The sequence below is a fragment of the Papio anubis genome, chromosome 8 (assembly GCF_008728515.1).
Source record: "Papio anubis isolate 15944 chromosome 8, Panubis1.0, whole genome shotgun sequence".
In the NCBI taxonomy this organism is placed as follows: domain Eukaryota; kingdom Metazoa; phylum Chordata; class Mammalia; order Primates; family Cercopithecidae; genus Papio; species Papio anubis.
The window spans coordinates 69,863,754-70,152,111 of record NC_044983.1 but is presented as its reverse complement, the minus strand read 5'-3'; the positions used below and the strand labels follow the sequence as shown (position 1 = coordinate 70,152,111).

At 38.8% G+C, this 288,358-nt stretch overlaps 2 protein-coding genes across 12 annotated transcripts; one reads left to right on the top strand and one right to left on the bottom strand.

Annotated features, from left to right (window-relative positions):
- Nucleotides 1–120,522: 120,522 nt before the first annotated feature.
- Nucleotides 120,523–165,593, bottom strand: GDAP1 (ganglioside induced differentiation associated protein 1). Of its 6 annotated transcripts, none has more exons than XM_003902877.5 (6): nt 136,482–136,685; nt 135,608–135,800; nt 126,824–126,997; nt 125,463–125,557; nt 124,379–124,493; nt 120,523–123,413 (listed from the first exon to the last, which is right to left on the bottom strand). In XM_003902877.5, the coding sequence occupies exons 1-6, from the start codon at nt 136,596–136,598 to the stop codon at nt 123,031–123,033; spliced, it is 1,077 nt and encodes a 358-aa protein (XP_003902926.1). In that variant the 5' UTR covers nt 136,599–136,685; the 3' UTR covers nt 120,523–123,030. The 6 variants fall into 6 exon arrangements, with proteins under 6 accessions (XP_003902926.1, XP_031525498.1, XP_031525499.1 ...); XM_031669638.1 differs by having other exon boundaries at nt 135,753–135,800; nt 136,482–136,683; XM_031669639.1 differs by lacking the exons at nt 135,608–135,800; nt 136,482–136,685 and adding an exon at nt 165,461–165,593.
- Nucleotides 165,594–165,825: 232 nt separating this feature from the next.
- JPH1 (junctophilin 1) lies at nt 165,826–246,046 on the top strand. Of its 6 annotated transcripts, none has more exons than XM_009213223.4 (6): nt 165,826–166,457; nt 171,754–172,513; nt 226,161–226,279; nt 235,473–236,119; nt 243,428–243,523; nt 243,974–246,046. In XM_009213223.4, the coding sequence occupies exons 1-5, from the start codon at nt 166,079–166,081 to the stop codon at nt 243,506–243,508; spliced, it is 1,986 nt and encodes a 661-aa protein (XP_009211487.1). In that variant the 5' UTR covers nt 165,826–166,078; the 3' UTR covers nt 243,509–243,523; nt 243,974–246,046. The 6 variants fall into 6 exon arrangements, with proteins under 6 accessions (XP_009211487.1, XP_003902925.1, XP_009211491.1 ...); XM_003902876.5 differs by having other exon boundaries at nt 243,694–246,046; XM_009213227.4 differs by having other exon boundaries at nt 165,918–166,457; nt 245,365–246,046.
- Nucleotides 246,047–288,358: the final 42,312 nt, after the last annotated feature.

The following is a 288,358-nucleotide window of genomic DNA, read 5'->3' as shown; positions in this document are numbered from 1 at the left end:
TTTTTAAACTAGGAGCTCTTCTGTACTATACACTATTTATTACTTTCAATAATAATAATAATTAGCAACTGTGTAAAGTAGGGAGACAAAATGTCAGGGTCAGAAATTTGGGGGGTTGGGTCGTGTCTCTGTGTGTGTGTGTGTGTGTGTGTGTGTGAATTCAAACTAATTAATACTGTGATTAATGTAATACATGGAATGCATGGTTTTTAAAAAAACACTAAGCTTATAATGAAAAGCAAAAGTCCCTTTTGCCTCATCACTTAAAGCAACTACATAGCACACCCCAAGAATCCATCCCTATTTTTTCTCCCCTATCTCCCCTGTTGCAGAGCTCAGAAACAACTTGAAGAGAGTACAGACATCCCTCCCAAATTCTGTCTTGGAAGATGTTGTCTTTAAAAAAAGATCTAAAGTTTTCATCGTGTTAGACAATATATACTTATTTTATTGTTTTGTTTTTATTTTAAAATGTAGCTGGGAAAGAGTATCTAGTCTTTTCAGTGTTTCGATTCTCCAAAAGTCTTATTATGAGCCTAGATCTGTTGGAAGTTACAGCAAAAATTTGTGAAGTAGGATGTTGACAATAATAAAGAAAAGAAAGAAATTCATCCATGAAACATTGTGGAAGAAGGCTCAAAATGACTTAGGGAGCAAAAATGAAAAAAATTTGAGGTGACAAAATTCATGAAGAGGATGAAGTTGGACTTTGGAAAAAGTAGAGAAAGGAAAGAGAAGTCTTCACATCAGACAATCTTAATACAGGGAAATGAAAAAGAAGCTGAGAAAAAGATACACAGGAACAACACTTACAGGGCAAATGTTAGGGATCTGGAACAGCCACGAGGAATAGAAAACACCAGGGATTCAATAGGATAGCTTTGTGGACTTTGTGGAGTTAAGAGCCGGAGTGCTCAACTCACCATTTCTAAACCTGCATTTCTGGGACAATGTGATTTGAGTTTCAAAAACCATATTTTCTTATGTGTATGTATACACAATGGAATACTAACCGTTCATCCACAGAAAGGAAATCCTTTACGCATTGTCATTTATGACAACATGTGATCCTGGAGGACATTATATTCAGGTGAAATAAACCAGGCACAGAAGGACAAATACTGCAGTGCCTCACCTATCCGTGGACTCTGAAAAAGCTGAACTCAGAAGTAGGGAGCAGAATGATGGTTATTAGGGACTGGGGACATGTTGGTCAAAGAACACAAAATTTCAGTTAGACAGGAGGAATAAGTTCAAGCGACCCATTGTAAATCATGGTAACTATAGTTGATATATTGTAGCCTAGAAAATTGTGAAGAGAGTAGATTTTAAATCTCTTCACCAAAAAAAGTGTGTAATGTGATGCATATATATTAATTAGCCAAATTTAGCCATTCCACAACATATAGGTATTTCAAAACAACATGTTATGCATGATAAATATAGACAATTTTTGTTGTTTGTCTAAATAAATAAATGAATAAAAGAAAGAAGGATGTTTTATAAAAGCATATTTTCTGGTTCTGGCTCTGATATTGACTTCTATGATATCTGAATAAAGATTTCTGTGGTAACAATTCATCTCTAGCTGAAGTATAGAGAAAGGTGAAAGTGAGATACCCATTCAAACCAAATAATTCTACCGTCCCCCTTTCCAACTAAGTCCCAGAACACCCTGCTGACAGCCAGGCTTACGCCACCCAGAAAGAAGATGGGAAGATTCTTCTATAGAGAAACTGGCTAGCCCAGTATGAAAGACTAAGAGATAATATTTGAATGTTTCCCCTTCCCTCTTCCAAAAAGAGCCTGCCTGGCAACTTTCAGCCAAGAGTAGTCAGTCAATGAATTAACAGCGGAAGTCTTCTTGGGGTTCTTGCGAAAGCTTTTGCTCTTTTGGTTCAGATGTGAGTCTTCTCCTTTGTTCCTTTGTTGTTGGAATGCAGAGGTATGATAACTGGAGCTGCTGCGCTCATCTCATGACCATGAACAAAGGGTGCAAGAAAATACAGAGACTGGATCATGGAGCTCCTCAAAGAGTGCCAGAATTGACATTTGTCTACACTGCTCACTATGTGTGAAATACAAGACTTCATACATTTGATATGTTATCACTGATTTATTTTTGTTGTTACTTGCAGCAGGAAACTTTCCTAACTTACACAACTACTGCCATTGCTCTATCAAACACTAAACTAATGAATCATATCCGAAACCTGAAATGTGTTGGCAAAAGATACAGCATCAAATGGATTTCTACTCCATTCCTTTATTTCATTTTTGCATTTATTTCTTCTTTCTGAAGAAATAAGGAATTGTTTCTTTCAGGTATAGAACAACATTTGTGTCTGGTTTTTAAACATCCCTAAAATGTGTAATCAACCTGTCTCTTCTCAGTAATGATAATTGTCAGGTGTTGGGAAACTTCAAACTCGTGATAATTAAACCATCTTCTGGTTCTTTTAATATTGAGAAATATTTGAAATTGAAGTGATAGGCTCAATATCTTCTAAATATCATTAAGATGCGCCACTTGTAGAAAGCATTCGACATCATGGAAATAGTCTTTACTGGAATTAGCCATAAAGAAAAATTTTCCTCCACTTTTTAAAAAAATAATAATGTGAGCATCTTTATCCTCAAAAGCCAGCACACTTCAGTGTAAAAAAAGCAGAGATGTACATACATGTTGCATTTTTGGCACCAAACACTAAAAAGCTATACACTCAGCCATGATTTGATCATAATCTTGATTTTCACTATTTCTTTCCAAAGTGAATTTGAGAAAAGAGGTATATTGTTGATCACCAACAATTCTCTGAAAATAAAGTGGATAATTGTCTTTTTCTGGACAAATAAAAAAATCTTTCCATTAATTTGTTTAGTATTTCATTGCTCTGGGAAATTATATCATACTGTTGACTCATGTTGTGTCTCCAGGTAACTATAATCTTTTTCATGTGTGTGGCTAAGAAGCCACATCTTCTCCCACTAGAACTGTGCAATGGTGATTTTTGAACATGCATGTTTTTCCTTCTGTGTGAATATAGAAGAGTACAGACATTCCTCTTACGTGCAATTCAAATAGTTTCACCCCATCATTCCATCCTCTCAAGATCTGTCAAGATCACCGGGCGCAGTGGCTCACGCCTGTAATCCCAGCACTTTGGGAGGCTGAGGTGGACAAATCACGAGATCAGGAGCTCGAGACCAGCCTGATCAGCATAGTGAAATTCCATCTCTACTAAAAATCGAAAAATTAGCCAGGCGTGGTGGTGCGCGCCTGTAATCCCAGCTACTCAGGAGGCTGAGGCAGGAGGATCGCTTGAACTCAGGAGGCAGAGGTTGCAGTGAGCCGAGATGGTGCCATTGCATTCCAACCTGGGTGACAGAGTGAGACTCCATCTAAAAAAAAAAAAAAAAATCTGTCAGGATCCTGATTTTGCCATTGCCTATATATAATACATTTCCAATTTCATCTCATCTGCAAATTTTGTAAACAATCCATTCTTAGGCTATACAAAGTACCAATTAAAAATAATAAACATGATATATGAAACATGCCACAGTAATGTTGTAAAAACAGATAATGAATATGACAGTGCTAAGGAAATAGCTATTAAAACATCTCTCCTAGTTAACATGAATTTATCAGCTCATTTTCACAGCAACTATTCAATCGATACTAATGGGCTTCACCATCCCATCATCCAGTTGTTTTTGCACTTTTTCTCAAAAAAGGTCATGATAAATGCTGCTAGAGTCTTGCAAAATTCACCTATTCAGGTCTACTCCATTCCTTGAACCAATGGGCCAGTAACACTAGTGAAAACTTGGGTTTCTAGATTGTAGAAGAGCATGGTTTTGCATTAAGTTGAAGAGGGAGCTACAATGATATGTGAGAGTATCAGAAAATTATAATATAGAAGGTAAACGTGATTCATTAAAATAAAGAGAGAATGAGGTATTTAGAAGGCAGCTCAAAAAAATTCATTGGCCCTGTGGTTTGGCTAAGAAGCCATGCCCTGGGGGGACTCGCAGACAGCTGGCTTTCCCTTCAAAAGATATAATTGACCTGGCCCTAATGTTTTTATGAAGCAAGGTAGAGAGCAGAGAGCTTGTCAGTTCTGAAAGAGTGTTTTGTGTTCCACACAGGCCAGCGTGGGAGTGGCATTCAAACTGCAGTGTCATTCTATATAGAGTGTGTCCTGTCTTCTGAATGTCTCATATCCATGTCATCCAGTCTAACTTTTAGCTGACTCCTACACTTCCTTCCTTTTTACAAAGAAGCTCTGTCTAAATATGGGCATGGGCCTCTGTGAGTCTAGATAAGGCATAACAACAGAAAGTGATCTTCCTTAGAGAGAGAGAAGGCAGTAGGGAGGAGCTGCCAGAGTTTCCTCCAGTTGCCTCCAGCACAATGGATGCACAACAGAACAAGATAGCTCTAAGGAGCTACCGGGGATCTCAAACTCAAATGACAAGCAGCTGACATAAATAAGAGAAGCAGGCAGGTTTGGCAAATGGAAATTAAGAGCCCCATCTCAGCAGGACAGTAGTGATGCAGTTCCAGCCAACTATTGCCACACAGGGTTGTCGGATCAGAGTTACTAAATCTTCTGATTATTTTTAAAAGAAGCCAGAAAACTGTATTTTGGTGAATCTGGTATCACTGAGAACCTAAAACAGCCATATGTAGCATCAGAGCAAGGAACCAGGCAGCTGGTTGCTGAGGTTTGCTCTAAGCTCTAAGATATAGGGAGAGGTGATGAGAAACTAAACTTTTCCACGCTATTGATCTATTTACCATAGCTCTTCAGGGGAGGAGGAAGCAAAAACCCTGATTAGGACTGCAGAGTGTGTGACTGATGGAAGCATTCCATATTATGTATCTTTCCAAAAAATGAATAAGGTAATTAGAATGCTGAAAAGAAACCCAAACTTCTGGGGGGGGGAAATGGTTTTCATTCCTCTCTTTAACCCAATGATGGAGAAGGGCTCCAAGATGCTGGTCCTTCTTGACTCCTTGATGATTGTGAAGCCAGCAAGTGGAGTGAACGTGGAGCACTTTCTGCTTCAGAGTCTGGAGTGTGACTACTTCCTCACTTGAGCCCCCAGACTTACCATCATGTTAGTTCTCTTCTCCCCAAGAAGTTAAAATTTGAAATTTACCTTTGGGATTCAATACCCTAATTCTTTGCATTATAAAATATTTTTAATGATAAGAATGAAAGCATGTCTTTTGCAGCAACACAGATGGAACTGGAGGCCATTATCCTTACTAAAATGACTCAGAAACAGAAAGTTAAAAATCACATATTCTCACTTGTAAGTGAAAGCTAAACAATGGATACACATAGGCATATGGAGTGGAAAAATAGACATTGGAGACTCCAAAATGTAGGAGGGTGGTAGAGGGGTAAGGAATGACATACTGCCTATTGGGTACAATATACACTACTGAAGTGATGGGTACACTAAAAGCCCAGATTTCATCACTGTGCAATATATTCAGTAACACAACTGCACTTTGACCCCTAAATTCATAACAATTAAAAAAATTTACAAACATAAAAAATTTTAGGGGATAGCAACAAATATAAATTTATAATTGAAAGCATATACTTCTCTTCAATTATATCATTCAATTAATCAATTTGTGTTAGATCCTGAAGTAGGCTCTGGGGATATAATTATTATCTTAATTTGGGTTCCCCCAAAAGCAGATTCTAAAACAAACGTCCACCTTCTAGTGGTTTATTTGGTTGAGAAGTGGGAAAATGAAAAGAGAAGGGAGAGAATAAAAGCTAGCCAGCTACCATGGTGGATGACTGGGATTTAGTTCCACAGGGAGGCTCTGGGAAACATGCATCATAGAGTTACATTGCCCAAGGAGTGAGGGAGTTGAGATATTTATACACCAACTAATTATTTTTTGTTAAGGGATTCTGGAGGATAGGAATGGTGTTAATTTTCCTGCATGAGCAAAGTGGCTTTCCATAGCTTAAAGAAAGGTCTTGGCCGGGCGTGGTGGCTCACACCTGTAATCCCAGCACTTTGGGAGGCCGAGGCGGGCAGATCACGAGGTCAGGAGATTGAGATCATCCTGGCTAACACGGTGAAACCCAGTCTCTACTAAAAATACAAAAAATTAGCTGGGCATGGTGGCGGGTGCTTGTAGTCCCAGCTACTCAGGAGGCTGAGACAGGAGAATGCCAGGAACCCAGGAGGCGGAGCTTGCAGTGAGCAACATCGCGCCACTGCACTCCAGCCTGGGCGACAGAGCGAGACTCCATCTCAAAAAAAAGAAAAGAAAGTTCTTAGGCAAAGAGACTGAGATCTGCTGGTGCACCCTGAAGTAGTAAGTCCCCTGAGATATGGATAGAACATCAGCACTATCTGCTGCCCTCCTAAGTCAGTCAAAGTCCTACCCAACCACAGCTTACAGTTAGTAAGGAGAAGTTAGAAAATAAACACAATACGATATGTGTAATGATGAACGTACACATGTATTTGGATGTTAAACTTTCTGAGAGACCTTTTCAGTATCAATATTCTGTATTCATCTAAAAATAATCATGATGAAATCATAGCTAGTATTGTTTGTATAGTTACTGTTTATCAAGCAAGTTACTTGATCCTAGTGTTCTTCTATGAAGTATTAAATTCACAGAGTATTTTTGTTTCTATGATTAATATTCTTTTATTCCTCACCTATTTCTAATTATGTAACTTTGCTATATTTTGTGAACCATTTTAAGCCACCATGGATCTTCTTCTGGATCAGAGAAGGAGATTGTACAAGTGAGGAAATGAAAGAAAAGAGGACTGGGAGAAAGGAGAAAGAGAAAATAGAATAAAACACATATACTTTTTAAAATTTGATACAGTAGCCTTTTGAGAAGCAAAATGGATTTCATACAATCTAACTTTTCTTTCCACTTACATTATAATATATGGCTCCCTGCATTGGTAAGAAAGTAAAGAAATCTTCTTGAAGCAAAATATTTGTTCTCCCTAAGAGGGCCTCTTGAATAAGTGAAGTAAATGATAGATGGCCCTGTTAGAGGAGCTGATGAGAAAGTTCATACTAAGTAGAAGGAATTTTAGAAAACTTTACATAGCTGATCAAATGGACGTGTATACTAGGTCATGTATCTAAAATGCTCTGGTTAGGAGTAGTATGTACAAAGAAAAATGCTTTGGTGAGTGTTGAAAATGGTCTCAAGAATCCAGAAAGCATAGTGATTGAAATAATAACAGAGAAGCTTAGATGATGAGCTATATTCCCTTTCCAGAACCATCTTGATATACTAGGATACCTGGGGAGCTCTAAATGAATATGAGGCTTCTACTGGAGAACATTAGCAAGACCAATTCAAGGCATGTGCCTATTTGTCAACAATGGTGTAATTTTTTTTGCAAACTTTTATCAGGCTGTCAGACAATAGTAATTACAAAGAGAGGTAGAGCTGTATGGTGAAAACAGCATACCAGCTCAGTGCACCAAGTCATCTAACCTTTCTAAGCTTCATGTCTCAATCTACAAAATGGAGCTAATATTAATACCTAGAATTGGCAGGTATTAATAATACATGATGACAACAATAACTGAATGAGATAAAGGATGCATACAAATAATAGTTATTTACATATTTCCCACTGTCAAATTAAGCAATCAAAAAATGCTTCATTTGGTGTCCTAACATGATTATTAACACATGTATTTCTCGCTATCAAATTAATCAATCGAAAGATGCTTCGTTTGGTGTCCTAACATGATTGTTATCAGAGAATGTAAGAAGATTCTGGATTATAATCTGCTTTTTTATAGCATCCCTATCTCAACACTATCCCTACCAAAACTATACAGTTTTAATAAATAAAGATCGATTTAGAAAGAGCGGTTTCTCTCACCACTGTAACACTGTGGTTTCTAATGTCATGAGTCTAGTAATAGAGTATTGGCACCTGAAATGCCTCTTACATGGGAAGAGATATTTCTTTCCTGTCAGCTGCACATGGTAAACAATGTGTGCTTGTTTTTGGTTTTTTGTTTTTGGCTTTTGCAATAAACAAGGTGTCTGACCTCTAACTCTGCCTCAGTCTGGGGCATTATTTTGTTATCAAACAAGATGCCTGGCCTGATGTGGCCTTATGAAGACCCTAAGCCTCTGTGGCTGTATGCACTCTTCTTGACTGCTTGGATGTACCAGGACAATACATATATTCAGGACACTGAGTATATGTACAACTCCATTCAAAAACAATTCATCAGGTTAATAGTCCTTCAGTTACATCTATGCCACCATTTTTCCATGGCCAAGTTGCTTCAGTTTGAATTAGTCATATATTAAGTAAGTCCTCATAAACAAGATTTTTATGGTTAAGTTTGTTGGCTTCCTACTTAACTTTTCAAAACTCATCCATAACACTCTATGTTTGGCCTGTAATCCTACTTCAGCTTGAGTCCATTGTGAGGATTTATTGATTGATTACTTTGAAAACACTAATGCAGGATCAGAAAGGCAGGAAAATTTCCTACACAATCCTGATTATATAAAATAGGATATCAAGAGGGAGAGAAAGGCTCCAAATCTATTTATTCATTATTTGCTAATAAAATTTTTTAAATGGGTTTGCTGAAATAAACCCAATTGGCAGGTGCCAGATCAGCTTTGCTATTGATACACTGTCAAGGCAGCCGGCTCTGCCAAGTCTGCATGTGAGAAGCTAAAACTAGAAAACCAATACATTAATTGGGTAATTGCATTCAATAAATCATGGTCTTCAGCATTTAATTAGATAGTTTGTAAGAACATATTAACCAAAATAAGTCTCAATGTGTATGTAAAGAGTATACCTAGGTCAGTAGCAACTAACTTACTCTATCCATAACAATCACCATTAGAAACCACAGTCATAGTTGTTTCTTTAGAGTCCAAGAAATGTCATTCTTATGTCCAAGTATGATTAGAAGGTTACACTAAAAATTGATGAGGGTACAGGACACTTCCCAAACTCCAGCTGTGGGGGAAAGGAAGAAGTAATCCTAGGAATTTAATCCCTCAAGAGCTTGACAAAATCCAACAGTGATATTTTGGAAATGTCTTACAAGTTAAAAGCATATATTCTTTACCAATAACTTCTGTAGAAAAAGATAAAATATATTCTGATTGTTAACTACTCAAAATGCCTGTGGATCAAAGTAGAGGAATGAATGAATGTATTAGTTTAATAATTTTTAACTTTAATAATTAGACTTTAATGCTTGTTCCTCTAATATTTTATCAGTAGAATCACTAGAATGTACAAGAAGTAGAGGTATATATTGAAAAAGTTGTAGCAAAAGCAGTACATTGCAGAAGAGTATTCTCTCTGTAAAGGACTGAGAAAAGAATGGCATGAGTGTGGAATGGTGTATGAACAAGTTTGTTGAATTTAGATCTAGCACACAAATCTCCATTTTTATCCAAGACCCCAATGTTTGGATCAAGACGTAACTTCTTAGAAATGTCCTAGGCAAGCTTGTCTTTCAACAACACTTCCCAATTTATGGTCCGCATCCTTCAGCTGATGGCAGGATGGATGCCTTTCCTCTCAGCAGACCTCAAAGCTCAATCCAGAGCTGATTCTTAGATACTAAGATTAAGTTAAAGAGGCAAATCTAAAATAGATCCCTTGGCTTAAATGACCTACTGTACCTCTCTACCTTTTGAATTCCCTAGAAAATTGTTCATATCTACATTACTTTCCAGTCCTGCCAGATAAATAAAAAGGACCAATGGAACACCATGAACCTCACATTTGGCTTCAGCCATTAAGGTCTACCCCTGCCAAGCCCATCATTTTCAGTAAGTATTGAATATTCATATTTTCCCCTTTTCTCAATTATATTATGCCAGACACCTGCTATGTGGGTCTAGCCATCATCAGATAAAAGAGGATTTGCCCACATTTGCCAGCTTGGACATAGAAGTTTTAATTCCCTTTTAAGAGGCAGTATATCCCTCCTCTATGCAATATTGGAAGCCAGTTTGGAAGGAAGAATGGCTATGAATTAATGTTTTAGAAAAATAATAATATATCTTAGTTTTCCTATTTCCTTCACTTTGGGGTTTGCATTCATCTTCCTTAAGGTATGTTTTTGTTGAAATAGTTTCCTTCATTTCCACTGCAATGTATCAAACTCCTAATTCTAAGACAACTGACCTATTTTATTTTCTGGGAATAGTCTATTTTCACATATAATATTAATAAAGCTAACATTAATCGAGGGTTTACCATTTGCCAGGCACTGTGCCATGGTCTTTTAAATGTACATCTCATTTAATAATCATGACTCTATGAGATATGTTCTATTATTATTCCCAACTTACAGATGGAAACGGAGGCTTGGAGAGGAGAAATAACTTGTGAATGGTCACATAGCTTGTTAGTAAGTGAGACAGAATAATTTAAACCAGGGCTACCTGACTCCAAAGCCTATTCAGGTTTTTAGTATGGCTGTTTGAAGTCTTACTGACATAATTCACAATGAAAAGCATCAAGAAAGTGCAATGAAGGACAGATTCTGTACCTATATTATAGTATTTATTGAGTGTTGATTTAAGTAATAGGAGAAACTGTTGAGGGCAGAAAAAGTAAAATACATTAATATTCAAACAGGGAACATCATGTGGCCTTCTTAGCTGAGAAAGGAGACTTCAGGTAATAATTTTGTGTATTGTCAGATCCATAAATGAAACCACAACAACCTTCACTACTCAGTGAAGCCACATTCAGAATTCCCAACTGTGCTTCAGCCTCAAGAAGAACAGTACGTTCCCTTTTTGGGATTTTTGAGACTCTTTCAACTTCTTTGTGTGAAAACAAAATTATCAAAAGCAGAAATTCTAGCGTCAGCTGGTTGTTCACTAATTTATTCATGGAGTGCATTATGCAAAGCACGGAAGACAAAATAAGATTCTGACCACACAGAATTTGCTGTCCAGAAGGAGAACTAGACATGCGAAGGAAACTTTGCCTCAGCGTGTGATAAGTGTGCAAAGTGCAGCAAAGGCAGCAAAATAGAGTGACTGCCTGTGGCTGCATCATAAAACATGGCATTAGAACATAAGGAAAGCATCACTGTATTTTCATTTCTATTTTTCCTATCATTAAAAAAAAATAATAGTAATTCTATAGGTTTCTTGGCCCAGAGAAGAGACATGTCATCTGATACCAAACATTGTCCTGTAGGTAATGATTTTCTGTTAATTCCATCCTATGACAAGAATCATATCAGCCTATGTGTGTAACTATGGCCCCATGGAATGGTGGGAGCCAAGCCTAAGTCTTGCTAACATGGATTTCCCCTTCAGTGGAATTCTCTCAAGTGAGGCTATGTAAATAAAGAGAGAATTGCTGCCCCTGAGTTCAGTACCACGAATTTTCTTTCCCACACAGGACAAGTGACCATCTCCCACTCACCACTTTTGGGTCAGTGTTCCAAAATCATCACTGTTGCCATGTTTCCTCATTCTTGGGCTCTGGACACCACAACAGTTCCTATGGTCCAGCAGAGTCCACGCTCCCCCAATCCCCCATCAAATGGCCAAACCTCACCCAACAAACCATTTTCCCCACTTCATTCAAGTTGGTTTCCTCATGGGGCACAAAATTGCCACACGTATTCCCGCTTCTATGATTTTTTTTTCGGCTTTCTCCCTCACTTAGAAGGCCAAGCCTCTCTCTCTGTCTCTCCAGCCTTCAGGTTCTTCCCATTTAAAGCCTTTCTTAATGACTTCAAATCTCTCCTGAATGATAACAAAACACTTTGGGCTCTATCAAAAAATTAAGTGCTTGATTATATTGGATCTTGTATTGCTCTCTAACCATTTTTTGTATATATGTTTAAATGCGACCTCTATGACAGCAAGAATTGTGCCTCATATACAGAGGGACCACCTAATCTGTCACCCAAACTGAGAGTAAAAAGAAGGTATTAATAATGACTCTTAGATATCAGACATAATCAAGGGATGTCCCTGGAAAGCCAGGACTAATGGTCACTCTATTTCATTTGTATCTGTCACAGTCCTTGGTACAGAACCCAGGTCAATAATTACTTGACTTAGATTGCTGTGCTGCTTTCCGAAGAACAAACAGAATTTTACCTATAAATCTTTGGATTTGGAATAACTTTTTGATTTCATAATCGTATCATGGGAATTGCTGTCAGTTTTGAATAACTAACGCACAGTAAGAGGGATAAGGGTAATATTTTAAGCTGTGGAACCCAAAGGAAAGGAATTATAAAGAAAATTGTATATTAACTAGTGTGACTTTATTCTGCAGGTGACAGAGTAGTAGGGTAATTTTGCGTGTGAATATGAGGGTTTGAAATGGTAAAGGATAAACTTGGAAAATCTGAGAATGGCTGAAAAGAGACTTTGGGCAATGGTTACCATAGTCTAACTAACATACGATAAGGGCTTGAACTTGGCCAGTGGTAATGAGAGAACATAGACTTCAGAGATTTTTTGGCTTACTGTATAGGGGATAAAAGAGAAGAAATCAAGATGACTAGGTTTATGGACTTTTAGGAAACTCAGTGGACATATCCAGAAAAATAAGATTTGCCTCACAGAAATAACAAGCAGAATGCAGAAGAACCAGACATCTACTGATGTTCCTCTGTGTTGTCTTCTTAGCAAGCTCATTTTTGCCAGTTCCCAGGAGCAGTAATTGGATCTAGGACCAGGTATCTCATAACACTATGGTTTTTCTGAAATGGGAAAAGCATATTCATCCATTTGATGATTCAGGCTAATTTTATGATTAACTTTGCTTATCCACGTTAGACAGAAATCTTCTCCTTCTTTCATAGCTATGTGTCATAAAACTATTGCAGAATCAGCAATGTGTTTTGTGATGTTTAGTTGTCATTATTTTCTGATACCCTTAGAACAAAGAATGAATACATAATAGAATGCCGTTACAAATGCAATGTCTACTACAATATCTGGTCCTGAATGAATGAAGAAATGCTCAGTCATTTAAGGAGCAACTGTATATGTCTAAGTTCACTGATGCAAATACAACCTGCTAATATATCCTGGTGAGAAATAGAATCAAAAATTTGATCTGAATGTTTGACATCTAGAATAAAATTGTTCATTGAAATGTTCAATTAATGTTCAGCCTATGGTATAATTTTAGGTCACCCAACTTCACTTTTTAGAATCTTCTAGATTTTGTAAGCACCTTCTATACAAAATTTCCAGATCAAATTATAATTTTAATTAGTATTTTAAATGAACATTTATCCATTAAACCGATATTATTGTGTACAAATGCAGACTGAACTCAATTTTCTCTTGCCTCCAGTAAGGAAGGAACAACATAGATATGTCTGCACTTTTCTGAGCAAAGTCATGTACTCCTCACTGTGTTAGTTCCTAAGTCACTTCATCCTGTCGAAATCCGTGACCACCGGGAAGGAAAGAAGTCTTTGGCCAACTATCCCATAAGGTAGCCCTGGGACACACAGCCTTTAGCAGAAGGAGAAATCACTGCATTTCAAGAAAATCCTGGTTCAACAAAAGGCAAGAGTTAGCCCTCCAACTTCTCCTAAGTGGAAGCTATTCCAATATAACTGGAGTTAAGCATGACTCCTGTAGGTAGACAAATATATAACCAATATATTATATCATTTCAAGAGTTCTGGAAAGATCCTTCTGGCCAAAAATAATCTCCACCCACTGCTTAGTAGTGCCTCTGAGAGTATGGAGTTTCTTAACACATAACTAAAGACAATGCTTTAAATGTATATCACCCTGTAAAAGATGACTTCTTTGAAATGCATGCCAATGCATAGACGGCTTATCCAATACTTTATCTTGAAAGTGTCCTTTAATAAGGAGGAAAAAGGAATGCCTTCCTATCCAAAGGCTACCCGTGCTTTAATACACAGCTCTAATTCTATTCGGTTCTTGCCGCAAGAATCGCAATTACTTTTGCACCAACCTAATAGCCTGTGTAAAGCCTTATTCTGAAAAACTATGGTTCAAATGTCTACCCTCATTATATGCTGCCTACTGTAATTGTATGTTTATCTTATTCCTCCATAAGAATATAAACTCAGAGCATTTGATGGAATGTTATAACTCCTTCTATTCCCCAAGGCCCTAGCTCAGTGTCTTCTTGATCTAATTAATGCCCAGTTATAATTACCTACACATAGAACTTTAACTGTGTGTCCAGCAGAGCACTAGCTCTGTGGCCTCATTTATTTACTGTGATCAGAAACGACCTCATAAAGTAGAACAGAGTTTACTTTCATTTTAAGATTAAGCTGCCAGGGCTTGCAGCAGTTAAGTAACTTATTCAAGTTACACAGCCAGCAAATGGCACAAGCAGAATTCAAGTCCAGGAAGTCTGACTCCAGAGCCCATGTCTGTAACTCCTACACTGTACTGCCTCTATGAGCATTTGTTAAAACAGAGGAAAGAGCACAAGAGCGTCAGGTACTTAATGTCACAGACAGTGCAGAAAGGAGAAACTAATTGTGATGAAAATCAGACCATTTCACACCAAAGTTCTGTTAAAAGTTGTTTCTACCCAGAATCACAGGCCCAAAGATTTCTGTTTATCTAGTGAGTGTGCCTTTCTCACTTACAATAAGGAAAGGGAGGCTGTCATATGCATGTGTCGCAGAGAAAGAAATCTGGAAATGTTGCTTCCAAATGAGCAACTTCTAAAGGAGGCAAGAAAATAAGCAGTCCAGGTGATACTTTGGGCTGTGTCCATATTTAAGGAATGCCCGATCATCTAAATGTTTCTTGTTTCATTTTTTTCATTTTTTAATCATTTTTATTTTGTTTTTTTTACCATGCCACATAACACATCTTCTCACACAAGAAGTTGATGCCCTGCCCATCTAGAGACAAAAAAAATCTAGAATACAATGTGAAAACTAAGTAAATGAAACAAATTCCTAGTAATTCCTCAAGATCAGAAGAGGAAGTAGAGGCGATATACCATATTGGATCCTTGCACAGGGATAATTTGCTGGCATATTCATGGAGGCCAAATACTGAGGAACGATTTTCTTTATCACATGGGACCTTCCACTTTTGCCTGAAGGAATCGTGAACTCCATAGGTTTGATGCTGCCGCTGATAATAACATAAGAATGTAAATGAGGCAAATAGTATCAAATTAAGCTACTTGATTCTGGAAGAAAGATAACCCCACTGCCCACCCCCACCTCCCGCTGCCCCCAAAAAACCCTTCAGTTTGGTTTGAGAAGCGTGTGGGAAGTCTAACAGAAAGTCCTTCCACCTTCACCATTGTACTGCTCTTTTGTCCCCATTCCACCTCATTCCACAAAAAGTCTATCTCCATTACACCAGATTTCTCTTTTAGACTCCTCCCGTGCTAAAGACCAACTCCCATGTCTAGATCCCCATTGTTTTATTCCTTTGTCTAGCCTGTTTAAAATAAATGATAGTGAGTTATGTAATCCATTTCCATCATCAACCATAACAAACAAAAAATTGGGTATTTTCCCAGCAGTTTTCAAGCTTTTTACCCCCCTTCTCCTTATTGTGCTCTGGTGTTTTTTATTATTAATAGGAAAATTATTCAAAAGAAGAAAAGCTTATTTTAGTTAATAATACATTGAGGAGCCAATTTTTGGTTTTAGCCTCTAGAGTAATGAGCAAATCTGAACTGGCCTAGCTCCAGTCAGACCAAAACAAAGCCACAGGAGTGAACAACTTATTAGAAAGGGAGTGGTTATTGCCCAAAATGAAGATTTGTTTGGAGAGCAGCAATTCAAAGAAGTGAGATATAAGAAGGTAGAACTTTATTACACTGATGTAGGCAAATAATCCCAGTCTTAATTTTAGTTATAAGAAGAAAAACTTCTACAATAAGGCATGTACTTCACAAAATAAGGCCAACATAGTCAAAGAACAGACTTTAGAACTACAGTGTCAGAAATGATATATTATCTATACACTAGTAACCAAATTTTATAGATGCCAATACTGCAGCTATTCCAAGTGCCATCCTAGAAGGTAAGTAGAACTGACCTGGTTTAGCCCTGCCCTGGCTGAGGGCACTGTTCTGAGAACTATTACTACTTCTTATTTTTACTAGCATCCAAATGCACTGGGTGTCCCAAAGGCAGCTAGTCTGTGACAGAGCTAAAACCCAAACCCAGGCACTCTGATTTCAATGTTCACTAGCTTGGTAACTTCTCAGTGTTACAGTTTCTTCAACTGTTAAATGAAAATGGTAATATTAGCTCCCTAAATGGATTATTATAAGATTATAAGAATTAAATCATTTAAAATACATGAAGTACTCAGGATACATTGTAAGTACTTGATAAATATCAACTACTAGTTTTTTCCCAAAACAAACTAAGACCCTTCCAAAAATGCTTTATTGCAATCAGGATACAGTCTTAGATTCCCAGGAAGTTCTACTGGATCCAAGATGAATTCCATTACCTGAATGGCTTAAAACAAATGTAGGAGAAAAGATCTGTTCTGCCAGCTTCCACCCTATTGCCCAAATCTTCTATTCCAAAGTGAAGAATTGGAATAGGTTTAATAAGAAACAGAAGAAAGCTCAAAAGACACAGTGTAATTATCTAGGACAAGATTATTTTTCATAGTTGACATTAAAAGTTGGCCTCTAGAAATGTGACTCAATTTTGTGATTTCAAATTTGACCAACCCATAGATAGAGGAAGACAGTAAGGAAGCTAGGAGCAACAACTTCGTTTTATGACTGACAATGACAATACCATTCACACAGCATCCAAACGAGAAATCAAAGACTAAGGAGTCTTCAATTCCTCATTTCCTCTCACTTGCCAAAAGCAAATGATACTTAATGTTTCTCTGCCTGTGCAACCAATACAGTATCCATTTCCTGAACTTCCGAATAGTCATCCTGGATGTAATCTCTTTATTCCACAATCCTACTCCTAGAGTGACAGTACAGTTAATGTGTCTGACTGCAAAAATAGCCACAGTACTTTGCAGTGCAGTTCCATCCATCAAGAGACAGAGTCAGCTGGGCGTGGAGGCTCACACCAGTAATCTGCACTTTGGGAGGCTGAGGAGGGCGGATCACAAGGTCAGGAGATCAGGACCATACTGGCTCACATGGTGAAACCCCATCTCTACCAAAAATACAAAAAATTAGCTGGGTATGGTGGCATGTGCCTGTAATCCCAGCTACTCGGGAGGCTAAAGCAGGAGAATTGCTTGAACCTGGGAGGCAGAGGTTGCAGTGAGCCAAGATTGCGCCACTGCACTTCAGCCTGGGCAACAGAGCAAGACTCCATCTCAAAAAAAAAAAAAAAAGAGAGAGAGTCCATTTCTTCACTCACTCAGGGATCACCACATTGGGAGTAGCCTAGCTAATTCCTCTGGCTAATAGCAACAGAAGTGACATTGTGAGTTCCAAGACTAGGCCTCAAAAAACCCTACAGCCCCTGCTCTTGCTGTTCTTAGAACCTAGTGCCTGCCATATAAAAACCCTAGGCTAGCCTGCTGCATAATGAAGGATTTGTGGCCTAGCAACCCTGACACCCTGACAGGGTCCAGTTATCTTAGAAGCTTCAGCTGCCAACTTAACCTACCAGCTGGCTACACACATAGGAGAGAACCTAGCAGGATTAGCTGAACTGGTCCAGACAAAAAGAATTGGCCAACTGATGCACAGAAAAACTAAATAAATAGTGATTGCTTTAAGCCACTAACTTTTCAAGTAGTTTGCTATTCAGCAAAAAAGATTCCATTTAATACAGATTTCATTAAATCTTTTAAAAATTGCAGGTAAAACTATCGTTTAACATAGAAGCAACATTCATAAAAAAGAAATTATAGGAAATAAAGATCAATAGAACACTTTTATAATTAAGAGATTTTAATTTCCACTTCCCAGTCCATGAAAGCTACATGGGAAAAAATATGTGAGGATATAAAATATCTAAATAATATAATTAGAAAGTAGACTTGATTAATATTTATTGAATTCTGCCTTAAAAATAGAGAATACCCTTTTGAAGGCAATAAAAGCAGAAATTAAATACAAAACCAAATAACAGAAAGGTCTTCTACCTGGAAATTTAAAACTAGTAAGCAAAATTTCCAGAAAGTAATAATAACAACACTATTATAAAGTCTGTAAAATGCAGCTGAAACACTGTTTAGAAACAAATGTTGGCATTTAATTTATATCACCAAGATGGCTAACTAGACTCAATCAGGAGGAACATCTTCCACCAAGAGACCAGAACATCAGAAAGACTGGTGCGCTCCTAGCAGATCCTCAGAGGGAAAGCACTGAGGGTGAATGGAGGGAAGACACAGATGCTGGGTTGAAAGGGGAGGAAGCTACCATGCACTGGAATTTGTTCCTGGCCCACAGTGACTCCTGGGGAGGAGGTAAGTTGAACTGGCAAGAGCAACCGCTCTCACTGTAGTCCTCTGGCATCCTGGCAGGAGGAAACCCTTGGCCACCACAGACACTTGAGTTGTCAGGGAGAACTGCTTAGACAAGTGGTACAGAACTCCAGCTGGTGCGGAGCCCAGAGGGTCTGGTGTGGGAGCGGCTACAGTGGAGCACAGCCAGGGACACCCATTCCCCTAGGCTGGACTTGTGTCCACAGGAGACTTTTAATCTTAGGGGAAAAGTTAAATCTTAACTCTGCAGGATGGTACTGCCTGCAAGATGGGGCCAGTCAGACCTGAGCACCCCTCAGTCTGCTGTCATCTCCCGGGACCCCAGCTTGGCCATGCCTGCTTGCGGTGCAGCCTTCAGGTACCTCCTGGGGGGCCCACATCATAGCATCTGTGCTGGCAGACCACACCTGACTGGTAGAGTGTACCAGCAGAGAAGCCCCCATAGACACACACCAGCCCACCCACGCCCTCCGTGTACTACAGCCTCCCACTTGCCACTTTGCCTGCACACACTCGACCATGGCGAACCCCAACATCGCTTGGCCAGCACGGCTGTGAACCGGTGGACCTTACCTTTCCTTCCCCACCAGCGCATGTGTGCACGTGCACCCAACCATGTCACTGCTGCCAGTGTGAGTACACTCTGCCCCTCTCCCCTTGCCACACTGCCATTGTTGTCAGTGTTGGCAGGCAGGGAACCCACCAGTCCCACCCCCACTAGCCGCTCCCTACCCCCGCCGCCCCACCAGCACCCTGCTCCTGTGCTAACACTGCTGCCAGCGCAAAACTAGGCAAAAAGAACAGGAAAGCCGCCCAGGCTCTGAGCAGTCACTGCCACAGACCCGAATGTGCACATAGGACACACACTGTCCTGCTCCCACTAGCACCCTGCCTCCATCCTAACACCACCATCAGCAAGAACGCACACACAGTTGCTGGCGAAAGGGAGGGCACCACCCCAACCATGCTGCTAATGTGACCACTGTGAACACCCACATGAAAGCCAGTATCCCAGCACGTGCTAGAACCTTACCACAGTTGATGAGTGTGCAGTCCACTGCACTGCCCTTGCCACTGCTGCTAGAATATGTGAATGAGGACAGATGCCACTGCCACTGCCCTATGAAGTGCTTTGGCTGGCACCCCACATTGAAGTGTTGTGACCAGCAGTCTGGGAGCATCTGGGCCCCTCCAATACAGCAGGTTTCTAACCTTAAGGAGCCATAGAACAAAGCTCGGCTTGATATCAGTCCCCCAGGTTTAAAGAATGCAGCCTAGGAGTCCTGAGCTGAGCCTTGGTCCACCAAAATCTTCCAATAACAGAGCCAGTCAACTGAGTTCACCTTATACCACAAACCCCCAAGGTCATCAAATAGAATTTAAAAAAGAACATCCAAAGGACAGCAACTTCAAAGATTGAAGGAATATTAGCCCACAAAGATGAGAAAGAACCAGCACAAGAACTGTGACAACTCAAAAAACCAGAGTGCCTTCTTTCCTCCAAACAACTTCACTAGTATTCCAGCAAAGATTCTTAACCAGGCTGAGAAGGCTGAAACGATAACAATGGAATCAAGAATATGGAATATGGTTGGGAATGAAGATCATGTGGTTGGGAATGAAGAAAATGTTGAAACCCAATGTAAGGAAGCTAAGAATCCTAATAAAGTGATACAGGAGCTGACAGAAAAAAAATAGCCAGTAGAGAAAAGAATGTAACTGACCTGATAGAGCTGAAAAACATACTATAACAACTTCATAATGCAATCAGAAGTATTAACAGAATGATAGACCAAGACGAGGAAACAGTCTCAGAGACTAAAGACTGGCTTTCTGAAATAAGGCAGTCAGACAAAAATAAAAAGAACAGAATGAAAAGGGATAAACAGAACCTCTGAGAAATATGGGATTATGTAAAGAGACCAAATTTATGACTCATTGGTATCCCTGAAAGAGATGAGGAGAATGGATGCAACTTGAAAAACATATTTCAGGATATTATCCATGAGAATTTCCCCAACATAGCTAGTGTGGCAAATATTCAAGTTCAGAAAATTCAGAGAACTGTCACAAAATACTTCACAAGAAGATCATCATGAAGACATATAATCGTCAGAATCTCCAAGTTTGAAATGAAAGAAAAAATGTTAAAGGCATCAAGAGAGAAAGAACAAGTCACATACAAAGGGAAGCCTATCAGGCTAACAGTAGACCTCTCAGCAGAAACCCTACAAGTCAGAAAAGATTGGGGGCCTATATTCAACATTCTTAAAGAAAAGAAATTCCAACCACAAATTTCATATCCTGCCAGACTAAGCTTCATAAGCAAAGCAGAAATAAAATCTATTTCAGATGAGCAAATTCTGAAGGAATTTGTTACCACCAGACCTGCCTTACAAGAGCTCCTGAAAGAAGTGCTAAATATGAAAAGGAAAGACCATTACCAGCCAAAAACACACAAATACACAGACCATTGACACTATAAAACAACCACACAAACAATATGACATAATAACCAGCTAATGACACAATAACAGGATCAAATCCACACGTATCAATACTAACCTTGAAAGTAAATGGCATAAATATCCCGATTAAAAGGCACAGAGTGGCAAGCTGGATAAAGAAGCAATGCCCAATTGTATGTTGTCTTCAAGAGACCCATTTCACATAGGCTCAAAATAAAGGGATGGAGAAAAATTACCAATCAAGAGGAAAACAGAAAAATAAAAAAGGGGTGCAATCCTAATTCCAGACAAAACAGACTTTAAATCAACAAATATCAAAAAAGACAAAGAAGGATATTACAAATGGTAAAGGTTTCAATTCAACAAGAAGACCTAACCATCCTAAATATATATGCACCCAACACAGAAGCACCCAGATTCATGAAGCAAGTTCTTAGAGACCTTCAAAGAGACTTGGACTCTCACACAATAATAGTGAGAGACTTCAACACCCCACTGACAGTATTAGACAGATCATTGAGTCAGAAAATTAACAAAGATATTCAGGACCTGAACTTAACACTGGACCAAATTGATCTAATAGACATCTACAGAGCTCTTCACCCAAAAACAACAGAATATACATTATTCTCATCACAACATGGTACATACCAAAATCAACCACACAATCAGACAAAAAACAATCCTCAGCAAATGCAAAAGAACCAAGATCATACCAACCAGTCTTTCAGACCACAGGGCAATAAAAACAACATTCAAGCCTAAAAAAGTAGCTCAAAACCATACAATTACATGGAAATTTAAAAACCTGTTCCTGAATGATTTTTGGATAAATAATGAGATTAAGGCAGGAATCAAGAATTCCTTTGAAACTAATGAGAACAAAGATACAACATACCAAAATTTCTGTGACACAGCTAAGGAAGTCTTAAAAGAAAAATTTATGGCATTAAATGGCTACATCAAAAAGAAATATCTCAAGTTAACAACCTAATATCACAACTAAAAGAACCAGAGAAGCAAGAGCAAACCAACCCCAAAGCCAGCAGAAGACAAGGAATAACCAAAATCAGAATTTAGCCAAAGGACACTGAGACACAAAAAATCCATTCAAAAGATCAACAAAGCCAGGAGTTGGTTTTTGGAAAAAAAATTAATAAGATATATAAACTGCTAGCTATACTAATAAAGAAGGAAAGAGAGAAGATCAAAATAAACACAATTAGAAATGACAAAGGAGATAATACCACTGACCCCACAGAAATACAAACAACCATGAGAGAATATTATGAACACTTCTGTGCACACAAACTACAAAATCTAGAGGAAACAGATAAACTCCTGGACACATAAACTGTCCCAAGACCAAACCAGGAAGACTGAACAGACCAATAATGAACTCCAAAAATGAATCAGTAATAAATAGCCTACAACCAAAAAAAGCCCAGGACCAGATGGATTCACAGCTGAATTTTACCAGATGTACAAAAGAGCTGGTACCATTTCTACTGAAACTATTCCAAAAAATGGAGAAGGGACCCCTCCACAACACATTCTATAAGGCCATCATCATTCTGCTACAAAAGCCTGGCAGAAACACAACCAAAAAAGAAAACTGAAAGGCCAAAATCCTTGATGAACTTTGATGCAAAAATCCTCAACATAATACTAGCAAACTGAATTCAGCAACACATCAAAAATCTAATCCACCTTGTTGATCTTTTGAATGGATTTTTTGTGTCTCAGTGCCCTTTGGCTAAACTCTGATTTTGGTTATTCCTTGTCTTCTGCTGGCTTTGGGGTTGGTTTGCTCTTGCTTCTCTGGTTCTTTTAGTGGTGATATTAGGTTGTTAACTTGTTAAAAGGAATAAAGCTAATCAAGTAGGCTTTATTCCTGGGATGCAAGGTTGGTGCAACATACACAAATCAATTAATGTGATTTGTCATATAAACAGAACTAACAACAAAAACCACATGATTATCTCAAAAGATGCAGAAAAGGCTTTCAATAAAATTCAATATCCTGTCATGTTAAAAAAAACTCTCAATAAACTAGGTATTGAAAGGACATGCCTCAAAATAATAAGAACCATACATGACAAACCCACAGCCAACATCATACTGAATGGGCAAAACCTGGAAGCATTCCCCTGAAAAATCGGCACAAGACAAAGATGCCCTCTCTCACCACTCCTATTCCTATGGTGTTGGAAGTCCTGGCCAGAACAATCAGACAAGATAAAGAAATAAAGGGCATCCAAATATGAAGGGAGGAAGTCAAGCTATCACTGTTTCCAGATGACATGATTCTATACCTAGAAAACTCCGAAGTCTCAGACCAAAAGCTCCTAAAGCTGATAAACAACTTCAGCAAAGTCTCAGAATACAAAATCAATGTACAAAAATCACTAGCATTCGTATACACCAACAACAGTCAAACTGAGAGCCAAGTCAGGAATGCAATCTCATTCACAATTGCTACAAAGAGAATAAAATATCTAGGAATACAGCTAACTAAGGAGGTGAAAGATCTCTACAATGAGAACTACAAACTCAAGGAAATCAGAGGTGACACAAATAAATGGAAAAACATTCCATGCGCATGGATAGGAACAATCAATATTATTAAAATGTCCATGCTGCCCAAAGCAATTTACATATTCAATACTATTCCTATGAAACTACCAATGACACTCTTCACAGAACCAGGAAAAAAAAACTATTCTAAAATTCATGTAGAACCAAAAAAGGGCCTGAATAGCCAAGGCTATCCTAAAAAAAAAGAACAAAGCAGGAGGCATCATGTTACCTGACTTCAAACTATACTACAGGACTACAGTAACCAAAACAGCATGGCAGTGGTACAAAAATAGACACAGAGGCCAACGGAACACAACAGAGAGCCCAGAAATAAGGCTGTACACCTACAATCATCTGATCTGTAGCAAAGCTGAAAAAATCAAGCAATGAGGAAAGGACTCCCTATTCAATAAACAATGCTGGGATAACTGGCTAGCCACATGCAGAAGATTGAAACTGAACCCTTTCCATACAACATATACAAAAATCAACTCAAGATGGGTTAAAGGCTTAAATGTAAAACCCAAAACTGTAAAAACCCTGGAAGACAACCTAGGCAATGCCATTCTAGACACAGGAATGGGCAAAGATTTCACAATGAAGACATCAAAAACATTTGCAACAAAAGCAAAAATTGACAAATGGGATCTAATTAAACTAAAGAGCTTCTGCAGGGCAAAAGGAACTATCAAGAGAGTAAACAGACCACCTACAGAATTGGAGAAAGTATTTGCAAACCATGCATCTGACAAAGGTCTAATATTCAGCATCTATCAAGAACTTACACAAATTTAGATTTTAAAAAATAACTTCATTAAAAAGTGGGCAAAGAACATAAACAGGCACTTTTCAAAAAAAAAAAAAATACATGCAGCCAATAAGCATAGGAAAAAAGCTCAGCTGGGCACAGTGGCTCATGCCTGTAATCCCAACACTTTGGGAGCCCAAGGCTAGCAGATTTCTTGAGTCCATGAGTTCAGTGTCAGCCTGGGCAACATGGTGAAACCCCATCTCCACAAAAAAATACAAAAATTAGCTAGGTGCAGTGGCACGCACCTATAGTCCCAGACACTGGGGAGGCTGAGGAGGGAGGACTGCTTGAGTTTGGGAGGCAGAAGTTACAATCAGGAGATCACACCGGCCGGGCATGGTGGCTCAAGCCTCTAATCCCAGCACTTTGGCAGGCCGAGGCAGGTGGATCATGAGGTCAGGAGATCGAGACCATCCTGGCTAACACGGTGAAATCTCATCTCTACTAAAAATACAAAAAAAAAAAAAAAAATTAGCCAGGCGTGGTGGCAGGTGCCTGTAGTCCCAACTACTCAGGAAGCTGAGGAAGGAGAATGGCATGAACCTGGGAGGCGGAGCCTGCAGTAAGCTGAGATTGTGCCACTGCACTCCAACCTAGGCAACAGAGCAAGACTCCTTCTCAAAAACAAGAGATCACACCACTGCCCTGCAGCCTGGGCAATAGAACGAAACCATGTCTCTCAAATAAAAAGGAAAGAAAAGAAAGCTCAATATCAATATCACTGGTCATTAAAGAAATGCAAATCAAAACCACAACGAGATACCATCTCACACCAGTCAGAATGGCTGTTACTAAAATGTCAAAAAATAACAGATCCTGGTGAGGTTGCAGAGAAAAGGGAACACTTATACATTGTTAATGGGAGTGTAAATTAGTTTAACCATTGTGGAAAGCAGTGTGGCAATTCCTCAAAAAGCTAAAAACTGAACTGTCATTTAACCCAGCAATCCCATTACTGGGAATATACCCAAAGAAATATAAATTATTCTATCATAAAGACACATGCATCCCTATGTTCATTGCAGCACTATTCACAATAGCAAAGACATGGAATCAACCTAAATGCCCATCAAAGGTAGACTGAATAAAGAAAAATGTGGTACATGTACACCATGGAATACTACGTAGTCATAAAAACGAAAAAGATCATGTCCTTTGCAAGAACATAGAGGGGACTGGAAACCATTATCCTCAGCAAACTAATGCAGAAACAGAAAACCAAATATAACATAGTCTTACTTATAAGTGGGAGTTAAATGATGAGAACACATGGACACAAAGAGGAACAAAAGACACTAAGGACTATCAGAGAGTGGAGTGTGGGAGGAGGGAGAAGATCAGAAAAAATAACTATTGGGTACTAGGCTTAGTACCTGGTGACAAAGTAATCTGTACAACAAACCCTCATGACATGAGTTTATGATACAACAAACCTGCATATGTACTCCTGAACCTAAAATAAAAGTTTAAAACAATTAATTTAATTAAGCGAATGGATAACCTCTGGTATAGCTATATAATTGCATACTACTCAGCAATATTAAGGAGCAAATAATTGATATCAACAACAAGAATGTATCTCAAAATCCATATGTCAAGTAAAAGAGGCCAGATGAAAAAGAGTACAGACTGTATAATTACAATGATACAGAATTCTAGAAAGTGCAAACTGACTGATAGTGGCAAGAAGTATATCAGTGGTTATCTGGGGATGGGGATGGAGAAAGGATGGATTACAACAGGGTGATGAAAATCAAATGTCATCTTGATTTTGGTAATGGTCTCACAAGTATATGTAGATATATGTTAAAACTCCTAAGACTATACTTTTAAAAAAGTCAATGAAAAATAATTGAAATATTTAAAATATGACTCAAAAATTGAGAAAAAGAATATCAAAATAAACCAATAGAAAACAAAAGGAATTTTTTTTAAAAAAGGAAAATTTATTCTCATTTAGAAAACAGAAAAAATTGTAAAATTAAATAAATAATCTTATAAGTAAAATAAATAAACCACTAGCAAAACTAATCAGGGAAAAAAGATGAAGTGAAAATACTTTAAATAAAATTATTATAAAAGCTGGCAAAGGAGAGAGGAAACAGAGGAAATTTTTAAAGACTCATAATAAATTACTTTCCTTAACAACAACCAAATAAATTTTAAAACTTGGACGAAACAAATAATTTTCTAAGCATTAGCTACCAAAACTGAAGGGGAAAAAAAACCTAAACAGAGTAATATCAATAGAAGAAATGAAGATAAAAGTTAAGTCCCCCAACTCCCAAATAAACCTCCAGGCTGAAATGGTTTCAGAATACTATTTTTCTATTTTTATTTTTATTGTTTTGAGATGGAGTTTTGCTCTTGTTGCCCAGGCTGGAGTGCAGTAGTGTGATCTCGGTTCACCACAACCTCCGCCTCCCAGGTTCAAGCAGTTCTCCTGCCTCAGCCTCCCAAGTTGCTGGGATTACAGGCATGCACCACCACGCCCGGCTAATTTTGTATTTTTAGTAGAGACGGTTTCTCCATGTTGGTCAGGATGGTCTCAAACCCCTGACCTCAGGTGATCCGCCCACCTCAGCCTCCCAAAGTGCTGTGATTACAGGCGTGAGCCACCGCATCCGGCCTTCAGAATACTTTTAACAAATTTTTACATTTAAAATTTGTAAAGATAAATATCTCTAATTGCATCTATACTGTTTCATGGCATTAAAAAGGAAAAAAAATCCTTAAAAATACCTATGTGTTATATTAGCAGTACATTTAAAACAGTACATTAGAAAAAATGATCCGCTAAGACCAAGTGGGGTTTATTCCAATAATGCAAGAATAATTCAGGATTATTAATGTAATTCACCTACTATAATTCATCATATGCATATATCTCTGAGGAGAAAAAATCATATAATCATCTCCCTGGATGCTAAAAAGACAAAATTCAAAATCATTCCTAATTTTAATAATGAATTATGTAAGTATAGATAAGAAATTTGTTTTGCCCAAAGTCAGCATTATGCATAACTGAGGAATTCCCACTAAGGACAAGAGGAGAAGAAAAATGATCACTATGCCTACTATGATTTAACATCGTACTGGAGTTAGCAGCCAAGGCAATTGAATATAAGAACAAAATTTGAAGATAAAAAATTAGGAAAGAAGACAGTAAATTTTCACTCTTTTCAGATGATATGATTGTATACCTTGGAATATAAGAGCATCAACTAAAAAACTATTACAAACAGTAAGAGAATTGAGTAAATTAGCAGGGTAAAAAATTATTATATAGGAATCAGTGGTTTTCACGTACACAAAAGCCAACAAATTAAAAGATATAATGGGATAAAAGACCCCATTAGCAATTAGCAACATATATATGTGTGTGTGTGTGTATATATACACATTCGTGTGTGTGTGTGTGGATGGGGTCTTGCTACATTAATAAATGTAGCAAGAAATTTATTAAATCAATGGAATAATGCCCCTTTAAGGGGCACAGACGGACAGGTCTTGAAGAGAAAGACTCCAAATCACAAAGATGTTTATTATTTTTAATTTATATATATATAAAATACAACAATGAAAAGTACAAATAGTTTTTTATAGATAAGCAGATTCCAAAGTATATGGACAAATATGCACATAGAATCGTGAGAAACCACTGAAAAAGAAGAGCAATGAGGATGCATTAGCCCAACAAATACTGAAACATATTAAAACACCACCATAATTTAAAGAGTATGGTGCTAGTATATAAATAACAGACCAAAAACAAAATAGAAAAGTAAATCCACAGGTACACCCAAATAATTATGTAATTTTAATTTATGACAAAATGTTATCATAAACCAGTGGTAAAAAGACAAAGTATTCAACAGATGATTTTAAGACAACTAGGTACGCATCTGAAAAAAAAAAAAAATCAGGTTATATCAATATCTCAAATCATGTTCCAAGAAAAATGTCCAAGAGATGAAATAATTAAATGTAAAAAAAAATGAAACTCTCAAAAAGTAACAGAAGAAAACATAGAAAAATTATTTTACGGTATGGGTGTGCATAGAGCCTAAGAACAACTCAAAATGCCAGAGATCATAAAAGCAAATACTGGTGAATGTAAATGATCAGTCCAGTCCCCGGGTTCCACACTCCCTCGACCTCCCCTCCTCCCAGTATCTTCTCTAACACCCTGCTTTGGCTATTCACTCTATAGGTACCTCCACCTTTCCAATAAGTACAATTTGTAATTATTGGAATTATTGTAATTTCCAATAATTGTAATCTCCAAAATAATTGTAATTTCCAATAATTACAACCTCTGCATAATCTCAATTCCAAGAACCTACTCTCTGGGCATCAGTGAACCTAGCAGCTTTATTATAACCATCCTTAGAACCCTTCAGGCCCTACAGACTACTGATTGCACTGCCTGTTCATTGACCCTTGCTTCTCATAGCTTCACTGAACTTAACCACTTAAAATCTAGGATCAATCATTATACTCTCTCTCTCTCAAATAAGCCCTCAAACCCCTTGCCCTCTCTTTCTTCATCACACTTTGAACACATGTTACAGTGGTTAAATCTAGCTGCTTGCCTGTTCCACACTTGAACCAGGGAAGCTGAACCTGGCTCAGAAAACCATATAACCATGCTAAATGTTCTCACTTTAATTCATGACTCATGATCACTAAGTTCTAGTAAGCAATGATGCTCGTCAATGATATGATTAACCTATTCCATTTGATCTTCCACTCTCTAAGGCAGCTATTCTATTCCTTCTCCTTTCTCCTCAAGCTTCCAACTCCTTCTCTACTACTGTCCCTCTCAGCTGATGCCTTTGCTTCTATTTCACTGAGAAGACAGAAAAAATAAAAAGAGAACTTTGACAATCTTCATATATAAATACCTACCTTCATTTATCCCCATATCCTCTACTCTTTTCCCTATTCCTATGTATAAGCTGTCTATGCTCCTAATGCCAGCCCTTAACTAGGGCTATGGATTAGAGTCCATGATTCCTTATTCAGTAATTCTTCCTTTTCAGCAGCACCATCTGTTCCCCTCTATCTTAGTCTCTCCCAGCAATGTGTAAATCTGATGTCATTTGTCCTGAAAGTCTCCTCTCTATAGCCAACTCCCTTGGAGATGTCACTCAGTCTCCTGCCCACAAATACATAGTGATGATTCACAAATGTATGTGTCTCTAGATCAGAACCCTCCCCTGCAAACCAGACCCTGGCTTCCTATTTAACGTTTTTACTTGGATATCTAATCAGCACCTCAAATTTAACATGTACAAAACTGTTCCTATTTTTCCCCTACCCCATTAAGATTGTTAGTCTATCCTTCCAGTTATCAGGCAAATAAATTTAGGGTTATCCTTGATCTGTCCTCCACAACTGGAATCCAATCCATCAGCAAATCTTGTAAGCTCTATCTTCACCATATCTGTGCTGCACTCCTTCTCACTGCCCAACTATCACCACTCCAGTCTAGGCCACCATTAGCTCCCACCGTTGGCTCTCAATTACTGTGGTGGCCTGTTAATTGATCTTCACACATCTACCTTTGTGCCCTTCAGTTTTTTTCTCCACAGAGTAAATCTGTTAAAATCTAAGCCAAATCAGATCACTTTTCCCTAAAACCCTCCAAAGCTATGGTTCCCAAACTGTGTCCCAATGAACCCTGGGGCCCTGCAGTGAACTTTTGAGATGTCTTAAAATTTTCAGAGAGAAATCCAGAGATATTCAATATCCTTTGGATACAAGGTGAGCTAGATCACATTACATTTTTTTATGATGTCATATCTTTGCAAAGCATATTTTAAGCATGATTTAAGCATAGTTTGCTCTGATAAAAAGCACATCCCACTGAAAAAACAATGTGGAACAGAAAATGAGTATGGCAGTATCCAATCTGATTCCAAAGTTTGAGAGTCTGTGCTATAAGCAAGGGATGCAGACATCATATTAATAAATAATTGTGATTAGTTAAGAATGAAATTAAAATGTTCTACTCTTTCAATTTATGTGTTTTTTAAAAATAGCTACTAAGTTGTTAGGACAAATAAATACCAAGGTCTCTGCTCATAACTATTTAATAAATGACACTGTTAGGTCTCTCTTTTGGCCTAGAAGTATGATGAAAAATTCCAAACTAAGCGGCCCTAAATTGATTTAAAAAAAAAAAAAAAAGAACTGAAAATTATCAGTGTGCCTGAGGCAGGGAAGAGTGACTGACAAGCAGTTTGGAGGGGCAGCAGCGGCCAGATCTTGCAGAATAGCAGAGCATCAGAAGCCATAGTGGGGAATTTTAATGCTATGCTAAGAGCAACTGGAGGCTTGAAGTTATTTTAAGCAAATGAGTAACTTGACCAGACTTACAATTTTAAATGATCAAGCTGCTCCATGGAGACAGTGTTGGGGAAAGATGAGAAGCAGAAGTGGAGAACCTATCCGGCTATCATCTAGTCCAAAGAACCTGGTGGCTTGAACTTGGCGGGGCAGTGGAGGTGGAAGTGAAGGGAGACCAGCAGTACTTTGTAGGTAACATTTACAAGGCTTGGTGAGGGATTGAATGAAAGGGGTAAGGGAAGCAGGAGTGTCAAGAATGACTCCTAAACTTCTGGCTTGAGCAAGTAGGTACCCCTACCTGAAATAAAGATAGGGAGGAACTAGTTTCAGGCAGAATAGCATGGCTTAGGGTTTTTTTGTTTGCTTGCTTGTTTTTATTTATTTTTGGAGAGGAGTCGCACTCCAGGCTGGAGTGCAAGTGGTGCTATCTCAGCTCACTGCAACCTCCACCTCCTGGTTTTAAGCAATTCTCCTGCCTCAGCCGCCCAAGTAACTGGGACTACAGGCCACACACTACCACGCCCAGCTAACTTTCTGTATTTTAGTAGAGATGTGGTTTCACTGTGTTGCCCAGACTGGTCTCGAACTCCTGAGCTCAGGCAATCTACCCCCACTCGGCCTCCCAAAGTGCCAGGATTACAGGCATGAGCCACCACACCCGGCTGACAGCTTAGGTTTAGATGTTTTAAATTTAAGATACTTACAATTAAATTTAAAAGATGGTATCTTAAATTGTAAGATACTTAAAATTTAAGATGACAGTAGGCAGGTATTTAGGTTTGAATATGAAATTAATATCCCTTTCCCTAAATATGGTATGATTGTCCATTCCCCCTCAGTCTTTGTCTTACAGAGTTATTCTTATCTCTAGCAATACTCTTAGCATATACAATCTCATCCAGGCCCAACTCAAATGCATCCTGCCAAGACAGACAGCACATTAGGGGCTCCATCTGGAAGTGTGCACAAAATGTAGTTTTGCTATTATAAAACCAGCATTCAGGGTGTCTAGATGGATGCAGGCACAACCATATGTTTTTCAGTTTCCACACTATTCCTTGAAAACAAACTTGCTTCACCGGGCTGTTGACAGCCTTCCTAGCCCCTTCCAATTGCTCCTCCCTTAGGGTTCCACATTGTTCTTATTTCAATTGCTATTGCTTAGGGTCTTACAGAAAACTAAGCAAACCACTGAAATATGACCCTACTCCCCAGTGACTTTGAATTTTACTGCAGCCTGGATCCCTCTGCTATAATGCTACAACTTATCAAGTCACCATGAATTGAAGTAGCTTAAATTAAACCGGAATTTGACACTCCCCTATTGGCACTGTATTTTGGACTGTCTGCCACCTATGAGTGCCAGTTTTTTCTACTTTCACTAATCATTCCACACTTTGGGGTTCTAGCATGCCTCACCCAAGCCTGTTTCGTTGATAAAAGTCTCCATGTCTTTTCTCTTTCCTTCTGGAAACCCAGATTTGTCCTTTAAAATCCCACTCAAGCACCAGCAGCACCTTCATTTATTCTCTCTTGGGATGGTATTGTTAAATATATTAGAACTAAATATTTCCTCCACGTTGCCTTTAGTTGTTCCGTAGCATTTCTCCTGATATAGCAGGGTACGTACATATTTACGGATTTTTTTCCCTTTATGCTAAATATTTCAGTAATTTGGCCTCTACTAAATAAATCCCACCATCATGTAGTCATTTGTATTGATTTGTGCTTATACACAGCCAATTCTATTTGTATAAATGACTACAATACACAGAAATTTTGATTACTATTATAATTACTGAATTGCTTTCTTGTAATCGTGGTAGTAACCATTTTAAGGTTGATGTTCCAATTTCTACATATGTTTAGTTTCTCTGTATATGTCTTATGCTTATTTCTATTAAATTGGACAGTTTCTATTAAATTAGACAGCTTCTCTCTAAAGCTACCTATGTTTTACACTTATTTCTATTAAATTAGATGTATGCTTATTAGACAGTTCAATAAAGCAGAGGAACAACCTCTGCTTTATTAAAACTTTCCATAGCAGAATGTACTTTCCTGCAGCAAGAATCCTTTGATCTACTTTGGGTACATTCCAGTATATTGCGTAGCACCTCTGTTAAAATGCTCTTTTTTTGGGGGGACAGGGTCTCACTCTGTCATCCAAGCTGGAGTGCAGTGGTGTGATCATAGCTCACTGCAGCCTAGAACTCCCGGGCTCAAGCAGCAATCCTCATATATCAGCCTCTGAGTAGCTGGTACCACAAGTGCACAACACCACATCCTGCTAACTTTTTAAAATTTTTTTAAAAAGATGGTGTCTCCCTATGTTCCCAAGGCTGGTCTCAAATTCCTAGGCTCAAGCAATCCTTCTACCTTGGCCTCCCAAACTGCTGGGATTATAGGCATGAGCCACCACACCCATCCTAAAATATTCTTGAAGTCATGCTTACTGTGCTACATCAATTTGTTTCAGCCCACAACTGAGAATCAATCTTAGAAATGTTATTAACTCATTTGCCATAACGTATTGCCTTAATTACATATCACTTGCAATTACTAGTCATCCACCCTAAAGATAAGCTTTCATGTATTGTCTGGTTCTTTTAGTTTATCAGAACACATCAATATCTACAAACTTTTCCCTTTGCACTTGATCTTTTAATAATTTGATCTCTTCTGAATGAAACAATTCATCAGGTTTTGTATTTGTATTGATTTCAACTTATGTCATTGTTACTTCATCACTCAAATGCTTTCTAATCTACTAGATTCTTAGAGTTGTGTAAATGTTAGCATATCCTTTGAAATCATTCAAGGATAAAAGAAATTCTATAATTCTCATTCCCTATTTTTGTTTTGCCCTCTTTTCTTCTTAGTGGTTTCTGTGTCAACCAGAAGCAAGAAGGATTAAGTTCCTTAAATGATTCCTAATTTCTATTCATTTTTTCTAAAGAATATGTTAGCAACCCCTATAGGTCTCAGTGTCTTGAAGTATTGACAGTTGATCATTAATGTCTATTTAGTAGGTACCATTTCTTCCCTACAGTGTATTTTTTATAAAATTGCTTGCTTCTGCCCAGTAGTCTCTAACTTACCTTCAGCTGGAATCAACGATTTCCCTGTTCAACTCTACATGTCCCAAGGCACTAAGGCAAATAGGCTCTTCAAATGAAAACAGCTCAGACAATATTTGTTGAATTAAGTCATTAGATGTATTGAAGGAAATGCTCACAGGCCCAAGTCTCTTAAATTAATGGGAACAGCTCTTCTGTGGTAGCTCTCTGGTCCCGAAATTGATCTATTTTCCTACTTTTCTATTATAGTTTTACTTAGAACACACAATCAATACAAAATAAGTAGCCCAGCTCAGCCAGGAAGTACGCGACAAAAAATTAACTCTAGGCAAACAGAACTCAAGGAGTCACTACATGTAGTTAAAATCACCTAGCCATATTCCTAACTCTTTTCAATCTTTACGTGTTAAAATAATAAAGTGTGTTTAGATACCATCTAACTGAAAGTTTCTTTTTATAAAATTCCATCTCTTAGTTCCACCTCTTTAAAAAAATTATTCAAGTTTTGATGTTTATTCTCAGACTTAGTGATACCATGATTTCATATACTTTTTATTGTTCATTTGCTGGAATGAAGAGAGGAAAATTTTATTCCTTGGGATGAAATGCTTTCTGCTGGAACAGAATTGTTTTTCTCATTCAAATCTTTTAGTGCTTTATGAGAGCTAATGGCAATAAAATAGCTGCACCTGCATTTTTGTGGGAATGAAAAATACGAGTGAAACTGAACTGAGTCCATGGGGGTCAAACAGGAAAAATTCATTTGACACTATTAGCTTTGGGGTCCCAAGTGAGCATGTAAAACACATCGTACTTCCCTGTCTGAGAGTATAATCAGAATCTATCCATACAAGGCCAAACATGTGGAACATGAACAACCCAATCAATTAGTCACCTAACATTTAGTCTGGATGATGCCAAACATCTGGATACTTGGAAATATCCAAATGAATGGGTGAATTTTTTACTTTTCTTCCGAATTTTTTTGGCAGCATATGAACACAGCCAAATGTGGGCACTTTGGATTGTGTCGTTATTTTCAGGCAACAGGTTCCAAAATCTCTTAAAAGACCTAGCCCCTCAATAGCCAAAGAAAATCTATTTAGAGTGCAGTCTTTCATGATTAATTTTGATAAAGAATTTATGTTAAAAGTCACAATAGCAAAAATCAGGGTCATTAAATAATGTGTATGTTTATTTAATAGGTTTTAGAGAGCAGAGCTAATGTTCCGCTTTCCTGGGAAAATATCTATATGGGGATAATCTGCTTAAGTTTCTTATGTACCCCATTTTTAACTCAGCATGCTCCTGTGCCTATCCTCTAATCCTTTCCTTGCTTTCTCAGAGGTTTTTCCAAGAGAAATGTGGGACAGATTTATGGCTAAGAGCAGAAAAATGAAGAGGGTAAGGGTGCAACGCCCAAAGGCCAAAGTGGGACAAAGCATTGGCAGTGGCCTCAGATGCAGACTGACATCCAAGTGCTGGCAGAAGATGCTCTGTAGGGAAAGCCCAAGAGGATAGAGAATACCCTCTCTCGATACAAGGACAAAGCCTTCAGGAATGTAGACCAACTCCAAAAAAGCAGGAAGAGAAAGCAAAAAGCCCAGGGTCTGTGACTGAACATTTTAAAACTGCAATTCTAATTCTCTTCCTTTTTGTCTTCTCCTCTTTCTCCTCCACCTGTTTATCTTCCTTCTCCTCCTCTCTCTCATTCCCTCTCTCTCTTTCTCTGTACATTCATGTCTTCAAATACAAAACATCAACTCCACAAATAGAACCTTTTCTTAGGACCCTACCACTCTTCCTAATGACCATTCCATAGCTCATTTCTTTCTGGATTAACTCCTCAGGCCCCTGCAGGAACTTCACTGCCTATCCACCAGGCCCTCCTTTACTCCCTGCAGGCCAGTTTCTGTTCTTGCTGTTCAGTATTAGATTTTCCATTAAGCTAAGGAAGCTTATGCTTCAGGGCCCTCCCATAAAGGAGTCTACTAGCTGAGGCCCTGCGAGTGGCCCTGGCAATGTGTTCACATAGACATATATTTTAGTAAAATTTACGGAATGACATGCAGTTGCAGGGTTAGAGGTTGTATTGTAATAGAGCACCTGACACCAGAATTGTGTTGAAATGGAGAAGAATCAAGATTTGGAAGGCTCAGAGCCAGAAACTGATCAGTAGAAAGTTACAGATGGAACATTCCCTTCTCAATGATGCTTAGTCAAAATAAATTTCTCTCTTATCAACAAGTCCTTGATGAACATGACACATACAATTTAAGGAACGTTATATATTTCTTCCTTTTAATGGAGATCATGATGAATGAAATTAATCAGAATCCCCATTCGTGGGGCACACATCTATAGCAGTGCAATGAATACTAATATGTCTGCTTGAATTAACATGTTTTATGCATCCCAAATTATTGCATAGTATTTCAGGATATCTGATGCATTCTATCCTCATTAAAGACTAGATGTTGTACTCAGTGCTGCCCACAAAATTGCCACCAACACAGAGAAATTGCCTGAAGAAACAAGTATTCCAGTGACAAAGCTCCTGCACATATTGCATTAGGAAGTAATCCAGTGGTGGCATAAGAGTGATTTATTCAGAATTACGTAGCTGAATATAATGTGATTGTAATTTTAAGTACATTTTAATAGCTCCTGTGCATGCCTTAATTTCAAATTAATTTTGTACATTTTCAGAATTATTCATATAAAACATCAAATAAATTCTAAAGAAATATCCAAGTGGAAGCCAAACCTGTGAGCCAAAAGAAATAAAATCGGTAGAAACTTCAAAATGTCTTAAAAGTTGATGATAATTGTACTTTTCAATTTATAATTTGTTATTCCTTTTCTCACTCAATAAATATTCATTTTATTCCTATTCTTTTGCTTAAAGTCCCTAAATAGTATTAGTTTCTGGTTCCATGAACCCTGATTCACCCTGACCTCACCATTGCAGTAGCGTTTCACAAATTGAAGTACGAGAAGCTTCTGCCTCAGAATCACCTGGAGTGCTTGTCAAAATGCGGAGTCCCAGACAAAACACTAGATCTATAGAATTAGTATCCACAGAGGTCGCTCTGAGACTTGCATTTTTAAAAAGGTCCATGTGTCATTCTTACGTACACTCAAGATTGAGAGATGCTGCTCTTTTAAAACGTTTTCTCAAAACTATATAATCTATATATAGTCTGATAATCTATATCCTGCCAGCTCCCTTTCTCTAGGTCTCATCTTCCTCATTATTTCCATTATATATGACACTGATGAAGCTCTCTTTTTCTTGAAAAGTAGAGCTTATTTGAGTTATTTCTGGTACTTCTCTGCTTTTGTTCTCTTACCTCTTTTGGGCTTCCACCCACCAAGTGTTGGCACAGCACAGCAGGGTCTTATTGTACCCCTCCATTTTTATGAATATTTTCTTGCTCCATTAGTGAACCAATTCACTATCAGACCCAGTTATCACCTGTATAGTTTCCAAAGGCTGCCCAAACTAATTACCAGAAACAGGGTGAGTTAAAACCACCAATATTTTTTCTCTCATAGTCTGGAGGCCAAAAATCTGAAATCGAAATATCAGCTGGGTGTCTGGAGGCTCAACGAAGAGCATGCTGCTGGCCTCTTTTCTATCTTCTGTGGCTGCCCCTCAAGTCCCCACCTCTACCGTACCTGGTGTGTGTGCCTCAATTTCTCTCTTCTTATAAGGACATGAGTCATATTGGATTGGGGGCCACTCTAATCCAATGTGACCTCACTACAATTGATTCATCTGCAAAGACTCTATCTCCAAATAAGGTTAAATTCACAGGGTCCAGGTAGATAAGAATTTTGAGGGGACACTATAACCCAGTATATCATCCCTGTGGAAACGGATCCTTACAACTTGAGAACTAGTCTTGAAAAGCTCCCATAATCCACTAAACTCAAGAAGAAACAAACACAATTCATCAAAGTGTCTTCTTCTTTCCATTTGCTCTACAAAACCATTCTTGAGTTGTGGATGGACCTTGCACTGCTTCCTCACTTGGACCCCGTTTAACCCAGCATGGACAGATCAAACCAGGACATACATTCTACACGACTGAAGAAGTGTATCCATGTAAGTAAACAACTGTAAACATTGTCTTCACTTCACATGTGTCCTTTATAATGACCTCACAAACTTAGAATGAGTGGTGTAGTCTTGGAACAATCTGGTCACGGTCATTTACTCACAGCTTAAAGAAAATTAGTATCTCCATGTTATAAAATAGTCTGCGTTGTGGATTAAGCTGCTCAAGTATAGTTATTCATTCGAATTCACCATCTCAGTAAAGTTTGGAGTGAGATAATAAAATTATTTAAGAATAGGAGCACACCATGTCAATATTGTTATTTATTATATCCCCTCAAAACTGTAGGAATGACTTCAACTCTGTGTTTTAGAGGTAATGATAGCAACTCATTTAGGGACAGTGAACAGTTATTCTTAAAAAATACAAATGGATGCTATCATTTGAAGAAAGTATTATCATAAGTCATATAAGTAGTATACTACTTCCAAGGACTATGATGGACTTTACTGATAATCTCATGGTAATCATAATTACATGTTTGGAAAAATAAATACTAAGAGACTGACAGTTTAAGAGATTTGCCTCTGATCACTGAGTCATAGTGTCTTGTAGCTTAAACACTACTCAAAGTGAATCTGGATGATTGTGGTCATTCTCTAAACATTTTTGCCAATTGCCAAGTAGCCCAAATTTTCTCTGAGTCTTCTTTGGAAAAGGGACAAAATAAAAATCTTCATGAAATTCTTTAAATGTTCTTCCTTTAAAAAAAAATAGATGTTTAACATGCTAAACAAGCAGAATATTATAACTACTTCCTTTACATCTGTTGAAATGAATGTTTATTCTGCCTGAACAAATTGTTTAATGTGATAAATCGTTTGAAACAATCTGATAACATTCTGAAATCATTTTTCCTTCTCTCTATATAAACAGGAGGAAATAATTTTAAAGGGAAACTGGAAGTATCCAAGGTTGCATGGCTGAATTTTAGTTCAAAATTCAAAATACTCTGGCCCTTAATTTTGTGGTTGAATAGGTGTCCCTCATAAAGTATTCTATATCTAAGTAGCAATATTCCAAGCAATTACACAGAGTTACAAGGACATCCATTGCTCACAAGATTAGAAACAGGATATTTGCACAGGTAATTAAAATGGATTGTGGACTCATCAAAGGTTATTTTGAAATGATCTGCGGAAAAGGTACAGTTTTCTGTCACTCACTTAGAAATTATTCCCTCAATCTCCTCAAATACTTGCCAGTTAATTTTTTAAAGGCAATTCAAGAGCCAAAAAGGGGTCTTGAATATAATTTTAAGACATAAAAAGAATTACAGAATGAATTTACAATGAATAAATTTTGCTGGGCTTCCAAACTGTGCTTTTTGTAGTTTGAACACAGAAGTAGGGGGTAGCCATATGGCATGGGCCACCCTTCTCCAATACAAAAAGTTATTAAATCTCCTGGAGTTGGCTAAAGGAAACCATAATTATTTTCAAATGGAAAAAAGCCACAAATTTCCTTCTCCTCTCCTTACAGATCATTTTCTTACCCCAAGTTACATATTTTCAACTTCATCACACATCAGAATGTTAGGTCAAACCCCCATCTTAAGCATATTAAAATTCTTTCCTACCCTGAACCTGTGGCACAAAAAAGACTGCTATTTCAGTATCATGATTATTTTATAATTGCATAGTGGGTTTCCTATCAGTTGTTTTTCAGTGTCAACATGCACCTCTGAGAGCACATATACTACCTATTATAACTGTCTTCAAGAAACAGCTAAAACTATGTCTCCTGTCCGTATCTACTAGCATTTCCACAGAACATTTTTAGCGTTTCCCTACTGTCTCTGAAGTATCAGCACCATTAAATGGAGATATTTAGACATGAATGGGGCCAAAATGAGTTTTTCTAGTAAGGGGTCATGATCTGATTTTCTCAATCCTGATCTTCATTTTATTTACTTTGAACCACACTGTTTTCCCATGGATACTAAGTAGTAGGAAAACATAAAAATTGATAAGTAGTTGTTCTATATTTCTGGTAAAGAAATTGGGCTAATTTAATAAAAGCTCTATATAGTAGACTTTTCTAGAGTAAAGCTTTTCAATACAAGACACACTGTTTTTTACAAAAAATTCCAACATTGCCTCTTTATAAGTCCAGCCCCACCAAATCTCCCCCAATGACAGAACTATAATGAACTTCAGGTTAGTTAGTTTCTCTGTATTTTGCAATGCTAAAAATTGCAATTGTACTAACTAGGGAATTTGAGCATCAACAAAAAATTGTCACTGAGGTACTAGTTAAATACTAATGAGAGGAGTTTAATAATTGATTGTAGGGATGAAATTCCTTTATTTTCTACAAAAATATGACAGAGTAAGTTCAGCAATTCTCTTTGAGAAAGACTTGGAGAGATATTTAGGATGAGCAGAAACTTAAATTCATCTTTCTCATTTATAATCACTAAATATATTCTCTGTTACTCTTTAGCTTATCAAGAAGAACAGCATCCTTGGGAATGTGTCTAGCAGCTCACAGTGCCCCTGCCTGCCTTATAGAAGCACATCCTACATATCATGGTGATTATTTAGTCTACTATGCATCCACTGAGCTGAATGTTTGAGGATACAGAATGGTTTGCATAGTCAAGCACTTGGCACACCCAAACATATAGTTATCAAGAGAGAAATATCTAAAAACTGTAACTTGGAGGACTTCAAATTTTGAGAAATGTTACACTGAGAAGAAAAAAATGACAAATGGAGGACATGATCTAATGTTATCACTCAGAAACTCTTCAAAGCCTGAACTCAAATGCATTGTGTTAATGAACAAATAGTAAGAATATTTCTAATAGTTATGTGTTAAATGAATGGAAATTATTTATGCTAATTATACAGCACATTTCGTAGATTCTTTGGGTCACATTCTTTCACATATTAACAATTCTGATATCAGGATACATCTTACCATTGATGGCACAAATAATTCATCTGCGATTTCTTTCTTGGTTACATCTAAAATAATGGATTGTCTCATAAAGGATAAAGGTTTAGTTTTGATGTACATTCCCTTTTGTTTTTAAAATGTCCTCAGACTGTTTTGAAGAAATCGTACCTTGAATTTGAATGCTATAGACTCATTGTTTAAATGCAGGGATTTCTATCGGGTTATTTATCAACTTTCATTTTGCGAAGAAAAGTGATTACAAATACGTGTACCAGTACTATTTTTTTAAAGAAGGATATTCTAAAACAAAGCTATCTGAAGATCTTCATCTCAGAATTATGATGAATCATTTAATAAAATGTTCTCTATGAAACACTCATATTGTCTTTATTCTTCTCCTATGTAGATTTGTATTAGTGAATAGACTGGCATTGTGGAACCACTCTCTTGGATATTGGGGCACAACTCTCTAATATTCATCAACAGCCCCAATCCTGTAGACAAGGAATCTTAAGAACAAAACACTGCAACCATACTATCTAAAGAAGATGAATGTGTTTTCAAAACATTTTTCTCTTGGTTTCAAATATCTCTATCCCAGCTTCTTTTAAAGAGGCAAAATAAATTAATTTGATCTAAGTAGTATCCCTTGAACTAATTTTTATTTGTATTTGGCTTTATAATTATTTGGCGTTATGTTATTACATTGTATTTGGCATTTGTAGTATTATTTGGCATTATATTATTTTAGGGCCCAGAGCAATGTCTGAGCAGAAATGTAAATCCATTTTTCTTATTTGTGATCCCTAAAAAATCCCCTGTTACCCTTACGTTTATTCGAAAGAACACCATCCTTGTGAATGTATCTAGCAGCACACAGTAGCCTGTCCCCCATCTTTCAACAATTGGTTAAGGTCAGTTTCATATGCAATCCGCTTTCTGTTCAAATGTATTCTGAACTGGCAGGGAAATGAGTTTGGTAATATAATCCTGTGGATCTTTTCCATCTCTAATGTCTGTAATCTAAAATTAGCTTGTCTCTGGCTTTAAATCCACACATTGGGCTTCTTCCCCTTAACCTGGCCCTTGTCTCCCACATCCAATGGAAGCCAAACCCAAGTTATGCATATTTCTGATCCACAAAGTATACTTCCATTTCTGAGCCACTCACCCCAATCTTATTTCTTCTTTCACTTATCTGAACTCCTCCCACATAAGCACTTTTGGAAAGTGTTCAGACTCATTTCTGTAGTTTATAGTTTGGTGAACATTTTTCCTCATCCAACCCTTATAAAAAAGTTTAACCACAGACCCAAAACTCACTAGACATTTGTTAAATAACAAAACAAAAATAGAATTAGCTGATGAGCTGCAATAATTCTATTTATATACAATACTTAATAGTATCTTGATTCCCAGGTTTGGCTCTAAAATGAATTTTTCCTTGGGTCTTTAGAATACGTGTGTGTGTGTGTGTGTGTGTTTTCTTCAGAATAGTAGATAATAAGGTAGAGAGAATAGAGGGATGAATAAATTACTACCTTTTTGATATAACTTCTCAGTTAACATCTTAGTTGAGCTGCAGGGGTAAAGTTGTTACTGGGCACAGGGCTTCTTCAAGTTTTAAAAACAAATCAGGCTCCATTAACCTAGTGGAATACTTTCATTCTATAGATGGGTAACAGAGAGCTAAAGAGAAGAATTGGCTCGCTCTAATTCATATGAGGAAATAGTAGCAAACCTGGAACTAAAACATCTCCTGATTTCAATTTGGCTTGCTAAGAGAGAATAAATACCAGATCTCGCTTACATATAAAAAAGTTAATACAAATGTATAAAAGTTTCAATGCAAAGGCTTTTACAAATATACCTTTAACTATCACCTTTAACAAACCAAATATTTGCATCTCTAGTGAGTAGCACAGCACCTGGTGCATAATCAGTAATTTAAAAATCTTTGGTAATTGAATGAATGGATACAAGATAGCAAATATACATCAGACTCTTCCAATATGCTAGATTCCGTAAGTGCTTATATATGTATTGCCTTTTAACTTCTCATAGCCTGAGTGAATATAATTAATGTCTCCATTTTACTGATAATGATCCATTTATATTTTAAAATATTCTTTTTTAAGATTTCCCAATAAAATATCCAACAGAGCTGTGTTTCCATTTACATGTGTAAACCATTAATGTTTTTCAAATCTCTCATCTTTGCCCCTGAAATTAACACTATGTTATAGCTGCTGCTCACCAAAGGGAAAACAAAGGTTGAAGGATAGTTTGCATCAAGTTTGAGAGGATAGAAACACCTTAAACTTTCCACTGAAACTCCAGAACTCCAGAACCCACTGTTTACGCATACATAGTCTGTTCCAGAACTAAGTGATTTAGCATGACTAACAACAAAACCAAAGCAAATATGCCCTAATAAAGTGTAAACCCAAGCCTCCACTAACCTAACATGATCAATCCACAATTCAAATGCTTACTAGAACAACAACAAAAAAAAGCACGTTTCAAGGAAAATAACAGAATCCAAACCTCTATAACATGTAAGTAATGCCAAGAACACAATAAAAAATTACAAGATATGTAAAGAAGAATAAAACTGTAACATAAGGTCAAAAGAAAAAACAATCAATAGAAACAAATCCCAAGACGATTCAAATGGTAGAACTAACAGACACAACTATTATAAACATGTGCAAAAACATATATAAAAAGATAATTATAATGAATATAATAAATGGACAAATGAGGACTATCAGAACATACGAAAACTAAAATAAGGAGCCAAATTGAAATTCTAGAGCTGAAAAATATATGTGAAAAAATGTGTATATTCATTTCTTGGGCTTAACAGAAGATTGAAGGTAACAGAAAAGCAGATCAGCGAACTTGAAGACAGTCAAAAGGAATAACTCAACCTGAGCAACAAAGAGTAATCGTAATAAAATAAAATGGAGTCTCAGTAGTCTGCAGGAAAATATCAAATGGCCCAATTTATGTGTAATTAGAAATCCATGCATTGAAGAAAGAGAAACATGGACCAAAAAAACAATGCTTGAGGAAATAATGGCCAAAATGTTCACGAATGTAGTGTAAAATACTGGCTTAAAGAATAAAGTTCATAGAACTTCAAGGAGTATAAAAATAAAGAACAGCAGCCAGGCACAGTGGCTCATGCCTGTAATCCCAGCACTTTGGGACGCCGAGGCGGGCGGATCACAAGGTCAGGAGACCGAAACCATCTTGGCTAACACGGTGAAACCCCGTCTCTACTAAAATATACAAAAAATTAGCCAGGCGTGGTGGCGGGCGCCTGTAGTTCCAGCTACTCAGGAGGCTGAGGCAGGAGAATGGCGTGAACCCGGAAGGCGGAGCTTGCAGTGAGCCAAGAATGCACCACTGCACTCCAGCGTGGGCGACAGAGCAAGACTCCTCTCAAAAAAATAAAATAAAATAAAATAAAATAAAATAAAATAAAATAAAATAAAATAAAATAAAATAAAATAAAACAAGAACACATACCTAGGCACATTTATATCAACTGCTATAAAACAAAAGCAAAAAGGTAATCTTTTAAAAAGTCAGAAGAAAAAAGACACATGCACATATGGTTACATCAGTAGGAAGCCAAAAAAAAAATCTATCTTTTGCCATTACTGGAAGAAAAGGTTGTCAACATAGAATCCCATACCAGTGAAAGCAACCATCAAAAAAGAATGTGAAATAAGGATATGTTAAGATAAACAAAAAACAGAAGACTTTACGCCAATACATCTAAATTTTTTATAAACTCAAAAGAAGATTCTTTAAGTTAAAAGGATATGACACCAAATGGAAACTCAGGTCTATAAAAAAAAATCTTTTTAGTGGTAAAAGTGTACTTAAATAAAATAACCTTTGTTCTTCTCTTAATTCCTTTTTTTTTTTTTCCCCGAGATAGGGTTTCACTCTGTTGCCCAGCTGGAGTGCAAAGGCACAATATTGGCTCACTGCCACCTCCACCTCCCAGGTTCAAGCAATTCTCCTGCCTCAGCCTCCCAAGTACCTGGGATTACAGGCATGCACCACCATGCCCAGCTAATTTTTGTATTTTTAGTAGAGACAGGGTTTCACCATGTTGGCTAGGTTGGTCTCAAACTCCTGGCCTCAAGTGATCCACCCACCTCAGCCTGGCAAAGTGCTAGGATTACAGGCATGAGCTACCATGCCCAGTCTCTTAATTTCCTTAAAGGAAAATTTGTTGATTTGCATAAACTTACAACATTTAAGATTTGTGTGTAACAGACGTAGATATAAAATATATGACAAAAGGATGGATGTAGATAGAGCTATATCATTAAAAATGTCTTACATTTTAAATGAAGTCAGTAAAATATTAACTCTAAGTAATCATTAAAGAGGCATTGGTAATCTCTAAAGAAAACAATAAAAAAGTAATGCAAATTTGATAGATAGATTTTTTAAATAGATCTAGCTAAAATAAACTGAATAATTAAATAGAATGCTAAAATAATTTGATTATTCCAAAAGATAAAGAGAACATAAAGAGGAAAAAATACATTATTCAAATAAACAATAGGAAATAGTAGACATAAATCCAAACATATCAGTAATTGTATTAAGTGTAAATAAACTAAAAGCAGCAATTAAAATAGATTGCCAAATCAAATATTTAAAAAGTACAACTACAAAATATATACTTTATAGATAAAATCGCATAAGTAAAACATAAAAAGATGGAAAGAATATTCCAGGCAAATGCTAAGCCAAGGAAGCTGAAGTGGTTACATCAATATAAACAAGTAGATTTCAAAATACTACCAGAGAAATGTGTATGTGTCAAATATGCATTTAATACATCTAATATACAGTCATTCAAATCCATAAAACAAAAATTAACAGAACTCAAGGGACAAAAAATGATCACATTCGGAATTGAATATTTTAATACATCTCTCTCAGTAATTGACAGATCACCTAGAAAAAAATCGGTAGAAATATAAACTACTTGAACAATACTATAAATGATCTTTATCTAACATTTATAAAACATTAAAACTACATCTCCAAAATAGACACATCATTTTTGAGTGCTTATCAGATGCTCACAAAGATGGACTATATCTTAGGTAATAAATGTAATACATCTTAATAAATGCCCAAAGATTAAAATCTTACAGAACACATTCTGTAACAACAGTGGAATTAAATGGCAAGTCAATAATAAAACATATATTTAAAGTAAATATGTGGAAATTGAACAAGACACATATAAATAAACCACGAAAAAAAAACCCAAAGGAAATATTTCAAACTGAATAATGATAAGACACAACATATCCATTTTCCAGATGTAGCTAAAGTAGTATTTTAAAGGGAACGTATCATTTTTTATTTCTACATCTGAAAAGTAGAAATTTCTAAAGTTGTTTTAATTCATTTATTCACAGAATAAAGCAGAAAACCATATGATCATCTAAAAGATGCAGACAAAACCATTTAACACTTGTTTATTATTTAAAATTAAACTCTTGGCAAACTAGAAACTCAAAGAAATTTTACATTCTACTTGAAATTTTAACAAAGCAATAAGATAAGAAAACAAAAAAGGCCAAACTAATTAAAATAGGACAAAAACTGCCCTTATTCCCAGATGACATGATTCTGCACATAAAAATACAAAATAGTGACTATAATTAATATATGAGTTTAGTAAAGTTGCAGGATACATTTACCAATACTGTGCCATACTGAAAAATAAAATTTGTGAACAATTACATTTATAACATAAAATGTAATCACATAAAAAACAAAATACTTGCAAATAAATTTAACAAAGATCTGCAAATTCTCTGAACTAAAAACTACAAAACACTGTTTAGAAAAATCTAAGACCTAAATAAATGAAGATATATACCATGTTCATGAATTTGAAGAGTCAGTATTGTTAAGAAGATAGTTCTTCCCAAATTGATCTATAAATTCAATGTAACTCCTATCAAAATCTAAAGAGGTTTTAAAATATAAACTGACAATAAGAATTATATTTAAACACAGAAGAGCTTGTATATCAAAACAATCACAAAAAATAGCAAAGTTGATTCAACTTTGATTTTTAGAGTTACTTTTCAGTTATAGTAATCAATACAGTGAATTAGGATCATAAATATAGGCAAACAGATCAATAAAACAGAATACATCCCAGAAATAGATTTAAATATATATAGTCAATAGATTTTTGACAAAAATGTTAAGATTATTCACTGGGGAGGAAAGGTTTTTTAATAAAAGATACTGGAAGACCCAGATAAATACATAGAAAAAATTAAACCTTGGAGCCTCCTTCACACCATACACAAAATTAACTTGAAGTTGCTAAATGTAAAAATAAAAACTATAAAATTTTTAGAGGAAAACAAATCAATAACAGGGTAAGCAAATTAGCACTGAACACTTTTTAATTGCTAATTTGGGCTTTATAAAATTAAAATATCTAATAATCAAAAGCCATAATTAAATATATGAAAAGTCCCACACACTGAGAGAAAATATTTGTAATGCATATATCTAACCAAAAAGCTCCTACAATCAAATAACAGACTACGTAATTGTTAAAATAAATCAAGACATGAAAGACCACATCATATATGATATTCAAGAGGCCAATGAAAAGGTTCTCAAAATCAGGGAAAGTCATCAGGGAAAAGCCAAGTAAAACCACAATTAGATAACATTTTACATCTACTAGATTGGCTAACAACAGTAAAACGAACAACAATAAAATGTTAGTGAGGACATGGAGCAACTAGAACATTCATTCACTACTGGGGAGAGTCTACAGTGGTACAACACTTTGCAAAATTATGTTAGTTTTATTGTAAATACCAAAGATAAAGGAAAATACATGTCCACAAAAAGAACATGCATCACAGTTTTCTTTCAAAACTACCAAAACTAATGTCCAAATGTCCATCAACAGGAGACTAGATAGCAAATTGTGGCATATTCATATAACAAAACTCTTCAGCAATAAAAAGGAATGAACTACTAAAACACACAACAATATGAGCAAACCTTAAAAATATTATGTGGAGCAAACGAAAAGTCATAAAAAGGACATACTCTATATCTGTTTATGTGAAATTCATAAACATGAAAAACAAATCCATATGACGGAAATCAAAATAGTACTTGTCTGTGGAAGGTAATAATTGGGAAATTTCCAAGGTGAAGGAATGGTTCTATCTGCACATTGCACTGAGGTTAATTTCACCTCCTTTATAAAAATTCAAAAAAGAATATAAATCAACTGATTTTAAAAATTAATGTTTTCCTCCACCAGGTAATTTCTTTAATTTGCTGCAGGTTGAATATCCCTTATCCAAAACACAGTATCAGGACTGTTTCAGATTTCAGAATTGTTTTTATTTAGGAATATTTGCATATACATGATGAAATATCTTGGGGATGGGACCCATTGGAATTTCATGTTCAAGCATGAAATTCATTTCTGTTTCATATACACTTTATTAACATAGCCTAAAGGTAATTTTATACAATATTGTTAAGAATTTCTAGCATGAAACAGAGTTTGCGTTCATTGAACCACTAGAAAGTGAAGGAATCACTAACTCAGCTACCCGTGATGTAGGTCTTGGCCCCATGTGGGCATCATAGGGAACTTGCCACTTGTGCTTCTGTCCTGAAAGTGCCCATTTTATTACCCTTTGTGGGTGTGCTTGGGGGAATCTGGGTGTGTATGGAAAAGATATATCACAAATAAAGGGGGTTGAGAGGGTCTTTTTTCCCTTGGGGACACTAAAGAAACTGTGTGTTGTGTGCCTATGTTTCGACTGCAAGCCATCACATGAGGCAAGGTATATTTTCCACTTGTGGAGTCACATCAGCACTCACAAAGTTTCAGATTCTGAAGCACTTCAGATTTCAGTTTTCTGGATTAAGGATGCTCAAACTGTACTACAGAATTTTTTACCAGATATACAGTAGGAACAATAGAAAAATGGACCCCATTTTCTACTTCCCAGCTTTAATAATTACCAACTTCACACCAATTTCATGAAATAATTTTGTTAATGAGAAAGACATAGTGGCATCTGGAAAAAAATTATTGATTGAATTAAAGATATTAATTGGAAGACACAGGGTAAAAAGAGCATTATAGAATTTTGGTGTGTTTCATTCTCATGGTAATTACCTCTTTCTAACTTATATTTCAGCTACTAATTTATACCTGAATTCCCCTATAAAATAGAATGTTTTTTCATTCTAATTAATCTTTTATTTAGGAAGGTGAAAGAAGGCCCTTGTGGAAAGATTATATTTGATTAAATGTACAATTTAGTGGTTTTTAGTATGTTCACAAGTTTGCGCTACCATCACCACTAACTCCAGAACATTTCTATAATTTCCCCCAAAAAAATCGGTACCCATAATAGTCACTCCCCACTCTCTCCTCCCCATAGCCACTTGTAATCAATAATCTACTTTCTGTCTCCATGAAGTTGCCTAGTCTGTGCATGTCATATAAATGAAATCATGTGTTATATGATCTTTTATGTCTGGCTTCTCTCACTTAGCATAATGCCCTCAAAGTTCATCTTGTTGTAACATGTATCAGTACTTAATTCATTCTTGTGACTGAACAATATTTCATTGTAAGAATTTACCACATTTTATTTATGTAAATGTGGCACCTAGTAATTGCTCAATAAACACTAGCTTTCATCTTCATTTTTCAACTAAAAGTAATTTTTTGAAAGTATTACAAAATTATGAGTTGAAAAATGCCAAATTTCCCTTTGATCTATGAAATGGATACTCAATTTCAGGAGGCTTTGTATTACAAGATAAACCACTTTTTAGGGAAAATTCCCTTTGTAGTTTCTCTCAAGGGGTGCTTTATGGTCTGAGCAAGGGATGCTTCATGCTCCCTGGCCTGGTCTCCAGCACCCATCACACACAGGTCAGCATTCCTACATTACAAATTCCAGATCTCTAGACTTTCTGAGCAGCCAAAAAGTGTATCATAATAGAGAAAGAAAAGGATTTTTTTCTGTTGCTTTATTATGTCTCCACTAGTCACATTGCCCTCAGAAATTCTGATGAGGGCTTTTTCCATGGTATTTACATGGTGAATTATGAAGGAAAAAGGAATTACTTTCTTAAAAGACTCCAGAATATTAGTGGTGCAATAATCTCCCTTAATCCACAACTTAGATCACAGTCTTCTGATAGCAACCCAGCTCCCCAGAGTAGAAAAGGCAAGAGATTTTTATTTTAATTAGCTGAGACAAGGAGATGTTTGCTATTTTGTTGGGCAGATTTATTTGAAATGTGAAGCTTTATTGAATCTAAAGGCTAGCATATTTCCTGTAAAGGGTAAGTGGTTGAAAATCCCTTTAAAAATCTTTCCTAATACACTCTGCTTTACTTCATCCCTCTGCTCCAAATGTTGAGATGCCGTGTTGACAATAACCTGATAGCTCAAGACCATCTTTGATTCATGATTGTGTCTGATTTGATGTCTTCTCAAACTGTAATCTGCAGTGACTATAAAGTATTTTAATTTATTTGTATAACAGATTTCCAGGAGTTATATCAAATGATATCTTTTCCTAGGACAACTTTTTTCAATCACTCTAGAACAAGTAAATATAAAAAGGCAACTTTCTATTGTCTAGAATGGTAACGTTTTTCTAGTCTTTTTTTTAAGTAGTATACAAATTAGCATGTGTGTACTAAAAGAAACTAGAAATGATCTCAAGGAAAACTGATTGCATATACATAAAGATGTGTACTATTCAATCACAGCAGTGATAATATATTTTTTAGGATGCCTTTGGGTATCACAATACTAGGATGTTGTAGAATGAACTGCTAAAAAAATACCAGGCTAAATATGTTAAGTCTTAAATAGAATTATACAATTTGCAAAAGAAGAAAAATAAACAACTTCTCCCCTTTTTACTGATAGATCTCTATCCAGTAGAAAAGACAATCTGCAAAAGAAGCAAAGCAAACAACCTTACCTAAATTTATTTATGGATCTCAGTCCAGTTTAGAAGGTTATAAAAGATGCAATAGTTTCTACAGTTAACCTCACGGTAAGAATTCAGTCCATATATTCTACATTATTCTATTTCCTTCTTCAGATTTTAGAAACAGAATGAAGCATGACACCGATATGTTTCCTGGACGCAAGGGGTAGCATTAAATTACTTTTAGATGCCCTTCCAACTCCATGATTCTATGATTCATTGCAGCTTAATGTAGATCCCCAAAAGACTTCCTTGTTGACTAGGACAACTTGACACCCTCAAAATACAAAGGAAAACAAAGAACAATTCGTTATGACACCAAAGACAAATCTGCCAAAGTATTTGAGTTATCTGGAAAATCCTGAACCCCAGAATCAAACTAAGAGATTTATCTTTCTTTGACTAGAAATAGCAAATTATGCTTTCTGATAAATGAGTGAGCATAATAGATGCTTTTTTAAAATAGAGGTAATGGAATATATATTTACCATTTAAGGATATTCCCAAAGTCACCCAGTCCTTAGCACTAATCTAATTTGTAGTCTGATTTAAGTATTTGCCTACTTTGAATCTTAAAGGAGAAATCCAATTCATTTAGAATAAACTGTTTACCACTTCTAATTTCAAAAATATCTGCAAAACCATAACCCAACATATGTTTTGTTTCATGTTCTTTTTTCCCTTCAATTTTGGCTGACTTTTCTCACATTATGTAGAACTGGAAACTTTCCAGATCTTTAATTGAAACAAATGTGACCAAAATTCAAGTCTGAAGTTACTTAGTTGTATAATCATAATTTTCTAATTCTTCTGTTTAATTCTTACTCCATTAACTGACCACAGCTGTTGGTATTGGCTCACTAGTAACTACTTCTGAACTTTTACTGCCCTAGAATTCAAAGCAGGAGTTCAATGAGTACTGACAACCCAGAGTTTTCATATAGACTTCATTCCTAATCTCAAGAAATTTTCTGGCAATTTTATGTGAAAACTGAACTATGCCGAATGCCACATAGTCTCTCTATGTTTAACGTATCTTCACTTCTGGGTAAAAATAGCCATGTATCAGTAGCAGGGAAAAGGGAAGAGTGTGTGTGTGTGTGTGTGTGCATGTGTGTGTGCATTTGCCTGCCACTATTCTCACCACACTCACCAATCACAATGGACAGTTGGCTGTTTCCATCTTATTCGACTTTAGGGACCATTTGCAACAGTTAATTTTTTTCTATCTAAACTGCTTTACCCTATTATATTATGAAATATACAATATTATGATAGATAGATAGATAGATAGATAGATAGATAGATAGATAGATAGATAGAATAAAGGAAACTTGTTACTGAACCCAAAGAAGTAAACAGGTGTGAATGCAAGGAGGCCAGGAAAGAAAAGCAGCTGGAGAGAAACTGTGCAGAGGGCTGAAATTGGGACACATTTAAATGTGGACAGACAGATTGGGGAGATTTCAAGAGCAAACACGAGTGGCAGAATGGTGAGGAATGAGGATCCAGAATGTGGAAAAAAGAATGAATGAGGAAGCCTCCCAGGCTGCAGGTGTGGTCACTCATGTTCTTGAACCAGTCCCATAGCTGGGGTGCTGGATCAGCAGGTCCTGGATCATGACCATCAATTTTAGATGTTTGGATTTTGGAGAGGAGGTCTCGCTAAGTTGTTCATGCTGCCCTCCAACTCCAGAGCTCAAGCAATCCTCCAACCTCAGCTTCTGAGGACTACAGAAAGTAGTCCTCAGTAGCTGCGATTACAGCTGTGCTCCACCACACCTGGACTCATGTTTGGATTTTATAGACCAACTAATTTTAAAATAAATAAATGATCCAGATAGAATGGTCAACTTTTAAATTTGTCGAAGATTTTTTTTTAACTGCCTATCGCCATCATCTTTTAAAGAAACTGGAAAGGAACTGATTTCAAGAAATGAAAGTTTCTTAAATTTGCAAATTTTACCTTACGAAGCTTTTTTGTACTGGACTAACAGAAAGGCTCTTTACAGTCTCCCATTGGCCTAAACCAGCATTTGGGATCCAGATCAGGCTCCCTGCCTTCCCAACAAAATGCACTTATGGTTCTGGGCTTGTTCTTCACTGGTATACCAGTACTCCAGGCTCACTGGGCACTTCCTTCTTACCATACTACCATGCTTCTTTCTCATCCTTCGGTCCACATAGGGAATAATCCAGTTTTTCTATAAATGCATCAACTACTTCTTTCAAATTTTTAAATTCCCATTGCCCAACTAGTTTCTAATCTCTTTGAGAGGCTGACTCAGTTTTGGGTTCCTTTTGTCCCAAGGCTGCCATCCATTTTAGAGTCTAGTAGAGTGTGCAGCTAAAAGGTGGCGCTCCATTTGCTGTAATAGATGAATGCATTAAGAATGAATGAATGAATGAAATCCTAGAATTTTTATGACTTCCTGTTATTTAGAACTCTCTATAACACTTGTTCCGTTTGTGCTTAGACATTCTGGAAATGTCCAAGCATTTTGAACCTTTGACTCTATGTGTTTGCATGCAACCTTCCTTTGCTACTGCCTCTCCAGTAGCATTGGGCCCTTTCTTTATATATTCAGTCTTCACATTTGCTCTCCTGTGCTGACAGCTGTTCTTTTCCCAAACTTGAAGATTTCAGTCATAATCAGTAGAGAACACACTGTTTCAAGGAAGTCTTTTTCAACTTTTTCTCTAAATGAATAATAATCTCCGAGAGTATGTTTTTAATCTGAATTTCCACTTCTTGAAATTGTGTAAAGACGTATTGGAGGCTGATAAATCAAATTATGTTTAATTTCAGAAATCAGTTAGTAAAAGATTTGGGACCTTAATAAAATTGTGGCCTCAGGAATGGAGTGGCAACCCAAACTTAACACACAATGAACAAAACAAGTGTGGAAGTTCAGTGTCAGGCTACTGAGTTGAGGAAGTGACAGAATATCTAAACACTAAGTTTTGCATGACAATAAGCTTTTCAGGAGAGTCCTTAATGAAGTAGGGCAGAAGGTATGGGATCCTCAGGGAAGCCTGGAAGTAAACATGGGTTGCTGTAAGGAAGAATTTAGGCCTGAAAAGGCCAAAGTATCTCCCCACATTGCCACCAGTGTATCTGAAATACCACATTCACAGATTCGGTTATTTGAATTAGCATAGTCATCATCAGGTGTTCTCCTGAAATGTGACTACACAGCATTAAGAAAACACACATTTAACTTAGCTCAACAGTTTTTATAATCCGTGAAGACAGTTTTAAATGGTTGCATGAAAGCCCTGGCCATGAACATGAAGAAAATTGAACAGAAATGATAGACTAAGAAAATTTAATAGAAAAGTATACTTTTACCACTTCATATTTCAGTCTGATAAATCAAGATGTGTGGTATGGGCAGAGGTGGATATGCGTGTGTATCTAAACAGCAGTGAAGTCTATGAATGGAAGTGGCACAAATGAAAGACTGCTACTTTCCAAGGTAAGGAATAAAATGTTCACAGCCAGTCTTAAATACTTTAGGAAGAAGACTGATAATTTCCTACCAATAGAGATACTATATTAGATTATAATTTATTGCCAATTCTTAAATTTTAAGTTATAAATACTAAAAACTGTAATATTAAGGATCATTTCAACTCGGAGTTAGAATAACAAAATTTGGCCGGGCGCGGTGGCTCAAGCCTGTAATCCCAGCACTTTGGGAGGCCGAGACGGGCGGATCACAAGGTCAGGAGATCGAGACCAACCTGGCTAACACGGTGAAACCCCGTCTCTACTAAAAAATACAAAAAACTAGCCGGGCGAGGTGGCGGGCGCCTGTGGTCCCAGCTACTCCGGAGGCTGAGGCAGGAGAATGGCGTAAACCCGGGAGGCGGAGCTTGCAGTGAGCTGAGATCCGGCCACTGCACTCCAGCCTGGGCGACAGAGCCAGACTCAGTCTCAAAAAAAAAAAAAAAAAGAATAACAAAATTTGGAAGTTGTGAGGACTTGGCTAATTCAATGGGAAATACTTAGAGTGAGAACTCTTACAAAGTTTATGCCAATTTTGTTTTACATAGTAAGCCCCATCTCATTAATCCTTTCAAATCACTTCAACACATGAACACATGGCCATAAAAATTCAAATAGCCTTTTTAATTCACTAAGTCTTCACTCAGTCTTTTTATTTTATGTTCCCCTAGGTCAAAGGTTAGGACAAAAGGAACCCAAAACTGAGTCAGCTTGTTTATTAGCTGCTAAATCCATATGTTCTTCATCCATTTGATGTCCATGGTACACCCTTTTTAAATGAAACTCACAGGGGACCTACAAGTCATCAAACTGTATTGTCATAAATCTGTTACTTACATAGTAAAGTAGTCATAAACAAAAGGCACAATGTCCTGAAGGAAAGTGGCCCAAGTCTTTCTTTCTTTTTAAATCACTACAAATCTAAGGGCTCCTTACATCAAGCACCCTATCCACTGAGCGCAAATCTTGGGCTTTTCAGAAAATACAAACTGGTTGAGTTGAAACTCTAATAAAATGTAAATTTGAAGTTAGAAAAGTACTATCAGAATACCTGCAGATTACTGATACTTTAAAGACTAGCTAATTATCGTTTCTAAAGGGCAGATGTTAGCAACACAAATATGCAAGTATTTTGAAGCATCTTCTTAAAGAGTATATTAAAACCTACTATTTCATTACAAGGGAAATATTTATGCTTTTGAAAGATTTAATTCAACAACAATTGCTAGTGACATAAGTTTGCAATATATATTTAAAAACAGAGCAACTGTCTGTACTGGTTATAAAAAATAAGTCTTAGTAGGCACTTTAAATATTTTAGGAAATAGTTAATGTCCTAGAGACAAAGATGCTGTTTGAGGTCAAAATTTTATTGAACTCTAATTCACATACTAAAGTTTAGTGTTGAATTTTGCTCCCGCAATGTAGCAGGCATGATTAACTCCCACTACAAAATACCTACAGATGTAACAAATATAGTTTTACATGCAAACCCTAACTCATTAAGAAAAAAAAAAGACAATTCTAAAGTAACAATAATTCAGCAGAAATAGCTCTGGGTACATGCTGACTCAATAATATGAGAGATAGGTTAGATTACTTAAACAAGCACAAGAAACATACACTTAGAAAATGAGGAATTAGGACTGACATCCTTAGTGCAAATCAGGAACCGATGCTGGAAGAGATATACCTTCAGAGAAAATGTGAGCAGGTGAAAGTATGGACACTGGCACAGGAATATAAGAGGATGACTTGTCTCTTTTGGTGTCGGTTCGGGCTGGAGGTTAAAAGTGCTTCTATTAAAATTTATGATCATACCCCTGTCTCAATGAGGACTGAGGTTTAAATTTACACTATTCATGTGTGGCTAAGGAATCCTCCAGACTCAGTCACTAATGTAAAAATGGCTCCAAACTCATGCTAACTCTGTGGTGCCTACAAGAAGCAAATGCAAAATTTCTCTAGTGGAAAATGGTCTCAGTCTGGCTCTGAAGAATTCCCATGGGAAAGGTTCAGTGAAAAGGAGTTTACAATAAAAATTTTAAATTAATGAAGAAGAGTCACTAGGTATAATTAATAGCAATATTAAATTTTCCAATAATGCCAAATGCTATAACTATTGACTAGACACCCAAAAGAAGATATATAAAAATAAATAATGTCACTTACAAGATATATGAAGATAAATAATGTCACTTACAAAAAAATTGAAAATATAAAAGAAGACAAAACTTACTAAAAAGCATTAGAGAGCTTTTTAAATAACCAAATAAGATTTACTAAATTTTTTTAAAGTCTTTATTACAACAGTTTTGATGCAAAATTTAATTTATGGTTTAAAGAGAGTGATAATGGAAAGAATGGGGAAAGGCACAATTTGAAACATAATAGGTAGAATTTTTCATAATTAATAAAAGATAAATTCTCAGCAAAATATAAGATAGCAAAAAATGAGATGGCATTAATGAAAACAATATTAGAAATGAAAAAAAAAAAAAAAAGAAAAACCACCTATTGGCCCAGGAACCCAAGACAAGTTTAAAAAACTACAATGTTGCAATGATTTTCCCTACCAGATATAAAGACCTATTATAAAATTACAGTAATTATGTTATTGTAGTATTGGCTCAAGATCGAAAATGAACTGATGGAACAGAGTACAGAGCCCACAAATAGACCTACACACATACGAACATTTGGCAGATGACAGAGATACCATTGAAAATCAGTAGGGAAAAGATGAGCTATAAAATATTGCTAAATTAAGTGGTCTTCCACAGGTAAAAAGAAATTAATTTATATCCTTATTCATCTCTACAGATAAGCAAGAAAGCAATAGATATATATGTAATATGTATATATATACATACACACATATATATAATATGTGTATATATATGTAGATTAAAGACTTACTGGTAAAAAATAAAATGTTAAACATTTTGGTGGAGAAGGATATTTTAAATCACAAAAAGCGAGAACCACAAATAAAAAGATGCATACATTTGACTACATTAAAATGGAAGACTTCAAACAAAAAAGTTATATATATATACACACACACACATATATATACACATATACACATACACACATATGCCAGCCATAATCAAAAGGCAAAAACAAGCCACATGTTTAAAGAACGTATATACTATCCGGATTACATATGAATACTTATAAACCAATAAGAATAAAAAACTAATTCAGGCTGGACCCAGTGGCTCATGCCTGTAATCCTAGCACTTTGGGAAGCTGAGGCAGGAGCATCACGTGAGGCCAGGAGTTCAAGACTAGCCTGGGCAACATAGCAAGATCCCCATTCTACAAAAATAAAAATAATTAGCCAGGTGTGATGGTATGCACCTGTAGTTTCAGCCACTTGGGCGGCTGAGGTGGAAGGATCGCTGGAGCCCAGGAGGTCAAGACTGCAGCAAACTATGATCATGCCACTGCACTCCAACCAAGGTAACAGAGATCCTGTCTCTAAAAAGTAATAATAAAATAATTCAATAGATAAATGGGCAATGAATTTAAGCAAACAATTTACATACAGATCAGGAAAGCCTCATGTCCAATATACATATAAAAAGATGCTCAACTTCATTAGTATTCAGAGAACTACTAAATAAAACCACAGTGAAATATCATTTCACACACATTAGATTAGATTGGCAAACATTTTAAAGTCTGACAGGTCTAACTTGGACAAGGCAAATTCTCATACACAGCTGATGGAAACATAATATGGTACAACTATTTTGACGAAGTCTAGTTAGATTGGAAATGCATGTACTCATTACTCAGCCCTTCTTTCTGTTGTTGTTGTTGTTTTTTGTTTTTTGAGATGGAGTTTCGCTCTGCCATCAGGCTAGAGTGCAGTGACGTGATCTCGGCTCAGTGCAACCTCTGCCTCCCAGGTTCAAGCGATTCTCCTGCCTCAGCTTCCCGAGTAGCTGGGACTATAGGCACGCACCACTATGCCCAGCTAATTTTTGTATTTTTAGTAGAGACAGGGTTTCACCATGTTGGCCAGGGTGGTCTCAATCTCTTGACCTTGTGATCCTCCCACCTCGGCCTCCCAAAGTGCTGGGATTACAGGCGTGAGCCACCATGCCCAGCCTACTCAGCCCTTCTATTCCTACATACCACAGTGAAATTCTCATACATGTGGACAAGTGGGCATGCGCAAGAATGTTTATTGCAGCACTATGTTAAAAGTGAAAGCCTGGAGACAGTCTATATGTCCATCAGAAGGGGAGTAGATATATTCGAGTATATTAATACAATGAAAATGAATGAACAAGAATTACATGTACCACGTGCTTAAATCTCTAAAATGTAATGTTGACTTATAAGATTATTTAATCTCTAAAATATGTTGACTTATACTATGATTTACATACATTTCAAACATAAAACAGATACTATATATTTTGCCATTTTATATATATATGAATGAAAACATACCAGAACTAATAAACAGGAAAACAGCATGGGAAAGAGAGATGTGAATAAAATTGCGAAGGAGCATGTAGGGGTCTCAAGTATATCTGTAAGGATTTATTTCACTTTAAATGTTCTTAAAAGTATAAAAATAAGCAATAAATTAATATGAATTTAAAACAAAGCACAGTGTGAGTCCTAATTAAAACAAATTTAATTTGATAGTGTGAAAAGCATATAATTCAAGATTAAGTAATTAACAGTACTAGATTCCTGGCTTTACTGAGACTGGTAACTGTAGATCTTCAACAAGCAAGTCACTTAAATTTTAGGGGCCTTACTTGCCTAAACTGTATAATGAAAGAGTTGAACCAGGTAATCTCTAAGATCTCATACAGCTATAAAATTCAACTCAAAGCAATTCACAGGATTTGTAGCAACAAAAGTATGAATAATAACTTGAATTTTAAAATGGAATTTGAAACTCGAGGCATGAACGTATAACATGGATGTTATTCCATGACTTCTTAACACTGTTCAGTTGTTCACCTCTGTTTGTAGCCATTATTGTTGTCAGGCCTCTGAGCCCAAGCTAAGCCATCATACCCCCTGTGACCTGCAGGTATACATCCAGATGGCCTGAAGTAACTGAAGAATCACAAAAGAAGTGAAATTTAAATGGCCTGTTCCTGCCTTCACTGATGACATTCCACCACAAAAGAAGTGAAAATGGCCGGTCCCTGCCTTAACTGATGATATTACCTTATGAAATTCTTTCTCCTGGCTCATCCTGGCTCAAAACTCCCCCACTGAGCACTTTTGACCCTCACCCCTGCCTGCCAGAGAACAACCCCCTTTGGCTGTAATTTTCCTTTACCTACCCAAATCCTATAAAACGGCCCCACCCCTGTCTCCCTTCGCTGACTCTCTTTTCGGACTCAGCCCGCCTGCACCCAGGTGAAATAAACAGCCATGTTGCTCACACAAAGCCTGTTTGGTGGTCTCTTCACACAGACATGAGTGAAAATTGTGTTAAGTGTCCTATAAGGCCGTCTTTCCAGCCATTTCTACCTTGTATTCTGAATTGGTCGATAGCAGAAAATGACCTCTCCTTCTGCTGTAGTATCAGTTACTCCAAGCCTAGGCATATCCATCTTCTGCTGCATTGTGAGGGATATCTGGGTAATCTTTTACTTTTTGTAAAATTTTTGAGTCCTAATTTACTCACTATTTAACCTTCAGGGTTTCTTAGTGCAAGAAATTGATTCTGTCTGGCTTATGGGGGGTAAAGGGCCGGGAAAGAGACAATTATTGAAAGGATTGTGAGTATCTCTTGGAATTAAAGGAAGAGATGGTGGCCGGGCGCGGTGGCTCACACCTGTAATCCCAGCACTTTGGGAGGCCAAGGCAGGCAGATTGCCTGAGGTCAGGAGTTCAAGACCAGTCTGGCCAACATGGTGAAAACCTGTCTCTACTGAAAACACAAAAATTAGCCAGGTGTGGTGGCGCACACCTGTAATCCCAGCTACTTGGGAGGCTGAGGCAGGGGAATTGCTTGAACCAGGGAGGTGGAGGTTGCAGAAAGCCGAGATCATACCACTGCACTGGAGCCTGGGTGACAGAGTGAGGTTCCATCTCAAAAAAAAAAAAAAAAAAAAAAAAAGAGGAAGGGATGGTTTAGGAAGGAAAAGTTTCAAGGATTTCTGCATCAAAAGTTGATATTGGCCTTCCTCCAAGAGCTCTACCATTTGCAAAACTCAGCCCCAGATATCCTCAGTTTTCTGGTCACTCTTTTCCAATTCTATAATTCCTAGGATACAGCATTGGTCCAACTTGGGTCAAATATATTCTTTTAACTCAGTTGGCTGTGTGGACAGAGCCATGTATTAAAGACAAAGCCATTGGGAATCTATCTCTGAGTCTTAAGTCCAATTTCCAGAAAGCAATAATTGGGAGCAAACAGGCAACCCAAAAGTAGTCTCCCATGAGCAATCTATGCCATGACATGGGTCAGATGAGGAGAGTATGTTGCCTGCTTTTTATTAACAGCTTAAAGTGTTTCACCCTGGAATCAGCACAACAGGATGCATTTTGAAAATATTTCCAAATATTTCTCTTATTCTTGACACGCTTGGAGTGATTTGTACTCATTAATATTTATGTGCTAATATTGAGCTACAAGTTGGAGTACTTTCTCCCATTGCTCTCATAACACACTGGCACCTCTCAAGGTCTAAAAATATTTGCTGACTACAATAAACTTTTTTATATTCTAGACTAACCAACTGAAGAAAAAGTAAAGAGAAATCAAAGAGTTGATTTATGATATTTGGAGGAAGCAAAGTAGAACTGCTTCTAAACATCTCTTTGTGAGACGCAACATGGAAATCATTGACAACCAAACTCAATGTTTACATGCCATTAAACATTCTTACTCTTCGATTTGAAAGCTGATGAACTTGGTTTTTCTAAAAACCCAGAATCCTTCTACTTTAATACAACCTGCTTTAGTTGCATGATTTAAAATTCAGGTGTGTTTCAGGGATTTTTTACAACCATGCAAATTATCCTCTTTATTATTCAAGCTTCTTACTTGAATGGGATGAAGAAGCAAAGACAGGCACAGAGGCTCCTTGAAATGATTTCAACTGCTTTATCATTCTGCATGTTGACACTGAATTGCCACTAAATGTGCATACTAGTGTGTTTTCCAATAGGATGTTTCTCTAGCTCTCTGAAAATAGCAGGTATGGCTCTTGAGGGTTAGTCTACCTGTATCAGGATTCATATTTACAATATCTTATATAACTCCTATCTCCTGCTTTAAGGTGTAAGCTTCTCAGGACTAAAGATGGTCTTTTCATTACTTACTCTCTCTCAGTATCTTAGGTTCCATGTTATAACCTAATGCTTTGAAAGAGAAGATTTCAAAGAAGTAATTTCTAATAAGTGGTTTGCCCATTTATTTTATTTACAAGTAATATCTATTCAAATTACTTTCATGTTAGTAGAATAGAAATAATATCACGCAAAAAAATGTGACTGCCATTCAATATATTTTTAAAGCATCCAATTTTAGGATCAGTTACAAATGGTTGAGCTAAAATATAAAAATAGACAAAAAAAGTCATTCTCTGCCAAAAAAAAAACAACCATAATGGAAATTTGGAGGCATTATAGAGAAGATAAGAATTTGGAATATCTATGTTTAAACCCAACTCTGCTGGAAGATGAGCACTTTTTTTGTATAAAGTCTCCTTAAACTTCTATGTAAAGTTACTTAAACATCACTTGCTAACTCAACTGCCACCTGAAGGACTATCGTGAGATGACAGTAATTCCTTACAGAACTAAGGATAAAAAGAGCAATTTGTGAAATTATGATTACTCTTGAGAAGGCTGAAGGAAGGGGCATGGTATAAGGCCTGACTCTATCCATGAGCAGAGTTGGCTCAAAAAGTTCTGGACATTTTATTCATGTCTGATAAAGATCAAGTAGAATGAGAACTCATGCCATATTTTGTCTGTTTCTAGAGCCATTCCAATTCCCATCTTCTTTGATATTGATCTTACTCTGGGAATAACAGGTCCTAGCACAGAATTTTCTGTATAGTAGATTTGAGCACTTGATTGTGTTCAATTCAGTACCTTCATTTTAAATGTTTAATATATACTGATGGTCTAATTACTTCATGAGAACAGTTCAGTGGCCTACACCAATCAGCATTTGTATTGACAAATGCAGGAAGAAAGTGTCTAGAGTTTAACTGGCTGACAGTGTCATAGACACTGAGGAATAATGAAATGATCATGGTCTTTATTCTTGAGTAAATAACTATTTAAACATGCAAGAACTTACATGAACTGCACAGTCTGAGGGAACAGTCCCCAGAAGACTGCTGTCACTTCAGAGTGGGAACCCCAATGGGTTCCCAGGGCCACCATCACTTCAGACCAACAGGCTACAAATTCAGACCACCCTCAGGTTTAATAATTTGCTAAAATGACTCAGTGAAAGCTATAAGACTCACTGCCATGTTTAGTGTAGACAAGGGTACAAATTAGAGCCAGCCTAAGGAAAAAATGCATAGGAGGAAGAATCTGGGAAGTTTCCAAATGCAGAACTACTAGTTATCCCTTCCTTCCCCATGGAGCCACAGATTGCACAATTCTCTCAGTATCAATGTCTGACAGTACACACAGAGTATTGCCAACCCAGGAAGCTCACCAGGCCTTCAGTATCCAGAGTTTTTATTGGGATTGATCACATACATCCTGTGTGGCTGACCTTTACCATACCCTCCTGAAGGTCTGCACTAGTGCCTCTACTCTCTTTGGGATGTGGCACATCCCAAAGCCCTCAGGCAAACGAAGACATTTCTATCTGGCAGGACCTTCCAGGCACCTAGAGATCACCTCCTGATAGCCAAAGGCAAATGCCAGAATTCTCTCTAAGTAAGTTTAATTCTTTGAAAAAACAGTTGAAGATACCAGGTTGAACCATAGGCAATTCTCAGTATTTAATCATTTTGACATTTAAAAAAATAGCAATTCACTATGGTTCAACGTAATAGGATGAAATTGTTCACTCATCAAATATTTACTGTGTGCATACACTATGCAAAAAGTAAGATACTTGATAATGAGCTCCTGTGCCTTTGCAGTACAGATAATCTAGTAAACAGATTAGAAAATGTTCATCTAACAAATATTTATGAAACATTGACCATGTGCTAATCCTTATTCTAGGTCATGGAAATGTAGTATTAAATAAGACAAAATGATCCCTGCCCTCGTGGAACTTTAATGTTGTGGAATTAGGAAGGGAAGGGGGCAGAAACAGACATCCAAGGAGTAAACCAGTAAATATGGCAATTTAATACAGTTGTAAGTTTTATAAAGAAAATAGTATAAGATAATAGGATAGGGATGCCAGAGGGGCAGTAAGGGCTAATTTAGATAGGATGATCAGGAAAGGCTCCTCTGAGAAAATAGCTTAGCACTAGAGCCTAAATAATGAGCAGGCACCAACCATGGAAGGATCTGGAAGCAGAGCCTTGCAGACAAATGGGACAGCTGATTGGAAAGCTGAGTTTACTAAAGAACATGATTACCTATGTGGCTAGAACCTACTGGACAAGGGGACAATCATGTAACATGATGTCAGAAAAGCTGGAAGGAGCCAGATCACGTGAGGCTCTATACATAATAGTAGTAAGATTTTATTCCAAGTACAAAAGAACCAATGATCTCATTAAAATTTCATATCACAATTTTTAAACTAACAATAATATTGGTACCAAAATATCAGTGGCAAGTGCTATAGGAGGAGCAAAACAAAGGGCTACAGAAGGTAGGATAGTCCCTTCCAGCTCCAATAAAGCAAATTTTTAGAAAGTTGACATTTGCACAAGGTCTTGAAGGATGGTGAGTCCATCTATTAAATGGCCAGGGAAGGCACTGATGGAAATCCCAGTCCAGATGAGAGGCAGCCATTCATGGAGGCACAGGAGCAGCTCAGTCAAGAACCTGGTCAAGGAACACGCCCTCCAGCCCATCCAGAAGATGGGACGATAGGGATACAGGCAGAGTGGAATATTACACTAGAGAAGTGGATTTGGACTATGCCAAAACCAAACACCAAACTGAGGAAGTTGGGTTTTATTTATTAAATACTGGGAAGCTTACACAGAGTTTAAGTGACAAATATTATAAGCATAAGTATGCTTTAGGTAAAGGGTAACAGCATTATTGTATATTAGAATGAGTGAATGACCAGAAAAAAATTTTACTTGCTAGTGCTAGACATACAACTCAAACTAGCTTAAAGATTATCGACTCAGCAAGTGAGAAATCCAAGGGTAAAATACCTTGAGGAATGCCTGAATCCAAGAGCCTAAGGGATATTGCAACAGAAATGCCCACCAGGGTCCCTGCTTTCCTGTGAGTTACGCACCATCCAATGGAAAAATGGCTACCAGTAGTTCCAGCTTATTCTCATAGCTCATGATCTCAGAGGAAGAGAGAGAAACCCTCTATCTTCCAGTATTCGTATATTAAAGTTTAGAGAAAATAATAGGCATGACAATGACTAAAATTTATTGTCGCTTACCTTGTGGCAAAATGTGTTCCAAATACTTCACATGAAACATCTCATTTAACTGCCTCAAGAATCCTATGAGGTAATAATACTATGAGCCCCACTTTTCTGATTATAAAACAGAAAGGTGAAATTATTTTCCCACAATCATGTATTTACTAAGTGATGGTACAAAATTCAAACCCAGGTGGATAAACTCTAGAACTAGCACGCTTATTTTACCATTTTTATTATAAAGAATTTTGAACATGTTCACACTAGTCAAACTAGTACAATGAATGCCCATAATACTCATTACTTAAGTCCATATAAGCCAATCCACAGACTAAACCCTCCTCCATGTTATTTTAAAGCAAACCAGATATAGCATCATTATCATCTACATTTAATCCACAAATTCTTCAGTATATGTCTCATTTTAATAAGACCACAGTATAGTCTCACCCAAAAAAATAAACAATAATTTCTTAATATCATTAAATAACCAGTCTATGTTCACATTTCCAATTAGCTCATGAACATCATATATCATTTTTATTTCTATATTATGGTGATGCAACAGCAAAATTCAGACTGTAGGAAAAATTACAGGATAACTAGTTTTCTTCAATAAGCAGAAAAATTTATAGATTAAAAAAAGAAAGAAATAGATGTGGAAATATTGATTATAAGAGACTTAAAAGTTACTTCAAACAATCATTGTATGAACCTCATTTGGATCCTGAATAACGGAAATTGTTTAATTCTTTTTTGTGCACTAGGGATGGAGAGTCAAATAATTGGTCTTCTAAAAGCCCCAGACTTCACTATCACACAATTTATCCATGTAACAATCCTGCACTTGTACCCTCTAAATCTATAAAAATAAAAATGTTTTAAAGATGTTTTTAAAAAGAACAACAATAATTATGCCTTAAAGCCATTTGGAGGAGTTCCTCTCTGTGAAGGTGTGCTCCTAACTGAACACACAAGATTTGTAAAAATTGCTTTTTTTATTTTTTATTTTGTAATTACATAAAATATTTATGCAGCTCAGAAGTCAAGTTTACAAGGAAAATTCGCTTCTGTGCCTATTCTCTTTACCCTACTTTCTCTCTCCCTTTTTACATAGTAGCTGTTTTTTATTTTACAGTTTATTCTTCCTTTGTATATATGTGCACCCTACCTTTCTCCAGTAAATAATAAAATACTCTATACACTTTACATTGCTTTATTTCAGTGGGCAATATATCATAAAGATATTCCTCATTCCTTTAACAGTTGCATAGAACCATGTTGTGTGGAGTATCATAGTTTATTCAACTAGCTTCTTACTCTGGGAATTTGGAGTCGGTTCTAGTCTTATGCTACTCCAATAGATATCCAATGAAAGCCATGTCCACACATCTTCCTGTAATTTTGCCAGTGGAATAAATTTCTAGAAATGCAGTTGTTTTGTCAAAGAATAAATGCATATGGTGTTTTGTAAAACCATTTTGCAATCACATCAACAATGTATAAAAATGCCCTTCAGCCTCTCCAACTAAGTACGTTGTCACACTTGAACCATTTACCCATCTAATAGTTGAGAAATGGTATTTGTTGTATTTTTAATTTGCATTCCTCTTACAATCAATGAAGTTGTGCATCTTTTTATATGGCTATAAGCCATATGCTTTTCTTTTTGTCTGAACTATGTTCATTTCTCTCAACCACATCTTTCTACGTGGTTGTTCTTCCCTGTTTTGGGAAACTATATATTAGAAAGGGTAACACTGTCTGTGATGCGCAATGGAAATATGTTTTCCTAGTTTGTTATTTTCTTTTTACTTTGCTTATCATGTTCCTTGATATATAAAGTTATACTTTTTCTAAACATAATTACAAATATTGTATTCTTTCCTTTATTGATTGTACATACATTCTACAGTACCACATGGTATGGGCTGAATTGCATCCCCTCAAAACTCACGTGTTGGAATCCACACCCCCAGTACTTCAAAGTATGACTGTATTTGAAAATAGGGCTGTTAAAGAGTAATTAAGTTAAATGAGGCCTTATAGGTGGGTCCTAACCCAATATGACTGGTATCCTTATAAGAACAGAAAATTAGGACACAGACACTTGCAGAAGGAAGACCATGTGAAGACATCTGAAGATGGCCATCACAAACCAAGAAGAGGGACTCTTCGAAGAAACCAATCCTGTTGACACACTGATTTCAGACTTCTCACCTCCAGACCTGTGAGCACACAAATATCTGCTCTTTAACCCTCCCCATCTGTAGTATTTTGTTATGGAAGCCTTAACAAATTAATACTATTACATATACTATTTTGAAGGGTGAATTTTTTATTCTCATTTGTATAAGAATAAATTACTGTAATTAGCCATTTATCTTAGATTTTTATTTATTTGTAGCTTTCTTAACAAAACAAACTTCTGGGCCAAACTTCTGGGTGGCTCACGTCTGTAATCCCAGCACTTTGGGAGGCCGAAGTGGGTGGATTACATGAGGTCAGGAGTTCAAACCCAGCCTGGCCAACATGGTGAAACCCCGTCTCTACTAAAAAATAATACAAAAAAATTAGCCGGGTGTGGTGGCACGCACCTGTAGTCCCAGCTACTCAGGAGGGTGAACCAGGAGAATCACTTGAACCTGGGAGGCAGAGGTTGCAGTGAGCCAAGATCACGACACTCCTCTCCAGCTTGGGCAACAGAGCAAGACTCTGTCTCAAAATTAAAAAACAAAACAAAACAATCAAAACAAAATTCTGAGATGACATTTCACATAAAATGTGGGCATCCTTTCCACCTACACACTTAAGAGTTACTCTGGTTCTCCCGTGATGGTCAGGGACACCACCATTGTATTTCACTGTTGTTTTAGGGCAACATCTCTTCAAAGATCATGATGATTTTTTCTTTTTTCTTCTTAGGTGACTGTACTTTTGTTGTTGTTGTTGTTGTTAGCAATGGGGTCTCACTATGTTGCCCAGGCTGGTCTTGAGCTCCTGGCCTCAAGCAATCCTCCTATGTTGGCCTCCTGAAGTGCTGGGATTACAGGTGTGAGCCATTGCTCCCAACTGCTGGGTGACCATTCTTTAGGAAAACTGAAAGACCATACAACTGAAACGGTGACAAATACTGATCTGATCTTTAGGTGCTATTGCCTCTGGGGATTTAGAAGGCAGCTAGAATTTCAAGAAAACATTCTTAAAAACATTTCTTAAAAATATTCTTGACATTGGATATTGTCAAGGATAGAGCTTTTAAAATTATTTTATAATGTGAACTAAATTTTAAAATTATTTTTAAAAATTAATAGATAATAGACACAAAAGGTAATATATGCACAAGGCACAAAATTCAAGTTACCTTACAAAAGGATCATGAAGAGAAAAGTAAGTATCTGTTTACCCATGTTCCACCCAGTTTCTTACTATTTTCTTCTTGATGAACACTGAACAGAGAAAGTGAGTACAGACTGCCTGAGTAACAGTCCACATTTTTATCTCATTTCTTAGCAAATGTGTTTGTTTATTGAATTTTTCAGTAATAACCTATAGTTCAAAAAAGGCCTCTCAGGGTACAAAAACAATAAATCATTGATAAATTGGGTTGGAAAGAGTATCAAAGATTGTCTGTTTTAGGATAGAACTGGAATGAATAAAGCATTTTTATAACAAAAGAAATGATTGCCTAAGGAAAACTAATACTTCTGAGACTCATGTATCCACCACTGAGCCATGTGCCATAAGCTTTTATAGGTTCTACCAGTTATCAGTTGTGTATAACAAACTATCCCAATAATTGGCAGCTTAATAAAAAGCAGATTTTATTTTATCACAATTCTATGGGTCAGGAACTTGGGCCAGGTTGAGCTCAGCTGAGCAGTTCCTATGCTGGTTTCACCTGGGATCACATATATGGCTACCATGAGATGTAACTCACACAGGACGTACTGGCACCACATGGCCTCGTTCACCCATTTGGAAGTTGATTCTGGCTGTCAGCTGGATCACATATTTTGATCAGGCCAACACAAGCTTCTTCACAAGGCAACAGAATTCCATGAGGAAAAAGCCTTTTGTACAAGCATTTTTCTGGCCTCTCCATCACATTTGCTGAGTCCCATTGGCCAAACCACATCACATGACCAAGTCCGCAGTCCATGTAAGAAGAGGCCACATACAGGTAGAGATGCAAAGAAGTGTGATTTATAAGAGGCCATGGTTTTAACAATCTACCACATAGGTCTAAGCTCAAAGTAAGCCAAGTGCCATTAGGATAGCGTTCTATAATTTCTAGACAGAGTGAGTAACGGCAAAACAGAAAAGACTTAAAATAATGGGGCAGTTATTTTGTATGTATTTCCTATGTAACCAACACGAAAAAGTTAACAATAAAAACAAAGCCCTGAGAACATGACAGCATTTTATGGCAAGCAATCAAGAAGATATCTGTTCAAAAAGAGAAAAACAATGTCACAGAAGTAAAAGAAAGAAAGACATCTAAGTATTATTAGAAAAGGCTCTTCTAGCCAGCATTCAATCTAAAAGACAGTATCATTTTACAACTATACTCCCATTCCTGAATCTAAAACTTCTTCCAGGAAAAAAGCAATCACTATTCAAGAAAAGTAATTTGGAACAGTTATACAAGAATGTTACATTTCCAGCTATAACTACAATACACAGAATTGCAAATATTGATAGCAAGAGCATTGAAAACATAGTTGTTCTAAATGCAATGTTGTATCCTGGACTGGATCCTAAAACAGAAACTCTTTACTCAAAGATTCAAATAAATCTCCACTTTTAATCAAATAAAATCCAAAATACTCAACTTTCTTGTTTGATTAGTAGAAAAATGGGTAAAAGATTAGTCTGCACTTTAGTTACCAGTACTATATTGTATGAATGATAACTTCTCCATTTTGATAAATGTTTCAAGGTTATATAAGATATTAACATTCGGAGCAGCCAGGTGAAAGGTATAGGGAAACCCTCTGCACTATCTTCGCACTTTTCTGTGAATCTAATATTATTTCAAAATCTGAAAGTTTAAAAAATACGTATAGTCAGTAAACTAAGTTATGTGTGTGTGCATGTGCATGCATGCCTATATGCAATATTCATGTATATCTAAGCTAGCAGAACTAGGAGCAACTGCAGAGTCTAGGATTTCAATAATTAACATATCAAAGTTTAGAGTAAAAAGTCACCAGTGAGGAAGAACAGTGCAGGATGCAAATCAGACTGCGGCCCTGGAAATGGAGGAAATGGGTTAAAGTCTGGAGTCAGTCACTTCTCAGAAAGACATATAATTGAGATAATTAAAGAAGAGGAAAAAAAGAGGAGGATATATATATACCAAGGTAGAAGCAATCCTCTAAACATAAAAATGTTCTACCTACAGCCTTCACCATCATCCTAGAGATAGGAATTGTTAGCTAACACTTGACCAATGATAAGCTTATATCTTCCACGTAGTAGAGGTTCTCTTATGTCACTCTTCACTCAAAGGTTCAAACGGATCTCTACTTTTAATCGAAATCCAAAATACTCAACTTTCTTTTCTGATTCAAAGAAACTGCACTTTAGTTTCTGATATTGCAGTTTCTGATATTCCAACTGCTACGGTTTGACCCGCTTCCTCCCAGTCCTTTCATCAGATAAGGGTAATTGCTTTATTCCTGCCATCCATCAAGTCCCACTTTCTGTCTCCTTCCACTTTGTCCCATACAACCACTGTTAACCTTTTAATGTCTGGTTTTAAAAACTGTATTTGGTGAGTTATGACATGTGGCTACAGAATATTTCTGGTTGATTCCCACTCCAGCTAAATGGACCATCATTTGTCTTCATATTCCAATTTAAACAAGGCTAAGGTTAATCATAAGTACTTTCTGGACCAAGTAAAAAAGGAATAATATTATGTGAGACATTGCAAATGGTTCTCATCAACAGCACCATTCAGAGGCCAGGGCCCCAGGGCAAACAAGGGTATAGCGCAAGCAACGTGTTGTTCAATTTGTTTTCGGGAGGTTAATCTGCAGCATTGCCAAGGTCATCCGCAAAGCATAGAATTCCTCCTGAGGACCCAAACCAAATGTGTGTGCCTGTGATGCCTGTTTGACCCGCTGATGAAGATATTGCAGCTGCTGTGAGTAGAATGCAGTTGACCCCTCAAAAGGAGAAGGATCCAAGAAGTCAGTAGATGCTGACTCTCATCTTATGGGATGAAGAATTCTTAGGAGTATAAAACAATATAAGAGGGAAGTTTAAAGATTTTAAGTGCTAATTCAAAAACCTATAATAACCTGCAAACACAGTGTGTGTTAGTGGGAGGTAGGGTCTTGGATGTGTGAAATAGATATTGATCAATATAATCCACAGACATAATTTCTAATACTTAGAGCAGAGGCTGTTAACTATTTTTGCATCATGGATGCCACTGACAGTCTGGCAAAGCCTATGAACACCCTCTCAGAATATTCTTTTAAATTCACAAAATGAAATACATTTGGTTACAAAGGAAACTAGTTATATTGCAATACACTTGTCAAAATATTTTTAAAATAAACATATGCTATAGCAATGTACGTATTCCTTTACAAAATATTAAATAACAAGCTCTGAAGGCAGTATGAATAATCACCACAGTGAAGAGCAAAAACAGTATTAGATGTCTGCAACACTTGTCCAGAAGTCATTATTATCATGGTTTGGGCTTTCTGAGTAAATTTTACTGGAATTTACATTAAAGGACAAATCTTGGAGGCTAAATGATGACAGAATGGATCATGAGCAAACTCAGGAAAGTGATTTGTGTCCATTGAGGTATATACAATCAGCCCTTCATATCCATGGGCTCTACATCTGTGGATTCAATCAACGTGGATTGACAATATTTGGGGAAAAACTGTGTGCAATGAACATATATGGACTCTTTTTCTTGTCATTATTCCCTAAACAATACAGTATAACAATTATTTATATATCATTTATATTGTATTAGGTATTATAAATAAACTAGAAATGACTTAAAGTATACAGGAGTATATACATAGGTTAGATGCTAATATTACACTATAATATATAAAGGACTTGAGCATCTGCAGATTTTGGTATCCACCAGAGGTCCTGGAACCAATCCACCAGAGGTCCTGGAAACAATCCCCCACAAATACTGAGGAACAATTGTATTTACATTTCAAAAGGAGATAAAACCTGCAACCAAGAAAACATTCCAGGGTTGCAGCCCAGAGGGGTTTATCTTCCCTTTGGTGATTAGGTTAATATTTCAAACGATGAGAACCTAGGGAACTTCCCCTTCTCTTCCCAAGAAGGCTTTTTCTACAACAGAGTAATTAAGTTTCTATTCCTCTCTCAGGAGGGGATGGGCAGTGTGTGCATAAGCTCCCAAACTCATAATTTGGGAGTTCCTCTCTTGTGATGCAAGAAATCCCATTTGTGCATCTACAGAGTCCATCTGGCTCTCATCAGTTGACCCCAGAAGGAAGAAGAACTCAACCACAGATAAGCATATTGCTCTAAACAATAATAGTAAATCTGTTTTACTGAGGATATCCCACATTTGCATCCATGATAATATCAATAAGCATAGACACTAAAAATTATTTAGCTTGTATTAGGTTTATGAAAAGGGGAAGGATTGGAAAAATCGAGAATTAGATCTGTCATCACTAATGATAACATCATCAATTCACCTATCACATATTTTTTGAACACCCAATCTGTGTAAAATAGTCTATATCTTACATATACTATTATATATACAATAAATAGTATATATACTATTATATATAGTATACATAAAATATATAGTATACATATATATCTTATATGAATTTAATTTAATTTATAATTTATTATACTATAATAAATAGTATATATACCATTATATATAGTATACATATCACATATAGTATATATATATTCTATTTATTATATATATAATAGCATATACATAAGACATACTATTTTACAGAGATTGGGTGTTCAAAAAATATTTGATAGATGAATTGATGATGCTATCATTGGCAATGACAAATCTAATTCTCTATTTTATAGTATATACAGCATATATAATGTTTATACATATAATAGCATATATATAATAGTATTTATAAAATAGATACTATTTTACATAGATTGGGTCTTCAAAAAATATTCATTAGATGAATTGATGGTGTTATCATTAGTGATGACGAATCTCAGTTTATATATATACATGTCTATATTTCTAGACATATATGCCTGAATAAAACAACTCTAGTCCCTGCCTTTTGTGACACTTGCAAGTTTGGTGATCCCAGGAAGTGACAAGTGAGAAGAAAATGGAAAATAAAAAGTAAACTTTTAAAAACATAGTAGGTACCTAAAAGAGAAACAGTGCCAATTTCTTTTAAAATGAAATAAAGAATAAAGGGGTTTTGCAAAATCATGCCCAGATAGCCAGGAAGGCCTCTTCAATGTCATGAAGGTGAATGAGTTAATCATATAAAGACCTTGGGAGAAAGTGCTTCAGCAAAATGGTTCAAAGACTCTGACACAGAAAAGATTTTGCATGTATTTGAATTAAGCTCACAGCTGTTTGAGAAGGAAGGAAGGAAGGAAGGGAGGGAGGAAGGAAGGAAGGAAGGAAGGAAGGAAGGAAGGAAGGAAGGAAGGAAGGAAGGAAGGAAGGAAGGAAGGAAGGAAGGAAGGAAGGGAAAAGAGAAAGGGAAAAGGAAAAGGAAAGGAAGGAAAGGAAGAAAGGAAGGAATGAAGGAAGGAATGGAGGGAAAAGAAAGAATAAAGAGAGAGAGAGAGAAAGGAAGGAAGGAAGGAAGGAAAGAAAGAAAGAAAGAAAGAAAGAAAGAAAGAAAGAAAGAAAGAAAGAAAGAAAGAAGGAAAGAAAGAGAAAGAAAGAAAGAAAGAAAGAAAGAAAGAAAGAAAGAAAGAAAGAAAGAAAGAAAGAAAGAAAGAAAGAAAGAAAGAAAGAGAAAATGAAGAAGGAAAGAAAGAAAATGACAAAGCAAGAAAGAAAAGGCTAATTATGTTTTGGTAATCATGTGCTACCATTGCATATATGCTTAAATATATCATTTTTTAACCTGTCTCCTTAAGTGGATTCTACTCTTTCCCTCTCAAAGCTAACTAAGCTGTGGCAAGATGTTAGAACTTCACAGATATTAAGACCAGGTTTAGAAATGTAGTTCAAAGGCAATATATTAATAATAAAAAGAAAAATTCTGTGATCTAATGTCATATGAGTCATATGTATCCAAAAAAGCCATGTTTAATGAAAATAAAATAACAGTGCCTTGTCTGGTAAAAAGCAAACAGCTTTTACCAGTTGCCAAACTGCATTCCAGTTGTCGAATCTCACAGCCAGACCTACTGGCAAAGGTAGGACCAACCGCCCTGCTGTAATGTACCAGCAGAGAGCTAAGAGACGACATAATTTCCCCTTGAGGAATGACACCACTCACCAGATTTCACACAGCACCCTTTTACAAATTACAGTCCTGAAGGCTATGGTTGAACTGTGCAGCTTGCTCTAAGTGAAATTTGTTCAATATGGTTACCATCACTTTCACCTACTCACTCCCGGGCAAGAATCTTAGCTCTTCAGGTTGTAGGCTTTTGTTTTTAGAAACGGGGAAATAAGACATTCTTGTTATTCATGACAATAGTGACAAGTACTCTTCACCCCAAATACTTGTGTGGGAGTCAACACTAAGTTCTCTGATTGTTTCCTTTTTAGTTTCCTTCCAGTTTGCTTAATTTCAGTTCAGAAAAAAGGACATGTAATAAACCCTATAAGGAAAAAAAGAACCTACAAAAAGAAGAAATGTTTTGTTACATTGAGTATTGACAACCTGGAGCTTTAAGTTATTTCCAATGTTTTTAACTATTTAACCTAGGAAGTAAAACTATATTTTAGGCCAACGTTTATTACTGCCTCCTTGCCTCTGCACAGATCATAAGCTTGGTCAATGTTTTCTAACTCATGGAAGAGTACTGGAATTGCTTCACCCAATAGAAGGCATAACCCTGGGCGTCACAACAGCAATATCTGGTTCATTCATCTATCTATCTATCTATCTATCTATCTATCTATCTATCTATCTATCTATTATCTATCTCTTCTGATTATCCCAGAGCTTCTTGGATGCTAAGCGAAATGTTATATAAGAGATATTTTGGTGGGATGGAGCAAAAATACTTATGGGCTGCACTAAGATTCAAGCTCCCATCCAAGTACTAACCAGGCCCCACCATGGCACATGTACCCCAGAACTTAAAATAAAATAAAAAACATCAATCACTAGATTGCTGAAACATTAAAAAAAAAATACAGGAATCAGTATACCACAGCATAATTTACAATGAACACACTTTGGTCCCATTTCTACTATCTACTACCTGCATAACCTTGAACACAAAAGACAAAGTGATGTTCGTTGTCTTTATCTGTATAATGGTGATAATAATAACTACTTTAGAGAGTCATGTTAAGGAATAAATGAAGTAAGTAATGTGAAGCACTCTGCACAGCATCTGACACATCAAGAGATGGTAGCTGCAGGTGTTGTTATTGCTGCTGTTACTGTTTGTGTTGTTATAGGACAGTGAACCATTAGAATCCTTTATCCTCTGAAATTTCTCTCCAACATTTTACTTGGCTTTATTCTATGCTAACCTACTATTATAGTATATAAGAGTTAAAGGAAGCTTAGAGTTCTCTTTGATACATTCATTTCCTAAATGTAGAAAGTAAGGCCTTGAAAATTAAGCAACTGATCCAGAAACATGAATCTGGATCTATAAATTACAAATGCTAGGGTTTTCCTACTTTATTATGTTGATACTCAACCAGGGCCTGAGCATAAAAGATTGACCACTTCCATTTTTTATGACACTCCACTATATTTTAAAAAATGAAGTTCCCACCAAAATTCCAATGGCCTTTTCTTGAAGAAATAAAAAAAAAACCAATCTTCAAATTTATATGGAATTGCATGAGATCCCAAACGCCAAAACAATCCAGAAAAAGAACAAAGTTCTTTTATGGAAGAACTTCTTTTATGGAAGCCTCATACTTCCGAATCTCATAACCTACTGCAAAACTACAGTAATTAAAACAGTGTGGTATTGTCACAAGGATAAACATATAGGCCAATGGAATAGAATTGAGAGTTCAGAAATAAATCCGTATGTTTATGGTCAATTTTTTGTCATCAAGAGTCCCAAAAACATTTTAATGGGGAAAATGTTCTCTTCAACAAATGGTGCTGAGAAAACTAGATATCCACATGCAAAAGAATGAAGGTGGACCAGCTACACCACACCATAGATAAAAATTAACTGAAAATAGATCAATGCCCTAAATGTAGCAGCTAAAGCCAGAGAACCCCTAGAAGAAAACAGAGTTAATTCTTAATAGCCTCGGCTTTGGCAATAGATTCTTGGATACGACACCAAAAGCATCAGCAAGAAAAGAAAAAATAAATATAATGTCATCAAATTTAAAAATGTTTTCTATTAAAGGACATTATCAAGAAAGTGAAAAGGCAACCTACAGAGTGTAGGAAAGTGTTTTCAAATAATAGCTCTGATGGGTCTAGTGTCCAGAATACATAAGAAACTCTTACAACTCAATGACAAGAAAAGCAAGCATCCCAATGTTAAAATAGGCAAATCCCCAACCCTGAATATGTTCTCCATTGCTACAGTTTTTCCTTTTCAAGAATGTAATATTAACGGAATATAACCTGTTGAGACTGGCCTCTCTTACTCTGAATGCCTTTGAGGTTCCTCCAAGTTGTTGCATGTGTCAATAGGACATTCGTTTTCATTGTTGAGAACTATTCCATTATATGAATACCCCACAGTTTATCATTCACTTATTGGAGGACATTTGGATGGTTTCTACTTGGAGGCAATTATGAAGAAAACCACCATAAACATTTATATAAGTGTTTTGTGTGAACACAAGTTTTTATTTCTCTACAGTAGACACCTAGAAGTGGAATTTTTGAGTTATATGGTAAGTGCAGGTTTAACTATAAGAAACTGCCAAAGAATGTTTCAGAGTGACTATACCATCTTGTTTTCCCAGGAGCAATGTATAAGACTTTCACTTGATCTCATTTTTCCACACTTGGTATTGCCAGTATGTTTAATTTAGCCATTCCAATAAATGTTTTGCAGTATTTCAACATGCTTTTAATTTGAATTTCTTAAACAATTAATGATGCTAAATAACTATGATGTGGTTATTTGCTATCTGTATATCCTCTTTGATGAAATGTCTGTTAAAGTCTTTTGTCCATTTTTTAACTGAATAGTTATAACTGTTGCATTTGATAGTTGTTTATATGTTTTAAATACACGACCTTTGCTGAATATGAGATTTGCCAATATGTTCTACCAGTCTGTATTTTGTCTTTTCCTTGTCTTAACACAGCACTGTTAACACAGAGCAAAAGTTTTATTTTAGAGGAAGTCCATTCTATCAAGATTTCCTTTTATGCACCATGCTTTTAGTGTCATGCATAAGATTCCTTTGCTTAATCCAGGGCACAACAGTCCCTTGTCCTCTTGTAAAATTTTTATAGTTACTTGTCGTTGTTCATCTACATATGTGAAGTAATTTAATTTTTCACAGAGCATTAGATTTAGGTTGAGGTTTTTAATATTGATATCCAGTTGTTCCTACACTACTTGCCAAAAACATTATAATATCTCTGCTAAATTGCCTTTGCTTCTTTGTCAAAAATCAATTGGCCATATTTGTGTGAGTTTATTTCCTAGACTCTCTGTTTTGTTCCATTGACCCATATGCTTATCCCTTCACCAATGCCACATCAATTTGAATACTGCAGCTTTGTAGTAAGTCTTAAAATTGGGTAGCATAATTTCCCCAACTTGGTCTTCTCTTTAGCCAATTGTTTTGGCTATTCTAGTTCCTTTGCTTTTCCATGCAAATTTTAGAACAAGCTTATTTATATCTACTAAAACATCTGCTGGGATTTTGACTGGAATGGCATTAAATGTATAAATCAATTTCGAAGAATTGAAATCTTTGAAACGTTGAGATTCCCAATCCATGAAAACAGTTTGTCTCTCCACTATTTAGGCCTTCGTAGATTTCTTTCATCAGCAATTTGTCATTTTCAATATATAGATCCAGTACTTGTTTTGCTAGATTTATACCTAAGTATTTCAAAGCTATTGAATTGGTGGTTTTCAAAATTTTCTTCGCAATTGTTCATTCCTAGTATATAAAAGTACGATAGATATTCATGTGTTTATCTTACATTCTTTGACCTTGATAAACTCACTTGTTAATTTACAATATTTGTTTATATTCATCTTGGGATTTTCTTTTTTTTTTTTTTTTTTTTTGAGATAGAGTTTTGCTCAGGCTGGAGTGCAATGGCACAATCTCAGCTCACTGCAACCTCTGCCTCCCGGGTTCAAGTGATTCTCCTGCCTCGGCCTCCCGAGTAGCTGGGATTATAGGTGTGTGCCACCACGCCCAGCTAATTTTTGTATTTTTAGTAGAGATGGGGTTTTACCATGTTAGCTGGGCGTGGTGGCTCAGGCCTGTAATCCTGGCACTTTGGGAGGCCTAGGCAGGTGGATCACCTGAGGTCAAGAGTTCGGGATTTTCTACACTAACAATCATAGCATCTGTGAATTGGGACACTTTTATTTTTTCTCTATCCAATCTATATATCTTTTAGTTCTTTTCTTGCCATATTACACTAATTGGGAAGTATAGAACAATGTTGAATAGCATTTGTTGCCTTATTCCTAATCTGAGGGGTAAATCATTCAGTCTTTCACTGTCAATTATGATAGTGGCTCTAAAGTTTTTATAGATTCCCTTTATCAAGTCAAGGAAATTTTCTTCTATGTAAGCTGAGAGTTTTTAGCATGAATAAATCAACATTTAGTCAATTTCTTTTCTGCATCAATTCTTTTGGTTATGTGGATTTTCTTCTCTACACTGTTAATATGTTGGTTTACAAGTGCACCCACTGCAAGCTCCCATGGGAGAAGCCCCAGCTGTGTCTGCAGTGGTGAGTGAGGGGGAGAAGAAGTACCCTTCTCCAAGAACCTTCATGAGCACCAGGGCTGCCTGACTACTGGGGTAGAGCTGCCGACTTCCCCTCCTAAGACCAGCACTGCACTGTGCCTCTGCTAAGAAAAGAAAAGGAAAAAAAAAAAAACTTTCCATAAGTGGAAAGTGCTGGGATTCGAGGTCTGCTGTCTGAATTCTTTTGTCCCACAGGGTGCTCCCTTGATGCAGTGCACACCCCTTTCCCCTAGGAGCAGGAGTCCCTGAAGGTGAGAATACTGTGAATGCTTCTACTCCTGTGGGTCTAGCTGCCCAGTGGGACTGCCACACTCCAGGCTGGTGCTAAGGAATGTCTTCAAGGGACCCAATGATATGACCGGTCCTCAAGTCTCCCAGCAGTGGGTACCAGCACCAGCTCTGATGGGGGTGGCAGGAGAATGATGTAGACTCTGTGAGGTTCCTTGGTTACAAATAGCCTTAGTGTGTTGGCTTTCTGAAATGCCAGTTGTAGTAGTAATGAACTGGTCATGTGGACAGAACAGACTCAGGACCTCCTGGTTAGCCAGGGAGCTGTAGGCAATGATGATAGCTGAGGTCACGCAAAAGTTTTCTCCTTCCTAGGCAGTGTGTTATTCTGCTTGCAGATGCTGTAATGCACTGTATTTGTTGGCCTCCAGCCAAGAGGTGGCACTTGCAAAAGAGTACCAGCTGCAGTAGTAGTGATGAGATTTGTGCTTGCCTCATGTTACCCAGGGGAGGCTCAACGGTGTCTCAGGCAATGAGCAGAGCCACAGAGCTCCCAAAAGTTTCTGTCCTTTGTGTTAAGCTACCAGGGCAGGTGGAGCGGCAAAGCCAGGTTGGGGCTGGGTCAGGCAAGTCCACACTCTGGCTCTCCATGTGAGGTATAATAAGCAGCCCCAGTGGGATCAGAGGGCAGTTCTCTGGCCACTGGGGTAATGATCCAGGGAAGAGCATAGCTGCCTCTGCTCACAGTGCTCTGCTAGCAGCAGCTAGTTAGGTTCTAGGTAGTCTGAGCTCAGATCTGAAAACTGCCCCAGGGCCATAAGCCTCCCTGCAGAGACAGAAACCACAGCTTTCCAGCCATGACCCTCCTAGTGCATGACCCATTGGTTCTGGCAAAGGGGGATCATCCCCACTCGAGATTATATTGAGAATCTCAAGTAGGGTTGAAATCCCTACTTGGCCAGAACCTCTCTCACAGTTAGAATCCCCCTTGGCCAGAACTTCTCTCATAGTTAGGGGTTTCTCCCAACCTGTGACTGCCACCTGAGTTAGCTGGTAGACTTCTGTGAGGTCTTCTGTGAAGTAGGGTCAGGAATGGCTTCCCTTTATCCCCACTGGAGACTGGGAGTGCATGCAGAGCTCACCCCAGTGCCTCTCCCTCTCATATGCTTCCCATCACTCACCAAATCAGCCCCAGCTCTGGGCAAGGTTAAGGCTTTTTCCAGAGGCCTGGACTGCCAGGTTGTCCAGTAGGTATGTGTATCCCAGAGGCAGTTTATCCCCCACTCACACTCTGGGGACTTACAGTTTTCTGCCTGGCTCACAGTGTAGGTGGCAGCCCACCACATGTTTCAAAGGGTCTGTGGTTTCAGTTGTCCTGTTAAGTTCCTGTGTTGCTTCTTGGAAAAAGTTCAGTGTGAATCTCTACACACTATTAATATTTTATCTTTCCAAGTGGGAGGGGCATGCTAACAATGCCTCTAATCTGCCATTTTGATGCTTTTCTTCTATGATTTTCAAATAAATTATTTTAAAATGATATTAAAATTTCTGCTTTCAATTTTCAAACTTACTTAGAAGAACTCATTGTCTATTATGTTTACCCAGATATATACATTATAGCTGTTCTATAATTCCTAATATATCAAGTTTTTCTTCTGGTATCATTTCTCTTCTAACTAACTCTCTTTAAGCAATTCTTTTAAAGCAACTTTGCTTCACCTGAGACTCTTTTTACTACTCTCTCACTCTGGAAAGATATCTTTGCTAGACATAAACTTTGGATTGAGAGTTCTTTTCATTGAGCAATCTAGAAGTGTACCACTCCTTTCTGCCCTCCCTGGTTTTGAATTAGAATCGACCATCACTTTAGTTATTTTCCCAACAAGTAACACATTATTTTCTCTATTTGCTTTGAATATTTTTTTGTCTTTGGTTTTCAAGCAACTTGATTATTATGTGTATGGACTCGTATTCTTTTGTGTTTATCCTGCTTGGGGTTCATTGAGTTTCTTGAACCTATAGGCTTGGTGTTTCACCCAATTTGGGAGGTTTTCAATCATAATGTTTTTCAAATCTTCACTCAGTTTTGCATTCTCTATCCTCTTTCTGAGACTCTGAAGATATGAGTGTTAGATCTTTTGGTATTGTCCTACAAGTACCTGAGGCTCTGTTCTTTTTGTTTCTTTTTAATTCTCCTTCTTCTTTTAACGTGTTACTCTCTTGTTCAAATTGGATAATTTCTATTGATTTATCTTCAAGTTCAGTGACCCTTTCCTCTGTCATCTCCATTCTGCTATGCAGCTCAGTCAATGACTTTGGGGCGGGTTTTATTTTTCCAGTCATTCAGATGAAATTACTTAAATTTCCATTTGGTTGTTCTTCATCTCTTGTATTAGTTCACCATTACTTTCTATCTTTCCATACATTTCAAGAATGCTTGCTGTTATTCGAGTATTGTTATAATAGTTGCTTGGAAGCCCTTGTCACATAATTCCAACATCTTTATTATATCAACATAGGCATCTGTCAACTGTATTTTCCCACGTGATTTCTTGATCCTTCATATGCCAAGTAATTTGGATTATATTCTAGACATTTTGAATATTGTGTTAAGGGACTCTGGATTTTGTTCAGGTCCAACAGATAATACCCATTTTTTTTTATTTGGGCAGGCAATTGACCAGATTAAAGCCAGTCCACCTTCTGGGGGTTGTGGTTCTAATGTTGTTTCCATTTCCACAGCATTCACAAACCAGTACTATTCTGATCTGCCTGGCGTACACACTTGCCATTGACTAGTATTGGATTTTGGTAGTAGTCTAGCCAATAGTTTGAATCTCAAAGTCTACATATGCTTTTGTAAAGATCCAGGCTTGCACAACTCAAGAGTGAGCCCAGGAATTCAAGAACAACTTGAAGAGTCACTTTCTCAAAGTTCTCCCTCCCTGAAACTGCTCCAGTACTTTCCTGCTCTCTAGTGCTTCCCTTTTCCAGCCCTCTGTGCTTTCCAGTCTCTGGGGGCATAATTGACCCTGCTCTGTTATGCACTTCCTATGGCTGCACCCACTTTGGGGCCAAATGGTGAGAGGACACAATGAGGGGATAAAAAAAAAAAAAAAAAAAAAGCTTAGTAGTTTATTCTACCCACTTAGGACCACTCCTTCTCTAATCAAAAAGGAAGATCCCCTCCCTCAGAGATTTAGACTCCTACACGCCCTTATTTCTGCTGCTGCCAAAATCTCTACAGGAATGCTGGGGAGATGGGGCATGAGAAAACACAGGGGGAAGAAATGCGTGATTTTCAGAGTCTCTGAATGTTTAAAAGATTCCTTTCTAATTCTCAGTAAAAAAATACTTATACATAACTAGGACTAATCCATAACTAGGACTTCTCCTGGTGCTCATTCTCCCTCTCCCTACATCACCACTGATACCCACTTTGGGGCTGGGCTGTTTTGGATCCAGGCTGAGGGAAATACCAGACCAGGAAGGGGGAATGGTAAATTCACTACCACTTCAGCGGTATTTCCAATTCTTGCTTTCTTCCTGAATCTGCCTGCTACTCTACTTTTCAAAGTCCTCAAATAGCTGCTCTGTGCATTCTGTCCAGATTTTATAGCTGCATTAAATGGAAGAAGCAGGGGAAGCATGCTTACTTCATCTTATCCTGAAACAGAACCCCTCTCCATGACTTTTAGCATACACAGTTGAATTTTAAACATCTATGGTTAATGTATACAGAGGTTTCAAAAATCTGGTTTTTTTTTTTTTTTTTTTTTTTTGAGACGGAGTCGCTCTGTTGCCAGGCTGGAGTGCAGTGACGCGATCTCGGTTCTCTGCAACCTCCGCCTCCTGAATTCAAGGGATTCTCCTGCCTCAGCCTCCTGAGTAGCTGGGACTACAGGTACATGCCACCATGCCCAGGTAATTTTTTATTTTTTTTATTTTTTTTATTTTTTTTGTATTTTTACTAGAGACGGGGTTTCACCATGTTAGCCAGGATGGTCTCTATCTCCTCACCTGTGATCCGCCTGCCTCAGCCTCTCAAAGTGCTGGGATTACAGGCGTGAGCCACCGTGCCCAGCTGAGGTTTCAGAAATCTTTAAATCACCCTCTGGCATGTTACATAAAATGTTTAAGTGTTTATTTCATCTTGTTATTCACCTTGTTGTTTCTTTGCCCTCAGTTATTGTATTTTTGTTAGTAAAATTTTGCTTTGCCTTTATTACTAAATTCTAGATTGACAGTAACGTTCTCTTAATACTTTGCGTCTATTATTCTACTAATTTCTATTTCTTTTTGTCCACAAATCTGCTGTCAAATTGTAATTTTCCTTATAAGTAACATGACTTTTTCCTTTGATGCTTCTAAAATCATATTCTCTCTTTGATTGACACTTGCTGCACTTCCTAAATCTCAGAATTTGCGTCTTTAGCCATTTCTGGAAGTTCCAAGGCATTATCTTTTCAAATATTATCTCTCTCTCATCCTCTCTTTGCTCTTTCTGGAACTTCAGCTTGACTTTTATATGTTGGACTTCCTTATCCTGTCTTTCATATCTCTTTAATATTTCCCATCTCTACTTATCTTTGTGTTACACTTTCAAAATTCTTCAAATATATTTTCCCTTAATCATTTTCTCTTTGTCTAACTATAATCTGATTTTTAATTCATCCAATGAGTCTGACTCTCATATAGATTATTGTTTTATTATATAATTAGGATTGTGAACTTGTTTTATAGGGCTTTATCTGTAGGAATCTTGAATTACGTGGCTAAGAAAATGTCCCAACTTTTATCTCAAATTTTTAAAGACACTTTCAAAATAAAATATTACCCTTAATGTTTCCAAATTTCTGACAGATATTTATGTTTGGGACTCAGGAATGAAAAATTGGTATTCCCAGGAATTCTCAAGAATTTGCAAAGTTAATTCTCATAAGTTATAATCTCATAAGTTTTTTTTTTTTTTTTTTTTTGAGACAAGGTCTTGCTCTGTTGCCCAGACTGGAGGGTAGTGGTGCAATCACAGCTCACCACAGCCTCGACCTCCCAGGCTGAAGTGATCCTCCTACCTCAGTGTCCCAAGTAGCTAGGACTACAGACATGAGCCACCATGCTTAGCAAATTTTTTTTTTTTTTTTTGGTAGAAACATGATCTCACTATGTTACCCAGGCTGGTTTCAAACTCTTGGGGCTCAAGCAATCTTCCCACTTTGGCCTCCCAAAGTACTGTGATTGCAAGCATGAGCCACTGCACCCAGCCATATTTTAAAAAAATATTTCCAACATCCTCATACTCTTTATGAATTGTTGTGTGTGTGTGTGTGTATATGTGTGTGTGTGTATATATATATTTGCTTAATAAATAGTAAATACTAATTTAGTAGTATTTACATGTAACTGTAGACTGTAGCAAACATTAAAAACACTGAAAAATTTCAGCAAATACTATTGGATAGTATTCTCATAACATAACATTCAGATTGCCTAGCAAAGTTAATAGCATTACACAGAATCATGAGTCAAAATTGTCAATTTGAGGACTTATTTTGCTTCCAAAACAAAATGAGTGGTATTTCTTAGGATACCACTCATAGGAGTTGTAATAAAGTATGCTGTATTAGTCTGTTTTCACACTGCTATAAAGGTACTACCCAAGACTGGGCAATTTATAAAGGAAAGAGGTTCAATTGACTCACAGTTCGGCATGGCTGGGGAGGCCTCAGGAAACTTACAAACATGGCAGAAGGAGAAGCAGCAGCAAGTACTTTCTTCACAAGGCAGCAAGAAAGAGAGAGCAAAGGAGGAACTTCCAAACATTTCTAAAACCATCAGATTTCATAAGAACTCACTATCATGAGAACAGCATGAGGGAAACCTCCCCCATGATCCAATCACCTCCCTCCCTCAACACCTGGGGATTACAGGTCCCTCCCTTGACACGTGGGGATTACAATTTGAGATGAGATTTTGGTGGGACGCAGCCAAACCATATCATATGCTATGTGTAAAAACATATTAACTTTTATTTAATTGCAAACACAAGTCCTCATTACCAATACAGGGCCATAAGAACACACTTCAACATGGCAACAGCCATAAGCCAGAAAAAATGAGCAGATCCTGACCACTGAGCTGCTTCTTTTCACATGCTTCTGTCCAGGTTCCCAGACTTGTCCACCTTAAAATTTGTCCCCATATCTCCTGTTCTTACTTTTGACTTGATATCAGTGGACTCCTTGGAATCAGTAACTATGATGTTGTTAAGCTTTAACTCATACAAAGAACTACTATACTTTTCTCCCATTTGAGTTTTCTCAATATTTAAAAAAAAAAAAAGCCCATTTTAAATATCCCAAGTAATGCTGGGAAGAAAATTCTACATGAAAACACTAATACTGAACTGTATATGACTATTTTTAATTATGTCTTGTTTAGTATTTCATGTTGATCGACTCTATGTTTTCTCAGTAACTGACTCGAATTTAGTTCTGAAGCCTGCATTACTGCTAATGGTAAAAAATGTAACACTGCTAATTCCCAATAGTTTCTGGTTGGAAATGCAGATAAACTCAATGAATTTAAGGTTTCTTCTTGCTGCTATTTTTCTTCTCCCCATGAATGCTCTAATTTTCAGCCGACTTCAGGTCTTGGTGGATGAGTTGGCACCAGAATTGGCATCAGAATGTCCCATGGTGACTTCATTTAACTGATTCAAGAGACAGGTGGAACTTAGGTCATATGTCATATTCTTTTGACAATTCTCTTATATCTCTCTCCATTCTCTTCAGTGATGTGCATGCACTTATACAGAGCTGGGGATACTGTTACTGAAACACCAGGGTTTCAGTCTAGGTCCTGCTGCTCACTGTGCAGAAAGCCAATCACTGAGACAATGAGTACTGCCAGGGAAGAAGGCCTTAATTGGGTGCCACAGCCAAGGAGATGGGAGATGAGTCTCAAGTCCATCTTTCTGACCAACTAAAATCTGGGGTCTATATAGCAGGGAGAAAATGTAACTACATGCAGGAAAATAGGAATTAGGGAAGGGTAAGGAAGAGGATGTAGTCAACAGGAAGCAAGTGGTTGCTTAGGCAATCATGATGGGTGGGGATCTGGTATCTCATTGTCCAGATGCAATAACCTGGTAAATTTCAATTCCTTGATACTCTCTGGGAGGCCTTATGATTGGTTTCCTGAGAAAGGAACTCAGGGCCAGGTGCGGTGGCTCACGCTTATAATCCCAGAACTTTGAGAGGCTGAAGCAGGTGGATCATTTGAAGTCAGGAGTTCAACACCAGCCTGGCCAACATGGTGAAACCCTGTCTCTATAAAAATACAAAAATTAGCAGGGCAGTGGTAGTGCATGCCTGTAATCACAGCTGTGCAGGAGGCTGAGGCAGAAGAATCGCTTGAGCCTGGGAGGCAGAGGTTGCGGTGAGCCAAGATCGCACCACTGCACTCCAGTCTGGGCAACAGAGTGAGACTCTGTCTCAATAAAAAAGAAAGGAACTCAGATAAGAAAAAATGTAACTTTCTCAAGTTTCAAGATCAGAAAGGCTGATTTCTATGTTTATTCAAAAGAAACCATAAACATCAGCTTTATGGGACAATTGGATCAGTTTCAATACTGTGAATATATTAGGTACATCTAATCACAGGCCAAAGGGAAAGAGAACATTAAACGAAACTAGCTAATCATATCTGCTTCCAGTTTGGGGCTTCTATAAAAGTTTTGACATTCTGATTGCACATCAGAATCACCTATAGAGCACTTTTATAAACTTATATTTTTGAAGAATGGGGGCCATAAATCTTTATTTTTACATACACCCCAAATGACTCTGATGCAGGTAGTCTGGGACTACATTGCAAGAAATAGCCTTTGAAGCTCTACGAAGACCCATCCCAGTTCACCCGAGAAAGGGAATGGTGACCAAATTTCCAGCCAATAATAAAGGATATCTTTGTTTAGAGCCTGGGCTATGTCTTCCTCAGGATTTCAGTGGGGAATACTCACTGCCACATTAGAAGGATTCAAGGATTGGGGGTCCAGGATGGCCCTCATCTTAGAAACATCATTAACCAGTAAGTCGAGAATTTAATACAGGGGCTCAGGCAGATAATTCAGAGAATGGTGCCACGTTCTACTCTTTCACCCATGTCTTAGGTTCATTTGGGCCGCTACAAAAATATCATAGACTGAGTTGCTTATAAACAACAGAAATTTATTTCTCACAGTTCTGGAGGCTGACAAGTCCGAGATCAAGGTACTGATAAATCTAATATCTGGTGACGATGTGTTTCCTGGCTTATGGATAGTGCCTTCTCACTAAGTCCTGAAAGACTTGTTGGAAAGGGAAAGGCAGCTCTCTGAAGCCTCTTTTATAAGGACATGAATTCCATTAATGAGGGCTTTGTCCTTTTGACCTAATCACCTCCCAAAGGCCCCACTTCCTCATGCCATCACACTGGGGATTAGTTTTCAATAGATGAATTTTAGAGGAACATAAACATTCAGACCATTTCAAGCCACCTCCACTGGTAGATACCCTGGGAGAACTTGACAATCTCCAGTGGAGAATGCATTCAAACCACGATGGAAATACAAAATAGATGCAGGAAAGAATTTTTTTTAAGTCCGTCTCCAGAGAAGACAATAAAACAGACATACTTTCACTCTTCCTCTTTTCTTATTTTGGAACATACAGGCCTCAAGTGTGACATTTTTGCCTGAGAGATTTTGGTTGTTCAGGAGTGTAAAAGAATTGTAAAGCCTAAAGGATACCTATCAGGATGTATCTTGAGTAAAAAATGTAATTTGGGCTACAGTTATTTTCACTGGGGGAAGTTCATTGGATTCTGAAAAGTTGAGGAAAGAGAAAATTTCAGACTTGCGATTTGGTGTTTTAAGAGAGTTTTTTTCTTAGGCCGGGCGCGGTGGCTCAAGCCTGTAATCCCAGCACTTTGGGAGGCCGAGATGGGCGGATCACGAGGTCAGGAGATCGAGACCACCCTGGCTAACACGGTGAAACCCCGTCTCTACTAAAAAATACAAAAAACTAGCCGGGCGAGGTGGCGGGCGCCTGTAGTCCCAGCTACTCGGGAGGCTGAGACAGGAGAATGGCGGGAACCCGGGAGGCGGAGCTTGCAGTGAGCTGAGATCCGGCCACAGCACTCCAGCCTGGGCAACAGAGCGAGACTCCCTCTCAAAAAAAAAAAAAAAAAAAAAAGAGAGTTTTTTTCTTAAAAAAAATTTAAGAGAAGTAAAGATCTAGGTTCTTTTCCCCTAAGTCAGTTTGCCAGTAGAAAAAAAGGAACAGAGAGTAGGGGCAATTGTCAAGGTATTGCCAGAGCACTTGCCCTCTAAACTAATACTGCTCCCTAAGAACCACAATTTCATTCATTAATTCATTTATAAAGACAATTATATTAGTCAGGGTTTTCTAGAGGGACAGAACTAATAGAATATATAGATACATGAATGGAAGTTTAGTAAGGAGAACTGACTCACACGATGACAAGGCGAAGTCTCACGATAGGCTGTCAGCAAGCTAAGGAGCAAGGAAGCCAGTAGTGACTCAGTCCGAGTCCCAAAACTTGGAGTCTGATGTTCAAGGGCAGGAAACATCCAGCATGGGAGAAAGCTGGAGGCCAGAAGACTCAGCAAGTCAGTTCATTCCATCTTCTTCCACCTGCTTTTTCTAGCCACGCTGGCAGCCAGTTAGAAGGTACCCACCCAGATTGAGGGTGGGTCTGCCTCTCCCAGTAAACTGACTCAAATGTTTATTTCCTCTGGCGACACTCTCAGAGACATAGCCAGAAACAATACTTTGATTCAATCAAGTTGACACTTAACATTAACCATCACAATAGGGTTCTCATTAAATTGTCCAGGCTGGTTTCAAACTCCTGGTCTCAAGAAGTCCTCCTGTCTGAGCCTCCCAAGTCTCTGGGATCACAGAGGGGGGCCACTGCACCCAGATCACAACTTTTCTGATTAATGGAATATATTTACTTTTCTTTTGTACTTCTTCCTGTTAACTGAAGCCTAAACATTATATAACATAAGGGTGATTACAGAATTTTTTTTCAAGTATGCCAACTCCAATGAAGAATTATGTCAGCAGACAAAATTAGATTCTGGTGATTCTAAGAATAAGCAGCTAAGAAACACTTGGTGGGCCTGATTAATAGCCATTCTAAGTAAACCTTCCCTTGTGAGTTAACTGCACTCAGCTACCAACAGGTATTCTATGGAAGCCCTCCTCTAGCTTTGGAAGATGAATTATTTCATGTTAAGTTAATTTCTGGGACTTCCCTAGCACCAACCTAAACAATTATTTGTCAAAATCTGCAGTCCACTATGGAAATCCATGGTAGATGTAAAGAATGAAGTGGTGCTGAATTATTAATACTATGCAAACTTCACCATTTATAAATGTCACCAAGTAGAAAAACAAGTAAGAGAGAGACAACATGATATCCCTCATCCGTTGGTCTCAAATTAAGCAATAATAATTGCAGGATTTCTTAAATGACCTTAAAATTGTACCCAGTATAGAAGCCTATTAAATAAGACTGCTGCTGTAAATGCAATTTTCCACAGTTTCTTGTAATAAGTAAAGGGAGCTGTTCATCCAGGCAGAGCTAATGTTTCAGACCAGATTTTCTTGGTATCACAGTGTTTTATGTTAATGCCGGTCCTGTTAGAAGTGCATGTGTGTTTATAGGGCTCAGTCCAAAGTAAAGTCTCAAGCACAGAAAACAAACAGTGTTGCTGAGTCAATGTTTATTATCATTGCTAGCCTAGAATTCATTAAATGGCACTGAGTGTCTTAAACTTTAATTTAAACCACAAATATTCTCAATGTATTGCCATGCTGTTGAAAAGACATGTGTACCACACATTTTTACCTCATCTGCCTTTCAGCATCTAAGAACTATAACTCAGCAGTGATTAAAAACAGGATTTAAATTAAGACAAGGTCAGGTGAATATCTTAGATGATCCAAGGCATGTGGATCTGGCTGAAGAGTTAGCTTTTGTTTATGCCAAGGCCTTTATATTCCTACATTAAAATGGTTTAAAAGCCTATGCAAGCGACTGACATTTATTGATTCCAATATATTTTTGGTTCCTTGGAAAATCTCCCATGTGGAAACTTTCACAATTCGGAAGGTCTCCTCGGATATCTATTCTCTGCCAGAATACACCATTCCATACCCCAGTGGCTCCCCTTCATGGTCTCAATGTCATATTAATGACTGGCCTCCAATGCTCAAATATTGAAATTCTACTCCTTTGGACAGATTTTTGCTCTCTAAACATTCACTCAAGTTTTAGTTCCTCAATATCTCCCCTTGCTCAATGTCAGGAGTTACTGTGATGCTTCAACTCTGCTATTCAAGATAGGTTTAACAATTTTGAAAATAATAGGACTATCTATTCACTCAAAATATTATTTTTAAATTCAAGAAAAAATTAAACCCACATACATTCAATAGCAAATTTTCAGTAAGTACAATAATGAAGATATGAAGATGACACTAGCAAAGCATGAAAGAGGGTCCTTAGCCCAGCATGGGCAATGGTAAACTTTAGTTTGCTTCAGTTTAACAAACATAGTTGGCCTTCCCTATCTGTGGGTTCTTCACCTATTGATGCACCTTCAGATAAAAAATGTTTGAAAAATGAATTTTGTCTATATTGAACATGGAAAGACTTTTTCTTAACATTATTCCCTAAACAATACAGTATAATAATTATTTACATAATGATATGGTTTGATTGTGTGTCCCCACCCATATCTCACCTTGAATTGTAATAATCCCCATGTGTCAAGGGCCAGACCGGGTGGAAATAACTGAATCACAGGGGTGGTTCCCTATATTGTGTTAGTGATAACTCTCACGACATCTGATGGTTTTATAAATGGGAGATCCCCCTGCACAAGCTCTCTTACCTGCCACCGTGTACAATGTCCCTTTGCTCTTCCTTTCTCTTCTGCCATGATTGTGAGGCCTCCTCAGTGATTTGGAACTGTGAGTCCATTAAACCTCTTTTGCTTTATAAATTACTCAGTCTCAGGTATATCTTTATTAGCAGCATGAGAACAGACTAATATACATAATATAATTTACATTGTATTAGGTATTATAAGTAATCTAGAAGGAATTTAAAGTATACAGGAGGATGTACATGGATTTTAAGCAAATACTACACCATTTTATATAAGGAACTTGAGCATCTTTGAATTATGGTATCAGTGGTTGAGGGAGGGTCTTGGAAACAATCCCCCATGGACACTAAGAGATTACTTACTCTGCACCCTCAGTGTCTCAAGAATATCCTCAAAGGGTGAGAGAAGAGGATGGGGAGGAGAGATAACACTGATATAGGTTCAAAAGTCATGGAGGAAAGAGAACGGTCTCCCTAGAGATCAGCTGACAATATTAATAACCATAGACTAGTAAGGAACAGAGCTTTGAGAGGTACTACAGAAGAATGCAATCTGTGAGGCCAGACAGACTTGCTTGTGGAGCCTTCACTCCACACTGAGTAGCCATGTGACCTTAGGTGAGTGACTCAGCTTTTCTTCATCTCCGTATGTTCACTTCTTAAAATGAGAATAACTTAATAACTTATATTAAATATATTTATATAATATAATATATGCCTTGGAGAGTTTTGTCATGATTGATTCTGTTAATTCATATAAATGGCCCAGCACATAGTAATCATCTAGAAAATGATATTACTATTACTAGTAATGATATTACTAAATACTAACTACTAAAGGTTGGTGAAAAAGTAATTGTGGTTTTGCCATTTAAAATAAGAGTCAAAACTGTCATTACTTTTGCACCGATCTAATACTATTATTACAGTGATGTAATTAATAAGCTAAGATGGATTTTTTTTAAGTTAATGCACAAAGTAAATAATTCTCACTTAGCAATCAAATGAGAGGATGCAGGTAGCACTTAACATATTCCTGGTACATTGTAAATACCTAAGAAATAGCCATTATCATTATTTTTATTAATCACAAATTAATTTGTCTTATGATCTTTTTATTATCATAGAGATTTCTAACATTCTCAATTATTTATACTGGATAAACTCAAAATACTCACTATCCTATGATATTTCTTGTTTACGGGCTCATATCTAAAGACTGGTTATTCATACATTTTGCTCAATAAAGAGAATAAAACACAAAACTTTGCAGATATAGACTGCTAAAGCCTTATACATAACACCAACTTAGTTTGAGTATTGAGTTTTTAAATCTCAACTGAGTCTTAACAAAAAAAAAGCAGCTCCATCAAGGTTCACGTTTAAACATAGGCAGATAGGCAGTGCGCTTCAAATGATTATAGTTCATCCTCACTGTTCTATCAAGTGATCTGTAAAAGTTACTAATTTATACACTACAGAGACCCCGCAAGGTCAAAAATCTGCCCAAATGTCTTACCCAAATGCTGCTGACCATAATTCGTATACTTTTACTGGAACTTATGGTGAAATTTAGTAGATATGCTTCACCAGCAAAAGCTAAAACGTAAGTGTGTAAAACTTACAAATATTTGGCCAGTTTGTTTAGAAAGGAAAATTCCACCATCTGGGTTCATCTGCAATTCTAGTCATCTCCTATGTGGAATGGGTAAACTGAGATATTCACCCAAATAAAACATGTAAACATGCCCTGTGCTTTTCTCTGAGAGGATAGAAAAAATAATCATAACTAAACTTTTAAATCTGTTTGCAATCCCCTCTTCTTCTATTTCTTCCTTTTAGATTTTATTCAAATAAAACAATAAAATGCAGTCAATACTGTAATGAAATTGGTAGGATGGAGCTGGCAATACTAATACACCTTAAACAGTTAAGATAAAGCATCTATATCATTTTTAAAAGCTCAACGTAATCAAACTAAATGAAATAGTTAAATGTTTTTAATAGGCCCAATACACCCAGTGAATGACTCTCCTATCACTGCGAGGTATAAAATTAGCTTATTTTAACATTAGATTGTTTGGGCACTATTATCATGTATGTGTTCGTAAAGAAAATGTCCATTTTCATATTATAGAAGTATTTCTATCCGGGTACTATAAATTCCTACATATCCATTAACTTTTTTCTCATTAAATTTTGAAAAACATCATACATTGAAACTTGAATTGTCTTTACTTAGAACAACTCAGCAACAACAACAAAAACCACAACAAGAGAATAAGAATAATCAATTATATATCTGTTCAGATATGTCTCGGCAAATAATTTTATGGAGGAGTAACTTCCATTAAATTGGAAATTTTACAGGTTAACTTTAAGATGCTTTGTATGTGCAAAAAAGTCATTTGTTTATATTTAAAGTAAAAGTATTTTTGCTTTTAGTGCAAAAAATTAAAAGTTTTTTATTTTTATAAAATAAAATGACATTGGAATTGTGGAAACCCAATAAATTTCATGCGTTTTTTAAAAACATTTTTCTGATGTTAAAAAAAAATCTTTTTTAGACATTTCAAAACCAACTGTATAAGGGAGGAGGTGTTTCTAGTTCCCAAAAAATTATTACGTAAATTCCAGCATTTATATAGTAGAACTCCTTAAAGTAGTGGTTCTCAAACTCTTTTGATTGTGATACACAGTAAGGAATTTGTGCACATATATATGGGAAAAAATGTTTCTGTCCAGTAATACTTCTCCTTACTACACATGTGAGACACTCTGACATTTACTCTCTTATTCTATGGTTTTCCTTTTTAACTTCACCATACATTAATGTGTTGTTACCACTAGCTTGTAAACCCCGCCTTACATCTTGATCTTTTAGTTCTTTTAACCCATTTTTCCATCTTACTGTAAAGTCAAACAATGTGGTACATCTATTAGAGGGTAAAATAAATGTGAGTAGGGGTAGATTCTAATAAACTTCCATTAAGCCTAAAACCAAATGACTAGAGATACAGATACAGGTGTTTTGATGGTTGGCTTTATTTAGATTTGACTGAAGATGCAATTAAACTCACTCCCATGTTAGAGTTGTCCACAGCATTGCAGACACACCCACATACATTAGGACATCAGGACTAAATGGCAATGTGCTAGTGTCATTCATATGAAAGCAGGCTTGTGTGACCCTATGTTTAACCTCAGCAGACTGTATTGCATGCATACTCACGGCAACATAGCTTAGGACAGCTATACAGTGAAGCTGTCTTTTATATAAAAGGGATTGATTATTTCTCTTCATCCAATTTACTATTGTTCTTCAAGAAGAGAAAGGACTTGAAATTAAGATTCCTGTATTCTGGGTGTTTAATACCCAGACTGTTTAATATCCCGGTGTTTAATATCCACCCCTGACACATACTGGAGCCTTTACATGTAAGTCAGATACAGTACTTGGACAGGACCAGGTCCCTGAACTTAAAAGTAAGATTGGTAAACACTAAATTACACCACATTTGAAATATGTTATTGAAGTGGTGTCCATACTCATTAACATGCTTAAAAATTCTGATCAAACCCCAGGTTTATCATCTATAAAATAAGATGAACAATATCTTCCACAGTTTGTTCATTCATTTAACATTCATTGTTTTGGCATCAGAAACTGAAATAAGCACTGTGGATTCAAGTGAATAAAATATAGAAAACGCCCACAAGAAGTTTACAGGCTAGCAAAGAAGATCAAAAGACACTCCAAAGGGATGAAACAAGATGAAAAGTCCAGTTAAGGCAGCAATTTCTGGGCCCCTGGCATGCATTTAATTTGCAATTGATGCAACTTCAGGTATTTGCTCCACTTTGGGTTTCACAATTTTACTTCCTGACATGACCTGGTTCCCATGATGGCCCTCTCCAGGTATGAGTCTTCTTTGAGCTGCCATTTCCAGGTCCCTGTTTCTTGGCTCCTGACTCCTTCTGTCACCAGCAGTATCATTCCTAATCCCCAGCTTAGCTTAACTTCACCTACTTAATGCAGTGCCCTCTCTGAGTCAGCACCTCATCATGACTTTATGTTCAGTCCTCTGGTCAATATTGACAGATATAGTGTGAATGGGTGTGAAGAGCCAAGTTACAAATCAAATACTTTAAAAACAGAGGAATGACTAACTCTGCCTGGGGAAGCTAAAGAGTGACCATTAAAGCTAGGAAGAAAAGGAAGGTATTCTAGAGAGAGGATAGCAAGTGAAAAGCACAGAGATGTGAATATGTGTCTCCTTCAGGGGCCTGTCAGATGACTGCAGTGACAACCACTAGAAGGTTCTACCCAAAGTGATTGATTACCTCTCCTATCTTGAGACAAACACTCACCTGAGAATTTTACTAGAGTTTGTGATATGCTTTGGCTGTGTGCCCACCCAAATCTCATCTTGAATTGTAACTCCCACAATTTCCACGTGTCATGGGAGGTACCCAGTGGGAGGTAATTGAATCATGGGGGTGGATCTTTCTCCTACTGTTCTCATGATAGTGAATAAGTCTCATGAGATCTGATAGTTTTAAAAAGGGGAGTTTCCCTGCACAAGCTCTCTCTCTTTGCCTGCAACCATCCATGTAAGACATGACTTGCTCCTCCTTGCCTTCCGCCATGATTGTGAAGCCTCCCCAGCCATGTGGAACTTTAAGTCCATTAAACCTCTTTCTTTTGTAAATTGTCCAGTCTTGGGTATGTCTTTATCAACAGTGTAAAAAGTGGACTAATACATTTTTCCATAGAAAGTCATATAAGAATGGAGTTATATAAGCACAGTTATATAAGAATGAGGGGGAAAGGGGCATAAAACAGGGGAAAATAGAAGTCTCAAAAATTATCCAAACAGTGCCTACCACCTTCAGCGTTCCAGTTATCTCTCAGAAGCTAGAGTTATTTAGCTCTTAAAAGTATTCACAGATACATGTGTCCTACTGAAAGGTATTTACCCTCATTTAATTACACTTGAGTATTGCAAAACTTATAGGTTTACAGTAGTTTTTTTCATAATTAGTTATAGCAGTATTCAATGATCTACTTTTTGCTGGAAGGAGTTTAGTTTTTTAATTAAACATCCAATATATTTTGTTATTCTCCCAGGTCAACAAGAAACACTCGGATAGTCCAAGTCCACAGAAGTTTCTTTTTAAATTTCTGCCCCTATGTTTTCTTTCCTTGGTCACAATAAAAAGACTCCAAATAGTCATTATCATTTTTCTAGCCTGTTCAGAACATTTTGATCCAGGATACCTCACATAGTTTATGCACATTAAACAAAAATTTGGGGCCAAGTTTTTACATCTAAACTTCTCTGAGGGTTTTTATTCATATCTTATACCATCATTCCTTATCCTAAACTTACTGAGCTTACCCAGCAAAAGAAGGGGAAAACAGTGAGACAATTTTAAAGCCAGTAATCTAGAAGGTGAAAAGAGGAAATTGAAAAATAGTTTTTTCTCATTTTTTGTCCATACCAGAAATTATCAGGTTCTTTTTGTGTTTTTGTCAACCACTTTACTAGAAAAAAATAATTATTTAAATTAGATAAACTTAACCAGGAAAATGAAAAGTATGTGTTATAATAAATTCTCATTGTTTTTAAGAATATTACCCCATATGATGCAATTTCCAGACACTGATGAATATATGAAACATGCTCCTTATAAATGTAAAGTTCACTTAATATTTTGGATATTGATAAGATAACTCACACAAAATATTAGCATAAAATGCAATCTGTATTAGTAAAGTGTATATTTTATTAGGATTGTGTATAGTGCTAGCTTCTGTAACAAACTCCCAAAAGTCCATGTCTTGACCCTGTATATTTTTCTTGCTAATGTAAACTCAGTATGGGTGTTCTTTATCTGCAGCAGGTTCCTTCCATACACGGCTCCTTGTGTCCTTTGGCTCTGCCATTCCCTAAGCCTTGACATCTGTATCTATTCTAGTGAAAGGAAAAAGTGTTTGGGGAAAATTGAGATTTGTGTTGCCCTCTTTATGGCATAAATCATTCTGCTGTCATTGGGTTGGCAAGAACTCATCATAAGAAAATGCCTACTTCCAAAGGATGCTGGGAAATGTAGTTCGTGGCTCCACATCCATTTCCAGGAACTGCTCTGCTTTATCAAAGGGGGAACATGAATGTTAGTGGGTTACTACTTCTCACTACTATATAATATGTGGTAAAAGTAAATACTACAAGCTAAAATGTAAATGATATTACACCACAGATAAAAGCGTGCAACCATAGCAATCAGGAAAACATTTTCCACTGAGATCAGCATAGGCCTTAACCACTGTTATATGGGCCATACAAATTGTCAATTTAGAGTTTATATTTTTCTCTCATTTTCTTTGTTTTTTGAAATTACTGACATCAAAAATTGTTACAATTCTTGCTAAAATCCCAAAGTAGGATGTGTTTGATGATATGGAATATTTTAAATATCACATTGATAAAACTGGGAAGTACTTTCATGATCATTTAATCTAAATCTTCACTTTATGGGTAGAGTAAGGTTACACAGTGGTAGGAGATAAATCAAATAAACTAAATAACTGGATCTGATTTTATTATGTCCTGTATCTGAAATCAATATGTATTATTAAATAAAAAATAATTGGCTGGGCATGGTGACTCACGCCTGTAATCCCAGCACTTTGGGAGGCCAAGGCACACAGATCACCTGAGGTCAGGAGTTCGAGACCAGCCAGACCAACACGGAGAAACCCCATCTCTACTAAAAATACAAAAATACACTGGGCATGGTGGTGCATGCCTGTAATCCCAGTTACTTGGGAGGCCAATGCAGGAGAATCGCTTGAACCCAGGAGGCAGAGGTTGTGGTGAGCCAAGATCGGGCCATTGCACTCCAGCCTGGGCAACAAGAGCGAAACTCCATCTCAAAAAAAAAATTGTATATTCTTATATCTGAAGTCAATAATAAATGTGAATGTAACAGATGTACCTTTATATATTTTGCTATATCCTAATATTCTTAAGTCCATATCACAAGTGATGCAAAAATTAACCAGTAATGTCAATTTTGACCATAATTGATTGATATTCTACTCTGTCAGCAAGAAAAGATGTGGGTGTGGCTGGCAAGATAGCCGAATAGGAACATCTCCGGTCTGCAGCTCCCAGCAAGATCAACTCAGAAGGTGGGTGATTTCTGCATTTCCAACTGAGGTAGCCAGGTCATCTCATTGGGACTGGTGAGACAGTGGGTGCAGCCCACAGAGGGCAAGCAGAAGCAGGGTGGGGCATCGCCTCACCCAGAAGCAGAAGGGTTCAAGGAACTCCCTCCCCTAGCCAAGGGAAGCTGTGAGGGACTGTGCCATGAGGAACAATGCATTCTGGCCCAGATACTATGCTTTTCCCATGGTCTTTGTAACCTGCAGATGAGGAGATTCCCTCGGATGCCTACACCACCAGAGCCCTGGGTCTCAAGCACAAAACTGGGTGGCCGTTTGGGCAGACACCGAGCTAGCTGCAGGAGTTTTTTTTCATACCCCAGTGATGCCTGGAATGCCAGCAAGACTGAACCGCTCACTCTCCTGGAAAGGGGGCTGAAGTCAGGGAGCCAAGTGGTCTCGTTCAGCAGATCCCACCCCCATAGAGCCGAGCAAGCTAAGATTCACTGGCTTGAAATTCTTCCTGCCAGCACAACAGTCTAAAGTCAACCTGAAATGATAGAGCTTGGTGGGACGAGGGGTGTCCACCATTACTGAGGCTTGAGTAGGCAGTTTTCCCCTCACAGTGTAAACAAAGCCACCTGGAAGTTCAAACTGGGCAGACCCCACCACAGTTCAGAAAAGCCACTGTAGCCACACTGCCTCTCTAGATTCCTCCTCTCTAGGTAGGGCATCTCTGAAAGGAAGGCAGCAGCCCCAGTCAGGGGAAAATAGATCAAACTCTCATCTCCCTGGGACAGAGTACCTGGGGAAGAGGCAGCGGTGGGCACAGTCTCAGCAGACTTAAACGTTCCTGCCTGCTGGCTTTCAAGACAGCAGCAGATCTCCCTGCACAGCACTCAAGCTCTGCTAAGAGACAGACTGCCTCCTCAAGTGGGTCCCTGATCCCCATGCCTCCTGACCGGGAGACACCTCCCAGCAAGGGTCGACAGACACCTCATACTGGAGACCTCTGGCTGGCATCTGGAGGGTGCCCCTCTGGCATGAAGCTTCCAGAAAAAGGAACAGGGAGCAATCTTTGCTGTTCTGCAGCCTCTGCTGGTGATACCCAGGCAAACAGGGTGTGGAGAGGACCTCCAGCAAACTCCAGCAGATCTGCAGCAGAGGGTCCTGACTGTTAGAAGGAAAACTAACAGAAAGGAATAGCATCAAAATCAACAAAAAGGACATCCACACAAAAACCCCATACAAAGGTCACCAGCATCAAATACCAAAGGTAAATAAATCCATGAAGATGAGGAAAAACCAGCGCAAAAAGGCTGAAAATTCCAAAAACCAGAATGCCTCTACTCCTCCTCCAAAGGATCACAACTCCTCGCCAGCAAGGGAACAAAACTGGACGGAGGATGAGTTTGATGAATTGACAGAAGTAGACTTCAGAAGGTGAGTAATGACAAACTCCTCTGAGCTAAAGGAGCATGTTCTAACCCAATGCAAGGAAGCTAAGAACCTTGAAAAAAGGTTAGAGGAATTGCTAACCAGAATAACCAGTTTAGAGAAGAACATAAATGACATGATAGAGCTGAAAAACACAGCAGGAGAACTTCGTGAAGCATACACAAGTATTAGTTAAGCAGAAGAAAAGATATCAGAGATTGAACATATCAGAGACTGAAGATCAACTTAATGAAATAAAGCTTGAAGACAAGATTAGAGAAAAAAGAAAAAAAAGGAATGAACAAAGACTCCAAGAAATATGGGACTATGTGAAAAGACCAAACCTACAATTGATTGGTGTACCTGAAAGTGACGGGGAGTATTGAACCAAGTTGGAAAACACACTTCAGGATATTATCCAGGAGAACTTCCCCAGTCTAGCAAGGCAGGCCAACATTCAAATTCAGGAAATACAGAGAACACTACAAAGATACTCCTCAAGAAGGGCAACCCCAAGACACCGTAATCATCAGATTCACCAAGGTTGAAATGAAGGGAAAAATGTTAAGGGCAGCCAGAAAGAAAGGACAGGTTACCTACAAAGGGAAGCCCTAACATCAGACTAACAGCAGATGTCTCTGCAGAAACACTACAAGCCAGGAGAAAGTGGGGGCCAATATTCAACACTCCTAAAGAAAAGAATTTTCACCCCAGAATTTCATATCCAGCCAAATTAAGCTTCATAAGCAAAGGAGAAATAAAATCCTTTACAAACAAGCAAATGCTTAGGGATTTTGACACCACTAGGCCTGCCTTACAAGAGCTCCTGAAGAAAGCATTAAATATGGAAAGGAAAAACTGGTACCAGCCACTGCAAAAACATACCAAAATATAAAGACCAACAATACTACAAAGAAACTGCATCAACTAATGTGCAAAATAACCAGCTGGCATCATGACAGGATCAAATTCACACATAACAGTATTATCCTTAAATGTAAAAGGGCTAAATGCCTCAATTAAAAGACATAGACTGGCACATTAGATAAAGAGTCAAGACCCATCAGTGTGCTGTATTCAGGAGACCCATCTCACAAGAAAAGACACAGATAGGCTCAAAATAGAGGGATGGAGGAATATTTGCCAAGCAAATGTAAAGCAAAAAAACAGCAGGGGTTGCAATCCTAATCTCTGATAAAACAGACTTTAAACCAACAAAGATCAAAAAAGACAAAGGGCATTACATAATAATAGAGGGATCAATGCAACAAGAAGAGCTAAATATGCTAAATATATATGCACCCAATACAGGAGCACCCAGATTCATAAAGCAATTTCTTAGAGACCTACAAAGAGACTTAGACTCCCACACAATAATAATGAGAGACTTTAGCACCTCACTGTCAAAGTAGACAGATCAACAAGACAGAAAATTAACAAGGATAGTCAGGACTTGAACTCAACTCTGGACCAAGTGGACTTAACAGACATCAACAGAACTCTCCACCCCACATCAACAGAATATACATTCTTCTCGGCACCACATGGTCCTTATTATAAAATCAACCACGTAATTGGAAGTAAAAAACTCCTCAGCAAAGGCAAAAGAACAGAAGTCATAACAAACAGTCTCTCAGACCACAGTGCAATGAAATTAGAACTCAGGATTAAGAAACTCACTTGAAACCACACCAACTACATGGAAACTGAACAACCTTCTCCTGAATGGATTACTGGGTAAGTAATGAAATTAAGACAGAAATAAATAAGTTCTTTGAAATCACTGAGAACAAAAACACAGCATACTAGAATTTCTGGGACACAGCTAAAGCAGTGTTTAGAGAGAAATGTATAGCACCAAACGCCCATATCAGATAGTGGGAAAGATCTAAAATCAATACCCTAACATCACAATTAAAAGAACTAGAGAAGCAAGAGCAAACAAATTAAAAAGGTAGCAGAAGACAAGAAATAACTAAGATCAGAGCAGAACTGAAGGAGAGAGAGACATGAAAAACCCTTCAAAGAATCAATGAATCCAGCAGCTGGTTTTTTGAAGAGATTAACAAAATAGATAGACTTCTAGCCAGAATAATAAACAAGAAAAGAGAGAAGAATCAAACAGACACAATAAAAAATGATAAAGGGGATATCACCACTGATCCCACAGAAATACAAACCACCATCAGAGAATACTATAAACATCTCTACGCAAATAAACTTAAAAATCTAGAAGAAATGGATAAATTCCTGGACACATACACCCTCCCAAGACTAAACCAGGAAGAAGTCTAGTCCCTGAAAAGACCAATAACAAGTTCTGAAATTGAGGCAGTAATTAATAGCCTGCCTACCAACCAAAAAAAGCCCAGGACCAGACGGATTCAAAGCCAAATTCTACCAGAGGTAAAAAGAGGAGCTGGTACCATTCCTTCTGAAACATTTCCAAACAATCAAATAAGAGGGACTCCTCCCTAACTAATTTTATGAGGCCAGCATCATCCTGCTACCAAAACCTGGCAGAGACACAACGAGAAAAGAAAATTTCAGGCTAATATCACTGATGAACATTGATGCAAAAATCCTCAATAAACCAGAAAACCAAACCCAGCAGTACATCAAAAAGCTTATCCACCATGATCAAGTCGGTTTCATCCCTGGGATGCAAGACTGATTCAACAAACACATTATCAATAAACATAATCCATCACATAAACAGAACCAATGACAAAAACCACATATTTATCTCAATAGATGCAGAGAAGGCCTTTGATAAAATTCAACACCCTTCATGCTAAAAACACTCAATAAATTATGTATTGATGGAACCTATCTCAAAATAAGAGCTATTTATGACAAACCCATGGCCAATATCATACTGAATGGGAAAAAGCTGGAAGCATTCCCTTTGAAAACCAGCACAAGACAAGGATGCCCTCTCTCGTCACTCCTATTCAACACAGTGTTGGAGGTTCTGGCCAGGGCAATTAGGTAAGATAAAGAAATAAAGTGTATTCGAATAGGAAGAGAGAAAGTCAACTCGCTTTTTTTTGCAGATGACATGATTGTATATTTAGAAAATCCCATCGTCTCAGCCCAAAATCTCCTTAAGCTGATAAGCAACTTCACCAAAGTCTCAGGATACAAAATCCATGAGCAAAAATCACAAGCATTCCTATACACTAATAATAGACAAACAGAGAGCCAAATCACGAGTGAACTCCCATTTGTAATTGCTACAAAGAGAATAAAATACCTAGGAATCCAACTTACAAGGAACATGAAGGACCTCTTCAAGGAGAACTACAAACCACTGCCCAAGGAAATAAGAGAGGACACAAACAAATGGAAAAAGATTCCATGTTCATGGATACAAAGAATCAATATTGTGAAAATAGCCATACTGCCCAAAGGAATTTATAGATTCAATGCTATCCCCATCAAGCTACCATTGACTTTCTTCACAGAATCAGAGAAAACTACTTTAAATTTCATACGGAACCAAAAAAGAGCCCGTATAGCCAAGACAATCACAAGCATAAAGAACAAACCTGGAGGCATCATGCTACCTGACTTCAAACTATACTACAAGGGTACAGTAAAAAAAAAATAGCATGGTACTGGTACCAAAACAGATATCTAGACCAACGGAACAGAACAAAGGCCTCAGGAATAATGCCACACATCTACAACTGTCTGATTTTTGCAATCTGACGAAAGCAATGAGGAAATGATTTGCTATCTAATAAATGGTGTTGGGAAAAGTGGCTAGCCATATGCAGAAAGCTGAAACTGGACCCCTTCCTTACACCTTATACAAAAATTAATACAAGATAGATTAAAGGCTTAAACGTAAGACCTAAAACCACAAAAACCCTGCAGGAAAACCTAGGCAATACTGTTCAGGACATAGGCATGAGCAAAAACTTTATGATGAAAACACCCAAAGCAATGGCATCAAAGGCCAAAATTGACAAATGGGATCTAATTAAATTAAAGAGCTTCTGCACAGCAAAAGAAACTATCATCAGAGTGAACAGGAAACCTACAGAATGGCAGAAAATGTTTGCAGCCTATCTGTTTGACAAAGGGCTAATATCCAGAATCTACAAGAAACTTAAACAAATTTACAAGAAAAACACAAACAACCCCATCAAAAAGTGGGCAAAGGATATGAAACAGACACTTCTCAAAATAAGACATTTACACGGCCAACAAACATGAAAAAAAAAGCTCATCATCACTGTTCATTAGAGAAATGCAAATCAAAACCACAATGAGATACCATCTCACGCCAGTTAGAATGGCGATCATTAAAAAGTCAAGAAACAACAGATGCTGGAGAGGATGTGGAGAAATAGGAATGCTTTTACACTGTTGGTGGGAGTGTAAATTAGTTCAACCATTGTGGAAGACAGTGTGGCGATTCCTCAAGGATCTAGAACTAGAAATACCATTTGACCCAGCAATCCCATTACTGGGTATATACCCAAAGGATTATATATCATTCTACTATAAAGACACATGCACGCGTGTGTTTATTGCAGCACTGTTCACAATAGCAAAGACTTGGAACCAGTCCACATGTCCATCAATGATAGACTGGGTAAAGAAAATGTGGCACATATACACCATGGAATACTATGCAGCCACAAAAAAGGATGAGTTTGTGTCCTTTGCAGGGCCATGGATGAAGCTGGAAATCATCATTCTCAGCAAACTAATACAGGAACAGAAAGCCAAACACTGTATGTTCTCACTTGTAAGTGGGGGTTGAACAATGAGAACACATGGACACAGGGAGAGGAACATCACACACTGGGGCCTGTTGGTAGGTGGGGGGCTAGGGGAGGGATAGCATTAGGAGAGATACTTAATGCAGATGACAGGTTGATGGGTGCAGTAGACCACCATGGAACTTGTATATCTATGTAACAAACCTGTATGTTCTGCACATGTATCCCAGAACTTAAAGTATAATAATAATTTTAAAAAGATGTATGTACCACCTAATTCTTCATTCATAAAATAAGCAACTTGGGTTTGGTAATATCTAATTCCTACTGCAGAAGATGTACCATGATTTTTAAAAAATTCCTTAAAGTCCCCTTCCAGTTCTGTGATTCTAGGTCTTTTAGTAGAAGTTAATAGATTAGTGTTCAGCTATTTAGCATCCATATTATTTGCTTTGCTAGCAAAGTATTCAACTGTGGTTTGGAATAGATTCATCTCCATATAATATTGTTCCTTAGTATACTCTTTAGTGTAATGTCAACATGTAAAGTCAGTATTGCGACTTCAGCTATAAATAAAATGGGCATAGTTGTAGTAACTGCAAAATATAAAGTGGATTTTACTCAAGACATAAAGACGTAAGTCGGTGCAGCTACACAATGATGCACAAGAATGGCATTTCACTGGCGACAGAGACCAACTTCTTCCAGTGTTGCTTAATGCTTTTTTAATGAAGTTATATTGAATTTTTGTAGTGAAACCTGAAACCAAATGAAACCTTCTTGATGTGGGGTTTATTTCTAGAGGTTTGGGGTTTCTCTATAAACTCGAAATCCATGTGTGGCTCATAGAAAATGTTGGTAAGACTCAATCAACTTTTGGAAAACCTGGAAAGAATTTCGAGCAATTAGAAACAAGAGAATGAATGCGTTTTGTTTACTTTAGGCCAAATTTTGTGGGTTTTAAATTTAGAGTTGAACAATTGGGGTTTGAGTTCCATTCACAGGGAAAGCATGACTTCCTAGTGGAAAGAAAAGACCTGGAGAAAACAATTTTTACTTTGAAAAATATAAAAATTGTTCATGCATGGGCTCTGGAAACAAAACAGTGGTTGAAAAGAGGTTGCCTGAGAAGAATTTTTAAAAATTGTATAATACAGTTTGTTACTGCCAGTTGTTATTTCCTCCATTGAAGTGAATTACCAGGAGCTACAAGAGGTGTGAACACACACAATCTTCTCAGGGAAGAAAGTGTTAACTTACATTATATATTAATGGACTAAATTTAACAAATTGTTTTTAAAATAAACAACAGAATGTTTTAAAAAGCAAGCAGTTATCAGTGCATTGTCTGAATTCAGCTGATTGTATTCCAAATAAGAAATTCCTGTGAGGTAAATAATAAAATCATTATTCTCATCATTTCAGAGGCAGGAAATCTGCACCTTGGAGTTAAGAGTTGAATTCATGTGTGTTATATGACAACATGAGATTTAAACAATCTTACTTCTTAGACACCTACAACCACCAAGATGCAGGTTGATTCACAGGTTGGAAAAATATCTGTTATATTTGTGAGTGTATGCATTTCCTTTCTGGCATTTCGTAGATTTTGATTGGAAGGCTTCATGGAAGAAGTGAATCGGCAAGAGGTGCAGCTAAAAACCAAACCTGATAAACTGGCAAGCTAAGAGAAAAATAACTTCTTCCAACTCTATGGAGAGAGTGTGGAAAAGAGGTATAGCTCATTAATGTCAGAGGATGTAGATAAAGAAGTGATTAAGCCTCTGACTGGAGGAAGATGAAAAGAAAGATTTGGAAATGAGATTTCTGTCAAAGCTTATATATAGTGTTGGATTCTCTTTTGCTAAAGAAACACATTTTTTAATTAAGGATGGAAATATTTGTAGAAATTGAAAAACAGATTATTAAATCTAAAACTTCTGAAATCAGTTCTACTACTCAAAATGCAGCCAGATCCTTCTCTCTCAAGAGAAGAAATGGGATTTCTAGAGATGAGATTTTAACTAACCTGGGATACAATTTCAGTGGAATGCATTTGGAACAAGTCCAGGTCAATTTAAAGCCAATACCATCTGGTTTTTAAACAAACCTGAACTGAGTTAAATGTTGAGCTGAAAGCCATCAGAAACCTGCAAACAGGTGAAATTTTGCAAAGCAAGCTAATTTGAATTGAGTTTAAGATTTCTCCCAAACCCAATTTTGGAAGGGCTAACTAAGGTACTGAAAGGTCAGTCTGGATTTTGATGTGCTTAAATAAGTTTGTATGCAAACACCCAGGGAAACAAAATGTCATGTTTCGTGGAACTTTGGTTAACTTGAATGTTACATCTTGAAAAGATCCAGACTTAACCCAGGTCTATAAAGTGTTGGAAAGTTTTACGAACATTTTACAAGCTGATGGATTTGTAAGCAAATTGAGGAAGAAGTTTGTTGTGTTTGGTATTTAGCTTAAATTGTATTCAAATGCCATGAATTCTAAATTTTAATTTAACAAACAAGAGTAAAAAGCTTAGAACTCCTGACAGGAAGAGATTCCAAACAGAGAGTAATTGAAATAAAAGATAAGATAGACAAAATTAGTAATCCAGAAATTATCCACCTGAATAGCTCAAAATTCCAAGCTGATACATACTTAGGGGGAAAAAAGTGAAATTCTGTACAGAAAAAAAAGTAGTTATAATCTCATCCGATTATAGATGAGAACAAAAGCTCTATCCTTCCATTTGTTTTTCATTAATTACTTGTCTAGATATTATTTTAAGATCCAAGTCACGTATTCGGTATAATCATTTAACACAGATAAAGAGAATTTAGTAGTAGTATTTGCCAATGAAAAAAAGGATGATAAATTCAGGAATTAATTCAAAGCATGTTACTCAATATTTTTTTGTTATTAGGCAAAATCAGTAAACTATAATTAGTATATGATGATCAGTAACGGCGATCAGTGATAGTATTTTCTATATTCTTTTTTAATACCCATGTTATCTAACAATATGATAGCTAGAGAATAGAATCCTATTATGACTTCATGCTTGTGAATATTTAGAACATACCAAGTTGGAGCCACTGAAAAGATATAGAAAAAAAAAAACCAATAGCAATGAGGAAACTTCCTATAATTTCCCACTAACAGCTGGCTCTTTAGAAAAACAGCTGATTCCAAGTCTGGGGCAAAAAATGTAAAACATGAGCTTGAAGTACCTTATCATACCAGAAATCAAGGAAGCTATCAAATTATATTATAAGCACAACAAAAGAACTCAGGAGCCAACTTGAATAGCTTAGAGTGGCCAAAGATAGGACAATTTGCGCATCCATAAAATAATAAAGGCAACATATTGAAATATGTGAAATAAATTTAAATCATAATAGTACCAAGAAAACCCTCATTGGCCATCTTTGAAGGATACTAGGGAATCAACCCACTATTTTGAAAACTAGAAAATAGTAGGAAAAAAACAAAGTTTTAGTTGGTACTCTACCCCAGCATAGTGGCCAATATTAGAGGAAATGAAGGAGAAAGCAGAGGATTGACCTCCCAAAAATTAACCAACTACTGATATAAAACACGGAATACAAAGTAAAAAGTTTAAGACCTCCCTCACACATATCCCTGCACAATTCCAATTGCCTCTCCAGAATCAACCACTATCAGGAGTTTCAGTGTTAAATTTTTTCATATGTACTTACTTTTTAAAAAAAAATTTGAGATGTATTCTCACTCTGTCACCCAGGCTGGAGTGCAGTGGTGTGATCTCAGCTCACTGCAACCTCCACCTCCTGGGTTCAAGCAATTCTCCTGCCTCAGCCTCCCGAGTCGCTGGGACTACAGGCACCTGGCATCACATCCAACTAATTTTTGTATTTTTAGTAGAGGCACAGTTTCAACATGTTGGCCAAGCTGGTCTTGAATTCCTGGCCCCAGGTGATCTACCCACTTCGGCCTTCCAAAGTGCTGGGATTACAGGCGTGAGCCACCACGCCTGGCCCTACTTACTTTTTTTTACATAAATAAAATCACACATAATAATATACATATCTATGAATCTTCAGTTTGCTTGTGGTGATCTTTCCACTCTTAATAGCTGCATATTATGGATGTACCATAACTTGTTTAATACTTTTCTTATTGATAAACAAGATTGTTTCCAGTTTTTTTGTTACAAAGTCTGCTACCATGAACATCTTTGTTCATATATCTCTGTACATGTATGTAATTACTTTAATTAAAAAGTCTTTAAACTCAAATTATTGGGTCAGATAATATAAACAGCTTTATTGAGGTATTATTGACATAAATAAACAATTTGATAAATTTTGACTGTGAATACACTTATGTATCATCACTATGCACACACACACTCAAATAACATTCCTCACTCCCACATTTCTTCATCCCCCTTTGTAATCCCTTTCTCCCTCACCTACTCCAATCCCCGGGCAATCACTGATGTGCTTTCTGTCACTCGTCAAGGAAAACTGCACTGGACAGAGTTAAACAGGATTAGGAATACTTTATTTAAGACTACCAATAGGGAAGAGATTGAATTTAACTCCACTGAAATAAAAGGCAGGAGCATTTTTAAATACTGGAGTGAGCTGGTGGAAAAGTCTCAGAGAAAAATCATGGTTCGTATTTTATGTTGATTAGACGAAATTATACACCTGGGCCTTAACTGCAATATTGTCTGTTCCATAGACTTAAACTTGAAGATGGTTAAAGAAAAATTATTTTTATCTTTTAAATGGGGCCCAAAGTCTTTAAACTTACCTGCCTAAACTACCAGAAAACACTCACAGAATGATTATTTTATTTTACAAAGCATTCTAAATATTTTATCCTTAGAATTGCTTTTAAATCTCTCTCTAAATATAAATTTATTTTGTATATATAAAAGAATTTTAAAGTGGAGAAATACACTGAACATGCCCCTTTGGTGGGAAAAACAAAAAAAAAGACTCTGTAGGGTGACCTATGTCTTTAAATGTGCAAGCATAAATTTTTAAAAATCATTCTAGGTAAATTTTGCTGCACAGTGTTATCAAGGATTTAGGAGACTTGAGTTCTAGAATCATCCATCAATTAGAAAAGCCTGTGTTTTGGGGCAAGTTACTTTTCCTATATCTCAGATTACTCATCTGTAAACTAAGAATAGAATATTAGATGAAAGACTAGTCACTAATCATGTCAATGCAATATTTTTATACCGTGAATCTCACACAATATTCATTCTAATTGCTAGTGTATTTGTGGGCTTTGTTTCTGATGACTAAAACTTCTTTGTTAAAGAAGAAAAATATTTTCACCTCACAAGCATCATCAGTTGGCTTCATAAAGCCCATGAAGCAAAGCCATTTATACCACAGCCTGATCCTGTTACAGATCCACCTCTTGTTCTGACCCCACTCAAAACTGCGGTCAATCCACAAGTGAATCAGAGCAGTACTCCAAGTCCAGTATATTCTGCTTTCAAAATTCAAAACTGGCCACCCAAGTGTTGTGCCTCTTTCTCAGGAATAGAGGGTTTAAAGCACAACTGGCTTTTTATGTTGGGGGTGAAGTCCCCGCATGCATATAGATCACTTGACCCCTAAAATCTTTACCATTGAGGCAGGTCTCTGCTCCTATTTAGGATGTTTTTCTCCTCTGACACATGTCATTCTTGGGCAAGTAGAGTACTTCCTACCAACCTCTATTCAAGTCCAATTAACCTGTCACCACAAAAGAGGACCAGCTTGACATTCAACAGAATGTTGAACTGATCCAGATCCCTGCTATGTTAAGATGCAGAGCAAGAACATTAACATAGCCCTGGAGCGAGACAGGAAAGGCATACTTTTGTCTTTCCCACATAAAAGACACTGCTTTCTATCATTTTCACATATGGGAATTGCAACTTAGTAGCTGCATTTCAAATGCCAGAAGAAGTTTTCATATGTCTCAATAAAGATACCACAGCTGGCATAGCTGCTACAAGTAGGGCTCCTATGTAATAATACAATCATCCACCATGAACCATTGGGTTTGGGAAGGTCAAAACAGGTGATGTGAACAGGGAACCACTATCCTTTAAGTCTTTGATGCCAACACTCATCTCTGAAATTCCTCTGAGGATGTAAGATGGTTTCTAGTTTGCCATTTTGATTTGCGGTGTTGCAGGACACTTTTACAACACTGTCGGCCTCTACTTGGCCCTTCCTACACAGTGGCTCTTACTCCACATGCCAGGAAATTAATATGAGGGTTCCATATCCCTTTCCTCATGTACACTATCACCCTGAAAGTCAGACAAACATGACCCTTGCCTTAGATTTCTCTGTGACTCACATTTAATGAAAGACTGCTCCAGCCTCCAACCAAAACCCTCCCTGTAAGAGTCCAAAGAGCCAACAGGACACGCCCTCCCAAGGCTCACACTCATACTCCAAGGACCAGGGACTATGAAATTCCCTGCCCAATTAGCCCTGAGTCCACTTCTATAACCTACATGCAACTCTTCCCTAAGTCTTTCCTGTCAAGGGTAGATCATGCTGCTAGTATGCATTCCTCTAGACCCAAGAGGTGGCCCAGAGGAAGTGGGTTGTGTGGTTGTTCAGTATGAAATGTGCATATTGGAATATATACATATGTGTGAGTGAGGCCCCCAGGTGGAAAGAGAAATGAGATAGCTATGTATGGGCCAAGGGCTCCCATTTGTATACTTGCCTGAGATCCTCCTCATTTTGGTAATTATGTACAACTTTCCTCTGTTAGTTATTTGCTGCCACCTGGCCTCTGCTGGTTCAGAATCCTTTGGCAGTGATACTAAGTTGAGGATAATTGATGCTAGTCTAATGGCAGTATCTTCTACTGTCAATCCTTGTCAATCAAGGGTAGCCCACTGAACCAATCAAACATTCCTCTCTTAGTACTGCCCTTAGACTCAAGCAAGAAGTGTGGGTTCCACACCCCAAGGAGGCCACCACTTTAGAGTGTTTCCCAATATTTTCTCAATCCACCTCTGGTGTGTGGGACTGGCTGGGGCCAGCAATGTCATCCAGGTAAAGAACGCTGAGCTCAGACCAGGAGTTGCATGGACTCTGGCCCCCTTTCTCCCATTTTGGATGCTCTCCATCTAACCTTCATGTGGGGTCACCAGATGCCCTGAGGAACACTAAAACGTGCTCCTAGGAGAGTGTCTTGGAGTCCCACAGTCAGGTCCAGTTCCAGGAGAGTGGCCTGGTAGGCAAATCACTCCCACTGACCAACACAGTTTTTCTTTCACATAATCATATGAGATTAGTTTGCCAAAATGGCACTGATACACTGATTTTGGGAGACCCTCACTCATGTCAGACATAGGAAAAGTTCAGGGCTCTGGGCCACTGATGGTCATCCTTGGGTTTCAGTAAGATGTGTGAGCCCATTACCTCCTCACATAGCATGTTTTTTGAAATTTATCTATATTAGTGTACATATTAATGGTTTGTTCTCTTTTTATCTATGAATTGTGTTCCACTGTATGAATAGAGCGATTTGTTCATTTATCCACAATGTACCTTTGGAAAAGTTTCCAATTATTGGCTATTAGTAATAAAGCAGCTATAAACAGTGAAGTGAAAGCCTGCATAAACATGTGGATATTGGTTGTCATTTCTTTGGGATAAATACCTAAGAGGGAGATTGTTAGGTCATATATTAACTGAATTTTTAATTTGTTAAGAACCTGCCAAACTGTTTTCCAAAGCAGATGTGAATTTTATCTTCTTTGAGTAATTTATAAAAGTTCCAGTTGCTCTATATCCTTGTCAACAAATAGTATTGTCAGCCTTTTTAATTTTACCCAGTCTAGTAGATATAAAGTAGTACCTTATTGTGGTTTTAATTTGGATTTGGTTTAGACTGTATATTAATAGTTTCTATGTTAGTATAATGATTGGCATATTTGATTTTCAACAGAATCCAATTGTTACATGAGATTTGATGAATAACAATGTTGAGCATCTTTGTGTATGCTTACTATTTACATATCCTCTTTGTGAAGCGTCTATTCAAGCATTTGCCCATTTTTATTGAGTTGTTTGTTGTGTTATTATTGAATTGGAGGTACACTTTATATATTTTGACTATACATCTTTTGTTAGGCATGTATATTGTGAATATTCTCATAGATTCTGTGGTTTGGCTTTTCATTTTCTTAATGGTGTCTTTTAGAAAACAGGCAGTTGTAACTTCGATAACATCTAATTTATCATTTTTTATGGTGAATACTTTTCTGTGTCCTTTCTAGTAATCTTTTCAGTCCCAAAATAGAAAAGCTTTTTTTATTTTCTTGTAGAAGTTTTATAGTTTTAGCTTTTCTGTTTAGGCCCATGACAGATTTCAAAGTAATTCTGTGTACAGTTTAAGATTAATATTGAGGTATATGTTTTTAATGTGGATATCTACTTATTCCAGTGTCATTTTTTGAAAAGACTCTCTTTTCCCAATAAAACAGAATTGACTCCTATGCTTTAAAAAGAAAAAAAGTTGACCACACATGGAAGGTCTACTCTGAATTCTCTATTCTGTGCGATTGATCTGTATGTCAACTTTTATGCCAATACCATACTAGGTTGAATGCTATAGATTTCTTGTCTTTTTTTTTTTTAAGACTAGTCAAGTGAAGCAGTGGAAGTGGAGAAGAAACAAACAAAAAAATCTGTAACTGGTTGTGATCAATTAGTTGTAAACACCACTGCACTCAGAGCCAGCCTATTGTGAGTCTTAAGATAATGAAAGTCCCTCTGGCCGGGTGTGGTGGCTCACGCCTGTAATCCCAGCACTTTGGGAGGCTGAGGCGGGCAGATCACGAGGTCATGAGATCGAGACCATGCTGGCTAATACAGTGAAACCCCGTCTCTACTAAAAATTACAAAAAATTAGCCGGGCATGGTGGCGGGCGTCTGCAGTCCCAGCTACTCAGGAGGCTGAATGGCGTGAACCCAGGAGGCGGAGCTTGCAGTGAGCTGAGATTTGAGATTGCACCACTGCACTCCAGCCTGGGTGATGGAACGAGACTCTGTCTTAAAAAAAAAAAAGTCCCTCTAACTCCAGTGTGTCTCAAAATAGTTTTAGCCATCTATTAATATGTCCTTCGCATTTTCACATAAATTTTAGAATAAAGTTGTCGATTTAATTTTAAAAGAAGAGAGGACTGCTGTAATGGTGACTGGCACGTCATTCAATCTACGGATACATTTGCGGAGAATGGACTTCTTAACAATATTTAATTTTCCAAACCATGCATATGGTATATCTATTTATTTCAGTCTTCTTTAATTTCTCTTATCAATTATTTGAAGATTTCAATGTGACTGTATTATATATCTGTTAGATTCTAAATGTTCAGTGTTTTACCTTTTTTGGTGTACTATGAAAGGAATTTTTTACTTCATTCTTCAATTGTATGTTGTTAGTGCAAATAAAACAATTGAGTTTTATATGGTGATCTTGCATTCTGAGAACTTGCTAACTTCATTTAATATTTCTAAGTGTTTTTTAGAAGATTTCTTAGGAATAATCATATCAATTAAAAATAAAAAAAAAATTCTTATTCCTTTAAAATTCTACATCTTTTATTTCTTTTAGTTGCCTTATTGCACTGGCTATTACTCCATGGGATAACAAGTAGAAGTGATGACAGTAGATACCTTTGCCTTATTCCTGATCCATAAAAAGGAAAAACTTCAGTCTTTCACCATTAAGCATAATATTAACTTTGGATTTTTCATGGATGTCTTTATCAGGGTGAGGAAGTTTCCTTCTATTTCTAGTATCCTGAATGTCTTTACCTTGAATATGTGCTCAATTTTATCAAATCTTTTTCTGCATTTACTGAGATGGTTATATGATGTTTCATCTTTATTTGGTTAATGTGGTTAATAACACTGTGTAATTTTCAAACATTAAGCCAAGTTTGCAACCATTAAATGAACTCTACTAACTCTACTGGCTATAATGTATGATGTATACTTTTTAAATATATTAATGAATTTGATTTGCCAATACTTTATTGAGGAGTTTTGAATCTACAGTCATGAGGAATAGTTGATCTCTGATTTTTTTTTTTTTTTTTTTTTTGAGATGGAGTCTCGCTCTGTTGCCCAGGCTGGAGTGCAGTGGCCGGATCTCAGCTCATTGCAAGCTCCGCCTCCCGGGTTTATGCCATTCTCCTGCCTCAGCCTCCAAGTAGCTGGGACTACAGGCGCCCGCCACCTCGCCTGGCTAGTTTTTTTTTGTATTTTTTAGTAGAGACGGGGTTTCACCATATTAGCCAGGATGGTCTCGATCTCCTGACCTTGTGATCCACCAGTCTCGGCCTCCCAAAGTGCTGGGATTACAGGCTTGAGCCACCGCGCCCAGCGCGATCTCTAATTTTTATTTTATTTTTTTTGAGACAGAGTCTTGCTCTGTGGCCCAGGCTGTAATGCAGTGGCACGATCTCACTGCAACCTCCGCCTCCTGGGTTCAAGAGATTCTCTTGCCTCAGCTTCCCAAGTAGCTCAGATTACAGGCGCACACCACCATGCATGGCTAATTTTTGTATTTTTAGTAGAGACAGGGTTTCACCATGTTGGCCAGGCTGGTCTTGAACTCCTAACCTCAAGTGACATCCACCTCGGCATCCCAAAGTTCTGGGATTACAGGTGTGAGCCACCACGTCTGGCCCCATTTTTTTCTTATTTAAGTCAGATATTGGTATCAGGGTTATACTGGTCTCATAAGATAATTTTGTTAAGCACTCCCTTATCTATGTTTTAAAAAAGCTTATGTATAGTTGGCATTATTTCTCATTTCATACATGATAGAATTTACTAATAAAACCACTTGGGCCTTGAGTCTTCTTTGTAGAATGGTTAGTTTTTATTACAAATTCAATTTGTTTAGTGGACATATGGCTATTCCAAATGTCCATTTCTTATTGGGTCACTTTCGAGAAGTTGTATTTTTCAAGAAATTTGTCAATTTTATCTAGTTGCTAAATCAGCAACATTTGTTCCTAATATTTTTAATTTTCTTATTAAACTCTGCGGGATATGTAGTGACATCCCTTCTATTTGTATTACATGATATTGGTAATTTATATTTCTCTGTGTATTTCTTGATTCATCCTTTTGGGGTTTATCAATTTTATTAATCTTTCCAATGATGAATTTTGAGCTTTGTTAATTTTTGTTTCTATATCATAGATTTCTGCACTGATTTTTTTTCCCTTCTACTTATTTTGGGTTTAAACTTGTTTTGGGTTTAATTTACTCCTCTTTCTGTAGCTCTTTAAGTGGAAATTTACATGAAAAATTGTAAACTTTCCTTCTCTTCTAAAACAGGCATTTAAAGCTACAAATTTCTCTCTACGCCCTGCCTTTGCTGTATCTCACAAATTCTGAAGTGTATTTTTATTATCATTCAACTCAAAATATTTTCTTATTGCCTTATGATTTCTTCTTTCAGCCATGGGTTACACAGGTGCTACTTATTTCCAAATATTTGAAAATGTTTAAAATAGTTGTTGATTTTTCATTTAATTCCACTATGGTCATAGAATATACTCTGCAACATAAAAGTCTTTGAATCTTTAGTGAGATTTGTTTTATGGCCTAGAATATGTCTACTTTGATGAGCATTCCATACACACATGAAAAGAACGTTTATTCCACAGTTGTTGCATATGTCTAGTAAATGTGAATGAGCTCAACTTGGCTGACAGTGTGCTCAGATCTTCCATATCCCAATTGAATTTTTGTCTACTTGATCTATTCATTACTGAGAGAATAGTGATAAAATCTCCAACTAACTTTTTCCATTGGTTGTCAGATTTTGCCACATAAATTTTGAAGCTCTTAGATGAATATGTATGTGATTATGTCTTCCTAATTCTTTTGTGATTCATAAATGTCCCTCTGTCTCTTATGAAACTCTTTGTCTTAAACTCCATTTTTCTGAAATTAATATAGCCATACCACCTTTCCTGCTATACACCTGGTATATCGCTTTCCATACTTTTATGTTCAGTTTATACATGTTTAAAGTACATCTCATAGATAGCGCATACTTGTGTCTTCCATTCTTATCTAATCTGATCTCTGACCTTCAATTGGAACATTTTACATTTAATGCTATTTGCATTTACATATCATGCAATTACTGCCTTGGTGTGTTTAAGTCTACCACCTTGCTATGTGTTTTCCATTTGTCCCTTCTGTTTATTTGTTTTGTTGCTTATTTCATTGGCATTTTATTTCTATGTGTTTCTTAGGGATTTTTAAAATTTGTTTTTAGTGTTCCTCCAGAGCTAACAATGTGTTATCAGAGTTTACTCAGTGTCAAATTGCACTACTTCACCCTTGACACTACTTCCTTCCTCACACTTCCCACCTGATACTTTTCATTTGGCACATCTGTTCTCACACTTCATTCTTTACATATCACTAACCTAATAGCTTTACAGTAGTATAATTCCATTAATCCACTTCCCCCAACCTTTGTGCTTTTTTTCATATATTTACTTCTACATATATTATAGAGCTCAGAAATTTACATTTTACATAATAATGCTATTAGTCTTGTTCTAAACAGTTACCTTTTTAAGGAAATTACGAGGCAATAAAAGTCTTTATATATACCCATTATTCGCCATTGCTGGCACTCCTTTTCTTTCCCCTCTCTGTGGATTTGGTTTCCATTTTGTATCATTCTCCATCAGCCTGAAAAAGGCCTTTAGCATTTTTTGGTTTTGCAGGGGTCTGCTGGATCCAACTTGTCTCGGCTTCAATTTACATGAAATCAACTGTCTTAAAAACCCAAGTTTTTAAAGGGCATTTTCTCTGGATACAAAATTTTGAATTGGCAGGATTCCCTCACCACACCTTCCCACCCCATCAGCACTTTGAAAGACATTTTCATTGTTGTCTGCATTCCATGATTTCTGGTAAGTCAGCACACATTCTTATCATCATTCTCGTGTATATCTTTTTTTTCCCCGACTGCTTTCAAGGATTTTTGTTTTCCGCGGTCCGACAATGATATGTCTAGGCGAGACTTTCTTGGTATTTATCTTTCACTGAGTTCAATGATTTTCTTGGAAGAGTAAGTAAATGTTTTTTCATCAAATTTGGGAAAATATGGGATTAAATATATATATACACACACGCACATATTTCCTGCCCCATTCTTTATTCTCTTTTTAGAACTCCCATAATACATACATTAGACCAGTTGATATTTTCCACATGTTCCTGAGGTTCTGTTTATCTTTCTTTTGCCATCTTCCATCTGTTGTGAAGCCCATCCAGTGAATTTTTCACTTACATAATTTTCTAAAATTTCCATTTGGTTTCTTTTAATGGTTTTAATTTCTCTCCCATGATTTTCTGTCAATTCAATCAGACATTTTCTTTTAATTATATAAACATATTTTATCTGTTAGCTGCTTTAAAGTATTTGCTAAATCCAACATTTAGGTCATATCTATTTATTACTTTTTTCAACTATAGTCCTGTAACTTTGCTTATCTAGTAATTTTCTACTGTGTCCTGGACATTGTTAGTGATACCTTACAGAGACTCTGGATTCTGTTATCTTCTTTCTGAAGCACGTTGATTCTTATTCTAGTAGGCAGTCCAGTTACTGGCTAGTCACCTTTAAATTGTGTACGTCTTGTCCTGTGCTTTGTTATGGAGGGCACGTAGAAGTCCAAGATGTTTCCCAAACACCTCTGACTAGGCCTCTGACTTGGCAGAAATCAACCCCCAGAATATGTCTCCCTTGCAGATCTTGTCATGACTTGGTTTCAGGCTTTTTTAGGATGGGTGCAGAGCTGTGGTCTTCAACTGGAGATGATTTTCCTCCCCTGGTGACATTTGGCAATATCTGAAGACATTTTGAGTTGCCACAAGTGGGGTGGGGGGCACTACAGACATTTAGGAGGTAAAGGCCAAGGAAGCTGGTAAACATCCTACAACACACAGGATAGCTCCATACAACAAAGAATTATCTGGTTTACAGTATCAATAGGGCCAAGACTGGAAAATGCTGGTAAGCCTTACTCCATGCCATGGTCCTTACTCCTGACTAGGGGATTAACAAGGTGCTAATGAGGCCCTCCTCTCTACCTGAAAGGAACCTCCAGTGATTTTCAGCACTGCTTGATGTCTAACATCTCTCGTAAACTGCTCTCTGATAGGCCTCGTGTAGTCTTGCTCTGCAGATGCTATTTCTTGATGGGAAAGTTTATAACATCACGTTGCAAGGGAATGAGCAAAGCAATAAGAATTTTTACAATGTAGCCACTTCTGCTTTTAGAGCTAATCATTTTTAGTTGATATCATTTTCATAACGCAAACCTTCATTTTCTTTTGAGCACTGAATTTAATGTAGGCTCTTGAAAACCTGTCCTCATTATATTTTTATGACATGTATTTGGCAATGTTTACAAGTAATTTTGTTGAGTATCAGATTCTTAAATTCAAAAGGTAGTTTAATCTGAAGATACCAAAAGCTATACTTATACATGCTGGCCATACATCTGAAATTTTACTTTGTTAAAAATTAACTTACATATATGGATGTGAATATTGTTTCTGGCATGGAAACCTGACCCTTTCATCATGTTTCACTAAGATCTTTATATTTTTACCAATACTATTGGCTCTCCTACTAAGGGATTTTAATGACAGCACTTTGTAAATAAGGAATCAATGCATAAGGAATAAAGTAAAAGACTGAAGACAAAAACTTGTAACTTTCCCAAAGGAGTTTTATGACAAGGTAATGTGAATGAAATAGATACACGACCCTACTTGAATCAAAGAGTATATCAAGGCCCACGGCAGGCATGTTTTGTCTCAAGTGCTACAGAGCTGCTCTATCCCACTGCCTTCTCACCAATGCCAATCTCTCCTCCCTCCTAACAGTCAGGCCCCAACTTAGGTGCAATCAATAAAGGATACTGCTGTCATCCATCCACTGTCTTTCTAATCCATAAACTGAGTTCTTTCATTCCCTCTCTTCATTTTCATAATGTACTACATAATTAAAACTACTATCCTCACACTAGAAATTACACTTCCTCACTTTGTTTGGAATCTACTACCCCACCTAGTAAAACAACTGTTCTGGAGTATTAAAAAATCAAGACATTCTGATATGAGTAAGCAGAGATCAAGTAAACGGACCAATAGGCATAAACAATATGATGGTTATATCTGAATACTAATTTATGTATTGCATTAATTTGACCTTCATGTCTTTACCATATTGTTTTTCTTTTCTGAGCAGACTACGAAGTTAGATATTCGGGTGACTTTCCACAAGTATTCAGTATTATTTCCCTTTGGTCTTGTTTGTAAATTCAAGGAAAACAATGCCAATTAGACTTGCATTTACTTTGCTTTGTTCAGTGTAAAATGAAAGTACTCAATTTCTACTTGATTAGAATGGCTAAGCCTACCAAGCTAGAAATGTGGAAGGTAATTTGAATATTCATAATCCATACTCAATAAAAGAAAATTAGCTATGTCAAAAATATACATAAATATGAGTAATAATTGAAACCCAGTAAACACGTAAGAAAACTATTTTGCAAAGATAAATACTCAGTGTTCATCATTTTCATGCTCTCCCATGGTAGGTGGCTGCCTGCAAAAGAGCTGTATTAATGAGCAGGATCAATTTGTTTTTGTTATTGTTTTTGTTTTTTGAGAGATCCATGTTATTCTTTAGGCTGCCATTCATTTTAAGTGTGTATATTTAAATGAAGCAAGAGTCAGCAATTTTGTTATAAGGAAAATATGGCATCCTATGGCTAAGTATCTTGAATACCTAACCTCTGCTTATTTTACTCTTTTAATTACCACATGATGCTTTGATTTTAAATGAAACAAAATATCTGTTTTCCAAAAAAGATTACAAAATGAGTACTTTGTTTTAGGGTTCATATTTATTTTCCAAATACTTTTATTGATCTTACAGAATAGTGTCTTGGTCTCTCTATTGCATTCAACAACACCAAAAATCTACAACGCTGGTGTCAACAGCAATAATTACTAAAAATTGAGCAAGCAATTTACAACTATCTGCAATTATGGAAAATGGATTCAAAAGGCATCTGTCGCAATAACAATAGTATTTATGTGTGTTAAGACACAAAAAGCCAACATAACTTTAGTACCTCAGGCATTTTTCTAATTGTGATATGTATACAAATTTTGGAAATTGAGGAGTACATTGACCAGTCACCAATAATCATGAAAAAGAAAATACATATAAGTGCCTATTTAGCTAATAATGTGTTTAACTCTAGCTTGACATTGCGTGATACTGTAATCCCTTACAAAGCATTAGAAATCAGTCACATTTGCCTCAAGCTTTTTTTTTAAACAGAAGAATAATCTGATGAAGATGCCCTTATTTCAGAAACTGAGGTCATTACTATCTTTGCTCGAAACATTTTAGAAGAGTTGGTGAACAAAAAGAACACCCAATCTTAGTCTACTGGATGAACAGCGACATCTAGTGGTCATTGTATCCCTAAACAAACGCCTTAAAAGCATAAACTCAAGTATCCATGAAATACGTGAAATTGCCACTATCTTTAATGTATTTCCAAAGAAACTGTACAAGGAAATTATAAACACATTCTATAAAGATTCCCTATGATTCAGGAATAATATAAATTGAAGGAAAAGTTAACCATGGACTTCTAATTTTTATTCTTAACAACCTTTTCACAGGTAAATATCCTTCAGAGATTTTTATAAAAATCCAATTTTTATTTCTTCACGACTCAGTTCTTGTTTCTAACAGAGTGACATAAAGAACTCAAACACTATGAACTAATGAATAATAAGTTCTATGGCTCTTATGAGTACATGGATTGGTATGTACCAGCAACAGATTCAGACACTCCATATGATGACACACTAATGTGCAAATTTAAAATGTTACTACTTAAAAAGCTGCTACTCAATTATTGTCTGATTGAGTTTACTCTGGAGGTCTTAGTAATCTTTCGTAAATCGGGAACATATAGTTCATCAAGGTTTTCTAATATAACTAGGTCACGAAATGGAATTACAGTCCATCAAAATAGAATTAAAGAATCATTTTACCACCAAAAAGTCATTGCTTTCTAGGCATGCCTTTCCTATTAATGATAAAGTTAGTACATTCTTTGGCTACTGTTGTTCACAGGGACCTCGGCACACCATCTCTATGCCTGCTACCCACCAGACACCACAAATGGCTCCTAAGGCCTTCACGGCCAGCTCCAGGGTGCCTTCTTGTGACCATGAAAGACTTTTTCTGAGCACAAACCATCTGCTGCAGTTCCGTGGTTATTCATGGGACACACTGGGACTATCCCTTCCAGATGAACTGAGGTATCCTCCCCAAATCCCTTAAACATACATGAATGAATACAGGTATGCATCACTATCTATCCTTTTAATTCATCTTCCCTAGATTAACTGCCAAGTGCTAAGACTAGACTTTTCTAACAAGTTTTTGTTAATATCATAAACAGAGGAAAGATCTGGACAACAATTTTTGTGTTAACACACCAGCCTCCCCAAATGAAAAATGAACATATTTGGTGCTCCCAGGTCATCAAAATACCCACTACCCAGCCATATGACATGCTAGTGATTAGCTGGGACATTCACATAGCCACTTACGTGCACGAAGAGGGCTATAGAGGCCACCCTTTCTACCTCCCACTGGACATGACCATCCAGAGGAATGGTATCTCACAGGCACCATCTAAAACAGTAAGGAACCATTACCACTTGGTAATTCAAATTGCGGACCATCTGAAATGGTAAGGAATCATCTTAATATCACTTAAGACTTTTACATAAATGCTAGGCAGATGTGTTCCAATGAGCATCACATTTCCAAGTATATAAGCACTTAATCTTACTAAAGCAATGTGTGTGATTCATAAGCATTTAAAATTAACACTGATGTCAAATGAGATGCTATACATATAAAGCCTGGGGTTCTCTCCAGCCCACTATCCCCAGTGATTCCCTAGTCCTCTCCTAAGAGTTCTCAATTACAGGAGTGTATGTGTGGGCAGTGGCCACAAGTAACTAAATGTGAGGTTTACCAATGGGACAGACAGTCATGAATTTTGGAGGCACCCAAAGTTTACTTTCTATTGCTCTACCCTATACAGACTTCATTCTCTCATTTTTCCTTCTCTTATCTCTTTGCCTTCCCATCTCTGCCTGGAGCTGGCAGTTGTAGAATGAAGCAATTTTGTGTCCTATTGCTATCTGAACCCCTGTATTGTGTAACAAAGATGACTTCTGAATTTTAGGAAAAAATACTGCTAACTACTCAATAAGACAGACTCAGAGAGCTATCAGCAATCATAAGATCTAGCTAAATGCTTGGATGAGCTGCCACCGTAAGATCCCAACAAACCTAGAAATAATTTGGTCTGGGTCTAAATGCTAATATCATGCTGCCAAGCCTCTTTCTGAAAAGCATAAAAGCAAAATATCCCACTCCTGCAAGCAAACCAACCACAAGGGTCGTGCCAAGAACTTTTGGGGCCCTTTTCTTGGCCACCCGGAATGCTGTTGGCAGCACTGCAGAGATTAATATATTGTTGACATGTCCTAAAACCTTGTTAAATGTTTTTCTCTTCAAGACACGCTCGTAATAGGTTTCCAAGTTTGGTCGCTTTCCGTTTCCCCAGTTTCTCCTTGCAAACCCCAGGAACTTCAGTCGATGCAATGTGACAGCAAGTGAGACGTCTGCCAGGGTGAAGGATTCACCGCAGAGCCAAGGTTGCTGGCCCTCTTCTAATTAGAGAAAGGGACATAGAGAATTAGAGGCAAGCACTCTACAGACAGACTCCAGCTGGTATCAGTGGTCTCAGCCTTAAGAGTGAGTGTGAGTATACCAAAAGATGAAGGCCATTATGTATTTATTTTCTTGACAGCCACACTCAGAGAGTAATTTCATGCTTTAAAAAAAAAAAAAAAAAAGTCCATGCAAATGTATCCTAGGCCAAAGGAGACTTGCTTGACATCTGTCAGCCATCCAGGTCCCTATGTAAGACTGCAGCCACTTGAGCTTATCACTTTGTAAAGGACACTAAGGGGATGGGAGCCTCCAAGTTGGTTAAAAGACACTTCCTTCTTGTTTATAAAAACAGTTCTGCTTTAGAGAAATTCATAAAGCTAAGTCTGAAACATCACTCAGTGGCTACTGCTCTTAGTCACTTAAAGCAGAAGAGCTTTTGTGACAGGTAACATAGTCTTCAACTCTAGTCAGAGTAGCATAAATGGCCCACGTGTATACACCTATGTCTTAACCTTGAAGCCAGTTCACTGGCACGTGCATGCTTACCAGCCAGTTTACAGATGCCCATGTGCTGGCCCCCTTATTACACTTTAGATTGGAGGCTGTTTCCCTGCCTAAGGAAAAAACTAGAGGGAACATTCAAGCAATTACTCAAGTTATTCAACCAAACTAATTACTATAATTACAAATCTGTAAAACAGTTAGGTAAAAATCTCCCAAGCATAATTGAAATTATGCAGAAAAATCCTTCATGTAAATGCAGACTACTTCATGTAGGTGAGTTACAATTAGACACCTGGGTTTTTCTGGGTGCAATATCATTGTTGCTATCATAATTAAAACTGCCCATGAATAACAATAATGAAAAGCAGATTACAGAACGTTTTTGGTGAGACCTAAGAATATTCCCATGAATGATACTGATGTCGAAAAGAGAAAAAGAATACAAATGAGAACCTACCTGGGGTTTCTTCATTTCTTCTTTGCAATTCAGTTTCAACCTGATCCAAGACTTTCTCCAACTCATCAAGAATTTTCTTCAAATACTTGACATTGTCATGATCGAGTAGCTTTGACTAATCAACCACCAAAAAATAAAATAAAATAAAATAAAACAAAACAGATTACTTACACCTTTAAAAAAAAATAAATCTAGGTAAAGCAAAGCAGATACAAACTCTTACAGAGTTCAGCCTGTTTATTTTAGACAACGGGAAGAAATAGAAAAACTCAGGAAAAAAAAAAAAAAGAGCTAAGTTGAAAGGAAATATGCCATCTCTGAAAATGCCGCAGGAGCAGACCCACCACCCACTGGCAGCTCCTATGAGGCCAGGTGACCAGAGACGGCAAAGAATGGGAGGGACAGGAAGAGCTGTCTGCCAAGCCCAACTCAGGAAAAGAATTGCAGCAGCTGTAATTGAAAGAGCAGCTGAAAGGTCAGGGATGAGAAAGAAGTCCGAGTAAAGGAGTTAAAGGGCGAGTGGAGAATCAGTCAAGTGACGGTGAGTGCAGATGTTTCTTCTGAGGAGCTCGTTTAGCTAAGATAGGATAAAAGAAGGTGGGAAGTTGGGGAAGGTTGGGAGTGCCGCCGTTTTCTACACTTTTAATATGAGAGAAGCTTGCATGTGTTGCTGGGCTCAGGGAAGGAATCAACAGAAGGAGAAAGGCTGACCATAAAGCATGCCCCTCAGGGGGCAAAGCGAGTCAGTGTGACACATGGAGGGATGTAGGTCTAGTGAGGACTTCCAGTGGTGGAATACCTGAAATGACAGACTCTAGAATATGTTATGAACTTCCTTTGCATTTCATAACTTTTTTGGCAACTAGCATGCTCAATATCTGTTTGTTAAGCACTTGTCATCAAGTTTGAATATCAAGTCTAATAAAAAGTTCTTTCTAAAAGGAGAACATAAGCCAAAGGTAACATGTGTACTAGTGAATTGCAATATTTAAAAGACGATATTCTAGAAATAGCGGTACTTTACAAAAAGTAGAACATTTACTCCATGCAGTGTGTGTCAACTGAGGACAGCTGATTGACTTACTTTAAGTCGTTTCTGTTTTGCAATGTATGCTTCTTGTAAATCTGGGTTTTCTTCAGCAAGTTTCTTCAGCTCAGACTCTGTGTTTCCAATTTGGCCTGATAATAAAAACATTTTGGAAACAGAAAATTACTTTCTCCCTTCTACACCAGAAACAAGAAGCAGCAGAGAAACTCAATGGCAAGAGCATGAGCTCTGGGGCTCATGCCCTGCTCCTCTGCCTTGGGCTTACCCTGTCTGTGCCTCAGTTTCCTCATCTTTCAAATGGAACCATAAGAGTATCTGCCATGCAGGGTGAAGACTAAATGAGAAGCTTCATGGGAAGCACTTAGAGCAAGGCCCAGAACTTTAGAATGCTCAGTGCAGGCTTGCTGCTCTGCCTTCCTCTACCTTTCAAGCTTTCTATAATGAACTCCTATATGAAGGGAGGAAAAAGGCTTATTTTTAAAAAATATTGACTGTAGGTCATAGAATTATACTCAAAACTCTTGTTTCACATCATATAAAGGGTACTTATGAAGAGGAGGAGGAGGAATAAGAGGAAAGAGAAGCAGGAAGAGAGGGCGGTGGAGAAGAAAAAGGAAAAGAAGGGAGAAAAAGGAAGTGGTGACAAGGAAGGAAGGGAGAGAAGAGGAGAGGAAAAGGAGGGGTATCAAAAAGGAAAAAAAGAATAATAATAATAATAAAGGTGAGTATCATAATGGGGAAAAATGGTTTCTGGATTTAGGAGATCTGAGTTTGAGTGTTTCTGATCAACATTTCCAAAGTGTGACCACTGCCACCATCTTTTCCCTTCTTATCCCCAATTATCTGTGCTATAAAGCACACCTCCTGCTCCACAGATCATGCACTGACTCTATCCTCATGACAGAAGGAAGGCAGAAAGCTGGATGTCACAACTCAATCCCAATAAATCTCCTATCACTGAACATAGAGACAGACACCCTCTAGTCCAGTTTGCTCACATAATGAAACAACAATTAAGGACCAGAAACATGAACTCAACTGCCCATAATCCTAGGCAGATCCCAGCTTTTCAGATTCTTAGTCCATCTGTTCATGAGAATATGTTATATTCTTTACTTTTCCATGATCCACTCTTTTGAGTTTTGGTCCTAAAGCTTGGTCCTAAAAGCCAAGAGTTGGTAAATCAGGTCCTATAGACAATAAATGTCCAACTGAGCAAGTGAAGCACAGATTAATACGACTGGTTCACGGATCGATCCATAACATGCACATCCATGAAGCAAACTCAACAACGCTATTCTCAATCTTCTTTTAGTGACCATGAGACGTGCTAGGTCTCAGAATGAATTAAAAGAAAGTGTCAGACAGAATTCCAGGTCTTTAAAATGTTTACATACTACGAATCCTTGTAGTTGCATAAGCCGGGATCATGGAGTCCACAGTTAACTCAGGATGTAAAATGCAGCCATGTGTATAGGCATCCATTGGCAAGGAGTCAAGCAGCTCTCGGTAATGTTGTACCCGTGGGTAATACATGCTTCCTTTATCAGGCATTAATCTGGGTGTTCTTTCTAAAATACGCACATACAAATATTGAAGAAAATGTTACAAATGAGTTGTTACCCTCAAAAGCAAAACAAAAACACTAACCACTCATCATTAACATTTTCAACATATCTGTATATTCAAAGAACGTTGTCTCCTCGCTGCAGACATCCAAAGTTTGAAATGGCCTGATGCACCAGACAAGATCCCAAACCATAATCACACTGGTATTCTCTCATTTCTCCACCTTGCAAACTGCACTCAGCCTTCAAGGCCCAATTATTTATGCCATTTATTCCATGAAGCATTCCCTAACCTCCTACAACTGCCAACATCTGACTGGCTCACATGTGCCTTCTTCTATACATCCATAACATATTATACACACTCTATTACAGCCTTTATCACACTGTAATTCATTGCATCTTTTTACCCCATGACTGTCTTCAGGGAAAGGAACCTGCATTCCAGAGTCTAGCACAGTTCTCCACACACTTAAGGCCCTAAAAGTTTGGTTAATTGAATGAGGACTCATTATGGGAAGATAATCATGGGTTACTCTTTTCTAGGTGCCAACCAACATCAAGAGTGACCCTACTGACACATGTGAATGTGAAATGACAATCTATATGGAACAGGAAAGGCCTTTGCTCAAATATCACAGGTGCACTTTCCCCAGGAATTTCTAACAATTATCTCTAGAAAGTGGGTTCTACATACATCCTTATTTGCTAGTTAAAATCCAGACTGTAGAGTCCTTGAGGGCAGGGACCATGTACTGCTCTCTGTTAAATTCCCAGTGCCTAGTATAATGTTTGACATGTAGTAGGTGTTTAATAAATTATAATGAATACATTCCAAAATTTCCAGTTATTACATAGATTCCTGGAGCTGGAGAGGCGCTGCAGTAGTTAACACGTATACTGAGAAACAAGGGCTGAAAATTTCTCACAAGATCCCACAGCTAATTAGAAGCAGAGCTAGAACTAAAGTCATCTGATTCCTAATGTAATGCTCTCTTTGATTATACCATCATAACATCTTCAAAGGATTTTAATTTCAGAGACTATCCATAAAGAATAAAGTGAAGGATACAACCCAAAGGTGGGGACTATGTCCCTTCAGAATCTCTTCCTACCTCTGGCTCTCAAACTGTCCCTAAAAAATGTCAGGTCTAATAACTATCACAATTTCAAAGTATTAAGATATCTGCAATAACTTAACCATGAACATATCTGTGATTTCTATTGGATTTCAAAGCCGCAGGCACTCCTGATATTGCCATGGATTGTGCCTACATTGCTAATGGAAGGAAATAATTGCTTTAAATATTAGACCTACAATTATTCCCCATCCAAGATCTCAAATATCCTGAATTCTATTCATAAACCCCTAAGGGCGACAGTTCTCACACTATGGTCTGAGGATCCCTGGGTTTTTCTAAAACACATTTGGGGGATTTACAAAGTCAAGATGTTTTTATAGAAATACTAAGACATTAATTACTTTTTCACTCTTACTGTCTCTCTCAAGCGTACAGTAGAAGTTTCCAGAGGCTACAGGAAACATGACACTATCACTCTGACAGCTAGTGGGATTGTGCTTAAGTAGGCTAATAGTTTAAGTTTTCTCAGTTTTGCTTTCTAAATGGTAAATATTGATAGCCATGATCCACATTTAAAAAATGCTCTCTCGTGTCCTCAAAGACAAAGGGGTGTAGAGACCAAGAAGTTTAAGAACTAATGCTTTAGGGGTCCAAGAATCTCAGGCTAATAATCATAAATAGTACATTTTCAAACGCTTCCCAAAAGGTCAAAGTAATGGCTGGTGGCTCTGCCTGCTTTCTGGTGCCAGGCCCTGGGGCTTCTCTCCAGAACAGCATACCATTTCCTTCCTAGAAAAGTGAATGAGAGCAGGAAAAACAATGCCTAATTGCTTTCTGGGGAAGATCCATCAGGCCAAGCCCAAATTCTTCAAGGAGGACAAATGTTTAAATCCATGAAAATAATTTTCTTGTACTCAGTGTGCCGTTACTATCTAACCATTTCCTGAAGCACTCTGTCAGAGCACCCACTGAACCCAAGTTATCTTCCCATCTTTCTTTCTTCGTGAGTGTCAACCATGCCCTGTCCAGTATCACAGGGGCACTGTGCTGCCATCCTCCTCCTCAAACCGAAGCACAGCAGTATCTGCTGCTTCTGATAAAATAATTTTTCAAAGGACAACTGGGAATTTCCTTTGAATTATAGAGGAGATCTTCCCTCTCAATCCTATCCTATTTTATTTTCCAGTCCTTCCGTAAAGCACCTTTATCAAAATACTAAAAGCAAGAATTTTTTTCTCAGTAATCTACCTCAACCAGGAGTGGGAAAGCAACATAAGGCATACCGGGGCAGGATAGAGAATTAGGGAGTTTTAAGAAGCAGGCAATGAGAGGAGGTGCCAGCACTGGGGAGTGGGATTGCAATAGTGGAAATCAGGCTTGGTATTAAGCTGAAAGAACAAATAAGTTGGCACAAGAACCGACTTTCTGGAATAACTGAGTAGGGGACAAGTTTTATATTACACATAAATTTAGGCAGCAAATTATAAACCAGCAGATAGATATAAAGCAGAAAGATCTGATAAACAGCAGAGGAAACCAAAAGAAGCAAAAAATAAAATTAGAAACAATAAAAGCATTATGCAGCCATGTAATAGAGACAAATGGGTCTGTACATTCTCAAGTCCCTGTAATGCTGAGTAAAATAACAATGGCTCTGAGCCTTTTTTTTTAAATTACATTTGGTTTTTCCCAAGAGTAAAAAAATAAAAAAGAAATTAGGGGCTTAAAGGCATAAGTTTTCATTATTTTACTAAATTCACTACTCTGGTTACCCATGTTTCCTAGCAAAGGCAGATAAAGGAGGTATTATTACGCCTTGTTTTCAAGAAAGACTCCCCTAGGTCTATTTGTATAATTTTCAAGTCTCCCTTACTAGCTCAATGGAAAGATTATATTTCATTCCTCACTCTAGCCCTTTGCTGTTTATTTTACTTAGACTGTATAGTGATTGCATCAGTATATAATATGCATAACACAGCTGAACAATATTGTACCCTTCAACTAGTCACACACTAGGCTATTAAAAATATATAATAATGGGCTGGGTGTGGTGGCTCATGCCTACAATCCCAGCACTTTGGGAGGCCGAGGCGGGCAGATCACGAGCTCAGGAGATCAAGAGACCATCCTGGCCAACATGGTGAAACCCCATCTCTACTAAAATACTAAAAATTAGCCAGGTGTGGTGGTGCATGCCTGTAGTCCCAGCTATTTGGGAGGCTGAGGCAGGGGAATCCCTTGACCCTGCGAGGCAGATGTTGCAGTGAGCAGAGATCATGCCACTGCACTCCAGCCTGGAGACACAGCGAGACTGTCTGAAATATATATATATAAATATATATCTACATACACACACACACACACAAGTGTTAAACAATTAAGTTATGACCTGAGGCAAAAGATATGATTGCAAACTGATTACAATTCAATACTGTCATAACTCTGGAACTAGAAAGAGCAAATCTAAATACAGATGAGGGGGGAAAAAAAAGACCTGGTGTCAAATTATATCAGTTCACTGTATGCATCCAGGATTTTGAGACAAATTTATAGCATTACTGTCAATAAATTTTATGTTTAACTACTTTTAACTGGTATTATAGTTAAGACTTTTAACAGAAACATTTGTAATAATGGAAGCAAAAACTCCTTTATCAGACAGTTCCAATTGTTAGATACACATAATATAGAAAGAGGGCCTCTGAATTTTAATACCCCCCACTTGTCTGCTAAAATTGGACAAATCACAAAGAGAAAAAAATGTTACTCTTTAAAGCAACTTTTACTGACACAATAAAGACTGATATTCTTTTCCATGCCATATGGTATATTTTCTCCATACTTTGTGCTAATCTGCAATTTCAGTCTATGTGCTAAAAGGCCTATATTCAACTATACACAAGAGCCTTTTCTTGATGAACATAAAGATAAATGTTAATTGGTAATTCCTTAAATAACTATTTTTAATATAACAGTGACACCAGAATTAACATTCTTTTTAAATGTTACATTTGATGAAATTCAAATGTAATATTTAGATATATTTTATAGACAATATTTTATCTATAAATTTAGATATCCTAATAAGATTTATGTGATTTTAATATCATACTAGAATAATTTATTTCCAAACTAAATTCTATTTCCTAAGAATAAATTATATACCTAGACATAAGACATGAACGTGATGTTCAAGGAACTGTTGTATTAAATTACAAAAATCCATTATTCTTGATTCCACGTTACCAGAGTTACTTGGTAGTAATACATATATTCTAGTATTTTATAGTTATTTCATATATTTTTGATTAGTAGCCAAGTTAAAATTTTATTTAAAGAGGTTATGAGTACAATAGCTAGATTGAAAAATCCATATTTGTGCATACATTCACCTTGTCCCATCCATTCTTCCTCAGTTTACCTAGTTTGCTTGCTCTCATACCTCATCTAGCTTTATCAGTTGCTTGCTGTAAAATAACTATTCTTCACCACACGCCCAGACTGAAAGAGGTATCATGTACATGAAAGAGTCTATAAAACTGGACAGTAATAGCACATGTATATGTTAAGAACAGATTTGGAATTATCACCAAATTTGTAGAAAGAAATTATCTTTGAAGACTAGCAAGCTTCTAATGATTTCGGATCTTTAAAATATCTCTGAAGTATCCCGGGACCCTACACCCAATTAATACCCAATAAATGGTTACTGAAAGAATAAATGAAGAGACAGCTCTTGGCCAGCTCTTAGTTTAGCAGCCGTAACTGAATACTTCTAAATTTCTCATTTGACCCAAGTTTTGCCCTCAGGAACATCATTCATGTCTATACCATTCTTCCGTATGACTGCTTTCCAATTAAAAAAAAAATCAAACATAGCCATTATCCAACAGATATTCACTATTTCAGACTATGACTTGAAAAGGATTGCCTCAGCTATCAAACTACCAATTATTTAATGAACTATCCCAAAAGTACAAGGATATAAATATGTAACTATAAACACAAAAAAGTTGAGAAATGTCTCCAGATCAGCAAGTCATCATTTTTGGCATAATCCCCACTGGATCGATAACAGGGGACAGCAAATAACAGTGAAGGACATACTAGTTCACTACATTCTGTTCTTTAGAGGAATGGTTACACTTACAGTCTCCTGTCATGACCATGGGCAACTGCACACCTCATGAAATCTACCCACTTACTCTATCTCATCAACATTCCTCAAAGTTACATCCATAATTGGACAAAATGCCAACTATTCCAAACAGCTCAGAATGCAGAGTGTTACAACTCACCCTGTTCTCAATAAAATCTATAATTTTCAAAGAACCTGAAATCACACTAGCCATTTAACATTGGTAACTTACTATCTATTAACCAGGTGCCCTATTCTTTTGGAATGCAGCGGGTTTTTTAAATCAAAAGCCTGATACCCATTTTCCTCATACTCATTTTACATTTAGTCTTGTTAAACTTTATCTTATTTTTCCATTTTGTTGTATTTCCATAAGAAATATTTTATAAGCTAGTCATCATTTTGACTATCTTTTCTGTCATTCACAAATGTAATCTTATTTCTTCTATGTCTTTATTCAAATCATTGACTTGTTAGGCTCAAGTCAAAACAGAAGCCTACAAGAACATTACAAGGGATTCCTGTCCAGGCTAACATCTGTTTCAATAATTCACTCATTTTAATCATTCAAAATATTTATTAAGCACCTATTAAGAAACATTCACTGTATAAGGCATTGGGGATAGTTTTTAATAAGATACACTGTTCCCAACCTCATGGTACATACAGTGGTGTACAATTCAAACATTTAAAATAAAGTATAAAAACAATTATAAGTAAAATGAGAGTCTACAGTTGAAGAGGTAATCTGGTATAAGAAATCTATAAATTAATATTCTTTAATATGGTAGTTTATTCATCTGCAAATGTGCATTACAATCCTCTAGCTATATTTGCTCCTTTATTCCACAAGGGTATATGTAATGTAATCTCAAATGTTCTACTTAAATCAAGATATACTATATCTAGAACCATGCCTGGCACATAACAGACAGTTTTTTAAAAGTGTTAGGGACATTCTCCAGCAGTGTAAAACTTAAACTGGTTCCTTTCACTGAGATACACAAAAATTTTAAACATATTTAAACAACTTTTCACAATCTATTCTAGATTTCTGCCAGATTTAAAGACAGTAATTTACACCAGTGCTTACTTAACTAAACACTAATTTATAGCAGTACTCTCAAACGTTAATGTACATATGAATCACTTGGGGCTCTTGTTAAAACAAAGATTCTAATTTGATAGATCTGCAGAGAGGCCTAAGGTTCTGCATTTCTAACAAGCTCCCAGGTGATGCCAGTGCTGCTGGTGAATGGGAACATACAGTAAGTAGCAAGGATTGGTAGAATTCACTTTTCCCTGTCTTTGACAATAGGATGTTTATCTATGTTGTCTTTCATTCCCCATGAGTTCTTAAAGTATCTTAATTGTGATAACACTTTTTAAAACTTCAGTACTCTGAGATAAACTTCTTCTTGACCTTGATTTATATAACAGCCTTGATTTATATAAACTATTGTTCTCTTGCTGTCTTCCTATCTACCATAAGTTTTGGGTCCCTTAATCGTTTTTTCGTCCTTCCCAATTGATTGAAAGATTCAACAAGTTAGTGGCAGCGTCAGACTAAAAGCTAGGACTCTTGATTGCTGAGTTACAATAATATTTCAACCAGAATTAAAGTCTGCGGTTTCCGTATTTCCATCCTGTCACAGCCTACAGTGCCTTCTCTTCTAATTCAATAAATAGTAATCAAAAGAATTTAGCATTTCCTTTGGTTATTTAAATACAGCTTAGCAGGACACAGAACATATTTCTGCTTTGTTATGATTCTGTACTAAAAGCAAAAGAGAAAGACTAAGGAAAATCGTAAGAAAACCTAATAATTGGTAACATTACTATGTTGTAAATATAATTTATATCACTGAATTTCTTAGAGGAAAAACAGTGTAAGGAATGGAGGGAGGAGGTAAATGATGATAGTAGAAGCAGTTCAAGCAATGCTACCAAAACACTTAAATGGCATTTTCCATTTAGAATACCTTTTTAAAGTTTTTTATCATTTAAAATAGAATTATTAACACAATTATTTTGTTTTGTTCAATTATAATTACATCTCCCAAGAAATACAAATTATTAACAGACTTATCCATTTCCAAAAAGCTCAAGATTAAGAAAAATTGTCTTAAATGAACTAGTCGTCATTTTCAGTACAGTCCCCAGCATATTAATTTACAAGGAATAGCAAATAAAGATGAAAAGAAAGTACCTCATTAAACGTTTTGGTTTAGGCCAAAGCTACCTTTAATTAAAACCTCCAATCACAATCCTAGGGGACTAGCACTTAGATTAAGAACAGGGGTAGCCCATTGCTAATCTAATTCCCTGGGCTTCCCCGGCCCCACTGCCCACCATCTAGGCCTCATACTCATTTTCCTTCTAAGTACCTGAGACTTTTTTTTTTTGTCCTAGTAATTTCCTTTGTCAGCTTCCTGTAGTTTGGGGCTAGGCTCTGCTTTCACCCTACCCTATTAACATCAACATAACTGGGAGCAGATGAAAAGTAACAATCTCACACAGCCTTTTTAGAAGAGCATTCAGCTGGAAGCTCTGAGCCCCCTGTTCTGCTCTCAACAATGTCCGCTGTGATCAGCTGTGTAATCTTGGGTAAATCCTTGCAGCTACAGTTCACCTCAAAGGATTACTATTAGGAACAAGCAAGACAATGTGTAAGTGACAAAGACTATGGGAGACAGTCAGTATAGTATGAAGGCTTTGGAGACCAAAGACTCTGCCATACAATAGCTATATTACTTTGGGCAACCCTGTTGCTTTCTCCTCATGTACATAATGGGAATAACTTGTCTCAGATTCTTCTGAAGACAACATAGTATAGAAATTATAAAATGTCTGACACATAACAAGCTGTCAATAAATGATTTACCTAAATGCACTATACAAATTTAAGCCCTACAATTCCTTAGTAAATATATAAAATTCAAACAATTCAGAAGTGACTGGGGCAAAGAACTCAGGTATACTAACATCCTATTCTCCTTTAAGATTTGTTGCTCTTTTCCCCCCCTTGTTTTTAAGGTGAAACCATTTGGTTTATTCGATGAAATTGTCATAGTGCACATTTAGAATATTATGAATTTAAGGCTAAGAAATCTCCAACACAAACCACACATCTGCAGTTTTTTGCAAGTGAATTTTTTTTAAGTTTCAACATTAACATTTGTACTTTGAATGAAATTCTTTTAAGTAGCATTATACTAGCTTATACAAAATTTGTTATCGACCTATTTGTGTGCTTATGGAAATGGAAAAGGTTTTTAATCCCAAATCACCATCATGACACAAGAGAAAGAGAGGAGAGAGAGAAAAAGAGAAAGGGAACACATAGTTGTGTTGAAAGTAAATCCAAGAAATCACAAGTAGCCTTAACATTACCATCCAGGAAAGTCTGTTCAAGATAATCAATGATCTGAGTGGCCTCACAAATTATGTTTTCCCCGTGGATAAGGACAGGCACTTCTCCAGTTGAGTTCAAACGCATAAACCAAGGCTCATTGTGCTCACTCAAGGGCAGACTTACATCATGTTCCTCGCACTTCAATGCCTTTTCAGCAATTACCAAGCGCACCTGGAAGAGTTCACACTGGTTACTACAACACGTGTAAGCTTTCAATTAAATGACTTCCCTGGACACCGCTAAACAGCCTTTCTGGGCTCCCCTGTGTTACTGACATTTTCAACAGTCGTTTTAACAATTCCTATTCCTGGAATTAACAAGTACAGAACAATATTCAACAAATTAAGAGAAGAACACAAAATAAGTAATGAAATGATTCTTACTGTATTCATTGAACAGTCACCCTCCTCATCACCACCACTTTCTTGGCGTCCTAAACCTGATTATGCGCCCTTCCCAGACAAGAACCTGACATGTACGTACATCAGCTCTTGCGGAAGAAAGTGAATGCGAGAGAGCAGAAGAGATCGCAGATGATAAGGGTGCACGAAGGCACCTCCCTCTGCCTCTCTCTGAAGCCCAGCAGGCAAGGCCTCCAGGCTAAATACTGAAAATGATGCTTTTTTTGTCGCATTTCGCGAGAGGCAGAGCCTGGGTCATAGCCACATAAGATTATCTCAGACCGGTTCTACCCGCTCCCCACCGGGGGGCAACCTGGAGGGAGGGCCTGCCCAGGGTCAGGACGCTGGAGGCGGGTTTCTAGGTGGAACGGATTCTCTGAGCGGGACGCAGCAGGAGCTGTCCCAGTGCTGAAGCCCGATCCGCGCCACCCTCCGCCGCCAAGGCCTGTACCTTTTGAGAGCTGAAGGAATGCGTCCAGTGGTACAGAATAAGCTTAACCTCCGCGTCGGCCTTGCCTTCCGCCCTCAAGGGCGGGCTCCCTCTCTGCTCTTCCTGCCTCCCAGCCATCTCGGGGTAAGCGAGCGCGGGTGGGCCCAGCCTGTCCGCCCTGGGCCTCTGCCTCCCACACTGCCCCGCAAGGCGTTTCCGGGTTTTGAGCCGTGCCTGCCGGAAGGAGGGCGCGCGGCCCGCTGGGAAATGTAGTTCCGCCGGCGGCCGAGTCTGCGAAAACGCTTGGTCTGCGCCCAGAAAGCCCCTGGCAAGCCTGCGAGTGCACCTGGGAGGTGCAATTGAACGGTTGTTTTTTGTTTTTTGCTTTTTTAGAAGAAAAAAATCAAAAATATGAGACCCTGGTTATGAAGGGCCGTAAGGAAAAATGGTGATAGCAAATTACTCTTCGGTTTGGAGGTTGCTCAGGTATAAAAGCAGCAATTTCCCAAGATACTTAGGGTTGCTCTTAGAGCCTGTTCCTTTTTTGGAAAGGAAGTTCCGGTCGACAAAACAACAGGAAAAGGATCTATGAGTTTTCATTAGAAGATGCTACTATGACATTAGTGGACTAATTCCTCAAATTTGACTAACTGCTGTAGAGAATAGTCTTGTATAAACCGTTAAGTACTTGATTTTGATAACTGTGCTTTGTAAAAGAAAAAAAAAAGATGCCACTATGGAGTCATGCAAAAAAACTGTTTTTGTCATAAACAGCTAATAAACAATGGCGATATAAAATAGCCTAGTTGTTAAACACAAAAATTCTAGAACAGTACTGCCTAAGTTCATGTCCTGGTTTTTCCATTTTCTAAGTAAGAATAATAATTTTATTGTTTCTCTCATAAGATTTTTGTGAAAAATTAATAATAAAATGTTAAACACTCAGAACACCCTGTCACGTTGTAGGCACTCAGTCTTAGTCACAGGTTCAGTTGCCTTATAAACATTCTGTTTATAACCATAGTCAGAATCATAATTTTATATTAGTCTAGTTATTGTATGTCTCTGAAAATTTGGCATCATAGAGTAAGTTGAATTTAAAAATCTCTTTCAGTAATATGTATAAATATAACCATGGAATAAACGCCTGTACAATGTATTTGGCAAATATTTTTTGAGCACCTACAATGTTCCAGACATTGTGCTGGCTCCTGGTAATATAAAGATGTGTAAGATCTAATATCTAACACTCAAGATATAATCTGGCAGTAGAGACGACCAAGGAAATAGACAATCACAATAAAGATGAGAACTGTCTTACGGTGAATGCAGAGAACAATGAGAAAGGAGGGGCAGGCAGTCAACCGAGGTCAGAGAAAGGCCCCTGAAAAAGACAAATCTCATGAGGTTCTTCCTCGCCTTTACAGTACTTCATTTGTTACTCTCTGTAATTCTTTCATAATTTTTAAAGATTTGATAATGTCTTTTTATATCCTTCAGTTAATTCAAGTGCTATGGAAAAAGTGAACTCCTTGCCAAAATTGTTTTTATCAGTTCACACTTAAGAGTAAAAGGGGAAAGAGGAAAACATTGAAATCAGAGTGGGGTTTAAATACTAGCTCTACCCTAACTTGAGCTTTCTTCAGCTTTGACATCATTGTGTGTAAAAAATGGATACATAAAAATTATATGCCTACTCAGATGGCTGTGGGAATTCAAGAAAGGATGTACATAAAGCACCTAGGGTATTGCCTGGAATGTAGCCATTGATAAAAATATATGTGTAAAAGCCCCTTCACTGTCATTAGGAGGACATCATATTACATTTCATCCTCTCTCTTTTGGTCTCAAAATTTTTAAAACTACCCATATAATCCCCCTCTCCCATTCCTCTTCAGAACTTCATTTTTTAATTATCCACCTTCAGATTCCTAGTTTTCTATTCCATTACTTTCAGTAGCAAACACTGCACTTACTTTTGCACCAACGTTAGTACTAAATCATTCTAAATATTTGAATAAATTCCAATACTAATGATAAGCCATTTGTCACCTGCAGCTGAAAAAGTCCTGACAATAAAGCCCTGGTCCCTCAAACACTGAACACTTTCTCCATCACATCCTGCCCACAGCAAAGCCATAGAAGAAACACTGAATGGCTTGATTACTTGGTGTTTAGTACAAAGTAATCATAGATCTCATTGGGAGTGTAAACATGCACAGAACTTCTGCAGGCAAATGTATCAATATGCTTCAAGAATCTTGAAAATGGGCATAACTTCTAACCTAGCAATTCCTCTATTTGCAATTTAAGGAAATAATTGTGACAAATTCTGACAGTTGATCCTACCTATTTTCCCCTTCTTCCATGGTAATAGAAATTTTAGCTGAGTACATGACTGCTGAGAATAAAGACTGTATTTCCCAGGCTCTACTGCAGCAAAACATGGTCTTCTGACTATCTTCTAACAAGGGGAAGGTCATGGATGTGCCACAGGGCAAGTTCTGGGAATCTTTCTTAAAGAGACAATCAGCCCTGTGCCTCTTGTTCATCCCACCCTCCATGCTGCTTCAGAGAGGATGGATTCTGATCTGGACCATGAAGAATGGAGCCATACCCTAGGAACAGCTGGGCCATGAGCTTGGGGAAAATTGACCTTCTGAAGACAATGAGGAGCAGAACCCACACCAACTTTAGTCTGCAAACCTCCAAACTTTTACTTGAAAAGGGAACAAAGGATCTTGTGCAAGGCACCGTTATTTGGTGCTTTCTGGATGCTACTCTCTTAACCTATCCTCACTAATACATCAACCTTGTAAAATATAGGTGGCTTTTATTTCTTTATGCTTCTGCATGGTCTAATTGTTCTATAATGAATGTGTGTTGCCTTTAACTGTTAAAGGTGTCAACACTAAAATAGTATCATTAAATAGATGACATAAGGAAAAATGTGTGTGTGTGTTTGTTTTATCACAATAGAAGAACTGCTACATCTACTTCCAATGATCTATAATCATTTTTTTCCATCCCAATAAAAATATAAAAACCTTATTATCCATTCACATGTTTATTCAGAGCTTCTACTACACTGTGTATTCTGTATCTATGAGTTTTTGTAGATCATAGATATAATTATTGTGGGCTCCTTGAGGACAGGAGCCAGGTCCAGGTAAATTTGTTTTCAATATACACTTGTTGAGCCCTAAGTGCTAGATAGAGAAGATACAGAGTTCAAAGTCAGTCACAGTCACTAGCCTTAAGGAAATCAAGTGTGAAGGCAGAGAAATGAGATCCCAACATGGGGTGGTACTTGCTGTGAAATCTAGAAAGTTATAGTAGGAATATAGAGAAAGGCACCTAACACAGATAAGCTTCCCAGAGGCGGTGATAATCTTTACCATAACTAGTACCATACTAATGCAATTACCCATATATCCAGGGTAGTGTCCCCACTGGCTCATGATAGCTGATTGTTAAATTTCCGGAATTTGCAAAGTGGATGTTGAACTCAGCTATTTGTTAAAATTAAATCAAACTGAGTTGCATTTAAATGAATTATTTTTGCCAGGCGCGGTGGCTCACGCCTGTAATCCCAGCACTTTGGGAGGCCAAGGCAGGCGGATCACGAGGTCAGGAGATTGAGACCACCCTGGCTAACATGGTGAAACCCCGTCTCTACTAAAAATACAAAAAATCAGCCGGGCATGGTGGTGGGTGCCTGTAGTCCCAGCTACTTGGGAGGCTGAGGCAGGAGAATGGTGTGAACCCAGGAGGTGGAGCTTGCAGTGAGCTGAGATCACTCCACTGCACTCCAGCCTGGGTAACAAAGTGAGACTCCTTCTCAAAAATAATTAATTAATTAATTAATTAATTTTTAAAATAAAGCTAACAAATACTTAAAACTCATCACTTCCTAATTATGTGTATTATTATCTATACTCCTGAGTTTGTGTCTATCATATCCATTCAAAGGAAATAGTATATAAGGATGTGCTACTTGCATATCTCTTCCTCTCTGTTCAGTGATGTCATGTTAGTGACTTGAAATTGGCCATGGTAGAACTTTTTACAGAAATCAGTAAATGCTATCATGTTTAACTTTTTCCCAGAAAGTTGGCTGTTAAATATTTACTAGTATACCATTGAATGTATCTATCTTATTTAGTATTTAATAAAGTGTTTTGATGAGGAGAAAGAGAACTCTGGGTAAATTTGTGAATGAGTAAATTTGCATACTAATTTGTTTTCGGTACCTTTTCCTTTCCCTAATCAGCTTTTGCTTCCTTCTCCATTTCCGAGACACCCACTATGCTTATTATCTTTTCATTCTCTTCACTATCCTTAGGAAGAACATGGATATGCACAGGTCAATCTGCCCACTATCAAACACTGAGCACTTCCTCTAGCACATCTTCCCAGCAGCAAAATCATGAACTAGTAAACAGTGAATGAACTGATGACTGTACTGATGTTCAATATTAATACTTTATAAACAAAAGGTATAAAGTAGAACGTCTGCATCTAAAGATCGTAAACAGTTTTCTTACAATCTCATTTGATCTTCATGATAGCCTGTGAGGTAGCTACCATCCCTAAGTTAGAAGAGCTTCCACTACAGTTATAGCTGAAGAAATGAGGTTCAGTAAGTGAAAGACTAGTCCAAAATTGTGGAGCCAGTAAGTGACAGAACTACATCTCAGACACACATTTTCTGATTACTAGTCAAGTATTAGCTTCTACTACACTATGCTAGCCTTAAACCAAAGAGAGAAAGTTGTGGACTTGCAAGTTTTAACCAGCCTGAGGTGGACTTTGGAGAAAAATACAGCCACCTTATTGAAAATGAGTCCATGCAGATGGATACTGTTCCATTAGAGTCCTTGTCAAACTGCTGTATTATTAAACTACTGTCCATATGTCTTTCTGGTGCATCAGACTCTGAGCCACTGAAGGGCAAAGATCCAATATTATTCATTTTAGTGTCACCAGGAACCCAGAAAGTGCTTGGTACATAAAAGATGAACCCAAACTGCTTATTAATTAATGGAGAAAAATAGCAGGTAACCACTACCAACAACAAATAACAAATACAATAATAATAAATTGTGACCTAATAGTCTACTGCTCTAGAAATTATACGTGTAAAAAAGTAACTTCATTTGATAAATTTTCATATTTATAAATCTAGATTATAGATCATGGCTCTGTAAACTGACTTTTATGTTAACATTTATTTCAAGTTCTTTCTTCATTTTGCCTATTTCTGAGTGAATGAAGTTCACATGAATTTGATTGATGTTATAAAACAATGAATCACATAACTTCTGAGCCTGAGTCATCTTACCTATAAAATTATGATAAAAAATCTACCAGATATGCTGGCTACACAGAAATATCCAGTTTAGGAAAATTCCTCAAGCTAGACACTTTTATGTTTTGTGCAATTTCTTGTATGTTTTTGCTTTATGCTTCAATAAAGTTTTACTTTATCCTATAGTACTGTTACGGCTGAGGTGGTATACATTTATGTAAGTCACTGTTATGTAAAAATCCTATTACTGACTTATCATATATATTTTGACAGGTATTAAGTAATTCCTATATTAAAAGAAGAAGAAGAAGAAGAATGACAACCAAGCTAGAGAAAACTGATAAATTAGACTACTCTGGATTTCTGGTTTTTTCAGGTACTTTTATGAATGGCCACAAGAGGTCTCTCTGTTTTTAAGAATAACCAATCGCCTGCTATTTTTCTTTCTTGACAAGTTAGAAAACAGAAATGGTGATATTCTCCAGAGAATATATTTATCTAATTAAGCTATTTCAAAACCAAATTTTCCAAAATTAAAAAAATTTTTTTCTTTTTTTTTCTGAGATGGAGTCTTGCTCTGTCGCCCAGATCTGGAGTGCAATGGTGTGATCTTGGCTCACTGCAACCTGCGCCTCCTGGGTTCAAGCAATTCTCCTGCCTCAGCTTCCTGAGTAGCTGGGATTACAGGCACGTCCCACTCGGCCCGGCTAATTTTTGTATTTTTAGTAGAGACGGGGTTTACCATGTTGGCCAGGCTAGTCTTGAACTCCTGACCTCGTGATCCACCCACCTCAGTCTCCCAGCCTGGCGCGAGCCACCGCGTTCAGCCACTAAAAAATGATCTTTTATACCTGTAGAAAAAAATAGAATTGTCTTCACTTTCTCCTGACAGTAGCAATGTTAATACTATTAATAAACACCCAGAAACTACTTTGTCTGCTCAGCCTTGACCTATGCCAGTAATCAGATCCATGTGAATTACACAAGATTTTTAATTGGGATACACATAAGAATAAAGGGTGGGGGAGGGGTGTTCACCCACATAGACACAGGCTTAAGAAAGCAAGCATACTGTCTGTGGCCAAGACATACTAGAACCACAGCACACTGTGGACAGGTGCTCAGTGATAAAGGTTCAGTGCCATGACAAAAGTATACTGTGTCAAAGGGGCTCTGTGATCAATACGCTGGGAACAATGCATTGGGGACCAAGAAGCACTGTGGCCACCCCCCCCCCAAAAAAAGGGGAGTGCTTATTTTAAAATTTTTTTCTTGAGAATTTTTATCTGGAATGTGAACAATTCGTGTTAGCTGATATTTCAAGTGTCTATAAAATTCTAAATATTATCTAATTAAATGAGATAAAAGATGGTTCATCAAGTACATGGATTTGATAAAGAATTGTGATGGTTCTGGCTAGTTTACTAGAGTTCCAATCAACCTGACTCCAGTACTGTATTTGATTTATTGCAGTGGCTCACAAAGTATGGGCCCCTGACAAGCAGTGCAACATTACCTAACTTCTTAGAAATGCATATTCTACTGAATCAGAAACTCTGGGGGTGGAGCCTAGAAATCTGTTTTAACAAGCCCTCCATGGTTTTCTCATGCAGATAAAATTTACAAACTATCAATTTAGTGTATCACTGATGAACTGTCCCAATTCTCAATCCCTAGTTTTTCCTTATCTGTAAAATTTTCAGAGCAGAATAGTGAGAGTCTAAAAGAAAAGGTTAAATAACTTGAAACAACCTCCACAAAATGGTCTGTAAAATCTCATGGTGTCAAGCCACCAGTTAAAGAGTCTCCAGGTTCAAGGTGCTAAGATTCCACCACCTTCCCCTCAAAAACCACAGATTACCCTCTGAGGGCTTCTAAGCAAAAGCCTCAACAACCTTAGAACAGCCCAGACTTGATTTTGAAACTCTAAAATGTTTTCTCTGGTCTTTCACTGCATCCCAGAACAAATAATCATATTTAATAACAAGTGCAACTCATTAAGTCAGGACACCTTTGCTATGAGGTTACTATGGACTTATAATAGTTTAATATTCTAGTTTCCCAAAGAATGGCTAATAATGTTAATGATGCACTAAATTCTTTTAGTAGGAAATTCACTTTAAGTGGAAATTCACTTTTCTTGTGAAAAAGATTTGACATTATCTATCTATGCTCTTTCATCCAACTCTTCTGTGATGAACGGTGTACATATTCAGAATAAGTACACGAATATAGACCAAAGATGCATTTGCACCACTTGGTTGCTAATACTTCTTGGAGTGTTTTCTGTGTGCCAGGAAATGTCTTAAGGGCTTTATATGTATATTGTACTTAACAGTTGCAAATCCCTCAAAGCAGGGAGAAATATCATCCCTGTTTTACTGATGAGGATACCGAGGAGCAAAAATTTTCCTGAACTCACACTGTTCATGTCAAAACGAGGAATTAAACCCATCAGTCTGGTCCAGAGATTGTGTTCTTACCACTACATGATCTGGCCTTACTATATAAGGCACAACCACAGTCATCAGTTTGATTTCACTAGTCCTACATATAAATATCACCTATTCCTTAAGTCACTAATTGTTCTACCTTAGGAAATTTTTGCCCAAGATTGTTTTGAGTTCATAGAAAAAAACTGGGAGAAATAGGGTAGAGAGAATATCCTGCTAAAAGTAAACCAACTTTTAATAATAATATAATTATTATTATATATGCTCTAATAATATCTAATTTCCTTCTAAAAGCTTACAAAGTGCCTTTGTAAACAGTACTTATTTGATTTTTCCAACAACCCTTCCAGTAGAAATAAGACATTAGCACTGAGGTGTGAAGTTCACTACCTCACTAATAACCAGTAGAGCTGGAACTAAAACCCAATTCTTCTAGCTGCAAACTCACTGTACGCTCTAACCGTGTCCCACAGCCTCGGTGTGGCCTACCACTTGCCTCAGCTTGTATGCAGGACCAACTCTAGAGCCCTCTCTTTACCTACTGGCAACACAGCCTGACTTCAGTTCAGTTTCTTGGCTTTTGGACACATTGGTTGGGTCATGGAATCTTCCCAGTGCATGAGGAAGTTTTATTCAAATATTAGATGACAGTGGGAACTGCCTTCTTTTTAAATGCAATTTCTCCACTGTAACATAGCATTACCCTTCACTCCAGAATATGGAGTTGTTGTTAAGAGCTCAAATTCTAAAGCCAGAACTGGATTCAAATCCTGGCTTCACTGCTCAACCAGCTATGTGATCATGAGCACGGCTTCCTCATCTACAATCCAGGTAAAGCAATTATACCACCATTATTGGGATATTTTGAGGATTCATTGTAATTTTTAACATGTTAACTATTTAACACAATTTTAGCACATGGCACATAAGAAGTATAATAGATAATAATGACAGAATGGTAAAAATAACTGGTTTTTTTAATACTCTGGGTAAATGTCAGCTAATAATATGTTCTCCAGTGTATCCTGCTAGATTGACTGCACTTTGTAACTTCATTTTTGGCAATTCTCTCTAATGGTTTACAATGAATTTTAGGTACTTACACTTCAAAACTACATGTGAAATAATCACTACTAGCTGGAAATTACAGTTTATAAAGAAGGAAATAATAAATAATAAAAATCCTTAGATATTACTCATATTTCCACAGATTCATTTCTTGACTTCATGCTATGCCTGCTGAAAATCATTAAAAGAACATTTCAATGGTTATATTAATATTCTGCAAAAATCACTTATAATATGAAGGTAAGAAAAATCTAGGAGAAAAAAACGAGGCACTTCTCACTGTCATCTAATATTTGAATAAAACTAATAATATCACAAACATTTGTCTTATTAAGAATAATTAAGAGGTATACTTATAAATGCAACTATAAAAGCCTGTAGGATATGTTAGACACAATCTTAGAAACATACATTGTGAAGAGGATACTTAATGCTTAGGTTTGAAACTGCAGCTTTTATATATTTCCTAAAGTTAAGTGCTTTCTTATTAATTTGAAACATGTTTGTGTACATTTTAACTATCCTCTCAGTGGAGAGTGCCTTTTTCTTGCTATTTCCCAATAAATGATTCAAGTAGTCTTCCTGGACCTCTTATTTTATCATTCTCTTTTCATATTTAAAGGAATCTTTCCAGAGATTTAAGATCATTTGGAACATAGCTTTGCCATTCAGAGTATTTAAGAATACATTGGTATTTATTTTTCAAACGTCCTTGCTGTTGTGTTCTTTTTGTCACTAAATAATATATAGAAAAGTTAATTTATGTCTGCACAGTCTCTGGCTACATGAGAAACACGGCATAAAAACTCAGAGACATAAGCTTTAAAGAAAGAAAATGCTAATGTTGCAAAGGTTTCTCTAAGTAAGATTTTGCTTTTTGATGGTATAAATAGGGCAAGTTAAAGTTCTGGGCAGCAGCAGACCCTGAGCAGCAATAATCATTTATGCCTCTTTGGCACCAGCTTCAACACACTGGCATGATTTTTTTTTTTTTTTCTTAACCACCCATTACCAAGGACAGTGAGAGCACAAACATGAGAGTGATTACAGTACTATAAAAACATACTTCATTTTATCTTGTTTGTCTTAATAAGATCCTAAAGAAGCATAAGATATCAGTGATCATAGAATATAGTGCTGAATTTTACAGAGACACCAAAGTGTAAAACATTGGCTTTCATTTTTTAAGTACTATATTTTTCAAACAAAAGTAATATTGCAATCCACAGAGAAAAGATCAATTTAAATCCTCAGTATGTAACTGAAACAAATGAAAGCATGGAGTTGAGTCTGTGGTTACTAAAGCTCTATGAGAGAAAGGGGTGGTGTGGCCAAAGTGAACCTGCTTCCAGGGACTCCCTGTGGGGACAGGTTGGAGAAGTCAGTGAACCGCAAAGATGGCAGACAGGAAAAGCTTGGCTTTATGAAATTGCATCATTTTAGAGCAAGGAAGTTTAACAGAAAAAGGGAAACTGGTCAAATCCAGGTGATGCTTTGGTTTCCAAAGCACATGGGAAGAACCAGCTACATATGTTAGCTTGAAAACGATTCGGCCTAAGAGACTCCTGCTGTATGCAAGTTATGAAAATGCATAAGCCCCATCCTGCCAGTTTCAAGTGGCAAAAGACGATGGTAAAACCACAACTCCCCAGAGATATGGCCATATAGTATACGAAATTGGAATGTATATGAAAATAGAGAGATGAAGATGAGGCATCTAGAGCCTGAAATGGCTAGAACCCAGCGGCTTGGTCTGGAAGGGAAGCCTTGATGAGTTTTGAGGTAAGGGAGATGTTCCTTCCTGTTAGACTTCGCAGAGAAAGGTGCTAATTCTGTGCAAAGAAGTCACTGAAATCTGATGGACCCTCTTTAAATAACTGATGACCAATGAGAGCCCTCTTTTTTACCTTCCTGATTACGCCTGTGCCTTGATGGCTGTGGCAGCTGCAGACAACAACAAGTTCTCAGGCAGACATGCAGAGAAGTTCTCAGCTCTGCTCTCAAGAGCCCTGAGCCAGCTGTCCTGAAAGCTGATTTAGAATGTCCTCCCCTGTGGCCAAGAGGGTGCCAAGTCCCTTCTAGCTCTGAGTTGGGGTCTAGACCCTATGCCCTGTTTCTTTCTGTGCTAAGTCACAGCTCTGAAATCAGCACCAACTTTTGTACACATTCCTTCCAAAGCCCTGAGCCACCCCTTGTGGCCAGTGGGCCTGCTGGGTGCCGTAAATGTGATCCTGTCTGTCGTTTTAGCCTCAGCAGAAGAGCGACATGACCATATTTATTGCTGTTGCTATTCTCGGGGGTGGATGACGTTTTTCTCCCCTTGTGGCTGAGCCCTGCCTGTTCATCTTTCACCACTCCCTCCAAGTCTACAAGACTAAAACCAGTGATACAAATAGATTCTATCAGGAGGAAAGTTAAAATGAGAAGTTCTTAGGCATTTCCAAATCTATCTGCTGTATGTCATCAAAAGCTTCAAAATCTGTTGACCTACATTTTAAACGTGTACTGTTAGCATCCCACTAGTACCATAAACAGCTATTGGTGGTAACTTTGTTTAGCAAAGAAAAGATGGATAAGGGTGGGGTGGGGGGGCGGGAGGGGGGTGAAAAAAACAACTTAACTGATAAGTACAGCTTAGAAATTTGGCAAATGTTGGCTTTTTCACCAACACAATGTTGAGTGTTGGGAGTGTCCAAGATTTTCTACTTGCCCGAGCGTGAGCTCAGTCTCTCCACTCTTCCTAAGACACTCCTCTTTTATGACATGAAATAAACTAAATGACAAGCCACCAAAACTCCAATTAAGGATAAAATGATACAAGGCACAGGTGACAGCTCCTGGGACGTAACTATATACAGGTTTCCTAAATGAAGGACTTAGATACATAAATAACTAATTACAACATGCATTACATGACGCACCAACTGAGAGGGATTCTTCCTGCCTTTCGACGTTGTAAAAAGGAAAGAAAGAAAGAACAACAACAAATGAGAGTGACTTTGACTTAACCACTAATCCATACTCATTACCAATTGGTAAAATCTTCTACCATAGCTTATAATCCCTCCGTGTTTGTATGCACCTAGTTCATCATACACATGTGACATTTTTAACTTTGCTAAAATGACTGTTCAGATTCCTTGTGCTCTTCTGCAAATTTGGCTTGAAATGTACACAGAAGCAGAACAGTATAGCGGAGGCAGCAGGTTGCAGAGGTGATGAGCATGGGCTGTGGGTGTAGAGCCCTGCTTGGCCACAACCCAGGTGTGGAAGTGCTTGAAGACTCCATTTCCTCTGTAAAATTAAGGTCATGAGCGTAGCCACCTTCCAGGCTTGTTGTGAGAATTAAATGAGAGAAATCTCTGTAAAAGCAGTTAGAAAAATTAAAAGGCTGAGAACAAGAGCCTTGTTTGCATTTTAGTGCAGGGGCATTTAACCTCCCTCTAACAAGTTTCCTTTGGATCCACTGTAGTTCATGTTCAACCTGTCCGTTCAGTCTTAAAATGACAATACACAGGAGTTGTGCTCCAGATTCTGATGTTTCTGGCTGTCTGCCGGGGAAATACCTTTTGAACATTCAGGGTATTATTTAAAGTGCACTATCAGCTGAAAGCTTGGCTAATTTTCACCTGAGAAGTCCATAAACTACAGAATTATTTAAATAAAAGCCTTCGAAGAGGACGTGGTTCTTAGTGCCAAGAAAGTGATTTTACATATATATAATATATATAAATAGTATGTAAATATATAATCTTACAATAAATAAATATATATATCACATATATGGCTTATCTGCACTGTGTTTTTTACTTTCTTCTCTCTTTTCAGTTGCATATTTCTGCACAATTACATCACAGATGTGTACAAATGAAGCCATCTTATTTCTCTAGGACCAAAATTAGTAATTCTAAAGACCCATTTCTACTTTTTTATAGAAAAAATTAGCTGTCTGTAGAAAAAAGTAGCTTTTCTGGCTGTCTCCTACTCATCCTCCAGAGCTTGGCTTAAATGTCACAAAAATGAAGCGTGGAAAAACACTTCATTTTGTCCCTTTCAGGGAAACTTAGCTACCTTTAGTATAATATAATCCTTCTGGAGGTAAATATTCAGTCACCCTTCTCTGTCCCTCTGGTGGTGGGAGGAAGGGTGGAGAAAGGATCTAGTTTTCAGGTGGCTTGCCTCAAGGGAAGGGCATCTGGTTTAAGAAACATCCTCTGGTACTCACTGGCCTCCCCTGAAGTGTCTTTTCCAACAGGATCTTTGGCACTTGACCTCTGGCCTTGCTGCATCTGCTGAAAGATTCATATCTGAGGTCACTCATGGTCAAGCCTCCCAGCACAGTCAGCGTGTGGGTGGCCACTCCTCCTCCCTAAGGCTGACTCAATCTTGGCTCTAACTGATCCTGTGAAATACAGCCATGTCTTCCATCCAGGCTGTCCCTTTGTGATGCACACCCAAAGCCTCACCTCTCACTATACCACAGCAACCCACCAGCAGCCCACCAGCTTGCAACTCTTACCCAGGTTACGCCAGGAGAACTCATCTCCAGTTTCTTCCAAACTTCAACTCATGACCCAGAGGACCTACAGAGGCTTGTTGTAGCTACAGCTTCATAGGAAACAGACTTTGAGATTTGCTTACAGAAGGTTTATTGGCAAGAGTTCTCCATACAACATCTATAGAAGTGACGGGAGCCGGGTTGAGCAGAGAGAAGTTAGAACTGCCACACACTTGCAAAAAAGCTGACTGTACAGGGAACTGGAGCTGGGACAGCCTTTGTGAGTTGTTCCAATTGAAGCAAGGAAGCCAGACCTTTATCACTCCGACAGTCTATCAGTTATTCCATGTAGGCTGCCCCCAGCGAGTTCACATGACCTCTCACTAGGAGGCACTCTTTGGCTAAGGGCAATTCTGGGAGAAGGAGTTAGTCACAGGCATCAGCTACCAACACTCACATCAACAGAGCGATTGAATGCTGGATCCCAGAAGAGTGTCTGTGCAGCACTACAAGGTCCACTAAAGGGCTATCTCAGGCTCTGCCTAAATACCCAAAACCAACCCCTCTACAGTGGCTGTCCTGAGTTGGTTCTGAATATTTGATGAGGCTGCTGCCATACCTTCTAATAAGACATCTGGGAGGAAGTCTCATTTGAGACACTTGTGCCCTCAGATAATCAAATCTGGAAACTTCTATCCCCACTCCCTCTTGAAGACCTCTCCAAAATGCTCTGATATCATGTCCTACATCCTCTCACATCTATGTGTCACAGTTAAAATCTTGTATTCAATTCTCCAATTGATAACTTTTGGGAACCCCATAATCATTTTTTCCTCCTTTCAACAAAACCTGAATCTTACAAATATTAGCCTTGATCTCTTGTATATCATTTCTTCCAAAGTTAAAATCCATCTGCAAGTTGAAAGTTTCAAGTTTACACCCTTTGTAATTTGACCTCCTCTGCTCCTGAAGTAATCAACATTGTTGAATGATGAGAAGACTTGTGAAAACAGTGAAACTAGCTTAAGCTGATATTTCAAATATATTAACCTGATCAGCTTACAGATGGAGGCTACACCACTTTCTGCTGTGTCATGAAATGTACATTTCTCTTATTGGCTGCTGTTTGCATTTGGCAAGTTATACAAAGTGTTTTGGAGCTCTCAGTTTTAGAGGGCCTTTACTCAAACTTCCTTGCGAGCTGTTCTTTACGTGCCTGAGAACAGGGCTCAGGTTTTCCAGGGCTCTTATATTTTCTTCCCACACCCCAGTGGATCAGTTTGTGGACTTGACTTTGGAGCCTAGTTCTCTAAGCCTTTTTCAGCCACATGGCCAAGGAGGCAAAGACCTCTCAGTCGCCTTTTTCTAATCCTGTCTGTCCTAGATACCATAAGCAGGAATCACAGGGACGTGTGATCTCACCCAAGTTGGTCTCTCCTTAGTCTCAGATCTTAATGATCACCTGATCTTGACCATACCAAACGCTGGGGTCTAACGATCCCTTTTTAGGCTGTTAAAAGGTATAATTTATCCTGTCCCTATGGATCTATGTGAGAAGAAATCGTTTCCTTTTTGTTTTTCCTTTAGGAATAATCCACTCTTAGGATTCCAAGCAGAAGTCCACATACCCATGGGAGTTCACCCATGTATCCTAAGGGGTCTGCTGATTCCCTCCAGATTTTTCATCTTCATGGGCTGTTACTTGATTTCAGAAGCTGATTTTATGTTTATGTTTAGGCTGACTTTGGCACTAAGTCCTTCTACTCTAATTGATTCTGACTAATGAGAAGAAAAGCAGACCTAATACATAATTGATGCATCTCCACCGAGCAATAGCCAAATGGTACACTGTACAAAGAACGGCTTCCTACTAGATCGCAAAGCAGAGTCCTGAACAGCATCTAGCAAGACGCATGGGCTGAAATTAGGAGTGTGGCTCCACGGGTAGTACCGTAACATTTTAAAATGAAAAACATCATCTGTCACATTAAATTCAGGTTGTTAACTTTGATATTATTTGTTTTCAATTATGTTAGCTTTATGTTCTAAATAAACTATAAGCATACAGAGGTATATCTTATATTTTATGTACTGAAGTACACATATATAATGATTGTAAGTTTAAATAAAATAATGAAATTTAATCCACCATGGGAGAAAGGTCTGGACACATTTTTGTTTTCTTTCAAAAGTTATTCCTGGATTTCTCAAGCTTAAAAATAAACACTGTTCAATAGCAGAGGGGTCACATCTTGCTTCAGGATATGTATCAGAACCAATAGAGAGGGGCTAAAATTTAACAATCTTTCATATTTTCTAATATTATACTTCTGCCTCTTTTGCTTTCTCTGCCCCACCTCAGCTATGGGAGGGTAATTAAATAGTCACTGCTTCTTACTGAACTCTTAGAGTAAGATCACAAACAGGCCCTGGTCTCTGCCTTCCTCCCCACCATCATCTCTCACCAAGATCCTCTCCTTTGCTTAATGAGCCTTCTCAGTCCCTTCAATGTGCCACACTCATTGTGCCACACTCTTTTCATAACTATTTTCTCTTCTCCAGCTGATCTACTTACTTTTCTGGCTGTCTTCTACTCATCCTCCAGAGCTTGGCTTAAATGTCACTTTCTTAGAGAAGCATCTAAGCAATATCTATTGAAGAATGGATGGGTGGGTGGATGGGTGGATGGTGACCAGACAGAGGGATGGGTGTGTAGATGGATGGATGGTGGATGGATAGATGATGGGTGGATGATGGATGAAGGATGAATAGGTGGGTAGATAAATGGGTGAATGAATAGATGGTAGACGGATGGATGGATGAATGAGTGGACAGATGGTGGGTGGATGAATGGGTGAGTGGGTGGGTGGATGGTGAATGGATGATGGATGAATGGGTAGATGGATGGATGGATGGATGGATGGATGGGTGGGTAGGTGGATGGATGGATGGATGGATGATGTATGGATGAATGGGTGGGTGGATAACGGATAAATGGACAGATAGATGGGTTGGTGGATGGATTGTAGATAGATGGTTGGATGGATGGATGCATGGGTAGGTGGACAGACAGATGAATGAATGGTGGATGAATGGACAAATGAATGGATGGATGGGTAGGTGGGTGCAGGGATGGATGGGGAGGCCTTCCCTGATCTTGCAATCTAACTGAAAGTATCCCTTGCTATTCTTTTTTATAGCACTACTTTTTCTTCTGTAGTACAACAGTTGGAAATGATATATTGATTTAATATCTATCCTTTCAGTGGACTGTAAATTCCCTGAGGGTAGGGAGTTAATGACCTTATACCCATTACAAAGCACTCTATTTAGAAGGTACTTGTTACATATATACTGAGTAAATGAACAAAAGGAAATCTTGAAGATTATATTCACATCACTGAAATAGCTGTAAAGAATGGAAAAGCCCTTTTCTAACATTTTTCAATATTTTAATTAATGAATTATGTTAACATGGAATAATCTAAAAGAACAATACGTTTTGAGGGTAAGTAACCTGTGGCCTTTGAGAGGGAGAATCATAAACCAAAACAGCACTTGCAGATGATCCTGCTTGGATATTAATCAGAGACAAAATACACACCATAGTCAGTATGAAAATTACCTCAAAAGTTGTATTTTTAAAGCAAAATTCCACTACTGCTTGGACAGAATAGTTCTTGGGATATATATGATTCAGCAGTCACCACGTGCTTATAGTAATAGAAAAGAAAAATTTGGTTTTTTTTTTTCATCCAACAATAAAAAGCATCTTGAAAAAAAGTCTGAAAGAGGTGGTCCCAGGATCACTTGGACATACTCTCTTCCTGTATGTTCAACCCTACACCCCTCCTGTCTCAACATTGCTCTTAACCACCAGGAGTGGTGGACAGGAAATCCAGCTAATCCAGATGCTGATACTCAGAAGCAGGGACAGGCCAGTGTGCCCAGTTGCCACAATGTCCAGCTAGTCCAGGACCATGTGAAACTCGCAGCTCAATCAAGGGTTCCAGCCATTCTAAAGTGGCTGGAAACCACAAGGGCTGGGGCAGGGAGTACCTTGCTGTGTCATGGCCTAAGAACAGAGCTCTTTGGGGGCTTACTTAGCCTGGATACTGAGCCCACTGCTTCTCCAAGGTGGATAAAAGAGACAGACTTCCCATGGTGCTGGTGCCTAGACACAGCACCTCCTAGTTCAGTCTCCAGATGCTGGACAAAAGAAGATAACTTACAAGTCCACCCACTGGTTTGGCCTAGTTATCAGAGTTTTGTTAAGGTCTTGGTTTCAAGGCCACCTCATAATGGCTAGTTTTGTTTTGTAAATATCAACTATCCATTGTATACTTATCCTTAGAAGACATGTTCTTACATAGTACTTTTGAATTTTGCTTTTAAAATTACAAGGAGAAGGATATTGTTTATAACTATGAAAGCACTTTGAGAGATAATTCATGCAAAAAAAAAGTAAAGTCATGTTGGGATCACTATTTTCAGACAACTTTGAACTTATTTGACTAGCTTAACGAATCTAAGATAGGCCGGGCACCGTGGCTCACACCTGTAATCCCAGCACTTTGGGAGGCTGAGGCAGGTGGATCACAAGGTCAGAAGACTGAGACCATTCTGGCTAACAGGGTGAAACCTCGTCTCTATTAAAAATACAAAAAATTAGCCGGGCATGGTGGCAGGCGCCTGTAGTCCCAGCTACTCAGGAAGGTGAGGCAGGAGAATAGCGTGAACCCAGGGAGGCGGAGCTTGCAGTGAGCCAAGATCATACCACTGTACTCCAGCCTGGGCAACAGAGCGAGACTCCATCTCAAAAAAAAAAAAAAAAAAAAAGAATTCTGATATTGAATTCATCAGATGAATTCTGATTCCGTGGGCTTGGCATTGGACACCTGGGCATGTGTACACAGACAGTCCCCAACTTAGGATTTTTTTGACTTTACAATGGTGTGAAAGCAATATGCATTCAATAGAAACCATACTTCAAGTACCAATACAGTCATTCTGGTTTTCACTTTCAGTACAGTATTCAATAAATTACATGAGATATTCAACACTTTATTATTATAAAATAGGCTTTTGTGTTAGATGGTTTTGTCCAACTGTAGGCTAATGTAAGTGTTCTGAGCCCTTTTAAGTAGGCGAGGCTCAGCTATGATATTCAGTAGGTTAGGTGTATTAAGTACACTTTTACCTTACAATATTTTCAACTTATGATGGGTTTAATGGGTTTATCAGGATATAATCCCATAGTATGTCAAAGAGCATTTGTATTTAATAAGTTCCCCTTGGTGACTGTCAGCAGGGGAGTTTTGGAAATTGCCCTACGATAATGATTCTCCAACAGATAAGTACACTAGGATTGCTAGGAAAGCTCTCAGAATGTATGAGATGGGGCCACTCTGACATTTTGCTAGAGGAGAGCAGAACCTACACAAGCATCTTTTGAAAATGCTCACCCAGTGATTCTTACCTTTGCTTTGATGAAATTATCAGCCCTAAAGGAACATTTAGTATGGAAACGAGGCATGATTTAGCATAGGCTGTTACATTGAAGGAAATGATGGTGTATACTTCTTTCTAGAAATAGCAAAACTTTCAGAACAACCAAAATGGCAGGACTGACACAGCTGGAGGTTTCTAAATGTCCACTTCTGTCATAGACAGGCAAACAGTCTATGAATTATTCAATCAGTTGGTGAGTTGGAAATCACTCATACCATCTGGATTACCCAGGCAGTCTTTTTCCATTTCAGATGGTAAGTTTTGGAGGGTCCCAAAATTTATCAAGTCTATTTATTGCTTTACACAGGCTATTGCATCATCTACCAAATGGTGGTTCTATCCAGTTACATATACAGAATGGAATTTTCAAATAACTAAAATAATAAAATGCTAAGATGCTGAAGAGTGACATTTCAATTTAATTAGTAATAAGTACTATAATTTCAAGTTTCAAATTGTTCTTCAGTGAAGCTTTCCTACTCTCACCCCATTGATTTGTATCTTTATAGGTTTTTACATATGTACAAATATAGCAAACTATAGCACACTACATACACTGTTCAATACCTTGCTTTCTTTTCTATCTAATAGGTCTTGGGGTTTTTCCATATCAGTACATAGAAAGCTTCCCCATTCTTTTTTAAGAACCTGGAAATCTGATTTTAAACCCAGTTTTAGTAAGTTCTGATTTAGACTTTCCATCTCTCTCTGACCAAGAACAACCTGTAAATGTAAGCGTATATGTATGCATGTGTGTGTTATCTGTGTGTTCTTTAAAGATCACTGGGTGTATCAGTTCAAGGTCTCCAAGAAGCAGATTCCAGGATAGATTCAGACATATCAGAGATCTACCAGGGGAATACACATGCAGGATAAAGGCTACAGGAAACAGGAGTAGGTGGGAAACCCGTGAAAGCAAAGCAGGGAAGGAAGAATTGCGTAGAAAAGGCTCAGACTGCAGTGTAGCCCTTAAAAGGTTTTAGTCAGGTCAGTGGGGAGCACAGGATATCTCACCCATAAGAGGAGGTCTGTGTTGAGAAGGAATGACCCAGTTCTTGGAATCCCACTGTGCTTGGTTATTGGCTGGAAACAGCTTAGACAGAGTGTGGCCTCAGCATGAATGCTATTGGAATTCAAAGGTGCAGCAGCTACAGGCTGTTCACCAACCTCTTCTCTCACAGCAAGTTCTCCTGAAGGAAGCTCTGAGTGGTGCACATCTATGACCACCACAATCTCCCATTGCACTGCAGAGATTGTCTTCACATGTATCTGGGGGCAGTTCCTGGGGGACTTTCTTCCCAATGGGAAGCTCTGATAAGGGAAGTTAGTGGGACAAACAGCAGTCCCTGTTTCTCAACTCAGCCTTGCGGTTGAAAATGGTTCTCATCTTCTCCCTTTCCTTTACTTCATTCTCCTCACCATCAGCTATCATATGAGCAGGTTCTAGTGGCTTACCTAGTGGTGTAACCTAATCCTTCATTTCTGGAAGGTCTGAACCCTTTGTAACATACCAGGGTTGCCAAATGAGTGCATCCATGATTACAAGGAATCCGTAGAGTCCCAGGAAGCACCCAAATGGATCACCTGGGTCTGCACGTATTTTCTGTCCCCATTATATAAAAGCCTCCTTCTGCTCATCAAAGTCAACCATTTCTGCCAGTTTGGTGATTCCTCTTCTTACCTGCTGATCCCTGGGCACAATCCCTGGATCTACCAGGCAGGAGCCATAGTTTGCAGCTCTGCTTTGTCCCCTGGCAAGAGTGCTTCCCCTCTGGGGACCCTGCAGAGCCCAGAGATGCAGGGATAGGAAAGACACTGAATATGATAGTAAGTGAGGTACTACTGATTCTAACTCTTAGTTCCTAGGCTTATATGTCCTCCCTATTAGAGATAATGCCATAGAAAAATCTGATTCCGTGCATATACCATATCCCCAAAAGTGCCACTCCATCTTCGCAGATTACTACCAGAAACTAGAATTATAGCTGCGCCTTTAGGAGACCGTTCCATTATTCTATGAGGTTAGCCCCTCAAATATTACAGAGGTATGCAGTAATACAGTGTCTAAGATACAGGGGACCCCACAATCAGGGCTTGTTCTGGCACCTCCTTCACTGTGAAGTGGATTCCCTGGTGGGAGTTTATGTGTGAAATTCCATGCTTGTGAATCAGGTATTCTATAAGCCCCCTGGACAGTGCTGGTACAGGCTGAGACTCTGTGGGGAGGAAAGGTAAATCCATACCCAGAACGTCTATCCTTAGTAAGGATGAACCACTGGCTCTTCTAGGCCGAAATGAGTCTGATATAATCAACTTACCACCAAGTAGGTGATTGATATTCACAAGGAATACTCTCTGTTACTAACAGATTTGACTTGCAAAGTTAAGAGAAGTTAAACTGACCTCAATAAGCAGCAGTCCTTGCTTTTGATCCCAGGTGCAACTTCTATTTCTGCCACTGAGTCTACTAAGCTCATGTGCCCCTTGCTTCAGATTTGGGATGTCTGTTGAGGAAGGCTGACATTGACTGGCTGAGTCCTGTCATCTAATTGGGTTTTCAGTGCCTCTTCCACTTTGTGTCCATTCCCATATGTTCATCCACATGTCTCTAGCCTAGACCTCTATGTTTTCAGTCTTCCAGTCCTTCTCCGTCCAGCCCCTGACCAGGCAAGGCTGTTAGCCACTGCTCAGAAATCTATATAAATATTCCCACGTGGGGCCACTTTCCCTTCCACACAAAATACATGACTAGTTCAACATTCACAGTTCTGCCCACTGGAAAGATTTTCCCTGTCTACAGAAGTTCAAGACCACTCCTGAGTATAGATATAATGCAGCCTCCATCCATTTTCAGCTTCATCCACATACTGAGCTCGTGCAACCATAAACCAGACACAGGTTTTTCCTCCCCCTTCAGCTGGTTATTTGAAACCCCAATCTGCTCAGAGGAGCGAACCAGTGGAACCCTGGTGGGGGACATGAGGGTCTGTCCCACTCAGCCCTTAAGAAAGGGCAACCTGTTCTTGCAGCTTTCCATGCCCTCTGGTCCCACTCAGTTTGCTCCTAGAGATCCCGGTCCCAACTCACAATAGACTGCTTCTGGGTCTGTCCAGCTTTGTCTTGTCAGAGTCAAGAAGACTCAGCTCATAATGGGAAATTCTGAATGAACAGGCTACCTTTACTACCAAGGCCAAGTAACTTTCAAAGAAACTGTTCCTCAAAAGATGTGAGACTGACTGTTGCAGATGATATAGATCCTTGCTTTAGATCTCCATAGACCTGCAACTATGATTCTTCCACAGGGGCTTGCCATAATCTTCATATATCTTTTCTCACCACTGATACCTCCAACGCCATAGGCCCTGCCTGATCATATGGCCCAAGAGGCAGGGCTGCTTGCATCTCAACCTGGCCCTCTGGCAAAACCCCTTCCTGCTCTGAGCCCTCTCAAAGCTGGTGGCCTCCCCTCTGTGTCATCTAGCACATAAGCTGAAGTACTGTCTAAGTGTGTATGTGTTGCTTCCAGAACCAAAGAGTAGGCCTACCGGGTGTTCTGCTTCCTTTTTGCAGTAGAGGATGCAAGACACATCAATTTGCCCTTAACTTGGAGGGGCTGTCAGGGGCAGTGGCCTTGATGCAAAACCCATAGGAGATGTGAAGTTGTGGCAGCTGGAGTCTGTTTGCCAAGTACCCTCCAAACTGTAGGTTCTCTTGAAGGGAGATCTGAGCAGTGAGCCTCCACGGCCACTCTTTGGGTGTTCTGATGTCTCTGTAAGCTTTAAAAAGTGCTTGCCACGTGAAAATGATGTAAAATGCAAGAGATGACAAAAATGCTAGAGTGTGATGAAGGAAAGGAAGAGGCATTTAAGCTTTATTTGGAATGCAATCAGTATCTGAAGAATCCTACAAGGCCTTTGAGGTGTGCATGCTGAGCTGATATGCAGATTGGTACTGCAACGGTTGGCAAAGATACCACATCCCCCCTTGTCATTCAGTTAGAGGAAAGCCTCTTCTATCATTGCCTATTGTTTCAAATCCCATTCCCAAACTCTTGGAACCATTCACTCCTCGATTATAATTTACATTTCTTTTACTGCCTAATAATTGATTTCTTTTTTCTTTCCTTCAGCTATGAGTCATTTAGTAGCTACTTACTCCTTTGCTTTCAACAATATTGTGTACCTCCTTTCTTTATGCAACTGCTTTATGAAAAGGTTATCTCATCAATTTTTACAACTTTTAACAACATCTCAATACTGACTCTCTTCAAAATGCTTTTATATTCCCTTGCTATCTCCAAGTCGTGCAATTTCAAATACCGAGTTGCCTTTCAGCCATAGTTTCAGAACAAAGCATTGTGATTTTAAATGTAGGATGAGAGATGAACTCATCACCACGTCTCCTCAGATTCCTGGGACTTCTTTTTCAGGAAGTCTCTTCTGTTCTTACAATCACAGATTGAAAGACAGACTTGAAAGAGTGGTAAACCTTCCTTCCCTTCATTCCTTCCCTTGGTAGGGTGCCTCTTAATTCAAGAAGATCATTGCATTATAAATATCTGGAAGGGTATGCCTTTACTATATCCATAAACAACGTGCCACTGACTACCCAAAATTGTTTCAACCATAGCAGTCCATTAAATCACTCTGTCCTCTTAACTCTTATGATACTTGGCACTTATTGGCTACTTGTAGTTATCGCCCTTGTATGTTTATTATTTTTCTTTTTCATCTCATGTCTCTTTAGAAATATTTTATATCCTTAAGTGCAAAGGCTGAGCCTTACTTCTCTATGTCTCCAAACCTGATAGTAATCATGTATGCATATATATGATGAATAAACATAAGCACACATATACATACATATAAATACATATTTTGTGGTTTGGTTCAGGCACTACATCTCTAATGCAGACCTGCAATCCACTCTGTCTTCAAGTTACCACTCTTTCAATTCTCCCTTTCATCTGAGGTTACCTTTTTTATTGTTAGAACTTTCCTGAAACCCTCTGTGAGTCTCATCATTGGACACGGATGGTGTCCACGTCTATGTGGAGCTTTCCCCATTAGGAAGAGGAGGCAGAGGGCCACAAGAGACACATCAGGAGAAGAAACCAAAGCATTGCCCTTGAGAGTTAAATAGGCTCAGCTGGTGTTTTTAGAGCAGAATTAGACTATTTCTAAATCAGACTCTTGGCTTCTAGGGCAGGATTGCCTAGTTATACAAGACAAGCCAACAAGTATCCAGCAACTATACAAAATGCTGCTACCATGAGGCTAATAGTTGGAATACAACAGATAACCTAAAGTTAAGGAGACTAGAAAGGGATAAGAAGAAAAACACACAGGGAATGACAAAGCTGAAGTGGTGGGAGATAAAGATGGAGAGGAGAAGCATGAGATATGGGCATCATCGAAGCCAAGGAGATGAGTGCTCACAAGTATCAAATTCATTGTTGCCACTAGCAGGATAGGAACTGAAGAGATGCCATCATATCTGTCAAACAGAAGGTCCCCAATGGCTAGACAAGCTTCACTAGACCAGTGAGAACAGAATCCAAATCAAGTAGTACATAAATCAGAGGCGGGGACGTAAAGACCAGAATACACTCTTTCAAGATCCGCAGTTTCAAGTATAGACATAGAAGACTTAAGGAGATGACAGACCAGCAAATTAGGACTGTTTTAATACAGAAAACACAAGAGCTCGTTTTTTGGCTGAAAGAGAACAAATTAAAGCATATTTAAAAGAAAGAAGGTTAGGAGGCCAAGACGTGTGGATTGCTTGAGGTCAGGAGTTCGAGATCAGCCTGGCCAACATGGTGAAACCCCGTCTCTACTAAAAATACAAAAATTAGCCAGGTGTGGTGGCACACACCTGTAGTTCCAGCTACTTGGGAGACTGAGGCAGGAGAATTGCTTGAACCCAGGAGGCAGCGGAGGTTATGGTGAGCCAAGATTGCACCACTCCACTCCAGCCTGGGGGACAGAGTGAGACTCCATCTCGAGAGAGAGAGAGAAGGAACTGACCCAGAACCTGGGGAGGAAAAAGGATATCTTTTCCTCTTGGAGGCAGGTGAATGGGAAGAGGAAGAAAATGGGAACCTATGTAAAGTTTTTGAAGAGAGGAAAGGTGCAAGTGTTCCTAGCTCCTTCTTCCTCTGTAAGACAGAAGACAGTGTCCTCTGCTCAGCAGGAGAAAGCTGGGATGGAGATGGGCTCCAAGATGGCGATAAACATCTGGAAGTTGCCTGGGAAAAGTTTTGCTATGTAGCATGGAGGACTTTGATGAGAACCAATGGTGTATTCAGTGACAGTGGCAATGAGGGAATGCTGTCAGAGTGGAATTATAAAATCCCAGTTTACAATTTTCAGCTGGACCTTTACTCTCAAATTCCAGAGAGTTGGCCTTACCAGACCTTACTTGCTGGATCAAAGTAAGGTCCAGGCTATGTCCGAGGCCTGAGTGAATAGTGTAAGTCTCAAAAGGGGGTGTTACTGAACAACGGCTGTCAGAGGTAGGAGAAAAACGGGCATTATTTACTTATCCACTTATTTTTAATTTTTGACCTCTCCTATCTAATTGCCTACTGATCATCTCTGGGGTATACTTCTGGACCATTCTCTCCTAAATAAATATATCTTCCCCAGCCCCCGTAATTTACTGTCCTTCCTCCTTTAAAAAAAAAAATAAAAGTCTAGACAGCAACATTATCATTAACCCAGGCAGCTAATCTAAAAAAATAAGAAAGAAAAGTCATCTTTACTACACCTTTTTGTTCTCTGCTGAGCATTTGAAAGCTCTCAATGTGTTCTCTTCCTCTCTCCAATTAAGGACAGGAATAAAGAACCTCCTCTAAAGTCACACAGACCTGGGTTTGAATCCTTCCTCAATCATTTCTACCTTGAATAATTCTGGGCATATGAATAAGCTAAACTTTATTTTCTCCTTCTGTAAAATGGTTGTATGACTAGTACAAATCATCTACAATTATGAGATTTAAGTGAATTCATACCTGTAAAGAAAAGCTTAGTATGGTATCTGTCACACAGTAGTTACCATAAAAGATTTGAAGACCATTAATCTTGGAATTCTCTTCCTCTTCTGATTTCACGCTGCCTGCAAAGTTTCTCACCATATTTCTTAATTTTTATATTTATCATGGACAAATTTCTTGAATGTTTGTGAATGCTATATTGCAAATAGTCAAATTTTGATTATTTGATTTTATAAATCAAGATGTTAATACTTTTTGACTTATCTATCAAGTGATTTTAATTGTATGTGCTTTTCTACACACTTTGAATCATGGTCTTTAGACGATAAACACATACAGATTAGCTTTTAGTCATTTGTAAAGTTTCTATTAACAACTCTCAATAATCAGTCTTTTTTCTTTCTTTCTTTCTTTTTTTTCTTATTTAGAGATGGGGGTCTTCCTATTTTGCCCAGGCTGGTCTCAAACTCTTGGGCTTAAATGATCCTCCTGCCTCAGCCTCCCAAAGTGCTGGGATTACAGGCAAGAGTCACCTCATCCAACCAATAATTAATCTAATATGTAAATAAAATGAAGTCACCAATAAATTTTTTAATGCACCTTCATTTTTTAAAAGACATCATTAAATCCCAGCAAAACATCCTTACTAATATGTTGTTAATTGGTCATAGTCACACTCAAAATAGCTTACAATATGTTATAAAATTTTTTAGAATGGAACTATATAGTAACTGGGTTTTCAACATGGAGGAAAACAAACTGCTAGGGTAGTTGCTGGCCCCTGGATTTTCATGGCCTCTCCCACTCCACCTGTCAAACCAACATTCACATTCTCTTCTTACTAATCCCTTCTTAAAGCTAAATTCAACTCCCCCTTATCCAGGGCAAAGGTTCAGAGGGAGAGGGAAAATAAGGACATTAACCCTGACTATTAAACTGCAACATTATTCCACTGTCTACTATCTGCTACCCCATCACTCTCAGCACCTCTTCCTCTTCCTAGTTCTCTCTCCCAGTCTTCTCCAACCATTACTATTGACCCTGAACACTTACATGAACACATACGTCTTCGTGACTGGGGAAACATTCCATTGTGATGGCAGCTGGTAAATGGAAGCATGGCCTATATGGTCATTTGCCAAAAATTGTTTAGTAATTTATCAAAAATACTAACTTTCTTTCATAAAGAAAGTCAACATCAGAGCTAGGCTAGGATTAAGATTTGTTAAAATTTAATCATAGCTATCTGGTGGTAAAGTCTCACTTTTAATTAAGGTTTTTCGCAAGGCATCTATTAGGGATAGCCACAGGAAAAGTAAGCAATAAATGGCCATGTCTTTTTTCCTCCCCAAATCTCCATATTCAAACCAGATGTATGTGTACCTCACACCACAAATGGACTAGATATCCATTACAGAAGCTGGAAACTTATTTCATGCTGTATGTTCCAGAAAATCCCTCATTTACATGACAACTAATTAGAAAGAGTAATAAATAAATACATAAAGGTTTCCCAAATTTATCCCCTTAAAGAACATATATGGGTCCTGACACACCGGGTGGGTCCAACAACAAAAAGAGGTTAAGGGACAAAGACTACTCTGTGACGAAATCTAGTTTAGAAAGAGACTCCCCCATTCAAAATATTGACTTGACCAACCACACCTTTTCTCATATTATACAGAACCTCAAAATATATGGGAACACATCTTTCTACATTAGCTCCTGATTCTGGTGTAACCCCTAACAGGGAAGTGGAATTATGGCTCAGCCGCAAAGCCCTGGCCCTCATCTTCCCAGCGGCCTAAATCAATCCCCAGTCCAGGACAAGATGCTTCGAGAGATGCATAATTATTTCAGGCCACTAGGGTAAGCACTATTCCTGGCAACTCTGCCGGCAGTGCCATGGATGAGGGCTTCTAATTCTCTTTGGTGATTTGGTTCCGCATAAACTGAGATTTTTCTTTCAGTTTTTCAGCCAGATAAGCAGGAAAAGTCGGCTCTCATCCTTAGAGAGAGGCAATCAAGGTTAATTGGAGTTCCTTTTCTGTGCAGTTTAGTCTACTTTTTCCCAGGCTGTCTTCCTGACACCTGTCCTTATATCTATATCTGATTATCAAATACTTAGTGAGAGAACATTTGGCAGCTTCTGATGCTCACATAGTCATCCAAAGGCCTCTCAGTCTAAGAAATAACAGGAATACACTTCAAATCAGTTTCCTTGAGAGGCCAACCTGAGACCCTAGGCTGTGAACGCGGGAGAAGTGTCTCCCATGGGTATTTTGAGGGTGAAGTGAAGAATAATGCTTTTTCTCACCAGAGACAATGCTGATTCAACTTGCCTATTACCAAATCTCTAATTTTTGGTTTAGCACTGAAGCCACAATATACTCAGTTATTACCTAACATAGAAAGAAAAGCAAATCTTGTCATTCCCATTCGGAAGATGGTGAAATCGAGGTTTAAAAGTTTAGAAGAGTTGTCTAAAGTGAATTCGACAAAGCAGTGTTGTAGCTAGAAAGTAGATCAGCTGACATCTGTCCCTGGTTTTGTAGGTCACAGTTTCTTTGCAAGTTTAGAGCAGTGTTTTACTTACCATATTCCTCCTTGCAAACTTGTTTACTTTCTCAAACAGTGGATACCACTGGAGAGGTGTGCATTCCAGACACTTATACAATATACACAGACCGAGCCGTCTACCTGTTGGGCACACAGCTCCAAACTCAAGAATCTCTAAGGTTGTTAAGAAGCATAAACGAGACAGGAGAGGGAGCAGGCTCTAATGTAAAAGGAATATCCTGTACCGCTTCAAAGGCCGATTAAAAAATCCTCTTCACCACTATTAATAAAAAACTAACCAATATATTCTGTGCTTTTTCAAACTGTACTGCTCACCCTCAGTGTCTTCATTAAATAAATGCAAACACGTGTGCTTTGAAACGGGTAGGTGTAAAAGAACACTGCACAATTATATCTAGGCTGCCGCAGATTTACATCACATGCATACATATATCTAGGAGATATCAATTCACGATGACAGCTGAGCATGACAAATGCAACAGTACACAAGTTGGAACGCTGAAAACAATGCAACTACAAACCCCATGCAGACAAACACGCACACAATGAGTTTTCCCTCAACACACACGTGGCCGCACTCACAGGAGCTTAATCACATTGAAAAACCCCAAACACAAACACCGGAGGCTCCAGCGCCCGCGAGCAGCCCCCACACAGGCAGCCGCGCCTTCATCTCCAGGCAGGGATTCTCGTGCGTCCCCGGGTACACTCGCCCTCCCACCGGCATCCCACTGCGAGAACACATGAGCGCCAGCCGGTCCCCGCGCGCGCCCGCCCGCCGGGGAAGCGGCCGCTCCCGGGGCTGGGGGCAGGGCCCGGTGGGGCGGGAGCGCCGCGGGGCCGGGCCTCGGCGCCCGGGGAGGGGACGAGGGGCGGGCGCGGGGCGGCGCCCGGCTCACGTGGGCGGGCGGGAGCAGCTGAAGGTCCGCTCGGCAGCCTGGGCTGTCCTCTCGCGCGCGGCGCTGGCCGGGGCGGCGGCGGCGAAGGAGGAGGAGGAGGAGGAGGAAGGCGGCGGTGGCGGCGGCAAAAGAGGAGGGAGGACGGGGGCGGCGTCGGACTGGAGCCGAGCGGCGGCGCGAGCTGCCCAGGGCGCTGTCGTGAGCTCGCCCGCCGGGCCCCCACCCCCGAGCTACACCCTGCCGTGCCCAGCACTGCCCGCGTCCGTGCCCCTGCGGGGAGCGCGCCGGGGCTGCCCCCCGAATGACGGGCGGAAGGTTCGACTTCGACGATGGCGGCACCTACTGCGGCGGCTGGGAGGAGGGCAAGGCGCACGGGCATGGCATCTGCACGGGGCCCAAAGGCCAGGGCGAGTACTCGGGCTCCTGGTCGCACGGCTTCGAGGTTGTCGGAGGCTACACCTGGCCCAGCGGCAATACCTACCAGGGCTACTGGGCGCAGGGCAAGCGGCACGGGCTGGGGGTGGAGACGAAGGGCAAGTGGATGTACCGGGGGGAGTGGTCACATGGTTTCAAGGGGCGCTACGGGGTCCGGCAGAGCCTGTGCACCCCCGCTCGCTACGAGGGTACCTGGAGTAACGGGCTGCAAGACGGGTACGGCGTGGAGACCTACGGGGACGGAGGTGAGCGGCGTGGCGGGCGGCTCGGCTCCTCCGCGAGCTGGTGCGGTGGGCTCTGCCCTCGCTGTGGGGAAGTGGGGAGGACGCCGGGTGCACGTGTCCGGAAACCCGCCAAAACACCTGGGGGCGCCTCCCGCCCGCGCCCGCCCTTCCCAGAGGCGGCGCTGGGGCCGGACTGGGGCGCCAGGGCTGGATCTGACCCCGTTCTTGGAGCGGACCAGCGGACCGTGTGTCCACACTCAGGGGAGCTAGGCGTGAATGTACCTGGCCGGCGCCAGCGCTGCGCTGCCACCGGGAGGGCGCGCCGCCCGGGAGGGTTGGACTGGAGAGAGGACGCTGTCACTTGAGCCCGTCACATTACGTTCCTGATCCCTCCCTCTCCCGGCTGGGTTTGAAATCGCCACTCCCGTGAAGTTAGAGCGAACACCCTGAGCGGGTGAGGCTGGAGGTCCGTGCTGACCGCTCCCCGGATTGGTTTCACGTGGAATCGTATTTCGCTCCTGGTCCTCTAGTAGCCTAAAGATAGAAGCCAGAACCCCGTAACTAGGATGTTGGGGAATTGTACCTTATTTGGGGGTGCATTTGGAAACGTCCGAGTTATGGGAGCAGAAAGGCCACCTGATGCAGGTGGAGTTCAGAGTGTGAGAGTTCCTAGTTTTCATTCCATTCCTTAAAATATTGGTCTTAAAAGAGTAGCAGTCTTTGCTGACCTGGAGATCTTGGACAAATTACTAGCAAGATATTTTAGAAATGGGCAATGAAGTCTACATTGAAAAAAATACAATTGGCAGGTGTGTTCCTATGCTGCTAAGTTAGCAGCTACTTTACTCCTGAGAATGGCAATACTGAAACAGAAATTTGCATTATGTATGACCTAAGCAGTATGCCTGGCTGTGAACAAAGATCACCTTCTTTTAAGATTTAACAATTTTTGCCAAAGGGATTGTGTATATACCAGGACAGAAGTTCCTCTTTTATTAGGAAAAGTATACATTACTGAAACAGGTGTCAAAACCTGATGAATCTCCTTGTGTAATACGCTGAGAAAGATATTCATGAATAGCTTATGCTTTAGCAAAGTGCATTTCCCGATAAACATAATCATATTTAGTTGAAAAGGGTTGTAGGAGGCGACATCACTTTTTGGAATTAAGCAGCTCAGAGTTGGAGGATATTAAAGGGATGTAATTAAAAGTTTCTCCAGCCCACTGCAACCCCATTTATACCATTGCTTATATAAAAGCTTACACAATTTGTACACTTCACTTAGTCAGAACACTTGGGCCGTGTTTCAAATGCAAAATGGCAGAATGGTAGAACTTGCTAAAAAGGACATCTTTTCATCCTACAGTATAAATTAAGTGTATGGTTCTCATGGATTAAAAGAAAAAAACGTTCTCTAATACTTTTCTGTGGGGCTGAATACCGAGTTTCACAATAGTTAATTAGGACCCTTAAATGTTCTGAATGGGCATAAAGTACGTGGTTGACAGCGCTATAAATATATTAGTTTGTGACTGGATTTTGTTGGAGGCCCCAGCTCTACTGTATAACTAAATTCCATGCTCAAAAGTAGAAAGCAAAATTTATTTTTTTAAATGTGTGCATTGTTTTATAATCTTTTAAGAAGGCCAGGGATGGTTCTCTTCAGTTTTGGAAAGTTGAAAATAGTCTCCTTTTAAAGATGCTATTCATTAAACACACTCTCTTGGTTTAGAGTATTCATTATACCTAGTAATCAAAATATATATAGCACAGTAGAGGTTGTCTGTGTACATGTCGTAGAAGCCCAAATAAGTCTCCAGAATGATTTTATGAATAATCTGCCTTCAGTTTTAAAATAAACTTTAAAAAAAAAAAAAAAAAACTTAAAACTTGGCATCATGCTAGGTGGTACTGTGGTTTTCTTCTTCTACCAAAAAAAATCTAATATGCTACAGTTAGGAAGAAAAACCTTAAAAATCACGGCTGAATGTCTACTCTGTGCTAATGGATTTTCTGCTGTCTTATATGTAACTTTATTTCATTAGAAAGTCCTCAATCATAAAAGGGGAGTCTAAAGCAAGTGTATTGCTATAACTTATTTCATACAAAGGTTTTGGCCAAAATAGGAATATTACTAAAAAATTAGCTTCTTTTCTGCTGTTCTCACTAAGGAGTTAGCTTGTTTTTGTCTCCACTCTCCCCATCGCCACATGTCCATCCCTGTACACCCTGTATCAGATTCAGGGAAAATCTGATTCCGTGTTTTTTTGTGGTGACATTAAACTGGAGGAGGAAGGAAGCAGTAATTTCATGTGAGAAGTATCACTTATTTTATTAGTGATTTGTGTATGATATGTTGCTGAAATAGAAACCCCCTGAATATCAACAATACGTTAGTCTCATACTCATGAAATCCAAATCTAGGTGCCCAGAATTTTTTGTGCTAATTCTGATCTGTACTTTGTTTTTTCACTTGCCGTAAAACTATTGAAAATTTCTGGGAAAACATAATGTTTTGTTAACTAGATGCATACTTGCACATACCCATTCGGAGCATATAAACTGAAGTTTGGCATAGTGCAGTGCAGATTTGACTGAAACTCCTAAACTGGATGCCTTCCACTACAAGATTGTGTAGTTAAAACGACTAAATCTTAAAAATTAGCTCCCAAATGAACACAGTTTAAAACTGGTAAAAGTAATTTTTATACTTGTGAAATATGCATCTACATTTTAGGAATCAAGAGGAACTAATTAGAACTTTATTTGAGCAGCAGGGAGAAGTTGGAACCCACCTGCTTCATAAAGAAATAGGCCCTTTTTTTTTCTAGGTTCATTGACTAAACTAAACCTATTTTAAATTTCAGATGAACTGCTAACAGTTTGACTGTAAATTGGTTTCTAGCAATTCGGTGGAGGAATTCTTTCATATACTGTGATTTAACAAAATGGGAGAGGAATGTGGCCAATGCTCTTGTCCCCCCTTCCCTGTTTGACAGTTAAGCAGAGACTTAAACTTTCTAATTATTGCTGTTGCCTTAAACAGCTTGGATTTTCAAGCCATACTTTTTTGGAAATTCTAAATACTGTACTAGTCATATTTTTGAAGATAACAGTTTAAGGAAACTAGCTGTTAATTTTCCATCAGTGTTAAACATTTACCAAGATGGTATGGTTGTATTTTAAAAGTGTAGATACTTATTGATATCAAACAACATCTCTGCAAATTGTTCTAGCAAAATTAACTTGTCACTCTAGACAAAAGTTAGGAGGATATGATTACAGCTTTCTTTTAACCAACAAAATATTAAAAATAAGGTGGTTTATTTTAGTATGTTCAAGCCAGATTGTGAAACTTTCATCCTAGAATTTAAATTTTACCCGTCTAGGCAAAGGAAAAATCAAAGTCAAAATTTCCTAAGAATTCCATTCCCATTCCTGTTGAGATGGCGGTATTTGGAGATGGCCAATATTCAGTAGGAATCTTCTTAGCCTGAAATGTTTTACATGACTATCTTATCCTCTTGGGTTAATCTTTCGGAGAAAACTATGGGCCACCCACCTCCTCAGAAGTTCATAGATGTCAGGTTAAGACTTCACATCTACCCAGAATATGACAGTTAGAGTACCAGACCCACTTAGTATTTCATTGTATATCTACTATTGCCTATGTAACCTACGTCAGAATGAACAAAAAGAGAAGGTAGTCTTGAAATTGGTCAAAACTGTTGACTTGGGAGTCGTTATGGTTTTAACTTTTAAGTGCAATGAAATAACCAGCCATTGTTAACACAGTTATATAAAACCACTAGCATTTTTGCTCAGTATTTTAAAAATGAATATATGCCATGCAGTGGAAATCTGTACATGGCAATATAAAATGCAAAGTGACTGCAGGGTAGATCTATATAATCAGAAATGGAAAGAGGTCAAGACAGACTAATCATTATTTGTTTTCTATGACATTGTGAATTGTTATGAATAACACAGAAGTAATTACATTTAAAATTTTCCAGATAGCTTCTTTTGAGGGATACTGTAAATTAAAATTTACCCTTAATTAAAGGAAATGGCCTTGATTTTGAAAAGAAACTTCTAAATTCCCTAATTTAACATTCATTTCCTCCTAAGATTATTTTAAAACCTGTACCAGGTTATTTTTTAATGTCTTTATTTATTTAGTAGCAAAATATTCACTACAAATGCTTTAGATGACAGATTATCCTGAAAAAGCATAATATTTGTTGACAGAGTGATCTGGTATCAACATTGTAATAGTGTCAAATATACCTTTTCTCTGAGATGAAGTCCAAAATGGTAACAGTAAAAGATTTCATCTGGCCTTACATCAGTTTCTCCAAGGGTAAAGGGTATACCTTTTAGCCACCATAGCTTTTTAATGTCAACATAGTCATCAAACACCCTCTGTCCACAAACACAGACCACAGGACACATGAGAATTTTGTGTTCTGGTATGAACTAATTCTGCCCTCAGGGTGCTTCTAGTCTGTGGTGTGATTTACAATGCAGTGGCAGCTAGGAAAATCCATAGAGGATGCAGAGATTTGGCAAATGACATGGCACAAAGCTTTGACCTTTTCACTTAGAAGCACAAAAATGTTAAATTGCTCATTTTTTTTCATAATAGTTCACTGTATTTATAATATATATTGTGGTTGTCAATTCACTCTTAGCTCAAAAAGGTTCACCCAAATTCAAATGATAATCCTGAATATTCAACAGTTTTCTCTACACTAAAAAAAGAGATGCTGAATGTAGCAGAAAATTTAAGACGTTCATTTGATGACTGTGTCCCAAGTATTCAGATTTAAGCCTCTGTGCTTTTTGGAATGTTATACTGACATAGACCTAAAAGTCATTTTTTAGAGTTTTCCAGCTAAATTAGTAATATTAGAATAAAATGTACAAATAGAATTCATTTCATATTCTCCTGTTTCCTTGTCTTCTTCCTAAGAGGAATTTTTGATGCATTAATTTCAGAGGAGAATGTTGTTTTCCAGTGTTCACTTTTTGTATTAGAAAGTACTGGTTTTTCTCTGAAATACTTGCATAATTTTTTAATGAAAAGCAAAAATTATCTGACTACTGGAAAATTCTGTGCAATGACATTAAAACCTTACCCCCAAAATTACAGGGCGGGGATTCACAAGTGGACGCAAAGTATCCTCCAGGGTTGACTTGGAAATGGTCAGATTTGACCTTGGGCAGGCCTGCGCCAGTGTGCGCTGGATGGTGCAGGTGATTGCGCAGCTTCTGCTGCTGACTCACGGTGCTTTCTTGCGGTCTCTCCAAGGTACCTACCAGGGCCAGTGGGCCGGAGGTATGCGGCATGGCTACGGAGTGCGCCAGAGCGTGCCCTACGGCATGGCCACGGTGATACGCTCGCCGCTGCGCACCTCGCTGGCCTCGCTGCGCAGCGAGCAGAGCAACGGCAGCGTGCTCCACGACGCCGCGGCCGCCGCTGACAGCCCGGCTGGTACCCGCGGTGGTTTCGTGCTCAACTTCCACGCAGACGCTGAACTAGCGGGCAAGAAGAAGGGCGGCCTTTTCCGGAGGGGCTCACTTCTCGGAAGCATGAAACTCCGCAAGTCCGAATCAAAGTCTTCCATCTCGAGCAAGCGCAGCTCTGTCCGCAGTGACGCGGCCATGAGCAGAATTAGTTCCAGCGATGCCAACTCCACGATCAGCTTCGGCGATGTAGATTGTGATTTTTGCCCGGTGGAAGACCACGTGGACGCCACCACCACGGAAACCTACATGGGCGAGTGGAAGAACGACAAGCGCAACGGCTTCGGCGTTAGCGAGCGCTCCAATGGCATGAAGTATGAAGGGGAGTGGGCAAATAACAAGAGGCATGGATATGGCTGTACCGTGTTTCCTGACGGCTCCAAAGAAGAGGGAAAATACAAAAATAATATTCTGGTCCGTGGGATAAGGAAGCAGCTTATACCAATAAGACATACAAAAACTAGGGAGAAGGTGGACAGAGCAATTGAAGGCGCCCAAAGGGCAGCTGCCATGGCGAGAACCAAAGTGGAAATAGCAAATTCAAGGTAAGTAAATGCAGGGTGGTTGGTTTTGCCGGGTTGGTCAGAACAATGGAGTATCAAATATTATGTTTGTCTGCTGGTGACATTGCTAAATGCGTTCTACAACTGCTAAAAAAATCAGAGGTGGAAAATGATTACACTCAGTAGAGTCAAAGTCAGAAATGTACCTGCACTGTTCTGCAACTTCCCATTGTCAAAAAATGTTGAAGGCACTTTGAGCTCCCTTTCCCATTCTAAATTACTTCCCTCATATTAAATAGCGTGAGGGAGTTCACTGAGACCTTGTGCTCATCTTCCTGAGCCCGGGAAGTTGCTGTTTTCTTTTCTTTTTTTTTTTTTTCCTTGTTTTAAGAAGGACCACTGAAATGCTGCCATAGAAAGCATTGTGTTTTGTGTGCCAAAAGAAAATAGCAATCCACGTAGAAACATACCTACTATAGATGTGTATCTTTATTCAGATATTTACATTGGAGGTATGCACACTAAGCCTAGCTTATACAATTCAGATTCTATGAAGTCTTATAGGTAAAATTGGTTTTGAGACAGCCACCAAAATCTACATATGGCAAAAGTGGAAAATAACATGAGAAAATCTGGCATGCATTGTTTAAAACAACAGCTATATGGGAAAGGCCAAGAGACCTACGAGAATCGCCACATTCTATGCAGAAGAGATTAGGTCACTGGTGTATTAAAAGGAAAGGGGTGGAGAGAACCTACAACCTGACATGGACAGATGGGACTCTCAATGTGCCAAGGTTGGAAGAAAGAAGAGCAGTAGAGAAGGGCTGGAGTGAGTAGGAGAAAACCGGTGAATAATAGATTGACAAGTGGGGTGTATGTGTGGGCACAGAAGGACTGTGTGCTTGAAGTTTTACCATTAATAGCTGGTTTCAGGGATCCAGCAAGAGGGATGGAGAAATCTATGGGGAATAAAGTTCTATTAGGGAAGGATATTATAGGTGAGACAAAAAGAAAAAGGTGTGGTTATAAATGGAAAATTTTATTTTTAGTCTTATTTAAGTGGGTACTGACTAGCCACAGCTTTGTAAGACTTTAAGCATAAATTTAGCATAGAATGTTAAAAATCCTGTTTCTGCTTCAATAACACTCTTCCACAGAAGTAAACGCCCTTTTGAAACCACAAAATGTTAGCATGTCTTCAAGTTTTTGTTATTGGCATTGAATTAATGAACCTCCCTTTTTTTTTTTTTTTTTTTTTTTGGGGGAACATAAAATAAATTTTCCTTTTTTAAATTTTTTATATAAAAAAAAAAAAAAAAAAAAATGGTGACATCATATGGTTCAACTTCTAGAGTTCTTTTTTTTAAATGCCCCTACTTGAAAAATAAGTAGGGCTACTAAATAAGGTTGCATTTTTTGCATTACTTTTAGATATAATATTATATATTATGTTAAAAGGCTTCAAGGTTTTCATCTTTATCCAAAACTAATTTCATTTCAAAGCTAGTATTTTTTGTTGATCAGCACAAACTTTCGTGAAGGGTCTCTCTCTCTCTCCTGTCTTCTCTACTAGGCATCTTTTACTTCAGATCACAGTTTTGGATCTACTTTGCTTTTCAGTTTGCTTATGGATCAGATACTTAGCACATCTAATCTTGCTGGCTTACTTTTAGACCTAGTGATATACATGTTGTTAGGCCCTAACCTCTAATTTTAAATGCACACTTGGATTCTTCCATGTTGTTTTCTCGTTACAACTTAGTGATATGCTAAAGGCAGATCAGTCTTGGCAGGTGAAAAATGAACCTGTGCAGAACACTTTAATAAACAACTTGTGATTAGTTTCCATTGGAGGAGTTCATATAACACAAAGCGACTAGCAATGCAGAGATGATCTCTGATTATGCTAGTATCGTAAAACTCTCACCTAAGTCCTAGCCATGTTCTCTCTGTTGAAAGTCTTTTGGGGGTAGTAGTATTTCATTTGGGAATACTGTATTGTGTAGTTATAACCAAGAGATCTTTAGTTTAAGACCTTACACTTTTAGCCAGTTAGTCATAAAGATTTCACTTAGCTATGTTTAAGATGCTTAATTCATTATGCAAATGAAAGAGGCCAGTTACAGAAAAACAAATACTGCATGGTCTGACTTAATCAAATACTTCAGTGACCTGACTTTATCTAAAATGATCAAACTTATAGAAACCTAGAGTGAAGTGGTGGTTGCCAGGGACTGTAGGGTGGGGAAAATGGAAGGTTGCTGTTCAATGGATACAAAGTTTCAGTTACTCAAGATAAGTAAGTTGTGAAGATCTGCACTACAACATTGTGCCTATACTTAACAATACTGTATTTTGCATTGAAGACTTTGTCAAGGCCCGGTGCTATGGTACATGCCTATAATACTAGCACTTTGGGATGCTGAGGCAGAAGGATCTCTCGAGCCCAGGAGTTCAAGACCAATCTCTGCAACATAGTGAGACCCCCGTCTCTACAAAAAATAAGAAAATTAGCGGGACATGGTGGTGCATACCTGTAGTCCTAGCTATTCGGGAGACTGAGGTGAGAGGATGACTTGAGCCCCAGAGGTCGAGACTGCAGTGAGCCGTGATTGCGCCACTGCACTCCAGCCTGAGTGTCACGGCAAGACCCTGTCTCAAAAAAAAAACCAAACAAGAAAAAGAATTTGTTAAGAAGGTAGGTCTCATGTTAAGTGTTCTTACCACAATAAATAAAATACTGTTCGGATGACACAATCAACAGCTTAAAAATATTCAATTAACCTTCTATATTTTACTTACCTTCATTGTTTTAGTCATTTTCCCAGATACCTTACTATTATACAATGAATACTTCCAATTAGAGCTTTGTAACTTGTTTTTGGAGAAAGCAGTTAAAGGAATGACATTTCCCTTATAATAGCTCTGATTTTAGAGTCCTACAGTCTTTTAAAACCCTTAAAAATAAGAAAAGATTCTTTCAAGATTTGCTGCCTGGGAGATAGGACTTTTAGCTACGTTATTGTCATTAACCATGGCTCTTTCTAATGCCAGAATATCTACACAGTATCTGTACAGAACATCTATATGACTCCTCTGTGGTTGTTGTTATCAATGTTTTTGTTTTTAAAACTACTGAAAATGTAAGAACATAAGATGATACTCTTCCCACCTAGCCCAGTGCAGACAGAAGAAAAACTAGAAACTAAGTCTCTTGGCAGCTGCTGCTGTTGAAGTCACAGTTCATCATTAGCAACAAAAGGAGATGATCAATGAATAGTTATCGACTATTCAGTTTGTCCACCCAGTTGGTGTAAATCACTATTCTCGGCAACATAGTGAGACCACATCTCTACAAAAAATAAGAAAATTAGCCGGGTGTGGTGGTGTACGCCTGTAGTCCTGGCTACTCAGGAGACTGAGGTGGAAGGATGGCTTGGTAGAGAAGACTGAAGGCCCCCAGTTTCAGATGTGGAAAGGCCAAGAGAGAGCATCTCGTCCAAGCCCCTCACATTCAGAGGCAGAGACTGAGGCTGTTCCCCAAGATCCCAACACTCCCTGTAATGTTTTCATTTCATTTATGTTATTTCTTATGCTTTAGGGACTTTTATTTATTATTTAAGTCCCAGGGAAATGGACGCACCCTTGTACCATCATCCTATTTTATATTGAAGCAAAGGTTCAAGTTGACTCTAAGGGAAAACAATTATATTCTCCAATAATGTCTCCAGGAGACACAGAATACCTACCATCTTTGGCCCGAAGATTCCTGAAAGCATGGTGGATCTGTGGACCTTTGCTTTGTTTCTCTGAAGAGGGAGTTGTGTTACTCCGCAGTAAACACATACAGGAGGCTTGTTTCAGAAGGCTTATTATGGGCCCCTGTATAATTCCGACAGATCAAGGACTATGCGGATGATGTAACAGTAGATAGTAGATATCACATAGTTGATATAGAGTATTTAATAGATTCCAGTGGGTTAACACTTAGAGTCAAGACCATAAGAGATACTTATAATTTACTGACTCCTGGGACTTATTTTTAGTCCTCTGCTCTGCTCCAAAAGGCACTGTGTTTATAAGATTTACAAAATTTTATTTCCCTTTTGTCATAGTACTGAGGGTACAAATCATCATCTGGGATTGAGAGTGTCAACATTTTTTTTTTAAGAAATGTTCAAAAGGTGGAAGAGCAACTCTAAATATCTCAAGAAATGAGTATACCTAGCAGCTACTGAGACCGCTCCATGCCAGTAGCTGACATACCACCTCTAGTTCTGGATCCCAGCTGCTCTGCTCTTAGATGAAGGTGCTACTCTGACAGATAGATGTTAGAACTGGGGAGAGTGGAGCCAGTTCCTAAGCCCAGGCTCCATGGTATTTCCTTTGTGCACCCTTGATGGTAATTTGGCCAACCAGACCCTTTTGAGTAACTGGAGTGCTGTTTTAGAGCCCTAAACTATAACTAGAGCCTTATAACTTAGAATTGGATCCCCCAATATGCGAATTTACTTTCTAGAAACTGTAATGAGCAGAATCTGTTTTGGTAGAGGAGACAGAAGGCCCCCAATTTCAGATCTGGAAAGGGCAAGAGAAAATATCTGGTCCAAGTCCCTCACATTCAGAGGCAGGGACTGAGGCTCTGCCCGAGATCATCCCACCGTCCCTGTTGTTTGCGCTCTATTTCTTAGGCATTCAGTTTTCATTCCCTTAGCTTTTGCCTCCTTAATTCCTTCAGCTGTTCCTGTCATTTTAACTATTTCTCATTTCAACTATATTTCTCATTTCGCCAATTTTTACTCCATCGACTCTTATCTCCAATAATTCCTTAAATGAGATGTTCGAAGATGTCACTACTCCTTGAGAAAAATACTTTAAGAAAGAATGTTAAGGTAAGACATTTGGTTGAGAAAGCAAATAAGAAGTGACCCTTAGAGAACTCCACATCTGTGGAAATGAACAGATCACTTAGGAAGAGGTGTGGACAGAAGCAGAGCTTGGTGTGATCTGAATATTAGAAGAAATAATTATCTTGCAAGAAGATAGAAGATGTAGGAGGAGTGGGAGAGAGCTGGCCTCAAGCAATTGAGAACCACAAGCCTTTGCTTGTACTGGCTTTGTTATATTAGACAGATAAGAAGAAATACTATAAAGTGAGGAGGTTAGCAAGTTAATAGGTAACTGCTCCATTTTGCAAAATTTGACTAACTCTGACCAGCCTCACTTAAGCTAGTGAAGCTCATTGGTACTCAGCTAAGCAGGCTTCCCGTACTACCAGAAAGTCTCAGTGATGAGGATAGGTGGCCAGTCACATGGGACTCTGCTGCTCCTTTTGCCAACCTCTCCCTGACCATTACTGGCACTTCAGGTGATGATCGGGGCTACCTAGACATGTAATCTTAGGAGGGAGTCTCTTTTGCACCCTGTTCAGCCCAGAACTAAGGTTGGATGCCATGTTTGCCAGTTTTGGACTTAAACATAAAAATGATACATACTTTTCCTGTAGGATTTTTAAAAAACCATTCCCCATATGTTTGCATGAAAAAGGATATATTGCATTTTCACGTAGATCTCCCCTCCTCCCCCATACTCAGAATGGTTCAACCATGCCAGCTTGCTTTCTATTGGAAAGAAGGTCTCAGCCCCTGTCCCTGCTCCTTCTGGCTGGATCCTCAGGCTGCTGGGTCCTCACTCTGCTTTAAGCCTAGGTCCCTTAGGTCTAAACTGATACTTAATTTCACGGTATTTGTTGAATATCTCTCACCCCAACTAGATTGGGAAGGATGGGCTGACTCTGAAGTCAGCTTTGCTCACTTTTGTACACCCAGCAGTGAGCTTAGATCAAAACACATTAGTAAGTGCTCTAGTAAATATTTGGAGAATGAATGAATTAAATTCTCACGACTTAGGGTATGACCACTGCCAGTGCTCCTAATTTTGTTTTGCTAGGTAAAACCACATTTTAAGGATGGAAACTTAGCTCTCATAATTCATGCTATAGTCTGACAATAGTCAAGGAGTGCAGAAAATGCCAAGTGTGTGCTACAGGTACCCTTTTCCTTAATTAGGTCAACATTGTTACAGAACATAACCACGGAACAAGAGCATCAGGTTGAGCCAAACTGTTACCTCCATTCTTTATAAGTATTGAGCTGGTCAGTGATACATATGAGAGATTCCCTTCCAGATGTGGAAACTCCAGGAAGCTAAGTTGGCTTAGCTTCCATATTTGACAACACCAAAACATGTAATATGCCAGAATGCGGGAGCTTTTTTTTTGGTTGGGGGGGGGGGGATTTTTCTTGTTTGGGGGTCATTTTTCTTAGGCCTAAAGAAAATCATTTAATTTAACACATAAAGTTGGCTGGGATAGAACAGTTATTCACAAGATCACTTGACTTGATTCACATTTCACTCATAAGTAATTAAAACCCAAAGTCAACTATGAGTCAGTGCACATTATAGACCCAAATTAAACTGACTATTACCAATATCAAAAAAAAAAAAAAAAGCCCATTCTCTGCTAAGTTATTATAAAGGGCCAGGTCTTTGAAATTCTTAAATTATCCTCAACAGAGGGATCTTTTGCAAGTCAAAGCTGTTTATAAGCTGTCTTTATGTCTGTACTGTAATGATAGTGGTTGTATTATATTTTTAAACAGAAAGTTTAGATCACCTTTTCTATGGATTTTTTTTTTCTTCTGGTGCTCTGGTTAATTTTCAGTAATTATCACAAGTGATTTTTACAGAAAGGGGAAATCCTTCTGATGCCTTCTGAGTCATTTTAATGAATAGATTGTTAAATAGTTAAAGAAATTTTAGAACAAAATCACCTAAAATGGATGGTGGTACTGTTTACTCAGAAGGATACCGGACAGGAAGGGACAGATTTAGGGAGGAAGATAAGTTTGGATATTTGCCTTCTTGAATTTCAAGATGCTAGCCCAAAAGATAATGGGGGAAGATGTATCTGGAACTCAGAGATTTGAGCTGTGCTTGCAGAGCTTGGAGCCAAACCCTGGGAAAGACTCTTATGGGACATGCAGAGAAAGAGGAAATCTGTGTATGTAATACTAGACACAGCTCTTTTTAAGAAGTACAAGTAAAGCAGTTCTCACATTAAGTGACTAGGAATTTGTTGCCTTATGACAATGCAATTCAGGTATCTGAATTTCTATTCTTGAATTTGTGAAGTTATGCTTTCTAAGGTTTGTGCTCAAGGGACCTAAAAATGTGGCATTTATTGCTAAGGAAAGCATTGGTTATTTTCTTTAGTTCTACTACCTATGTTCTTCCATATCTGCACCTTGACTGCCTGTCACTCTTTGCAACTGTTGTAACCGGTGCTTCTAGGAGCAAATTCCAGAAGCTTGGTTGAAACACCCAGACTCTGAGGTTCAGAAAAGTTATGGTGAACAGGGAGCAATTATTACCTTACCCTTCATGGCAGGGTTGTTTTGAGAATTGAATGGAAGAGTGGGTATCATGGGTCTTTGTAAACTATAAACCACACATAGCAGTTGTTATTTAGGAAAATGTTGCAATCCTAGAAGTACCATTTTCGCAAGTGAAAGTTGATAGAAGACCAAGAAGCCAAACTGGAATGGAGGTAAAGATGAAGTGAGAAAGAAAATGGTTCTGCAGAGACTTAGTGAAAGCTGGCACTGAAGTCTGGAAGGGAAAACTAAAATTTCAGGATGACAATAAGCCAGGTTTTGGGGACACATGTTGACCCTGTTTTAACTGTAGAAGCCTGAGCTTGCTTAAATAGTACAAACTTCGACAGATTCCAGCTCATTTAGCCCTGAAACATGACCCTTTCTCAGTAGTACAAATATGAAGAATTAAAGCAGCAATTTCTTTTTAGTATAGCATCATTTGTAATGAAAACCACCCTACTCCTATGTTTTCTGGAAAGCCCCCCAAAATGGGATTGCATTCCTATTTTATCCTGTATGCTTTGTGTGAGTTTCAGCTTTGACCTGGAGAAACTCTGTTTTTAAGCAAGTGGCAGAGTTCTGCCTGCATGCTGCCATAGCTGGTAGACTTCTCCAAGCAGCAGCTGCCAGGCAGCCGAAGCACCCTGCTCACAACTTTCCATTATGGATTAAGCTGACTCTGCCAATCTCACTTTACTCAAGACACCAAACTGGACGCTTGCAAGACTAGTGCCTTGCAAATCTTTGAGATGCTTTTCTTATTATAGATGAAATATGAACATTGTGTTTAGGAACAGGATCCAACAAATGCCAAAGGTATTTATGTAAGTCATTCAGCTTTAGTACAACAGCCTCTTGAGAATAAAGTCAAATCAGCTTTTAATAATTTCACCTTTCTGTTTTAGTTGCTGTTTCACATTTGTTTGTATAATGTGCTAAATTAAAAATAAGCTGCTTTCACAAAAATTTAATTAATATGTAAGGAATCAAGATTGGCTCCCAAATAGTACAACTCTTTGAAGTCAATCTTCTTAGGACTTCCATGTGGGCCAAAAGAAAGTTATTTAAGCCAAGTAAAATACATTAATTCACTTTCTAGCACTTTTAATACAATAGATTGTCAAAGATTAACAAACAATTTTATTATGTTTTGTTAATTTTTAAACTCAAATATGGTAAAAATTTTGGTGACTTTTACTGTATTGAGTCAATAGAATTTTGATCTCGGTTGCTTGATCTAGAAATCCCTATCAATGCCATTTTTTAAATTAGTGTGGGAACTTTTTTGAATTATTATTTCAAGATTTCAGACCTTCCATTAGGGAAGCATTTGAGATACACGTGGGGAACATGTTTTGATGTGTTAAGATAACCCATGGAAGCCAGCAATTTAGGGTTCAAGGATAAGAATGGAAGAGCCTCAGATGATGGGACCTTACTGCCACCTTGTTTCCTCCACCAGCCCCAGACACTTGTTCCCCAGCCCACTTCCTGCTCAGCCCAAATGATTTGAAAATCAGTAGAACTGTGGACTGATAGATTACTTTGTAAAGACTCAAACACCCTGGAAGGGGTGATAGTAGCCCGGCCCATTTTATAAGGTTCAGTTCTTAAGGGAAATACCAACCTTAATCATTCTTAGTTACATTAATCCATTACATACAATGGAAATGTAAAATTATGATTAAGACCTAATCCTTTTCGGCATGGAGTCTGGTTAAGACAGATGAAAAAGTAGTTATTATCCATTGGATTATCAGCACCTTGCTTAGGTAATGCGTAGGAAGGGGTTGATCATAGCCTGCGGCTGGAGGCAAGTGTCTGCAGGCTGCATCCAGAGTGAGAACCAAAGGATGTGTCGGTGTTTTCCAGAAAATAGAGGTGGGTGCAAAGGACAGTGGACCATGTGTATTTGGGGTCTGGTAAAATGTGCAATGTGGTTGGAAAAGAGTGCTAGGTGTAGGGTGTTGAGAGATGAGCAGGGTCTCTTGAACCTATAAGGGGGAGTTTGGACATTATCCCAAGGGTAGGGGAAGGCTATTGAGAGGTGTTAGGCAGAATTACATCATCATCTTTAGAAAGATCACTCTAGCTGCAGGTGGTATAGGGAATGGGGACAGTAAGGGGCAGTGAAACTGGAGACAAATTAAATAGTCACAGGCTGGGCACGGTGGCTCACACCTTTAATCCCAGCACTTTGGGAGGCTGAGGCAGGAGGATCACTTGAGCCCAGGAGTTTGAGGCTGCAGTAAGCTGTGATCATGCCACTGCATTCCAGCCTGGGTGACAGAGCAAGACCCTGTCTCTAAAAATAAAAAAATAGTTATCTGCTAACTGGTAATCTAAGTGATAGCCTATGTGTTGGGCTAAGCCGTGGCAGTGGGATGGAAAGAAGCAAATGATTGAATGAGAGCCTCCCAAGCAGATTCACTAGGACCTGTGGCTGGTTGAGTTAAGCATGGTAAGCCTGGAAAAGGAGTCATCAGAGTGGCTCCAAGTTCCTGGCTTAGCCAACTAATGGATGGTGGTACTGTTTACTCAGAAGGATACCGGACAGGAAGGGACAGATTTAGGGAGGAAGATAAGTTTGGATTTTTGGCTTCTTGAATTTCAAGATGCTAGCCCAAAAGATAATAGGGGAAGATGTATCTGGAACTCAGAGATTTGAGCTGTGCTTGCAGAGCTTGGAGCCAAACCCTGGGAAAGACTCTTATGGGACATGCAGAGAAAGAGGAAATCTGTGTATGTAATACTAGACACAGCTCTTTTTAAGAAGTACAAGTAAAGCAGTTCTCACATTAAGTGACTAGGAATTTGTTGCCTTATGACAATGCAATTCAGGTATCTGAATTTCTATTCTTGAATTTGTGAAGTTATGCTTTCTAAGGTTTGTGCTCAAGGGACCTACCCAGTGAACAAGCTCTGTTGGACTGTTTTTTTTTTTTTTTTTTTTTTTTTCTTTTCTTGGCAACCTACTGGAACAAAATATCACTCTCACAAATTATTATACTAAAGAAACATCATTTGGCAAACATTTATTTAGTGCCAGCTCTGTCCAAATATGGCACTAGGCCCTGGGAATACAGAGATGAATAAGAAACAAAACCTGTCATTAAAAGCAAATACCCTGCCAGGTTCACAGTACCTTTGTGCAACTGGCAGGTGCTGTGGGGCTGCAGGCTGGAGGGACCTACCGAGAGGCACCCGTGACCCATCCTGGGTAAGCTCATCATAGACACTGTCCTGGAGCTCTTCGCACCAGCAGTGCTCCTTGCCTGAATGCCTTCTGCCTTGTCCCCCTCCTTGCCTAAGCCCTGTCAGTCCTTAGCAATTACACTCAAGGTCCATAGCAGGCGTGGACTGCATTAAGAAACAAAATGTCTCTTCCAGTAAGTAATTGTACACCTGATAACAGGAATGCTATCAATAGAGCATACAAAATATGTGTACAAATGTTATAATGCAAAAGGGAAAATTGCTAGTGGTTTCTTTGAAAAGTTTAAAAAATTATTTCTGCATAGAGTCCATAAGATACAATTTTGGGTGGTAGCAGGATCTTATTAGCAGTATTTGTGTACAGAAACATTAAAGTTAGCAATTTGCAGTAAATGAATGTTTTGGCAGTGTTTCCAGATAGAAAAACAATGTAGATGCTACTAGGTTTCCCCTAAGTGTGTTATGCGCTAGTGCACATTGTTCTCTCCTTGTGGTCTGAGGATAGTAATTTGGGTGATACCTTTTGGCTACACATAAACAGACCCAAAAGGTCTTGAGTGGTTACCTGCTGTGAATTTGATATCTGTCATCTCATCTCATCCCCATGGCAACCCTGTGAGTTGGTAGGAAACTGACGCATAGAAAATTCACATGGCAAGCACACGACAGCGTCAGAGCCCCAAGCCCTTCCCCTCCACTGGGTTTTGAGAATTGGTACAGGAATTTTTTTTGAACCCATGTACCCTCCTTAGGCTCATAAAAGAAGATCTGTCTGGGAACAGCATTATTTAGTCATAGACTTCTTTTGGCCACTGTTTCATTTAACAGACATTGTTCATTCAACAGCCACAAATCTTGTGAGCCAAACAATCATAAAAAGATAAGGTCAGTATAACATGGTAAATTCCAAAAAAAAAAAAAAAAGATGACAATGCAAAAGAGGGAAGAACACTGAGGGCATATGGGTTTTACAGGGATGAGGCTGAGCCTGTGCACATGAAGAATGAGTGGAAGTTAGGGAGCAAACAGTGGCCAGTGTTGCATGCAGGAGGAAGATCCTGAGCAAGGGTGGAGTGGAATGAAAGTGTACAGTGTGAGTTCCTGCAAGCAGTTAGATAGTGGAAGAACGCTTTCTCCAGGAGTGATCCGTCCACCCACTGCAGCAGATCACAAGGGGTGCTGAAAATTCTCCAGTCCTCCACACAGTACTGAATTAATGTTTCTTTGCATGAGGTCCAGAAACTTGCATTTATTACAGACTTCCCAGGTTATTCTTGGGCACACTAAAATTTGGTAAGTGCATTGGGGGGATATGATAGGAAACTAAATTCCCAAGGTTTGGGAGGTGCATTTTCTACTCTTGGCTTTGGGGAGTCTTCAAAGGCATTTGAGAAGGGAGCCATCTGCCTTTGAATGGATGGTCTGCCTGCTTCATGGAGAAAGAATTTAAGTGGTGCCAGGACTGGAGGCCTGGTCTGTGGAGGAGGTGATAAAAGACACTGGTTGAGGGCAGGGGTAGCAGAACACAAGGGATACAATTAGCAGGACTTGATGGACTGCAGGTAGTGGGTTAGGAACAGAGGCAAGTCTGAGATGTTGTGTGGCTGATACTCTAATACCCCTATTAGGGTTAATGAAAAAGGTTCATTCATTCCCAGTATATGGGTGATAAATTATTCAATTAGTAAATGTAGTGATTCTTTCCCAGTATATGGCTGGTGGGGGAAATGGGGGCGCAGTAAGGCCCCATTATTCATATGAAACAAGTACATAGGAAACAAGTAATCTTTCTGGGTCTCTCTTTCTTATCAATAAAACAGGGGTGAGGAAGTGGGAAACTTGACCAGATTGTCACAGAAAACCTGAGTTTGGATCTCTACTCTTTTGTTAATTCCTGTCCTTTCGCCTGTTTTTGAACCTGACTTTACATAACAATACCTATGTTTCTTACAGAAATTAATCAGTTAGTAAATGTAGTGACACATCATTGACGTTTTACTTTTCCAACTCCAAATTTTTCCTCAATCAGAAGATGGTATAAAAGGGAAAATGTCCTCCTGTGTACTCTTAGGAATAAGATTATATATAGTTAGGACCCTCTAACCAAAATTAAGTAAACATTCCACACGCACAACTCACCAGTTATTCTTGTTTATATCAGAAGTATTATCAATACTTACACACTTAATACTGTGCTAGATGTGAAGGGAGAAAAAAGCGTGGGCCTGACCCCCACCGCCCCACCCAGCACACACACAAGCTTAGAGTCAGAGAAAAATGCATGTACATGGGAGGTAGTTAAAAAATAACACGAAGCAATTCAGTCAGTCCCGTATTTGTTTATTAGTGCTCTGCCACATTCCATGAAGGTTTCATAGTTTATATAAACATCAAAATGGCTAGTCTTCTAGGAATTACAAAAGAGTGGATTGACTTGTTTATAAACCAGTTCCAAAGACTTTTTACTTGGCCTATAGCCTAGTGATATTTTGTTTTTGTTTTCATTTTTTTCATGGTACTGTGTGAGTTTGACAGTAAAAGCATTTTGAAAAATTATTCTAACTCTTCGCTAGATCAGAATAACTTTCAGTCCATTGTTGGAACTATGAAAATGCGATTCTAGAGTAAGTAGTCACTAATGTTTAATTCCATAAGTGAAAATGAGGGTTCGAGAAGAACACATTGAAGGGGTTTTCTTTTCTTTTTTTCTCTAAACTTTTCAGTAGTGAATCACTTTTGTGGTGTTCAAGTTCAGCTACTAAACTTTATGGTTTAAAAGTTTTCTTTAAATTACAGTTGCTATATTTGTAACAGTTACAGATCTGCCACTGTATTCAGCACCCGGTGGTAACATGTTAAAGATATTTCAAGGGAAATAGAAGGCATACACCAACAAAGGGTAAAAACAAAACAAGCCTCAGACAAGCACCCCGCTCCCCATGAACAATGTCTGTGTAAATAGGCATATGTGGCTGTGGTTAAAAGAAAAACTTTAGCCAAATTTAACAGAGTTTAATTGAGCAAAGAACAATTCTCACCTCAGGCAGCCACCCGAGCCAGAGTGGGTTCAGAGATTCCAGTGCAGCTGCGAAGTTGAAGAAGATTTATAGACAGAAAAAGGAAAGTGAGGTACAGAAACAGCCGATTGGCTGCGGCTCGTCATTTGCCTTATTTGAACACAGCTCGAACCGTTGACCCCCTTTGATTGGCCCAAAACTCAGTGATTGACACAAGAGTAAGCTACAGTCTGTGTACAACTCCATTTAGGTTATAGTTCATGATGTACAGAGAAACCTTTAGGCTGAACGTAAAATATGTGAGGAGGCAGCTTTAGGCTAAACTTAACACCCTAAAGAAATGCTGAAGAATGAGAAAAAGGGAGAAATATTAGAGAGTCGAGGTGAATAAAGAAAGTCCCGGTATGATTAGTGTCTGGTGCCAGGAAGAGTTGGTCTGGAATGACTTTGTAAAGAATTTGGTCCTTCAGCAACATTTTAAAGGGAAGACCAAGGCAAGATATGTTCACAGTGGATGGAAATTTTACCAGGTGGAAGAAGACCTCATCTAATGAGGTACAGCCCAAGGAGAAAGAAACCCCCTCAAAGGCAGTAAAGATCACCAGTGTTTATTATTTGTGGGCAGTGTTGTCTTCGTGACTTTTTGTAGCAGGTCTTAATTTTAGCTTCATAGCCTGTTTGATCTTCTCCTCATATTCTGGGTTGATGTTCCATAATGACTCCCACTGCCAGTAGTAGAACCTGAAACCAAGGATCTTTCATATGCACACAGCGCTCTCATGCCCTCATTCTACCACCATCATCCAGAAAAACATCCAGAAAGGTAATAAATTTGGGGAGAACAGCAGTGGTGTGACTACTCATATTTCTGAAAATGAATGCTGTTGTAGGAAAGTGGTGGAGATATTGGACACAGCCCTGTCAAATTTGTACCTTGTAGCTTCATCCTCTTTTGAAAAGTCTTACAACAAACCCACCTGGATTTCACGTTGCAGTGCTGTCGAGTACAGCTGAGTCATGGCAAGAGAAGAGGACAATTAGATAAGGGGTGCCTGACTATTAAAGGATCTGAAAAGCACTAACTAGGGTATTATGCAACACACAAGTGGAAACCGTTTCAGAGTGCCGAGGAAGTTATTAACAGGAGCAAAACAGTATCTGAGGAGAGTGATTTTAGCTACAGTGCTCAAGGTAGATTGTAAGCAGCAGAAGTAGGGGATGAGATCATAAAGGACATGAATAAATGCATATAGGCAATAAAGAACTGCACCCTTGAAATTTTTAAAGGAAAACCCATCTAGTATACAACAACCAGCTATGTACAAGAGAGTTAACACTCTTAATGATGTGAGTACAATTAGCTAAGAACATAACTGGCACCATAAAGGCTGATGGAGACATTATGGGGAGAAAAATAGTGAATCTGATGTGTGGACATTCAAGGTGGAAGATAAAAAAGATAACATGAGTTTCGTGTAAGAACAGTACTTTTTGAAGCTTTGAGCACTTAGCAGCTTCCTGAGGATATGAATAAATCAAAATCGGAGATTGGCACTGTCATTTATAACAGCAATTATTAGAAAAGTGAGTAGAGGGGGCTGGAATAGAGAAATCTCTAAAGAGGAGGCAGAGATGGTGACCTGTGTGTGGAAAGAAGCAGAGAATTATTTTTGTGCTACTATTAAGACAAAATGCTAGACAAGGTTCAATTGTTGTTATAAATGTAATTTCTCTATTTATATAATTTCATCATCTAAAATCAAATTAGCAAATCCTTTTTATTTAAGGTGTAATAAGAGTAGTCATCACATTATCTAGAGAGCCACACACTATCAAAGCTTTAACTCTTCATGCTGACTCTTTGACTACATTTATATAAAAGAGTGAAATTCACATCTCTGACTTTCTTTGCCTTAGAAAAGGCATTTTCCAGTTTTGATTAGTTGTGTGCAAAATGGAGCAAAAGAATGAGCACATGGCTGACATGAAGATACTTGTCTTACCAGTTAAGCAGTGTAGAAAACTTTGCAATGGCTAATTTCAGGCCCCAAACACTGTGGTCTGGGGCTGTACCTCTGGGGGGACATTACTAGGCATTTTAACTGCATGGAGTCGGTAGGGCAAAGAACAGTGAGTGAGCTAAGAGTCTTGCGAAGCACACTTGGATGCAGCTTGAGAACAAGAGCAAGGGGAGCTGAGGGTCTGTTTTGTGTTACGTTCTGTGGTACCATCTGTGTCTTTACGTTCCTTGGTCCCTGCTGGAACTTCTCACATGTTTACTCTGTTTGACGTCCCTCTCTGGTTTGTAATAGAGAATCTATGTAGTCTCCAAAGCTGGTCTGGAGCACAGTCCAGCTGCAAATCTTTGGTGATGGCAAGTGTCTGCTTGAGAGGACTCCTTGCCCATCCGAGTCTGATCCATCCTGCTCCTGCAGAGGAACAGCCAGGTGTTGGGTGCGTTTGATGAAGTACAAGAGTCTCTGTTGGGCAGTCTGATTCTTCTGTTAAGAAAATACTAGTTATGTGAATATTCTGCTCTAGTCCACCAGCAGTTTTTTTTTTTTTGCTGTTCATCAAACATGGAAATATGTAAAGAAAAAAATATTTTTACTAAATGATGAACAAATGAGTCAAAATATAAAATTGTTTATGTCCTGAACTCTTCAGGTATCAATTTCTCCTGCAAAATCATAGCTTGCATTGGATCATGCCTTATGCTTTCTGTCTATATGTGGACTTTGAGTTAGCCAGAGATGTAAAAGTTTTAAGTTTTCAAGCCATGGAGGTTAAGAAGGGATTTCTTGGATATATTAATTAGCTTGATTTAATAATTCTGCAGTGTATCCATATATCAAAGCATCACATTATATACTATAAATATATACAATTTTTATTTGTCAATTATATCTTAAGTTGTAAAAGGGGGAAGAGAAGGGATTTCTTGGTAGGAAAAAATGAAATTTTTAGGCAAGTTGATATATTTGCAGGCCCTCCATCAAGCAGCTATAAAGACCTTTAAGTACTTAAAATAGGCTTTGCATAACTGGATTTTCTCATGACATTTTGAAGAATTTTTTTCCTTTGAGTTTTCTGTTCCTCCTTTCCCCATTCATTGCATCTCTATGATTAGTATGAAATTCTGCTCACTTAAATTCTAAATAACTTTTAGAAGGCTGAATAAATACTGAACTATGAACTTTAACGCCAGATAGAGTTACTATAAAATATTTTTTTCCAATAATTAAACATAAGTCTAAAGCAAGTTAGGATCATTTTTAGTGAGAACTAACTTTGGTTTTGTACCCAGAATAAAATGTTTGCTTATACCACTCTGGGAAAGAAAGTGATAATTATGAATAGGTCATTTTTAGATGTCAGTGACTTACTTTATGCTTATTAGTATATACTATATAGCTAATAAAAATAACTCTGTTTTCTATACCTTGCACGGGACCCAGCACGGATGCCAAGACATTGTAGGCACTCCAAATACTTGGTTTTGATTTATCTCCTTTGAGTTAGTGTTCTTCCTTGGAGATTTGGAATAGGCAGTATTAGGCTAAGATTTAATCAGGTTTCTGACAGTTCATATATTAGCCCAATACTGCGTGTGTGTGTGTGTGTGTGTGTGTGTGCGCGTGCGCGTGCACGTGTGTCCTTACTGAGATTACTGCATACCAGTTGTTCCATTTAGTGGAGATGGTGATTATTCGTTACTGAAAGTCGTTTGTGGTTAGTGACAATGATTTCACAGGACTTGGGTAAAACACACGCAACGCCTGAGTGGTTTGAGATAAAACCAATGAGTTGCAGTTTTGGAGGTTTTGTTGACTCATGACCTGGGGACTATACCCACTCCCTGAACAGGTTTCAAATCAAGAACCCAAAAGGCCCATCTGCAGTCTAACTGCAAGAGAATATCCTGCTTTTCCTCAGGATACTAGTCCTGCCCTATGTTTAGGGCCAAGAATGCCAGAAAGACTCTGGGACCTTATTAAACTGAGCTAAGGAGGGAAAATTTCATTCAAGTGTCGTCTATGAGATCTGTTAAGCCTTAGATTTCTTACCCAGAAAATGGGATGATTTGGTACTCAGTTCACAGGAGTTTAGGAGAATTAAATGAAATCAAGTATATGTGAGCACCCTTGACACAGTGAGTAGCACTTAATAGGTGCTAAATAAACTGTTACAGCCAACAATTGTTAAATATTTTCATGCCAAGTATTGTGAAAAGACAGTCTTTGTCCTCAGAGTGTTCTGGGCCAAGAAATTGAAAAAGCCAGCATATAATATATGATGTGATGAGAGCTGTGATGTAGCAAAGAATTATATATACACACATATAGAACTATATACACACACTCATACATATAGTCACATGGGTGACTATATCATCGATGTATACATGAGCCCAGCAGAGGGTCCCTAATCACTTGGAGGAACCAAGAGACTTTCTAGAGACTTGAGTCTTCAGCAGGGCCTGGAGGAAACCAGTAGGAGTTTCTAGAAATAGGGGAAGAAAAGCTTTCCAAGCAGAGGGACCTGCATTGGCAAAAGCATGGAGAATTAGGAGCTCTCATTTGTTTCTTCCCTGCTAAAGTGCTATTGTCATTCAAATTTGTGTAGGTCCAGGGCACAGAGAAGCAGCACGTGTGGTTAGTGGTTAAGCATATACTCTGTGCCACCAGACATTCGTTTAGACCCTGGCCCTGCCAATGCTGTGAGTTGGGCAGATGGCTTAACCTTTCCACATCTCAGGCTCCCTCATCAGCAAAATGGGAAAAGAACAGCAATAGCTACTCAGAGGACCATTGTGAAAATTTAAAGAGTCAATAAATTTGAGGTAGAAAGTGGACACTAAATATTTCCTGTTAGAGTAAATGTTGTGATCATTTGAACCAGCATTTTCCACATACCTGCTCTATGTAAAGCATGTATAGTAGATGCCTTGGGAGAAACCAAAATAAAAAAGATATGGACTGTATCCTCCAGGAAATTTATAACCAAGAAACAGATGAATATGTAAACAACTAGCAATGCAGCTTGAAATTGAACAATAGCTACGTGGAGGTTCAGACAATGTGTGGGAGCATCACCAAAAAAGAAATTTGTTCTGAGGAAGAGGAAGAATTCTTGTGAGAAGAGAGATTGGTGTAGAATTTGTGCCTAGTGCTCATTTTGGCTTGCTTTGTCTTGGTCGTACGTGAATCAGGACAGGGACAGTCTGGGCCTGCTGTTGGCCTTGTTTCCTCACCGTGGCCGACTTTGTCTTGGCTTCTCTCTGGTCTACCTGGACAGTGTTCAAATGTTTCACTTAGAGTGAACCTGGAGAGGTGAATAAGGTAGGTTTGATTTATCAGTTTTATCACTCACCTGCTTGAGGGAGGTGCAGAAAGAGCAGGGGCTGAGGGCAGGCAGCACCTGGGGAACTTTATCTTCAATGAGAAGAAATCAGGCTACAGAGGAGTCCCCAGGCCCTGGCTGTGGAGCACATTCGCATAATTCCCCTTGTGGCCATTTGTGCTCCTGCCTCCCATGTTCAGATACAGGATTCCCCCCCGCCTCCACCAGCCCCCCAGGACAGACCAGAGTGAGGCCTGCATTGTGTTTTGGAAGTCGGGGCTGAGATGAAGGCAGCCCCTGCAGTGAAGGGGGACCCTGGTCTGTGCCCTACAGAAGACACACCCCATGCCCAACCTAGGAGCTGCTGGCTCTTGAATGCGAGGTTGGTGTCAGTTGGCCCCCGGTGTCTTTGTCTTCCAACAATTGGGTCCAGACTACCCTATTTTTGCCAGAACTATCTCACGGGCAGTGGTCCAAGCCTGGCACAGTCTCATAGTTTCAGCTCTGATAAAGTGCCCTCCCCTGTTTTTGGTCAGTCTGGTCCTGGAAGGAGAGGTGGTCAGTCAACTCTAATTCAATTATGGTGCCAGAAATCAAAGAAGTGAATGTGAGTTCCATCACCAAGTGTTACAGAAGGCAGAAAAGCCAAAGCATGCCTATAAAATATTTAACATGACAGCTTGGTTTTTACTGAGAGAAATTTAGGGAATTATTTTGAAATATTTCTGCAAGATGGGGGTAGTGGTTTGTTCAGCTGTGCACTTGAGATCTTGGTTCTGTTGCTTTAAGTGGCCTTGAGCAACCGGTTTCACCTCTCCAAGCCTTAGTTTCCCCATCTGTAAAATGGGCATGATATTTAGTGGCACCTCCTCACAGGGTTAGAATGAGTGCTTGATGACTTGGTGTGTGTTAAGTGTTTGGCACAGCGCCCAACGCTAGTAAACTGTGTACAGGTGTGAGCCCTTACTCTTATGGGTCACATCAAGAGATTTTTGGTGAATTTATTTTCCTGCTGCCACACTGGGCCTATCCGAGGATACAGTAGTGTCTTTGAGGCATTATCCAAGGCTTTTGTGAAGTACAGGTCATAATATATATTTTTTCAGTTACTGGATTAGCAGTAGAAGTTCATTGGCACTCAGGTCTGTGAGAAAGATAACTGTACAGGTTCCTACCCAAATTCTGGAAAAGGGTAAATGATTTTCTCCTAATACTTTGCATACAAATATGAAGAAAACCCCCAGCCTGCAGTTTATATGACCACACCTCTGTTTGACATTCCCAAAGGCTGCTCCAGGGTGTGTGCACACTGTGGCTATAAAGACAGATTTCTTTGATGAAGGGTTCCTCTTTAAAACTCGGACCAGCCCGATTTCACCCCTGCCTGCCATCTGCTATGAAGTTTAAACAGCTATGAGCTGAACACCTGTGTCTTTGTCTTGCTTTTTGCCTTGCTAAACAGGACTTAATTGGACTTCCCTTTTCAACACAATTGCCCACCTACACATCTACATTGCTACGTTGCTGCCTCATATGGCTTTGATCAACCTATTCAGAAAAAATAGAATTTAAAGTATGAGAAAGTAACATTAAAGTTCAGTAGGAAATTCTCCTTACACTACTTCTCTGGGTTTTTTTGTTTGTTTTTGTTTTTGTTTTGTTTTGTTTTTTAACAGCAATGTGAAATGTCTGTGTTAAGATTATTAAAACATCTTCATTTTACCCATTTGTAAGTGTGTCTGTTTAGGCTTTAAGGAAATAACTGAAGCCATTCTTTTCCCCCATATGCAGTTAGGTAAATTGCAATCTGCAAAATGGCATCACAAGAATTAGGTAAAACACAGGGAGCTTAGAAGTCAGTGCCCACAGACCCCTCCGCCATGTGTATTAGTGGCAGTTCATGGAAGACCTAGACCAAGCCCCTTGCTTATTGGCCGTTTGATGTTGCTTCCTCGAGTAGACACTGCTGGGTATTCAGGGGGTTCCAAGTGAGCATGGAATAGTGCCAGCTCTCAAGTGGCGTACTAGTTAGTAGTGGAACATTCCACATCACTGTGATACAAGGTGGAGAGTAAGTGCCATGAGGAAATCAGTTGTGTAGTTGTGTTTTTCAGAACCTTTTTTTTTCCTGTTTAATTTATTATTATTATACCTTAAGTTCTAGGGTACATGTGCACAACATGCAGGTTTGTTACATATGTATACATGGGCCATGTTAGTGTGCTGTACCCATTAACTTGTCATTTACATTAGGTATATCTCCTAATGCTATCCCTCCCCTGTCCCCCCACCCAATGACAGGCCCCAGTGTGTGATGTTCCCCACCCTGTGTCCAAGTGTTCTCATTGTTCAAGTCCCACCTATGAGTGAGAACATGTGGTGTTTGGTTTTCTGTCCTGGCAATAGTTGGCTGAGAATGATGGTTTCCAGCATCATCCATGTCCCTACAAAGGACATGAACTCATCCTTTTTTATGGCTGCATAGTATCCCATGGTGTATATGTGCCACATTTTCTTAATCCAGTCTATCATTGACGGACATTTGGGTTGGTTCCAAGTCTTTGCTATTGTGAATAATGCCACAGTAAACATATGTGTGCATGTGTCTTAATAGCAGCATGATTTATAATCCTTCGGGTATATACCCAGTAATGGGATGACTGGGTCAAATGGTATTTCTAGTTCTAGATCCTTAAGGAATCACCACACTGTCTTCCACAATGGTTGAACTAGTTTACAGTCCCACCAACAGTGTAAAAGTGTTCCTATTTCTCCACATCCTCTCCAGCACCTGTTGTTTCCTGACTTTTTAATGATTGCCATTCTAACTGGTGTGAGATGGTATCTCATTGTGGTTTTGATTTGCATTTCTCTGATGGCCAGTGAAGATGAGCTTTTTTCATGTGTCTGTTGGCTGCATAAATGTCTTCTTTTGAGAAGTGTCTGTTCATATCCTTTGCCCACTTTTTGATGGGGTTGTTTGATTTTTTTCATGTAAATGTGTTCTTTGTAAATTCTGGATATTAGCCCTTTGTCAGATGGGTAGATTGCAAAAATTTTCTCCCATTCTGTAGGTTGCCTGTTCACTCTGATGGTAGTTTCTTTTGCTATGCAGAAGCTCTTTAGTTTAATTAGATCTCATTTGTCAATTTTGACTTTTGTTGCCATTGCTTTTGGTGTTTTAGTGATGAAGTCCTTGCCCATGCCTATGTCCTGAATGGTATTGCCTAGATTTTCTTCTAGGGTTTTTATGGTTTTAGGTCTAACATTAAAGTCTTTAATCCATCTTGAATTATTTTTTGTATAAAGTGTAAGGAAGGGATCCAGTTTCAGCTTTCTACATATGGCTAGCCAGTTTTCCCAGCACCATTTATTAAATAGGGAATCCTTTCCCCATTTCTTGTTTTTGTCAGGTTTGTCAAAGATCAGATGGTTGTAGATGTGTGGTATTATTTCTGAGGCCTCTGTTCTGTTCCATTGGTCTATATCTCTGTTTTGGTACCAGTACCATGCTGTTTTGGTTACTATAGCCTTGTAGATGTGTGGTGTTATTTCTGAGGGCTCTGTTCTGTTCCATTGGTCTATATCTCTGTTTTGGTACCAGTATCATGCTGTTTTGGTTACTGCAGCCTTGTAGTATAGTTTGAAGTCAGGTAGCGTGATGCCTCCAGCTTTGTTCTTTTGGTTTAGGATTGTCTTGGCAATGTGGGGTCTTTTTTGGTTCCATATGAACTTTAAAGTAGTTTTTTCCAATTCTGTGAAGAAAGTCATTGGTAGCCTGATGGGGATGGCATTGAATCTATAAATTACCTTGGGCAGTATGGCCATTTTCATCATATTGATTCTTCCTATCCATGAGCATGGAATGTTCTTCCATTTGTTTGTGTCCTCTTTTATTTCATTGAGCAGTGGTTTGTAGTTCTCCTTGAAGAGGTCCTTCACATCCCTTGTAAGTTGGATTCCTAGGTATTTTATTCTCTTTGAAGCAATTGTGAATGGGAGTTCACTCATGATTTGACTCTCTGTTTGTCTGTTATTGGTGTATAGGAATGCTTGTGATTTTTGCCATTGATTTTGTATCCTGAGACTTTGCTGAAGTTTCTTATCAGCTTAAGGAGATTTTGGGCTGAGATGATGGGTTTTTCTAAATATACAATCATGTCATCTGCAAACAGGGACAATTTGACCTCCTCTTTTCCTAATCGAATACCCTTTATTTCTTTCTCCTGCGTGATTGCCCTGGCCAGAACTTCCAACACTGTGTTGAATACGAATGGTGAGAGAGAGGGCATCCCTGTCTTGTGCCAGCTTTCAGAGGGAATGCTTCCAGTTTTTGCCCATTCACTATGATACTGGCTGTGAATTTTAGGCCAATATTCCTGATGAACATCTATGCAAAAATCCTCAATAAAATACTGGCAAACCAAATCCAACAGCACATCAAAAAGCTTATCCGCCACGATCAAGTTGGCTTCATCCCTGGGATGCAAGGCTGGTTCAACATACGCAAATCAATAAATGTAATCTATCACATAAACAGAACCAAAGACAAAAGCCACATGATTATCTCAATAGATACAGAAAAAGGCCTTTGACAAAATTCAGCAGCCCTTCATGCTAAAAACTCTCAGTAAACTAGGTATTGATGGGACGTGTCTCAAAATAATAAGAGCTATTTCAGAACCTTTTAAGTGCTAAGTAATGTTCATAAGGGCAAAGGGCTTATTCATGTGGCAGCATCAGAAAAGGTCACGGGGAAAGGGGAGTTAGAATTGGATCTTGAACCATGACAAGGATTTGGGCAGGTAGAAATGGGGAGAGAGTGTTCTAAGCAGAGCAAAGAGATGAGAAAAGGGCACCAGTGCAGGTGCTGGGGGTGCCAGCAGCACTGTGGGAACACCAGTTCTTAGTGTGCTACTGCAGGGTTATGTTTATTGCATATTTTTCATTTAAATACTTTTAGGATTATCTCCTCCTTGTTTTTCAATCAAAGCATGAATTACCATTATTAATATGTTAGCCTGTCTGTTCTCGCTAAGATGGTGTTCCTTTCTCTGAAGAAGGCTATGCTGTAGCTAGTGGTGTCAGTGGAATGGACACAGGCATTGCCAGACTGCAGTGGTGTGAAGCCATAGTAGCCATTTCCTATTAACTGTGTAAAGAAATGAAAATCAAATCTGACTGGACCGTTGCTCCATTTTCTCAAAACAGGAAAGTTTCTATAGAAAACGTCCTTTCCCGTTACTGAAGGTTGCTTGGTTTATAGGGTCCTGTGGTTTTAGTATAGATGTGTTTCCTTGGACTAGTTTCTATCTTTCAGAGTTTATGCTGCAGCTTCCCCAATCCCTTCACAGATGGGTGGCCCCACATTGACCCAGCGCTAAACTCTTAGGTAAAGTCTTCACTCCATGCACAGAAGAAGGGCATAGTTTGAGTGTCATTTTTAAGACCAAGTCAGCTCTCTACATACTTAAAATATCTACAAGCTTTTACCTGAAATGTGCAAACAAAAGGTTATTCAAATAACCTAAGACTGTTACAGTTACATAAGTCCGTGATTTCACACCCTCTGTTTATTTAGTATTAGGTTGGTGCAAAAGTATTTGCTATTTTTGCACCAACCTAATTAATTGCAAAAACTGCAATTACTTTTGCACCAACCTGGATATTTACCAAAGATGACATGCATTCTCTTGAGAAATTGTCCACGGGCTTAACTCTGCGTTTCACTTTCCTAGTAAAGCATTTCCTTGACTATTCCTGTGCTCCTTCACTATCCTTTCCTTCTCTCTCTTGCTTTTTCTAGCCTTCTGCCTACGTTTGCCATTCCTGCCCACCCCCATTTTCTTACTCTTCCCACCTCCCTACTTATAGACTACAATCCTCTTTCCTTCTGGATGTCTGGTTCTCCTTTCCCCATTTTCACCCCAAAGTCGTTCATCGATCTAGTTCATTTACTGGATGTTGATTGAGAGCTTACTCCATGCTCATGACATGCATGCTGTTGAAGAAATGGGTTTTCAGAGGCAGCCCTTGGGTGAGACAAATAAGTGCACAGCCAATTGCAAGGCATAAGTGCTAGTGCAGCTGAAATTCTGCTGCAGAGGGCGGCGGAGGCTTAGCAACCCACGGAGGATGGGAAGATGAAACCTGTCCTCCCCAAAGCCCCTCCTGGGGCTGCTTTTCCACCCGCCTCCATCTGCCCTCTTCTCCATGGCATGCAATACAGACCTCTGTTTTGGTGTAATACTTATTAGACAATATTGTACTGAGTCCAGCCAGTTCTCTTTAATAATTGTATACCTTGCAGATAGAACACATCCAATAAACTGTGACTTCCCTGGAGTTAATTTTCTCTGCAGTAAAGTGAGACTGGTGACTTAGAATTGTTGTCAGAAGTTTTCTAGCTGAAAAAAAAAATTGTCATCTAAAACAAGTACATATTTGTATTGAAAATTACATAGATGTTTTCTCTTTAGTTTGTGATTATAGGGACATAGTTTAAAAGTGAATTTCTTCAGTAAGATTAATTTCCAAGGAAAAAAGTTATTTTGTTTCTTTTTTGCTGGTTTTGAATGCAACTGTTTGTTACCCGTGCCAAAACAGTGGATGTGAATGAAATGTATAGTCAGAGGGAAATTTCACGTCACTGGGTGGAATTTCACCCTTCTTTAAAAGTCTCTGCTTTCTGCCTTAAAAAAAAAAGAAAGAAAGAAAGAAACTAGACTAATTGTTAAATCGTATGTGTAAACTAATGCAATTTAGTGACCTTCTCAGAAATCATTTTGAAGTGATTTCAAGAATTCTAGGAAAAAGATCTAGGCTGTTTCTAAATTTAGTAGCCTATGATTTTTAAAGATTTCAACCCTAGGTACTTGGGACTCACAATAATCAGTAGATAACCCTTTTCCTTAACACTGCAAGAAAAAAAAATGTAATTTTTAACTCACAGTAATTCTTTTTTTTTCTTTTTTTTTTTTTTTTTTTTTGAGACAGAGTCTCGCTCTGTTGTCCAGTCAAGTGCAATGGCGCAATCTCGGCTCAGTGCAACCTCTGCCTCCCAGGTTCAGGCAATTCTTGTGCCTCAGCCTCCCAAGTAGCTGTGATTACAGGCACGCACCACCACAGCTAACTTTTGTATTTGTAGGAGAGAGGGGGTTTCACCATGTTGGCCAGGCTGGTCTCAGACCCCTGAAGGTGATCTGCCCACCTCAGCCTCCCAAAGTGCTGGGATTACAGGTGTGAGCCACCGCACCCAGCCAACTCGCAGTAGTTCTTATTAAACCATTTCTTATGCATGCAAGAGCTCCAAAAGCGTTACCGGGTTTTCTCCACCAGAAGTGCCTGTTTCAGCACTTGAGAGTTATAAATTCAAAGTAGCTCCCTGTTAGCCCAGGGTTCTATCTCCTACATAGACTCTTGTCATTCCAGGTGGTGTATGAGTCTTCAAAAGCCTGCCTTGATTATTTTTTCCATTTTATTTTCCATTTTCCTGGGAAATGATTGTGTTTTATAAGCTTAATTCAGTTTGGCAAATATTTATCACTTACTGTTTGAGCAAGCCCTGGAAGGCTGTTTAGGAAGATCAGACATACACACCATTTAACTAGCCATCAATGCAAGAAAAACTGTAACAAGTAAAAATTTTAAAGCCAGATTATTTTATTTCTGCTTTCATGAATTTCCAGTGTAATGGAGAAGATAAGAGAAATAAGTAAGCATGTATCTGGCCAATTACTTATATGTTTTATAGAGTTCCAGACATAATTATAACATCAGATAGGTTAGGGAGATACAAGTTTCATTTAAGAAATGAACTGTAGGGGAAGGTAGTGGGGAAGAGGGATCAGGAGAGGTTGGCCAATGGGTACAAAGTTACAGTTAGGAAGAATAAGTCCTGGTGCTTTGTTGCACGGTGGGGTGCCTCTGGCAAACAACATTGTAGTGTAGCCTTTTTTTTTTTTTTTTAATACTTTAAGTTCTAGGGTACATGTGCATAACGTACAGGTTTGTTACATATGTATACTTGTGCCATGTTGGTGTGCTGCACCCATCAACTCATCAGCACCCATCAACTCGTCATTTACATCAGGTATTGTAGTGTAGACTTTTAAGATAGCTAGAAGAGAAGATTTTGAAAGTTATCACCACTAAGAAATGATAAATGTTTAAAGTAATAAATACAGTAATAACCATGATTTGATCATTATGCAATGTATACACTCATTGAAACATCACACTGTACCCCATAAATGTGTACAATCATTATGTCAATTATAAATATTAAAAATTAATTTTAAGACGAAAAGCAGAAAAAAAAACTGTTGACAGTGTTTTAAAGGAAAGGACAGCTACATTGGAAAGACTTGGTAATGTGTAAGGTGACAGTCAAGAGAAATGGGAGTTTATGGTGACCGGCAGGATGTGGATCAAGGTAACCACCAGCAATGGGTGTGAAGCATTGCTTGTGAAAGTCTTGTTAACAGCATGTATTTTAAATAGACGAGGTTCTTGCCCTGTATTTACAAGTGATGATTTTAAAACATCTAACTCCGTATTTTTTGAACAAATGATATATGTTCATGGTTCAAAATTCTATACAAAATGGTGTAGACTGAGTGATAAATCTCCTCCTCACTCCAGCTGACTACGTCCTTTCCCTGAAGGCAGTGAAGTATCTTCATAAAACTTTTTCTGATATTTACATATATAGAAATGTGTTGTATCCTCTTTGATGCAGATGGTTACATGCTCCAAGTCCATAATTGCTATGCAAAACTTTTTGGGTCCAGATATGTGTTAGAATTCAGAACTGGATTTTTAAAAAGCAACATGTTGCATATAATACAGATTACATAATATCCCCAGGGGGTCTGAGCAGCACTAAGTAATCAGACACATTAATTCTCCAGGGAAACTGAATAGTCACACTAAGTGGGATAAAGAAGAATCATAGATAGCCTCATGTCAGTTGCATTCAGGTGTTACTGTCAAGTTTTGACACTAAATTTATAAAAAGAAAATTTTGGTTTTTAAAGCCTTCAAGATCTTGGAGTTGCAGATAAAGGATTCTAGCTCAGAAAACACTGCATCCTAGTTTGTTTTTTTTTTTTTTAATTTAACAATATACTATATATTGGAATTCATTCCATAAAGAACTTCTTCATTCTAGAAGTAGTACTGGCATACATGCTAGACTTGCAGGAAATATTTTAAATACATATAGTATTTATACGTAGTATTTATATAGAAAAATTCATATAGTATTATAATATTTATATGGAAAAATTCATTTGTGTGTGTGTATGTGTGTATGTGCAGTTAATAGCAGAATTAGGTCTAGATCAAGTCACTAACTTTGAGTGTAAGGCTCTTTACAACGTCATAATGCCTGCTGGTTTAAAAAAAAAAAAAAATCTCCAGTTAGAGATAGTAACCATAGGCTGGGCGCAGGGGCTCACACCTGCACTTTGGGAGGCTGAGGTGGGTGGATTACGAGGTCAGGAGTTCGAGACCAGCCTGACCAAGATTGTGAAACCCCATCTCTACTAAAAATACAAAAATCAGCCAGGTGTGGTGGCACCTGCCTGAAATCCCAGCTACTTAGGAGGCTGAGGCAGGAGAATTGCTTGAACCCATGGGGCGGAGGTTGCAGTGAGCTGAGATTGCGCCACTGCACTCCAGCCTGGGCAACAGAGCAAGACTTTGTCTTAAAAAAAAAAGAAAGAAAGAAATAGTAACCATACCGGCGTACCAGTCTATGAAAAAAAAATGTAGTTTAACCAAGCTAATAGAGTAATAATATTCAATATTATAATTTGTTTAGTGTTGGGGGAAAAAAGCCTTAAGAACTAGAACTCAACTTGTATTATTCCTTATGAGAATTCTTTTGCCAGGTAAACATATTCAGATTTATTTATAATATCATTATCTTTATTCTTTGTAGGAAAGTTGCTAGTAGGAAAGGTTGTTTCAATAATGGAGACGCTTTTTTTAATTGGTGTGTCAGCAGATGACTGAAAGGAGAAAGCCTTGTAATAGCATGCACAGTTGTCACCGTGCACCGGTGTTTCAGCAGAGAAGTCTGACTAAATAAGGCAATGCCCAAGTGAGCCTTATCAGCGTTTGACCGGAATACAGGCTAGCTAGCTGATATACACCACCCAGCCACTCTCTCTGCAATCCCTTAACTTCTCAGCAGATGTGCGTTCATCACATCAAAAGTTACTACCTACAGTGCTGGAAGATGTTGCACCTGCATTTTATTTTATAAAAAGTTGAATAAGAATGAAACATAAGTCTCTAGAGAGGATAAAGGAGAGAGTTCAGTTTACTGTTCCAAAAATGTGTTATGCATGTAAGCATACTTATTTTTAGTGATGTGTCAATAGGGAGTTTGTTTAGGAGTTCATTCACCAGCCCTGGCTCCTGAGGGCTTTTTCCCCAACCACCACAGCCCTCCCCAGCTGGCCTGAGGTTAAGAGACAGGAGGACTCCGGGGTCCAAGGGAAGGAAATTTGCAATCACTGCCACCTCTTGAATCCCCTGGGTGGAGGGGAGGAATGTAAGGAAAAGAAAAACGACTCAGACTTTAAATCCTATCCAAACGCTAGCTTGCCACTGTTCTTTTCATTTCCTCCATCTCTTTGCTCTGTGGTGTTTATATTCTGCCAGTCTATATATTTATAAAAGAAAAAGGAGCATTTTTATGGGACTAAATCCAAGAGTTCAATTCTAATGCCAACAAGTACCACTTTCAGTGTATGTTAGTATTCAAGCTGCAATCTGGGCTTCTAATCAGGGCTTGGGGAGGGGGAGCTGTGTGTGCGCTCGGCATGCTGTTAAAGAAGTTTCTGAAACTGATGATTGTATATTATACCACTATAAAATAAAAATAGAACTAAAAGATAAAAATGAGTGCGTAGAGCCAAAGCTCTGAGTTAGATTCATATCTTGTATTCATCCTCTGCCTACCTATATCTCTGCCCATCTTTCCTCCTTCCCATCTTCCTTTCCCTTTTCTTAACCTTTCAGTGTAGAGAGTTGACATCATCACAACCCTCCATTTCTGGCTTTCTATATGCAACCATCAGTGCAAATCACCTCTCTTGTGCTCCCTTTTTCCCATTCCCCTGTATAAGCACTCAGTAATATGTTTATTATATGTCATTTATTATGTAGACTTTGAAAAATGTAGTGTTTTCTTTATTTTTTAGTTTATGTAAAGGATACTAAGACACACAGGCCATTTTCTTTTATTTATAATTTAAACATACATATTTAAGATATTAACAACATTTTATATTTTACATGCATTTTAAGTTGTATTTGTATGTACTTTTTGCCACTCACCACCGTTTTAAGATTTATCCATGCAGCCATATGTACACCTGGTTCGTTCTGACTGCTGCATAGTAAAGTCTACGTACACTTTTTACTCACTGCTCCCTAATAACCCCTAATGCCCCACTGTCATAAGTATTGCTACAATAAACATTGTTTAACTGTCTTTTAAAAGTCAAGATGCCCTTCATTAAAATACCTCTAGTAAAATATTGTACCCATTTAAATTCATTTATTATGTTTAAATTTCACATATAATTGTACGTATTTATAGAGAACAGTGTGGTATTTTGATACATGTATACAATGTGTAATGATCTAATCAGGGCAATTAGGAAATTCATCACGTCAAACATTTATCATTTCTTTGTGTTGGAAACATTCCCAGTCCTGTCTTGTAGCTATTTGAAAATACATAATGAATTGTTAACTATAGTCACCCTGTAGTGCTATAGAACACTGGAACGTGTTTCTCCTACCTAACTGTAATTTTGCCTCAGTTAACCTCCTCTGGCTCTCCTCGTCTCCCTCCTCACCTTCCTCACCTCTGTTAACCAATCTTCTACTCTACGTCTATGAGATTAACTTTTTTAGCTTCCACAAAAGAATGAGACCATGTGGTATTTACCTTTCTGTGCCTGGCTTATTTTCAAGTATGTACATTCTAAAACTCTTAATTTAAAATGTTTTCCTACAGTTCAAAAGACTGTTGGTATCCACCTCAGCATGCATGCATATTCATGACATCTCTGTCCTAATGGTGCAGAAAAAATCTTAAACTTTCCAATAGGCTATAGAATACATTCTGTGGTTGGGCAGATCGCCCCGAATAAAATACTCACACATCTTTTGAATAATAGCTTTGGGTCTTTGATAGAGAAAACTTGGTGGAAGATCTAGACTAGTAGGCATGCAAGGGGGACTGATTTTATCCACACTCAGTGAATAACTCAGTGATTTAAGATAGTGGAGTGTGGGAACAATACATGCTTTGGGGTAAGGCAAAGTGTTGACTCCACCTTGGGCAAGTAAATTAGCTTCCCTGAGCCTTGGTGTCTTCATCAATAACCTTAGGATACTGATAGGGAAATCAAAAGGATTAGGTAGGTTCATGTATGAGCTGGATCTTGTGTAATGCCTGATGCGTGGTGATCCTTTCAACACAGGGAACTATGGAACATTTGGAAAGTCTCCTAACCTCAGGCTGAATTAGACAGCTTCTTAAGCATGTTTCCAAGAGCCAGTTTGGGCATTTCTGTGTAGCCTTTCCCCATCTTCCAGTCTGTTATAATGTCAAAGGTGGCTGCCATTCAGCTCTCCTGGGAAGGAAGAGGCTGGCGGTGGGTGGTACCAGTGGTTATAAGAAAAGGGCAGGGTGTGGGAGGGGAAAATCCAAGAAGATTTATCGCATGACCTAAGACCACAGAAGTATGAATGTGAGGGGATAGTTGTGGAATGAGTCAGGTCAGAGTTGGGGTAGCTCCTACTAACCACACAGGACAGATGAGAACGAATCTGGAAGATATCACAGTGATCCTCAGTCTTGGAATTTGGATCTTCTGCAATCAGAACTCTTAGCATCTTTTACAGACTCTCATGAAAACGAAATGTTCATATCAAACAGTAGTTAGAAAGTTGTCCATAGTCACTTGTTTCTAAAGAAGTATGGGGTTATTTCAGTGTGTTGGGAACTAAGGCTAGGTCTGTCCAACTGAAATTATTGGGTAGACACATCTGTGCACTTAATATTTTCATCACTCTTAACCAAACTGGCTCACTGAGGGATCAGTAGGATTTTTGCTCCTACTATATTAAGTGAAGACTTACATGTCCAAGTAACCACTGGTAACATTCTGATCCAGGGAGGATAACAGTAAGCAGAGCTGGTTTAGCAATGCTAGTTAATTTCCAGTTGATTATTAGTTTTAGCTGTAGCTGGCAGAATTGATAAAAATCATCTTTATCTGAGAGATCAATTTAGTGAAAGTTCATTTTAAGACTTTAAATAGAAAAGTTTAAGACGTTTAAGACTTAAACACAAGAACCAGTTTAATAAGCAGATAAGCAGCACAAGTAGGCAGATATTTCCCCATAACATTTTAATTATTTCCAGGTGAAAGACAGAATCATGTGGAGGAAAGAAACATGAGCTGAATCATTGAACACAGTTGAGTTTAGTCCTGATTCTGCTGTTTATTGATGTGTACTTTGGACAAACCATTACCTACTGGAGCATATTTCCTTATACATAAAATAGAGGGAATAATAACCTTGCAGGACTGTTGTGAGAGTCCAGCATGATGATTTGGTTCATAAAGTGTTTAGCAAAATTCCCAAAATATAGATACTCAGTAATTGCAGGGCAGGCAGTATTATATATGTGTATCATTTGAGTGCATATTTTCCTGCATGTTATAGTCTTATATAAATATTAGATTTTTAATTTCCACATTTTTGAGAACTTAAGATGGATTTTTGATGTTAAATTTAACTCTAGAATGTCTTCTGGTTAGTTACCCTCTGGCGTGCTGAATCCACAGTAGACAATGTGTTGCCATCCTTCCTTTCCTCCTCAGTTTCCCTGTTACCCACTTTTCTCTGTGCTGTTCCTTCCCTTCCTGCCTCCCTTCTTCCTTCCCACCTCCATTCATTTCATCACTAATAAGAAAGGTGAATGCATCAGTAGAATAATCAAAAATTAAAAACCAATATTATGTGAACCATCTGTCTACTTTGCTGAAAAGTAGCCCAGTTCTGGGAAGTCAAATTTAAAATGGCCATTTCTGCACATAATGAGTTTTTATCCCATGAGGATGGCAAAACCCCCAAGTTTTCACCACCTCACGGCTGAGGAAGTGATACCTTTTGCCCAATCCATTAGGGATATTTGTACTTTGCACCCTGTATGGTTCTATTATGATGCCTCCTACCATACACTTATAAAAATAATCAACTATTAATCCTCGAGTGTTATGTTAATATATATAAACATCTTGCTAGACTTTACAATCTACAGTTGCAAATACATATAGCTTAATTTTTTACTTACTACAGATGATTTCATTGCTGTGCATAGGCCATTATTTAAGATTCTTTATCATTCAAGTGATAGGAAAGTTTACTTAGAAGGTGTATTTGCCTCTCCTTTGTTGAATGTGATACCTCTATGTTTTTTTACCAAAGCAAAAAAAATTCGTATTTAATACGAAGACTATCAACACTAAATAACAATAAAGAAATCTAGTCTTCATGTATACAAATAAATGAATTTCTCTAAAAATAAAAGTGCAGCTACCACAACTATTGAATATTCAAGTTGAAGGGAACTTTAGAACTCTTTAGTTTTCCAGTGGTTTTCAAACCGTGTTCCTCAGAATTCTGAGGTTTTATTGAAGGGCTGTTGTTGGAGTCACGGGAAAGCCAAGGGGTGGAGATGGGTAGCTGTAAGCCAGAACATACACACTTTTATCTGCTTTTATAGCAAGGGGAGAGATTATGTTAGATTTTTGTATAAGAAATGAATTGGAATTGCCGTATTTCTCACCCCTTAATTTTAAATGAGGAAACGAATATATCACAGGTAGATAGAAGGGCCCTAGGCCTAAGTAGTGAGGAGTCTGCAATAGAAGGAATCCAGTGTCTTAAGCCCCCATGCAGAGCTACTACTCCACCTGTGTTCAGCCCCTAGGAACCTAAGATCCCAGCTGCTGCCAGTGTCAGGAACGCAGAGGGATTAAAGTCTGGCAGCCCTGGTTTTAGGACTTACCTGGTTGTGTTGCTTCTGAGGAAGTAAAAACTGCTAGGAAGTCTTCGGTGTCATCTTCTGCGCCCCTTCCCAATTTACCTCTTGTTTATTTTCAAACCTTAAGCCTAGCATTAGGTAAAAATTACTGTTGATGACATTTTAGCTCAGCTCCCAAAGAAACTGGATCCATATTGGAAACGTTGAACAAAGTTGAGCTAAGTCAGGGTCCACCTCACACCGGGTCTTTGTTTCTCAAGGAATGGTAGAGCCTTGGGACCCTAGACAAGGAATGTCCTCTGGCCAGCCAGTTACTGAGTCAGAAACAGGGACTTCGTGTTTCCACAGCCATATACCGGTGTTTCCAGAGTGGGAAGAGTGGCCTTGTGGGTTGTGGCAGCTTCTAACTTAAAATGATGCTGTGTGTGCACGTGTGTGTGTGCCTGTGTGTTTGTGTTTATGTGTGTGTGTCTATCTTGCTTCATAATTTACAAAACTCTTACACACATCCCTCATTATATTCCCACACAAACATGTTGGCAATACCACTTCCTCACATCCAAGACTTTTAAGTGATCTGCCAGAGTCACGCAGCTTACAAATGGTAGAACAGGACCCAAATCCAAGTCTTTGACCAGCACCCCATTAACTCTCTGCTGTCCTGTTTCTCTGTCATCCCTGAAGAAAGGAAAAGGATACAGTAGTTTGGCACAACATATTACCTTAAGCTTAGTTACTGTTTTCTGGTAGCATTTTACAAAGGTACGTAAGTGTATTAGTGTAGGTCAGTCACCCCAGCCAACACTGTAACTCCCTTCTTAGCCTGTTGACTTAAAGGTAGGAGGAGCCCAAAGTGTGCAGGTGGCAATCTTAACTTCCAGTTTCATGGAATTGTTGTGTCTTCCGGTGGCAGCATTCCTCCTTCTGGAACTAAAACCTCTAGGCCAGCAGAATGTAATGTCACGGGAACAGAAAGCAAAACTTTTTGCTAGTGGATCACTAGGGGTGATGGTGAGTGGTGCCACTTCCACTTCCACCCCTTGATTTCTGGACCCGTGAATCCTGGCTATGGGAGAAACAGTACCATATATTGGACTTACAGTTCCCCTGGCTGGGGAAGCGTCACAATCATTGTGGAAGGCAAGGAAGAGCAAGTCATGTTTTACATGGATGGCAGCAGGCAAAGAGAGAGAGCTTGCGCAGGGGAACTCCTCTTTTTAAAACCATCAGATCTCATGAGACTTACCATCATGAGAAAAAGTAGGAGAAAAACCCGCCCCCATGATTCAATTACCTCCCACCGGGTCCCTCCCACAACACGTGGGAATGCAAGATGAGATTTGTGTGGGGACACAGCCAAGCTATATCAATAAATATCGTATATATTGCCTCTTTTTGTTTAGAAACGGGAAATAGGATTTTATATTCATATTTTCTTGTATATACATAAACTCTGGGAAAAATCCTTTTGCTTAACAACAACAAAAAAAGCAACACTGTTTAGTTATGGCTGGATTAGTATCAGGGTGAATGGGAGACTCTTCCTTTTTTAAAAAATATATCTTTGAGCCATGTGAATATATTACTTATTTAGAAACTTATTTTTAAGTTATTAATCAAATGGATAAATATTCTCTGCATACCACTAAATGCTCATTCTTTGCCCAGCACCGTGTGTATTTTTTGTTAGGATTTATGTATATCATCTGTGAGCCTCATCTAGCCCTAAGAGGTGGGTTCTACCACTATTCATGTTTCACAGATAAGAAACTGAGGCACGATGAGGCTAAGTAACTTACCCTGGGTTACAGGCTAGTGAGTGGTGAGAGCTGGTTCACATCCAGGCAGTCTGATTCCAGAACCCATGCTCTTAGCCGCCATAGGAATGGATTAGACAAACAGCAAGAAACTCAACTTCGGCTGTGTACAAGTATGATGTAAGAGGTACTTGGAGTTTGGCACTTTTGAAGTCTGTGAATCCTAAATAATATGTCTACATCTATAGTCCAGGAAGACTAAAATTCCATTATGCTTATCTAATCCAAGGATTGCATTTATGCTGTGGTTGTAACAATATGCTGTAGATTGAGGTAGCCGGCTTTTCAATGCCAAATATTACAGGTGCCAAGACACCTAAGGACATGCCCAGGGCAGTGGGTAGGAAGGGAACAGTGAGGGCCTCCAGATGGCGGAAGCACAGCGGGGACCAGGATGGAATGGCAAGTGTGGCCTCAGGGTGGCCTTGCAGGCAGAGGGCTTCATATGCCACCCCAAGATCACAAAGTGCTTGCTAGAGCGAGTTTGGCCTGCGTCACCTGCTGAAACCTCAGTGAATGAGAACAAACAACAGTGGCAACACCTCAGCATCTTACAAGGGCTTAAGGGAGATGTTGAAACTTGATAAGTTTTTTATCTTAAAGTAACGTAATTTGAAGAGCTAGTTTAGCTAACAATCACTTATGACATGTTATGGTTGATTATACTCTTATTTATACTAAAAACTCTTTGTCTCTTAAAAAGTCATTATATGCAAGAATCAACTCATACAGTAAGGAGAACTGTATGTTGATTTGAGAAAAATTTTTTAAATCATTTGAAAGAAAATGTTCATCTTTTATTAATTCAGATGATGAGGAAAACCAAGGATTTACAGACAGGATGGACAGAAAGACCACCATAGCAAAAATCTACAGCTCGACTAGGACAGTGGGGTGGGGTGCAGGTGCGCATGTGTAGTTCTTACCTTCAGGCCACCCTAGCTTCCACCACTCACCAGCTGGTGGCCCAAGGTAGATTACAGATGTTATGCAGAAACTCCTCAGATAATGCTAGTTAAATCTGTCGTATAATAAGCACTCGGTGTTAACAGTAATTATCATTATTATCAACACTTACTTGATTAACTTAATATCATCAGTATATCCCAGGTATTTATATTTTTGCAATGGTAGTAATTTATAGGTTGCAAGTCATTGACTAGGAAGAGTCTCTCACTCTCCTTTATATATTGTCCTGTTACTGCCACATAAAGGCGAGAGCCTGGGGCTTGACCTTCATGTTACAGAGGGCAGAGTTCACAGGTCATCTCCCTGCTCCCACCTTCACAGCCTCGGATCAGCCTGTTGTTCAGGATGAGTGGAGCACGAGCCTGTGGCTAGTGTAGACATCTGAGACCTGTCCCATCTGTCACGACTCTTACCTAAAAACTTTGGCCCATGCCCCTTTTTTCCAGCTCCCAGCACCTATGGTTTTATGTGTCTGTTTAATGTTAGTTTCTCTCCTGGCCTCCTTAAAAGAATATACACTTTCTCTTAACTTCTCCTTTACCCTCTCATTCCTAGAAATAATGACCCATAACCCTTTCATTCATTTAAATCTTAGAGCATGTATGAGCTATATGTGTGTTTATAGTTGATAGTATTACAGGGAAGCATACAGTATAATCAAATTTGAACCATAATTAGGAATACTTTTTAAAAATATTTTTAAAAGCTCAATAATAACCACTTCGATTGTTTTTTAAGGCCAGAATTGATCTCTTTCCTGATTTGATTCTGATGTAAGAAAGAAGACTCAGGAACCTTTCTCCCCATTCTCAGAGCAGAGGGTGGGGAAGTGCGTCTGCCTCATATCCTTGTTCTGTGAAGAAAAACTGATGACTGTTACATTAAAGGATTGGAAGTTCCTTTAAGGACGTTATGCTCCCATTGTCTGTTGTGTTGTAGACAGAGCAGGCCTCCAAGGCAGGTTCTTGATCCAGATCAGTGAATACACAACCTCTTGCTAAGTACAGTTCTGCATAGTTACGGTGGAAGAGTCGCTCACATTTTTCGTTGTCATGCTGGCCTTAAGAATGAGCTTGGAGAAACATCTTAGAAAAGGAAAAGAAAAACTAAGAAGACCTTAGATAATTTTCTTACTTAAAAGAATACCAGAGAGCTTGGGAAGGCATTCAGGAAAGAAGATGACATTTTGTTTACTGAAATCTGGAATTTGCTCTTTGAAAGCTCAGAGCACTAAGGGTAACATGGGATTTATTTGGAGTTGTGTTTTCATTATATTCAAACCATAATTATATTCAATAACACTTACGTGCCCTCCAGTAAAAACAGACATCTCTGTTTTGCTACTATGTAGATAAGTTTGAAAGTCTGTATCCCTGACTACATGTAACCAAATAGTCTGTGAATGGTCCCTCCTGTGTTAGGGACATTTAAAAGTGGCTTTGAATTAATTCAAGTCTAAGTGGATGAAAACTTTTTTTAACTTAACATTTTTAAGATGGTTTTCCTGCTTATTCCAGAAAACAAAAGCCCATTCTGTTATTTACTACTTGCTTGGGTAGTAATGTTTATTCAACAAAAAATCAAATAGAAATTTGGCTGACAGTAGGAAAATTCTCATAGCCTAGGGAAGCAAAATAAACATCTTAAAAGTAAATAGGCTGAAACCTTGCTTTCTGTACTAAAATTCCTCTAGATCTGCTAGGTGAATATGATCATATAATTTAAGCTGCCAGCAAAATGAAGATGTTAATATCAGCATCATGTGTGTTAGGTCTTTAGGCAAAAGTCCTAGACATGTAAAACATTCCCTTAAAAGTTAACTGTCCTCTGATTTTTCATGATAGAGGGATAATTCTGGCTTTAGGTCAACTTTGAACTGTGAAAGTTTACAAGCCCTCAACAGCTGTTCTCTAGAAAGGTGTTTTGTACATTTTATTTAATTCTTAATGATTCAGGGCATTTCTGACCTATTTTTCTTCTTGAAGCAACAACATAACTCCAGGTAAGAAGTTATACCCTCTGTCTAGCACAGAAATGTCTAAACTAATGGCAGTGGAGGGGGCAAAAGGGAGGCACAGCTTAGAACCAAATGTGCTTAGAATGTCCACATCTAAAAGCTGAGAAACTTGAGAAAGCTGGCTTTTTTGTGTGCATGCAGTTTCTTGTAAGCTTCTCTCGATAAATGTATTACACCTTACAAAATTTATATCTGGAAATTGGTCTTTGAAAAATTATTCTATAAGTATTCCAGCAGTGCTCAGCTGGAGCCAGAAAGCATCTTTACTTTTCCTTTCATTATTGTTCATGTTTCTCAATTCAGTCTCTTAAGTTTCTGGTGACTGCGCCACTGGTCCCTGCCATGGCTCATTTCTCCCAGAAAACGCCCACTGCCCCACCTATTGGGTGGTAAACACCTGGGAATCAGGGAGTGGGAGTCAAGCCAGGGTGTGTGGTGCAGAATCTCACAGCTTGATTCAGAGCCAGCGCGCAATTGGATTATGTCAAAAAGGGAAAAGGTGCCACGTGCATTTGCCGTGTTTCTTCGCAGAGCAGGCCAATTTAAATATAGCCTACTACCACAACTTGTCCAGAATTAAAATAGCCTAGAACAAGTGGCAAATGGCAGGGACTGGGGCTCCTTGCCAGGAGATGGCTAAGGGACGGGAAAAATGGGCTTTTGAGAGAGGCTGTAGAGGCTCAAGTAACAACAGAAGATAGGACACCTCCTTCATAACTTAAACTTCAGGTCAACATAAGGTCCCAGGGCATAAAAAAAAAAGACTGGTTAAATCACTCAAAAGCTTAGAAGGGTATTTCAAAAACTGAATAAAATGTGCTGTATTATTTTTAAAATAAAATCTGGTTACTGAATTCCAGTTTAATGATTTCTTACCAAGAGGCAAGGACAGTACCATTCCAATTAGGATTTCCAGACTTAGGAGACATTTTTAAGCCATGAATTGAATTACATAATAGCTCTGTAATAAAGCCTTATTTGACAGAGGAGCCTGGTAGTGTAGATAATGAAATTATAACTTAAAAATATGAGCGATCCTGACTTGTTGTCACGGCAGTGCTAATATAAGAGTTGTATCTAATATTTCGGTTAAATTATTCATTCCTGAAGTGTTTTGTGTGGTTGGGTTTGTCGTCATTGTTGTTGATTCGTTTTTCTTGTTATTTTTCCTGGGACTCAACAAAACCAAAAAACATTTGATTAAAAGAAGAATTCAGTTAAGTATTTGCCCCAAATGAAAACAAAAAACTTTCAGATACTCCTGAGTTGGTGCAGATATATATGTATTTCAATCTAATATAATGTATACATATTTAAAATGTGTCTACAGGTTTATATATTCTTCTCTAAAATTCACAATCATATTAAACCCACCGAGCAAACATTCAGTAGTTGAGAGATTTGTCATTATACAAGGGATTCATCGCCTTATAACATTTAAGTTGGTAGTTACAAATGGTGTGGTTAAACTGATAGTTTCTTCTAAGATTACAAAGAAGATTTTAAAAATAATCTAGGTCTTTCCATTATATTTAGAGTAGACAAAGTTTTGGTTTAAAAATTAATTTCATACTTTGACAGCCAAGATAGACAAACTGTTTTCTGGAATTATGCTAGCACCCTAGAAAATATATTTCAATAAGTAACTTGCAAGAAGCTATACTTGTGGTATCTCAGAGCTAAGGGTCCAACAGAGGCATCTCTGATCAAATCAGAACCTTTTCATTTCACTCTGCCATACAAGATCATGCTTTGAGCTGTTGTTACTATGACGTCTTGGAAAAACATTACAGAGAAACTTCATATTTATAATTGACTGTTGCCAGCAGTGATCTTTTGCCAGTGAGAGATTTAAGGGAGAAGAAGCTTTCTTTTCACCCCTAGCGTTACAGAGGGGTTGGAGCAGAATGATGTATGCAATGTATGTAATAAGTAGGGAAAGAAGAGTGAACATGATATTTAGAACTAGGCAGAATTACCTGTGTGCCCAGAGTAGCAAATAATGTAAAAGCATTTCTAGACATGTATAGATCGTTAAGTATGTTGAGGTTTTGTTGGAGGTAGAAAATATAGTTGATCAGGAAATGAGGATTTGGACAGCAATGAAAAAAATTCAGGGGAGACAGGCCAGGGTTGATTATTTTAGGGAACACAAATTCAAAAGTTATGTGAAACCTGGAGAAGTGTCACTCGGAAGACAAGGAGCAGCAGGACATGTGTAGCGTTAGTATAAGCTCCTGACGGCATAGCTGCAAGCAGTGAGCAACCCCCCTTCGAGTTTCTGTGCAGTTGCCTGCCTCTTTGTCTTGATGGGAAGGGGCTTCTTAACTCTCCTTCTTATTCTGTGGAACAAATGCCATTTTCCAGGGTGTTCCAGCTCTTGGAAGAAGCCCTGTCTGCCAGGGCAGTGGGAGCCCCTGCAGGATGTGATTCTTCCAAACAACGTGATGGACCTCACAGGCCTCTCCTTGCCCTGACAGCCCTCATGTTTTCAGGGCTACTGGCCAGCCCACGAGACTCCATATGAAACTATAAAAGGGTTTTCTGTGCCCCTGTTTTCTTCATGCCATAACAAAGCATTGCCTGTGAAGTCCCATCTCCCATTGTGCCTGTTGCAGCAACATTTAGGTCCAAATTTTTAAATGCATTTTAAAAATGTATTTTTAAATGCATTTTTAAAATGTATTTTTAAATCCTAGAGAGCCTCATGGCTACAGGGTTCTCTGCTTTAAATGGAAGGGGATTTTTCACATTTGTGCTTCAGATAGGGCAGAGTCAGCCAGTAAGGTGAGGGCACATCTTTTTGTCACCAAGTCTGTTGTCATGTCAGAAGACGAGTATGATTGTATTGAAAAGGCAGGAAAAACTATTTCCAGTACTCCTATTGCTGGCCAAGACTTAGCACATTGAACAAGTCTAACTTGGCAAGTACAGCCTGATGTCTAGGGCAATCCTGTAGACACCACTAAAGTAGCTGTCAGATAGCAGCGAAGCAGCAGGCAAGGCCCTGGACCCCAAAACTAATACTAGACAACTTGCAACAAGGGGGAGGGTGGGCCTGGGGTGTTGGCGGGTTACTTTCCCTACTCCTCCCGATTCAGTCAACTTCCCTACAGTTACAAGATGGCAGTCCATAGATTCTGAATTCTTGGGCCTCTAGAAATTCTTGCCTCGGTGGAAATGACGTCCTAAATTTCCCCCTTGTTTAGGGGATGTGCAGCATTCCCATTGTGCCTAGAATAATTCTTGAGATTCTTTGGACTCAGTCTGAACCTTGGATTGGTGAGGAGTAGTTCCATTCAAGTTACTGCATCTGTCACTAAGGAATGGAGTCCAGGAGGGCAGACCCTGCATTCCTCAGTGGCTGTAGCAGGAGTCCATCCATTCCACCGACAGCCGTGGCATCCCAGGGCCCAGAATCAATCCCACTACGAAGATAATAAAGGTTAAAAGCTCATCAAAATGTGTCTAGAAGATCTACCCAGGCAGACAGCAGGCTCCTGGTCAAGAATATCCCAAGTCCTATAAGCATGGTAAGTATGTAAACTTTGAAGCAGTTCACTAACAATCTATGAGAACCAGAGGAAAAGATTCCTGTTATTTGAGCCAGGGTTTAACATGATTCTTGTACTTAGTTGGCTTGAATCCTGACTTGCATTTCTACCACCATTTTTAATGAAGGAGAATTGAACATTTTTATCTTGATGTACATGCATTCATCTTCAAAACTGACTTTGCTCCCCAAATTGTACCAATGTTACTTTTATTTAAGGGTACTAAACAGAAACGAGTCACCCTGGTTTACATATTTGTTTCTGCTTCCATTTTCTCAATGTCCTCAGATAAGCTATTATTTTATCTCTTGAGTATTGGGATGAAGAATTTGTTTTTGGTGTAACACAGCAAATGCTAAAAATAGGTAAACTCAACAAATTTGAGACTCCCATGAGGAAAAATAAGAAAACTTCTTAAGAATCTCGGAAGAACTAGATGATCTTCTGATATTTCCTTTTAAACTTGGAGGCGTTGATTACTAATTTGGTGATTTGGGGAAGGCAACTATGAGTTGGATGAATCTGTCGTATTTTTAACACCACCTAAAAATGTTCCTGCTAAAGAATAACCTTGATGAAAACCAAATCTGTCCTATAGTCTTTAGTAAGATGTTTCCTAAGCTGTGTTATTTCATTTGAAGGTCAGCTGAAACTGGTTAAAAATATATATATTGGGAGAAGAAAGCTCAAAATGTGCATTTTTCAATAGGAGGCATAAATGTATTAAAATAAAAGATTGAATAGAGAAGTGAGGAGAGCAGTGACAGATTCACAGAGAAAGCATGAATACAAGAAGATGAACTCTAGATATAAATGAATTCCTATAGTAGAAAGAAAAATGTATAACTAGATGATAATAACAAAATGTTTGCTAAAACAAGTCTAGAAGATGGTAATAAAGAAATCTCTTTTCACAACGTAGTCTTCATCCTAAAGGTTAGGAGACCTGGGCTCTACCCATTGATTCCTCTGGGTAGCCATATGACTTTGCTGTGTGACTTTGAATATATTCCTTAGTCTCTCTGAGTCTCAGGTCTCTACAGAAGGAAAAGTAATTGCCTGGTCACCAGGAGGGATCATGTGGACTCTTAGAGCCCCGTTCAGCTCAAATAGTGTGTTTTAATATGTCTATTAAAGCAGAAGTTTCAAGAGCAAAACCAGAAGTTTAATATAAATCAAGGCAAATACCCTTGTGCTTGTTGTATTGCTCTCCTCAATATCTGTTGCAGCAAGAAACTGAAGATTTAAAGTAAAAATATGCATGGGCTTCTTAGTTGAACTATAGAATGAATAATTCCTTGTCATCAAACAGATGTGAAATAAACAGTGACAGAGCGACAGTTCCTACAAGGAAACATGAAGTGAATAAAACAAGTTCACTGAGAGAATAACTATACCCCTAATTTTTTAACGTTCCTCACAAAACAGTTCTCTCATAAACTCTGTAACTTCAAAATGTGTGCCTTGACAAGGATAGAGCTTAGGACGCACAATGGTTTTGTACAGCCAGTCCCAAGCAAGTTCATGTTCATACTGTTCAGCATCAAAAGCCTGATAGAGGAATAGATCTTTTTGTTCTTCACTGGTTGGGCATATCTAGACAGACCAAAGTGAGGTGGCAGACTGGTGGATCTGAGATTTCTAGATAACCATTTTAGATAATATAAAACAGGTATAACCTTAGAGAATGTTTTTCAACTGTGAGTTCAAGGAGGAGTTCTAGCGGGCACATGTCACTTTTAAGGAGTGAATGGTATTTGCTTAATTTTTAAAAATGTAGTTATTAAGTATGTATAAAATGGAACCATTTGAGCACCACAGTGTGCATTTAGTGGGCATTTGCAGCTGCTAAGTGGAGATTAGGTCAGTTTATGATCTGATCACTTGGTCAGTGTGTCATTCAGCTGAATAGCCCTAGCTGCCATCATGTATTTTGCCCATGATGCAGTCTTGAATTGCTCTAATTCTTAGTCATGCTTAAATATGTACCCATAGTGGACCATTGGCAAAGGACAAGAAGCATAACAACACTGATAGGTGAACAAAAACAGCATTGACGTTGGTAATTCTCATCATTACCCAGAAGGTCTTCTCAGGTTCTGAAGTTCTTATCAAGCACTTTCAGATGTTTGCTCCAGTGCTAAAAAGAACATGGAGTCAGGGTTATATCTAGTACCATTTTATAGAATATGCATCCATTTTAAAATAATTTGGCCTGCCTGATTTTTTGCTTGATTTTTCACCCTTTCTATTTCCTCTGGTCCAAAGGCTCTATACACTTCCTTCCTTCCTACCCAGAACTCTGTCATGGGTTACACCGTGCTCCCCATCCTCCTTGCTCCATGTCTCTGACCCTGCATCAAAGCCACCTTTTCCCTTCTCTTCTTCTCCCAGAAGAGACAGCCCTGCTAGAGAACGATACAGAATCATACAGATTCTAATGTGCCTTTCTTAACATTTCTGAGAACTTCTGTACAGGGCTGACTCCAAATCTTTACCTCTTTACTTTAAGCCCCAGATTTCCCCTGCCAGCTGTTTATTTCAACAGAAGATCAATAATGGGCATTTATCTACTAAGTACCTCTCTGTGTTAGTACTAAGTACTTCATATACATTCGTTCTTATCCCAGACCAACTCTATGAAGTAATATTCTCCCCATTTTACAGGTGAGGAAATTGAGACTAAGGTGATACAGCCAGCATGTGATAAAGTGGGGTGTGCACCTGGGTCTGCCTGGTTCCAAAGCCCACGACACTTTAGGTCTTTTTTGAGCTTAGGCTTCTTCAGGTTTTATGATCCTTAAAATCACTGAATCACCCCTTTCACTGTTCTTACATTCTTTCCTGTTTCCTTTCTTTCACTCATCCAGGACTTAATTCCAGCAATTGTCACCTTTTCAGAGCTGCTTCATTTTCTCCTGTTCTCTGGGCATCCTTCCCACCTTCCAACAGGATCAGCTCTCATTTTCTTAAAATACGAGTAAAGTGTCTTTTTCCTTGACCCAGCTAATCCTTCTGGTTACTGTCCAAATTTCCTCCTTCCTTTCTGGGTCAAAAGTCTCCAGCATGTGGCCCACACCTGCTTCCTCGGCTTCCTCTGCCCGCTTCCTTGCCAACTCCCTTCAGTCCGGCTTCTGGGGTGGCCTCCTTGTGAGAACTGCTTTCTGAAAGGTTCTTATCAAATTCAGCAAACTTTCCCTAGCCCTCACCTTCTCCAGTACTGACTCATTTCAGTGACTGCACATAAATCCGCCAGGCAGGCTGAGAAACATGCAGCTGCCCCAGAGATAAGGCAAATTCAGATCTGGCCCGCTTACCTCCTAAAAGCCCAGGATTTGTGCAAGAACAAGAACTGTGAACAGCTTTATTAGAAGTTCCCCTTCTACCTGTATGCTACTGCTGTTTCATTTACCTTCCTGTTTCGTTCACCCAAGGACACTTTTGTCTCAGTCCTTAGTTCTTTGCTTTTTTGACTCACTTATTTGGTGAGTTCAGTCACCTTTCATTGAACTCATCTTCTGTGACATGATGCTCACAGTTCCGTTTAGAACCTTGACCTTTAATTTGCATAGCAGCCCTGTATCTCCAACTACAGATGCCTGTGTCGTGTAAAATCCTAGTTGTCTAAAACAGAACTTGTCATCACTCTCAGACCATAGTGAGGTCATTTATTCATACACCAAATTAGAAATCTTGGGGTTATCTTTTATGTTTTTCTCTTTTTTACCTATTCATCCACTAATATTTGTTGAAGACAGCCTCCGTGCCAGGCTTTATGTTAAAAGCTTGACAAACAGGCATAAGTCTGCTCGCATTTTACAAAGTTCCGATCCCTCTTTCCTTAAAATGCCCATCAGTTATTGCTTTACGTTACAGGTGTTTCCTCTATTAGATTCTTAGCATGCCAGGGCTGAGTTGTATGCAACAACTTCTCAACAGAGAGCCCGGCCTTGGTTTTTTCTCTCCTCACTTCCTCTGGATATATAAGATGCTCTGTAAATAGTAGTACATTAGGTGACTTCCTTTTCTTTTTAGTTGTTGTAAAATATGTATAACATAAAATTTACCATCTTGACCATTTAAGTATACATTTCAGTAGTAGTAGACCCACATTGTTGTGCAACCAATCTTCAGAACATTTTCATCTTGCAAAACTAACAATCTGTACCCATTAAACAATAATGCTTTATTCTCCCCCCTCCAACCACCTGGAAATTACTGTACTACTTTCTGTCTCTATGAATTTGACTACTGTAGGTACTGCATGTAATATTTGTCTTTTTGTGACCGGCTTATTTCACTTAGCATAATGACTTCAAGATTCATCCATGTTGGGGCATGTATCAGAATTTCCTTTTTAAGTCTGAATAATATTCCAGTATGTATATAATCACTGCATCCCACTGAATGGGAGAAAATATTTGTAGATCATCTCTCTGATAAAGAGTATCTAGAATACATACAACACATTTTGTTTATTCATTCATTGACATTAGGATTGTTTCCACCTTTGGATTATTATAAATAATGCTGCTATGAACATAGGTGTATAAATATCACTTTGAGACCCTGCTTTCAATTTTTTTTTTTAGTATATACTGAAAAGTAGAATTGGTGGATTATGTGGTAATTATATTTTTAATGTTTTTAGGAACCACCATCCTGTTTTAACAGTAGCTGCACCATTTTCCATTCCCACTGGCAGTGCGCAGAGCCTTCGGTTTCTCCACATCCTTGCTAACACTTGTTATTATCTGGTTTTTTTTTTTATAGTAGCCATCCTTATGGGTGTGAAATAGTATCTCATTGTGGTTCTGATTTGCATTCCTTTATGCTTAATGATGCTGAGTGTCTTTTTAAGTGCTTATTGGACATTTGTGTCTCTTTGCAGAAATGTTTATTCAAGTCCTTTGCCCATTTTTCCATCAGATTGTTTTGTTGTTGAAGTGTGGGAGTTCTTTATATGTTCTAGATACTAACCCCTTATCAGATACATGATTTGCAAACATTTTATCCCATTCGGTGGGTTGCAGTGATTATGTTTTAAAGAGGAATTTTCATCTTATTTAATGGTAATGTTTTTGAACTTTTGAATGACCCTCGTTATAAAGGACCTGTCTCCAAAAATTATTCCAAGAAGAAAACATCCCTTAAATATTTCTACTTCAGATTTTTCTCAACACATAACATGGGAAGGTAAATCTTAGATAAGTTTTATAAAGCTCAATGAAGTAGAATAACCAATTGTTTGGCATATTCCAATCAAGGATTAGAAATGTGCCTTTGATCTGTCCTATCCAGAGAATATAGCCTTTAAGCTTATTAAGCTTTTGATCAAGTGTTAATGAATAAAGTCTATAAAGTACTTAATTAAGTACTTATTTTCCAAGCTTAAAAAATGTTCTGGTGATAGACAAAAAGAAATCTTATAAAAGGAGGCTGAATAGTAGACACCGCTATTCCTAAATTATTACATATGTCCCCTGAGCAGGAGCACACTGCAGGGGTCTAGAGTTCAGAAAACTTAGTATTACGAGAGCTTATTAATCCAGGAATGTTTTGTTTCATTTATTTATCCTGCTTTCCAAAAAGTATTTGCAGGACTCTATAATGAGTTACATACATGATAGAATTCCTGATATTGAGGGTATAAAAATAAAGTCATGTGGTTAGAAAGGGTTATTGTGCGCATACATTGAGGATAGTTTTGCTCCAAGTTTCCAGGTAGCCTTAACCAAAAGAGAAACAATCGATCCCATAGTTCATGTTGTATGATACAAGGAAGCACAGCAGTTAAGCATCAGAGACCACGTTTTTCCTGGCACCAGACTCTATGGAGGAGTGTATCACCTAGATCTTTATAAACATGACAATGATTCCCCATAATGGACAGCCTTTTACAAAAGGCATATGAACATTCTTCATGTGAATCTTGGCTCCTCTCCTCTCCCTACGAATCTGTGGATGCATTTGTAGGATGGAGTAATGTGGTTGAACTTTTTATCTCATTGACAAAAATCATTTGTGGCTCAGAATGGCCTCACCTACTCTCTGGCTATTAATACTTTCAAAGCCTATATCATAACACCTCTGCAGAAGTTTAGGCCCCTGAAATATCAAATACCAGACTTCATTAGGGATATTATTCCCTTTAGTATAACACGGGGCATAATAGTTTACATTTTATATTATTTAGAAATAACTGAATAACAATAGTTTACATTTTATATCCAAATAACTTGATATTGCTTTTAGAAAAAGAAGACAGGAACTCCTGCCTTGGCAAAGTGGACAACTATTCACTGGTGATATAACTTGTTTTAAACCAGGACATAAGAATTCTGTCTTAAAGTTATTATTCCAGGTCCTATCTTGTTTTTTTTTTTTTTTTTAAAAAAAAGGAATTTATGGAGAAAATTAACATTCAGTAATGAATAGATGGTGAAGATGGGTTCACATAAGTCATCTTCCTAAATCAAGTTTACTGAGAATGGAGCTGTAGCAGAATTATTGTCTATTCTAGACCAAAATATTTATCAGCTTTGTCCGTTAGCAGATGTATAAAAGATTGCAAGTTAGAAGTTGGGACAGACATTTCAGGGCCCTATGTGTACCTGTGCTGAGCCTTGCTGAGTCTATCTTATCAGAGACCCAAATCCAGATTGAAAGAGTCATTTCTTACTAGGTGCAGGTAACTCAGAAATCACACCTCTGATTTTAAGCTGACGCCTGTGGAGCCAGTTGGTTATTGTCCCTATCAAGAGTATTCCTTGCTTGACAGACTGATTTCTTCTTAAGAGCTCCAACTGGCTGCACGGGATAATTGGTTTTCTCAAATCTAGGTCTCTCATAAATGAATAATGTCACAGTCCAAAAGAAAGGCTAACGGCTCCTATTTTTTGCATTTTCTTACCCATGGTGCCATAACCCAGGAATGAATTTTTGGTTATTAGGCATTTTCAAGACCACCTGGAAGGAAATAAAATGGCAGAGAGGAGGATTGAAGTAGGGAGGTCAGTTACCTTTGTACTAACCCTGGTGAGGTGACAGTGAACCAGAGAACGTGAAATGGCTGGGTGGGGGAATATACTGTGAAGGTGGTGCCAGCTGGGTTTGCTGACAGTGGATATGGTGTGTGAGAGAACGGGAGGTGTCAAGGATGACACAAAGGTTTTGCCTTGAGCAGCTGCAAGAATGGTGTGGCCATCAACCAAGACTTGGGTTTTTATGTGCCAATTGCTTTTATTTTTAAATTTTTCTAATAATTTTCTTGAAATACTTGTACATCAAAGCAAATCACAAGGACAGCCCCTGAATCAATTAGGTTATCGCCTCTGCTGTCAAGTTTTAAGAGTCAGATCAGTAAACTAACTTAGACTTAATACGCCACAGATTTTTGAAAACATCAATATCAGCACAATTTTGAAGCAGTTTATTGTTGAGAAAAGGCTATGTAAAAAGTAGAAATAGCGCTTCACCTTTAGCAGACTTGTTCTCCATTCTAGATGAAAATCTTTATCAGCTATGTGAGAGTTCACAGATGTATAAGAGATTGAAAGGAGCTTGGAGATGTCTCAGAGACCCATGTGTACCTTAGCAGGAGGAGAATATGCTCAGCATGTTCCATGTATGATTGAGTACGCTTTTTGTTAAAGCCTTATACGTTTAAGAAAAGGAAACTAGATTATCTTCTCCTAAGCCAACTAGAGAGCTCATAAAACACTATTTCAGTCATTAAAGAAAAGGAAACCTCACATACTCATCAAATTGCTGGTTAGGAAAATAATTTGTCATTAAGTTTGTAACTACAGGTGATGCCTAGCATTCAGAAATTCCCCATTTATTGTGGCTGGTCACGGTTGACCTCTGCAGAGCTTATGTCCAGGAGGGAGTTCCATAGCTGCTCAGTGAGCATAACCAGCTGCCCAGGTCTCCGCAGCCAGCATGGCTGTGGCGTCTTCACGCATAAGGTGCAGCTCTTCACAAGTTAAAAATTTGGTTTATTTGTTAAAAATATATAGCCCTAAAAGAAAGTCAACAGCTGATGCTTAACTGAAAAAAGTGGCCTTTCAGTTACTTTTTACTGCATTTGATGGGAGAAAGTATCTGAGATAATGGTATTTGGAGACTCTTGAAGGTCTGAAGATTTGTAAATGTCAGCAGTCTTTTGATACATGAAATGCTTTGGGGCACGTATGCCACTTTGGTGTATGCACGTTTTGCCTGTGACCAGCAACAGCATCAGGGCATGCAGTTTGAGTGGTTTCAGCTTATCTCTCCGGACTGCCTGACCTGAACCCTCCCCCCAACACAAAAACAATCACAATTGACTGATTATAGGGGTCGTGTGTCACTCTGGAGCTGAGCCTGGGATGTGATCACATGAATTCACTAACATGAGCCAGAGGCAAGTCCAGATTATTCCTGGGCAAAATCTAGACATGCCACTGGCCTTAGCTCTACAGGCTGGTGTTAACAGCAAACTCACAGTGGGTTCCTGTTCTTCCTTCTTGTCATCGGTTCCAAAAGCTCTTGAGCAGACTTCAGGATTCAGGTTTGAATGTGGTCTTGACTCATCTGGCCAGCTATACAGTAGCACTGAGCCACAGAGCTAGGCTGGATAGAAAGGTCCTCCTTTGCTGTGTGGTCTTACAGGAAACAGCAAATAAAAAAGTAAAGGGTTAAATGCTAGCAGCCTTCACTGATGCTGTGCTTCCAAAATATATTTGCAGAAAGGTTAAGCTGTATTTGTCTATTCTGCAGTTTAGCATATTATACAAAGTAGTAGATATACTACTACTGTTTATTTGACTGTATGGTGGTGTGTTGTGATTGGATCAGAGTAAGTTATCTGTACTTGAGTTTTGCAAATTTATTAAAGGGCTAAGAGATTGTATTATAAAGCAGCATAGCTGTACTCTTATGGCTTCATTAATTATGACACCTAGACATAATTAGGCCCTGGCTAAGAATAGCAGACAAAATGGAAAATCATTTGGGGGAAAAAAAAGTTTAGATTCTGAGAAACTGAAAGAACATTAGTAGAGGGCATCCGTTGATTCTCAGGCACAACACACAGAACTAAGGCATTACCCATCATAGATTAGCAATGGCACCCATGCGGGGTTATCCCAACAGCTGGTTAAGAATATGTCCCTTCCCTCTTGATATTATTTCCATTTCATATTTCCTGATACCCTGTACACAAATAATCTAAAGCGTCCTCCATGGTTTAGAAATAGCAGTTTTGATGATTCATTTTTAATTAATAGACTTTATTTTTTTAGAGCAGTTTTAAGTTATCAGAAAAATTGAACAGGAACTACAAAGTTCCCATATACCTCCTCTCCTCATGCATACACACAGTGTCCCCTATTATTAACGTCTTGCATTTTGAGGTGCATATGATCTAATTGATGAACCGGTATTAATACATTAGTATTAAAGTCTATAGTTTACATCAGGCTTCATTCATTTTTGTGTTGTACAGTCTATAGATTTTGACAAATAGGTAATGTCCCCCACTACAGTATCATGCAGAATAATTAAACTCCCCCAGATATGCCCTCTGTTCTACCAATTCATTCTTCCCTACTACACCCCGAACTCTTAGCAACTCCGGATCTTTTTACGGTCTCTATGGTTTTGTCCTTCCATTCAGTTTTAAGAACTACCCAGCTTTTCCTAAGGAAGCATCATTTATTCCTTTATCCATAAAGTGGTCCGTCAATAAATAGTGTGTGCCACGTTGTGTTCTGCACTTTGGGATTATAACAGAGGACCAAAAATTAAAAACGTGAAGACAAAGCTTACATTCGAATACATCAAGCCTCCATGCTTGCTTAGAGCCTAAATAGAAGTGAAAGGGGCCCCATGAGAGCACAGGACGAGAGGAAGTTATTGAAGAGAGTAATGTGAAAAGGGAGCCTCCTACCAGTTGGCCCCCTTGTCTCAGGCCAGGCCCGGTTCCCCCCATGTTTTCCCCTGCAGTCTGGTCCCAGGAGTTGCGCCTGCCAGCCTCCTCCAGCTGTGTGTTCTCCCTGAAGAGCATCCAAAGTCCATGCCTTTTCCCAACTCCTCCTCTCTCCTGCTGTCTCCAACATAAGTGTAAGCACCTTTTTCAGACTTCCATTAAGTTTTCACTGCTAGTTATCTATAGCCCTACCTAGTGCTAATAAAATATAATAGAAAGTTTACAAAGTCATAAGAAAGAGGTACCCATAAACATCTGAAGACTAACGGGACAAGGCCTTCCCCTCTGCAGAGCAGATAAACCAGAGTTTGTTGTTGTTGTTGTTGTTGTTGTTGTTGTTGTTGTTGTTGTTTTCTTCCCTCCAACCCTCTCTGGGACCAGTAGACATCATTCCCTGGTCCAGCCATAAGAAACCCTGTTCTTTTTCCTGCCACCTTCCCCATAACCCTAGTCATCCAGAAAGATGAGAGGTTTTCATGAGTGAGGACAGGCCAGGGAGGTGACGGAAGACTGAAAGATCCATTTCATCCGTGCCAGTTCTGCCTCGCTGTCACCTTTTTGGTTCATACCAGAAACATGCCTAAAAGTCAGCTAAATGGACTCCTCAGGAACCCTTCTGAGCATGTTCTTAGAGCGGGCCCTGTGGTTTGCTCCGGCTGGCGAGTGCCAGTAGTGCACATCTCCCCACTACACATCCAGCGGCATCATGCTGATAGCCTGAAATTGGCCACGGTGAGAGCATTTACACATGGATATGAGTAAACGCTACCAATCCCCATTTCGCTAATTTTTTTCTTCAAAGAGCTACTTCACCAACATGCCAGTGGGCAGACCTTTCTTAGTCAAATTCTTACACTGATTGTACCATAGAAATTAATTCGATAAATACTGTATTAATTTATATGTTCTAATTCTACTTTCCATAATTTTAGGGGTGGGGAGAAATGCCAACCAAAGTCAACAGGAGATTTGATCCAGTAAGTTTTGAAAACCACACTTAGCATCAAGCTACACAGACCTTGTGCTTGCTTTTCATTTCCCTTGAGAGAAGGGCTGAGGCAATTCATAGGAAGTTTAGTTTCATCTATGGCATCTTCATTGAAATTTTACAGCAATAGAACTCTAAAATTTTTGCTCTTGTGGGTGTCGGGCCATAATCATAATTAACATTTCTTTTCCCAGATTACAATTTGCTTGTCCCTGTGTAAGTAACAAGGGGCCACCTATGCTGACTCGTCCTTTTGTACCCCATGTAGGACTGCACACGCCAGGGCGAAGGCCGATGCTGCCGACCAGGCCGCGCTGGCCGCTCGCCAGGAGTGCGACATTGCGAGAGCTGTGGCCAGGGAGCTGTCACCTGATTTCTACCAACCAGGTAAAACAGTGCTTTGATGAGCGAGGCAGGAGCACTGGCTTTGGTTTGCTTTTATTTCCTTTTCATTTCAACATAAAGGTCTGTGCTTCCTGAATCCCAGCAATACTATTATACAAAATAAGCAGGGGCGCATGTGGATCTTTCATCTGAAATGCTTGGGACCAGAGGTGTTTCAGATTTCAGATTTGTTGATATTTTCCTATATTTGCATATACATAATGAGATCTCTTGAGCTGGGGACCCAAGTTGAAACACGAAATTCATTTATGTTTCATAGATACCTTATACACATTGCCTGGAGGTAATTGTATATAATATTTTTAATATTTCTGCACATGGAACAAAGTTTTAACTGCATTTTGACTGTGATCATCGATCATGTGGAATTTTCCACTTGTGGCATCATGTTGGTGCCCACAATGTTTTGGATTCTGGAGCATTTCAGATTTTTGGATTAGGAATGTTCAACTTGTAGTAATAAATATCACCTGAAGTCTGAGTGTTAGCCCTGGAAATGGGTTATACCCCAGAGTCTCGCCCTTCCTCCCCTCTACATACGACCAACAAAGTTTGACCTGATAGCAGTAAACCAGACAAGAATCTAAAAGAAATATCTGATTCTAAGAAATTGTGTTAGTGACAGCCACAGATTTTATAACAAATACTCCCAAATTCAGAGGCACTTATAGCATTAAGAGAAGAGCCAGTCGGTACTGTGACTATTTTTTCAACATATCTGAACTAAAGTTCAAAGGAGTGTGGTTAGGAAATAAAGTAGCATACCACTTAAAGAGATTAATCTGCACAGATTAAGAGGAAAATGCATGTCATGATGGAAGAAATAAAAGTGACAACCTCAAAAAAATCGATCTTGGTCATCTGCCCCCCCCCCCCCCCCCAGATGTTAGTAAATAGCAATCAACAAATATGTGCAATAGGTTTAAATACTTAATTCACTTTCTAGTAGTTTCCCAGTAGACTCTTTCCACCCCTCTCTGTAATATACTAGTGTTTTTGTTTTGAATTTCAAAAAGGCAATATTCACCTTTTTATATATATTCCATTATTTTCTAAAGAACATCTGTCTAGTGATTGTTCGAGGCATCAACAGATTTCTAGGTGAAGAAACCAAAATAAATGTTCTCAATTTCTATTAAAAGTTACATTTCTTGGTAAAGAATTTTTCCACCCTGGTTTTTGTGAAATCAAGCTGTATAACTAGCATCCTGTGCCTAGCCCAGCACCCTGCATGAGATAGGTGTTCGATACATGTTTGGTTCTGGTGAGGGGTATACACTGTTGGAACCCATAGGGTATCACTGAGTCCTAACGAACAACATAAGTCAAAGTGAACAAAATAGCAGGATTCGTAGAAAAGCTAGAAACTTGGCTATAATCAAGGATGGAGCAATGAGAAATGACCTGGAGAATGGGAGCAGGAGGTTCCTGCAAAGAAAGAAGACAGTGAAAGGCCCGGCAAAGAAGATTCGGTTTTTATAAGAGAAAGGCTGAGGAGCGACCCAGGGTGGTTATTGAATGATAGATACCATCATCACAGAGTGACTCGTGTTAAGAGTTCAAGTCCAAGGCAACCACTGAGAAGGGCGTTTTCTTTCACATGCACCTCTTTTAAACCTCTGGTTGAGATTCAAATCATTTTATATATATATGCATTTTTTTAAGGAAAAGGAACCTTTCCATGTTTTTGCAGCGACCTCTGGTAGGAATAAACTCTCCTCTGGCATGAAATGAACTCATACTTCCCTGGTACCTAAGTATATTGGCAAATTAGCTGTTCCAGGGCGTGAGAGCTGGGGAAAGACTTCAGCCACCCAGGAGAAATTGTTCTGTCCTCCCCAGCAGTTGTTGCCATTGGAAGGAACCTGACTGATCAGGAGACACTGGGCTTGAGCAGTTCTGAGAGCACACAAACTTACTGTTGTCTGCAGATGGTAATTTCTTGGTTCTGTTAATTCTGTTGGGGAATGGGGTCCCTTTAGATTCCTATTAGGTGTTAACAAGAGGTAAATGATACGAAAGATCATCTCGGTTTCCCAGTCTGAATGGTTTTAAAAGCCTTTTCTGGTGTAAAAGCATTTGAGGGGAAAAAAATATTGTGGGAAAATGTAATTCCACCCTTTCTTAGCTAAAACAGCTTCGTGTAAGCAAGTTGTCCATCAGGAATGAATACATCACAGTAGCATGGATGACAGCGGGTCTATTTGAGACCAGAGCTTGTGGGGGAGGCTGCAGTCCCCTTTGACCCACAGCCAGCACTTCCTTCAGCAACTGTATAGAAAGCCTTTTCTGTCGTGGGTATTATTGATCTTCTCAAGGGAGCATAACTCATGCTCTCCACTTTGCATTTACAGGGTGAGCGAATCAGACATTTTTGAAAAGGGCTTTCAAGTACTTCTAAATTAGGTTGGCCATTTAATTTACATATCTCAGATATAAAAGTCTCCATTGTTTGGAATGCATGTGTTCGTGCATAGAAGTTGTTAACCCTGTAATAAAGGATGCCTGTCATAGCTTACGTGTTGAACGCTTCCATGGCAAATTACCTATTTTCAGGAGCTGGCAGTATTTTCAGATATTTTCCATCTTAATTAAATCTTATGATCTTTAGTTTAAAACTGTATTATTCTGCAATTCAGTTAGAAACTAAGGAAAAAACATAGCCTCTTGATTATAAAAGCGAGAAATGGAAAAAAAAAAAAAGGTTGCTAGTAGATCATATGTAGATTAATCAAAAATTTTTTTAAATAAAATAATAACTTTTGTCATTAAAGAAAAAAACACAGCCATGTGGGACGGCTTTCTCCCCCAAAGGGTTAAGCTCTAATAAACAGAAAGCATACAAATGGATGTTTGTGAATGTATATATAGATAATTGTGTACATACACAGAAACCTAAATTGCCATTAGTGGGAGTGACACAGTGAGTCATCCCCCAAGAACTTAGAAGATTGCCCTCTGAGAGTTCAACTTGAAAATGAGTCCCTGAAACTACACAATGGTAGATCAGGTGATCGTAAGTAATAGGATGGCTTTAAGAACCACAGGATTTCCTTGTAACCTGATTGGGCTATAAAAACATCGAAAGAAAAATTGGTCACCCAAGCAAGTATAGAAAAAAGAGAGTCACAGAGGCAAAAATTGGCAGTGTTCATCCCAACACTGTCCAGAGGAGGAGAAGCCTGACCCAGAACCTTGGAGGACTGCTGTCACGTTGGCAAGGACGTTTCTATTATGGGGAAGGATGCGGGGAACTGTGGCCCTGGTGTACAGCTTTACTGGCAAAATCACCCTGACTCAGGAAATGGATGTATCAGGCTAGCCCAGCTTGATGCCATTACATATTTGATTCAGCTCATGCTTCTTGTTCTGATTCTATGTTCACCAGTAACTTTCTAATTTTGGTTGAGCTTTCCATGGAGTTCTGCCAACAGGGAGAGCGTGTACTGGTAGTATCAACATGAGTCCCCTGACCTATGTGACATTTACATTGCTCATTGTAAACTAGTGAATTGGCCTTCTAGGATTGTACATCAGTCTGGTGAGCTTTGGTAATGTGAGTCTGCCCCAAGGGATGGCTCTGCTTCAAAGTGCTGGAAAATCAGGTTTCTATGCCAGCAAGGCTGACATAGGCTTTAGAGCAAGGGTGTCCAATGTTTTGGCTTCCCTGGGCCACATTGGAAGAAGAAGAATTGTCTTGGGCCACACATAAAATGCACTAACACTAATGATAGCTGAGGAGCTAAAACAAAATCACAAAAAGATCTCATAATGTTTTAAGAAAAGTTTATGAATTTGTGTTGGGCCACAGGTTGCACAAACTTGCTTTAGAGGGTAACCACTAAGGAAGCAGGAGGGACTGGGGCAGCGACCCTTCCTGGGAAGGAAGATTGGGAGACTAGATTTGTGGCTCTTTCTCCCACTGTTTCAATTTCTTTTTAGGCCAGACACAGTGGCTCATGCCTATAATCCTAGCAGTCTGGGAGGCCAAGGCGGGCAGATCATGTGAGGCCAGGAGTTCACGACCAACCTGACCAACATGGCAAAACCCGATCTCCACTAAAAATACAAAAATTAGCCGGGGCTGGTAGTACATGCCTGTAATCCCAGCTACTTGGGAGGCTGAGGCATGAGAATCACTTGAACCCGGGAGGCGGAGGTTGCAGTGAGCCAGGATGGTGCCACTGTACTCCAGCCTGGGTGACAGAGCAAGACTCCGTCTCAAAAAAAAAAAAAAAAAAAAATCCTTTTAGTCAAGATAATTCATTTTAATTTCAAGTGATATTAAGTAGCATGTAAAATTTTTATATTTATTGATGGGGCAAGGGCTGAGCATGAGTTAAATTAAAACACTGCCCTGGAATGTGGTAAATTTAGTACTTGGAGCCCTCTTGGGAGAGAGCCAGCCTGCTTCCCTGGGTATCATCCCCAACAAGCTTTGTCTTCACATGTTTAAGCATAAATGTGCTCATACACACAGTGCATTGACTATTTAGAGTGAAGTCTTTAGCACAGATTTTTATGGACCAGTGTTAACTGAGCTTGCATTTCTGGTATGAATTAGAAGACTTCAGAAATCAAAGCATATCTCCATTACATAATTGTCTAGGCCTATCATTAATATGTCATGGATTTGATTAAGAAAAGGGAAGCATCCTGGAATAGATGACTTCTAAGCTCACCTTCCAAACCCAAAATTCTGAATAAATTTTTTCATTAAAAAGGGAAACTGAATAATCCACTAGATGACATGAAATTAATAATTCATGAGTTTGCTGGTTACTCATACCACATATTCATTCTGGTACATTCAGTTTCACAAATGGGTATTGAGTGTCAGCCAAGTGCAGGGTACTAGAAAGGATGTCCCACAGTTTGCAGACCAGAGCAGTATGACTGTGGTCACAGAAATTGCAGGATTGTTATAGACGGGACTGTGAAGTCCTATAGGAAAGGAGTGTTCTTTCTATGTCGAACACAAAAGTGATCCTGCTATCAGTTACACAATGTTTTTAGACTCTTTCAATCTGGTCCTCTTTTCACTGATCGTCGGTCTCCACAGAAAATGTCCAATTTGTACTTAATGACTACTGCTGTTGCTACAAAACTTTTGATATTGGCACTGTCCTCATAGACATTTGTTTTGGGGAATCTTTATGATGCTTCTGCCCATAGCCAGCCCACCAAGGCTCACCTCTGAAGAACTAGCTGGATACCCTGCTGCCACCATCTGCCATATCTGTTCAGAGCCTTCGTGCCAACTAGAACGAGTAACCTTTGAGTGTTGGTGGATGGCATGCTGAATGTTGTTTGTTTTTTCATGTTGTATGGGAGCCATGTCCGTGAGCGGGTGACCTGTATCTGACTTCTTCCCAATATGAGTCTCCAGGAGGAGAAAATCCTTTGGGATTCATAGATACTGTCTATATAAACAGATGAAAATGCTGACTGCAATGACTATCAACATTTGTCATAATTTCTCTCCCTGGCAATATTCTGACTAGTCTTTTTAATGAACTGCTGCATCTTATCAACTTTATGTTGCTGGCTCTGCAATACTGACACACACATTTACTACACAGAACAAGTAGCAGGCACAACATGTGCCTTCCAAGAGAAAATAGTCCAGGAAAAACTTCTGTCTTCTGCATTATATTAAACGTCTTGTTTTAAAAGCATTTAATCTTCCTCTGGAAAATCTAACCATATATCTTCATTTAATTGGCTAGGCCTTGTATGACTGTGCCACATCGGAACCATTTCCAACGGGATGTAGTCATGTAAGGCTGGTGCTACGTCCACCTCTGCTCATATTGCTTGCATACTGTCAAATGCCTATAACCCAGCATGTTAGAATCACTCGGATAGTTTGTTAAACATTAATATTTCTAGGCTTCAATTCATACTTATTAAAATCTCTGGACAAAGCACCTCAGATGCTCTGATAAGCAGCAAGCATAGGCGCCCCTGCTTGGGAGTGCATTTTTTTCTCTTACCCAGATATTTTTTGAATGCATAATAAAGCTAGAAATTTTTTAGATGGAAAAGTTGATGCTAAAATATACTTCCACCATTCTAGTAAATTCTTTGAGCTTAACAGATTTTGAGTATCATCAGAAGCCCTGTAGATCAATTTGAGTAAGTATACCTAAACTCATCTTAGCAGAGTGGGCATGAGTAATCATGTAAGACATGCCTTTCTTACTACATTGAGGACCAGAAAACTGTCTAAAGAGGTGACACATCAGATTTCTAAAAGTTAAAGAAGTGATTAGACTAGTATTTGAGAGTTGATAAATATTATAATACTTTCAGTGGAATCCAAAATGTAGCTTCGTAAGTTCATTAATACAAATTCTTCCAATGGCCAAATCAGTCTCACCTTGGCCTCTCCACCTATACTGGTGGTACTGAAGGTCACTAGGATACATCCTAATGTTTTTAATGTATATATTGATAAGTTATAGTTGTATATATTTTTGAAGTACAAAGTGATGTTACAATTTCTTAATACAATACAGAATGATTAAATCAAACTAGTTAACCTATTTATCACCTCAAAAAAATGACATTTTTTTTTTGTGATGAGGACATCACAAAGATTTAAATCCTAAATCTTTGCTACGATCTCACGGTCTCACATCTTCTAAATGAAATGCATGGGCTTTGTGACAGCTGCATTTCTCAGGGTACAGTGACTCTTTACCTTTTCCCTCCAACTTTGAGAATGTATAATGAATAATGTTTGCCAGAGTCTATTTTTTCACGCTTTTCTGTATATTTAAGTTAAACATTAGCTTTTAATGTGCCTTACTCTTAGAAGATATTGCCAATTTTTCTTGGCAAAAATAACCTGCATTTATCTTTAGATCAAAGATGTTAAAAGTACTTTGTATTTTGTATAATCGTTTCAGCATTAAGTGGCTGAAATTAAAAGTCCGTTGGCTCCAAGGCCCTTGACTAAAATCTTTGCACAGTACATCCACTACCATACGTAGATGGGTGTTTTAGTAATGCTGTGAAGTCGAATATCAGTAAAGCACAAATAAAACCAACTGTAGTGAAATTTTGGGTAGAGAAGTGAGGGGAAACTATGTAAACATCACACTGCATCAAGATCTATTAGAGAATGTACTTTATCACAGAAGAAGAGGGGTTTTGTTAAAATACGCCTGCAGTTGAATCACGAGGGGCTTCTCCATGACAGACTGGTATCAGTGACCTGATGAGTTTTAAAGAGCAGAGGCAGTTCAGCTGATGGAAGACATAACTTTTTTGTGCTCATGCTGCCCTGTTTCCCCTTAATGCTCTGTCCAGACACACAGCACCAAGAAAGAATTCAGAAACAGAAGGACATCACCTTTTGAATGCTAGCAGTTGCCCCTTTTCGTCATTCAAGATAACTTTCACTGGCCTAAGAATTCACACTGCCATTTTTGATGGAGGAATTAAAAGAAAATTGTCAGTTATATAAAGGGGGAGCTTACCCAGTTTAGAAAGGAAGTCTCAATTGTCCATGTGCGATCTTGACAGATTTGGGAAACTTGAATCCCCAGGAGTGGATGTATCTTCTAGAAGGTGGAAACTGTGATAATACTATTATGTTTTGTGCCCTGAGTATAACTTGCAATGCTGGGTGCTCAGGAATTCTTGTCTCTGGCTTTAAAATATTATGTGTTGCATTATGCTTTTTTCTTAAAAGATACATGGGAGCTATGTGATTTTTTATTTTTCAGCTGCTATAGCTGTTTCCATTTCAGTAAAATGAGTATAATAACACGTACTCCCTAAGATTTTGGTGAGGCTTTAAATTTTGGATAATTCCTTGTATAATTAAATAGCAGTCTCATTACAGTAACTTATTACTCAGACCACCATGAGAAGAACAATTAAAGTATAAGTATGCAGTATGTAGTCTCACAATTAGGGATAATTGCTGTTCAGCCCCTCTGTAAATCTTTTAGTGAGTTAGTGAGTTTGTCTGGGGTGAAGGGTTGCGGGGTGGAAGGCAGGAAGGAAAATGAACAGATGCAGTGCTGTGGAATTGACAAGAGCCTGTCAACTCTCTATAAGCATGTTGGTGGGGTCAGTGTCTTCCATGTATACTCAAGAGACATCAGCTTCTGCCCATTTGTGAGGAAGAGGGTCAACTGCACTGCATGTGACCTTGACCTCATGAGGCGAAAAGTGGCAGATGGGTGGAATGGTAGCCAAAGTATGCACATGACTTGCTGAGATCTGAAGGCCCTGGAAGTCTAAGGTCTCTGTGTCAGCCCAGAGATGCCCCTTTCCAGACCACAGCCTTCTCGAGTTCCCAGGGCCAGGACATCTTGTGGCACATACCCTGTTTCTTTACAGCTTACTCCCCATAAAATAACAATGCAGCAGGACCACTTTTTTTTTTTTCATTTTCTTCCTCCTCTGTCAGAGGAATAGCCACTTTTTTGATGAAAATTTGTTCCCATTTATAAAAACTAACAAGATTTTTATAAACAATCCGGAGGTATATAAAAAAGGAAAAAAAAAAATCTTGAAGCTACAGAACCAGAGACAACTGCCTTGTGTTGACTTTGATATCTGCAAAACACTGCTTGTGCAAATCCATGTTTTCCATAGCTGTGAATGGATTACATGGAAGTGACTTTGTGTCATGCAACCTAAGCCTCAGACTTAGGTTGTTTCAAACTAGGATGTTTTAATGCATGTTTGATGACAGATCATTAAAAATATAATATCAACAGGTTCTCCTCTTGCAGTATACTTTATTAAATTTTCAGACACATACAGTAATCAGCTTACTTCCTTCTACAAGTATATACTTTCTGTGTCTTAGTTACACCACATAATTTGAATAAGCAGATTATGATATTGTGACCAATGTTCCATCAACATGAATTTTGCCTCTATATTCTGCAAGTAGGCAGAAAGAATGCAATTATCAGGAAAGTCAGAACTGTTTAGATTCTGTATTATCTTAAAACCTTTCCATAATAAATCAACTTTTCCCCTAGAGAATGAAATGTGTGCTTAGTCAAAACCTTATGAATATATTATTTTTAAAAGAGAAAAGGTTAATCTGATTTAGCAAAAAATATATGTATATATGTATACATACATATATATACACATACATACATATACATACCTCCTTTTTATTTTTTTATTTTTTGGCCAGGCCCTGATTACGTCAAACAGAGATTTCAGGAAGGTGTAGATGCTAAAGAAAATCCAGAAGAAAAGGTACCAGAAAAGCCACCTACACCAAAGGAATCTCCTCATTTTTATCGCAAAGGCACGACACCCCCAAGATCTCCTGAGGCAAGTCCCAAACACAGCCACTCTCCTACTTCCTCCCCAAAGCCCCTGAAGAAGCAAAACCCCAGCTCAGGGGCGAGACTCAACCAAGACAAAAGGAGTGTGGCTGATGAGCAGGTGACAGCCATTGTCAATAAGCCCTTGATGTCAAAGGCTCCCGCGAAGGAGGCAGGAGCGGTTGTGCCCCAGTCCAAGTACTCTGGCCGCCACCACATCCCCAACCCCAGTAACGGGGAGCTGCATTCTCAGTATCACGGCTACTACGTGAAGCTGAACGCCCCCCAGCACCCTCCAGTAGACGTGGAGGACGGCGATGGATCCAGCCAGTCTTCCTCAGCACTGGTGCACAAGCCATCCGCTAACAAGTGGAGTCCCTCCAAATCTGTGACAAAACCAGTTGCCAAAGAAAGCAAAGCTGAGCCAAAAGCTAAGAAGTCTGAACTTGCTATACCAAAGAATCCAGCAAGCAACGATTCATGCCCTGCTTTGGAAAAAGAAGCCAATTCAGTAAGTACTGCAAGTAGCGTTTTCTCTTTCTTTTTTCCCTTTGGTTCTTTCAGTGAGCTGTGTGGTGTGACTATGCGTCTTGATCACAGCCAGGCTAACCAAAGTTCTAGAAGCACAGGGTTGTTTAAAGCAGCACATAACACATCTGTAGTTTGAGACAGCAAAGAGCTCTCCAGACAGAAATTCCCCCCACTACCCCTGTGTTCACCCGGCCCCACTTTAGATGTAATTCAGGTAGGTAAGATCTGACCAGCTTAGCACAGCATCTTAGCACATTTTAGCAAGGCTTTAACAGTGTGTCTTGGTGAGCTTCCTGGTAGCTTGCTCTCTGATTGCTGGAAAGGAATCATGACCGCTGCCAAGGGCCAGCCGCTCTCAGCTCTAGGAAAAGGACACCACCAAGTTCTTAGCCCTCTTGTTTTCACCACCGCAGTCAGCATCTTTACACAAAAGAACCTCTCCTCTAGCTATTGTGAATTCTTCTCATACACACCTAGTTTGGATTTTAAATAGCCAGGCTTTGCCGCTAGAACATTTTTCTTCCCCAAAAGAGAACTGAAAATTTCTAGTAGTTCAAGAGAATTTCTTTAGTCTTCTGTGTTTTCAAAGTGTGAGAACTCTTAGAATTTCAGTTTTCTGGTAGATGCAGGTTATTAGTATCAATTAGTCTTAAGCATTTAAGATATTTATTATTCAGCCAGAAAAGCTCTGTATTATTGAAAAATCTTTATACCCTCTTTCAAAGGAAATTTTTTGAATAATGTATGGAATTAGTATTTTATCAAATGCTATAGAATTTGTAAAATCTGAAGCTAATTATTGATTAAAAAATGACCTCTTGACCTGGTCACATCCCTTTAGAACAGAGGTGTTGAATGTTACACACCTAGTATTCACTAGTGATTATAGAGACATATTTGCATAATGGTATGGATTAATATCTTGGCCAACAAGAATATAGTACAGCCATCAGTTTCTTATTTTTGTCTGTTTATTTACTCACATGATTAAACAATTAAAATTCCTCTGTTAACTTATGCTTAAAATTTCTTAAGTGTGTTTATTTTGCTAGTATCTATAAAACACTGGTTGTCTTCTTTTTTCAAATTTTCAACTTTTTAATTAGCTGGACATAAATTATTCAGATTAACTGGACCAACTTCCTAAGAGTCAACCTGCATGGAGAAAAATTGTTTTCAAAACAGACTAACTTTAAGATTCTGACTCTTCAGTAGGCATTCATTTTAAAGATTTGAAACCTTAATATGTCAGTATCCTGACATTAGAACTGTAATAATCACTATTGAATTTGTTAAATGTAATAGTTTACTTCTCATTTGACTTTCAGCATTTTTATCCCCAAGTTAATAAGGCCTCGCATATATCAGTATTAGTTTGCCTGATTTACAAGGAGAAAAATTCAAACAATGCAAGGCCATATCTTTTATACTTTTGGGTACCCATTTGTGGGCTTTAGTTGACTTCTAGACCTCTACAAGGGGAAGCATATGCCCCAGTGTCCTGTACATTAGGCTGTGGTAGGGGGGAAAAAAGTTGAATTACCCAGCTCTTAGCTGAAAGAGTCTCTCTGTAAAACACTAGTATACATATGTTTGGTAAATTCACAGCCTCCTCATTTAGAAAAATCATTTGTTTTATTTATTTGTGGAATTCTCAGATTCTTGGAGTTAGCCAAGCATCCTCCATCTCAGTGGTTGGTCCTTGTAGAGGACAGTAGTTGAACCCTGTAGAGGGTTCCCCTCTACACCCCAAGGGGGAAAGGAGGCCCCAGCAGCTTTGCAGCCACCCTGAACTTTAGACTGCCTCTGCAAAATTCAAGATTGACTTGGCACCTTCATGCGAAGATTCTAAGAATTAACATTGTCTTCCTAATAGTAACAGAAAGCTGCCTTCCCCACTCCTAAGAGTCAGGATGTGACACAGTCACAGAGTCATCATAAATGTTGTCAGTGGATGACCTTTAAGACAATGGAGTACTACATAGTTTTGAGAGAAAGACATGGTGTAAGTTAGACATTCATAAATAATTTTAAAATTCACAGAATTGAACTCTGTTGCCAAACTTCCTCAGTTCACATCCCAGCTCTGTTGCTTACCAGCTGTGTGACGCTGGACAGTTTCCTTACTGCTGTGTGCCTCAGTTTCCTCATCTGTACCTATCACAGGGTTGTTGTGAAGATTAAATGAGTCAATACTTTAAAAGTTCTTAGCATAGTGCCTAGCACAGAATAAGTGATGAAGAAACCTTAGCTATTATGATGTTTGTTTCAACACAGTGCTAGTTGAAGCATAAGCAGTTCAGAAATATTCAAGTAGATTTGATCCATCCTCAGGATCACCCTGGATATTGGTCTCCTAGAAATACAGAAAATCTCCTGGGACACAGACTAACACAGGAAATTAGTTAACTTGAGTATGAGAGGTAGGAGAAGGGAGGCTGTGGCTTTGATTACTTTCTTGAGGAAGATTTTCCTCAAGAAACTTCTGTGACCCCTGTGGGCAGTGGTTGCGTATGGACTCATGTCCTAGAGGCACACATTCAATATGATCCCAAAATTTTGTAGGATTTTGCAACATGACAACTCTGGTAGGGTCAGAAGAGGCATCTTTAGCATCTTACCATCAAGTGGGGGAATTTTCCAATTAGGTATCTCACCCCATTCTGAAAAACGACTGCACTTTTTTCTCAGTCATTCCTGTGATTTGCATCCAAGTTTGTTTTGAGGTTTATTTGAATGTGTGTAAAATTTAAAGCATCCCCATCAAATCGGGTTTGAACCTCACCCCAAAAAGAGGTAAATATATATAATTAAACTTTGCTATTAATACTTAATTAAACTTTGCTCTTCTCATGTGTTTCTAACTAGAGAAGCTTTAGATTTCACATAAACCATAATAACTCTTCTAGCAGAAAATTCCTTACAGTTTTAATATGAATGACAGTCTCTTAAAGGAAAAAAAAGATTAATTTTTTGAGTTAGGATTTCTTTCTGTATTTTGATTTACTGTTTTTTATTTTCTTACCGCCTGAAAATTTCTTCCAATCAAGACTTACCCTGTGCCCTGCTACAGCTTCTTGTATTACACCTGTCCCAGTCAGTCTTGAAAAGCAAGACAGATTTTTTTTTCATTTTGCTATTTTAAGCTACAACTGGCCACCACAGTCATATTTATGGGACTTTACCTTAAAGCTTTTCACCCTGTATCCTGTGCCTAGGTATATAAAGAACACAGAGGCCAGGGCTTGGTATCTGCCACTGAACATAGCATCCTGGATTTTTTCTTTTCCCCCCTGGTTGTTGTTTGAACCTTTCATGTCTAGTTTTCCCTCATCTTCACTGAATCACCTTTAAAAATAGCTTTCTAAGTGGAGCCACCCTGGTAGGATAAATATATATGTGTGTGTATATTAGAACATACACAGGAGAAATGTGTATGTGTGTGTGTGTGTGCAAAAGAAAAAAATATGTATGTATGTATTTTTCATTTTGGATAAAGCACTCATTCATTATTCATTAAATCTGAATTTCCAGTACAGTGATATGTGGGCTAAAAACTGGAGAAAAGATAGTAAACTAAATTCAAACCAAGAGGATATACAAATTCAAAATACTAATTCAAAGGGGTTAGATAAATTCACAGAATCTTATACGGATTTACGAAATGGGAGTCAAGGTTCAGGCACACCTTGGACTTTAGAAGTTGGCTTCATGGAAGGCATGTTCTCTGCAATTTCACTTTCCTGGGTCCGCTGTAAGACACCGAAGTCTACGTTGTATTGTTCTGACCAGGTGTATTTTTCCTCATCTTTCGTATCACTAAATTACCTTTGAAAATTATGAAATAAACCCAGTAGCCCAGAATAGTTGAAATGATCCAAAATTCTTAGAACACTCATGAACAAAATCTAATCCAAGTGTACAGGTGGAACATCCAGAATGTTCCAGCATCTGGTCGTGATGTGAAGTGAAAGAAGCCAGGCACAGAAGGACAACCTTTGCATATTCTCACTTATTTGTGGGAGCTAAAAATTAAAGCGATCAAACTCATGGAGATGGAGAGTAAAAGGATGGTTACCAGAGGCTGGAAGAAAAGTGAAGACATAGGGGAGGGAGAAGTGGGGATGGTGAATGGATACAAGAAAAAAAAAAATAGAACAAATAAGATCTAGTATTTGATAGCACAACAGGGTGACTATAGTTAATAATAATTTACTTGTACATTTTAAAATAAAGAGAACTGGGCACGGTGGCCCACACCTGTAATCCCAACACTTTGGGAGGCTGAAGCGGATGGATCACTTGAGGTCAGGAGTTCAGGACCAGCCTGACCAACATGGTGAAACCCCGTCTCTACTAAAAATACAGACATTAGCTGGGCATCGTAGTGAGCACCTGTAGTCCCAGCTTCTCGGGAGGCTGAGGCAGGAACATCACTTGAAGCCAGGAGGCAGAGGTTGCGGTGAGCCAAGATCGCGTCACTGCACTCCAGCCTGGGCGACAGAGCAAGACTGCACCTCAAAAAAATAAAATAAAAAAATAAGATAACTAAAAAGAGTATAATTGGATTGTTTGAACACAAAGAATAAATGCTTTAGGTGATGGATACCTCATTACCCTGATGTGATTATTACACATTATATGTTGGTATCAAAATATATATACACCCACTATGGACCCACAAAACTTTAAAATTTTTTAAATCTCCAAAATCTGAAACTTTTCGAGCACCAACATGATGCTCAAAGGAAATTCTCATTGCAGCATTTTAGAATTTTGTATTTGGGATGCTGAACCCATACATCTGAAAAAATCTGAAATCCCAAACACTTAGGGTCCCAAGCATTTCAGATAAGGGATGTTCAGCCTGTAATAGCATTTCCTTAATCTCTGTGCTGTTGTGACATTGAAAGATCGTCTCCACTATTTTCTGAGTTATAAGAGTTTCCTGCATTATTTTTATGCTCTAAATTAACCATAATTGAGGAGTTGCACAGGTTAGGACTCTCCTATTAATTTAGAACATAACTATTCTAAAAGAGCAGTTGGTCGTTACCACAATTTGATATTTTTTCTGATACTGTGGAAATTATAGGATATAGATAAAAATGTCATTTTAAATAACTAAATGGGAAACTGCCTTTAAACTAAGGCCTGTATCTTTAATAGACATATGGAGAAAAGAGCATGGAGCTCCGAAGTGACTAGACTAAAGCTTAATTCGAGTTCTGATTCTTAATTCGAGTTCTAATTTGTTCAAACTGGCTGAGGAAACTTGAGCAAAACACCTATCCTCTTAAACACTGTCAAATGGAACTAATAATCGCTTGTGAAGAATAAACAAAAAAAAAAAATCTACTCAGAGATGCTTAACCCACTGCCCAGCATTATAAAAACCTGCAATAAATGTTTATTTTCCTCCCATTTACTTAAGGTTTAGGAACTGATGCTTTTCTTCTTCTTAATAGTCCCCACTTAAAGGGGACTCATGTTTACTTCCTCTCCCTCCCCCAATTTACTCATCACCCTGTTTGTTCTTCATTTAATGCAAATGATTAATGAAATGATTAATGAAATTAAATCATTTCAGTGATTTAATGCGTTTTGTTTAACAACCCACATTTGGGTCAGGCACTGTGGTTCAGGCACTGTGGTTCATGCCTGGAATCCCAGCACTTTGGAAGGCCAAGGTGGCAGGATCACTTGAGGCCGGGAAGTTGAGACCAGCCTAGTCAACATAGTGAAACCTCATCTCTACAAAAAATACAAAAATTAGCCAGGTTTGGTGGCACACACTGTTGGTCTCAGCTACTCAGGAAGCTGAGGTGGTAGGATAGCTTGAACCTGGGAGGTCAAGGTTGCGATGAGCGGAGATCACACCACTGCATTCCAATCTGGGTGACAGAGCAAGAGCCTGTCTCAAAACAACCCACATCCACAGCACTTGGAAATGTGCTGGAAGATAGTGGGGTCTCATTAAATATTGGTTGCCTGAATGAACTGGGCAGTGTCACGTGTCTGTGCACTGGGTACGTAGCAGTGAATAAGACAAGGCCTCTGCCACTGTGGAGCTCAGCGTCTTGTGGGGGAAAACAGCAGTTAAACAACAAAGGACAGTCAAGTGTGAAACTCACTGTGATAGAGAGAGCAGGGCACTCTGACCTCTACCACAGAGATGTGGGCTCAGTCAGGGCAAGAGACCTTCTTGAGTAAATGATGTGTGACCCAAACCCTAGACCCGAATTGATGAGTGCTTGACCAATGATAGCTCTAATCTCCCTTATTCACTTACCCCACACCCAAAACACATCAATATTTTTGAAGCCTCTGTAACATTGTTTCAGTGTAGTCTTACCCAATATCCAAATAGAATACCACTGTTTCCTCATCTGTAAAATAAGGACAATAAAACTACCTACCTCATAAAGCCAGTTTAAAACACTTTTAATGCTACATAAGAATTGGACACTATTTTCACAGTAAATACCACAATCATGGCTTTGTAAAAAAAGGTGGCTTCTTCATGGAGCAGATCTGAAAAGATGTAGGTTATATGAGGTTGGTTGGTTTAAACAAGTAAAATTTGGGGCCCTTGGACTATCTGGTATTTATTATAATGATATTTATCAAAATAGGATCCTGTAGTTTGTAAAATATAACTTGATTTCTGAAATGTTGTGATTGTGATTAGAGAAATTTAAAAAGCTAGGCCTGTAAGATAACTTCTGAAAGTATCCAACTTCTCACTTACAGCTTTTACTTAACGGAAAGGGTGGTGTCCAAACAGAGAACCAGGGAAAAAGCAGGAGGTAGAGAACCTCGTTTTGAGTTTTCCCTGAATTGTTCCTTGGAGGCGGCTTTGTCCTACAGATTTGTCCTACAGATTCCTAACTGCCCTGAGGATGAAGCAGCTCTTCCTCATCTGACCTGCATCCTAACAACAAATGCACCTCTAACTCCCAGCCCTTCGTAGGCCCTGTTATGGTGAGCTGTGTCTCTCAGCCTACGCTGTTGTCCATTGTTTTGAGGTGAATGAAGTAGATCAGTTGTTTAAAACGTCTTTAAACTAATTCAAGCCTGGATTCATTTTTAAGTGAAGGTTCTGAAATGTCTCCATCTAAACATAGCATTGCTGTTTTTAGTCTACACCTTTTGGAACTGCTGTCATCTTTTATGCCTTATTTACTGCAGTCATGTTAACTTTCTTATTTTTTCAGTAATTGGCTTTGGTAATATCTTGATATTAACATGGAAAAGTTAGAATTATTTTGTTCTCTTTCATTTTCAGGGCCCTAATTCGATCATGATTGTCCTTGTCATGCTGTTGAATATCGGGTTGGCCATTCTTTTTGTTCACTTTCTAACTTGATTGGAATTAGGAAAGGTAAGAATCGCCTTAATTTCTATCTAAAATCATAGTAAATAACATTCTTTTCTCATATTCAAATTTGCTATTTTTTTAACAATGACATATTGTCCTTCACTTTAATTTTGGCTATGCCTGAATGTGATTCAACATAGTTACTTAATGCTATAACTGTTTTGACCCTTCAGTGAAGTCCTGACAACTAGTGGTGTGTTAGCCCACAGTTCTCTGCAGTGGTGCCGTCAGCCCTTTAAATGGCCCACCCCAGGCAGACTCAGACACAGGGAAGGAGGCTTGGAATTAGGATGGGATCGCAAGAGAGATGAAACTTGGAAAATTCAGCCAGAGGACCTGTTCGGTTCCCCTGGGAGTGCTTTGTGGCTTTGGGGTCCTCTGGGAGCTGAAGCGCACAGCCATGTTGGAGAGCAAAACTTAATAATAATTCTTTTTTAAAATCTGCTGAAGCAGCCCCATCCGGCGAAGTTCTTGGCATTGGCTACTCCATCTGTCCTAGCAGAGTGTGACTAAACTGGAAATGTATGGAGCTGCATTTTTTTTTTTTTTTTTTTTGATGGAAGTCAACAGCTGCCTTACTATTTTACCATCTGACGTTTTTAGTAGGGAGCTGGGGAAACGACTGCCCGAGGAATGCGGTCGGAGGATTGTGTTGCTGTGGACGTGGTTCCAACATTCACTCCTATCTCATTAGAAGAAATAGGTAGCAGCATCACTCACCAGTCTTATGCCATGACCTGCTGCTTTAACATCTCCTGGAATGTTCTGGGAGAGAATGTTTCGTTTGCTTGTGCACGACTCTGTTCATTTTTGCTGTTTATTTAAATATGATGTATAGTCATCTACCACCTGCGGTCCTGGCCGGACCGAAACACACGTGTTGCATCTCAAGGAAAAGAAACAACAAAATGCTAGTGAAAATGTGCTTATTTTGATAGCAATATACTATCTTTTATGTCATTTATTCTTCCTATACTTGTAAAAGATTATTTATCTTTAAATTTTAGCAATTTGAAGACACTATGCCTTCCTAAGAACTAATTTAATTTTAAATCTTTTTAACATTACTGAGGTGAATTATTTATGCACTTAGGAAGTGCTAAATTTTAAAAACCGAAACACGACAGAATTCTAAGAAGTATAGTCCAAACGTTGCATGGATTGCAGTAATCAGTGTTTAAAGGATTCAGTTTCTTTGCTGACGTACTTTACAACCAAATAAAATCTTGTCGGTGGCTGTGTTAATTCCCATGAAAGTTAAGCAAGATGCTATTAATAAACTGCTCTGCTCTTTCTTGTTTTCTTTTTCCAACTTAAATTTCTGTTGAATACATTCAGGTAGAACATAAAGCCTTGTTCAATCACTGCCTCTCAGTTTTCTGCCTTTCCTGTTTTTCAAAGTCCTTTTGTAATTTCATTTCCCATTTTAAAGGCTTAGACATTTTTATTTTAAATATGTGTCTTTTACAGTCTTTTGTCATTCTGACATTTCTGGGTTTTTGCTGTTTTATAATTTACCCTTTATTATTGAGAAGCATGCTTACTTAGAGAAACTAAATGGTCTTTATAAAAGTAATTAGTTAAAAAGAAATCAGGGGAGGAAAAGTATCTATCTAATCTATTAAATCTTTTTAAAACATTACATTGCAGAGGGGGAGCTACTCCTAAATATTTTCATGATTTGCATGGTTTAATCAGATTTTTTTTTTTTTTTTTTTTTTTTTTTTACCGTATTAGCTACCTTTTCAATGCAGAAGACAGTTCACACAATTCCCTGGTTAGCACAGATGTGGACTGAGTGCTTTGCCACCTGCAGGGTAGTAACCCAGTGATGTTTCTTACAGAAGCACAATATGTTGAAAATCCTGGGTGTGACCAATATGGAATAAAGAAGAAGGCAGAAAGAGAGCAAATGAAAAATTTCAACTTGTATATTCATTTTTTACATTTTGCTTTGACTTTTAAATTTAGGAAGTCCGTTTATACCTGAGAACAAACGTTTAAAGTTCCTGTGTCACTCTCAGTATTCTCACCGCCCCTCCCAAACCCTGTAGCTCCTTATGCTGGGAAAACTGGTTTTTTAAAAAATAATAATAATAAAATATTTAATCTTATTAAGTGTTTATTTAAAATGTGTAATGCTTTGGAAATCATGGGTAACAGATAGCGAGAGGATATGTTTATAAAGTGAGCATGTTGGTCCCATTTATAAATATATGTATGATTTATAAGCTTTTTTAAAACAAAGCTCAAATTGTTGGTATTTTTCTAAAATGTGCACAGCTGTATTTTACATGAAGGCTCTTTCTAATGGGTTGTTATACTGTACTCAACATTTTGGACAGCACATGAAGTCTGCCAATGTACTTAATAAAACATGACTTTGTTTATTTAAAGTTTCTTGCTGTGAAAAAGAACTCCCTACCTGTGAGTTCCTTTATTTATAATTCTCGAAACCAAAATGTATAATGTACAGTTTTCACAACTGTATCTGCTCTAATAAAAAAAAAGTTGGTTATTAATAAAGTCGGAGGTGTGTTTTCTTTGTGAGTAAATTACTGTCTTGAGTTATGTGGAATGCTTCGGTGGTGGTGTTGAAAGAGATCTGCTGAAAAATTAACAGCAGAAATAGAAGGAAAAAATGCACAAAGAAGCCATGTGCCAGAAGGTAGTTATACTGCTCCACCAATTGGTTCTACGTTTCTTTCATCCTGGGCCTTTCAAATAATTTTGCAAAATAAGGTTCATTGCTCTGCTTAATGCCTTTATTAATTGGATTAGTGCCTTATCCAGAGTTTAAAGACTGCTCTTATTTTTAAAGAAAACTTGAAGTAAATCTCCCTCCTACATGGGCACTTTTCAATTAATTAGAATTTTTTTTTTACCATTGTGCCCCAAATAAATTAATATGTTGCTATGACCCCTGCTGCTTAGGTGCACTCCTGGAAGGTTAAGCACAACATGGGTTGAATAAACCTGCCGCCACCGGGACTTCCAGCCGCTGTGCTCCCTTTGAAGCCATCCAGGGTGCCGGCCTAAGCTGCTGGCTCAACACGTAGGCAAGCCACCTGTGCACTATGATAAAAGGACCATCTCCAAAACAGCTTTCCAGGGAGGTGCCATGGTACTTTTAAATTCCCAAATTCATTACACCTGTTGAGGGCTAAGATCTTGGAGCCCCTCATATAAATAATGCACAGAGTTATTGCCTCTGGGACTAAACAGATTACTCAACTTCAGTAATTAGCCTCCTAGCAAATCCTAGAGGAGAACACAGAGCAGACTTTTGAAGCAGGGAAGGAAAGCACAAGGTGCTAGAGAGATTATTGATTCCAGATTCATGTCCAAGCCACACATTGTGAGCGCTGATGCCAAAGCTAGGGTGAAGCTTGTGTGGTTGGGAAGTCTGGAAAATATTCTACATGCCCTTTTAATGCAAAAACTGTTTCTCAAGAGTTGTGGCTAGCAGGCTCCCCAGGCATACCCTCCCTGCCATTTGCAGCTCTCCTGCCATGCTTTGGAAAGTAACATAGCCTCATCTTCCCAACTTAATAGGTGGCTGTTGACGTGTCGTATTCTGCCAGTACAGTGTCACAGTTCATCAGACTGCGTTTGATTATTCCAGGTTTAAGAATTATCTGTTCTGACAATTCACTCTCACCCCAAAGATACTGAAATGCAGTGGCCTCTATAATAGGGGTCTGGTTTATAGGAATAGGAGAAAATAGCAGAGATAGAGAAGACAGTGAATACTGATGAATATAGTCAATATAGATGAAATTCCGGCTTTGGTCATGATTGATTATGGATCCTTCTCTAATCCATGCCCCTGGTTTCCTTATCAGTAAAATGGGTGTAGTCATAGCACTATCTGGCCTCACAGGGTGATGGTGAGAATGAAATGACCTTATTTATGTTAAATGCTTACTATAGTGCCTGGCACATAGTAACTGCTTTGTATGTTTTTTACTGACTGAAAGAAATAGTGATAAAATAATTAAATTCCTATTAGTGTCTCAGACACATTGAAAAATACAGTGAGATTCCATTCTAAGGGTCTTTTTGTAATGTTTAATTAGGTCGGGGTCATGGGATGTCCTTGCTGCAGTAATGACAAGTCAGTCTTTCTCACCGGGAAAATTAAAGGCCCCACCTACAGAGTTCCTTCTTTATGCTAACATGTGTTTTCCAGTATAGGAGAATATGAGACATTTGCTTTACAAAGAGCTTTCACATCAGTGTCTCACTGGATTCTTACAATCTCCCTGGAAAGTTTTCCTGCAGTTAAATGACTTGCACAAGATCACGTAGCCATAAAGTCATAAAAATCTGTATCAGAGTCCCAGATCTGACACTACATCTTGTGCTTTTTCATTTCACATATTGCCTAGCATTATTCCACATTGCCACTCATCAGCCATGAAGATGTGATGGCAAATACCATGAAATCCAAGGTAGTAGTGCGGGTTGAATGAGCCCATTTCTATCTGTCATAAGCTCCTTAATGAGCCACTGAGTTAATAATAACTACAGCAGAGTCTTTTAAAAGTTCTGAATAGCATGTATTTACAATCCTGTTTCATCACTTTTATAATTATATAGTAATATATTTGAACAATATTTATATAGTAATATATTTGAACCTTATACTAAATATTACTAAAATTTAACATATAAGTAATGGTGTTTTTGAAGAGGCATGTTGTACATGAACTTCGTATCTGTGTTTGAACTTAAGCTCAATAATTAACACAGAAGTTGCACATAGTACCTAGAAGACATAAAAAGGTTTGGCCAATGCTGTGGTATTCTTTTGATACCTTATGTCAATATTCCATAAAACTTCCTTGGTATTCCCTTGAATCTGAAGTCTGATTTAGGTAAGCCATAATGGAATTAACACGGAAGCGAGGCCCTGAAATTTGTTCAGCTGGTGGTTGATAAAGCTGTTTGCATACTGTGGTAAAGAGCATATCAATCCTTAAATGGAGGCAGAGACGAACAGAAGATTATAGCACTGATACACACATTCTTCCTTGTCCGCTGCCTCAACCCAAGCAACTCATTCATAAAATGTGAAGAATGATATTGAACATGTGCAGTGGAATTCATGATGATATTTGCTTATGAGAAAACAGTGGAGGTCTTCAGTTTCAGGAATGCATATGCCACATCCTTGCCACTTACAACATATATTTGGAAGAAAAGAGTCATAAATATCACATCATCTGCACAATAAAAGCAGAAGCAAAGGTGAGGATAAGCCAAAGATTAATTATTCTCTGGACATGATTAATTATTTTCTGGACATATTTTAACAACTGTTTTTGACCAGTAGAGTGAGTACCTATCTAGAGGTCATATAGCTGCTTTGGAAGTTGATAAAGCCCAAGGAGGTGCTTAGACATAGGATTGCCGTAAAGCCAGCAGGTGGTGGAATCCATGACCTAAGAACTACAGATGCATCGTAAAAGCAGTTTTACATCAGATAATTGGGCCAAATAAAAAGTCAAGATTGAAAATATTCTAATTCATACATTATCCAAAAGGATAAATATTATGTAAGTGTGCTGTTACTCACTGAAACAAAGCAAGAGTTTACAAAATCTCACACAATAGAGCACCAAAGAATGAGATATTTATGTGCTCAAAATAAGACTTGATGTTATCTACATTCAACTTGTCATGATACAGCAAGTAATGTGAGGAATTCAGCATAATTTTCATGTCTCGGTGTCAGCTTTATTCCATTCAAATTTTTGTGTATAGAAATCGTTTTCCATTTTTACTAACAATCATGTTCATTTTTTTCTTCACAAAGTAGTATTACTAATCCAAAATGCCATGGCAGGCTATATTTGGGGGTTTTCATTGGTTCACTCAAACTATCAACAGTTCCCCTGGATTTGTTTTGACATTCTAAAGACTACCTGAGTAGGTTATAAAAGAAGCACTCCAAACCTTTCTGCTCTCCTGCTGCTAGCTTTCAGGAATGTTAACATTGCCCGTGTGTTCAGTACACTTTAGTCCCTTAGTCCCGTACAAAACCTGAGCTCTCCCTCTCCCCTGACCATAGCGCCTTGTCAGCATCACCACACCAGTGGCATGCTCAGAGTTCACCAGTGAAGTCTGACAAGCAGATCAGATTAGTTGGTGATATTAATTCGAATAGAGAAGTATAAGAAGAACTGAATTTGGGCATCTGGTCTTCCTTTCTCAGATGCCATTTTTTGAAACCAAGCATACCCTTCCTTTTGAGTCTTCCCCATATTCATTGGGTATGCCAGCATCAAACACCACATGCCCAATTCTGGTAAACTCTAAGGATTGTTTTGGTGTCTATAAAATGGGAGCAATAATATCTGCCTCATAGTGTTTTTTATAAGAATCAAATTAGGTAACTTTAGTAAACTCCCCAACACATAGTAGACTCTCAACATAGAGTAGATACTATTACATTAATAGTCTCAGTTTTATTAGCAATTTTTTTTTCTTTTTGGAGACAGAGTTTTGCTTTTGTCACCCAGGCTGGAGTGCAGCAGCAGGATCTCAGCTCACTGCAACTTCCGCCTCCCAGGTTCAAGCAATTCTCCTGCCTCAGCCTCCCGTGTAGCTGGGATTACAGATGCCCATCACCACACATGGCTAATTTTTTGTATTTTTCGTAGAGATGGGATTTCACCATGTTGGCCAGGCTGGTCTCCAACTCCTGACCTCAGGTGATCCGCCCGCCTCGGCCTCCCAAAGCGCTGGGATTACAGGCGTGAGCCACCGCACCTTATTAGCGATTTTAATTGCCTTATTAGCAGTTTTTACTTCATCAAACATTTATTACATGCTTAATTGATACTTCTTTAAATTCATTGAAAAAAAAATTCTACCAGCCTTAGGTCATTAAGCATCAGGTCCTGCCCTAAGAAATGTACTCTTCATACAGAATCAATTGTAGTTTATACAATTAAATGGGTTTCTTCTCTAAACCAAAGGGCAGATAAAATTCAAAGCTTTTTAATAGTCATCAGAAGGTACACTGGTGATTACTGATGCATCTCTCGTAAAAGGCTTAGGAATATTCAATAACACAGAGCACTCATTATATGCACTAGGTACAACTGCATTCATGTCTATTACAAAGACTGCATGATAAAAAGATACAATTAAGGTGTATAAGAAATGATCCTGACAAAGACTTGCCACGATGATTATACTCTTGGTTGTAGGAATGAACTTCCTGGTGCGTGTAGAGCCTCAGGATTTTCACTGATATGCAGAAATGTGTTAATGGGCCTAGCTATTATGTTTAATCACTGTGGTTATGAACACGAGCAAATGATTTTGGCTTTAAATAACATTAATATATTTAATCAGAAATAATAGCATGGCAAAGTATCATGTCAGATCTTCCATAGCTGAGTAGTCAGGGTAGCAACCATTAGTTTATAAGTTCGGTGATTCATTGTATAAAGAACAGAAAAGATAAAAACATGTATCTATTCCAGTTCAGTGCAGACATCCAGATAGCTTATCTCAAATCTGGTGTTAAGCTTAAACTCTTGTGCTTTTCTTCAATAAGTAACAAGAAACAATTATACTTTAAACATGTCATTTATATTTTAAGGAAAATATGACATTAGATGAAAGTCACCTCCTAGGACTTTAAATATTAGCCTTTATGTCATTAAAACATTCTTTTTTTTTTTTTTTTGAAATGGAGTTTCGCTCTGTTGCCCAGGCTGAAGTGCAATGGCACACTCTCAGCTTACTGTAACCTCTGCCTCCTGAGTTCAAGCAATTCTTCTGCCTCAGCCTCCCGAGTAGCTGGGATTACAGGCGCCTGCCACCATGCCCAGCTAATTTTTGTATTTTTAGTAGAAACAGGGTTTCACCATGTTGGACAGGCTGGTCTCCAACTCCTGACCTCAGGTGATCCGCCTGCTTCGACCTCCCAAAGTGCTGGGACCACGCCTGGCCCATTAAAACATTATTTCACCGGCTGGGCGCAGTGACTCACGCCTGTAATCCCAGCACGTAGTCCCAGCTATGCCCGAGGCTGAGGCAGGAGAATGGCGTGAACACGGGAGGCGGAGCTTGCAGTGAGCCAAGATTGCGCCACTGCACTCCAGCCTGGACAACAGAGCGAGACTCTGTCTCAAAAAAAAAAGACAAAAAATTATTTTACTAAATCTCATTCTATATTGACCACAATAGAAAGGAGACTATTTCAGTGGTTCTTGAACTTTAGCAAGCATTAGAATTGCCTAGAAGTGAAAACAGCTTGTTGAGTTTTTGATCAAGTAGGTGTAGGAATTTATACTTCTAATATGTTCCCGGGTGATGCCAATGCTGCAAATCAGGTGGCCACATCAAAGTGGTCCCCAAAGGAACCGCTGTAGTATTTAGTCAAGCAATGAACAAGTATTAGGCATCAACTACACACTCAAGGCCTTCTGCTTGGCTGTGTGTGTGATATAGTAAAGAAAAGAAAGAGTGGAAAAGAATATGTACACACATCTAACATCTGTATAACAATTTATTATCATGTTATTTAATCCTTATAATAACTCAGGAAGCTAAGAGGTGTTTCATTTACTTTGCATTTGAGAAAACCAAGGCACAAAGAGGTAGAGAGAATTGCTTAACAGAACACAGCTGATAAGTAACAGAGCCAAGAGTCCTACCCAGGTACTCTTGGCTCTAAGTCCTGAGTGTTGCTTCCCCTACATTTCAGGCAGCTTTAATTCTGTCCTCTGGCCACCAGGCATTTAAAACACAAAGCACAGTTGGAGAGTCCTTCTGCCTGCCATCAGGCAAGAGACCAGGAATGTTGAGTCCTTGTGTTAATTGGGACATTGATAACTGGTTGAAGGCATTGTATTTTCTGTTACATGAATGAGAGTCATTCTCAAATCCATGTAGTAGTTTATAGACATTTCTCTCACACCACATATGAAATTGGACCTCATTCTTTAACATTTGCACACTCAAATACTTCGATTTATCAGACAGTTCTCACATTTGCAAACCTACACATAACTCCCTCTGTCCATCTGGGTAGACTTTCTTGCTTACTTTTGAAAGAAAAAAACTGTTAAAAATGACGATGGTGTCTGCACATACAGATTCCATCATGTCCTGCTGACCTCCCTTAGGAAGCCAGATTACTGGCAAGAAGGCAGGAACTGGCAGGAAGCAAGGGGGCTTTTAGAGAAACATCCTGATTCTTATTTTGTCCGTAGATGTGTGTAGGACTTAGGAAATCAATCCTTCAAAGAGCAAAAGACAAGCTCCCTATCTGCCTCAGAGAGTTTATTCTCAATACTAAGATTTTCCACAAATGATAAAACTAAATGATACACAGAAGAGAAAATGCGGAGGGTCAATAAACATGAGAAGATGCTCAGCCTGACTGGTAGGCAGGAAGTACGAAGTGAAATAATACTGAGACTATTGAAGTCCAGCGCCTTGTCACATTGATTACATTCTTAGCTGAAATGGGAAAAAGGCCAGATGTGAGATCAGGACTGGATCTTAAATTCAAATCTTCTTTACTTTCCAGCTCTGGAAAGCTTTCCCTGATCATCCCTGGCTGTGAGAAATGCCCTTCCCCATGACTCCAGACCACCTTGCTCTATTCTCAGCACTCCACCCTGCAAAGCAATCATCTGCTTTTCCATCCGTCTCCACCCCTAGGCTGTGTGCTTTCTGCAGGTAGAGACTGTCCCATCCCTCTATTCCTAACAGTGCTCCATACATATAGATATTGAATAAATGTTAATTTACTGGTGAGTAAATTGATGAAACTAAAATAAACTTGTCCTGGACAACTCACATATTAATGTAAGATAGCCATTTTCCATAACACTCCCTGAGCACCCGATCCCCAGTTCTTTTGTCTCACACTATCAGTGTTACTATGCTAAGTGGGGAGTGGGGTTGAATATTTTGTGGAAGGGTAAGAAGTTTTAAGTATATGCAAAAGTCCTGCTGAGAGATCACTAATTTCCATTCTTCAAAAATTATGGCTGAGTACCTTTGTAAAATTGGTTTGCTAAGCAACTTGATAGTATCTCCAAGAAGGCCAGCAGATCATCTACCTTGACTAAGAAAATGATTTCTTACTTCCTTGGAAAGACTCATATTAAGATCAGTGCATGGCAGAATGGATGCTAGGAGCTTAAAGAAAGAATTCCTGATTCCTTATTTACCTTAGCATGGCAACTGTGAAGGTAAGAGAAGTGGACAGATTAGAGCAACGTTGAGAAGATAGAATTAACCCTACATGGTGATCAGTTGGTGTGGAGGATAAAGGAAAAGTTGGATTCGAGAATGGCATCCAGATTTCTGGCTTGGGCAGTTGGCTGCACGGATAGAGAATGGAAGGGGGGAGCAGGTGTCTGGTGAACTGAAGACACTGAATTCACTTTTAGACATGGTGGACCTGAGGTGTCTATGAGACATGCCAAGTAGATTGAATGTACAGGTCCAAGGTTCAAGAGAATACTGTGACCAAGATATGAGTGTAGAGAGACAAGAAAATACTTAAATGCAATTGTTTGTTCTTCTCTTTACAAATTATTTATCCATTCATTGAAGCAGACCTCTGAGCTTAACAAGGCTACATTTAGTAATTTTTTTTAGTATGGTAAAATACACATGACATAAAATTTACCATTTGATGTGGTTTGGCTGTGTCCCCACCCAAATCTCAACTTGAATTGTGTCTCCCACAATTCCCACATATTGTGGGAGGGACCCACGGGGAGGTAATTGAATCATGGGGGCCCGTCTTTCCCATGCTTATTCTCATGATCGTGAATAAGTCTCACAAGATCTGATGGGTTTATCAGGGGTTTCCGCCTTTACTTCTTTCTCATTTTCTCTTGCTGCCACCATGTATTAAGTACTTTTCACCTCCCGCCATGATTCTGAGGCCTCCCCAGACATGTGGAAATGTAAGTAAAATTAAACCTCTTTTTCTTCCCTGTCTCAGGTATGTCTTTATCAGCAGCATGAAAACAAACTAATACAGTAAATTGGTACCAGCAGAGTGGGGCATTGCTGAAAACATACCCGAAAATGTGCAAGCAACTTTGGAACTGGGAAACAGGCAGAGATTGGAACAGTTTGAAGGGCTCAGAAGAAGACAGGAAATTGTGGGAAATTTTGGAACTTCCTAGAGACTTGTTAAATGGCTTTGCCCAAAATGCTGATAGCAATATGGACAATGAAATCCAGGCTGAGGTGGTCTCAGATGGAGATGAGAAACTTGTTGGTAACTGGAGCAAAAGTGACACTTGTTATGTTTTAACAAAGAGACTGGTGGCATTTTGCCCCTGCCCTAGAGATTTGTGGAACTTTGAACTTGAGAGAGATGATTTATGGTATCTGGCAGAAGAAATTTCTAAGCAGCAAAGCATTCAAGGGGTGACTTGGGTACTGTTAAAGGCATTCAGTTTTATAAAGGAAGCAGAGCATAAAAGTTCAGAAAAATTGCAGCCTGACAATGTGATAGAAAAGAAAAACCCATATTCTGGGGAGAAATTCAAGCTGGCTGCAGAAATTTGCATAAGTACCAAGGAGCCTAATGTTAATCCCCAAGACCATGGGGAAATTGTCTCCAGACCATGTCAAAGACCCTCACAGCAGCCCCTCCCATCACAGGCCCAGAGGCCCAGGAGGAAAAAGTGGTTTCGTGAGCCAGGCCCAGGGTCCCCATGTTGTGTGCACACTAGGGACTTGGTGCCCTCTGCCCCAGCCACTCCAGCTGTGACTGAAAGGGGCCAACATACAGTTCAGACTGTGACGTCAGAGAGTGGAAGCCCCAAGACTTGGCAGCTTCCATCTAGTGTTGAGCCTGTGGGTACACAGAAGTCAAGAACTGAAGGTTGGGGACCTCTGCCTAGATTTCAGAAGATGTTGGAAACGCCTGCATGCCCAGGCAAAAGTTTGCTGCAGGGGCAGAGCCCTCATGGAGAACCTATGCTAGGTCAGTGCGGAAGGGAAATGTGGGGTCAGAGCCCCCACAGAGAGTCCCTACTGGGACACTGCCTAGTGGAGCTGTGAGAAGAGCGCCACCATCCTTTAGACCCCAGAATGGTAGATCCACCAACAACTTGCACCACACACCTGGAAAAGCTGCAAATGCTCAATGCCAGCCCATGAAAGCAGCCAGGAGGGAGGCTGTACCCTGCAAAGCCACAGGGGCAGAGCTGTCCAAGACCATGGAAACCTACCTCTTGCATCAGCATGACCTGGATATGAGACCTGGAGTCAAAGAAGATCATTTTGGAGCTTTAGGATTTGACTGCCCCACTGGACTTCAGACTTGCATGGGTCCCGTAACCCCTTTGTTTCGGCCAATTTCTCCCATTTGGAATGGCTGTGTTTACCCAATACCTGTACCCCCATTGTATCTAGGAAGTAACTAGCTTGCTTTTGATTTTACAGGCTCATAGGCAGAAGGGACTTGCCTTGTCTCAGATGAGACTTTGGACTGTGGACTTTTAGGTTAGTGCTGAAATGAGTTAAGACTTTGGGTAACTGTTGGGAAGGCATGATTGGTTTTGAAATGTGAGGATGTGAGCTTTGGAAGGGCCGGGGGCAGAATGATATGGTTTGGCTGTGTCCCCACTCAAATCTCAACTTGAATTATTTCTCCCAGATTTCCCATGTGTTGTGGGAAGGATCCAGGGGGAGGTCATTGAATCATGGGGGCAGGTCTTTCCTGTGCTAATCTTATGATAGTGAATAACTCTCACAAGATCTGATGGGTTTATCAGGGGTTTCCACTTTTGCTTCTTTCTCATTTTGTCTTGCTGCCATCATATAAGAAGTGCCTTTCACCTCCCACTATGATTTTGAGGCCTCCCCAGCCATGTGGAACTATAAGTCCAATTAAATATCTTTTTCTTCCCAGTGTCAGGTATGTCTTTATCAGCACCATGAAAAAGGTCAAATACACCATTCTAATGATTTTTAAGTGTACAGTTTAGTGGTATTAAGTGCTTTCACATTTTTGTGCAACCATCATCACTACCCATCTTCAGTAGATTTTTTAAATTAAGATTTATTAAAATTGCCTTTCAAAAAATAACTACTTTGTAATTAATGTCACTATTAGAAGCTCTTTTTTTACTACCGAGGCATTTGAAGTTATTACATATCTTGTTGAAGTTATCGCATACCAAATCAAATATACAACTTTTCTCATTCATTTTAGAACAAGACATTTGATAATTAAACTACTGTTAAGTATCTGTAGATGCTTAAGCTATCTTCAGCTTAATCATGAAGGATGAGGAGGGTTTTTCTTTACCAGAAGGAACCTGGGCCTTGCCATCAGGACAACAGGAGCAGCTGCTGATGACTACTGCACAGGCCCCTTCCTGCACGAGGTGACATGGGCATCTTTTTCCTCCTTCCTGTAGTTTCAGCTTCCAGTGCAACTCAGTCTACTGCTGAACTCAGAAATAAATTTAAAAACCAACCACAAAGTTTAAGCTTGAAGTCCACCAATATTTTTCAGTTATCTAATTGAAGAGTCTTCTATTTACTTACTGAAATATGAAAAGAAAAGAAAAAAAAAAAAGAATAAAAAAAAGGAAGCAGAATTAAAGCTTCTGTAGGCCCTGGAAAACCAAAAAGGCAAAAATATCTCTTCTTCTCAAATGCCCTTTCAGTTCTCTTATCCTTTGGAAAACAGTTGTCATCTATTAAAATGTTATTGATCTACAGTTAAATGGTAAATCACCGGATAAACCAAAATTCTAAGTTGCCAAAATCTCAGCTGCTTAAAAATCTTTCACTAACATACCGAATCATTATCAGGCAATCCTATTCCTCTTTGCCAGATACTTGCTTTCCCAGACATTTTTAATCCTTGGTCATGACGATGTGACTTAATTCAGGCCTTGAAACTCTTCTAGAAAACGTTTGCTTTGCTGGTAAGAGAGCTAGGTATCAGCAAGCTCAATGGTGTTGCACCTTCCTTTTTTTTTTTTTTTGTCTTGAACATAAATGCGATCCCTTCTGCTATGGCAGCCATCTTGCAACCATAAAGCAACAGGTATAAGATGAAAAACCCAACAAGAATTGGGAAAGAGGCTGGATCCTTAATAACATTGTTGAATGTTTCATGTTAAGGAAAAAATAAATGTCATTATGGTTTAATTCCCTTTTTTAAAAATCTCAGCTGCTATTAAAATTGCAAAAAAGAGGAAGAAAATTATTTCTATCTTATGTATGAAAGAGATTATCAACAGTATTCATGCTTGTCATTTACGTCTAACTCTGAAAAATAAGAGACCATTTTATAAATTGATTCATTTCTGTGCTTAGAAGAGTTGGCCTTCTAAGACCTCAAAAACCCTAAAGAGACACTAGCACAATCTCTGGCTCCTCCATGAGCCTTCCGTGCGCCGCTCAGCTGGAACATTCACTCTCCTCTGAGGGTCTGACTTCCTCTACAACCTCATAAATTGCACTAATCAGACTCTACTTCAGTCACTTCCATTTATTGAGTGCCAACTGTGTGCTGTCCTCTTGAAAATGTTTTGTGATGTTTTCTTTTATTCTTTGCAATAAGTAACTATGAAATCATCGTCATCATCATCTCCAATTTTACAAATTAAAAAAAACAACAAGGGCTGGGCGCGGTGGCTCACGCCTGTAATCCCAGCACTTTGGGAGGCCGAGGTAGGCGGATCACAAGGCAGGAGTTCAAGACCAGTCTGGCCAATATGGTGAAACCTCATCTTTAATAAAAATACAAAAATTAGCCGGGCATAGTGGCATGCATCTATAATCTCAGCTACTCGGGAGGCTGAGGCAGGAGAATTGCTTGAACCCAGGAGGCAGAGGTTGCAGTGAGCCAAGATCGCACCATTGCACTTCAGCCTGGGTGACAAAGCGAGACTTCATCTAAACACACACACACACACACACACACACACACACACACACAATTGGACTCCATAAGGTGACTTGTATATCCAGTGGCACCCACACAGCTGGTAGTAATAGGGCTAGAATTTGAAACCAGATCTATTTTTGAAGCCTGTCTCACAGGGTTTGTGAGAATTGACTTCCCAGTTTCTTTTAATGGCATTATCAGCTACCATTCCCTCGGGGCTGAAACCAGACTTCTCTGTGTCTGAGCCATTGTTGCTGCCCACACATTCTGCCTCCAGTGCTCCTCAGATGATCCCCTTTTCCATTCCCACAGCCACCATTCCAGTGCAGCTCCTCCTTACCACCAGCTGGAGGGTCACAGGCACATCCAGACTGGTCTCCCTGCCCCCGATCTGCCCTCTCTACTGCTGCAGCTAGGACTTGCCAGAGACACGAAGCCGAATCTTTCCAAAAGTCAGCTCTGAGCCTCATGCTTCCTTATTCAAAAATGTGTACCAGCTTCTTTGCTGTCGCACACATTGGAAGAAACAGGGAAACGGGCCTCTGTGTATTCCCAGGATCAGGTCCAACTCTTTCTGATTAAGAGTCTCGGTGCCTGAAGAATGTCAGAGGTTACCCCCACCATGGGGTCCAGGGCCCCTGCTGGGGCTCAGCTTTTCAATGGCCAGCGCTTGGCCATGAGAAATCAGACAGGCAAGGGGCAGACAGCAGGCTCTGGTCACTCAGAAAACTCACTGGAAACTTGAGGGCTGCACCTGTGCACCCACACGCAAGCCAGGCAGGCCTGAGATACTTTGTCAGGCCTGTGCCCTCCTGTCATTGGAGTGCAAGAGGGATTCTGAAAGACCCCCAAGTTCCCCAAGGAGCTGCTCAACACTAAGGGGACCCCCACAGACTGGGCCAGCCAGATTTTCCAGCTTCACATACATATAGCCTCAAGCTGCTGTGCTTCCAAAGGGGAGTCTCTGATTTACAAATCATAATTTTACATTCACTAAGTCGAATGAAGAATAACTTGCTTCTTGATCCAAACTACAGAAAATAAATCCCAATGGAACCATCTCTCCTGAGGGGATTTGCAGAAGTTGGGCTCTCCACTCGGCACATCTGTGATCCTTTCAAGCATGACTGTTTTTTCCTTATGATGTGTTATTTATTTATGCCTGTTTAATTATTTTAACCCAATGAATATGTTCTTTTATTTTACTATAGTAACCATTTTATACTATATATACATTTCATAACATCACGTTATATGTGTATAGAATATATAATATATACAGTGTGTGTGTATTTAAAGTAACACAATGTTATGAAATACATATATATATATATATATATATATTAAAGTGTGTGTGTGTGTGTGTGGCTTCACTATGTTGCCCAAACTCCCGGCCTCAAATAATCCTCCTGCCCCAGATGTGATTACAGGCATGAGCCACCATGTTCAGACCAAAGTATATTTAAAATATATATCTTAGGGGTAAAAAATCACTTAAATGAAAGTACTCTCAAATTAATATTTATAACTGAGCATGATATTTTCATATTTTCATTCCATCGAAAGTGAGCCCAGGTTTTTATAAGATTGAGACCACCTAGGGGTCCTTCTTGAACTCTGATTCTCTTTCCTGCTCAACACTGGGCCTCATTCTCAGCCATTCCCTCCCCAGTTTCCTTTCCCACATTCTGCTCCTCTCTCCACTGAGTGAGGGCTACAGACCCCTGTGGAAGACAGTGCCTGCACTTTGGAGTCCTCCCTCGCCCTGACCACCACCCTACCGCACCACACACATACCCTCAGCTCTGACCCGTCAGGTGGAAAAGAATGTGTCCCTCCCAGAAAAGAATGTTAAGGAGGTGGGTGGGAGGTGGGGGATGGTAGGCCGCAGGTCCTGTGTGAAAACACACTAGCAGGCTCTGGGGTATCCATCAGTCGTCTATGTTGATCCCCCTCTCTCACCACCCAGCACCCTGGAGTGGGCTGCATCCTGCAGACTCAGCTGCAGTCCAAAGCTACAAGCTTTGATCCAGATCTGGATTCACAGGTTGGGTTCCCTGGGAAGATAAAACAGAGATTGACAGACATGCAGATGCCTATTAGTGCTCTTGGGCCAGCATCCGTGGTGGAAACAGAGCAGGAGGGAGAGGTCGCCCCAAGTGCAGCCCCAAAGAGGACCTCAGCTGACTCCATGAGGACCTGGAGCTCTGAGAGAGCCTTCAAAGTTGGCACAAGTTGGGCAAAAGACTCAAGCCTCAGTTCCTGGGTGTGGAAGGAGGTGGGACTGTGGGCGAGGCAGTCTCTTCAGTAGAGGCAGTCCCCAAAGGACTGGCAGCTGAGGGCCATCTTCCTGCAGCACGTCTTACAGCCAGGGGAGTAAGTCCCTCATTCCTAAGAAGGACACTGGGGCCTTTACAGCAGCCACCACTCTGGGGTTCCCTCTCTGCTTACTGTCTTCAGCCACTCCAGGGGAGAGTTCCACTTCCTCCAGGAAGTCCCCACCACCACTGCCCCTCACTGGGACTACGCCTCCTCTAAGCCCCTCTAGCACGGCCACTCTGTGGCCCCTTCTGTTTTGCAGTCCAACCTTCACGTTTAACAAGCCAGACTGCACGCTCTGAAGGAAGCCACACACGTTGTTTATACTGCCCCTCCGCACATCGTGCCTTCTTCCCATGCAACAGTGTATTTTAAGGGGCAGAAGGTAGATTCAAATCTGGATCGGAATTCTTACTGTTGAAACAGCTTAAACAAGCTATTTCAACTCTTTCCATCTCGAATAGCCCAACTATAAAAATGGAGATAACATACCCATGCCTCTCTCTGGTTTGTTTATTCAGATCGCAAACCTACCCCAAGAGACCACGATGTACCTTACACCCTGTGCATGTATTATTCCCGGTTCTTACAGCATTCCTCTTTTCATGGTAACAATGCCATTGCAGAAGGGCACACAGCTGTGAGTGATAGAATGAGCCTTGAAAACTATATGTGCCTGATGCCAGTCTTAGGTCCCTGATGCTGATTCTACACCTGTGGAATGAATCCTCTTTCCAGCTGCATCTCCTGTGACCTCTCTCCAGTCTCACAGTCCTGCACACACTGTTCCCCAAGCCCAGCACTCCTCACAGCCCTGTTTGTCCTTCCACTCATCCTCCCACTGCTAAGACCTTTCTCGTCTCTCAGAACTGAGCTGCAACAACACTTCCTCTGCAAACATTCCATTATCTGCCATTTAGAATTAATAGCTCCTGCTTCTATATGCAAAACACTTTCTTCCTACTTTACATAAGCTCTGATGTCATCCTCCTTTGTACCATGTCTAGTTATCCATAAGTCTGTCTTCTTCAATAGATTGTAAAGTCCTCGAGAGAAGGGACAGTCCCAGTCATCACTGTATTCGTTGCACTTAGCATAGGGTTTTTTTAAATACTAAGTGCTCAGAATGCATCTGCTGAATTTCTTTAAAAATTATAGTTCTTTTGTTTCAGAAAGATTTTCTAATGCTGTGATTTCAGTGCCTTAAGACTTTTTGTGATATATTTTGTTCAAGTTCCTTTTTACCTTGTTTATGGAAAGAGCTTAGCTTTGAGAGAGTCACCTGGGCCAGATGTCCCACTTGGCTTTCATATCCAGGGGCTGTTGTTTTTTGTTCATGATTTTGTGTCCACCCCAGCCCTGCAAGCAACCAAGTTAGGCTGTTGGGGGCTTTGGCACATTGGCAAACCACTGATGGATGGAAGTGGACCATCATCAGCAGGTGGACCCACAAGCCAGTCAGCACACCAGGACTACACGACTGAGGCTCAGGGAAGGGGCCATCAGGATCACCAGATGAAAGTAACATAGGCAGTAATTCTCCAACTTCAGCCTCCACGGGGAACCAGGAAAGGTCAGTGTTGGCTAGACCTCAAGGTGAGGCAAGTTCTCCTCTTCTGCTGGTCCCTCAGCCCTCTCCAGATACCAGGGAGAAGAAAATCCTGTGCCTGCTCTTTCTAGACATCCGGTGTCATAGCTCAAATACCCACTCCCAGCCCCATTAGCTCACCTGAGAATGAGCCAAGAAAGAGAAGGAATCAAAGATGAAGTCAATCTGCCACATTCTTGGAGCAAGGGTACTTAGGTGAATCGATGTAAACTAACTTTTCTCCTGGAAGAACACCATGCTAGGTGCTATGGGAAATATGAAAAATTCTACTCCCCTGTCCTCAAGCAGCTTACACTCTAGCGAAGGAGACACATACACACTGCCTCTCTGGCTCCCCTTGGGTCTCCTGGCCCTGTCATAACAATGCTCATTACCTTGCCATTGAAATGCTGGGTCACGGGAAAGGAGAAACAGAAGCAAAGAGCTGGCCTACTCACCACCCGGACAGCCCCACTGACCGAACAGTGCATTCATTAGTTAGAGCCTCTTAGACAACTTATGCAATTGAACTGTCTTTAGCCATCAGCTTTTACAGCTCAGATCAATGTGTTTCTAATCCCCAAAGAACAGACACTGAGTGCTGGGAGCCACAGCTGCATTGAGGAAAAGCTGCACTCAATGATGGCTTGTTTTCAGGCCAGTGTTGGCAGACAGGAAAGGAAGCATGCCAATTATCTGCATTTCCTATGCTAACAAGCAGTGTTTTCTCCTTGGGAGGCATCTGCTAGTTCCATGCAATGCTTTTACGAAGGGAACAAATAGAAAAGCAAATTCTTTTGCATCCATTATCTGGCAAGTTCTTCAATATGGAGACAAAACTCCACACAGGGAAGCAGTGGGGAAAAGCAGTGCTGGGAGTCAGAACTTCTCTGCTCTTTCTTTCCCCAGCCTGCAATAGGCTAGTTCAACACAAATTTTAAAAAGAGTATTGAAAAGGGGGAAAAAAAATTTGAAGGCAGGACAGCGGTAGGGAAAGGAAATATAAGCCTAATTCAGAGATGTGTTAGCAATATTATAAGAAACTCTTCTATTTTAATAATTCAAATGTAAAAGAACTGAATTGGACTTTGAAGAGTAAAGCACTTAAATGACATTATTGGGAACTCTTGAAAGCTTTGGATCTGGTCCAGGGTTACTTAAAATGTGGTAGATAAGTTTAGAAACCATAGTTAGGTCCCAAACTGAATTCATCATCTCAGTGAACTGCGCTCCAATCCCTCCGTACTGCAAAGCTGTGTCCTAGGCATCTCCTTTTCACAGTCCAAATCTGATCAATTACCAGCTCCCATCAATTCAACTTTCCTAAGTGTTCCTTGAATCTACATTCCCCCTTCATTTTCACTAACTCTGATTCAGTTAAGCCTTTAATAACTTCTAATCTGCATTATAGCAAAGGACTTCCTGAACAAGGTCTGTTCACCTATGTTTTTCTTGTTTGTTTTTATTTTGTTTTGCTTTTGCTACCAGAACTGTACTACAACTTCCCAGTATGATGCCCTGAAAAATAACAACCACATGTTCATGTCTGCAAATGTACCATGCTTCCTCATGGGCTCTGTGACTTTCTTACATGTGCTTTCGCCTTCCTGGAATATCATCTTTCTCCCACCACACTCATGCACCTGATAAATTTTACTCCATTCTCCAATGCTTAAGTCAGTCATTATTTCTCCAGAGAAACACTCTCCCTTGACCTCCTCAAGCAGAATTAAGCACCCCTCCTATTGTTGTAGTATGCAGTAATTGTTGATTTCCTTCTCTTTTTTTCTCTTCCAATGTTAGTTCACTGGAAATAGATACTACTCCTTATTCTCCTTCACACTGTGTGCTTGAGCCTGGCACTAAGCAGTTGCTCAACAAATCATTGCTGAATAAATGAATGAACAAATCTTTCCTGAAGGAAAATGAGCTAAACCTAAGGGAGGAGGTATACTGCTTAGATATAATAAAAACCTTCTTGTTTTATAAAAATGGTTTTATAAATGTTTCACCTTAAGCTCATAACATATACAAAAACTAACTCAAAATGAATCACAGGACTAAATGTAAGAGCTAAGACTATAAAACTCTTAGCAAAAAAATATAAGAATAAATTTTCATGATCTTGGATTAGGCAATGGTTTCTTTTTTCTTTTTTTTTTTTTTTTTGTTGAGACAGAGTCTTGCTTTGTCGCCCAGACTGGAGTACAGTGGCCGGATCTCAGCTCACTGCAAGCTCCGCCTCCCGGGTTCACGCCATTCTCCTGCCTCAGCCTCCCGAGTAGCTGGGACTACAGACGCCCGCCACCTCGCCCAGCTAGGTTTTTGTATTTTTTAGTAGAGACGGGTTTTCACCGTGTTAGCCAGGATAGTCTCGATCTCCTGACCTTGTGATCCGCCCGTCTTGGCCTCCCAAAGTGCTGGGATTACAGGCTTGAGCCACCGCGCCCGGCCTAGGCAATGGTTTCTTAGATATGACACCAAAAGCATAAATAGAAACAAAAACAAAAACCAAATCCTAAATACTTGGACTTTATCAAAATTTAAAACTGTTGTGCTCAAAGAACACCAACAAGGAATCAAAAAGAGCCCAAATAAACAAAGCAATCCTTAGCAAAAAGAACAAAGCCAGAAGCATCACTTTACCTGACTTCAAGCAAAGCTATAGTAACCAAAAGAACATGGTCCTGGTACAAAAACAGACACTTAGATCAATGGAACAGAATAGAGAACCCAGAAATAAAGCCACATACCTAAAACCAACTGATCTTTGACAAAGTTGACAAAAATAACAATGGGGAAAGGACACCCTATCCAACAACTGATTTTGGGATAACCGGCTAGACATATGCAGAAAAATGAAACTGGACCTCTACCTTTCAAAATATATAAAAATCAATTCAAGATGGATTAAAGACTTAAATGCAAGACCTCACATTAAAAAATGCTACAAGGAAACCTAAGACGAACTCTTCTGGACATTGGCCTAGGCAAATATTTTATGACTAAGACCGCAAGGACAAACGCAACAAAAACAAACATTGACAAATTGGACTTAATTAGAGAGCTTTGCACAGCAAAAGAAACAATTAACAGAGTAACAGACAACCTACAGAATGTGAGAAAATGTGCAAACTATGCATCCATCAAAGGACTAGTATCCAGAATCTATAAGAAACTCAAACTAACAACAACAAAAAACAAATAATCCCATTAAAAAGTGGGTAAAAGACATGAACAGACACTTTTCAAAAGAAGACATACATGTAGCCAACAAACATACGAAAAAATGCTAATCATCAGAGAAATGCAAATTAAAACCACAATGAAATACCATCTCACACCAGTCAGAATGGCTATGATTAAAACATAAAGAGTAAGAGATGTTGGTGAGGATGCAGAGAAAAGGGAATGCTTATACACTGTTGATGGAGATGAAAATTAGTTTAACTCCTATGCAAAACAGGATAGAGATTTCTTAAAGAACTAAAAATAGAACTACCATTTAACCCAGCAATCCCACTACTGGGTATACACCCAAAGGAAAATAAATCATTCTATTAAAAAGACACCTGCACTCCTATGTTTATCATAGTACTATTCACAATAACAAATTCATGGAATCAATGTAAGTGCCCATCAATGGTGGATTAGATAAAGAAAATGTGGAACATATACACCATGGAATACTACTTAGCCATAAGTAACAATTAAATCATATACTTTGCAACAACATGGATGAAGCTGGAGGTCATTATTTTTAGTGAATTAATGCAGAAACATAAAATCAAATGCCACATGTTCTCGCTTGTAAGTGGGAGCTAAACAATAAATACACATGGATATAAAAATGGGAACGATAGGCACTGGGGACTCCAATGGGAGGAGACGAGGAAGGGGTGAAAAAATACCTATTGGGTACCATGTTCACTATTTGAGTGATGAGTTCAGTAGAAGCCCAAACCCCAGCTTTATGCAATATACCCATGTAACAAACCTGGATATGAACTCCCTGAATCTACAATTTTAAAAAAGAAAAAAGAATACCATCAAGAAAGTGAATAGATGGCCTACAGAATGACAGAAAATATTTGCAAGTCATATATCTTATAAAGGACTTGTATTTAGAGCATATAAAGAACATTTATACTCAAAAATATAAAGACAAATAACCCAATTTAAAAATAGGCAACAGATCTGAATAGGCATTTCTCCAAAGAAGATATACAAATAAGCATGCAAAAAGATGTTCAGCATCATCTGTTATTAGGAGAATGCAAATCAAAACCATATTGAAATACCAATTCACAATTCACATCTACCAAGATAACTAACCAAAAATGACAAACAAAAAAATTAAAATAAATTTTCCAGTGGCCATTCATTTGGGCTTTATGCCCCTTTAACCAGCACACAACTGGTTAAGAGGGAACAGGACAAAGACAATGTGAAAAAAATGATCATATACATTAATTTTAGATACATCAAATTGACTACAAATTTAACATCAGGGCACATATTGATTCAGGATTATCTTACATAAAAAGTAAGTCCTGAGGTCATAAAAGTTTGAAAATTAAATCATAAGAGTAACCTGGAATGATTAGGGTATATGGAGAATAAAAATAAGGCAGTGGAGAGCTATGCATGACTCTGATCAAAGGATCTTCTATAAAGAGCAGACACATCTAAGAGGTGGATGATCGCAGAGCATCAAAGCAAGATGCTAGAGTCTAAATATGTTGAGGAAACTCGTATGTTGAAACTTGATCACCCTGGGGGGCCTTGGCCAGGCACGGTGGCTCACATCTATAATTCCAGCACTTTCAGAGGCCAAGGCAGGCAGATCACCTGAGGTCTGGAGTTCGAGAACAGCCTGACCAACATGGAGAAATCCCGTCTCTACTAAAAATACAAAATTAGCCAGGCGTGGTGGTGCATGCCTGTAATCCCATTTACTCAGGAGGCTGAGGCAGGAGAATGGCTTGAACCCGGGAATTGGAAGTTCTGGTGAGCCAAGATCGTGCCATTGTACTCTAGCCTGGGCAACAAGAGCAAAACTCCATCACAAAAAAGTAAATAAATAAAAAAGAAGTGCAGCCTTTAGGAGGTGATTAAGCTATGTGGGCAGAGCCCTCATGAATGGGTTTAGTGACCTTACAAAAGAAGTACAAGGGAAACGTTCACCTCTTCTTACAAAAGAAGTACAAGGGAAATGTTAGAGGACTTAGCAACGAGGCACCATCTTAAAAGCTGAGAGGAAGCCTTCACCAGACACCAAATCTTGGACTTCCCAGACTCCAGAACTGTAAGTAATAAATTTTCATTGCTTATAAAGTTCCCAGTCTATGTGTTTTATGATACCACAGCTGCACGAACTAAGACACAGGAGGATAATAGGAGGAAAAAGGAAACTGACAAATAAGTAGTTAGGAGAAGACAATGAACAATATGGAAATGCAGATTGTTTAAAGTATTGTTTTAACTCAACAACAAAAACAAGTCAATTTTAAAAATGAGCAAAGGACTCGAGTAGACATTTCTCTGAGGAAAAAAATGCAAATAGTCAATAATTACATGAAAAGATGCTTAACATCATTTGTCATTAGGGAAATGCAAATTAAAACCACAATGAGGATACTGCTTCACACCCATTAAGTTATATGAAAAAGAATTGAAAGCAATGACTCAAACAGATATCTGTATATCACTGTTCATAGCAATATTATTCACAATAGTCAAAAGATAGAAACAACCCAAGTGTCCATCAACATATTAATGGGTAAACAAAATGTGATATACATGTAAAATGGCATACTACTGAGCCATTAAAAGGAAGGAAATTTGGATATATGCTGCAATATGAATGGTCTATAAAGCATTATGCCATTACATTAAGTGAAATAAGCCAGACACATAAGGACAAATATTGTATGATTCCATTTATATGAGGTACACAGAGTAGTCAAGTTCATAGACACAGAGAGGAGAACAGGAAGTTAGTGTTTAATGGGTACAAAGTGTCAGTTTGGAAAGATGAAAAAGATCGGAGTTGGATGGTGGTAATAGGTACACAACACTGTCAATGTATTTAATGCTACTAAACTGTATATTTATTGCTTGAAATAATAAACATTATGTTATATACAGTTTACCACAATGAAAAATGAAATAAAAGAATGAAGTATTAGTACATCCTACAACATGGATGAATCTTGACAAACGTTATGCTAAGTGAAAGAAGTTAGACACTAACGGTCACATATTGTATAATTCCATTTATATTTAAATGTTCAGAATAGGCAGATCCACAGAAAGAGGAAGTCGATTATTGATTTCCAAGGAACATAAGAAGGGAAGAGGAATGGGAGTGACTGTTAACAGATACAAGATTTATTTTGCGATGATGAAAACGTCCTGAAATTATATAATGGCAGTGGTTGCACAACTCTATGAATATACTAAAAACCTGCGAATTGTACACTAAATTGTACACTTTATGATATGTAAATTACACCTCAATAAAGCTGTTCTTTTTAAAAAATGTTTCATGACTAGAATGGATTACACATTGAGAATCTAAATATCCCTCTCTATAAAATTGTGAAGAGTAATATAAACACTCATTGATCCAAACTGGTTTGGGCTAGGAAATGGGTAGAACTGACCACTTCTATGATCACTTAGAAGGTTAATGAGACAATTAATGAAAACCAAATTGATAAGATGCCATTTTTACTGATTGTATTGGAAAATGCCGTAGCGTTCAATAACTCACATTACTATCTGGGGTGGAAGGCAATAAGTACTTTTATATACCGTTGGTGAGAATACAAATTAATGCCAGCAGTTTGGAAGGCTATTTGACAATATATAGTAAAATTCAAAATGCAGTTATCCTTTCAATCTAGTGATTCCTCATCTGTAAATTTATCCTAGAAATATATATTCAAATAATGAGTAAATATGTATGTCTAACAATGTTAATTGTGGTGCTGTTTATAATAGCCAAAAGATCAGAAATAATTTAAATATCTACCCATAGAGAATATGTCAAGTAAATTTTAGTATTTTCACACAATAGAATACAATGAATGTATTCAAATTAATGAAGTACGTCTACATGCGTTACTCTTGAACAATATCCAAAACACATTACATTATAAGAAGCAAGGTGTTGAATTTGTGTAAAACGAACCTGCTAGTTGTCTACCTAATATTCATTCTTTCCTTCATTTTTACTAAATAAACACTGATTTTATTTTGCTGCAAAATACCTGTCTAAAAGGTTCTATTTCTCAGCCTCCCAGCCTCCCTTGCTGCTAGGGCTGGCCAATGAAAGTGAAGTGAAAATTATTGGGTAGGGCCTTTGAGAAAACTGCTTAAATGAGACTAACACAGCTAGGAGACACAATCTTTTGTCCTTTCTTTTTCTTTTTTCTTTTTCTCTGTTTTTTTTTTTTTTTTTTTTTTTTTTTTGCTCTGATGAAGTAGCTTTGAGGATAGAAGCTAAAGGGACATGCTAAACATGATGAAGCAGAATGATCACCAGGGAGCTGCCATTAGTCTGCGTTCCTGCCTTCCTCTGACTTTTACATGACAAAGAACAATAAATTTCTTTCTTGTTTTAGCCATGTTTGTGGGATTTCTGTTACAAGCAGCAAAATTTTGTAACATATGATCTTATAAACATAGACGAATGTTTGGTATACACAAGATGTTAGGGCAAACCACTGACAGTGACTTGGTGGTCTGAGCTGGAAGGAAAACGTATTTATTGTATACTCTTTGGTATTGCTGAAATTTTTACTGTGTCTGTAGGGAACCCATCTTATAGGCCACCAGAGATTCTCTAGCTTCAGCCCTCTCCTTGACCTCTTTCGCTTGCCCCATCCACCTGGTCTACCCCAGTGAGATCAATGGTCAAAGTCTCCAGTTCTTCCCACTGCTTCAGATGAAGTGACACCCTGTGGAGTCCGACTTCTACAACAGCTGCCAAGCAGTCAGGGGATGCAACCTGAGGGTACAGGGTCAATAACAGCCCATAGGGTGAACTTTAACTTATGGAAGTACAGAAAATGGGAAAGAACCAACAAATAAATGTCTTCGTCATTCATCCCTCCATGGACTGTTGCAGGATATGGTGTTTCTGCATATCTTGTCCAGAGCCATTCCAAGGGGCTGACGCACTTGTGAACAGCAGCCACCTTGTATGTATATGTGCAGTAACACACCACCTGGTGTTTGCTTCCATCCTTCCCTGCCTCAACACCCCCTTGCTCCCGCTGCCTTGGCATTGTACCCACCAATTAAGCAGTAGCACTTCAGTTTTCTTCAGGTGGCTTCCCAGACTAAAGCATGTATTTCTTTTTCAATTAAAAAAACTAGTTAATTCTTCTTCTTTTTTTTTTTAGAAACCTAGTGAGCAGAGCACAAATGAGGGCATTGGACCCCAGCCAGAGGATTGGGAGCTATTCCATTCCGTAAACTCTTCTATTTCTGCAGTTAACCAAAACATGAAATGTAAGTCCTTTGTTTTTCTAGCACAGCCCAACATCCTTACTTTTCTTAGTATATCTCATTAGGTCTTTTACACAGCCTAAGAAGCAGTAAACAATCAAAAATATTTTAAACCACAATACATAAAAGGATATGAATTTGTACTGAATGACTGAAACTCAAAGGGACAGAGCTAAAATCAGGGATGTATGAGAACACCTGCCTGTGGTGTCCTCATCTGACTTTGCTGAAATTTAGAGACAGTCAAAATCCCATCATCCCGGAATCTGATCTGTCAGACTGCAGGATCAACATCAGAGACTCCAAGGCCACGCAGTGCTTTCTATGTTGACACCAATTCTAAAATTGACTGGCAGCCAGTATAAAAACTGCAGGCCTAGGGAGCCATGTCTTTGGAGCTAAACGACCTAAGTGAGAATCCTCATGACTGCATTTTGCAGAAGCTGGAGTAATGGTCACATTCTTCAGGCAATCTTCTGCTGTAATGCAGCTTCAAAGTCATCAGCTTCTGCCTCTTCAACAGAGAGCCAATACTGAGAGATGGAAGGATTATCGGCCAAACACATACACAGCGTTTACAGTACCGGGTATGGAAGGCCTGACCTGCAGCTCCCATCTCCCACTCTGACTCTGTTCAGTAAATTGAAGCACCCCTGCATCCAGTCTGGAAGTATCAAGTGTGACACATTATACCCAGGAACAGAGAGAAATTCATTTGCACAAACTCTTGTTGTGCCCGTATACCCTGATGTCACCCTCTCCATGTTCTCTTTGTGACGTAGAGTCCTTCTGTGCAAAGTGACATGGCCTCACACTATGAACATTCTCACAGCTCTGCCAGGGATAGTTTTTGTGTCTAGGCACCAATGAAACACTCAATATTCCAAGCATCGTGCTAACCATAGGGGTGCCCAATCTTTTGGCGTCCCTGGGCCACAACGGAAGAAGAAGAATTGTCTTGGGCCACATATAAAATACACTAACACTAACGACAACTGATGAGGAAAAAAAAAACACCTCAGAAAAAGCTCCAATGTTTAAGAAAGTTTACGAATTTGTGTTGGGCTACATTCAAACCCATCCTGGGTCACATGCAGCTCATGGGCCATGGGTTGGACCAGCTTGTTCTAACAGAAACAGAAACACAGCAAGCAGGTTCCAGTGTGCTGCACCACCCCAGAGAAACATCAGTGTCAACTCCTGCAATGAAGTCAAATTGCTGCTTTAACAACAAATCAAGAATGTGTACACCCTTGTTCATAGCTGCATTGTTCGATGGCCAAAAGGTAGAAACAATCCGAGTCCATTGATGGATGAATAAATGAACAAGATATGGCATACACCTACAATAAAATATTATTGAGCTTTAAAAATGAATGAAATTCTAATGATGCATTGATAGGTGCAGCAAATCACCATGGCACATGTATACCTATGTAACAAACCTGCACATTCTGCACATGTATCCCAGAACTTAAAAGTAAAATAAATTTTAAAACAAATGAAATTCTAACACGTGCTGTGCTATAACATGATGAACCTTGAAAACATTATCTCAAGTGAAATAAGTCAAACACAAAAAGGCCAATAGTGAATGAATCCACTTATATGGAGTACCCAGAATAGGCAAATGCATAGAGACAGGAAGTAGAAAAGAGTTTACCAATGGCTGAGGGAAGGAAGAATGAAGAGTTATTATTCAATGAATATGGAGTTTCTATTTGGAATGATGAAAAATTCTGGAAATGGATAGTGGTGATGGTTCATAGCAATGTAAATGTATTTAATGCCATTGAATTGCACATTTAACATGGCTAAAATAGTGAATTTTATGTTATATATATAATGCAATTAATTTTTTAATCAAGAGAGAAACATTCTGTGAATAGAGGTATCCACTTAAAAATAAGCTATGCCCTCATTAAATACGTATTATGTGCTAAATTTTGGACCAGATCTTTTAGGGGTTATGGATGTAAAATCTCAGGAGTGGTCAATGCCTAGAATCAGTTAAGTAAATAAGAAGTCAGGATGAGAAAACTCAAATAATAATATTCACATATATAATAAAGTTTAAAAATAATTTACATTTGGGTTATATTTACTCAGGACTCTCTTGTTCTACTTTAATTCAAATAATGTATGGCACTGAGCCAAGCTACATATTCAGTAAAATGTTGGACACTAGTACCATCGTGTCTGTTATTGCTATTCTACCAGTGAGGGAACTGAGACACAGGTTAATAACTTGCCCAACAATTACTATGTGGCAATTCCGAACTAGTCATTTGACATTAATATTTGATATTATTCTACTAAATTACAATTATCTCATCAAATGGTTCTCATTATATAGAGATATCCGTCTTTACCAGGGCACAAAATATTCTTTCTCATTAGTTACTTAGTATACAACTGCTACAACACATACTGCAATAACAGAGGCTTAAACATAGTATGGTATATTTCTTTCTTTTTTTTTTTTTTTTTTTTTTTTTGAGACGGAGCCTTGCTCTGTCACCCAGGCTGGAGTGCAGTGGCCGGATCTCAGCTCACTGCAAGCTCCGCCTCCCGGGTTCACGCCATTCTCCTGCCTCAGCCTCCCGAGTAGCTGGGACTATAGGCGCCCGCCACCTCGCCCGGCTAGTTTTTTGTATTTTTTAGTAGAGACGGGGTTTCACCGTGTTAGCCAGTATGGTCTCGATCTCCTGACCTCGTGATCCGCCCTTCTCGGCCTCCCAAAGTTACGTCTATTTCCGACAGCTCTGCGGCGCTGGGAACACAGTTTCTTTTGATCTTGTCATTCTGTCATTTGTAGCATGCAGCTTCCATTTTGTAGTTGAAGATGGCTGTTACAGTTCCAACCATCATGCCAACATTCCAGCCTGCAGAAAGAAAAGAAGGCTGAGTAAAAACCCCTTCCCCTGAGGACACAACCCGGGGGTTGCACGTATCAATCGTGTTCACATCACAGAACTTAGCCTCCCAAGCACACATACGTGTCACGGAGCGTGGCAGTCACATACCCAGCTTAAACTGGGGGATATCTCACTAGAGGAAGAAAGGAGGTTGTTATGAGTGGACAGTGGCAGCCTCTGCAATACTCACCCTTTACATCTGGACAAAGTTAGTCAAGGTCCCTGGTTCCCAATCGCTGGGCCAGGTCACTCCAGATGGCTTCTCCTCCTTACCCCATGCCAGCAATCCACTCTGCATGGAGCTTCTCTGCTGTGCTATCAGTCACTGACAAACGAATGCAGGTATTAGGAAAGCAATCTGACAGGAAAATCTAAGGTAGAAGATTGGAGGTTTGCATGGCAGGAAATGAGATGCTCCCTTAAATCAACTCAGTTTGCTCCATGGGTAACATAAATCAAAGGAGTGAGAGGACTAGGAAACTATATGACCTGCAGCAACTAGAACACACAAGTCAAAGGCAGTCCTGCCCACAAGGGCCTCAAGAAAACAGCATTTAAAGGTTATCAAAAAGCCAAGTACTTGAGGAGTGTCTCCAGATACCCTGGCTTGTTAAGAGGGCTGTGTCTTCTTCATTTTTATATCCCCAGCAACTAGGATAGCACAAGAACTAGCACAAAATAAAAATGAACATTTGTTTAGCACTTTACAAAATTGTTTTTATGACATGATCTAGTCTTTACCAAAGCCCTCCAAAATAGTTACTATTGTTGTCCCCATTTTCTAGATGATGAAACTACGTATCAGTGGGCGCAGTGAACCACTGCCCAAGAATACACGATCAGGTAAGGCCAGAGCTGGTACTCAAATCATTTAGGGGAAAAGTTGAATGTGAAGAATTTTCTATCTCAGCTAAGACTTTTCTTCTAAAACTAACAGCACTCGGCTTAACTTTTAAAATCTAATATTTATCATACTTACATAAACTACTATTGATTCTTAAAAACTATAGAATATAATAGCTATTGTGCACATCATTGAACATGCATTTGGTTAGCCTCCAGCACTAAATTCTGTGCATTTTTGCCCAGCGCCTTACCTGGGGCTCTCCCTCCCAGCGATGCTACTGCCTCGCTGCCCCAGCATGGATGGATGTGTGGAGACAGGGATTTAAAGCAGGTTGGCAGTAGGAGTGTCAGAGCCAATCCAGATGGGATTCGCCCATTTCTTTTCTCCCCACCAAATCCACCTTGCACTCCCTGTCAGTGGCAGGCACTGGAGTGAAGTGAGAAGCAGATGTTATGATGAAGCATAGCACTGGACATGAGTTCAGGTCTAATGGGTCTAATCCTGACTCTGACACAGACTTGCTAAGTGGCTGTGGGAAGGTAACTCAATGTCTCTAGCATCAGTTTCCTCATCTATAAATCAAGGAGTACAGCAGCTCCACTGATAATTCAATGAGAAAATGGAATCTCATGAGATACCACGAAGGTGCCCAGCACATAGTAGACCCACAGTAAATGTTTCCCTAGAATTCTGCAAATGGAGAATATGTATTCCAACACTTTTGTTTTATAAATGAAGACACTCGGGCTCAGAGACATGAGGTATAGTTCTTAATGTGACCCAGCTGGTTAATATAGAGCTAAGAATGGAGCCTTTTCACTCCTGGCCTAGTGCTCTGTTCCATATACCAAGCTGCTCTGATGTGTGGAAGGAGAGGCTATGGAAATTCAGAAGAGTATGCATGTTGCAGGAGCGGATTTAGACAGCTGCAAACCTCAGGATTGGATTTATGCATGAATACACACACGCACGCACACACACATACACACACACACATACACACACACTCTGGAATTCTCCTTGAAGGACGGGACCTTGTCATCTCATTGTCTTCTATATTCCCAGTACCTAGAACACAGCTTGCCAAATAGTAGACCCCAGACAATATTTTTGACTGACTAATTAAAAAACACACAAAGCCAAGTGCGGTGGCTCATGCCTGTAATCCCAGCACTTTGGGAGGCCAAGGTGGGCAGATCACCTGAGGTCGGGAGTTCAAAGACTAGCCTGACCAACATGGAGAAATCCCCTCTCTACTAAAAATACAAAAAGTTAGCCAGGCGTGATGGCGCATGCCTGTAATCCCAGCTACTCAGGAAGGCTGAGGCAGGAAAATCACTTGAACCCGGAGGTGAAGGTTGTGGTGAGCTGAGATGGTGCCATTGCACTTCAGCCTGAGCAACAAGAGCGAAACTCCATCTCAAAACAACAACAACAACAACACAAAAATACACACATACACATATTTTGTTAAGGCAGAGCACAATTGGAACTCCACTGCCTAATCCAATAGAGTCATTCCTAGAATGGAAGCCAGACTAGTTGTGCCTCAGAACCTTCTATCACCCATTAGAACACTCTCTGTACCCAATGCCCAGTATCCTGAACATTCTAAAAGCATTTAGGTTCCAAACAGCTTCTCAACCATCAACACTTAGCCTTCTCTCGTCCCATTGCTTCTGGACCCTGACCCTTCAACAATCTATATGACAACAGGTGGGATTTGGCTGATTTAATGAGCCAATAGATAGATTAGCAAGAATGAATAAAAATCCTCAGCACTCTAAATAGTATAAAGCAGGGTAGTAGGATACAGCAAAAGGTCAGCGGAAAGTTAGCCACGAAAATCTCCAGGAGAAGAAAAATGACTGTAATTCACCACTGTTTCCCCGACACCCAGAAAGAGACATTGAAAGAACAGAAAAGAACCTTATCTAAAGGATATCTGCTGTTGGTCTTTTTCCTTGAGGCCTTTAGGAATTATGAGTTGTTACAAAGGCAGGCTGAGCCCCATTCTTGAGAACAAGCACTTGATAAATGTCTCTAGACACCCTGGCTTGTTAACAACCAGGATATAGGATTCCTAGACAGGATGGAAAATGTAATTCAAGGAAGCCAGAAAGGAAAAGATTCTGTAAGACACAAGAGAATTGAAAGTGTCCAAAAGCTGGTAAGTAGAAAAGGAGATATGGACATAAAAGAGACTGTTATCGTCTATAAGAGAAAGTAGACTTCAATCATTTATCTATTGATCTATTTATTCACTCAACTAGTCCTTGCTGAACACCAACTATCTACAAGCCCTGTGCTTGGCACTGTGGAAACTGTACAAGCAAAGACATTGATTGACTGGCTTAATGACTGTGGGAAAGTAACTCAACGAGACTCAGGTTCTGGCCACAAGGAGATTATGCTCCAATGGAAGGGTCAGGTTTCAATCGAATAACCATGCGCAGAAATGTAAAAGTCTTACTTGGGCAAGTTCCATGAAGGAGAGGCTGTGATTGTAGCACACACTGCTGGTGTCCCACTCAGAACTCTGGGATGCCCTTCGCTTGTTTAGTGAGCAAGCCCATGCCTGGCTGCTGCAGCTACTGCCAGTCTTTACCTAATGGCTGATGCCTGCAGCCTTTCCAGAGCATTGCCCATGACATTTCCTGCAGGAAGTGCTTGGAAATTCACCCATCCGTGGCGGGCCACAGCCAATCACTGACCGGGTTGGGAATGCAAGAGCCCCCGACATTTGCCTCAAGGCAGGGCAGATTCAGTTTACCCTCCTGCGCTCCTTTCCAAATCAGGCTGAACCAGACTCACCTGAAACCTCATTCTTGCGTGGCTCTTACTCCCTCGCAGTTTTTTTTAGGGGGGCATGCTCCCTCAATAAATCATGAGAACACACATCCCCTACCCCAGGTTCTGCTTTTAGAGAACATGATCTAAGACAATGATATTCTGAAAGTATATAATTAGGAGATGACCTAAGTCAGGGAGGCCAGGGAAAGCTTTCTGAGGAAATGACTGCATTGAAGTGAAAGGACAAGTCAAAGTTAACAAAATGGGTTGGAAGGGAGGACTAGACTTCCAGGCATAGGAAATAGCATGAGCAGAGGTCTTGCAGAAGCAGAGAACACAGCTTTCTTGATTGCCTGAGAGGGACCTGATTCATTCAGCCTCTGGAGGGTAGAAATGGAAGTTCCAGGAGGAGAGATTACAGTTCAATAATTTGACCACCATAGCGAGCTGTAACAAAGGAATGGTTGCCCTGAGAAAGACAAGTTCTTGTAAATGAGAATGCTGGTACCTGTCAGGGAGATTACATGTGGCATTAGGTGGGATGTTGAAATAGAAGATCCTTAACCTTTTTTGTTTTAAAGTTCAGTGATAGAATGTTAGGCCTGGTAGGTAAGGCTTTAGTAAATAAAACCATATCTTCAATTCTTGGCTGGACGGTGGGCAGAGTCAGCCCCAGATGGAACTGAGGGGTAAAAAGCGTTATTTCCATGTGTCCCAAGTCCTCTTTTCCCCAGGAGTGCCACAGAGCCCTTGGACTGACCTTCCCCACAAGGTCTGCTCTCCCACTGGCAAACTGGGTGTGGCAGCTCCCAAGTGTCTGGTCTCACCCAATTGTACATCACAATTGAAGGTAGCTGTTGGATGTGTGGATTTTGGAGTTAAACTGCCTGATTTCAAATCCTGTTTCCATATTTCCCGCTTATATGACCTCAAGTTAATTCTTTTTCTGCCCTAAGCTTTATTTTTCTCATCTGTAAAATGCTAATAACAGTACCTAGTCTATGGGTTTTATTAACAATAAATTAAATAATAAACACCACTTGGTGCAGTGTCAGGCACACCATAAATGCTCATTAAATATTAGCTGCTGTAGTTTAAACTAAGGAACTAATTGCTAATAAGGCTCAATGCTGCTCTTTCTAGAAAAGCATAGTGTTTAATAGCAAGAATTTGGAGCCAGTCTGCCTGGATTCAGATCTCGCCTCTATTACTTCCCTGTGTGACTTGCTTTGGAAAAGTTCCTTCATATCTCTGCATTTCCATTTCCTTATGTGTAAAATGTGGATAATGATAATACCTGCCTCATTAGGTTGTTGTGGGAATTAAATGAGATAATAGCAGTAAAGCACTCAGAGGCTATCATAAAGGAAATATCAGTAGGTACTAAGTATCGTTAGTATTTGCAGAATTATTCCTAGTTTTAAAGGTCATTCATTGATAGTTTGAAGCAATGAATCTGTATTAGTGAAAGGTCAGGCAATACAGGCTTCTGGGGAAGTTATTTCTAAGTGGGAGGGCTTTTTGTGCCTACCAAGTAGAACCACGTGTGTGAGCGATAGCTCTGCCCGGCTGCTCACACCCCAAACCACACCCACGGTTCAGCATCTCAACCTTTGGGAGGTCCCCTGACCACCATGGTATAGAGATGGAAGAACAGGTACCTGTCACTCATACAGTTATTGGGAGGGGCTGCACAAGTGGGGACCAGGTTGGGCTTCCTCCCACACCCTTGGTCCCTGTGTCCCTGAGGCACTCTGGTAGTCAGTCATTGGGGGAAGGGCCACATCTCCTTGTAGCAATCCTTTCCTCCAGACCCTGATGATACCAAACCCTTGTCTAACTTCTACTACAGCTGCAAACCATTTCTTATTCATCTTTGCCTTCCCAGAGCTTGACAGTGGACCTGACTCATACCAGTTGCTCACTAAGTCTTATCGAATTAACTGGTTTATCCACAGACAGCCTCCGTCTCTGGCTGTGGTCTCATGACCAGGTCTTTTTTGTAGCCATGACGCCAGATAGCTTCTAGGGCTCTGTGTTTGAAACATTCTTCAAGGATTTCCTGGACTTCTAAATCACAGCAGTGACATCTTTATCCATGATTGTCAGTGGTCTCAGAAGAAGACATCAGCAGAACATTCCAGGGCACCACCCTGGATAGAGCTCAGAAAGATCCAGCAAGGTGGACATCACCCCAGTCTTCATAGCTTCACCCCAGGGGATTCCATTTCAGCTCATCTAGGTTTCAGAAGAGAGGTTCTTAGACCACTTCTCTAAGACAGTCTTCTGGTATGTTCTGAATGCTCTGAGTTATTTGAGGACTGCATTATCTCCTCACGACTTCATCCGAAGTTCTTGATATGGCCTCTCCTGATCCAAAATAGCATGACCAGGCAGCTATGTGACATTTGTCCCTCTTTATTTCAAGATGCATAAAGTGTAGAAATATGGGGCATAACACCCTGAAAATATTGCCTTGCATTTGATGCTTTCACATACTTTAAGTTCATCCCCACAAACATTTAGAAGAATATTCCTTCAATTTTATAAAGAGGAAGTGGAAGCTCAAGAAGGCTAAGTGACTTGTGCAAGGTCCTACAGCTGTTTGATGACAGGGCTGGGACATTCCTTTGGGGCTGTTAGTTTCTATTCTCACTAGAAGTCATCATGGTATATCAGAGTGGGAAGGGAGCCTACAGATGAACTAGTCCAACGTACTTCTTCAGATTTGATGAAGGAGGAAAACTGAACTTGTTCTAAAAAGAGCAAAAAAGAAGCTGAAGGCAAGTCTCCAGTGAATTCACATGCAATATATGATGGGGAACAATGGTGGAGGGAGGCAAAGCTGAATTTATCAACAGCTTCGATGCCCTACAGGGTGAGCTAGGCCATTATCAGTTTGTTCTACTAAAACAAACACTAACCCCACTCTTCATTCAGCCAACCATTATCTATTGAAGGCCAGATGTGCTAAATGCTGGGGAATCAGAGGTGAGTGGCTCCGTGACATTCCCTCCTGTGGGACTGCACATGAAACAGGAAAATCAATGGGTTACAGTGGAGTGAGGTAAGTCATATAATGGGAATACAAGGGATGCAGAAGGACTTCCAAGGCAGGCACTTGCTCCAGCTTAGAAAGTGCAGCAAAGATTCAAAGAGGAGGTGATGTTGAAACTGAGTACTGCAAGGCTTAACCAGAGATTGCCAAATAGACAAGAGGAAGAGGAGCGTGTTCCAGGCACCAGGAACAGCTTGGGCAAAGTCGGGGGCTTGTAATAGCTCAGCATGTTGGGGGAACTACAAGTGTAGCTGGGAATGGGGCCAGTTCATGAAAAGTCTTGTTTGTTAGGCTAAAGAGTTTTAACTCAATCCCGAAGATAACAGGCAACCACTGAATTATCTCGTTTTTTAAGTGGAAGTGATATAATCATATTTCCAGTTTTCTCTGGAAGATTATTTAAGAGAGAACACATTGAATGGGGAGAACAGTTAAAAACAACAGCAGTCAAGTAGGTGAGAAAGGTTAGAGATTGAATTAAGGAAGCAGCAGATAAGGTGAAAATGTTTAAAGTATATTTGGCAATTAGAAATTATTGGGCTTTGTGATATGAGACACAGGAGAGAGAACAGTAAAAACGGACTCAAATTTCCAATGAGCAACTGGGAAGATGAGACCATGCTCTAGGACAGAGGAGAGGTTGGAGGAAAGTGAATGAGTTGAGTCGGGACACACTGAGGTGGAGAAGCCCATGGGACATGTGGATGGAGATGTCAGCACTGGGAAGTATGAGCTGGAAGCCCAGGAGAGAGGCCGGGGATGGGCCTGCGGACTTTGGAATCATTGATAGATGCTAATTGGAGTCACAGGTGTGAACGAGATAACCCAGGGAGCACACATTAGCAGAAAAAGAGCAAGACTGAGGACAGATTTGGGGAAACATAATAGTTTTCAGAAGGTGGGGAGAAGGAAAAAAGAAAAGTGTGCAAGGGACACAAAGAAGTGACAAGAGAGAGGAAACATAATAGAGAAGAAAGTGGAGTCACAAAAAAGTGGAGTAGAAAAGGGAAGAAAGCAATGGAGCTAACATTTATTGAACTCTGATTATGTACTCAGTCTTGTACCAGGAGTTTTACCTGTGTCTCTCACTTCATGTTCCTGGGAAAATCTCATGAAGGAGACATTAGTATCCTGATGTAACTAACATGGAAATGGTAGCCAAGAAAGGTGAAATAACATGCCCAGATTCACATAGCTACTAAGAGGTGAAACAGAATTCAAAGCCAGACCTTTCTGGCTCCAACGCCCATAGTAGTCTTTCCACAGCATAAATTGCTTCAAAAAGGTGAAGTCAAATAGGAACTACAAAGAACTGTAAGAGCGTAAGAGGATGTGGTCCTGCCAAGGAAGAAGCTTCACTGCCATGAATTACAAAATGAATCAAAGGTAAACAAGCAGAGACAGTGAAGGTTACAGGAAGAGGACTCTTTTTGGGAAAACAGCCCTTACCCACTCAGCAAACATTCCAAAATACCTTTGACTGTACTCATCAGGTGCCACGTACCGTTCCAGGCATTGGGGATACCACGTCGCTGCTCTCAAGGAACTTGCATTTGGGTGATGGGAGACATACACTCAGCATGTCACATCAAACGCACAACATAAGTCAGTTGGTGGGAAGTGCTAAGAAAAGAAACAAAGCCAGGAAAGGGGTAGAGACTCAGCAGGGAGGAAGGGGAGGCAGGAAGGTAGTATTTTAAATAGGGTGGTCTCTGACAAGACAACAGTTGAGCAGATACTTCCAAGAAGCCCTTGAATGGGCAAGGCATGAAAACGACCCCAGGCAGAGGGAAAGGCAGGCACAAATGCCTACAGGCAGGATTCTGCCTGTGTGTTCTAGGATCAGCCCAGGGACCAGCAGGGCTGGCATGAATTAAGCAAAGAGAAGAGGGATCAGCAGGGAATACAGTGTGTTGGACCTCAGAGAAGTCAGCAGGAGATAGTGTGTAGACAAGAAATCTGGGTTTTGCTCTCAAGAATCCTTTGGAGGCAAGAGGTGCTGTCCTCCATTATTCATCCCAAAGAGAGAGATGACTGGGTCAGGGATCTCCAGCAAATGCGCCCATCCTCACCTCTCTTCTGACTGGAGCAGTCCAGAGGGGGCCTGGAATGACAGCATAGCAGGGGTTAACAGAACAGCTGGTGGGCCAGGCTCAAGCCTGCAGCAGGACACTAAGTGGCCTCCCCAGCCACTGTTTCAGCCATCATGCCCCTCCCTGGCCTTGGTTGTGTGGCATTCATCATAACCACCAGGTGGAGAATAACCTTGAATATTCCTATTTGCAAGTCTGTCTCTGCCCAACCCACCACCGAGACCACCCACCTCCAAGCACATCTACTTAATTAGACAACGGGAACCACAAAAGGAATGGAACTCCTCAATAACCAGAACCTTGAACAATCTCAGAGAGATACTATGTGCCGACATGGCCTCAGGGAATTAAAGGCTGGTCCTCTGCTCAGAGAAGGTTTACTGGGTGTATGAGTACCAGCCCTGCCCAGTCCTGTCTGCTCCTAATGCGAAGAGTTAGTTATAGACACGGACCCCATGGTACAGGGATTCCCAAGGGTATCCTGCCCCAGGCCTCTGCAGCTGACCAGATTCAGCCTTCTCCACATCCCAGGAAGATTCCATGTGAGTGCAACAACAGACAAAGGTAGCCTCAGCCCCAAGGGCATATTAGCCCTAGAAAAAAGTTCTGGGTTTTGTTTAGTTTTAGTTTTTGTTTTTGTGACAGGGTCTTGCTCTGTTGCCTAGGCTGGAGTGCAGTGGCTCAATCATAGCTTACTGCAGCCTTGACCTCCTGGGCTTGGTGATCCTCCCCACCTCAACCGCCTGAGTAGCTGGGACTACAGATGCATGCCACCATGTTGGGCTAACCTAGAAAAAAGTTTTGGAGCCAGTCATCCAGCAAAGGACCATTTACCATGACTTTGCTGTCACCTTGATGTTCTTTCTTCTAAGCCTATTGGTAGTATGGGAATATCAATTGATGTCATTAATAGTGGATGCAGCCTCCCTTCCATTTCCTTAAGGGTAGTAGAGGCACAATTGAACAGGAAGCTCCTCCCTCTGGGGGATTTTCATAGCAACTGGCTCATGGGGAAGGGCTTTGGCACACAGACCATGCACAAGGAGCAGCAGAGGCCCTTGTAACTGTGTGACTGTGATTAGCAGACATTGCCATGCACCTCTTCCCTCCCTAATTATGTCTTAAGTTGAGCATCTGATTTTTTTCACCCCAGTCTAAGGGTTTCACCCAAATCAGAAGGAACTATTTCAGAGACTGTGTTTCTTTGCTTGGTTTTCTACCACCTAGGGTACTATTTTGCCTTATCTAATGTGCAATTCTGGAGCACATCCTCAAAGCACAGCTCCATGGAGGTAACATGATCTGCAGCAGGGCTGTTTAATAATTTAGGCCATCAGCTATCTTGTCTTGTCAAAAATCTTCCAATGATTTTAGTTTTAAATAGAAATTTTAAAATATAACCATTATGTATGATAAATATTTCAAATTTTCATTTTCTTCATTCTGCTAAGTTTGAATTAATTCCATCTTAGCCAAATAGCTATTACAGTATGCTCCCAGAGCACTACGACATTGGTGGCTCTGGCCTGCTTACTTGTTGGTATCTCTTATTAAACTATTTAGATACCATAAAGCGCATAATATAAATGAATGAGTGGATGGATGGACGGACGGATGCATACTTCACATTGAAGATATCGTATTAGCAAAATAAAGTATCTAATATTATGGGTCTAATATTATCCTAAGACCTACAGATGTCCTGTGTTTCACGAGGGAATGTTTTTAAAAAGAATGCAGTTCGCTCAGCAATAGTGTCTGTCAATCATTCTAGGAACGGAAAAGTGTTAAAAGAGCAGAAAGCCTTAAAATGTTCTCAGCCTTAAAACTGAAGGGAAATGGATTCTGACCCAACAACTAAAAAAGTCAGGGAGCAGATGAAAAACTCACATTTTCCCAGGAAACAGAAACAGGACTTTCTATAATATCTTTATAAAAATCAATGCAGTATCGTTTATTACACAAGCATATACTCACTTTTTTCTTTTTGCATCTTTATTCTTCTTATAATTACTAAGGCAACAAAGTGTGCAAAATTAGAGCATACAGAAATAAATTATTACAATATAAATATCTCCAGGTATCCAGAAGTAACCATGGTTATCTTTTAATTACTGTATGTCCAATTCATATTTCCTATGCAGTTGTAGTAAGGGAGCTGCACAACAAATTGAATTCTTTCTGCGTGTCCATTTCCATTCATTTGTTTAAATTTTATTTTTTAATTGAATATTGACCACCTATAATTGTATATGTGGGGTACAAGGTGATGTTATGATTTATGAATACAACTAAATCAAGCTAGTTAACATATTCATCACCTCAAATACTTAAAATATTTTGTGGTGAGAACATTTGAAATGTACTCTTTTGGCAATTTTGAAATGTTCAATACTCTATTATTAACTATTTGCACCATGCTGTGCCCCATCCATTCCTTTTAAATATTTTTTTATAGGTTTAGGGGGTATAAGTGCATTTTTATTACCTGGATATATTGTGTAGTTGAAGTCTGGGCTTTTAGTGTAACCATAACCTGAATTAATTTTACCTCATAGGTACTCATTCATTCTTTAAACAAGAGTGTTAGCTCGGCCAGTTATGATGGCTAACGCCCGTAATCCCAACACTTTGGGAGGCCGAGGTGGGAGTATTGCCTGAGCCCAGGAGTTTAAGACCAGCAAGGGCAACACAGGGAGACCACATCTCTACAAAAAAATAAAAATAAATTAAAAATAGTTGGGCATGGTGACACACGCCTGTAGTCCCGTCTACTCAGGAGGCTGAGGTGGTAGGATAGGATCCTTTGAGCCTGGGAGGTGGAGGCTGCAGTAAACCATGACCATGCCACTGCACTCCAGCCTAAACAATAGATCAAGACCCTGTCTCCAAAAAAAAAAAAGACATCAGCTCCATGAGGGGAGGAATCAGGGTGTGTCACATTCACTGCAGTATCCCTAGCACATAACAGGTGATCTATGAATACTTATCACTTATATGCACAAATATTGCTATCCAGGGTGTACCACACTCTATCCTCAGTAAGATTCAGCAGTGGAAACACTGGGTAAGGTCTTCTTTAATGGAACTAGAGGATAGACATGATTACCCCGCTCTCCCCTGTTTGTGAGAAGCCCTGAGACCCATGCTCTGGACTCTGTTCCTCTCTTCCCACCCTTACCTGTCCTCCATCCCTCCAGGAATATTACCTGGATCTACTCCAACCATACTCCAACCTGGGTTGGGTCCCCATCTCTTGTACTCTTGTACTTATTGGAAGTTATCCCCATCAAATCACCTGTCACACTAAAATGTCACTTATTTTCCTCTCTCTACTCTACCAGACTATGAACTCATTGAGACAGGAACTATAGCGTTTTCTTATGTTTCTGTTTTATTTTTGTATTTGTAGCCCAATGCATTATTCATAGATGTTTAATCAATGAGTGAAAGACTAAGTCGATGAATACATAGTCACACACAGGAATGGGATCATTCCACTGAAAGGGATTTAATCAGAATGTGTGGCTCTCATGGTGGGAATTTCAGGAATGGGGCAAGTGAGAATCTCTGGGCTCCTCATATCCTGGGAAAACAGCTGCTTCTTTGGCTATGCCGGGGTGAGCCCTAAAAATACTGGTTCTCTTTTCTACTCCTCTCTTCACTCCCTCTTAACTAGGCCTTAAACTGAGTACCTGGTTTATGCTTCACCCAAATCTGTGGGCTCATGAAATTTTATCCATGTAGACATGTCATTTCCTTGTTTACTTTTCTACTCTGTGCTTTATTCTTTCTATACCTGATACGCAGTTTTGAAGAAAACCATCAAATACTCAGATCTTGCAGGCAAAGATCATTTGTTATAAAATTATTTGGGGCAACATAGGGTTTCCTTATTTAAACTCTCTTCAAATTGTCTAAGCTTTTGCAAGTAGAAACTCCATATTCTATGATATAGAAAATCCTGTTTTCTTCATTCACTTAAAGCTAAGTGAAATCTACATCTCTAAGTCAGTTAGAAATTTTGTTTTCTTTTGTCCTCTACATTTTGTTTCCAGAAGAGAAACTTCACTCACTTTTTTAGCCACCTTGTAGAGTCATACTGGAAACTGAGATGAATCATCGAGTTTCCACTGCAGCTATAGGGAAACCTGAGCTGGGCAGCTGGACACCGGTATATAGAGGACATAGAACACCCATTTTACCCAGACGGTGCTCATTTATTTTCCATAGCATTTTAAAATTGGGCCTGGTACCACTATTCATCCTATTTATAGTTTTACATGCAACATAATATTTACTCCAGACTCTAATAGGAATGCTTCTTATAAATGTCAGTGGATTATTTACTATGGAACACTAATTAGTTACATAAATGCTTCCCTTTTCAGGGTGGCTAAGGAGGAGACTGTTAATGCTTCTTGGATTAACCTCACATTATTGTCTTTTGAAGTTCTTTTACATTTAAGACAGTTATCACAAGACTGCACAACTTTGCATGTATCGTACATCTGTTACTTAAGTAATGTGAAGCTTTTTCATTTTAACTCACATGGTGCAATAAAACAGAATGTGAATGCCATATATCCTGAGTTAAGAGAAAATCATTGCAACTTGACCATGAAAAAAAAAAAAAAAAAAAAAAAAAAAAAAAACAGCTTTCCATGTTAGTGTTCTTGATTGGTGGTTTTAATTCATACTATTTTTATAGCAATTAGATCAACTATGCAAAATGGTTGTAAATGAAAGAAGCATTGAAAAGTCAGTGGTCTCAAAGGAATTATTACAGTGGTTGAAGTCTTGGACTTTCAGGAATTCAGATCCACAGCAACAGTTAATAGCAAATGAGATCTATGTTTGGAGAGCTGTCATACATGGGCATGTTTCAACTTGAGGAGTGGAAGAACATGTTTTTCCCGGTTCTGATCACAAAGAGATTATCAATATGAAAAAAATGTAATGACATTTTTAAAAGATTATAAGTTTTAAAAAGATTATATTGCATTCCTGACCAAGGAAGTAGCATAAAATTAAATCCTGTATGTGAACAATCCTCCATCACAGATCAGAAATTGTCATAATCAACTTCTGTGCTTGTTGAAACATTGTACTGATGACTGCGGAGTTTTCTCTGTACTAGGCTTAGCTCTAAATGCCTCACATGAATTGTCCTTTGATCCTCACATGAACCCTAGGAGATAAGGACTGTTTTTCTCCCCATTTTAAAGAGGAAGAAGTTAAGACACAGAAGACTAAATAATGCCCCCAAGGTGGCATACTGAAGCTGGAATTCACAGGGCCAGGTTCTCAAACTGTGCCTCAGGGACCCCTGGAGCTACCCAAGACCCTTGAGGGTGTCCCGGAGGTCAAAACTATTTTTGTAATAACACTAAACTCTTATTTGCCCTTTTTACTGTCATGCTTTCACAAGTATATCATAGAGTTTTCCAGATGCTGCATGACAATGTAAGAGATTGAGTGCAGAAGCAGATACGGGAGTCCAGCCAGCTTCTATTAAGGCAGGCATCCAAAAGATGTGCTAAAATGCAACAGTGCCATTCTTTTCACCAAATTTTGTTTTTGTTCTGAAAAATAGACTTATTTCCATAAAAACTCTGCTGTTTATGTTAATATATAATAACTTTCTTTTTTAATGAATTAACAAACAAATGCTTAAATTTTCCTAGTTTTACTTTCTATGAACTAAATATCTATAGATGTAACCCACATAAACAAAAGTTCTTTGGGGCCCTCAATAATTTTTAAGGGTGAAAAACGGTCTTGAGATAAA

Bases quoted from the DNA above. Each gene is read 5' to 3' on its own strand.
- GDAP1 (XM_003902877.5), bottom strand. From the start codon at position 136,598: ATGGCTGGGAGGCAGGAAGAGCAGAGAGGGAGCCCGCCCTTGAGGGCG. The intron at 126,998-135,607 runs GTAATGTTAAGG...TGCGTATTTTAG, and splicing joins TGAACAGACTTTCCTGGATG to AAAGAACACCCAGATTAATG. The intron at 123,414-124,378 runs GTAGGTTCTCAT...TTCTCTAATTAG, and splicing joins AAGAAATGAAGAAACCCCAG to AAGAGGGCCAGCAACCTTGG.
- JPH1 (XM_009213223.4), top strand. From the start codon at position 166,079: ATGACGGGCGGAAGGTTCGACTTCGACGATGGCGGCACCTACTGCGGC. The intron at 166,458-171,753 runs GTGAGCGGCGTG...GGTCTCTCCAAG, and splicing joins GGAGACCTACGGGGACGGAG to GTACCTACCAGGGCCAGTGG. The intron at 226,280-235,472 runs GTAAAACAGTGC...TTTTTTGGCCAG, and splicing joins ACCTGATTTCTACCAACCAG to GCCCTGATTACGTCAAACAG.